General features: G+C 43.2%; 4 protein-coding genes across 16 annotated transcripts in view; 2 read left to right on the forward strand and 2 right to left on the reverse strand.

Annotated features, from left to right (window-relative positions):
• Positions 1–15,539: 15,539 nt before the first annotated feature.
• LOC118402042 (microtubule-associated protein 4-like) lies at positions 15,540–98,943 on the reverse strand. Of its 4 annotated transcripts, none has more exons than XM_035799881.2 (17): positions 98,684–98,943; positions 84,200–84,378; positions 63,911–64,030; positions 63,166–63,258; positions 62,808–63,032; positions 59,188–60,477; positions 31,843–32,240; positions 27,543–27,752; positions 26,939–27,086; positions 26,712–26,774; positions 25,929–26,173; positions 24,154–24,198; positions 22,494–22,586; positions 21,923–22,004; positions 21,621–21,724; positions 20,998–21,184; positions 15,540–20,669 (listed from the first exon to the last, which is right to left on the reverse strand). In XM_035799881.2, the coding sequence occupies exons 2-17, from the start codon at positions 84,372–84,374 to the stop codon at positions 20,662–20,664; spliced, it is 3,486 nt and encodes a 1,161-aa protein (XP_035655774.1). In that variant the 5' UTR covers positions 84,375–84,378; positions 98,684–98,943; the 3' UTR covers positions 15,540–20,661. The 4 variants fall into 4 exon arrangements, with proteins under 4 accessions (XP_035655774.1, XP_035655772.1, XP_035655773.1 ...); XM_035799879.2 differs by having other exon boundaries at positions 21,621–21,739; positions 98,684–98,941; XM_035799880.2 differs by having other exon boundaries at positions 15,540–20,666; positions 21,621–21,739; positions 98,684–98,938.
• A 1,247-nt stretch (positions 98,944–100,190) lies between these two features.
• LOC118402043 (potassium voltage-gated channel subfamily H member 6-like) lies at positions 100,191–160,817 on the reverse strand. 2 transcript variants are annotated; one of them, XM_035799883.2, is made up of 17 exons: positions 160,433–160,817; positions 160,098–160,264; positions 157,066–157,296; positions 138,134–138,292; positions 136,520–136,741; positions 136,110–136,367; positions 135,597–135,808; positions 107,228–107,647; positions 106,585–106,981; positions 106,041–106,240; positions 105,622–105,874; positions 104,799–104,992; positions 104,530–104,635; positions 104,002–104,277; positions 103,071–103,269; positions 102,548–102,743; positions 100,191–101,693 (listed from the first exon to the last, which is right to left on the reverse strand). In XM_035799883.2, the coding sequence occupies exons 2-17, from the start codon at positions 160,171–160,173 to the stop codon at positions 101,319–101,321; spliced, it is 3,774 nt and encodes a 1,257-aa protein (XP_035655776.1). In that variant the 5' UTR covers positions 160,174–160,264; positions 160,433–160,817; the 3' UTR covers positions 100,191–101,318. The 2 variants fall into 2 exon arrangements, with proteins under 2 accessions (XP_035655776.1, XP_052332867.1); XM_052476907.1 differs by lacking the exon at positions 160,433–160,817 and having other exon boundaries at positions 160,098–160,424.
• Positions 160,818–164,374: 3,557 nt separating this feature from the next.
• On the forward strand, positions 164,375–209,654 carry LOC118402044 (solute carrier family 12 member 7-like). Of its 4 annotated transcripts, none has more exons than XM_035799889.2 (26): positions 164,375–164,599; positions 187,266–187,360; positions 187,571–187,702; positions 192,002–192,148; positions 192,394–192,448; positions 192,612–192,742; positions 192,957–193,198; positions 193,454–193,665; positions 194,278–194,445; positions 194,686–194,784; positions 194,944–195,001; positions 195,622–195,796; positions 195,940–196,058; positions 196,232–196,330; positions 197,581–197,700; positions 199,175–199,279; positions 199,651–199,819; positions 200,756–200,951; positions 202,439–202,608; positions 202,763–202,894; positions 203,016–203,123; positions 203,460–203,594; positions 204,454–204,635; positions 205,006–205,020; positions 205,879–206,012; positions 206,287–209,654. In XM_035799889.2, exons 1-26 carry the CDS (start codon positions 164,482–164,484, stop codon positions 206,376–206,378), a joined length of 3,408 nt encoding a protein of 1,135 aa, XP_035655782.1. In that variant the 5' UTR covers positions 164,375–164,481; the 3' UTR covers positions 206,379–209,654. The 4 variants fall into 4 exon arrangements, with proteins under 4 accessions (XP_035655782.1, XP_052332868.1, XP_035655777.1 ...); XM_052476908.1 differs by having other exon boundaries at positions 187,269–187,360; XM_052476909.1 differs by lacking the exon at positions 164,375–164,599 and adding an exon at positions 183,125–183,417.
• Positions 209,655–215,553: 5,899 nt separating this feature from the next.
• The window catches only part of col15a1b (collagen, type XV, alpha 1b), a 53,184-nt gene continuing 22,872 nt past the window's right edge, over positions 215,554–245,865 (forward strand). For 2 of the 6 annotated variants that reach the window (XM_035799890.2, XM_035799893.2), the window contains exons 1-2: positions 236,334–237,000; positions 245,315–245,865. The exon at positions 245,315–245,865 is cut by the window's right edge and continues 3 nt beyond it. In XM_035799890.2, coding sequence (XP_035655783.1) covers positions 236,691–237,000; positions 245,315–245,865 — 861 coding nt within the window. In that variant the 5' untranslated portion in view covers positions 236,334–236,690. Of the gene's footprint in view, positions 215,723–215,813; positions 215,888–236,332; positions 237,001–245,314 lie in introns of those variants that run through there. The other 4 variants (XM_035799895.2, XM_035799892.2, XM_035799891.2 and 1 more) reach the window with 4 other exon arrangements.

Here is a 245,865-nt window from a genome sequence, read left to right on the forward strand (position 1 = left end):
ATATTTTCCTATTTTCACTAAACGAAAAAAGTGTATAGGGTAGGACATGACCTGGTTAATTAGCCAACTCTTTACCATAGCCTTATCTACAGTATATCTATGTCCATGACCGTTGGAGGGTGATGAGGCTATCTGGGGTATCATGAGGTCAAGCACCCTCTTTGACATTGGCACAGGGATAAGGTTTAGAGTTAGAAGGGAACTCTAGAGGGGCCAAGCAGGGGTGCATTGACAGACAGAAAAGGCATGGGGAGTGGGGTGGGGAGGACTGTTAGGTGGATGGGCTTAAGTGTTTGAAATGTGAGCTGACGATAGCTAAAATAGAGAGATTAACCAAAACCGTGTTCTCGAAATAGAGCCTTAAGGAAAGCACCAGGGTGTTAAGTTCGCACAATAAACCACCTCAAATAGAAATGTTCCTGCACAGCAGGAAATGCGAACTTATAAAGTAAGTGAGGTTAAAAGGCTTCTAAAGATTATAATTTCTATTACAAAAATTCAGACTTGATTTACCCTAACAGAACATGTGTCAACCCTAAAAATATTTTAATTAATTATAATTCACATACATATGTTTTTTTATTTCACCTTTATTTAACCAGGTAGGCTAGTTGAGAACAAGAAAAGCAGTGCGATACAAACAACAACACAGAGTTACACATGGAAAAAACAAACATACCGTTAATAATACAATAGAAAAAGTCTATATACAGTGTGTGCAAATGAGGTAGGATAAGGGAGGTAAAGGCAATAAATAGGCCATAGTGGCAAAATAATTACAATATAGCAATTAAACACTGGAGTGATAGATGTGCAGAAGATGAGTGTGCAAGTAGAGATATTGGGGTGTAAAGGAGCTAAATAAATCAAATAAATAACAGTATGGGGATGAGGTAGTTGGATGAGCTATTTACAGATGGGCTATGTACAGGTGCATTGATCTGTGAGCTGCTCTGACAGCTGGTGCTTAAAGTTAGTGAGGGAGATATGGGTCTCCAGCTTCAATGATTTTTGCAGTTCCTTCCAGTTCCTTCCAGTCATTGGCAGCAGAGAACTGGATGGAAAGGCGGCCAAAGGGGGAATTGGCTTTGGGGTTGACCAGTGAAATATTCTTGCTGGTGCACATGCTACGGGTGGGTGCTGCTATGGTGACCAGTGAGCTGAGATAAGGCAGGGATTTGCTAGGTAAACCAGGGCTTTACCTAGCAAAGACTTGTAGATGACCTGGAGCCAGTGGGTTTGGTGACGAATATGAAGCGAGGGCCAGCCAACGAGAGCATACAGGTCGCAGTGGTGGGTAGTATTTGGGGCTTTGGTGACAAAACGGATGGCACTGTGATAGACTGCATCAAATTTGCAGAGTAGAGTGTTGGAAGCTATTATGTAAATGACATCGCCAAAGTCAAGGATCGGAAGGATACTTCGTTTTACGAGGGTAGGTATGTTTGGCAGCATGAGTGAAGGATTCTTTGTTGCGATTTAATTTTGGATTGGAGATGCTTAATGTGAGTCTGGAAGGAGAGTTTACAATCTAACCATACACCTAGGTATTTGTAATTGTCCACATATTCTAAGTCAGAACCATCCAGAGTAGTGATGCTGGACGGGCGGGCAGGTGTGGGCAGCGATCGGTTGAAGAGTATACATTTAGTTTTACTTGCATTTAAGAGCAGTTTGAGGCCACGGAAGGAGAGTTGTATGGCATTGAAGCTCGTCTGGAGGTTAGTTAACACAGTGTCCAAAGAATGGCCAGAAGTATACCGAATGGTGTCGTCTGCGTAGAGGTGGATCAGAGAATCACCAGCAGCAAGAGTGACATCATTGATGTATACAGAGAAAAAAGTCGGCCCGAGAATTGAGCCCTGTGGCACCCCCATAGAGACTGCCAGAGGTCCGGACAACAGGCCCTCCGATTTGACACACTGAACTCTATCAGAGAAGTAGTTGGTGAACCAGGCGAGGCAATCATTTGAGAAACCAAGGCTGTTGAGTCTGTCGATAAGAATGTGGTGATTGACAGAGTCGAAAGCCTTAGCCAGGTCGATGAATACAGCTGCACAGTATTGTCTCTTATCGATGGCGGTTATGATATCGTTTAAGACCTTGAGCGTGGCTGATGTTCACCCATGACCAGCTCGGAAACCAGATTGCATAGTGAAGAAGGTACGGTGGGATTCGAAATGGTCGGTCATTTGTTTGTTAACTTGGCATTTGAAGACCTTAAAAGGGCAGGGTAGGATAGATATAGGTCTGTAGCAGTTTGGGTCAAGAGTGTCTCCCCCTTTGAAGAGGGGGATGACTGCGGCAGCTTCCATTCTTTGAGGATCTCAGACTATACGAAAGAGAGGTTGAACAGGCTAGTAATAGGGGTTGCAACAATTTTAGAACGAGAGGGTCCAGATTGTCTAGCCCGGCTGATTTGTAGGTGTCCAGATTTCGCTGCTCTCTGAGAACATCAGCTATCTGGATTTGGGTGAAGGATAAATGGGGAGGCTTGGGAAAGTAGCTGTGGGGGGTGCAGGGCTGTTTACCGGGATAGGGGTAGCCAGGTGGAAAGCATGGCCAGCCGTAGAGAAATGCTTATTGAAATTCTCAATTATTGTGCATTTATCGGTGGTGACAGTGTTTCCTAGTCTCAGTGCAGTGGGCAGCTAGGAGGAGGTGCTCTTATTCTCCATGGAATTTACCGTGTCCCAGAACTTTTTTTGAGTTTGTGCTACAGGATGCAAATTTCTGCTTGAAAAAGCTAGCCTTAGCTTTCCTAACTGCCTGTGTATATTGGTTCCTAACTTCCCTGAAAAGTTGCATATCGTGGGGGCTATTCGATGCTAATGCAGTACAAGGGCAGTCAGGTCTGGAGTGAACCAAGGGCTTTATCTGTTCCTTGTTCTACATTTTTTTAATGGGGCGTGCTTATTTAAGATGGTGAGGAAAGCACTTTTAAAGAATAACCAGGCATCCTCTACTGATGGAATGAGGTCAATATCCTCCCAGGATACCCGGGCCAGGTTGATTAGAAAGGCCAGCTCGCTGAAGTGTTTTAAGGAGCGTTTGACAGTGATGAGGAGTGGTCGTTTGAGCGCAGACCCATTACGGACACAGGCAATGAGGCAGTGATCGCTGAGATCCTGGTTGAAGACAGCAGAGGTGTATTTGGAGGGCAGGTTGGTTAGGATGATATCTATGAGGGTCCCTGTGTTGACGTATTTGGGTTGTACTTGGTAGGTTCATTGATCATTTGTGTGAGATTGAGGGCATCAAGCATAGATGGTAGGATGGCCGGGGTGTTAAGCATGTCCCAGTTTAGGTTACCTAACAGCACGAGCTCTGAAGATAGATGGGGGTCAATCAATTCACATATGGTGTCCAGGGCACAGTTGGGGGCAGAAGGTGGTCTACAGCAAGCGGCAACGGCGAGAGACTTGTTTCTGGAAAGATGGAATTTTAAAAGTAGAAGCTCAAATTGTTTGGGCACAGATAGATAGTAAGACAGAACTCTGCAGGCTATCTCTGCAGTAGATTGCAACTCCGCCCCTCTGGCAGTTCTCTCTTGTCGAAAAATGTTATAGTTAGGGATGGAAATGTCAGGGTTTTTGGTGGTCTTCCTAAGCCAGGATTCAGACACGGCTAGGACATCCGTGTTGGCAGAGTGTGCTAAAACAGTGAATAAAACAAATTTAGGGAGTAGGCTTCTAATGTTAACATGCATGAAACCAAGTCTTTTAAGGTTACAGTAGTCAACAAATGAGAGAGCCTGGGTAATGGAAGTGGAGCTAGGCACTGCAGGGCCTGGATTAATCTCTACATCACCAGAGGAACAGAGGAGAGGAGGAGTAGCATAAGGGTACGGCTAAAGGTTATAAGAACTGGTCGTCTAGTACGTTCGGAACAGAGAGTAAAAGGAGCAGGTTTCTGGTCATGGTAGAATAGATTCAAGGCATAATGTACAGACAAAGGTATGGTAGGATGTGAATACAGTGGAGGTAAAGCTATGCATTGAGTGACAATAAGAGAGATATTGTCTCTTCAAACATAATTTAAACCAGGTGAGTTCACCGCATGTGTGGGAGGTGGAACTAAAGGGTTAGCTAAGGCGTATTGAGCAGGGCTAGAGGCTCTATAGTGAAATAAGGCAATAATCACTAACCAAAACAGCAATGGAAATGGCATGATGACATTAGGTAGAGGCATGCGTGATCATAGGGGTCCAGTGAGTAGCTCCGCGAGCTGGAGACACGGCGATTCAGACAGCTAGCGGGCCGGTGCCAGTAAGCTAGCAGAAGGTCCTTAGAGGGAAGTCGCGACGGAAGAAGTCAGTTGTAGCCCCCTCGTGCTGTTATGTCGGCAGACCAGTCGTGATGGATCAGCAAGGCTCCATGTGGTAAAAGGGTCCAGGCCAATTGGCAAAATAGGTATAGTGGCCAAAGAAATTGTCCGATGGGCCTCTTCAGCTAATAGTCCGCTATGCTCTAGACAGCTAGCGGGCCTTGGCTAGCAGGCTAGCAGATGGGCATTCAGGGACGTCGCGACAGAGGTGCCAGTTGAAAAAAACCCTCGGGCAGATTATGTCGGTAGTTCAGTCGTGATGGATCAGCGGGGCTCCGTGTCGGCAGTAAAAGGGGTCCAGGCCAATTGGCAAAATAGGTATTGTAGCCCAAGGAGTGGCTGATGGACCTCTTCGGCTAGCCGGGAGATGGGCCTAGTAAAGGCTAGCTCCAGGCTAATTGGTTCTCGCTTCGGGACAGAGACGTTAGCCAGGAGTGGCCACTCAGATAGCAGCTAGCTAGCTGCGATGATCCAGGTGAAAAGGTTCAGAGCTTGCGGTAGGAATCCAGAGATATGGAGAAAACTAAGTCCAACATGCTCTGGTTTGAATCACGCTGTGCAGACTGGCAAGAGTTGTCTGGCTAGCTACTGTTGGGGGTTCCGGTACAAAAGTAAAGAAAATAGCAGATCCATACCCCATTGGGTGAGGCGGATTGCAGGAGAGTATGTTGAAGTTGAGGTTAAGAAAATCTTTTTAAATATATGCGAAGAAAAAATATATATACACAAGACACGACAAGACGACGACAAAGACGTCTGACTGCTACGCCATCTTGGAAGATAAAGTAACAATAACAATTCACATTTGTTGTTGGTGCAGGAAACTTTTTTCTGCTGTGTGAAACTTGCTCAAATTAAGATACGGCATCTGTAGCCGATAACGGAGAACCAGTCGCCAGTGACCTTGGCCTCGCATTGGTCCGCAGTTACTGCCTTTGTCACCATTGTGTATCATTATTGTTTTTTTCAGCTAAATCTAAAGCATGTGACAGACCTCTGTCAGTCTTGTGTGACACTTGCCACCTGGTAAATCTCGCTGCCTAAATGTTCTTTATTTATACATGCCCATTGGCTATTGTCACGTATACTCCCTCCCCGGCCTCTAGGTCATCAGGCTGCTGATTATCCCGTACACCATCGTCTCGTGCACCTGCGCCTCATGACACTCACCTGGACTCCATCACCTCCTTGATTATCTTCCCTATATCTGTCACTCCCCTTGGTTCTTTCCTCAGGTGTTATTGACTCTGTTTCATGTCGGTGCGTTGTTTGTGATTCGTGTTTACTGTTTTGTTTATTTAATAAAACACTCACTCCCTGTACTTGCTTCCCAACTCACAGCGCACTCGTTACAGCTATTTGATATTTCTATTTATGCAAAGTCTATGCCGATCATGACAAAACACAATATGATACCAACTCCTCTTAAGGCCTCTGGGTTAATGAAAACCCTGTCATGACATATTTTTCTTCAATATCCCTTTGTGAAATCCAACATCTTATTTTGTGTTTTCTAAACAATACCAATGTCAAAGAATTATCATTATATCATAGTAAGACATCCAAGATACGTGGAGCATGGCGCTCCAGGGAATATAGCAGCCGTTTTACGGGCTCCTGACCAATTTTTGCAGTTGATCTTAACTTTTCACATTGTAGAATAATAGTGAAGACATCAAAACTATGAAATAACACATGTGGAATAATGTTGAGAGAATGCCAAGAGTGTGCAAACCTGTCATCAAGGCAAATGGTGGCGATTATATATATATATTTTAATTTTACCCCCTTTTCGTGGTATCCAATTGTTTGTAGCTACTATATTGTCTCATCGCTACAACTCCTGTACAGTCTCGGGAGAGACGAAGGTCGAAAGCCATGCATCCTCCGAAACACAACCCAACCAAGCTGCACTGCTTCTTAACACAGCACGCATCCAACCCGGAAGCCAGCCGCACCTATGTGTCGGAGGAAACACCGTGCACCTGGCGACCTGGTTAGCATGCACTGCACCCGGCCCGCCACAGGAGTCGCAAGTGCGCAATGAGACAAGGATATCCCTACCGGCCAAACCCTCCCTAACCCGGACGACGCTAGGCCAATTGTGCGTCGCCCCACAGACCTGCCGGTCGCGGCCGGCTACGACAGAGTCTCTGGTGGCACAGCTGGTGCCCTAGACCACTGTGAAATGGTGGCTACTTTGAAGAATCTGAAATATAAAATATATTTTGATTTGTTTAACACTTTTTTGTTACTCCATGATTGTATATGTGTTATTTCATAGTTTTGATGTCTTTGCTATTATTCTACAATGTAGAAAATAGTAGAAAATAAAAATTGAAAAAACCTTGGAATGAGTAGGTGTGTCCCAACTTTTGACTGGTACTGTAAATTCTTAGAAACAAAGGTGCTAGCTAGAACCAATAAGTGTCCTGAAATGTTCAACCTCTCCCTGACCCAGACTGTAGTACTTAAATGTTTCAAGCAGATCACCATTGTCCCTGTGCCCAAAGTGACCTGTCTAAATGACGAGTGCCCCTTAGCACTCACATCTGTAGCCATGAAATGCTTTGAAAGGCTGGTCATGGCTAACATGAACACCATTATCCCAGAGACCCTGGACGACTCCAATTTGCATACCGCTCCAACAGATCCACAGATCAAGCAGATCACCATTATCCCTTCTCTATTGCACTCCATATATATTTGAGGTGTGTCCTTAAAAACTTGAACCAAAGTGCCAATTTCAGGCAGTGCTGATAAGAATTTTTAAGACCAACATAAAGCTGGTTTTAGCCATAATGCAGTTGGTTATGGCATGAATTTTGACCGTGAAAACGCTGCCTATCCAGCCTTGTTGCATGGAATTAGAGTAGCCCTAATGTGCTTTTGGTGTCTGTATGCTGTACTTCGTATTTAGAAATATAAAAAGCTTTATTAAAATATAAAGTTTGAGAGGAGTAAAACATTGAGCTGACATTCCTTTTTAATCTTTGCATTGTAGGCAGACCCACATTATTTGATCCAATCCAGGTCCTGTTTTGGATGTGCGTGAAACCCACTCCGAAATGATGTAAGCTACGTGTCCATGCTCATCATAAAACGAGAGATGAGAATCTCTTTGAATACCGATGAACCTCATATTTAGAAGTTATATGTAACCTGTTAAAATGGCTTGTTTTCTGTTTTTCGTATTGTAATGACCTGGATAGATCATAAATGAACAATTGTCCAGACAGAGGATTGAGTTACCGAATTTCTGGTTCATTAACCATTTGAAGCTATTTCATTATTGGATAAAAAAAAAAAACGTGCCCGTTTTAAGCACAATATTTTGTCACAAAAAGATGCTCGACTATGCATATAATTATATATAGCTTTGGAAAGAAAACACTCTGACGTTTTCAAAACTGCAAAGATATTATCTGTGGGTGCCCCAGAACTGATCCTACAGGCGAAACCAAGATGCAACTTCAAACAGGAAATGAGCAGGATTTTTGAGGCTCTGTTTTCCATTGTCTCCTTATATGGCTGTGAAAGCGCCACGAATTAGCCTGCCCTTTCTCCACGTTGTCTGCAGCATTGTGACGTATTTGTAGGCATATCATTGGAAGATTGGCCATAAGAGACTACATTTACCAGGGGTCCGCCCGGTGTCTTTTGTTGAAATTGTTGCGTAATCTCCAAGCTGCTCGCATTCATCCATGTGATTGAGACAGAGAGGAGACTTCCAGGAATGATATATCATGAAGAGATATGTGAAAAACACCTTGAGGATTGATTCTAAACAACGTTTACCATGTTTCAGTCGATATCGAGGATGGCTCGATATTATGGAGTTAACGTGGAAGAAAGTTTGGCGTTTGGATGAATGAATTTTCGTTTTTTTTTGGTAGCCAAACATGACGCAGAAAACGGACCGATTTCTCCTGCACAACTAATCTTTCAGGAAAACTGAACATTTGCTATCTAACTGAGTCTCCTCATTGAAAACGTCCAAAGTTCTTCAAAGGTAAATGATTTATTGAATGTTTTTGCTGGTTTTTGTGAAAATGTTGCCTGCTAATGCTAACGCTAAATGCTAAATGCTCTAGTTTGCTATGGTTGAGAAGCATATTTTGAAAATCTGAGATGACAGTGTTGTTAACAAAGGCTAAGCTTGAGAGCAAATAGATTAATTTCATTTCATTTGCGATTTTCATGAATAGTTAACGTTGTGTTATGGTAATGAGCTTGAGGCTGTATTCACGATCCCGGATCCGGGATGGCTCGACGCAAGAAGTTAACCCAACTCAACACAGGCTACTGTTTGGCCGTAGCTCAAGCCAAATAAATCAAGGATACCCGTATAAAACCACCGTGACCATCTCTTGTTAAGACCTGACGTAAGAGAGAGAACAATGGCTATTCCCGTGGTTGGCAGACAGCAGGTTGACTGGCATGTCAGACCCTGCGTACACAGGGTACTGCTAAGTACAACACAACCAATGAACAGCATAACACATAGCACACAGCTGTCTGCGGGTCGCTACACAGCCCCCTAGGGGCAGGGGGCTCAGTCATGGGGCTCAGTCCGTGGCAGGGTGCTTCCCTCTGGGGCCCAGGGGATGAAGGCAGGGACAAGGATGAGGGAACGGGCAATACAGTCTGTGACTCTGGGGAACCACTCGGTGACACAGGGAGGGAGACTGGGTGAGTAGGCTATCTGGAGACTTGTCTGTGGCACCAGGGGGTGGGTGCTTTGGGAATGACATTGCCAGAGAGGGGAATTGTGGGGGTCCCTGCGGTTTGGGGAGAAGAGGCCCCTCTGAATGGGGCTAACCTGTCCCGGTGCAGTGCCACCTTTCTCCCCCTGGGAGAAAGCTGCACCCAGTACACAACCTCCCCTACCCTCTCCAGGTTGCTGCAGGGCCCCACCAAGTGGCTGTCCAACTTGGGGCATCTGCCTTTCTTTCTCAGGGGGCTGTAGACCCAGACCAGCTTCCCAGCCACAAAGTGCCTTCCCGGGTGTGCAGGTCGTAGTTCCTCTTCTGCCTCACACCTGCATTGATTAGCTGCTCTCTGGTGAAGGTGTGGGCTGTCTCCAGGCAGCCCTGGAGTCTCCGGGCATACTCCGGCCCAGGGGGAACAGAAGGGCTATCCAGGGGCTGACCAAATGCCATCTCTCTCCCCAGCATGAGGAGGGCAGGCGTACAGGAGGTGGAGTCTTGGACAGCAGAGCGGCATGCCATGAGGACCATTGGCAGGTGCTTGTCCCAGTCACGTTGATGTTTGGCAGAGACAATGGCCAGCTGCTGTCCAAGCTTTTTGTTGAAGTGCTCTTCAAGGCCATCACTTTGAGGATGGAGAGGAGTAGTGGGGTCTTGTGCATACCCAGCCTCTCACACATGGTGGCGAACACACGGGACTCAAAGTTTCTACCTTGGTCACTGTGGATGGACAAGGCAGCTCCAAACCTGCTGTATGTCCCTGCTGCCAGGGCGTCGATGATGGTCTTTGCCGCCTGGACAGGTAGAGCTTAGGCCTTGGGCCATTTTCTGAAAAAGTCCATGTCCGTGAGCACCCATTGGTCTCCACTGTCTGTGGTGGGAACGGCCCAACTACATCCACTCCCAACCTCTCCATGGGAGACCCAACTGGGAACTGTTGGAGCTGACCATGAGAACGGCCTAGAGTGTGGCAAAAGCGGTGGCAAAAGTCCTCCACATCCCTCTTAAAGCCCTTGACGGAGGTGGCGGAGGGTTTTTGTGACCCCAAAGTGTCCAATCCCTACCCCCATGAGTGCTCTGGAACACAGCCTCCCGCAGTGCTTTTGAAACCACCACCTGCCACCTCTCCTCTCCCGTAGCTGGCTCCTTCCATGCCTGCTGTAGCATGCCATCAGACAGTCTCTCAAACTTTGACCACAACCATTTTGTCGTGAGTGAGAGTGCTGCCACCTCTTCCCACAGTGGCTGCCTCTTCCCTCTGCTGTGCCTTTAAATCAAATCCAATTTTATTTGTCACATACACATGGTTAGCAGATGTTAATGCGAGTGTAGTGAAAAGCTTGTGCTTCTAGTTCCGACAATGCAGTAATAACCAACGAGTAATCTAACCTAACAATTAGCAGCCACTCAATGTTAGTGGTGGCTGTTTAACAGTCTGATGGCTTCCAGCTCCCTCACCTGTCACAACAAATAAATAACATGTATGTTATAGGATGCAGTATTATTATTTAGCAAATGTCTTCTTACAATATGAACAGACTCAGAGAGGCCGCAAGCTGGTTAAGCAAGAGTTGCGGTACATCAGTGAGAGGGTGCAACTGCTGAACTCATCACAATCAAATCAAATCAAATGTATTTATATAGCCCTTCGTACATCAGCTGATATCTCAAAGTGCTGTACAGAAACCCAGCCTAAAACCTCAAACAGCAAGCAAAGCAGGTGTAGAAGCACGGCGGCTAGGAAAAACTCCCTAGAAAGGCCAAAACCTAGGAAGAAACCTAAAGAGGAACCAGGCAATGAGAGGTGACCAGTCCTCTTTTGGCTGTGCCGGTGGAGATTATAACAGAACACGGCCAAGATGTTCAAATGTTCATAAATGACCAGTATGGTCAAATAATAATATTTACAGTAGTTGTCGAGGGTGCAGCAATTCAGCACCTCAGGAGTAAATGTCAGTTGGCTTTTCATAGCTGATCATTAAGAGTATCTCTACCACTCCTGCTGTCTATAGAGAGTTGAAAACAGCAGGTCTGGGACAGGTAGTACGTCCGGTGAACAGGTCAGGATTCCATTGCTGCAGGCAGAACAGTTGAAACTGGAGCAGCAGCACGGCCAGGTGGACTGGGGACAGCAAGGAGTCATCATGCCAGGTAGTCCTGAGGCATGGTCCTAGGGCTCAGGTCCTCCGAGAGAAAGAGAGAATTAGAGAGAGCATACTTAAAATCACACAGGACACCAGATAAGACAGGAGAAGTACTCCAGATATAATAGACTGACACTAGCCCCCCGACACATAAACTACTGCAGCATAAATACTGGAGGCTGAGACAGGAGGGGTCAGGAGACACTGTGGCCACATCCGATGATACCCCCGGACAGGGCCAAAAAGGAAGGATATAACCCCACCCACTTTGCCAAAGCACAGCCCCCACACCACTAGAGGGATATCTTCAACCACCAACTTACCATCCTGAGACAAGGCAGAGTATAGCCCACAAAGATCTCCGCCACGGCACAACCCAGGGGGGGCGCCAACCCAGACAGGAAGATCACTCAAGATCACTCAAGTGACGCACCCCTCCTAGGGACGGCATGAAAGAGCACCAGTAAGCCAGTGACTCAGACCCTGTAATAGGGTTCGAGGCAGAGAATCCCAGTGGAGAGAGGGGAACCGGCCAGGCAGAGACAGCAAGGGCGGTTCGTTGCTCCAGAGCCTTTCCATTCACCTTCACACTCCTGGGCCAGACTACACTCAATCATAATCCCACTTCAGTAAAGACTTAAAGGTTGAGACCGAGCCTGCGTCTTTCACATGGGTAGGCAGACCATTCCATAAAAATGGAGCACTATAGGAGAAAGTTTGCTTAGAAATTCTAGGGACAATTAGGAGGCCGGCATCTTGTGACCGTAGCCTACGTGTAGGTATGTACGGCAGGACCAAATCAGAAAGATAGGTTGGAGCAAGCCCATGTTATGCTATGTTAGCAGTAAAACCTTGAAATCAGCCCTTGCCTTAACAGGAAGCCAGTGTAGGGAGGCTAGCACTGGTTCAATCAGGATTCTAGCAGCCGTATTTAGCGCTAACTGAAGTTTATTTAGTGCTTTATCCGGGTAGCCGGAAAGTAGAGCATTGCAGTAGTCTAACCTAGAAGTAACAAAAGCATGGATTCATTTTTATGCATAATTTTTGGACAGAAAGTTTCTGATTTTTGCAATGTTACGTAGATGGAAAAAATTAGCTCCGACTGGGAAAATACTTTTTGAACGGTCAATCAACTCGGAATTACAAAACTATACAGTGGCAGGTACGATAGGTTGTAATGGAAAGGCTGACTTTCCTTCGCTGCTGCCTGCCTAGATGCATCCTCCCTCTACATACATGTTATCTTCTCTCTGTGCATTAAAGGCAAGGTAGGCTAGTTACTACCATTTCACTTTGCACCTTGCTGATATTTTATGGACACTGAACAAAAATATTAACTCAACATGTAAAGTGTTGGTCCCTTGTTTTATGAGCTGAAATAAGACCCCAGTGTCACGCCCTGACCATAGAGAGACATTGTTTCTCTATGGTGTAGTAGGTCAGGGCGTGACTAGAGGGTGATCTAGTATATCTATGTCTATGTTGTGTTCTAGTTTATTTTTCTATGTTGGTGTTGTGTATGATTCCCAATTAGAGGCAGCTGGTAATCGTTGTGCAGAGGATACCTTCTGTTTGTGTGCAAATGTAACGCCTTTCTTCCTGGGAAGGAGAGGCGGACCAAAACGCAGCGTGGTTAGAGTTTATGTTATTTTAATAAGGTAACTCAACATGAACAGAATACAAAACAATAAACGTGGCAAAACCGAAACAGTCCTAACTGGTGCAGAAAACACAAAGACAGGAAACAATCACCCACAAACCCCAACACAAAACAGGCTACCTAAATATGGTTCACAATCAGAGACAATGACTAACACCTGCCTCTGATTGAGAACCATATCAGGCCAACCACAGAAACAGAAAAACTAGACACAACATAGAATGCCCACCCAGCTCACGTCCTGACCAACACTAAAACAAGGAAAACACACAAGAACTAAGGTCAGAACGTGACAGCAAAAGTATGTGTGTAAGGAGCTAGTATAAAAATGAATGGTTTTGTACAACGAACCAGCGCACTCGTGAATAAACATTTTTACTATTTTAGCTGGGCCTCTGTCTGTTTCAGTCAACCAGTCAACCAGTATCTTTATTCTGGGTTGCAGACCGAGTAGTTTAATTGAATTGGGTTATGAACATTGAGAACATCATTCCCGTAACAATTTTCCAAACACACAAAAAGTTTATTTCTCTCATATTTTGTGCACAAATTTGTTTACATCCCTGTTAGTGAGCATTTCTCCTTTGCCAAGATAATCCATCCACCTGACAGGTGTGGCATATCAAGAAGCTGATTAAACAGCATGATCATTGTAAAGGCCACTCTAAACTGTGCAGTTTTTTCACACAACACAATGCCACAGATGTCTCAAGTTTTGAGGGAGCGTGCAATTGCTCACTGCAGGAATGTCCCCCAGAGCTGTTGCCAGAGAATTTAATGTTTAATTCTCAACTAACATCATTTTAGAGAATTTGGCAGTACGTCTAACCAGACTCACGTGTATGGCGTCGTGTGGGCGAGCGATTTGCTGATGTCAACATTGTGAACAGAGTGCCCCATGGTGGCAGTGGGGTTTTGGTATGGGCAGGCATAAGCTACAGACAACGAACACAATTGCATTTTAGCGATGGCAATATGAATGCACAGAGATACCGTGACGAGATCCCGAGGCCCATTGTCGTGCCATTCACCCACCGCCATCACCTCATATTTTAGCATGATAATGGACAGTGTCGTGGAAATTCTAATCAATAATGAGGAGAGACAAGGTCAATCACCAATCAGGATATGACTTTGTTCAAAACTTATTAATAAGGAAAGCATAAAGTAATTGCTTCTACAATGATGAGGCCGGTGGGGTCAACATTCCCAAGTGTTGTGGCGAGTAGCTCTGACATACGAAGAATACAAATATATTTTATAGCAAAGATATGCCCTTTAGTCTACATGACAAAAAACAGATGTATGGAATGGGTCACAAGGTGAAACTCGATATATGAGAAAGGAGTATCCCGCAGCCAGATAGCATTTGCTATGAAGACTGTTCTTATTGTTTAGTTTGGCCCCTAAGACGAGGCTCCGATCTCGTTCCTGGTACTTCATTGCACAAAAACAACAACTCATTCTATGGCTCATGGTTCATGGCTTCTCATTCATAAATCAATTGTCAACTCCAGACACTCCCATCTCAAGTAAAACCGCTTCTTGACCACATGCCTGGACCAGCTCACTGAGGGGAGTGAGCCTCTAGGTCATACACTACCCCAGGATAGGTGCAACATCAGAGATGACGTACAATGGTTCCAGACACTACCCCACACATCTTGTCTCAGACCTTATCTCCCCCAAAACCAAAGGAAGGAGTGACTGGTGCACAGACATTGTGTAGACAAGTAATTGGTTCCCCATTAATCACGCCATCCCTTCACCTGGTTTAATAGGTAAAGGTAAATAGGCAAAGACACATTCACATATGAAGACAATGTTCCCTCCTGTCCTCTTCTCTTTCTGATATTCTGTGTAGCACCAGAGACATGTGAAAGACAAGGCTGACTTCTCCCCTCTCTGGGCCCCAGGTGACTGAGGACCAGCTGAGGGAGGAAGTGCAACGGCCAACACCAGAGTCCAAAGGGATACATTTTAATAACAAGTATATCACATAAGCATATTATGCATATAAGACATCTTAATTATTTATGTTACCTAATTAATTCTGATTCTTCCGCCACAACAGCACCACGATGCAAGGCTCTGTACACATTTCCTGGAAGCTGAAAATATCCCAGTTCTTATATGGCCTGCATACTCACCAGACATGTCAACCATTGAGCAGGTTTGGGATGCTCTGGATTGACGTGTACGACAGCGTGTTCCAGTTCACGACAATATCCAGCAACTTCACACAGCCATTGAAGAGAAATGGGACAACATCCCACAGGCCACAATTAACAGCCAGATCAATTATATGTGAAGGAGATGTCGTGCTGCATGAAGCAATAGTGGTCACACCAGATACCCAGATACTGACTGGTTTTCTGATCGACTCCCCTACCTGGATTTAAGGTATCTGTGAACAACAGATGCATATCTGTATTCCCAGTCATGTGAAATCCATAGATTAGGGCCCAACAAATTTATTTCAATTGACTGATTTCCTTATATGAACTGTAACTCAGTAAAATTGTTGAAATTGTTGCATGTTGTGTTTACATTTTTTGTTCAGTATACATGCACTATACGTTGTGTTCTTGTGGACTCAGACAACATAGTTCTTTATGGAAAATACTGTAATAAAAAAAAGGCAATATTTGTACAGTTATACACAAAAGACAATTAAGCAGAAAAGGAAACATACACTCAAACGTTTGCTTGTCTTTTATTTCATGATTAATATTCACATCACTAGATACCAATTAATCACAATGAACATATCTTTCATACCAAATTACATCTCAAATCGAAGGGGAAACAATGAACTCCTATCTATGACAGATGTCTACAATCCATTGTCTTCTGCATGCTCTTATGGTGTGCACTGGAGAATAATACACACTACAGGTGTGCTCTAAGACGAAGCACAGCTATGGGCTCCTTGATGCTCTTATGGTGTGCACTGGAGAATAATACACACTACAGGTGTGCTCGAAGACGAAGCACAGCTATGGGCTCCTTGATGCTTTACAGAAGCACACTACATAACACATGCCAAAAGACAGTTACTGTTAGTCTCACATGGGGGATGTGGGAGGGATGTCTGGATGACATTCAAGGGCTGTGTGCGTCAGGTGCTGCATTTGGGAGCATGGCCTTCAACCTATCCTCACAATGCCTGGTTCCGGATTAAAGTTGGGCACTCGGTCAGCTCACCAGTGACACAAAACATTTGGAAGAATAAGCATGAAACCGGATTATTCTTTATTCCATGTAGATTTCTAACATATAGTGAGTACAGGCCTAAGTGTAAGAGGCAGATAAAAGTGTTAATTTATTCCTCTACAGAGTTGGAGTTGGTAATAACACACCTTGACCAACCATTGAGATGCTAACCACCATTCCTACTGTCAAGTCAAATGTAGATTTAGGGCTCTATTCAATCAGAGGCGCTTTAGCCGACATCCGCATAGTGTCTGAGGTGGAACTGTGTTAGAGCTGTCAAATCCACAAGTGGCTCTCTTATACCTAAGGCGGACATTGCCATTGGCTGCACAGTCAAATTATTAACAGAAATCCCATGCAGCCTTGTTTACAACTTCAAACACTGGAATGTGATGATGATGGAAATCCTCATTTTGTTGAATGATTTTTTTATTTGAGTGTAATTCTATATATATATAGTGTACATATTCTCACTCTGAACTTCTAATGCGAGTGGGGGGTTCCTGATGATTGCAAGAGCAGCTGCTCAATAACTTGACAGCTCCAACGCAGTTTCCTTCTCCACCAAAACATTTGCTATGCAGGTGTCTGCTATCGCTGGTTAACGCTTGATCTGATTGAATCTAGGCCTTAGTATGTGTCCTATTGTGATTTTGAAAACAAAACAAAAAGTTCATACATATGATATTCATGTCTTGCATCTTTAATACATTGCATTTTAAAAAACATTCTTGTACTTCAGCCCTTTCTGAAAAAGGCAGACTCCAGAAAGAAAACGCTCTCTTTGAAAATGGGTTCATGGATGTGAAATACATTTGTCAACATCCATAAAGACCCTAATATCAATACCTATTTGTTTTTCCTGTGGTGATAAAAACATGTGGATGTCTATTTACAAACGACTGTGTGAAGACTGATGGAAGGATGGTGTTGCAAGCAGTGGTTACGCGTTGGAAAGGGAAGTGTTAACTAACGTGACGTCTAACAGGCACACGGAGAACAGACAGAGCGAGTGACCATCGTCCCAAAGCACGACACCAAAGTCCACTAACGTGACGTCTAACAGGCACACGGAGAACAGACAGAGCGAGTGACCATCGTCCCAAAGCACGACACCAAAGTCCACTAACGTGACCAGCAAGGTTACCGCCAAGGAGACTAAAAGACAAATCTGTTCATCCAATCATGCCAACAGTTCTAACATACTGTAGAGCTCAAACATAAAATGTACATACCACTGTGCATTCAAAGTGCGTTCATCAGTGTAAGACTTCATTCATTCCAGTTTTTCAACTAACCATGGGAATCTTGGGGGGAAAGAATACTTGTAAATATCATAAGGTGCTTTTTCTTTCATTCTCGATATTTTGATAACTTGCTCTTTGATTATCTCAGCCATTGATGATCCCTATGATTTCCTCCACTGCAGTGCACACACTCAAATAAATTCAAATGACACCTTACCGACATCCAGCAGCATTATATCATTACAGTACATAACAATATCTCAAAATAAAAGGGTTTGAGGGTGGGACATAAAGATCATTTTTTGGGGAACTATACACCTGTTACAGTTCAGCCACAGATTTGTACTAACCCAATATATACCACCGATGATGTTTCCAATGGGAGCAAATGAAGCACATTGAGCAGAACAAGCAAAGAGCTGGGCAAAGCTAAGCACGAACTAGCGAGATCCTATTGGCCCGTTCTAGCATGTATTTGCATATTTCCGCTGGAGAACTCCTACTCTGTGAAGTTGCGATTGTGCAATTACTCAATTTGCCCTTGTAATCCTTCTAAGCAATGCCATTTATTTTAGAAAGAGTGAAGTCTTAAAAACTTTGTGTACTCTGTTCTTAACAGATGTTAGTTTTGGGAACAGAAAACTGTATTGAGATGTTTCATCTATGAGGAAATTAGCATGTTTCATCTCGCTCCATGTCCTCCCACTTCCCGCCACTGGGCTTCCTATCATCACCATGTCTGGTGGTGAGAAGAAGCTATAAAGGGATGCTTCAGATTTAGACATCCTGTGAGAGATCTGGTTCTATCTGTGGTTCAGCCTTGAGAATCTACAAGGCACAAGTACACATTAATATCTGGGGCCCTTATCCCTCTTGTTGGAGGTGCCATTTTTGTACCCTAAGAGCCAAACTACCAGTATTTGAAAGGCAATGGGGTGCCCTCGAACTTGATCCAGCAACATACCACTAATCTGACAAACTCCACAGACATGCCTAAATGTTGATCACAACATACTACACACACACACACACACACACACACACACTGAATCCTAATTCATAGTCATGTAATGTTATACAATTCCGCCAACCTCTTTACAAAACCGACAGCAAGTTAATCTGAGTAATTCGCTTCTTTGTTAAAAAAAAAAGAAAGAAAACTGCACCAATAAGAAATTGTGCGCTATTGTTACACAATAATGTCACTTTTCACAGTGGAACCAATAGCATAAGCAGCCATTCAAATGAATTCATATTTAACAGTGGAGTAGTTGAGAAGACTGAAAATATACAATTGTTACATTGGAGATCAATTTATGACTGTCTTTGTTCGTCACAAACTTCTCTTGATACTGACTTAAAATTGTGATTATATTGTTAAATGTATCTATCTCAATCTTGCTTTCCTTCAAAACGTCTCTCTATTCGTCTTCCCTGTCCCAACGGTTTGGCCAACACTACAGAGACTTGATCACTGGGGGACAACACAAACAGCATTGGAGTATCTTTCCTGGTGCAATCATAGGCCTTTCATCACTCTGCAATCATAGGCCTTTCATCACTCTGCAATCATAGGCCTTTCATCACTCTGCAATCATAGGCCTTTCCTCACTCTGCAATCATAGGCCTTTCCTCACTCTGCAATCATAGGCCTTTCATCACTCTGCAATCATAGGCCTTTCCTCACTCTGCAATCATAGGCCTTTCCTCACTCTGCAATCATAGGCCTTTCATCACTCTGCAATCATAGGCCTTTCCTCACTCTGCAATCATAGGCCTTTCATCACTCTGCAATCATAGGCCTTTCCTCACTCTGCAATCATAGGCCTTTCCTCACTCTGCAATCATAGGCCTTTCCTCACTCTGCAATCATAGGCCTTTCCTCACTCTGCAATCATAGGCCTTTCCTCACTCTGCAATCATAGGCCTTTCCTCACTCTGCAATCATAGGCCTTTCATCACTCTGCAATCATAGGCCTTTCATCACTCTGCAATCATAGGCCTTTCCTCACTCTGCAATCATAGGCCTTTCCTCACTCTGCAATCATAGGCCTTTCCTCACTCTGCTGCCTCCTGCTTCCTATTCTGCCCTGTCCCAGGCATCCAGTCTCTGTGCACAGACCCTGCAGGGGTTTGCTTGTCTCTCTCTCCCTCTGACTGTACCGTACTGTACACATGTGCGGGGATGTGTGTGTATGGGGAAGTTGTGTCCTCGGCAAAGACCACTCACTGTATTGCTTTCAGAGAGATGTAACAGTAAAAGGAAAAGGGTATATTATGATGAAACCACATAACAACACATCAGCTCATTGTTACAATAATTTACGAAAACACGATACAGAGTTTTTGAAAGAGATGTTAAATATCCTACTGTTTGTAACAGCCTACTAGTATCTTGTTGTAGAGAGCGCTGTGGGGGAATCACACGTTTACTAAGGGTTATCTAGACATACTGTATTGGTTAAGAGAGGGAGTGGCATATTAGCCCCTGTTCATTGGGATGATACGACAATCCCACACGCTCACAATAAGGGGTGCTTCACTAATCGCCATTGTATAATATACTGTATACAACTCAAGTGAAATCTGGGGTCCCAACAGTACAAGGGCAGTTATGCTCATCCAGAGAGATAGGTACAGTAAGGAAGGTGTTACGTCTAGGGTAAGGCCTGTCACATAGATAGCATTGGCTCATTGTGATGGTCTGACGTAAAATGTGTACAAATGTACAGTGTGACACTGAAGGTGTTTGTGATTTTAATCGAGGTGGCACTACGTATAAGAACATAAATTATAGGCTGGAACAAAAGAAGCAGGCAGTATAATACGTTTCATTCTGCGCTGACATAACTATAACAGAACACTGAGGGTCTAGATTCTAGAAGGTTCACTCTGAGGTCATACTACTCCCCTTATATCACAGCAAGTTAACCCAGGGCAATTCAGAAGAGACCAAACCCCACTGTACAGTAAGAGCTTGTCTATCTTTCTGAACTCTGGTCTCTATACTTTAATACTGGCTCCTCTGAGACCAGAAGACTAGGACTATTAGATACAGTATGGTAAAAGGAGAGGTAAAAGGTCAAATGAAGGTGCTGGAGGAAGTTGAAATGTGCTAAAGAAGTCCCTGTCCTGCTAGCATTCAGTAGTTGTCCCCCTGCCTCATGTCTGGGTGACGAGGGTCTGGGTTGGAGCTGGAGGGTGTGGAGGAGAAAGCTGGCGGACCCCCAGAGAAACACTGAGAGAGGTGCTGCGATGAGGGTGAGGGGTGGCTGCCAATCGGGGTGGGCCGGGAGATGATGTCGGCGCCGTGGTTCGTGCGAGCCCGTGCACGCTTGCGAAAGCTCAGCTTGTAAGACTCAATCTGCTGGCAGATAAACAGAGTGGGACACAGGAAGCAATGGAGAAAAGGGGAGCGAAATAAGAGGAGAAAGAATAGAGGGAGTTAACTGGTTAGACTAATGGCATAAAATAACATGCACATTTTTTGAATGCAGAATTTGCAGGAGGCAAAAAACTTACTTCACAACAATCAGTTATCTACAATCTGAGCACTCAGCAGTGACATGAAGCCCAATAAGTCATGTGAGACAGGCAACAGTGGTAATCTCAAAGTTAATGCTCTGAGTGCATGACAGAAAAAAGTGAGATTTCAGAAAGACCACAGGGTGTTTGTTGAGGCAAGAGGCACCTACTTGTCTCAGGGATGCGTTTGTCCATGCCCATGCCTATCGGGTCTCGCAGCCCATCACCCCCAAAGGGATTAGGGTGAGGTGTGGCCTCCTTATGTCCGTTCTCCTTAGCCACACTTCTTGCACCTGTGGCTGGAGGTCCACCAGGGGGAGATGTTTTCCCCTCAGCTTTCTCCTGCATCCCCCCAGCCTGGAAACACGTGAGCAGCAGGGTTTCGACATGAGAATCGGACAAACAATGAGGTAAATTACCATAATAATATGGTCATTAAAAAAGTGTGTATGAATTCCTATAAGTTCAATGATCTTTTCATTACATCTTGTGTTACTGATGAAAGACTGAGTAATCATTAAGGCCATCTAGTGGACAAACAGGTTAAAGCACAATGACGCAACTTGTTTTAAAAGGATGAAATTGCTCTCTGTATGTAGTCAACCAGCATGTTCAAATGAAACGTTTCCACCACCACAACCTCAAACATCCTGTCTTTGTGTGTTGTGCAATAAACAATTACTTTAAAACTTTAAGCTTTCTGAAATGTATTTGAATAAAACCTCCAGGACCAAATCCTGATTAGGTAAAACATGTAAATAACTACGTGACTACAAGAGAATGGTGACCGTACCTTGTTTTGTCCATCCTCTGCCTCAAGGCCAATATTGTCCATTGACCCCACCTTGGGCTTGCCATTACCATTGGCCTTAGCCTCAATCTTCACATCTCCACCCCCTGTAGTGGACACACCTTAGTGGCATAAGAAGGTAATTAATTTGATAAAGGAGGCTTCCCAAATGAAACCCTATTACCTATATAGTCCACTCTTTTTGAGCAGGACCAATGAGACTCTGGCCAAAAGTAGTGTACTATGTAGGGGATAGGGTGGCATTTGGGATGCAGAAATCATTTCCAAAATCATCAGATGTCTACCTGGCTTGTGCTTGATGTTGTCCTTAGAGCCACACTTGGAGGTCACTTTGCTCAAGTCCACCTTCTTATGCTGAATCTGGACCTGAATGCACCCAAACAAACAACACAAATGTTGAAGTATGAATGGCAAAGATGAAACAACATCCAATCGGAAATTCTCACACAATGGCTTGAATCACTTTAACCCCTCAGTATAACACTGATTATGAAATGTGAGTACTCTACTGTAAAGTGGAGAAGTGGGCATTTTAAGTATCCATTTAAATTGATTTTGTTGTCACTAAATAAGGAAATGTAATACTTGTTGCAATGTAAAAGAGAGTGAAAGAGAAGGAGGCAGATAGAAAGCTAGTATCTCTTCAGCTGGTTAGTTGGGTGAGACATACCATTCAGACCTCACATTATGACTAGGCTGGCCAATGGGGCTGACCATAGAATTAGAATGACTAGAACGTTAGGACATTACTCTATTACAAATGGGGCTGACTTCCTTACAGTCCAATCGAGCATGTTAGTGGGGATATGGAGAACGAGGCAGCCGCCACATGGGAGCCCCATGTGTTGTACTTACATTCCCTCCACCAGGGACATGCTTGATATTATCCTTGGAGCCACAGCGGGAGGTGATATGGCTGAAGTCCAGTTTTTTGTGGACTATCATAACCTACAAAGAAGCACAGTAGCAGTGGGAACAGTTCACTACGGTGAGTCTAGAATTAGTGGAGGGTGGTGGAGAAGCAGCCAGGATGAAAAGTGAAAGCAATCTAAAGAGCATGTTGTTAACTCATTCTTACACATAGTAAGTAAAACCAGTCACACAACAGTCAGAATGCTGGCTGGTCAGATGTCAGTATTTACATGCAAATTAGCTCAAATATCATCCAATTCTAGATGTGGCTGATCAAAGTAGATAACTATTGCAGTGTTTATGAATAAAGATAATACAAGCACAAGCGCACACGAGCACACACACACGCACACACACACACGCACACACACACTAGCCAGCCATCTCTTCCCTGATATCCATTGCTGATTTCAAAACACCGTCACTTTGCGAAGGAACAGACATGCAGTTCAAAAACCTTGAATGAAAAGCACTAATCTGTTTTCACAATTAATTTTTTTGCTTGGTATACTGAGATGCCTGATGTTTAAATTAGTTTAGTTAGACTCTGTGACGCAGGTAGCATCGCAGACGGGCTGAGTCACCCTCTAAAACACTAGCCCACAGCCAAGGTCTGCTATTTCCAACTGCTTGCTCACACTGCCTCAAGCTCATATCTTATTGAACTCAACTCACAGGTGTCGGACAACCAGAGGCTTCTCTGCTATATCACTCAGTTGATGAGAAGACAGCAGCAAGCGCTTCCCACATTTCCCCCAAAAAATTACATCTGATGATGTTGAATCAATGTGGAAAACTGACTGAATTTGCAAAACGTTTCGTATTTCTTTCACCCAACTGTTAACCTAAATCCAATGACATTTTTTGTTGATTTCACGTTGACATTCACGTTAGTTGACATCTCAATTTAAATCAAAACTAAACGTTGAAAGTATGTCTGTGCCCAGTGGGTTGTTTCTGAATTGCTTATCTTACCATTATAATCCTTCATTGAATCATACTGATAGGACTGTAAAAATGGTTTAGGGTAAATTACGTAAAAGTAAACCCAGATGAATAAGAGCAGTGGTATTGGTTACACTACGAACCCAAAAGCCTTCCAGGGCCTCTCAAATACTCAAGCTCAGGGACCTTCGAAATGTACCAGGTGTGAGGACCAGCGCAGGACAATAGTCACTGTGGTGTTATTTCACAAGGAGGTTACCTGGGATGGGTAGTGCCATGATTGTAGAGGTCAGATGGATGACGGCAAGGTCAATTCCTGTCTGTCTGTTTTTCTGTCTGTAAGTTAAGCTGTGCATATCAGGGGAGACAGAGACTAGGAGTACACTGTCCACAACTATTCACATTTTATACCGGAAAGCAACAGTCTATCATGAAGAGGAAGAAAAGGTGAGGATGTGCATGACTGGTAGTATGTTAGACTGGGAGTGTGTTAGAGCGGGAGTGTTTGTGTATGTACAGATAGGTTCAAACAGTCAGTGGACAAAAAAGGTCCACTTATGTCATTTCCTTCAGTGTGATATTGAAGGAGAGAGAGTGGTTGAGCACATGGGTGAGAATGAGCAAGGGGTGTGTGATGATGGCGATGGTAGGGACTCACCTTGCCCTGGCCGTCTTTGGATTGGGAACCCCCTGCCGAGGAGACCTGAGGGGACACAACCACCCCTGGGTCAATATCAGTACCACCAGTACTCAGGAGAATGTGGTGTGGTGTACAGATGGAGGGAACTGCTCTGCTTTAAGGCTACACCAACGGTCTGTGTGACTGACAGGTTTCAAACCCAAGTCTCCTGCATGCCAGAAGAGTGCATTGGCTCGAAACAATGTGTTGAGAATTTGTTTCTATGGAGACTCCCTTTTGCATCCATCACTGTGACAGGTAACCTTTTGTGGATGGACACTGACGCAACCTATGTGTGAAAGGAGCTGTCAGTTGTAATGTAGAGAGATGAGAAAGAGAAAAGAGAGAGATAAGAGAGAAAATAAAAGGTTACGGAGAGGATAAGAGAGAAATAAAGGGGAGAGAACAGAGAGACAAACAGAAACACATAAGTAGACAGACAGACACTACATGACCAAAATTAAGTGGACACCTGCTCTTCGAACATCTCATTACAAAACCATGGGCATTAATATGGAGTTTACTGCTATAACAGCCTCCACTCTTCTGGGAAGGCGTTCCACTAGATGTTAGAACATTGCTGGGGGGACTTGCTTCCATTCAGCCACAAGAGCATTAGTGAGGTCGGGCACTAATGTTGAGCGATTAGGCCTGGATCGCTGTCGACGTTCCAATTCATCCCAAAGGTGTTTGATGGGGTTGCGGTCAGGGGCATTGTCATGTTGAAACAGGAAAGGGCCTTCCCCAAACTGTTGCCACAAATTTGGAGGCACAGAATCGTCTAGTATGCTGTAGCGTTAAGATTTCCCTTCACTGGAACTAAGGAGCCTGAACCATGAAAAACAGACCCAGACCACTAATCGTCCTCCACCAAAAGTGAGCTTTACACCACTCCAGCCGACGCTTGGAAATGTGCATAGTGATCTTAGGCTGGTGTGCAGCTGCTCAGCCATGGAAACCCATTTCATGGCGAACGGTTCTTGTGCTGACATTGCTTCCAGAGATGTTTTAGAAGTCTGTATTGAGTGCTGCAACCGAGTACAGACTATTTGTATGCGCTACGTGTTCCAGCACTCGGAAGTCCCGTTCTGTGAGCTTGTGTGGCCTACCACTTCTCGGCTGAGCCGTTGTTGCCACTAGAAGTTTCCACTTCACAATAACAGCACTTACAGTTCACCGGGGCAGCTCTAGCAGGGCAGAAATTGTATGAACTGACTTGTTGAAAAGGTGGCATCCTATGATGGTATCATGTTGAAAGACACTGAGCTCTTCAGTAAGGCCATTCTAGTACCAATGTTTGTCTATGGAGATTGCATGAATGTGTGCTCGATTCTATACACCTGTCAGCAACAGGTGTGGCTGAATAGTCAAATTCACTCATTTGAAGGGGTGTCCACATACTTTGGTATTTATAGTGTAGTTTGCGTAACATATTTTCTCCAGGAGTAGCATGCATTGTGCCACTATTTAGTTGAGAAAGCCATAAATGTTTGTAATGACTAATGAGAGGGTGGTATAAGACCTTGTTATATGGCAGCAGTGGAGAGGTGAGGTTTTTGATAATATGGAATTTGTATGATGTTGAATGAGAATTTGCTTGTGACAAAACCCATGCCGTGAATGGCATTTGACAGCACTGAAGGCATGATAGATCTGTCAATACACAAATGTCTACGTCTGATGTCGGTCCACTTAAATAGGCCCCTTTCCCAAAGCTTTCATGTACAGTACATCTCTATCCCACGTTACCTCACCTTGCCACCGGTAGACTGATACTTCATGTTGTCTGTGGAGCCGATCTTGGAGCGCACATTCTTCAGGTCTGGCAAGGGTGCGTTAATGGGCCTGGGAGTCCTAGGAGCTCTGGGTACAGCTGGCTTCCTCTCCATAGCCGTCTGCTTGGGCACCGGGGGTTTGGTGATGCGTCTGCGAGGTTGCTCCCCGTTGGTTGCAGGAGTGCTTGGAGCAGTAGCAGAAGTGTGAGGTACCCTGGGCTTGGCTGGGGCGGTGATAGAAATAGACAAAGGGCATGAGGAAACATACCCTCTACTAAGGGCTGGAGCTGAGCACACACACAAACAATAACAACAATGATTCACTAGGAAACAATGTCCTGGAAGCTAACTAGTCCCCAGGGGAGAGGATAAGGAACAACACTACTACTACCTACAGAGAGTAGATACTGTGGTCTCTGGTAGTGGGTTTTCCAAGGCTGTGTCAACAGCCTCTGATTCGATGACTAATTAATATCTCAGAGGAGGACGTGACAGGCCTGAGGCGTCAGTCAGGGTTTTCAGGAACTGGAGCTACTGTTGAGACTAAGTGTCTGTCTCCCTCTGCGTCCCTGTCTGTCTCCTAGCATCACTTACCCATTGCACTTGTCTCTCTCTGTGTAGTCATAATGACACTGTCAAGAGAGATTATAACAGACGACAGTTGTCTGTCCTTACAATTTCAAAGAACACATTCAACTCTAGGGTATTTTAGTTGTATAATGAGATACTTGGGTTAGATTGTGCATGTTGGTTCGTTGTTACCTGGTGTTGTCTTCAGTGTAGTAGGCTTCTTCACGTCACCTGGCTTGATATCAGTCTTGGGAACTGTAGGGTAGAGAACATAACCAAGCTCCCCTTACATGATTGAGACTTGTGGACATTTAGGGACCAAGGAATTCTGACGTTGGCTTTTTGAATATCACCATCATCAAGAATAAAGTACCTTAAAGCATGTCAGCTTGCACTATACAGTTAAGAGTTGGTGTCACCTGTGTTGCGGCGCAGAGAAGGGACATTAGCAGAGGGGCGTGGCCCAGCAGGTTTAGTAGTGGCGGTAGTAGAGGAACTGTCCTTATTGGCCGTGCCGTTAGCCTTTGGCACAGGAGGACGTCTGTCAGAAGTGCCGTTTTCCGGAGTCTGAGTAGGCAAACAGGAAATCAGAGAAGGGTGTGGTGTGGAAGAGAGCGCTGGACATAGGGAGGGTTGGTTGGGAGAGGCAACTAGAGGTGTAAGGAAGATGGAGACGGCTGAGGGAAAAGAGAGATAGGTGTGTGATAAAAAACACACCAAATGGAAGTTGATTAAGCAATTAGGGGAGTAAAGACTGGAAACAGAAAGGAGATATTGGAAATGCATGCTGGGATCTTCAGGGAGAAAATAATCAGCTGGTAGGACTAAATGGTGAAGAGCCCGGACAGAGGTTATAGTGCAGGGAGTTGGTGGTCCACAAACTGAGTGAGAGTCAGAAGGTGGACACGGGACAGTTATATAGCAGAGCCAAACAAAGGGAAGGGGGACAAGGTGCCAACCACAAGAGGGAAGGCCAGTGAGCAGAGACAGGAGTGAGGGAAGTGGGAATGGGAGGGGACTCACCTTGGACTTGGATGCTGTAGGGGTTTGACTGGGAGCGACAGTTGGCCGCTTGGTGCCAGCAGTGGGAGTGGTTGCCTTGGTAACAGGACTTTTTTTATTGGCAGAGCTGGAGGTGGGGGCGGAACGTTTTAGGGGGGCAGCTGCATCCCCAGTGGACAGAGAGGTGGGCCGTGTTTTGACAGAGTTTGGTTTGGTTGACCCAACAGCAGGCTGTACAACAACGTCACACAATGAAGGAAAAAATAAGAAAACCAAAAGCATACAACAGAGGACAGGCAGCATGGTAAAGAAACAGAGGACAGGCAGCATGGTAAAGAAACAGAGGACAGGCAGCATGGTAAAGAAACAGAGGACAGGCAGCATGGTAAAGAAACAGAGGACAGGCAGCATGGTAAAGAAACAGAGGACAGGCAGCATGGTAAAGAAACAGAGGACAGGCAGCATGGTAAAGAAACAGAGGACAGGCAGCATGGTAAAGAAACAGAGGAGAGGCAGCATGGTAAAGAAACAGAGGACAGGCAGCATGGTAAAGAAACAGAGGACAGGCAGCATGGTAAAGAAACAGAGGACAGGCAGCATGGTAAAGAAACAGAGGACAGGCAGCATGGTAAAGAAACAGAGGACAGGCAGCATGGTAAAGAAACAGAGGACAGGCAGCATGGTAAAGAAACAGAGGACAGGCAGCATGGTAAAGAAACAGAGGACAGGCAGCATGGTAAAGAAACAGAGGAAACAGAGGACAGCAGCATGGTAAAGAAACAGAGGACAGGCAGCATGGTAAAGAAACAGAGGAGAGGCAGCATGGTAAAAACAGAGGAACAGAGGACAGGCAGCATGGTAAAGAAACAGAGGACAGGCAGCATGGTGGTGGTAAAGAAACAGAGGACAGGCAGCATGGTAAAGAAACAGAGGACAGGCAGCATGGTAAAGGAGGACAGGCAGCATGGTAAAGAAACAGAGGACAGGCAGCATGGTAAAGAAACAGAGGACAGGCAGCATGGTAAAGAAACAGAGGACAGGCAGCATGGTAAAGAAACAGAGGACAGGCAGCATGGTAAAGAAACAGAGGAGGAGCAGGCAGAGGACAGGCATGGTAAAGAAACAGAGGACAGGCAGCATGGTAAAGAAACAGAGGACAGGCAGCATGGTAAAGCAACAGAGGACAGGCAGCATGGTAAAGAAACAGAGGACAGGCAGCATGGTAAAGAAACAGAGGACAGGCAGCATGGTAAAGAAACAGAGGACAGGCAGCATGGTAAAGAAACAGAGGACAGGCAGCATGGTAAAGAAACAGAGGACAGGCAGCATGGTAAAGAAACAGGCAGCATGGTAAAGAAACAGAGGACAGGCAGCATGGTAAAGAAACAGAGGACAGGCAGCATGGTAAAGAAACAGAGGACAGGCAGCATGGTAAAGAAACAGAGGACAGGCAGCATGGTAAAGAAACAGAGGACAGGCAGCATGGTAAAGAAACAGAGGACAGGCAGCATGGTAAAGAAACAGAAACAGAGGACAGGCAGCATGGTAAAGAAACAGAGGACAGGCAGCATGGTAAAGAAACAGAGGACAGGCAGCATGGTAAAGAAACAGAGGACAGGCAGCATGGTAAAGAAACAGAGGACAGGCAGCATGACAGGGACAGGCAGCATGGTAAAGAAACAGAGGACAGGCAGCATGGTAAAGCAACAGAGGAGAGGCAGCATGGTAAAGAAACAGAGGACAGGCAGCATGGTAAAGAAACAGAGGACAGGCAGCATGGTAAAGAAACAGAGGACAGGCAGCATGGTAAAGAAACAGAGGACAGGCAGCATGGTAAAGAAACAGAGGACAGGCAGCATGGTAAAGAAACAGAGGACAGGCAGCATGGTAAAGAAACAGAGGACAGGCAGCATGGTAAAGAGAGGACAGGCACAGAGGACAGGCAGCATGGTAAAGAAACAGAGGACAGGCAGCATGGTAAAGAAACAGATGACAGGCAGTGTGGTAAAGAAACAGAGGACAGGCAGCATGGTAAAGAAACAGAGGACAGGCAGCATGGTAAAGAAACAGAGGACAGGCAGCATGGTAAAGAAACAGAGGACAGGCAGCATGGTAAAGAAACAGAGGACAGGCAGCATGGTAAAGAAACAGAGGACAGGCAGCATGGTAAAGAAACAGAGGACAGGCAGCATGGTAAAGAAACAGAGGACAGGCAGCATGGTAAAGAAACAGAGGACAGGCAGCATGGTAAAGAAACAGAGGACAGGCAGTATGGTAAAGCAACAGAGGACAGGCAGCATGGTAAAGCAACAGAGGACAGGCAGCGTGGTAAAGAAACAGAGGACAGGCAGCGTGGTAAAGAAACAGATGACAGGCAGTGTGGTAAAGAAACAGAGGACAGGCAGCATGGTAAGGAAACAGAGGACAGGCAGCATGGTAAAGAAACAGAGGACAGGCAGCATGGTAAAGCAACAGAGGACAGGCAGCATGGTAAAGCAACAGAGGACAGGCAGCATGGTAAAGAAACAGAGGACAGGCAGCATGGTAAAGAAACAGAGGACAGGCAGCATGGTAAAGAAACAGAGGACAGGCAGCATGGTAAAGAAACAGAGGACAGGCAGTATGGTAAAGCAACAGAGGACAGGCAGCATGGTAAAGCAACAGAGGACAGGCAGCATGGTAAAGAAACAGAGGACAGGCAGCATGGTAAAGCAACAGAGGACAGGCAGCATGGTAAAGAAACAGAGGACAGGCAGCATGGTAAAGAAACAGAGGACAGGCAGCATGGTAAAGCAACAGAGGACAGGCAGCATGGTAAAGCAACAGAGGACAGGCAGCATGGTAAAGAAACAGAGGACAGGCAGCATGGTAAAGCAGAGGACAGGCAGCATGGTAAAGCAACAGAGGACAGGCAGTATGGTAAAGCAACAGAGGACAGGCAGCATGGTAAAGCAACAGAGGACAGGCAGCATGGTAAAGAAACAGAGGACAGGCAGCATGGTAAAGAAACAGAGGACAGGCAGCATGGTAAAGCAACAGAGGACAGGCAGCATGGTAAAGCAACAGAGGACAGGCAGCATGGTAAAGAAACAGAGGACAGGCAGCATGGTAAAGCAACAGAGGACAGGCAGCATGGTAAAGCAACAGAGGACAGGCAGCATGGTAAAGAAACAGAGGACAGGCAGCATGGTAAAGAAACAGAGGACAGGCAGCATGGTAAAGAAACAGAGGACAGGCAGTATGGTAAAGCAACAGAGGACAGGCAGCATGGTAAAGCAACAGAGGACAGGCAGCATGGTAAAGAAACAGAGGACAGGCAGCATGGTAAAGCAACAGAGGACAGGCAGCATGGTAAAGAAACAGAGGACAGGCAGCATGGTAAGAAACAGAAACAGCATGGTAAAGAAACAGAGGACAGCATGGTAAAGCAACAGAGGACAGGCAGCATGGTAAAGCAACAGAGGACAGGCGGCATGGTAAAGAAACAGAGGACAGGCAGCATGGTAAAGAAACAGAGGACAGGCAGCATGGTAAAGAAACAGAGGACAGGCAGCATGGTAAAGCAACAGAGGACAGGCAGCATGGTAAAGCTGCAGACAACAGGCAGCATGGTAAAGCAACAGAGGACAGGCAGCATGGTAAAGAAACAGAGGACAGGCAGCATGGTAAAGAAACAGAGGACAGGCAGCATGGTAAAGAAACAGAGGACAGGCAGTATGGTAAAGCAACAGAGGACAGGCAGCATGGTAAGGAAACAGAGGACAGGCAGCATGGTAAAGCAACACAGGCAGCATGGTAAGGAAACAGAGGACAGGCAGCATGGTAAAGCTGCAGACAACAGGCAGCATGGTAAAGCAGCAGAGGACAGGCAGCATGTTACATTAGCAGAGGACAGGCAGCAAGGTAAAGCAACAGAGGACAGGCAGGGGGTGGCAGGTAGCCTCGTGGCTAGAGCGTTGGGCCAGTAACCGAAAGGTTGCCAGATCGAATCCCCGAGCCGTTAATTCAAAAATGTGTCGTTCTGTACCTGAACAAGGCAGTTTTAAATTAACCCACTGTTCCTAGGCTGTCATTGAAAATAAGAATTTGTTCTTAACTGACTTGCCTAGTTAAAAAACAAAGCAGCAAAGGCCGCATTCACTATAAACCTCAAACCAGGAGCATCAGCAGAGCAAGTTCTAGCAGCAGGCTAGATAACCTTTCTAAATTTGAATTAGCACATAAGCGCATGCATACACACACTAGAGATGGCAGTGACAGTTGCAGAAGCAGCTTGCACTGATATGAATGGTAACATTGTCCCAGCCTTTCCCTGACCTACCTTGGCCTTACTGTCTGGGCTGGTGAGGTCCTGTTTGCTTCTGATGGTTGTTGGGGACTTTGCAGTACCTTTCTTTTCATTCTTCTCAACTTTAACCATCTTGTCCGTGTTCTCTCCATTTGCTTTCTTCTCCATCTTTTCATCTTTGTTGGTCTTCTCTGGCTTGTCCACTTTTTCATTTTTAACATTTTTCTCTGTCTTGTCAATCCTCTCTTCATCTTTGAGGATCTCAGATTTGTTTGTCTTGTCAGCATTGACTTTCTTAGATTGATCTTTTTTCTCTTTATTCTCCATCTTCTCCATCTTGTCCGACTTCTCGGTCTTATCAAACATGTTCAAGTTATCCATCTTGGGGAAGAAATCAGCCTTCTCTTGTTTGTCCTTATTTTCTGCTTTCACTGTAGAGAGACAAAAATAGACATATATTGATATATTGAGAAAACCCACAATACTATATGTCATGAAAAAAGACCAGAATTTATCTCAGGATCAAATACAGAAGGAGAAACCTTTCATAGTGGCAGTGCTGCTTTCAGCCATGAGCGAGAGATTATCTGTTTCAAATCATGAGAAACTGTGCTCAGATGGACGCTGACAACATGGTTCATGGCTTTCAACTATCCACAACACCAAATGACCATATGTTCCTTGACATTTGCGACACCCAGTTACTAAAGACCAGCGTTGTCATTGAGGAGGGGGGTGAAGGGCATGAAACCATCAATGATCTGACCTATCAGTTCACTTCATGTTCCACTGACAAGCAGCATTGTGTGTTATTAACCGAACCACAGATTCAGACTGGCTTTAGCTTCAAAATCTAACTTCAACAATACATCCAAAGAATGCCACATGGACAACAGAATGTACATGGACAACAGCACTCAGTACAGATCTGCTATCTTAAGTTGATTACTTTGCCCAACACAGAGAGCTTTCCTGCGCAGCAGGAAATGCACAATTCTAGTGTATTCAAGGTTTAAACAGGCTTCTAATTTTATCTTTAAAATGTCAGATTTGATTCGCCCTGATGAAAAATGTAACAACGCCTACAAAAATGTCCATTAATAATAGTCCACATAATAATTCCCATTTCCTGTTCCTGCAGGATTATTTTCCTACTGTGAGAAGCCGGGTCAAATGAAGAAGTGCATCTGTATATATTGCTGCTATTCAAACAGGCAGCTAAAATGTCCATCCTCTAAAATTGTTTGATAGACTTAATCACAACAGAACACCGTCCCTGGTGAGGAAATGAGAGTTAGTAGACTACAGTGACCATGGCATGCTGGTGTGGAGTCTGAACAGGGCCACAGAAAGTCACAGAGCCCAGGGTTGAGCTGGACAGATAGAACAGCACATTGTTGGCATGGGCTCCTTATGTAACCCAGCTTCAGTGACCTCTACAGAGAGAGAGTGTTCATCCTAAATGGCACTCTATTCCCTATAGAGGGCACTACGTTTGACCAAGTCAGAGTATTGCCCTACTTAGAGAATAGGGTGCTATTTGGAATACATCATGAGAGAGGAAAACCAATGTGCCAAAGAGATGAGGAAATGTGGCACAAATTAAGCTGGGTCAAAAGAAGACCCATTTGCGCAATGAAAGAATCTGCTTTTCAATGAAAATTCTGACCAATTAGTTGACTAGAGCATCCATTTTTCAAAAGAGAGTGATGGCAAATGGATTGTACATTTTTGACAGATTGATACCATTTTAACTTGTCCAACCGGATCATATTTGTCACAATGGTACAGAAACATGAGCCAATCGCAAAATCTATCAAATCATTAAGACTAAACCAGAATGGCCTTGTTGTTCTAATGGCTGGCTTTAGGAGCCCTGGTTCCAGTAACGGTCATACACTATAAAATCTAGTATAGAGCTGTTCTGTATGTCTGGCCAGTGGTGTAAACATACACTATAGAATATAGTATAGAGCTGTTCTGTATGTCTGGCCAGTGGTGTAAACATACACTATAGAATCTAGTATAGAGCTGTTCTGTATGTCTGGCCAGTGGTGTAAACATACACTATAGACTCTAATATAGAGCTGTTCTGTATGTCTGGCCAGTGGTGTAAACATACACTATAGACTCTAATATAGAGCTGTTCTGTATGTCTGGCCAGTGGTGTAAACATACACTATAGACTCTAATATAGAGCTGTTCTGTATGTCTGGCCTCTAGTGGTGTATTTTCTTTTTTAAACTATACACTATACAATGACGCCCTACCAGGGAACAGTGGGTTAACTGCCTTGTTCAGGGCAGAACGACAGATATTTATTGTCAGCTGGGGGATTTGATCAGTGGTGTAAATCATACTACCTGCCGCCCCAAAATGTAGACTCTACACTATAGACGCTGGTATAGAGCTGTTCTATATGCCTGGTCAGTGGTGTAAACATACACTATAGACTCTAATATAGAGCTGTTTTGTATGCCTGGTCAGTGGTGTAAACATGACTCTAGTATAGAGCCATATGCCTGGTCAGTGGTGTAAACATACACTATAGACGCTAGTATAGAGCTATTCTATATGCCTGGTCAGTGGTGTAAACATACACTATAGACGCTAGTATAGAGCTATTCTATATGCCTGGTCAGTGGTGTAAACATACACTATAGACTCTAATATAGAGCTGTTTTGTATGCCTGGTCAGTGGTGTAAACATACACTATAGACGCTAGTATAGAGGTCAGTGGTGTAAACATACACTATAGACTCTAGTATAGAGCTATTCTATATGCCTGGTCAGTGGTGTAAACATACACTATAGACTCTAGTATAGAGCTATTCTATATGCCTGGTCAGTGGTGTAAACATACACTATAGACTCTAGTATAGAGCTATTCTATATGCCTGGCCAGTGGTGTAAACTACACTATAGTTGGTGTAAACATACACTATAGACTCTAGTATAGAGCTATTCTATATGCCTGGTCAGTGGTGTAAACATACACTATAGACTCTAGTATAGAGCTGTTCTATATGCCTGGTCAGTGGTGTAAACATACACTATAGACGCTAGTTTAGAGCTGTTCTATATGCCTGGTCAGTGGTGTAAACATACACTATAGACTCTAATATAGAGCTGTTCTATATGCCTGGCCAGTGGTGTAAACATACACTATAGACTCTAATATAGAGCTGTTCTATATGCCTGGTCAGTGGTGTAAACATACACTATAGATGCTAGTTTAGAGCTGTTCTATATGCCTGGTCAGTGGTGTAAACATACACTATAGACTAGTTTAGAGCTATATGCCTATGGTGTAGAGCTAGTTCTGTTCTATATGCCTGGTCAGTGGTGTAAACATACACTATAGATGCTAATTTAGAGCTGTTCTATATGCCTGGTCAGTGGCGTAAACATACACTATAGATGCTAATTTAGAGCTGTTCTATATGCCTGGTCAGTGGTGTAAACATACACTATAGACTCTAGTATAGAGCTGTTCTATATGCCTGGTCAGTGGTGTAAACATACACTATAGATGCTAGTTTAGAGCTGTTCTATATGCCTGGTCAGTGGTGTAAACATACACTATAGACGCTAGTATAGAGCTGTTCTATATGCCTGGCCAGCTACACTATAGACGCTTTTAGAGCTATGCCTGGTCAGTGGTGTAAACATACACTATAGACGCTAGTATAGAGCTATTCTATATGCCTATGGTGTAGAGCTATATGCCTGGTCAGTGGTGTATGCCTGGTCAGTGGTCAGTGGTGTAAACATACACTATAGACTCTAATATAGAGCTATGCCTGGTCATAAACATACACTATAGAGCTATTCTATATGCCTGGTCAGTGGTGTAAACATACACTATAGACTCTAGTATAGAGCTATTCTATATGCCTGGTCAGTGGTGTAAACATACACTATAGACTCTAGTATAGAGCTATTCTATATGCCTGGTCAGTGGTGTAAACATACACTATAGATGCTAGTTTAGAGCTGTTCTATATGCCTGGTCAGTGGTGTAAACATACACTATAGACGCTAGTATAGAGCTGTTCTATATGCCTGGTCAGTGGTGTAAACATACACTATAGATGCTAATTTAGAGCTGTTCTATATGCCTGGCCAGTGGTGTAAACATACACTATAGACTCTAGTATAGAGCTATTCTATATGCCTGGTCAGTGGTGTAAACATACACTATAGACTCTAGTATAGAGCTATTCTATATGCCTGGTCAGTGGTGTAAACATACACTATAGACTCTAGTATAGAGCTGTTCTATATGCCTGGTCAGTGGTGTAAACATACACTATAGACTCTAGTATAGAGCTATTCTATATGCCTGGTCAGTGGTGTAAACATACACTATAGACTCTAGTATAGAGCTGTTCTATATGCCTGGTCAGTGGTGTAAACATACACTATAGATGCTAGTTTAGAGCTGTTCTATATGCCTGGTCAGTGGTGTAAACATACACTATAGATGCTGTTTAGAGCTGTTCTATATGCCTGGTCAGTGGTGTAAACAGTACACTATAGAAACATACACTAGACTCTAGTAGAGCTGTTCTATATGCCTGGTCAGTGGTGTAAACATACACTATAGACGCTAGTTAGAGCTGTTCTATATGCCTGGTCAGTGGTGTAAACATACACTATAGATAGAGCTGTTCTAGTGCCTGGTCAGTGGTGTAGATGCTAGTTCTATATGCCTGGTCAGTGGTGGTCAGTTTAGGCTGTTCTAAACAGTGGTGTAAACATACACTATAGATGCTAGTTTAGAGCTGTTCTGTATGTCTGGCCAGTGGTGTAAACATACACTATAGACTATAATATAGAGCTGTTCTGTATGTCTGGCCAGTGGTGTAAACATACACTATAGACTCTAATATAGAGCTGTTTTGTATGCCTGGTCAGTGGTGTAAACATACACTATAGACTCTAGTATAGAGCTATTCTATATGCCTGGTCAGTGGTGTAAACATACACTATAGACTCTAGTATAGAGCTATTCTATATGCCTGGTCAGTGGTGTAAACATACACTATAGACTCTAGTATAGAGCTGTTCTATATGCCTGGTCAGTGGTGTAAACATACACTATAGACTCTAGTATAGAGCTATTCTATATGCCTGGTCAGTGGTGTAAACATACACTATAGATGCTAGTTTAGAGCTGTTCTATATGCCTGGTCAGTGGTGTAAACATACACTATAGACGCTAGTATAGAGCTGTTCTATATGCCTGGTCAGTGGTGTAAACATACACTATAGACGCTAGTATAGAGCTGTTCTATATGCCTGGTCAGTGGTGTAAACATACACTATAGATGCTAATTTAGAGCTATTCTATATGCCTGGTCAGTGGTGTAAACATACACTATAGATGCTAATTTAGAGCTGTTCTATATGCCTGGTCAGTGGCGTAAACACAGTGTCACATAAGTTAGAGAATGACTAACACACAGGGACATGATGGAGCAGGTGCTCATGATATTTCACTGCAGGCGACCAGCATCACACACCAGACACCCACATGAATATACAAGCATACACATGCACCCACCCACCCACACCCACACACACATTATATGAAGTGATGATGCTTATCTGTCGCCAGAATTTGTCAAATGTGGAACTGTACAGTTTGTCTTTGAATGACCATGCATTGGAGAAAGGCACGCAAGCAGAGGGATTATTTTCCGATGACCTTCATTCATGAGGTAGAAATGTTACAGCAGGATGATACTGCCAGGCAGCTACACTACATGACCAAAAGTAATGCAGTGCTTGCCAAACATCTCATTCGAAAATCATGGACATTTTTAATATGGAGTTGGTCGTCACTTTGCTGCTATAACAGCCTCCACTCTTCTTGGAAGGCTTCCACTAGATGTTGGAACATTGCTGTGGAGACTTGTTTCCATTCAGCCACAAGAGCATTAGTGAGGTCGGGCACTGATGTTGGGTGATTAGGCGTGGCTCACAGTTGGCGTTCCAATTCATCCCAAAGGTGTTTGAGGGGGTTGAGGTCAGGGCTCTGTGCAGGCCAGTTAACTGTAGCGTTAAGATTTCCCTTCACTGGAACTAAGTGGACTCTGCCGAACCATGAAAAATTGCCCCAGACCATTATTCCTCCTCCACCAAACTTTACAGTTGGCACAAACTTTACAGTCGTCCGTCGGACTGCTAGATGGTAAAGCGTGATTCATCACTCTTGGGAACGCGTTTCTACTGCTCCAGAGTCCAATGGTAGCGAGCTTTACACCACTCCAGCCAATGCTTGGCATTGCACATGGTGATCTTAGGCTTGTGTGCGGCTGCTCGGCCATGGAAACCCATTTCATGACGCTCCCGACAAACAGTTCTTATGTTAAAGTTGCTTCTTGAGGCAGTTTGGAACTCGGTAGTGAGTGTTGCAACCGAGGACAGACAATTTTTTGGAAAGGTGGCATCATATAACGGTGCCATGTTGAAAGTCACTGAGCTCTTCAGTAAAGCCATTCTACTGCCAATGTTTGTCTATTGAGATTGCATGGCTGTGTGCTCGATTTTATACACCTGTCAGCAACAGGTGCGACTGAAATAGCCAAATCCATTAATTTGAACAGGTGTCCACATACTTTAGTATATATAGTGTATTTTTGCTTGCTCCCTACTGTTGCTAATTGAAGGATGCAGATACAGTGCCTTGCGAAAGTATTCGGCCCCCTTGAACTTTGCGACCTTTTGCCACATTTCAGGCTTCAAACATAAAGATATAAAACTGTATTTTTTTGTGAAGAATCAACAACAAGTGGGACACAATCATGAAGTGGAACGACATTTATTGGATATTTCAAACTTTTTTAACAAATCAAAAATTGAAAAATTGGGCGTGCAAAATTATTCAGCCCCCTTAAGTTAATACTTTGTAGCCCCACCTTTTGCTGCGATTACAGCTGTAAGTCGCTTGGGGTATGTCTCTATCAGTTTTGCACATCGAGAGACTGACATTTTTTCCCATTCCTCCTTGAAAAACAGCTCGAGCTCAGTGAGGTTGGATGGAGAGCATTTGTGAACAGCAGTTTTCAGTTCTTTCCACAGATTCTCGATTGGATTCAGGTCTGGACTTTGACTTGGCCATTCTAACACCTGGATATGTTTATTTTTGAACCATTCCATTGTAGATTTTGCTTTATGTTTTGGATCATTGTCTTGTTGGAAGACAAATCTCCGTCCCAGTCTCAGGTCTTTTGCAGACTCCATCAGGTTTTCTTCCAGAATGGTCCTGTATTTGGCTCCATCCATCTTCCCATCAATTTTAACCATCTTCCCTGTCCCTGCTGAAGAAAAGCAGGCCCAAACCATGATGCTGCCACCACCATGTTTGACAGTGGGGATGGTGTGTTCAGGGTGATGAGCTGTGTTGCTTTTACGCCAAACATAACGTTTTGCATTGTTGCCAAAAGTTCAATTTTGGTTTCATCTGACCAGAGCACCTTCTTCCACATGTTTGGTGTGTCTCCCAGGTGGCTTGTGGCAAACTTTAAACAACACTTTTTATGGATATCTTTAAGAAATGGCTTTCTTCTTGCCACTCTTCCATAAAGGCCAGATTTGTGCAATATACGACTGATTGTTGTCCTATGGACAGTGTCTCCCACCTCAGCTGTAGATCTCTGCAGTTCATCCAGAGTGATCATGGGCCTCTTGGCTGCATCTCTGATCAGTCTTCTCCTTGTATGAGCTGAAAGTTTAGAGGGACGGCCAGGTCACGGTAGATTTGCAGTGGTCTGATACTCCTTCCATTTCAATATTATCGCTTGCACAGTGCTCCTTGGGATGTTTAAAGCTTGGGAAATCTTTTTGTATCCAAATCCGGCTTTAAACTTCTTCACAACAGTATCTCGGACCTGCCTGGTGTGTTCCTTGTTCTTCATGATGCTCTCTGCGCTTTTAACGGACCTCTGAGACTATCACAGTGCAGGTGCATTTATACGGAGAATTGATTACACACAGGTGGATTGTATTTATCATCATTAGTCATTTAGGTCAACATTGGATCATTCAGAGATCCTCACTGAACTTCTGGAGAGAGTTTGCTGCACTGAAAGTAAAGGGGCTGAATAATTTTGCACGCCCAATTTTTCAGTTTTTGATTTGTTAAAAAAGTTTGAAATATCCAATAAATGTCGTTCCACTTCATGATTGTGTCCCACTTGTTGTTGATTCTTCACAAAAAAATACAGTTTTATATCTTTATGTTTGAAGCCTGAAATGTGGCAAAAGGTCGCAAAGTTCAAGGGGGCCGAATACTTTCGCAAGGCACTGTATATATATAGCCTTTTCATGATGGTGTATTTATGCGATACATAGTGATAGGCTAGCTGTAGGTGAAAGAGAGCTCTAATACAGTGTTAGAGATGTCAGCTATTAACTTGATTACTCTTTTGTCACAAAGAATTTTCCTGATGCATAAGGAAATTCAACTGAGCCTCTTGAGTGGCTGAAAATGAGCAGTTCTCTTTCTCTCCAGTGCATTCATTGGGATCAGGATTTGCGATCAAAATAATGTTCTCTCACTTGCTAGGTCCTATTACTGCTATATTCCAATGTACAAAACATTATACAAAATGCAGTTATAGACATCAACAACCGTCATTTTATATAGCTTAATAGCACAAGATAGATATTGGTCTCCACTAGGCTATGACGTACAAGTATATCCTACAGTTACGAATGAACTGTCAAAATTGAGTGTCGGTGTCAGTTGGATTCTGGCCCATGCCCTTTAGGCACAAATAACCACATCTCCCGATTGACTTGGTATATATAGTTACCTGTGTCCTGCTTGCAACCAAAGTATTTAATGACTAAATTTGCTCTCATGTACTGAACAAGCTTATGATGTTGGGCAGTTAATCTCCTTGAAATGTCTCTCGCTTGGGAATGACTTACTTCGTAAAATGGACTGTGTTTTAAGGACTCATGCACAGATACAGGAAAACAATATATTTTTACATTTATTAAAAATGACAAGTGTTGATGCCTCCACATGTTTCTGGTTTTGAGGCTTGGGCATCTGGTGACTGCAGTTCATCTGTATAATCCCCTGCAAGGGGATCATTTCACTGATATATTCCTGTTTGATATGCATTCATATAATTATAGTGATCAAAAATATAAACGCAACATGGAATAATTTCAATGATTTTACTGAGATACAGTTCATATAAGGAGATAAGCCAATTATTATTTTTTTAAATCATTAGGCCCTAATCTATGGATTTCACATCACTGGGCATAGGTCCACCCACTGGGGAGCCAAGCCCAGCCAATTAAAATGTTCGTTTTTTTCCCCCACAAAAGGCTATATTACAGACAGAAATACTCCTCAGTTTCATCAGCTGACCAGTTGATTGGTCTCAGACGATCCCGCAGGTGAAGAAGCTGAATGTGGAGGTCCTGGGCTGGCGTGGTTACACGTGGTCTGCGGTTGTGTGGCCGGTTGGACGTACTGCCAAATTCTCTAAAATGACGTTGGAGAAGGCTTATGGTAGAGAAATAAACATTAAATTCTCTGGCAACAGCTCTGTGGGACATTCCTACAGTGAGCATGCCAATTGTTCGCTCCCTCAAAACTTGAAACATCTTTGGCATATTGTTGTGTGAAAAAACTGCACATTTTAGAGTGGCCTTTATTATGTTCATGCTGTTTAATCAGCTTCTTGATATGCCACACCTGTCAGGTGGATGGATTGTCTTGGCAAAGGAGAAATGCTCACTAACAGGGATGTAAACACATTTGTGCACAAAAATTGAGAGAAATATGTTAATTGTACATGTGGAACATATCTGGGATCTTTTATTTCAGCTCATGAAACATGGGACCAACACTTTACATGTTGCGTGTACATTTTTGTTCTGTATGTATTGGCCATGCTATCCTTCATCACATGGCAGTATTTGTTTTGTATCCAATGCACTTAGTTTATGTAAGGGAGTGTAGACAAGGCCTTCTAATCTAGTTAGATTGAATCATATCACCTTTGAATATTAGTAATCAATTAATATAAAACCATTTGATCTTGAACATTGGTGTACATTTATAATATGCACTGGTGCGATATTTGTATCAATTAATCACAATGCAGGCCTACTCATTAGAAGAAGAAAAACATATCTACTGCAATATTAGCTTCACAGTGAAACACTACTATTCTGGCTATTAATCATTCTTAAACAGTCAGTAAAATAGCTTATTTAGCTATGTCAAAAAAATTAATAGACTGTATATTATTATGCATGCAAGCTTACCTGTCATGTTCACAATGATGGAGCAGCAGACCAAAACATGTGCAAGGAGGACCCTATACCGTAGGATAATTATTCTGGTCGGTGTCATTCATTAACAGATAACGAGGAGATCGATTCTGTTACTTGTTTACTTCTTATTTGTGTCAGATATCTCCATTTTGGGATAGGTCACTGAATTGCTAGCACTAGTTGCTCACGGTGCTACAGTGGCTACAAACGTATGGCGCTGGGCGAATGTCAATGCGTTATCATGTGATGCTGCCTTCAAATCTTGTGCCAACTGGAGAAGTGCTGCCTTTAGATTTGTTAAATAATCATAGGAGGCTACACCAACATTAGTTTCCATGTCAAAATAGTTGCTCAGCACTGGGCGCAAACTCATGATGCTCCGAGCAGAAGCGTGCTGCTCAGACCACTGCGCTATGGCAGTTCACAATGCTTAAGCAAGCCGTGAGAATACTTGATGATACTTGATGGTATGAGGTCAGTTAGTTTGCAGATCCTACCCCAAACCATCGCCCCCTGGGTAAGGTACTGCATTGTATAGTCTACAAACACCGTTTCCAGCTGCCCCCTGGGTATGGTACTGCATTGTATAGTCTACAAACACCGTTTCCAGCTTCCCCCTGGGTATGGTACTGCATTGTATAGTCTACAAACACCGTTTCCAGCTTCACCTGGGTATGGTACTGCATTGTATAGCCTACAAACACCGTTTCCAGCTGCCCGCTGGGTATGGTACTGCATTGTATAGTCTACAAACACCGTTTCCAGCTGCCCCCTGGGTATGGTACTGCATTGTATAGTCTACAAACACCGTTTCCAGCTTCACCTGGGTATGGTACTGCATTGTATAGCCTACAAACACCGTTTCCAGCTGCCCCCTGGGTATGGTACTGCATTGTATAGCCTACAAACACCGTTTCCAGCTGCCCCCTGGGTATGGTACTGCATTGTATAGCCTACAAACACCGTTTCCAGCTGCCCCCTGGGTATGGTACTGCATTGTATAGCCTACAAACACAGTTTCCAGCTTCACCTGGGTATGGTACTGCATTGTATAGCCTACAAACACCGTTTCCAGCTGCCCCCTGGGTATGGTACTGCATTGTATAGCCTACAAACACCGTTTACAGCTTCACCTGGGTATGGTACTGCATTGTATAGCCTACAAACACCGTTTCCAGCTGCCCCCTGGGTATGGTACTGCATTGTATAGCCTACAAACACCGTTTACAGCTTCACCTGGGTATGGTACTGCATTGTATAGCCTACAAACACCGTTTCCAGCTGCCCGCTCGGTATGGTACTGCATTGTATAGCCTACAAACACCGTTTCCAGCTGCCCGCTGGGTATGGTACTGCATTGTATAGTCTACAAACACCGTTTACAGCTTCACCTGGGTATGGTACTGCATTGTATAGCCTACAAACACCGTTTCCAGCTGCCCCCTGGGTATGGTACTGCATTGTATAGCCTACAAACACCGTTTCCAGCTTCACCTGGGTATGGTACTGCATTGTATAGTCTACAAACACCGTTTCCAGCTGCCCCCTGGGTATGGTACTGCATTGTATAGCCTACAAACACCGTTTCCAGCTGCCCCCTGGGTATGGTACTGCATTGTATAGCCTACAAACACCGTTTCCAGCTGCCCCCTGGGTATGGTACTGCATTGTATAGCCTACAAACACCGTTTCCAGCTTCACCTGGGTATGGTACTGCATTGTATAGTCTACAAACACCGTTTCCAGCTGCCCCCTGGCGGCATTTGTAAATATTCAATATTCATTCAAATCCTCCTGCTGCAGGATTATTTTCCTCCTGCGATGAAATGGGTCATATTAAGATCCGACATCTGTATATACTGCAAGCAAAATGGCCTCAGGCTCCAGACTGCCTTGCCTGTTTGGTGTTACTGAATCTAAGTGTGTCTATGAATAACATGGAGTCGTCATCCAATCTGAAAGCATCCCCAGGAGTCCCCACATAGCACCACTGGAAATGACTACTCTCTGTTTAAATGATTACCCAGACTCGATTTCAAATCAACTACACACCCTTCCCTTAGTGCTAGCCAATCGATGGAGTGCCACTTGATATGATGCATCACTAAACAACACAGTCATTTGAAGATGGGGGTTTGAGAGGGTAAACAAACCTCAGTATTTCAATAGCCACTCATATATTTAGAGGAACTTGACTCTTCAATGATGGTTGGTGCCTTTGACATTTTGTCAAAACAAAAGGTAGACAAAACAATAGATGTAAAAAATCCCTTATTATATTCTTTCAGAATTTTTAATTGTCCTGCTATCTTCAAACCAACGCTTTTTGAGAAGCAAATCATCCTAGTGTAAATATACCAAAAAAACCTAGTTCAAGCTGGTGAGTATTATTATTTTTTTTTTTTACATCCATTCTTCTTTTGGCTTCCTCCATTTTGTCTTTCAGCACCCAATCAATGTCAATGAAACAAACAACTATTCCAGCCTAGAGAAATACCACTGCCCACTGATCACAAATAAACCTGAACTCCCAAATCTATATACTTAAATGACTGTAGGTCAATGATGAGCAACATGTTAGAACAAATTAATGAGAGCTGTTCCAGCAACAGAGGAATAGGCCTCAAATCATTGTCACCTACCATCCATGGAGCTTTTAGTATTGATGTTGAAGGTTTTTCCACTAAGGGGAACCGGCAGTAGGACACTCTCACTCTGGCTCTGTGACATCCCATTACCAGTACCCCTCCTGGGTGGAGGGGAGTTGGGGGCCCTGACAGGGCTCAGTGGGGACAGAGGAGAGAGTGTGGGTGACATAGTCTTTCTCTCCCCCCCCACTGTCAGAGAGCGTTGGACCGCTGAATGTGAAGACTTGGACCCCATTACATTACTTCCAGATGAGGGCAGGTCCACCAGTCCGCCAGGCTGCCCTGGGTACTGGGAAAAGTCCAAGCTACCTGGCACAGACAGGTGGGAGCAGTCAGACATAGCGCGCCTCACGGCTTTGTGTTGTTGCTCGGTACCTCCTCCTCGAGGTAGAGTAGGCCCCGTGTCCTCGTCACTGTCCCCTGAGAATCCTGACACAGTGCAGTCTCCACCCTTAGAGTAGTTGTCGTTGACAACACCAATGACACAGTAGTTGGCTACAGGTGCAGGCGCAGCAGGAACAGTCTGAACAGCAGGCTTGAGGCCTGTTTGGGGCAGCCCAGAGAAGGAGGGATTCCTTACGCAATTGTCCACCTTCTGTGTGTTAGGGAATGGTGAGACATCCTGCTGCATAGCAGGGGACCCGAGCTGGGCTGCGGCTCCATTGGCCCTGTGTTTTTGTCCTTGGGTGGAGAGGAGTATCCCGGGTGAGGCTGGAGAGGACGAGGAGGAGAGGGGACTTGTGGGGCTCTCCCCGGCGCTGCCCAGACCAAAAGATGGCCCGAGTCCGACACCCATCCTCCCTGGCACCTTTAGGTCAGACAACTCCACCTTGAACCCTGATCCAGATTGTCCATCAAGGAGGCTTGAGAGCTTGTCCTCGTCGGTTAGCCTGGGTACTCCTGGGCTGCCACCGAAACCAAGTGGTCCCATCTGGTCTTGCTGCCAGTCCCAGCCCTGAAGGGCCTGCTGAGGAGACGCCATAGAGCCAGAGGGCACCTTGCCCAGCTCAGTGTGCTCACAGAGCTGTCCACCACCACCACCCTGCTGCTGATTGGAGAGAGAAGACATCCTCACCTCTCTCTCTCGATTTCTCTCTCTCTGCTGCTTCCTTTTGATGGATACTCTTTATTCTTCTAGACAGCTAATCTTCCCTTGGAGGTAAGGAAGGCTGTTAATGTACTATATCTGTGTTATGTGGTGCGTCTGTGAAGCGCAGTCTATGTGTGCGAGGGAAGTAATTGTGTGTTTCTCTCTGTGTCTGTGCTCTGATCAGATGAGTCTCTGAGGATGAACTGAATGCTGCTCCCTCTCTCTCCCTCTCTCTCTCCATTTCTCTCTGACATCACAGCCCTAACAGAGCTTTGGTCACATGACTCCACGGAACATATCCCTATTTGCGAGAGCAGATTCTCGACTCATGCCTCCCACCAGTAAGCTCAGTCAAACACACACACCCACACACACAAATGAACGTCACGTACACAGAAATGTACGTCACTAACACACAAATACTAATACACACACCCTCCCTTGGTGTCCTATAAACCGCAGTTCTGACTCGTCAGGCAGCTTGGCATTACAGTAGAAACTTAGCAAACAGAGAGAGTAGCTTTGGGGGATACAGTGTTTCCACAGCCATTCTACTTGAATGAATCTGTCCTCTCTGTAACAGCATCCATTACTGCTACACATCTCTTCACGGTTCTGGTGGTATAATGTGCTTTTCCACGCTGTTCTGTCATCTCCAATTCCTCCCCCTATCACCCTGCTCCATGCCCACTACTGTACCCACTGCCCCTCTCCTCCTCCCTGCCTTCCTGCCCCTATCAGGGGCCCTGGTTGTACATCTCTGGCTCCTGGCCCTGGACCCTTTGGCTCTTTTGTTTATTGTGTTTTGTTTGTGCACTTGGTTGCGGACACTGTGTTCCTCCCCTCTGCTGTAGCCACATGCGATGGGCTACTCTGTTAGGAAGGTATTGAATGACTGCCCTTGAAAAAGAATGTGTGATAACTCTCCATTGACATAGCGGTTAGTGCATTGGGCCAGTAACTGAAAGGATGCTGATTTGAATACCCTTTACCGACAAGGTTAAAAATCTGTCAATGTGCCCTTGAGCAATTCTCTTAACCCTAATTTGCTCCAGGGGTGCCGTACTACTATGGACCTTTTAAAACAACACATTTCACCTATGCGGTGTATGTGACAATAAAAAACATATTTTATCTTTACCCTTCAAAACCACAAACATCCACCTCATCTCTGAATTGAATTCACACCCACCCACATTCTTCACACAAACACCGCGTCGAAACGTTCACTCCAACCTCACTGATTCAGTCCTGGACTAGATACTAGAACCCCTCCCTCTTGGCAATTATGGTAGAAGGCAGGCAGTGATGATTCAAACCTTGATGACACCCCCATGCCCCCATCCCACCTCCAGCTCCATGAGGACTGGGGCCAAATAAAACATCATTAAATATAAATGAATGAAGATTAGGTAATCGCCCCCAAAACAGTCCAGAATTTACTGTAGGAGGAGATAACAAGGGGAATGAGCACAGTACAGTGAGGTTGATTGATGTTGATGAGGTTGATTGATATTGATGAGGTTGATTGATATTGATGAGGTTGATTGATGTTGATGAGGTTGATTGATGTTGATGAGGTTGATTGATGTGATGAAGGTTGATTGATGAGGTTGATTGATGTTGATGAGGTTGATTGATATTGATGATGTTGATTGATATTGATGAGGTTGATTGATATTGATGAGGTTGATTGATGTTGATGAGGTTGATTGATGTTGATGAGGTTGATTGATGTTGATGAGGTTGATTGATGTTGATGAGGTTGATTGATGTTGATGAGGTTGATTGATATTGATGAGGTTGTGCAAAGCAGGTCATCAAATCAAAGGGTGGCTATTTTTAAGAATCTAAGATCTAAAATATATTTAGATTTGTTTACCATGTGTTATTTCATGTCTTCGCGGTTATTCTACAATGTAGAAAATAGTACAAATAAAGAAAAACCCTTGAATGAGCAGGTGTATCTAAACTGTTTACTGGTATTGTATATAGTTACCAAATAGCAGTGTTTTCTACAGCCCGATACAGACACAGTTAGGGAAAACTCACACATCACAAGGCAACAGCCACAGTCAGCCACTGACAGCCACTGTCAGCCACATCCCCAAAACAGAGTTTTTCTCTCTGTTCATTAGACCATGGTAATGGGACTGCTTCTCATGAATGGACATTGTTATGCAAGACCCATGTCCAACATATTCTGTTTATGTTTATATCTCTCACAGAAATATTACTCTATTACTTTAACGACACTCATAATCCATGTTGTTTTCTTCTCCTAATCATAAAGACACACACAAAGGTCTGTCCAAACAAACATTGCACAAAGCATTTCAGTTCAAAGCAAAATGTACTTTATCATACAATTTATCATACAATGCTTCACTGCAGGGAAAGAAAAATGTTCTTGCGGGAAATTGACCCCAATTGTAATGACATGTACCAGTGTACCACTCTCTATGTCTGTGTCCAGAGGGAATGCATATTTCTTTGTTGAATGTTAGCATACTAGCATAAGAAACAATTATACTGAGCACAATCACCCAACCTCGTCTCAGAGCATTTCGTAGTTGTCCAGGATGTAAATCCGGGACACTCCATTTAGTATGATATATTACATTTTGTATGGTATGTATTAATTTGTGCATGTTCATCACCCAGTTTTGATTGATATGTTACGAATTACAATTTGTAATATATGTTACGAATTTGCAAAAATGTACAATATGTTTACAAATTTGCAAAACGTATGATATGTTACAAATTCTAGCTAGGTGGTTAGGTAGCTAACTTTAGCTAGGCTGTGGGTTAGGGTCAGGGTTAGGGTTAAGTTTAGGAGCTAGTTAAAGGGTTAAATTTAGGGTTAGGGTTAGGTGAAGGGTTAGCTAAAAGGGTTAGGGTTAGGTGAAGGGTTAGCTAAAAGGGTTAGGGTTAGGTGAAGGGTTAGCTAAAAGGGTTAGGGTTAGGTGAAGGGTTAGCTAAAAGGGTTAGGGTTAGGTGAAGGGTTAGCTAAAAGGGTTAGGGTTAGGTGAAGGGTTAGCTAAAAGGGTTAGGGTTAGGTGAAGGGTTAGCTAAAAGGTTAAGGGTTTGGTGAAGAGTTAGCTAAAAGGGTTAGGGTTAGGTGAAGAGTTAGCTAAAAGGGTTAGGGTTAGGTGAAGGGTTAGCTAAAAGGGTTAGGGTTTGGTGAAGGGTTAGCTAAAAGGGTTAGGGTTTGGTGAAGGGTTAGCTAAAAGGGTTAGGGTTTGGTGAAGGGTTAGCTAACATGCTAAGTAGTTCCAAAGTAGCAAAACAATAGTAAGTAGTTGTAGTTAGTACGTAGTTGCTAATAACCTAAAATGCTATAGTTGTCCATGATGACATTCGAATGCGCCACCTTTGGTTTGCTAGACCTTTGCCTGACCAACCACCCTACTTTAGTTTATGCCTTAAGTAAACATATGTCCTATGTAACCATACCAAACGTAACATATCATTCTAATTTGAGTGTCCCGGGTTTACGTTTACTATGTTACATCTAGTCTATGAGACCAGGCTGAATCGCCTCATACCATAACAGCCTTTGGTGTGATAAGACTTTTTACAAGGTGAACATTCAAAACCAACAGAAAGACATTGTTTGAGAAAAGGAAATTAAGAGGGTAGTGGCTGGTGGGCCATGTGCAGTCGCAATCCTCAGCCATCTACAATATGCCATGGATGTTTTGGGGGAGCTTCAGAACTCAGAAAAGGACGGGGAGAGTGACAGTATACAGCTTACAGTCCATGGTCCTGCAGGGGATAGAGCACGGAGGAAGTCTGTCAGAGAATTCTATTTCTGGCATCCAACCTCCTGACTGTCACACCCCATTTTTTCCTTGGCAGTCCTGAGTAGTTCTATCTCCACGGAAACCACCTCCCATATCCATGGCAACAAGCTCCCAGTCAGAAATAGGCTGCTATGATTATGGTACGTGTCGTCTCAGCGACCCAGGGAGTCTGGGAAAAGGGGTTGGATCGTAACGTCGGAGGATGAGAGATAAAGGGCAAAGGAAGTATGGAGAGATTGAGAGGAGGAGGAAGATTGATGAACACAAATAATGAAGAAGGGAAAAGAAGAAGCAGAGGTAGGGATGGGAAGAGGAGGCAAAATGATGGAGAGAAAGGACAATAGAAAAGATGGAGACTCATCTCACCACACTCATCCCATCCCACGTCTTCATTGGTAGCTTACAATCTATCTTGTGGAATGGCAACAAAATTGGGTTAAGAGTGTAGCCAAATGCAGTGTCACATCTAATGAAGCCGCAGAGTCATTAATACACACATCTGATGGTCCAGTGGACTGAAGAGCACACACTAATTAAACAAAATCCAATCATTCTGCCAAATTATGTTCCCAAACAAAAAAAGGGAAAAGCTTGAGACATGGAAAAAGACCACAGTGGCTGTGAAGGGTTTATCTTGGCTTTGTAAACATAATGTGTCTGGCTGAGAAATCAGAAGAAATACAATTAGATGTCTTTCAATTGATTCCTCTAATAGCCAATGAGTGCTAGCAGACATTTGAGGAAGATGTTTTCTAATCAAAATGATCCGAACGGTGAATAGCCTCATATTTGTAGTACATATAGTATGTTTTGATCACACCACAGTATGTTACCTCACTGTGGGAGCAACGTAATGTAAAGCAATGTCTAGTGTCAACAACAACAATGCGGGTCCATATGGGCATAGTGACCTGGGAAAGTGGCTGAACCCTTTGTAAGGGAAAAAGCTCATACAAATAGTTGTATTTTAGATGAATGCTATTGTTTATCAAGTGCCCTAGTTCTGATCCTGCTATCATTCAATATTTATGTCTAGCTTCAGGCCTATTTGTAGATTAGGTGACTTTATTACAATCTCCGAGGGAATGTCTATAGGGGGAGCAGCAGGAGGGGAAGTAAGAAGTGAATGAAACAATAATACAAATGTTTTTGCCATGATGCTTCTATAATGCGTGATGGAAGTGGGGCTCGTGTGGCTGAGGTCCCTGATTATCTTCAAATCAAATCTAACTTTATTTCTCACAAGCGCCGAATACAACAAGTGTAGACTTTACCGTGAAATGCTTACTTACAAGCCTTAACCAACAGCGCAGTTCAAGAAAAGTTAAGAAAATATTTACCAAATAAACTACAGTAAGAAATAATAAAAAGTAATCCAATAAAATAACAATAACGAGCCTATATACAGTGTGCAGTGGTACAGGTTAGTGAAGGTAATTTCTACATGTAGGTAGGGATGCATAGATAATAAACAGAGAGTAGCAGCAGTGTACAAAACAAATGCAGGGGGGGTCAATGTAAATAGTCCGGTGGTCATTTGATTAATGTTCAGTAGTTATGGCTTGGGGATAGAAGCTGTTAAGGAGCCTTTTGGTCCTAGACACACCATTTGCCGTGCGGTAGCAGAGAAAACAGTCAATGATTTGGGTGACTGGAGTCTCTGACAATTTTATGGGCATTCCTCTGACACCGCCTGGTATATAGGTCCTGGATGGCAGGAAGCTTGGCCTCAGTGATGTACTGGGCCTTACGCACGGCCCTCTGTAGTGCCTTACAGTCAGATGCCAAGCAGTTGCCATTCCAGGCGGTGATGCAACCGGTCAGGATGCTCTCGATGGTGCAGCTGCAGAACTTTTTGAGGATCTGGGGACCTATGCCAAATCTTTTTGGTCTCCTGAGGGGGAAAAGGTTTTGTCGTGCCCTCTTCACGACTGTCTTGGTAAGTTTGGACCATGATAGAACTTGAAACTCTCAACCTGTTCCACTACAGCCCTGTCGATGTTAATGGGGGCCTGTTCGGCCCACCTTTTCCTGTAGTCCATGATCAGCTCCATTGTCTTGTTCACATTGAGGGAGAGGTTGTTGTCCTGGCACCACACTGCCAGTTCTCTGACCTCCTCCCTATAGGCTGTCTCATCGTTGTCAGGGATCAGGCCTACCACTGTTGTGTCGTCAGCAAACGTAATGATGGTGTTGGAGTCGTGTTTGGTCACATAGTCGTGGGTAAACAAGAAGTACAGGAGAGACTAAGTACACACCACTGAGGGACCCCAGTGTTGAGGATCAGCGTGGCAGACATTTTGTTGCCTACCCACCTGGGGGAGGCCCGTCAGGAAGTCCAGGATCCAGTTGCAGAGGGAGGTGTTTTGTCCCAGGGTCCTAAGCTTAGTAATGAGCTTTGTGATCATTATGGTGTTGAATGCTGAGCTGTAGTCAATGAACAGCATTCTCACATGGGTGTTCCTTTTGTCCAGGTGGGAAAGGGCAGTGTGGAGTGTGATTGTGTCATCTGTGGATCTGTTGGGGCGGTATGCGAATTGTAGTTGGTCTAGGGGGTCTTGATGTGAGCCATGACCAGCCTTTCAAAGCACTTCATCTTCTTGGCCTTCCTGTGACACCTGGTGTTGGTGCACCCTCTGTAGAGCCTTGCGGTCAGCGGTGGTGGAGTTTCCGTACCAGGCTGTGATGCAGCCCCACAGTATGCTCTCGATGGTGCTCCTGTAGAACACTGTGAGGGCCCTCGGGACAGGCCAAATTTCTTCAGCCTCCTGAGGTTGAAGAATCGTTGTTGTGCCTTCTTCACCACAGTGTCCGTGTGGTTTTACCATTTCAGCTCCTCTGATGTGTACGACGAGGAACTTGAAGTGTTTGACCATCTCCACAGCGACCCTGTTGATGAGAATGGGGGCATGCCCATCCTGATTCCTCCTGAAATCTACAATCAGCTCCTTTGTTTTGCTGACAATGAGGGAGAGGTTGTTTATCTGGCACCACGCCGTCAGAGTGCCTACCTCCTCTCTGTAGGCCGTCTTGTCATTGTTGATAGTCAGGCTAATTACTGGGGACAGCCCGTCAGGAAGTCCAGGACCATTAGCTTTGTGGTGAGCTTAGAGGGTACTATGGTATTGAAGAATGCGCTGTAGTCAATGAACAGCATCCTCACATATGCATGAATTTTGTCCAGGTGGGTGAAGGCAGTGCAGTGTACAGTGCAGTGTGCAGTATAATCTGTTATCATTAAAAGCCCCTGCCACATACGCCTTTGTGTTCGACCCACTGAATTGCGCCTCCACCTCGTGTCGAAGGAAAGCCAAGTCTCAGAAAAACAAAGTATGTTGCAGAATCTGAAAGTAGATGCTCGCTCTGAGATTGTCAAGTTTGTTCACAAACTATTGTACTACGAACACGAGATCTTATTCTCAATCCAAGATCCAAGAACTTGTTTCCACAAGTCAAAAGTGATTACATTGATATTCTCTGGATTGAAGCTTAAAATCAAGTCATCAAGAGAGTCTCTTTCTATTCAGATTATTATAATGACAATTTATCTAGTTATAATATAATGAAATGTTATTCAGTAACTAAAAGTAATGAGTGGCTAAAAGTGTGACTGTGTTCGCCAGTGATGCTTTCTCAAGCAGAATCTTCACAGGTGTGTCGCAACGCTATCAGTCCTGAAATGATTACCATTGAAGCTGTTTTTCCCGAGAGGTGTTGCACAAAATATATTCAAAAGCGATTGGATGATCTTCAACCAGTCAGAAAGCAGAAGCCACAGCACCGCATTTTTAGGAAGTAAAACCACACTGGCCTTCTTTCTAGAGAAAGTTATATTGAGCACCAGGACAGCTAACGTAGCTCCTTACTACTAACTATCTAACTACCTTTTTTTAATTTAAAAATGTTTTATTTAAGCTTTATTTAACCAGGTAGGCAAGTTGAGAACAAGTTCTCATTTACAATTGCGACCAGGCCAAGATAAAACAAAGCAGTTCGACACATACAACAACACAGAGTTACACATGGAGTAAAACAAACATACAGTCAATAATACAGTAGAAAGATAAGTCTATATACAATGTGAGCAAATGAGGTGAGATAAGGGAGGTAAAGGCATTAAAAGGCCATGGTGGCGAGGTAAATACAATATAGCAAGTAAAACACTGGAATTGTAGATTTGCAGTGGAAGAATGTGCAAAGTAGAAATATAAATAATGGGGTGCAAATTAGCAAAATAAATAAATAAATAAATTCAGTAGGGGAAGAGGTAGTTGTTTGGGCTAAATTATAGATGGGCTATGTACAGGTGCAGTAATCTGTGAGCTGCTCTGATAGCTGGTGCTTAAAGCTAGTGAGGGAGATAAGTGTTTCCAGTTTCAGAGATATTTGTAGTTCGTTCCAGTCATTGGCAGCAGAGAACTGGAAGGAACTGGAAGGCAGACAAAGGAGGAATTGGCTTTGGGGGTGACCAGAGAGATATACCTGCTGGAGTGCGTGCTACAGGTGGGTTGCTGCTATGGTGACCAGCGAGCTGAGATAAGGGGGGACTTTACCTTGCAGGGTCTTGTAGATTACCTGGAGGCAGTGGGTTTGGCGATGAGTATGAAGCGAGGGCCAGCCAACGAGAGCGTACAGGTCGCAGTGGTGGATAGTATATGGGGCTTTGCTGACAAAACAGGTGGCACTGTGATAGACTGCATCCAATTTATTGAGTAGGGTATTGGAGGCTATTTTGTAAGTGACATCGCCGAAGTCGAGGCTCGGTAGGATAGTCCGTTTTATGAGGGTATGTTTGGCAGCATGAGTGAAGGATGCTTTGTTGCGAAATAGGAAGCCAATTATAAATTTAACTTTGGATTGGAGAAGTTTGATGTGAGTCTGGAAGGAGAGATTAAATTCTAACCAGACACCTAGGTATTTGTAGTTGTCCACATATTCTAAGTCAGAACTGTCCAGAGTAGTGATGCTGGACGGGCGGGCAGGTGCAGGCAGCGATCGGTTGAAGGGTATGCATTTAGTTTTACTTGTATTTAAGAGCAGTTGGAGGCCACGGAAGGAGAGTTGTATGGCTTGAAGCTCGTCTGGAGGGTTGTTAACACAGTGTCCAAAGAAGGGCCAGAAGTATACAGAATGGTGTCGTCTGAGTAGAGGTGGAACAGAGACTCACCAGCAGCAAGAGCGACATCATGGATGTATACAGAGAAGAGAGTCGGCCCAAGAATTGAACCCTGTGGCATCCCCATAGAGAGTGCCAGAGGCCCGGACAACAGGCCCTTCGATTTGACACACTGAACTCTATCAGAGAAGTAGTTGGTGAACCAGGCGAGGCAATCATTTGAGAAACCAAGGCTATTGAGTCTGCCGATGAGGATGTGGTGTTTGACAGACACGAAATCCTTGGCCAGGTCAATGAATACGGCTGCACAGTATTGTTTCTTATCGATGACGGTTAAGATATCGTTTAGGACCTTGAGCGTGGCTGAGATGCACCCATGACCAACCTTGGCTTGAGCAAAGAGATGCCAACTGAACTGAAGCCATACAGTGGCTGTGAACAGCGGTACTTTGCGTTCATCATCAACTAAACCACCCCCACACCCTTATCAGTGTTGGCAAGTGGATGTTTCTGGTTGTCAGGGATACAGTATTTTCAACCTAAGTGGAGACACTGCTCACGTGTCTTTTTACGCCTGCTACCTTAGGTAGTAGTTCATCAGAGGACAGTGATTGGAACAATGAAATGGTGAGGGTACCAAGCTCATGTCTTCTGCTCCTAGCCAGATGGAATCCATATAGGGAAACAAAATGTAAGCTTGTGAGACTTCTGGATGGTTGTACGAGGTTAGCTTCAACCAGCTAAGCCACATTCAAAGCAACAGCAAGAACTATTGTATAAGCACCAGTCATTTATTGAACCACCAGATGATGGCCTCTTTGGTCAAGTAATACATCATAAAAAATTGCATGGATTTCCGATACTAATCAATATGTAAACAAAACTTAAATAGCACCCATCCTTTTACTTGACTTCAACACATTCGGTCCAGTGTGATGATATGCACTGTGACATACAGAAATGCACTTAAAGCCAGCAGCATGATGATTAAGTATTTACTGAAAGGTAGCTATACCTTAAAAAACAAAAGACTGCTCAGCACTGCCCATCTCAATCAGTACTATAGTGGTGATGCTTTGACAGACTGGGCAGGCTCTTATGGATGGTATCTTTGCCAGGCTGGGCGGTCTGTGATCGGCTGACCAGAAGAATTACTATGCACCAGAGCAGAGCAGAGTAGGGCAGAGATAGGCAGAGCAGAGTAGGGCAGAGTAGAGCAGAGTAGAGTAGAGCAGAGTAGGGTAGAGTATAGCAGAGCAGAGCAGAGTAGGGAAAAGCAGAGCAAGGTAGAGCAGAGTAGGGTAGGGTAGAGTAGAGTAGAGTAGAGTAGAGTTGGGCAGAGTAGAGCAGAGTAGAGCAGAGCAGAGTAGGGAAAAGCAGAGCAGAGTAGAGCAGAGCAGAGCAGAGTAGAGTAGAGTAGAGTAGAGTAGAGTAGAGTAGAGTAGAGTAGGGCAGAGTTGGGCAGAGTAGAGCAGAGTAGAGCAGAGCAGAGCAGAGTAGGGAAAAGCAGAGCAAGGCAGAGTAGAGTAGAGCAGAGTAGAGCAGAGCAGAGTAGGGAAAAGCAGAGCAAGGCAGAGTAGAGTAGAGTAGAGTAGGGCAGAGTAGGGCAGAGTTGGGCAGAGTAGAGCAGAGCAGAGTAGGGAAAAGCAGAGCAAGGCAGAGTAGAGTAGAGTAGAGCAGAGTAGAGTAGAGCAGAGTAGGGTAGGGTAGAGTATAGTAGAGTAGGGCAGAGTTGGGCAGAGTAGAGCAGAGTAGAGTAGGGCAGAGTAGAGTAGGGCAGAGTAGGGCAGAGTTGGGCAGAGTAGAGCAGAGTAGAGTAGAGTAGAGTAGAGTAGAGTAGAGTAGAGTAGAGTAGAGTAGAGTAGAGTAGGGCAGAGTTGGGTAGGGTAGAGTAGAGTAGAGTAGAGTAGAGTAGAGTAGAGTAGGGCAGAGTAGGGCAGAGTAGGGCAGAGTTGGGCAGAGTAGAGCAGAGTAGAGCAGAGTAGAGTAGATTAGGGCAGAGTAGGGCAGAGTAGAGCAGAGTAGAGTAGATTAGGGCAGAGCAGAGCAGTACCAGTTCACAAACCGGTGGTGGCGTGGTGGGATAACCCTGACTGCAGCACCGCACAGCCTCTAAGCCTCTGTCTCCCTCAGCCTTTTTATTTGATTTATTTCACCTTTATTTAACCAGGTAGGTTAGTTGAGAGCAAGTTCTCATTTACAACTGCGACCTGGCCAAGATAAAGCAAAGCAGTGCGACACAAACAACAACACACATGTTAATAAACAAACATACAGTCAATAATACAATCCAAAAAGTTTATATACAGTGTGTGCAAATGAGGAAGGATAATGGAGGTAAAGCAATAAATAGGCCATAGTGGTGAAATAATTACAATATAGCAATTAAACACTGGAATGGTAGATGTGCAGAAGATGAATGTGCAAGTAGAGATACAGGGGTGCAAAGGAGCAAAATAAATCAAATAAATAACAGTATGGGGATGAGGTAGTTGGACGGGCTATTTACAGATGGGCTATGTACAGGTGCAGTGATCTGTGAGCTGCTCTGACAGCTGGTGCCTACTGCACAAACCCAGATCACCGGCTATAAAAAGACAAGGGCTGCATGATTTATGTAACTGCAAAAAAGTCCCAGCCATCAATATTGCATTAGGGAGAGGAGGATGGAGAGGGAGGGAGGGAGGGAGAGAGAGATAGGGGAGATGGAAGAGAGAGAAAGAGAGAGAGAGAGAGGCAGCAAAACAGAGAGGCTGCTCGGGGGAAAGAGGGAGGTATGAAAAACAAAGATGGTGATTGAGGGAGAAAGTTGTGGGATGAGGATACAGAGGGCAGTAGAGGCCAGTCCCTCACTGTACTGTCCCTCCACACACCAACCCGCCTACCCGGTCATCTGTAAATAACCCATTAACAGACTGCTGAATGGGGATGGTTGAGTTGAGTAAGGGAATGTGAGGGGTGCAGACAGACAAGCAGTATGCTAACGACTTCCACCATTTGTCAACCAAAAACACCTGTGTCATCAATGGAGGAGGAACAGCGTCTCTACAACAACCTTACACTGCAGGGTAACAACTTAGGAAAGCAATGTTAACTTAGCTATCAGTCCTTGGAATCTCCAACCGAGAAACCAAAGTAAGAAGAACCAACACAGAACAGTACAGTCTCTGAACTAGGCCAAACTAACGCTCAAAGCAAACTAGCCAGGAAACGTGCCAGCTTTTTCCTGACATGGACAATATCTCAACAACAGTGAGAGGCAAAGTCCAAGAAATCTTGAACAGAACAAAAACCCGTGGCAAACATTTGTACCAAATAAGGAAATAAATAAACACTGAATTCGGCGTCATATTATTCCACTGATGAGAAATCGAAATATTCTCAAAGGCAATAATGGAAATGTGACTCACCTATTTAGCATCATCATCATCATCAGAGCCATCATCAGGAGACGCAGTACATGTGGGTGAGAGAAAAGACAAAATATAGCTGTCAGTCATTTCAGTTTGCCTATTAATCATGCAAACATTTACATGACAACTTGCACATCGAGCAATTTTTATTGTATTTTTGATCTCCAATCAAAAATTGGCTGAAAGTAAAATGTGTATGTGTTTTTAAATGGTCAAATTGCATAACTAAGAATTCCAAAGAGGAACACTGAGATATTCAAAATGGTTCTGAAAGTGAATTCACAAACACAAGTAGAAAGAGAATGTGAAAGAAAAGCAGTTAGTGACTCCTCAGTCAGCTCATGGCTATTTGAGGAATTAAAAGCATAATTTAGTCAGGGAAAAAGCAATCTCTTGAGAGAAAGAGAGAGAATCACACTGTAAACCAACATCCCTTTGATTAGAGAAGAAAGGTTGAATCAATGTCAAAGAGTTAGGGTGTAGAATTACTCATTGCAATTTAGGATAATGGCATTCAGGGGGGAGAAAGCTAGATAATTATATCCCAAGGAGAGTGGAGTCACTCAGGAGTCACACACATAGTAATCTACAGAGACAGTAGAGTAAGTAGTATATGATTACAGTGTTAGAAAGGAGAGGGATATGAGGTAAAACGAGCTGGGCAGTTACACAATCAGGTAGGTAGACAGCCACATAGCAATGAATGTGTTATTATCATGATCATCATCATCATCATCATCATCATCATAACAGCACTACAGAGACTGGCCAGACAGTCCATCAGGATAAAGGGACTCAAGGCCTAGCCAGTAGGGACTCAGACAGATGCAGTCAGAGAATAGAGGTAATTAGTTAGCATGTTACTAACAGTGCTATTAAACACACAATGGCCGAGCAACAGCAGGCCCAGTCCACAGAGAGAGCCATGCACTATAATGTCATCATACACCCCCATACTGATAGATATGTCCCCTCTTCAGTGTCACCAACCTTCCAGCAGGGGGGGCTCTGGCAGCGGTGGCTCCTGGTGCTCTGTGAGTGGCAGTGTAGTGGGGATAAAGGGCGGGGCTGCAGGGTTGAGGCCTGAGCACACTGCAGGGCGGGGACTGTGAGTGTCATGATCAGGCTGGGAGGAGTGGCTAAGCAGTGGAGGAGAAGTGCACTGGAAAGAGGAGGAGGTGGTGGTGTTTGGAGGAAGGCCCTGGGGTGTGGTGGTCTGAGACTGGGCCTGTGGCTGTGAAGCAGGGGTGCTGGCTGAGGGGGTCTGCAGGACAGAGTCTAGAAAAGAGGTCTGTGAGACCTGGGGGCTGAAGCCTGGGGAGCTCTTAGGACCCAGTTGCCTCTGGTCAGTAATAGATGCGTTGGCCTCACGACGACAATGATCAGATGAGTCTTTGTCAGTGAAAGACAGAGCTGCCTCCTCCTTGTTGGGGGGTAGGACATCTTTAGTGGCTACGGGAGGGGGCATTTTGAAGTCATCAATACACATAGGTTCATAATGGAGGGGAGCAGAGGCAGTGTTTTTAACAGGAGCCTCAGCCTCCCACTCCATGTTTACCTTGGCTGGAGAAGGTTGCTCAAACATGTTCAAGTTACTAGTGGAAGTGTCTGTTAAGGCAGGGTCCTTGTTGAGGATGTGACTTGGTTTGGGGTTCTCAGTGAGTGGTGGCGAAGTGGAGGTGTGAGAGGGTTTGGTGTCCTCTATAAAACTGCTAAAGGGGTTAGTCTGGGGGTCGGCTATGAGGGAGGAGATGTTCTCTAGGGTTGAGCTTAACGGACCGGAGGCCATCACCATTGCAGACACCGAGGCTGGGGTGGCATGGGGTGTCGTGGGCTCCTGGGGTGTTGGCCCCCACTCCTCTGGCAGCTTCATCCTGCTCTTATTCTTCCTGCCCCTGACCCTACCCCCTCCCCTCCCTCGGATCTCACACTCCCAGCTCTCCTCCTTGCTCGGGGAGGACAGACTCAGCGGGCAGTCCGAGGCTCCGCTCTCTGTCTCGCCCTCCTCCTCCTTCGAGGAGTCCGGAGCCTCTTCCCTGTCCATGAAGTCATACACCTCCTCTCTGGGCCTCCTTTTCTTCTTCTTCCTCTTCTGCTGCATGCTGCCGCTGTTGACCCCCTCGGTCCCCCTCTCGTCCCCAGAGCCAGTCTCCTGGCCGTGGGGGCTGAGGGGGTCAGAGTTGGGGCTCTCCTCCACTGAATCGCTGGGGGAGAGGCTGAGACCCTCTGAGGCTTGCAGCCCGGACTCACCAACTGCCAAGGGGTTTGGGTTTGTCCAAACTTTTTGATGAGCAGAGAGGAGGAAGGAATGTCACTACCCATAACAAAGAAGACCAAAAACCAATTGCCAATCATCTCCAGAAGAATCTGGGTATATCTTATCTGCTCATAGAAATTCAGACCTACATTTATGAAACTCAACAACTGAGTAGAAAATGATCTTATTAAACTACAAATAAAAATGATTCAATACATCAAATTGTGACTTGAGTTTTGAATTTCTGTAAGCTACATGAAATGGTGCCTGAGGAAGGACCATAGCATCATCAAGGACCCAACACATCCCAGCTACGAGCTGTTCTCTCCTTTACTGTTGGGGAGACGGTATCACAGAATGAGGTCTGATAACAAGAAACAGTTCCTATCTACAAGCCATCGGACTGCTGAATACTTGAACTGGACTGACCAACTGCACTGACTCTTCACACCTTCGCGCACGCACACACGCATGCACACACACATGCACACACGCATGCACACACGCATGCACACACGCACACCACAATTGCTGCTACCACTCTTATTTACTATTGCTAATACTGCACAATTGAAACACTTGCCCCCAATCCCCCCTTTCTCTAATACATGTATAAATATTGTACTATAAATCCTACCTTCCTGTATTATATTTATGCTAAATGTTTATTTTCTACTGAGCCATTTACTTTGTTCGTATTATTATATTTATTATTGTTGTTGCATTGTTGAGAAAGAACCTGCTAGTAAGCATCCTAATAAAACTTAAATAATATTGACACAACCACCACTAGAATTTACTTACGGCTTGGCCAGTAGGTTTATAGAATGTGACTTTTAGGCTTCTGGATTACATGGTAGCCAGAGAGGCAGTTTTTTTGTTTACAATGTTCCAAGATTGCAGCTGATTGGGTGTGATTCTCTCTGGCAGGGCAGGGGAAGAATGGAGATTGTGCTGACACTGAGCAGTGTGGTGTGTGCTGTATACTCGACAGCACATCGCATGAGCAGATGAGCATATGAGTGAATGTGTAAGTAACTGACATACTGCAGAACAACAACAGAGGCAGATCACATGGACAAACACAGATAAACAATGAACCCAGAGGAAGGGGTCATGTGACATGGGGAACCTAGTACAAGCACACTGAAGAGGACAACGTTAGTAGTAGACCATATTAACACAAGAACATCTAAATCATTAAATCATAGAGCATACACACTGAAAAAACATACATGCGGGAACAAACGAAAGATACTATACACATAAAAACATACAGCGCATGTGTTTTTTAAAATATTTTGTGATAAAGACATTCCAGTGGGAAATTGTCTCTCCATCCATGTTCTTCAGTTAATACTGATGGTATAACCCCAATACTTCACATGACAGGGCAGAGAGAAGTTAAAAATAATAATACCCTCCCCACTTTAAACCCAATCGTTAATGATAATGGCTTTCTCTCGAAATTGTGTATCCTTGCCCTCCTCTCTAATTGATTGATGTGCTATTTTTCTCAATGTCCTTTATTGATTATGTTGCCATAAAAAAAACACATTCGTGCAGGTAGCATTATCATCTATGTTTCATGCAATATTAGTATTTAAAAAGCAAAGAGCACATCGTAGTCCAGAGCCTCAGCCTGGCCTCCTGCCAGAAGACACATTACTCCTAGTCTACGTGGTTGCCTCACTCAGAGAGCAGTATCAAAGGTGGGGAAGGAGCTCATGATAAATCTTTTAAGAAAAATCCTCTATTCCAAATATAACTGAGCACTTAAATTAGGCCTCTGGGAGATTATCTAAGGAAATATTTGTAATAAAGAAGGTTAGGTATCTCACCACATAATTATTCTTCCTTCTCAAACAAAATTGATATAAAGTCTCAGAAAGGTCTGAGGTATTGCATAATAAACCAAATATATGGCCGAGGGCTGGAAAGGTCTAGAAGGTTATACCCTGGTTGTCTGAGAGTGAAAAATCATAATTTAAGCCGGAGCAACACGCGATTTGTGCTCCGATGGCCGCCCCACTAAGAAACAACTAATACTGTACCACTATCTGGCTTTTAACTATAAGCTCTGCATTTAGTTTGTAAATAAAAACAGAGGTCTTATACAGTATCAAAAAATGTCCCTTTGGATAAAGATGACTGAAGTCTGGCACTTTGAGGAACCCTCTAGAAAAAGTGACTGTTACAGTTTACCCTGTTCACGGTCAAATCGAAGATCTATCATCATCCAAACGTATTTGATTTCCTAACATTTGATACCATGTTTTAACTGGTGACTGGACCCCTGGACATCCCACCCCAGGCCCCCCATCTAGCTGCTCTGTGTGAGACAACCTCTTACCTGCAGAGTTGTCCTGGGACTGGGTGTTGTGGCCCGGGGCAGAGGGGTATGAGTCGTTGGGCTTAAAGGGGGCCTGGGATTGGGACTGTTTGTGGGGCTCAGAGGCAAACAGAGGAGAAGCTTTCTGAGAGTTGCCCATAGGAGGCATGCCTGTCTGGAATGGAGCCATGCCCCCCATACCTCCTGAACCCATGTTCATATTCATCATCCCTGGCTGGGAGAAACCTGGGAGTGGAATTAAGACACCCAGGTTAATACTATACTTCATGTTATTACTACTCTATTTCGCTATAAGACACAGTGATAAGCACTACATGCTGGTGTTACATAAACACTGTACAGTATTGTTAAGCAGTACCCATGAGAGAATCTGGTATGTTGCTGTCCTTCATTCCTTTGTTCTGGTTCCCCCACTGATCACCAGGTATCCCCATCATACTAGACACTGGACCTTGAGATTAAATAGGGGGAGAGAGAGAAAGAGAGGGGGAGTGAGAGAATATATATTGGGGATATCAGATGTCAGTTACTAATGAGAGATGAGTACACCACAGACAGAAATCAATAGCCAGACTAAAACCACCAAAGGATATTGTAATCACATTCACATAATTCAGTTAACTCTCAGTCAGCCATAAAATATTAATGTCCAGACGGTCTGAGAAGACAAAAACAAGACGACAACAACAGCCTCACTTAAATACAGTCATGTGCTTAACTAGGTGTCCTGCAACACTGTAATGCCCAGTTTATACTGCTAAGAGTGCCCAGGCCGTGCCAGGGATACTTGTCAGTTGTACAACTCGTCAGTTGTACAACTGAATGCATTCAACTGAAATGTATCTTCCACATTTAACCCAACCCCTCTGAATTAAGGGAGCTCTAGGTGCCTAGAAAGCTTACTAGGCTATGCCACAGAGGGATCTTTAGCATCTTATGCTATTGATGATGACCAAATTGAAAAAGCCTAATGGCAGTAAAATATGATAAGATATAGAAACAGTGGAAACCTGTCTTTCCACAAAATGCATTTTCACTGCCTTTTTGACTTATTGAGCATGCATAAACCACTAGAGGGATGGAAACAGGGGAAAGGGACTAACCTGAAAGGTAGTCAGAATTGACGGCAGACTGTTGTCCAGTTGGACAGGGATGCTTTTCTCCCATTGGTTCCTGCCACGGCATCCTCGTCCCCATCTGTCCTCCTGGCATCATACTGGATCCTGCATTGAAGAGAGGCAAAAAAACTGAACATCAAATGTTAGACACAGGACCATATGACCATGTCATGTGACCATGTTAGCCTACAGCACTTAGCTCTGTTGACCCCTGTCTTAAAGTTAGTGACAAATTTGATCATCGTGGTGCTTTGTGTCCTTTGCACCCTGTCCGGAAATTAAAGCGCAAACGTTTCAAACGAAAGTTTCAAACGTTTCAAATGAAAGTTTCAAACGTTTCAAACGAAAGTTTCAAACGTTTCACAGGTATGATGTACTATCTTTGGTGGATACAGTTTCACCAGTATCAACCATAGACAGTAAAAATAGGAATTCCGCCATTTTGCCTGGGTCCAGCTCCTGCTAGAGCAAACTGGTGTAGATTGCCTGTGACGTCCTAGAAGAAAACTAAAAACATCTACTTGGATGTAGAGTCTACTCTCTATGTTAAGATTAACATTTCTCAGTTTCATGATAGTAGTTTAAAATAATGGGAAACGTAAGTTTCTCATTCCTCCACAGTTTGGCTAGGTAACAATACCTGCTGTTGTTTACATCCAACAGTACATTTTTTGCCAGCTAGCTATCTGGTGGTTACAGTTGTGAAGTGACAACAAGCATATCATTACTGGAAACAATTGGTATTGACAAAGTAAATGAAAAATACAGCCAGGCCTACAGTACATACAGCTAGTTAACTCAACCAGTCTGCCTAGCCTGCTTCATTTGTTAGCCAACTACCCTTGTATTGCTAAATTGGTGACTGACCACACTGACAAAGCTTGCCAAGATAATTACCCTCCTGGTCTCAATGTAGGCTACATTGCCCTCCATAATAAGTATTTGAACACACCCGCATAAAAAAAGATCATTTATGATATAAATACCATAGAATTTAGTGTAGTGTTTTTGTGGACTTTAAAGTTAACTATATTATAAATACTGTAGTAAAAGAAAACTGTAGTATATACTATAGCAATTAATGTAATGTTTTTACAGATTGTAGACCACTGTAGTATTTACTGTAGTGTTTTGGGGACTGTACTATACTGTAGTGTTTTTGGGGACTGTACTATACTGTAGTGTTTTTGGGGACTGTACTATACTGTAGTGTTTTGGGGACTGTACTATACTGTAGTGTTTTTGGGGACTGTACTATACTGTCGTGTTTTTGGGGACTGTACTATACTGTAGTGTTTTGGGGGACTGTACTATACTGTAGTGTTTTGGGGGACTGTACTATACTGTAGTGTTTTAGGGGACTGTACTATACTGTTTTGGGGGACTGTACTATACTGTAGTGTTTTGGGGGACTGTACTATACTGTTTTGGGGGACTGTACTATACTGTAGTGTTTTGGGGGACTGTATTATACTGTAGTGTTTTGGGGGACTGTACTACTGTAGTGTTTTTGGGGACTGTACTATACTGTACTATACTGTAGTGTTTTGGGGGACTGTACTGTGTTTTGAGGGACTGTACTATACTGTAGTGTTTTGGGGACTGTACTATACTGTAGTGTTTTTGGGACTGTACTATACTGTAGTGTTTTTTGGGGGACTGTACTATACTGTAGTGTTTTTGGGGGGACTGTACTATACTGTAGTGTTTTGGGGACTGTTTTGTAGGGTACTGTTTTGGGGACTGTATACTGTAGTGTTTTTGGGGACTGTACTATACTGTAGTGTTTTGGGGACTGTACTATACTGTAGTGTTTTGGGGACTGTACTATACTGTAGTGTTTTTGGGGACTGTACTATACTGTAGTGTTTTGGGGGACTGTAGTAGTTTTTGGGGGACTGTACTATACTGTAGTGTTTTTGGGGACTGTACTATACTGTAGTGTTTTTGGGGACTGTACTATACTGTAGTGTTTTGGGGACTGTACTATACTGTAGTGTTTTGGGGACTGTACTATACTGTAGTGTTTTTGGGACTGCACTATACTGTAGTGTTTTTGGGGACTGTACTATACTGTAGTGTTTTGGGGGACTGTACTATACTGTAGTGTTTTTGGGGACTGTACTATACTGTAGTGTTTTTGGGGACTGTACTATACTGTAGTGTTTTGGGGACTGTACTATACTGTAGTGTTTTGGGGGACTGTACTATACTGTTGTTTTTGGGGACTGTACTATACTGTAGTGTTTTTGGGGACTGTACTATACTGTAGTGTTTTGGGGTTTTTGGGGACTGTACTATACTGTAGTGTTTTTGGGGACTGTTTACTGTAGTGTTTTTGGGGACTGTACTATACTGTAGTGTTTTGGGGACTGTACTATACTGTAGTGTTTTTGGGGACTGTACTATACTGTCGTGTTTTTGGGGACTGTACTATACTGTAGTGTTTTGGGGGACTGTACTATACTGTAGTGTTTTGGGGGACTGTACTATACTGTAGTGTTTTGGGGGACTGTACTATACTGTAGTGTTTTGCAGACTGTACTATACTGTAGTGTTTTTGGGGACTGTACTATACTGTAGTGTTTTTGGGGACTGTACTATACTGTAGTGTTTTTGGGGACTGTACTATACTGTAGTGTTTTGGGGGACTGTACTATACTGTAGTGTTTTTGGGGACTGTACTATACTGTAGTGTTTTTGGGACTGTACTATACTGTAGTGTTTTGGGGGACTGTACTATACTGTAGTGTTTTTGGGGACTGTACTATACTGTAGTGTTTTTGGGGACTGTACTATACAGTAGTATTTTTGGGTACTGTACTATACTGTAGTGTTTTGGGGACTGTACTATACTGTAGTGTTTTGGGGGACTGTACTATACTGTAGTGTTTTTGGGGACTGTACTATACTGTAGTGTTTTTGGGGACTGTACTATACTGTAGTGTTTTTGGGGACTGTACTATACTGTAGTGTTTTGGGGGACTGTACTATACTGTAGTGTTTTTGGGGACTGTACTATACTGTAGTGTTTTGGGGACTGTACTATACTGTAGTGTTTTTGCGGACTGTACTATACTGTAGTGTTTTTGGGGACTGTACTATACTGTAGTGTTTTTGGGGACTGTACTATACTGTAGTGTTTTGGGGACTGTACTATACTGTAGTGTTTTTGGGGACTGTACTATACTGTAGTGTTTTGGGGGACTGTACTATACTGTAGTGTTTTTGGGGACTGTACTATACTGTAGTGTTTTGGGGACTGGGGTTTTGGGGACTGTACTATACTGTAGTGTTTTTGGGGACTTTTACTGTAGTGTTTTGGGGACTGTACTATACTGTAGTGTTTTTGGGGACTGTACTATACTGTAGTGTTTTTGGGGACTGTACTATACTGTAGTGTTTTGGGGACTGTACTATACTGTAGTGTTTTTGGGGACTGTACTATACTGTAGTGTTTTTGGGGACTGTACTATATATACTGTAGTGTTTTTGGGGACTGTACTATACTGTAGTGTTTTGGGGGACTGTACTATACTGTAGTGTTTTTGGGGACTGTACTATACTGTAGTGTTTTGGGGGACTGTACTATACTGTAGTGTTTTGGGGGACTGTACTATACTGTAGTGTTTTGGGGGACTGTACTATACAGGGTTTTGGGGGACTGTACTATACTGTAGTGTTTTGGGGACTGTACTATACTGTAGTGTTTTGGGGGACTGTACTATACTGTAGTGTTTTGGGGGACTGTACTATACTGTAGTGTTTTTGGGGACTGTACTATACTGTAGTGTTTTGGGGACTGTACTATACTGTAGTGTTTTTGGGGACTGTACTATACTGTAGTGTTTTTGGGGACTGTACTATACTGTAGTGTTTTTGGGGACTGTACTATACTGTAGTGTTTTGGGGACTGTACTATACTGTAGTGTTTTTGGGGACTGTACTATACTGTAGTGTTTTGGGGGACTGTACTATACTGTAGTGTTTTGGGGGACTGTACTATACTGTAGTGTTTTGGGGGACTGTACTATACTATAGTGTTTTTGCAGACATAACGTTTTTTGTGTTTTATTATCTTCCTTCGCCTTCAGGAAACCTATTGGAGAAATACTTAAATAGCACATTTTCCATAACTTTCAGGTTGGACTGCACAGATAGTTCAGCATTTCTGCTCTTTTCTATAACCTGTAAGGAACACAATATATGATCTATATCTGGCATGTAGGTTTCTCACATGGGTGACACAAATTGTGATATGGGGATGGGAATGGGCAGGGTATATGCAATTAAATACTGTAGTGTTTACTATAGTAAAATAAATGGGTTGAGGATTTGTGGACTGTAGTGTTTTTACGGACATTACTGTAGTATTTACTAGAGTGTTTTTTTGTGGTTAATACTGTAGCATTAGGTATAGTATTCAACATTATGCTACAACATTCTATAGTAAGTACTACACATGATTGATAGATAATACAGTGTGTAGTATAGTATTCTACAGTATTCTACAGTATACTACAGTACTATTGTATTCTATAGTAAACTGTAGTATTTTTTCATGTCGGCAGTAAGATCAAAGTTGTTATTTTAGCTATAGGCTACTCCAGAAATGTTGAGTTTTGGACTCCACCTCCAACACCTGACAAACACATTGAATACAGCCAACCTGGTATAAATTGTCAGTTGATGTCTGGCCTAGACTAGGCTATACTCGAATGCCTCTCAGGGTGCTGTCCCTAAAAACAGCCCTCTCTAGAACATAGCAGAGGGGTGACAGTGACGACAGGGGACAATACAGGACCGTGGGCCGTTACTACGGCTACGCAACCGACCAACCAGATGAGAGTATCTTAGGTTCCGGGTGGCAACCCGTCTGTGTCATAAATTATTTACATCCTCAGCTCAAGCCCAGGGGAACTCACTGTACTCGCTGGTGTTTAGTCCTGTAGGGCTCTGCTGCTTTACCAGCTAGATCCAATCAGTCAGCCCCCCGCATACATTCACACACTCAACCCCGGAGAAATCATTGCACATCAATCTGACCTCTTCAGCTTGAATTGACACAACTTAGCAGGTATTAGAAAAATCCCAAAGTCCCAAAGTCATCCATAACCAGGGTTGCAAAGCTACCGGTAATTTACCAAAGTTACGTGAATCTTCAGTAATTTTGGTATTTAACAGAAAATATATGGCAATCTATCGTAGCTTTGGTAATTTATACTTGAATAAATTGTGAAGATGTATTCATATATCACATACATGTTTTATATGTGTCCATATTGTCCATGAGTTTCTAGTAGATAGGCCATACGATTAAAGAGAAAATAGCCTAATGAATGAACATTTTCTATTAACTCTGCAACTATTGACTTTTCTTTACAACTGCCACCAGTTTGACACCAAAATGTTAACAACAAATACCTGACAGTTAAATAAATAAAAGTATATTTACTACTGAAACCCTCATATTAAACACTAATGGTATTTACTAAGTGGATGGTTTGTATTTAGGTTTTTACAGATTTGTCATAATTTTTTTTACATTTTAAAAGCATTTTATTATTTCATATATTTTACATGTGATAAGGCCACACAGAGGGTGAGAGATAATTACAGTCACCTGTGATAATCTGAAGTACCCAAAGGGTCTTTCGATAGATGACATAAAATCCTTGAAAGATACCAATATTGTGGCCGTTTACTGGTAAAACTTTGAATGTTTCAAGTAATATACCCTTCCTTTGCAACCCTATCCATAATATCAGTGTGTAGGGTCAGATACTGTCCTGAAATGAGACAAAACAAGGAGAAATACACACACTCGTCCTTATGTCAAATATGTGCACAATTTTCATGATAACATAAGCATATTCGAAAGAGTCAGGGAATTAAGATGTAAGTCCCAGTGCATAGGGTTGCTCAGCAACAGCAGCCTCTGGGGACCATCAAGTTGTTGGTCCTCTTGGTACGTTCCATGCAGCACTTCTGCCTCTCCTCAAAACCCTTTAAGTGCCAACACAGTTCAAAAACCACACCCACATCCCCACCGCCCTAGCATCACCCTGGCCGGGCTGGCACAGTGTCTGACCCGACATCAGTCCTGACACGCAAAACATGGCAGAGACTTCCCTGGCATAGGAGCCCAGAGTTTCCTATTCCCCAGAAGATGGCATAGAACCAACTGAACCTGGGCTAACAATAACACACGGGTCTTAGAATACACCAAAACATTTGATCAGACAACTAATACAGTAGACTGCAGCCAGAGCTCAGTCACAGCTAACTATAAATTGTTTAGCTTTACATGAGTTGTAGTCAATGATGTGTATAAACCCTGGGTTGGTGATGCTATGTATTGGGCAATGAGAGGCGTTAAAGCCACCCGTCGGCAATATTGGCACTGCCCAGAAGAAGCAATTCTACCTGCACATGACCATCTGATCATTTATCACTCCAGTGTTAATCTGCTAAATTGTAATTATTCACCTACCTCCTCATGCCTTTTGCACACAATGTATATAGACTTTCTTTTTTTGTACTGTGTTATTGACTTGTCTATTGTTTACTCCATGTGTAAGTTTGTGTTGTTATCTGTTCACACTGCTATGCTTTATCTTGGCCAGGTCGCAGTTGTAAATGAGAACTTGTTCTCAACTAGCCTACCTGGTTAAATAAAGGTGAAATAAAAATAAAATAAAAATCATAGCGCTTTATGGTTTTTGCAACTGCACTTGAAGAAACTTTAAAAGTTCTTGACATGTTCCAGATTGACTCACATTCATGTCTTTCGTTTCTCTTTGCTTATTTGAGCTGTTCTTGACATAATATGGACTTGTTCTTTTACCAAATAGGCTATCTTCTGTATACCACTCCTACCTTGTCACAAAACAACTCATTGGCTTAAATGCATTAAGAATAAAAAATCACAAATTAACAAGGCACACATGTTAATTGAAATGCATTCCAGCTGACTACCCCATGAAGCTGGTTGAGAGAATGCCAAGACCAAGAGTGTGCAAAGCTGTCATCAAGGCAAAGAGTGGCTACTTTGAAGAATCTAAAATCTAAAATATATTTACATATATAACACTTTTTTGGTTACTACATAATTCCATGTGTTATTTCATAGTTTAAAATAATAATAATAGTAATAATAAGTTATTTCAGTTAACCTTTATTTAACTAGGCAAGTCAGATAAGAACAAATTCTTACTTATAGTGAGGGAAAAAAGTATTTGATCCCCTACTGATTTTGTACGTTTGCCCACTGACAAAGAATTGTTCAGTCTATAACATTAATGGTAGGTTCATTTGAACAGTGAGAGACAGAATAACAACAAAAAAATCCAGAAAAACGCATGTCAAAAATGTTAAAAATTGATTTGCATTTTAATGAGGGAAATAAGTATTTGACCCTCTCTCAATCAGAAAGATTTCTGGCTCCCAGGTGTCTTTTATGCAGGTAACGAGCTGAGATTAGGAGCACACTCTTAAAGGGAGTGCTCCTAATCGCAGGTTGTTACCTGTATAAAAGACACCTGTCCACAGAAGCAATCAATCAATCGGATTCCAAAGTCTCCACCATGGCCAAGACCAAAGAGCTCTCCAAGGATGTCAGGGACAAGATTGTAGGCCTACACAAGGCTGGAATGGGCTACAAGACCATCGCCAAGCAGCTTGGTGAGAAGGTGACAACAGTTGGTGCGATTATTCGCAAAAGGAAGAAACACAAAAGAACTGTCAATCTCCCTCGGCCTGGGGCTCCATGCAAGATCTCACCTCGTGGAGTTGCAATGATCATGAGAACGGTGAGAAATCAGCCCAGAACTACACGGGAGGATCTTGTCAAAGGCAGCTGGGACCATAGTCACCAAGAAAACAATTGGTAACACACTAAGCCGTGAAGGACTGAAATCCTGCAGCGCCCGCAAGGTTCCCCTGCTCAAGAAAGCACATATACATGCCCGTCTGAAGTTTGCCAATGAACATCTGAATGATTCAGTGGACAACTGGGTGAAAGTGTTGTGGTCAGATGAGACCAAAATGGAGCTCTTTGGTATCAACTCAACTCGCCGTGTTTGGAGGAGGAGGAATGCTGCCTATGACCCCAAGAACACCATCCCCACTGTCAAACATGGAGGTGGAAACATTAGGCTTTGGGGGTGTTTTTCTGCTAAGGGGACAGGACAACTTCAACGCATCAAAGGGACGATGGACGGGGCCAGGTACCGTCAAATCTTGGGTAAGAACCTCCTTCCCTCAGCCAGGGCATTGAAAATGGGTCGTGGATGGGTGGGTATTCCAGCATGACAATGACCCAAAACACATGGCCAAGGCAACGAAAGAATGGCTGAAGAAGAAGCACATTAAGGTCCTGGAGTGGCCTAGCCAGTCTCCAGACCTTATTCCCATAGAAAATCTGTGGAGGGAGCTGAAGGTTCGAGTTGCCAAACGTCAGCCTCGAAACCTTAATGAATTGGAGAAGATCTGCAAAGAGGAGTGGGACAAAATTCCTTCTGAGATGTGTGCAAACTTGGTGGCCAACTACAAGAAACGTCTGACCTCTGTGATTGCCAACAAGGGTTTTGCCACCAAGTAGTAAGTCATGAGTAAGTCATGTTTTGCAGAGGTGTCAAATACTTATTTCCCTCATTAAAATGCGAATCAATTTATTTAATTTTTGAAATGCGTTTTTCTTGATTTCTTTGTTGTTATTCTGTTTCTCACTGTTGAAATAAACCACCATTAAAATTATAGACTGATCATTTCTTTGTCAGTGGGCAAACGTACAAAATCAGCAGAGGATCAAATACTTTTTTCCCTCACTGTACAATGACAGCCTACCGGGAAACAGTGGGTTAACTGCCTTGTTCAGTGGCAGAACGACACATTTTTACCTTGTCAGCAACCACTAGGCTACCTGCCACCCCTTCACTATTATTCTACAATGCAGAAAATAGTACAAGTAAAGAAAAACCCTGGAAAGTGGGTCCTTGTGTCACAACAATATCTGTTTTTATTTTATCTCCCTGCCTGCAGTTTGGTTTCCCCCACTTTCAGAGATATGCATATTCAAGACAAGTAGCCTGTGGTAAAGGAAAAACCCTGGAATAAGTGTTCAAACCTTTGACTGGTAATGTATATATCCATAAAAATGATGCCAGTTGATTCATGGGGGTGGCAGGGTAGCCTAGTGGTTAGAGCATTGGATTAGTAACCGAAAGGTTGCAATTTCGAATCCCCGAGCTGACAAGGTACAAATATGTCGTTCTGCTCCTGAACAGGCAGTTAACCCACTGTTCCTAGGCCGTCATTGAAAATAAGAAGTTGTTCTTAACTGACTTGCCTAGTAAAATAAAGGTCAAATTTAAAATAAAATAAAAAAGCTTTTCGACTGGTTGAGCTACGCTGCCTGCCTCTGTCTCGTACCAACTCCCGACACGTTCATTACTATGGACAGTTGGAGGTCCAATTTGAATCCTGAAACAATGTTGCAAATGTCAGAGATGGACAGCAAGGTTTATACAAACCTCCGCTATTGAAAACAAAATGTTAGTCTAAAATAATGTGAGATAATGTCTATAAATTGCTTGGCTGAGCTGATGAGACAGCGCAGTCAGATGGAACAAATGAAATAGGCCTTTTGAGGTCACTTTGGGAATAGACACCGGCTGGAATGTGCTTTTAACCAATCAGCATTCAAGATTAGACCCACCCGTTGTATAAAATAGAATAAACGTGGCAAAAACAAATGTAGACATTAATAAATGCATTTCTATAGCTTCCAAAATCTTTTTACACAGGTGGGGGAGTGCCAAGATGGAGGCGTGGTGGCTTCAAAACAGCACCCCCCGTCAGCTCCCCCTCTCAGTATGGACCAGGCTATTTTCAAAATGAATTTAAAGGGACACCTAAATTATGTGTTTGGGGCGTTTTAATTCTCCGGTTTCAGATGTGACATCCCTGAAGGAGCCAACCACCACAGGCTACTTGTCTTGAATATGAATATGCATATCTCTGAAAGTGGGGGAACCCAAACTGCAGGCAGGGAGATAAAATAAAAACAGAAATTGTTGTGACACAAGGACCCAGGAGCAATAATAACAATAAAGGAAGAAAAAAATCCTAAAAGCAGACGCGCCGTGCGGCAGTTAGTGTCCAGACCAGACAGACTGCAGAGTCATGCTGGGTGCAATGGCTCCCTCTGTACTCTGCCGGAGGAGTCACAGTGACCTTCCTTCCCTCTCACTCCTTCAGCACAGCAGCCACTTACGTAAGGACCCCCCTGCAGCTGCAGAATGGAGGTGAATTAAGGGTTTGATGATTTGTGTTTAAAAAGTAAATAAATAAGCCTGTGGTTGTGAGAAGTAAAGTACAAAATACATTGTACTTGACTGAAATGTGTGAGCATGGTAAATGAATGGGGTTTACAAGGATGTAGTTGTGTGTGCGTAGGGAAGGATCACACTCCATGGACGGCTAATGGACCACTGATATGGTATGTGTAAACACACAATGTTTTATTGTCACATACACCAGATAGGCGCAGTAAAATGTCTTGTTTTACAGGGTCAGCCATAGTAGTACGGCACCCCTAGAGCAAATTAGGGTTAAGTGCCTTGCTCAGCTCAGGTATTCGAACCAGCAACCTTTCGATTACTGGCCCAATGCTCTAACAACTAGGATACCTACTGCCCGTTCTGTGACTAATGAGTTAACACCCACATTGAATGCACAAGTAATTAGCAAATACTAGTTGTTATGGTATAGGCTGTAGGTAAATAACACATAGAAATTAGCTTACCTAAGACATTGTTCGAGAACTATTTCTAATTTCTAAGACATTTTTCGGGGGCTATTTCTCATTTCTAAGACATTGTTTGAGGGCTATTTCTCATTTCTAAGACATTGTTCGAGGGCTATTTCTCATTTCTAAGACATTGTTTGAGGGCTATTTCTCATTTCTAAGACATTTTTCGGGGGCTATTTCTCATTTCTAAGACATTGTTCGAGGGCTATTTCTCATTTCTAAGACATTGCTTGAGGGCTATTTCTAAGAGGCCAGAGAGCTGATAAAGTTCATCCTCCTCTATCGCCTGACAGGGAATCAGCCCCAGCGTCAGCCGGTCCCTGTGGGGTTGATATGCACTCAGCTTGTCCAGTACCACGCCAAACCTCTCCAGTACCACACAACCATTTGGCAGGCCTATCCAGCTTCAGCCTCCTCACCACGATAGGCGTCTTTCAGCTGCATAAAAATCTGTTCACCGCTTATGGGATTATTTGTGTAGCTAAAAGAGAAAACAGCATAATTTCCCAGAAAGAAAATATGAATAGTGTACAGTGAGATGAGCTGTTCTGAATTCCCTCCTCTGTACATGTATGGGTTTCTCTCATTTTGGGTTGCTGTTCGACATGATGAGCATCAACAATCCTTTATCTTTACTACAAACAGACGAAGGCGATAGCCACATCAAAGTATCCAATTCTACATGACAATCTCCAAAGTAACCAACCAATGACTTTGGGATTGAAGGACATTGGGGGATGGGAGAAGTGGGCGTGGGGAAGATTCTGTAGGTCAAGGAGAGTTCAGTATAAGATAAGCACTGCATAATAAAAACATGGGTTGAATCTCATGCAATGACAGGAAAAAGGAGCACAGGTGCTGTAAGAGGCTCCACGGCCCGTATACTTCTGAACACTGCAGACAAGATGGAGTAATAGTGCACATCCTGACATGATAGGATGATAGAAGTTAGTATATCAGTCTATTACTGTGTGTATTTTCCACTGACATTTTACATACAAATATATGTTTTCCTACTTCAATGTCAAGGTAGCGTGGCTTCAGTTCAAGGAACAAGGCATGTTGAATTGTCACTCCACAAATCAGACAACCTAAGAATTGTGACGGCATCAAACAGAAGCTAAATCAGTTAGATAAAGTACAGTATTGAACGAACGTGGAGTATTAAACAAGAAGAATAATGTACAGTACGTACACCAAGCTCTCCTTGGGCAAACCTTGATCTACACACTGGTTGTCCAGAGGTCTTGCTCTAAAAGCATCAATCACAACATACAGTACAGAGGAGATGCTGACATCAGCACCCCCCGCACACAGACGGATCTGCACTGCCAACACCGGTGTTGTGTGTACGAGTCTTTTTGATGAGCTCACCCGCACTGTTTCCTTCTGCTATTGACGTTCCAGCTTACTGTAGTCACATGCTCTGCCCTGAGCCCCTATCATGCAGCACACTGCTGGCACTAGTCAACATGCTACACTGTACACAGTGTTCTGCCTGCCCTCCTGAAATAAACCACATGCTGTAGCGTAGCCTAATGATGTTGGTTGATCTTAATTAGACATCATTAAATCAAGCGGTTGTGTGGGGAAAAATGACATCTGTGTCAATCAAGAACATTTTTTCAAATAAAAACATTTTTTATTTGTCACATGCACCGAATACAACAGGTAGACCTTGCCGTGAACTGCTTACTTACAAGCCCTTAACCAACAATGCAGTTCAAGAAATAGAGTTAATCAAATATTTACTAAATATACAAAAAGTAAATCAAATCTAATCAATCAAAAAGTAACACAATACATTTACATAACAATAACGAGGTTGTATACAGCGGGTACCGTTACTGAGTCAAAGTGCGGGGGTACAGGTTAGTCGAGGTAATTTGTAAAGTGACTATGCATAGATAATAAACAGTGAGTAGCAGCAGAGTAAAAACAAAGGGGAGGGGTGTCAATGGTCCGGGTGGCCATTTGATTAGTTGTTCAGCAGTCTTATGGCTTGGGGTTAAAAGCTGTTAAGGAGCCTTTTGGTCCTAGACCTGGCGCTCCGGTACTGCTTGCCGTGCGGTAGCAGAGAGAACAGTCTAAGACTTGGGAGAACAGTATATGACTTCAGATTGACATAAAGGTCATAAAGCCTCAGAGGTCAAAGAATACCTTCTCTAATCCATCCCTAATCTTAATAATTTGTTTTGACTGAATATGCCTGTACATGTTGATAGTTTTTAGAGCAGGATAATTAACATGCAACCGTTGTTGCCAAGATGTCAGAGAAGAAGCCTGGGTGTTAATGGTCTTGGTGTTAATTGACGTTGTTGTTTCCTGACTTGTTCACGGCTGAGTCTGTAATGTTGCTCCAGTCAGGGCTATGCTAACGCTGCCGTCTCCAGGCTGACACTTCTGGAAGTGACAGGACGCGAGGGGAGACAAAGAGAGAGAGGGAGTGAGAGAGAGAGGGAGACAAAGAGAGAGATGGAGTGAGAGAGAGGGAGTGTGGGAGAGATGGACAAAGACTGGGATAGACAGCTAGATGGGAAGAGGGAGAAACAGAGAGAGGGGGAGGCAGAGAGGTAGAGAAAGAGAGTGTCACGACTTCTGCCGAAGTCAGTCCCTCTCCTCGTTCAGCGGTCGACGTCACCGGCCTTCTAGCCACCGCTGATCCATTTTTAATTTTCCATTTGTTTTGTCTTTGTTTTACACACCTGATTTCAATCCCACAATTACTTGTTCATTATTTAACCCTCTGTTCCCCCATGTTTTTTTGTGAGTGATTGTTTATTGTATTTTCGGGTCTGTCATGGTGTGCGTGTATTTGTAAAAAAGTACGTTGATTACTCATATCTGCTGTCCTGCGCCTAACTCTCTACACCAGCTACACATAAGACCCATTACAGAATCACTCACCCGAAGAATGGAGTCAGCAGGAGCAGACGCCCTCCCTGTTCCAGTGGAGGAGCGCGTTCAGCAGCATGCGACCATGTTGAAACGTCTGGGCACTGCCATGGATCACGTGCTGCAGACTTTGGATCTGCCTTTCCCTGGATATGCCTTTCCCTGGATATGCCTTTCCCTGATATGCCTTTCCCTGGATATGCCTTTCCCTGATATGCCTTTCCCTGATATGCCTTTCCCTGGATATGCCTTTCCCTGATATGCCTTTCCCTGATATGCCTTTCCCTGGATATGCCTTTCCCTGATATGCCTTTCCCTGATATGCCTTTCCCTGATATGCCTTTCCCTGGATATGCCTTTCCCTGATATGCCTTTCCCTGATATGCCTTTCCCTGATATGCCTTTCCCTGATATGCCTTTCCCTGGATATGCCTTTCCCTGATATGCCTTTCCCTGGATATGCCTTTCCCTGATATGCCTTTCCCTGATATGCCTTTCCCTGGATATGCCTTTCCCTGATATGCCTTTCCCTGATATGCCTTTCCCTGGATATGCCTTTCCCTGGATATGCCTTTCCCTGGATATGCCTTTCCCTGGATATGCCTTTCCCTGATATGCCTTTCCCTGGATATGCCTTTCCCTGATATGCCTTTCCCTGGATATGCCTTTCCCTGATATGCCTTTCCCTGGATATGCCTTTCCCATGCCCTAGATAGTCGACCATTAGGGTCAGGGCTGATTACGGAGACCACCGCTCCACTTGACATGGTTACGAAAGGAGGGTCATGAGGAGAGAATCAGTCTCTTCCTTATTGATTCTCCTGCATTTCCCGTGGTGCTGGGCTTACCCTGGTTGGCCTATCATGACCCCAGTATTTTGTGGCTACAGAGTGCTCTCAAGGGGTGGTCATGAGAATGCTCATGGAGGTGTGTGGGGGTTTCCATCGGTGCGACTACGGTGGAAAATCCAGACCAGGTCTCCACCGTGCACATCCCCTCAGAATATGCCGATTTGGCTCTCGCCTTCTGTAAGAAGAGGGCGACTAAATGACCACCTCATCGGCGGGGGTATTGTGCGATACATTTCCTGGTAGACGAAGGAGTCACGTGTATCCTCGTACAGGAGGAGACGGTGGCTATGGAAACATGTCTCCGAATCCCTGGGGCAGGGATACATTCGGCCCTCCACTTCACTTGCCTCCTCAAGTTTATTTTTTGTGATGAAGAAGGATGGGGGTCTGGGCCTGTGTATTGACTATCGAGGGATCAATCAGATCACTGTGAGGTACAGCTACCCACCGCCTCTCATCGCCAGTGCGATCGAGGCAATGCACGGGGTGCGCTTCTTCACAAAATTGGATCTCAGGATCGCTTACAACCTGGTGCATATCCGGGGGGGGACAAGTGGAAGACAGCATTTAGTACCACCTCAGGGCACTATGAGTACCTTGTCATGCGGTTCGGGTTGATGAATGCTCCATCAGTCTTCCAAGCATCTGTTGATGAGATTTTCCAGGACCTGCACGGGCAGGGTGTAGTGGTGTATATTGATGACATTCTGATATACTCCGCTACACGCGCCAAGCATGTGTCCCTTGTGCGCAGGGTGCTTGGTCGACTGTTGGAGCATGACCTATACGCCAAGGCTGAGAAATGTCTGTTCTTCCAACAGTCCATCTCCTTCTTAGGGTACCGCATTTCCACGTCAGGGGTGGAGATGGAGAGTGACCGCATTTGAGCCGTGCGTAATTGGCCTACTCCCACCACGGTAAAGGAAGTGCAGCGGTTTATGGGGTTTGTCAACTACTACCGGAGGTTTACCAGGGGGTTTGGTCAGGTAGCAGCTCCCATTACCTCACTGTTGAAGGGAGGACCGGTGCGGCTGCAGTGTACGGCTGAGGCGGACAGGGCTTTTGGTCACCTGAAGGCTCTGTTTACCTGGGCTCCCGTGCTGGCACATTCGGATCCCTCTTTGGCGTTCATAGTGGAGGTGGACGCGTCCGAGGCTGGCATAGGAGTCGTGCTCTCTCAGCACTTGGGCAAGCCACCAAAGCTCTGCCCCTGTGCCTTCTTTTCGAAAAAGCTCAGCCCGGCGGAGCAGCACTATGATGTGGGGGACCGGGAGTTGTTGGCTGTTGTCAAGGCTTTGTCGGCGAGGAGACATTGGCTTGAGGGGGCTAAACACCCTTTTCTCTTCTGGACTGACCACCGCAATCTGGAGTACATCTGGGAGGTGAGGAGACTGAACCCTCGCCAGGCAAGGTGGGCTATGTTCTTTACCCGTTTTATTTTCACCCTATCCTACAGACCAGGTTCCCAGAACGCTAAGGCAGATGCACTATCCTGGATGTATGACACAGAGGAGTGGTCCATGGATCACACTCCCATACTTCCGGCTTCTTGCCTGGTGGCACCGGTGGTGTGGGAGCTGGATGCGGACATCGAGCGGGCGTTACGCACAGAGCCCACTCCCCCCCCCAGTGTCCAGCTGGGCACCTGTACGTTCCGTCTGCTGTCTGCGACCGTTTGTTCTATTGGGCCCATACGTCACCCTCCTCTGGTCATTACGGCATCGGGCGGACGGTGCGTTGTCTTAGTGGGAAGTACTGGTGGCCCACCTTGGCCAAGTACATGAGGGTCTATGTTTCCTCCTGCTCGGTGTGCGCCCACTGCAAGGCTCCCAGGCAACTGCCCAGAGGGAAATTACAGCCCCTACCCGTTCCACAACGGCCGTGGTCGCACCTGTCAGGGGATATCCTGACGGATCTTCCTCCCTCACAGGGGTACACCACGATCCTGGTCATTGTAGATCGTTTTTTTAAGTCCTGCCGTCTCCTCCCTTTGCCCGGTCTCCCTACGGCCCTACAGACTGCGGAGGCCCTGTTCACTCATGTCATCCGGCACTACGGGGTTCCTGAAGACATAGTCTCTGATCGAGGTCCCCAGTTCACGTCCAGGGTCTGGAGAGCATTCATGGAACGTCTGGGGGTCTCGGTCAGCCTCACCTCTGGTTTTCACCCTGAGAGTAACGGGCAGGTGGAGAGAATAAACCAGGATGTGGGTAGGTTTCTGCCAGGACCGGCCGGGGGAGTGGGCGCTGTTCATCCCCTGGGCAGAGATGGCCCAAAACTCACTCCGCAACTCCTCCACTAACCTCTCTCCTTTCCAGTGCGTGCTGGGATATCAGCTGGTTCTGGCACAGTGGCATCAAGAGCCAGATCGAAGCTCCTGCGTTGGACGAATGGTTCAAGCGCTTCGAGGAGACCTGGGACGCCGCCCATGTGCACCTACAACGGGCAAAAAGAGGGCGCTGACCGCCACCGCAGCGAGGCCCCGGTGTTTGCACCGGGGGACCGGGTCTGGCTCTCGACCTGAAACCTGCCCCTCCGCCTGCCCTGCCAGAAGCTGGGTCTGTGGTTTGTGGGGCCATTAAAAGTCCTGAGGAGACTGAACGAGGTATGATACAGGTTACAGCTTCCCCCAAATGATCGTATTAATCCCTCATTCCATGTGTCTCTCCTTAGGCCGATGTTGGCTGATCAACTCCAGGAAACTGAGGTGCGGGAGGTTCCTCCGCCCCCTCTGAACATGGAGGGGGCCCCGGCGTATGCTGTTCGAGCTATCCTGGACTCAAGGAGTCGGGCGAGGGGTCTCAGTACGTCGTGGAGTGGGAGGGGTACGGTCCAGAGGAGAGATGCTGGGTGCCGGTGGAGGACGTCCTGGACCCTTCGTTGCTGCGGGATTTCCACCGTCTCCATCCGGATCGCCCTGCGCCTCGTCCTCCGGGTCGTCCCCGATGTCGGTTTTGGCACGCGGCTGGAGCCAGAGAGAGGTAAAGAAAGAGAGAGTGTCACGACTTGCGCCAAAGTCGGTCCCTCTGCTTGTTCGGGTAGCGTTCGGCGGTCAACGTCACCGTCCTTCAAGCCACTGCTGATCCATTTTTCATTTTCCATTTGTTTGTCTTTGTTTTACACACCTGATTTCAATCCCACAATTACTTGTTCATTATTTAACCCTCTGTTCCCCCATGTTTTTTTTGTGAGTGATTGTTTATTGTATTTTCGGTCTGTCATGGTGTGCGTGTATTTGTTACTTTGTATATTTGTTATTTTGAGTAAAAGTATGTTGATTACTCATATCTGCTGTCCTGCGCCTGACTACCAGCTACACATAGGACCCATTCCAGAGAGGTAGAGAGTATGAGTGCTTTTGGCGCTGGGAGTGCTGTCAGTCTGCGGTATAATGAGACCATGTCTGTGGTTAGAGGGCTGGATCTGAAAAACTGCCTGGGAGAAAGGATACTATCTGGAGTGGAGGAGACTAATTTATTTTATTTTTATTTATTTTTTATTTATCCGTTATTTTACCAGGTAAGTTGACTGAGAACACGTTCTCATTTACAGCAACAACCTGGGGAATAGTTACAGGGGAGAGGAAGGGGATGAATGAGCCAATTGTAACCTGGGGATTATTAGGTGACCGTGATGGTTTGAGGGCCGGATTGGGAATTTAGCCAGGACACCGGGGTTAACACCCCTACTCTTACGATAAGTGTCATGGGATCCTTAATGACCTCAGAGAGTCATGACACCGGGGTTAACACCCCTACTCTTACGATAAGTGCCATGGGATCTTTAATGACCTCAGAGAGTCAGGACACCCGTTTAACGTCCCATCCGAAAGACGGCACCCTACACAGGGCAGTGTCCCCAATCAATGCCCTGGGCCATTGGGATATTTTTTAGACCAGACCACTAATCACTGTACATATGAGCTTTATCATATTCTGTCATATTTGGTTCTTCTACTGTTACTGTGAGAAGCAGCGTTGTCCAAATGTATAGCTATAAAACAGAATCTTCATTCACTGAACTTTTTGTTCTTACATTTTTTTTCTCAGTTTCTCTGTTGTTATTTCTGTGCAAATTAGCTATTTTACTCTGGGGCTAAAAGACTAATTGCCATCCAACATAGCCAAAAGCGGATAATTCAGCTATCCCCATACTTCACAATAAACAACTAAATTTGAGGGTGAACAACAGTGACGGTATGGCCCAAAGGAGTGAATTTCCCCTCATGCTCATGACAGTTCTCATGAACTGTGAAGTACTTTCTTGGCAGAGGGAAACAAACACAGGACTTTTCCAGTAGCAATTTTTTTTCTCTCCGTGATTCAGGGGGAAGTTGCCAGCCAAGAAGTTCAGGAAAAACCCAATCATAATAACATCAGTGCACATTACCACTGAATCACAGAGATCCCAATGACTGTTATGACTTGTTTTTACAATGCATTCGGAAAGTATTCAGACCCCTTGACTTTTTCCACATATTGTAAAGTTACAGCCTTATTCTAAAATGGATTAAATGTTTTTTCTCTTACCAATCTACACAAAATATCACAATGATTACAAAGAAAAAACAGGTACAGAAATGTATTACAAACAAAAAACTGAAATATCAAATTTAGATAAGTATTCAGACCCTTTAGAGTCAGTACAAACTTCTTCAATTTAAGAATGCTGAAGGCCACTGTGTTCTTGTGGACCTTTAATGCCAAAGAAATGTTTTGGTACCCTTCTCCAGATCTGTTCCTCAACATAATCCTGTCTCAGAGCTCTACGGACAATTCTTTCGACCTCATGGCTTGGATTTTGCTCTAACATGCACTGTCAACTATGGAACCTTAAATAGACAGGTGTGTGCCTTTCCAAATCATGTCCAATCAATAGAATTTACCACAAGTGGACTCCAATCAAGTTGTAGAAACAGCTCAAGGATGATCAATGGAAACAAGTTGCACCGGAGCTCAATTTGGAGTCTCATAGCCAAATTGTCTTAATACTTATGTAAATAAGGTATTTATGTTTTTAGTTTTAATAAACTTATAATAATAACAAATAAAAAAAGTTTTCGCATTGTTATTATGTGGTATTGTGTGTAGATTTGATTTAATCCATTTTAGAATATGGCTGTAATTTAACAAAATGTGGGGAAAGTCAAGGGGTCTGAATACTTTCCGAATGCACTGTATATAGACATTGTCCCTACACACACACCCACACACACACACACACACACACACACACACACACACACATACTTGTTTAAAATCAGACAGTATTCATGCAGCCTGAGCTGTGGCAGGAAGAGAGCAGAGTAAATAGCAGGAGCTGGATGGGAGTGGTTCTGTTCCTGAACATTGTCTGGCCTGGTTCCTCTGTCCCTTAGGTCTCCGCTCTCTCCATGATTCAACACATTCACTTACACAATACACATACTATACTGTACACACAGAGTACTGTATATGCTATATATAAATAGCATATGTGTATATTATTTTGTATGCTTACATGAGAAATGGATAATCTGCATAGATACAAAGGATAACATTGGGGGAAGGGATTTCAGCTGTAAGGCAAGCAGCTGCCATCCAGCTATACATCACAATGTTTGCCTTTACTGAGTAAAACAACCAGCAAAATCCTCTCACTGGATTGTCTCTGCTGCCCCAATTCTCTATGGGTTTTCCCAATATCACAAAGTCTGCATCCTGCATCCCAGCTTACCTTTCCCATCCTTTCCGTCCAGCAGAGGGCGGTAGTCAGTCTTTCCTACAGTCTCGCCCACTTTGTCATCAAAAGTTTCTTTCTCAAGGGAGGCCATGAAGTCCCTCCTCACCAGGCTGTCCGGTCCTGATTTAGGCGCCCCGTCCGTGAGAGCGTCATGCAAGCTTAGGTCCATTATCCTGAAAGGGAGAGACCACAGAGGTCAGAGGTCACACGTCATCAGGATCATCATCATACACATTATTATCATCATCCATCAGTACAATATTTCTTGCTAAACCAATACTGCATTCCTCCACAACTGCATGCTTGTTTTCAGGCCCACCAATCAAAGTTCATATTGATGGCTGATCTTGGCTAATGGTTGTCACCATATGTGCACCCTACTAAATCCAGCAGCAGACAAACCACTGCCTCTTTAACATGGGGGGGTATTTAGGCCAAAAGGTCATCTCCCAGTGGGGGATATAGCCGAGCTGACAGACACCATCCCCCAGCCCACAATAAGAACGGGGTTTGACATAAGACTGGGTTATTGCTAGCCAAAACTCATGGGTCTACATGTCGTTAAACTAGACACAGTGGCTCTGGGAAGAGACCAGAACAGAGTCCATGTAAAATCAAAAAATGTCTGGAACCGTAAAAGATATTAATGAACGATGTCACCATAATCGGGGACAGTCTCCTCCTGCCGTCTCTCCCACATCCTCTTTCCCCCACTGCAGCTAGCTGTCCTGACCCTACATTAGTACCCACCACCACTGCAGAACACATTATAAACTAGGCCTATTCAGGCCAACAGACAAGTTGTCATGCTGTGGTTTTTGCATTGCTCTAATTTCTCACAGGGCACTATCTGCCTGTTAAGTAAAGACCCCCGTAGTGATCAGCTACTGACAGAGTCATGCTCTGCTCTCTCCTCTCACAGCTAGCATTGCCTCCTTCATGTGCCACTATTATGAAAGTTTGCTGCAGTGCCATGCAGCTCACTTAGTGGGGCCAAGCTCAGTTTGGCTTCTTTAGTTATTTTCATAAGATATCACTGCTCCTCTCTGCTATATGTGTGTCTGTGTGTGTTTTATCGTCGGCCATCTGGTCCTACCAATAAACCAATATTTGGCCTTTTCATGGTTGGAGACATATTCTATCTTATTTTTGGTACAGTAACAACAATTATGCAACACTGAAAGTGTTATTTGTGTTGCATTATTGATATATAGTTGCAAAGATATCACACAGATATTACTTGATGTTGACATGAATTGGGTAGTCATATTTCCACTGGTTTGACAGCATATAACATCATTCACTGATGACGAATTTCTCCCTGGGTCACAACACTGTAGTAAATGGGTCAATTATAAACACTTCAGGTGAGTAACAGCATCAAACTCTGTGTGAACCACATGCATGGAAGAGTGTTCCTCGTTTGATATATTAAGGGTGGAAATTAGACTTCCTGGACGAGAGTGTTGTAATCGTAATGAAATCAGCATGGTTGAGGTGGAGTTGTAAGAGTGAGACGCTGTCTGAGATAAGAGCAGACACACACCTGAGACTAATAAGACATGTTCAGTCGTTAACCTGCACCAGGTGAGGCATCAGGTGTCGTTCCAGAGCGCTTCCCTTTGAGAGAGGTGGTTCCGACCAGCAGCTGTGTAATCAAAGCCAGTTACTGGCCACGTTCCAGGGCATCCTTTTTGGCGCTGTGCAGAAGACTGCAATATGCTATCATATGAAAGTGGTTTCCAGCTGCTGTTAGATCTGATAGTCTGAGCAGTGCAATAAAGATGACCTGGAACCCCACCACTGTGTTCCAAAAGGCGGAGAGAGCCATTTGGGTGTACTGAACACATACAGTACAGTAACCAATGAATGGAGTACTCACTACGCCTATGCAAGGAACCTGAAGGGTTCACTGTCTAAACCGTGGAAGTTATTCATTTAATGAATTACCCTGGATTATCATTTCAAATTATTGTAAAAGTGAGTAGCTATTGCTACTTTGTTGCAAAACCGCATGCTTTTCTTTGCCTTACGTGATCCAGCCCTGCGTGCTACAGTGCAGTAGGGGATAGAAGCATCCAAGCTCGCTTTAAAGAGGGAGGACATTCTCCTCTCTTCACAATGCACCATTTACTCCTCATAATGACTTTATCTTTGTGAGAAAGACAGCGAAACTAATACATACGTTGAGAGCTGCTCTACACAAATGGTCTATCAGTGGAACTCCTCACACTCACGGCCACACAGATAGACATGCACACCCACATCTCCATCCTTTTTTCCTCCGTCCCCTCCACTCATCACGCTCTCTTCCTTCACACATGAACAAGCGATCACTGTCCGGACACTAAACAAACACACAGGCACACACAAACACACTCAAACAAGTATCTCCGTGCTGCTATTGTGCACCAGCCTGCAGATTTGAGTATGTACAGTGTTTGTTGGCCATGGTTGAAACTGTGCCCCATTGTTTTAGGAGCAGCCACACTAAGTACAGTAGGAATAGTCAGATCACTACATTGACACACTTTGTAGCAGCTCCTAGGAGAGAGAAAATACTGCGTGACACACATAAACCTCGTCAAAATTCACTGTCAAAACGCGGCGAACAAGCACGCATTCAGGCAGGACCACAGCAGTTAATAAAATAGCTAAATCACAGCTCAGCGTCTGTGCATCCATCCAATGTAGGAGAGATGCATACAAACATCAAATTAATGTCCCTGTGTCGAGTGCTTTTTGGGTAGTGTAACTTTGAAAAATAAAATGTTTCACAAGTTTTACCATTCTGTAATAAAGAGGTTAAAGAGTTCAGAGTTCAGTAAGTGCCTACTAAGTGCCAAATAATGTAACAGGGTTGACAGTAACAGCATTGACGATTTCATCTTAAATCAGCCAAACATTCCCTTGTGAGAGGAAGAATGGAAACTAGTAGTCTGTAACAGGGAGGGGCTTCACAAAACAAAGTAAATTGTTAAAACATTTCCAGCCTGTCTATAACTTTTGAAAAGGAATAGTTTCATCATATTAAAAGTTCAGTTCAGTTCACGTAACATGGTTGACCATAAAGTTAGGGACTGATAAATCACTAGATTTATTGAATTTTGCATGTGGTCTATATTAAAGTTAATTTCATTTAATATAAAAGGTTTTTAAAATTCGATATTGGTGCACAATTTATACGTAAAATATCAAAGGGGTACTCTTTTCGAAGAGTAGAACGACCCCCCTCTTTCTGAACTCAATCTCCAGCTCCAAATATGAATCTACTCTGCTGTATTTCATGTTATACCCACCCCTCTTCCGTTAACCATATCAGTCTTTCTTCTCTTCAATCCTTTATGTTCTCTGATCCCCATTCAATCAATAAGGCTGTCTTTTCTCTCTTCTAATGAACCCTGAATTTAGACTGTTTCAGAAGCCTTTTCCCTTCTATATACATGTTTTTTCATTCAAAGAGAGTTCTCTCTACCTCTAACTTCCCTTTGAAGGTAACTCCATTCATTACAATTATTCCGCACAATAACAATATTTAGTAACAGGAACAGTAATTCATAATACAGGAACAATCTTTTCATGCCCATCCACCCACCCACTACCCCCCATCCCAAATCATAACATAAACATTAATAAAAATAACACAAAAAATAAAACACAGAAAAATAAAAGCAAACAAAAAAAGGAGAAATACAAGCATTAGTATTAAATAGGTTGTGACAGTACATTTTGTAGTATATATTTAGTGGTACAACATTCTATCTGCCACACATCATTGTCTTACCTCATCACATGATTAGGTTCTGGACTGCTACATCCCCCAGTCTGACTGCAACATCCCCCAGTCTGACTGCTACCCTAGACCCACTCCAATTTGCATACTGCTCAAACAGATCATGCAATCTCTATTGCACTCCACACTGTCCTTTCCCACCTGGACAAAGGAATACCTACATGAGAATGGTATTAATTGACTACAGCTCAGCGTTCGACACCATAGTGCCCTCAAAGCTCATCACTAAGCTAAGGATCCTGGGACTAAACATCTCCCTCTGAAACTGGATTCTGGACTTCCTGACAGGCTGCCCCCAGTGAGGGTAGGTAGCAACACATCTGCCACGATGATCCTCAACACTGGAGCCCCTCATGGATGCGTGTTCAGTCCCCTCCTGTACTCCCTGTTCACCCACGACTGCATGGCCAGGCATGATTCCAACACTATCATTAAGTTTGCAGATGACACAACGGCGGTAGGCCTGATCACTGACACAGATGAGACAGCCTATATGGAGGAGGTCAGAGACCTGGCCGGGTGGTGCCAGAATAACAACCTATCCCTCAACGTAATCAAGACAAAGGAGATGATTGTGGACTACAGGAAAAGGAAGACAGAGAACGCCCCCATTCTCATCGACTGGGCTGTAGTGGAGCAAGTTGAGAGCTTAAAGTTCCTTGGTGTCCACATCACCAACAAACTAGAATGGTCCAAACACACAAAAACGGTCGTAAAGAGGGCACAACAAAACCTATTCCCCCTCCGGAGATTGAAAAGATTTGGCATGGATCCTCAGATCCTCAAAAGGTTCTACAACTGAAACATCGAGAGCATCCTGACTGGTTGCATCACTGCCTGTTACGGCAACTGCTCGGCATCTGACGGAAATGCACTACAGAGGGTAGTGCGTACGTCCCAGTGCATCACTGGGGCTAAGATGCCTGCCATAAGATGCCTGCCATACAGGACCTCTACACCAGGCGGTGTCAGAGGAAGACCCCAAAAAATTGTCAAAGACCACAGCCACCCCAGTCATAGACTATTCTCTCTGCTACCGCATGGCAAGCGGTACCGGAGCGCCAAGTCTAGGACCAAAAGGTTTCTCAACAGATTTTACCCCCAAGCCATAAGACTCCTGAACAGGTAATTAAATGGCTACCCGGACTATTTGCATTGTGTCCCGACACCTCCCACCCACCAACCCCCGCTACTGCTACTTTCTGTTTATCGTCTATGCATAGTCACTTTAACTATACCTACATGTACATATTACCTCAATCAGCCCGACTAACTGGTGCCCCCGCCCATTGACTCTGTAACGGTACCACCTGTATATAGCCTCGCTACTGTTATTTTCACTGTCATTTTACTGTTTTCTTTTATATTTCTTTACTTATCTATTTTTTACCTAATTCCTATTTTTTTTAACTTAAATTGCACTGTTGGTTAGGGCTTGTAAGTAAGAGTTTCACTGTAAGGTCTACTATACCTGTTGTATTCGGCGCTCGTGACAAATAAACTTTGATTAGATTTGATGTAGAGCTTCCCAGTTGAGTGCAATTTCCTATTTAACATAAAGGAGCATAATTCTGCTTTATGCTCAGATTGAGTGTAAAAGCCTGAGAGACCCAGCTGTTTCTGCTGCATGGGGATTAGTGCTAGCTAGAGTCAACCCTAGTCCCCACTTCCACGTACAGCCAGGCCCTGTTATATTATATTCACTAAATCCCCCCTCTGTCTGTCACGCAATCATCCCAAAAACCACAGCAGGTTTACTGTAACACACAGCATTGCCTAACACACTGACAGTACAGAGTAACACACAAAGTGGGCCGAGGCCAGCAGCTTGGCAGGGGATCCCCGGTTTTATCCTACCATCCAAAACAACAGCATTGTTCGGAGGGGGGGGGTTCTGTTTATACAAAATGCCCTCAGTAAGCCTCTTCCCCCCCCTCTCACATTGCCATATTGTATTTCCCCCATATAACCGTAAAATGCATATTGATCCAGTAGTTCACACAGCAATAGAAGTACTGTACTCACCCACTTTCAGTCACTATATTGACAGATACTGTACGTATCAGCTAACCTCTTAACTGCCAACACTAGATGACTAACATAACTACACCCACCTACAGACCTTTGATCCACTGCACTAGGTTCGTTCACAGGTGCTTCCACACTGATTTGAATTGAAGAAGTTATTACAGTTGTATGAGTCACCTGATTAATGTACTATTGGCCATTCAGCATTAGTTATGTCTACATCACAGGAGGATGGTGGCACCTTAATTGTTGCAGGACGGGCGTGTGGTTATGGCTGTAGAGGAATTAGTGGAATGGTATCAAATACATCAAACACATGGTTTGATGCCATTTCAATCGCTCTGTTCCAGCCATTATTATGAGCTGTCCACCCCTCAGCAGCCCCCAATGGTCTACATCTATACATCTACATTATAAAAACCGAAACTGAACCGAAACAGCACTAATCACTCAGTACCAAGTGGTAGCCACGATTTATATAGGGGAAACACTGCAGACTCAGTGGACCATAACAGTGGACCATAACAGTGATATATATCATCAGTGACAGAGCACAGAGTGAAAGATCACTAGTCACTTTCTCTCTGGCCAAACGGCCTTTTTAATATAAGTTTCCACCTTTTGTTTTACCTTGTGGGTTATTTAAACAGCAGTTAATCTCTATAATTGCTGTGCTGTTATTTTAAAACTGGGATATGTCACTTTTTAGGGACCTGACCAAATTCACATAAAAATGTGAGTTATGGATCTGTCATTCTCGTTGAAAGCAAGTCTAAGAAGCAGTAGATATGTTCTATGTGTGCTATTTCTATGGTTCCTGTTCCTAAATTTAGTTTTTGCATCTTTTACTCTCGGTTTTGTACATCAGCTTCAAACAGCTGAAAATATAATATTTTTGGTTATGGAAAATATATATCACAGCGGTTTAGTACAATGATTCTCTACACTATACTTGCTTGTATTGTCACATAAACTGACATTTTAGCAACCAGGAAATGGTGGAGCGATTTCCGCATTGTGCATCTTTAAGTGACGGGGCTAGCTCTCTGACCCAACAGGCAGTTTAATGTCAGGGCATAAACAGTAGTCAGCCAGTTATGGTTAATCTATCTCTTATTTTGTGCTGGTTAATCTCAGATGATCCTTAAATCAGCAGGGTTTCCCAAACCCGGTCCTGGGGCCCCTCTGGGTGCACCTTTTGGTTTTTGCCCTAGCACAACACAGCTGATTCAAATAACCAACTCATCATCAATATTTTATTACTTTAATCAGCTGTTTAGTGCTATAGGGCAAAAACCAAAATGTGCACCCAGGGGGCCCCATAACCGAGTTTGGGAAACCATGCCTTAATGTGTTAAAAGCGTTGCCAGGTCTCCTAGTCTTCATCATGTGTCTGCGTTTTTATGTCTCTCTCATGCATGATGGGCACCAGCTCTGGTTACTGCTGATATACTGCTTTGTCACCCTGTTTCGTCCTCTCAGGGGAGACACACACAGTCCCTGAAAACAGTCACTCAGTCACTCAGTCAGAGCACAGTGGTGAGGTCTGTATTTACCACCAGTCTGTGAACACTCATCTAAATCGACACGCACGAGGAATGGTTGTGAGGAGTGTGTGTGACAGCCACCTGACTGTGCATTGTCCCTGACCTTGTGGTTACTGACCTGGTTCTTTATGCATAGTGATGGATTTTACTTTCTCATTCACATGTTCCTCTTGGCAATTACCATTCCTAGTATAGCGTTCACGTTAAAAACTCACAATCATGTTACATTCATAACACTCATCATGACAAGAAGGTACAGCATTTCAAAATATATTGCAATGTTACAACTCCTCTATTATTCACTGTGAAACTAGCAATGTCTGTTAAACAGCCATCACTAACATTGAGTGGCTGCTGCCAACATATTGACTCATCTCTAGCCACTTTAATAATTACAATTTGGATGTAATAAATGTATCACTAGTCACTTTAAACTATGCCACTTTATATAATGTTTACATTCTCTACACTACTCATCTCATATGTATATTTTTATTTTACTAGGCAAGATCAGTTAAGAACAAATTCTTATTTTCAATGACGGCCTGGGAACAGTGGGTTAACTGCCTGTTCAGGGGCAGAACGACAGATTTGTACCTTGTCAGCTCGGGGGTTTGAACTTGGAACCTTCCGGTTACTAGTCCAAAGCTCTAACCACTAGACTACCCTGCCGCTATACTATACTCTATACCCTCTACTGCATCTTGCCTATGCCGTTCGGCCATCGCTCATTCATATATTTTTATGTACTTATTCTTATTCATTCCTTTACACTTGTGTGTATAAGGTAGTTGTTGTGAAATTGTTTGATTACTTGTTAGATATTACTGCATGGTCGGAACTAGAAGCACAAGCATTTCGCTACACCCGCATTAACATCTGCTAACCATGTGCATGTGACAAATAAAATTTGATTTGAGTAACAAGTGTGTAATCCACCTAACTAAACAAGTCCTCGACATCAGTCATCTAGGAAATATTTCTCCAAAGAACCCATCTTCCGACTGAGCCATAGTGACATCCAATGGGGATGACATCACATTCTACTCATTTGGATTCTTCTCAAAGGTCCTGGCTCGAAAGCCCTCCTCATACTGCACCCTCACATTGCCTCTAATGTTAAGCTCTCTGGTGTTGGGAGGCCAAGGCCACTGTGAAAGAGGAGGGCTGGTGTTCTCCTGGATCACAGTGGACAGCATCTCACAGTGGAGATGATGAGGACGGTTTATGACAGAAAAGCTAGACATCACAACAGATCAGCAGACCTTGACCTGACACCAAGACCGTGCAGCGGACAAGGAAACCGCACGCCATGGCATACTGAGCTTCCCCCCACAACAAACATATAATGTGTCACTTGGGATTTACCTCACTGTGCTCTCACAATGGGGGATCGTTTTACTGAAAATAGAAAGTTCCATCCCTTTCATGCAAAGCCAACTTCAATATCACTATCACTACTTCAATATGATTTTCCCTGTACCACACATCTCTACTCATAGTACCATAGCAATCTGTAAAGAATGACTGACTGGCAGTTATTTGCCTCTGCATTGCTTGTGAACCTTGATGGACAGACACTGCTGTGCTGTCCAAATCCCTCTGGCTCGGTCTCCCGTAATCTGTGGAGGATTGCACTATAATCCCACCATTCCAGATGACTGAGAGAGAGAGATTTTCTTGTATGGCAAACATTAGGACAGGGATGGGCAACTGGCGGTCCGCGGGCCACATGGCCCCCCTTTTGAAGGCCCTCGGATTAATGTCTCCTGCAAAAATGTGGTTGTATTTCTGCAGTTTTACTCTTGTTATGTCAGTCACTGATAGTCAGTCAATTACCCATGTCAGCGAAAAGGTTTTATATCTCTAAATTAGTTTAGTGGCCAGCTATCTTAACTTTTTATTTTGGCCGGGGGGCCCCCATTGATGTTGTTAGTTAGTCTCACTGAGATCTCATATTAAAAACTACAAACATTTCTCTTCACCCTATACCAGTCTGCTGTTCCCACATGCTTCAAGAGGGCCACCATTGTTCCTGTTCCCAAGAAAGCTAAGGTAACTGAGCTAAACGACTACCGCCCCGTAGCACTCACTTCCGTCATCATGAAGTGCTTTGAGAGACTAGTCAAGGACCATATCACCTACACCCTACCTGACACCCTAGACCCACTCCAATTTGCTTACCGCCCAAATAGGTCCACAGACGATGCAATCTCAACCACACTGCACACTGCCCTAACCCACCTGGACAAGAGGAATACCTATGTGAGAATGCTGTTCATCGACTACAGCTCGGCATTCAACACCATAGTACCCTCCAAGCTCGTCATCAAGCTCGAGACCCTGGGTCTCGACCCCGCCCTGTGCAACTGGGTACTGGACTTCCTGACGGGTCGCCCCCAGGTGGTGAGGGTAGGCAACAACATCTCCTCCCCGCTGATCCTCAACACGGGGCCCCACAAGGGTGCGTTCTGAGCCCTCTCCTGTAGTCCCTGTTCACCCACGACTGCGTGGCCACGCACGCCACCAACTCAATCATCAAGTTTGCGGACGACACAACAGTGGTAGGCTTGATTACCAACAACGACGAGACGGCCTACAGGGAGGAGGTGAGGGCCCTCGGAGTGTGGTGTCAGGAAAATAACCTCACACTCAACGTCAACAAAACTAAGGAGATGATTGTGGACTTCAGGAAACAGCAGAGGGAACACCCCTATCCACATCGATGGAACAGTAGTGGAGAGGGTAGCCAGTTTTAAGTTCCTCGGCATACACATCACAGACAAACTGAATTGGTCCACTCACACTGACAGCGTCGTGAAGAAGCGCAGCAGCGCCTATTCAACCTCAGGAGGCTGAAGAAATTCGGCTTGTCACCAAAAGCACTCACAAACTTCTACAGATGCACAATCGAGAGCATCCTGGCGGGCTGTATCACCGCCTGGTACGGCAACTGCTCCGCCCTCAACCGTAAGGCTCTCCAGAGGGTAGTGAGGACTGCACAACGCATCACCGGGGGCAAACTACCTGCCCTCCAGGACACCTACACCACCCGTTGTTACAGGAAGGCCATAAAGATCATCAAGGACATCAACCACCCGAACCACTGCCTGTTCACCCCGCTATCATCCAGAAGGCGAGGTCAGTACAGGTGGATCAAAGCTGGGACCGAGAGACTGAAAAACAGCTTCTATCTCAAGGCCATCAGACTGTTAAACAGCCACCACTAACATTGAGTGGCTGCTGCCAACACACTGTCATTGACACTGACCCAACTCCAGCCATTTTAATAATGGGAAATGATGTAAATATATCACTAGCCACTTTAAACAATGCTACCTTATATAATGTTACTTACCCTACATTATTCATCTCATATGCATATGTATATACTGTACTCTACATCATCGACTGCATCCTTATGTAATACATGTATCACTAGCCACTTTAACTATGCCACTTTGTTTACTTTGTCTACACACTCATCTCATATGTATATACTGTACTCGATACCATCTACTGTATGCTGCTCTGTACCATCACTCATTCATATATCCTTATGTACATATTCCTTATCCCCTTACACTGTGTATAAGACAATAGTTTTGGAATTGTTAGTTAGATTACTTGTTGGTTATCACTGTATTGTCGGAACTAGAAGCACAAGCATTTCGCTACACTCGCATTAACATCTGCTAACCATGTGTATGTGACAAATAAAATTTGATTTGATATGGCAAAATGTGTAGAATTCCAAGAAATCTGCTGAGAAACAGCACATTTTCCAATCCAACACAAAAATGAGTACAATTGCATGAAATGTATTAGAAAATTGCTAAATCTTCTCTCCCCCCCATGGCTAATGTTTAGAATTTCACAAAAAAAAGTCCATATTATCTGTCTATCAATGCCTATTTATCTACAGTATCTATCTAACAATGTGTATTTGTCTGTCTGTCAGTCTAAATAATCCTTGTTGTGTGACAAGACTATGTTTTTTACCACTAGCGCTGGCTGTCGGCTACGCAGCTGATTACAGACACATTTTCAGTTGGGTATTTCTTTCAATTCAATTAATTAGGCTACTTTTAAACTTGCTAGTCAGAAAAAAGTCTGCCGAGCCCTCTCCCAATAGAATAAACAACATGCATCTTCTAGAGATCTACCGATAGGGCCGGCGCATGTCAATCACAAACTGAGCGATGACAGGGAAGCACTGCTGGTTTGACAGTCTGCTGTCTGTCCCACCTCTCGGTACAAGAGTGTGCAAATTTGTCATCAAGGCAAAGGGTGGCTACTTTGAAGGGCCTAAAATCTCAATTGATTTGTTTATCACTTTTTGGGTTACTACATGATTCATGTGTGTTTTTGTCATAGTTTTGATGTCTTCCCTATTATTCTACAATGTAGAAAATAGTAAAAAATAAAGAAAAACCCTTGAATGAGTAGGTGTGTCCAAACTTTTGACTTGTAATGTATATCCTTGTCATTCATAAACATACAATGTAGTTATATGTCCATGGTATCGCATCGGGTCAAGTAAACTAAAGATCTCTTTAAAAAAAATATATGTTTAACCTTTATTTAACTAGGCAAGTCAGTTAAGAACAAATTCTTATTTACAATAACGGCCTACCAAAAGGCCTCCTGCGGGAAAGCATCTTCGACAGAGGGGATCAAGCTGATTCTATAACATTTTACAGAGAACAGTTCATGAAGGAAGGCTTTCTCAAAGTGTTGTAGCAAGTGTTTATGACAAATCAGGACAGGTCGTTTTACTGAGCAGCCATTACGAACACAGGCTGTAAAACAGTGATCACTAAGGTCATTACAGAAAACACCAGACTGATACCTATCAGGATAATTTGTGAGGATAACAAATACGCCAGACAGTGACGTTGAATGGTTACTTCGGGATTTCGGCAATCTACTTCCCCAGAGTCAGATGAACGCATGGATACAATTTGTATGTCTCTGCAACAAGTACTAAGAAGTTAGAGGTAGTCTTAGTGGCATGCTAGCCCTTACCAAAGACTTCCAATCTTGCGCTAATGCTAGTTAGCAATTGCGCTAATGCTAATTAGAAACTTCCTTCAAACTGCACGCAGACATAAAAATGGTATCCACAAGTTCATCTGACTCCAGGGAAGTAGATAACGGGATTCCAGAAGTATCCCTTTAAAGTGAGTGACTCGTCAGTAGCCTACCAAACCACATTGGTAAGAGAGCCGTTCATTTAGCTCCCTCATTTGCATACTGGTAGGCTTTTTGGCAATAATCTGCATATAAATAATGAAAACATTCCATAAAGATGGTGAATCCTCCTCACTAACAATAGGTAAGCTAGAGGAGAGAAGGGGGGGGGGGGGTTGTGTGGTATTTGTGTTCTCTGTAGAGATGAGCCTTCCAGTGAGCAAAATGACGTTGACATCGGTTCTGAATGAAAGTTGAAAAGACGTCTTTTCCGGACATTGAAAATACGTATTTTCCAAACGTTGAAAATACATATTTTATGGAAGTTGAAAATACATATTTTGAAAATACGTATTTTCCGGGCGTTTAAAATGCGTATTTTCCAGGCGTTGAAAATGCATATTTTCCAGACGCTGAAAACGCATATTTTCTAGATGTTAAAAATACATATTTTACAGATATTGAAAATACATATTTTATGGGCAGTGTTTTTGTAATTGTTCTATGGCCAGATTTCAAACGTACATATATATACATACAGATATCCACATATCAATGAAGTAAGCATTATATTAATAATAATAATTAGCATTATAATTAATATAGGAAAATGGAGCAAACTGAAGATTGCAGTAGGCCATGGAATTTGTATTATTCCTACCATATATATCACAAGCACTTTTGTTAGCTTTTTCAAAAGCTTAGGCAGTGATCTAAGTTCAGACCAACACAAAAAAAAACAGAACATTTCAACTACAATAACATTATCTGTAACAATTACAGAAAAGTTTTTCTTGCTATGGCTGTGGTATAGTATGTGGTTGTTTATGTACCATAGTTGAATGCACTGACTGCAAGTCACTCTGAACAAGAGTAACTGCTAAAAGCCCAAAATGTAAATGTCAAAAGAAGCATGCATAAGCACACAAGCACTAGTACACGCATTCTACACGTACATTGTAATATTGTTGTATGGTTCTATTATACATTTTGTAATGTAGATATGTAGTGGTGTAATAATGTTAGAGGATGTATTGTTTTATCTTTTGTTTTATATGTAATTTAAGTGCCTTAATGTTGTTGAACCCCAGGAAAAGTAGCTGCTGCCTTGGCATCATCAAATGGGGATCCCTAATAAATACAAAAACAAAAAGCACTTGCAAAGCATGCTGGGTATTATTCTAATGAGCTCCTTCCCCAAACAAGACCAAACTTGGTCAGGACTGGACCAAATCTGAACCAATGTTTGGGCCAAATCAAGTCCGCTGTGTGGACCAAGGTAGGTCCGGACAGGACCAAATCTGAACCAATCATACACGTCTATGTTCGCGTCCAAAATCAAGGCCAAGGCGGACGGACCAAATTTCAACGTCTTTTCAATGTCAATGGACTTCGGAGTCGGACGGTACTCACTGGGATTGTAGCATTGCACTCTTTATGCATCTATGGGTGTTATCTTGATGATTTATAATGTCGAAGCTGTATAATATCACATTTATGTAACGACGACCAATGTTTGCTCTGTTGGAGTGGACCCATCTGTGATGCGGTGGACACCTGTCTACAGTCAGCATCCCTTAACTCAACTGCGGCAACATAACAAAGAAAATGATCTGCATTGGTCGTGGTGAGAGTGAACCAAACACGCCCACTGTGGATATGTAAACAACATCAATTTGGGTACAGAATGTGATAGTGTATGAACAATAAATATCGCACATTACATTCATGGTCAACCAGACTAGGACTGCGTCTACTCTGCATATTGTGAGATTCTTGCTCCGTAAAAAACGTGTAACCATTCATCAATAATTACTACATCTCTGAGGCAAAGAAAAATACACAAATACTTCCACCCAGATAATCACCTGAGCTGCAGTGTTCCCGTCAATTGTAATTATTCATAATTTTACTTACCCTATGTTTTCTCTTTTTTTAAATCCGTTTGTTAATTGTTGTCGTGAATGTCGCTGATCGAAGTCTATTCTACCTTCTCGTACAGAGCACTTCACTGACAGCAGAAAATCATCCCGCCTACTTCACCAAACTCAGCCTATCACAGTCGAGAAATGCTGCCGTGTTTCGTTTGATTCTCTATTTTTGACGCAGAGATAGTCAGAGCGGCGCATAATTCCCACACCGTTTCTGTGTAGATGCCGCCCACATATGTTGAAGGACAACTCAGCCGATGGGATTGTACAAAATTAACTATCATCCATTTCTCCATTCTTGAGACGAAATTTGGCCAATCATTTACAGTAGACAACAGTTCTATATACTGTATGGGCACAATGCGCACTGATTGGCAATATGGATGGAGGCAGTTCTCAATGCCGGACACACACGAGCAACGGGGGCGTGGCACTTTGCAGCTCATCTCGCTTTCAAATCTATGCAGGGTTATTTTACATTCTGTAGTTTCTCTGTTCATCCTCACAATGGGAACACAGCCTGGCCTGTCTCACTCAGCTCGTTATTATGACATCTAATTGGTGTTACAGGCTCATGTGTAACTTTAGCCTACTCTACTCAGGGATTAATGGTCTGCTGCTTTATCCTTGGGCATAGTGCCCTGACCTCAAAGACACTAATAAAAACCTGTCTCTCCCAGTTGAGGTAAACAAAGTCAGACCAAACAGGTGTTACATCTAAGACCATGACTACCGCCATCCATTCAGATTCACTTGCTGTGCTGTAATGTAGTGCTTTCTATAAAATTAAAAGATTACGGTCTCATTTGATTTGGTAAATATATAATCCCTAGCAAAAAAATAAATAGTTAACCTTTATTTAACCAGGTAGGCCAGTTGAGAACAAGTTCTCATTTACAACTGCGACCTGGTCAAGATAAAGCAAAGCAGTGTGACACAAACACAGAGTTACACATGGGATAAACAAATTAACCCAGTGTTGGACCAGTCAAATCTAAAGGACCTTTCATCTATAGGCAAACTGTTGCTGTTTATTCATAGGCCTATTCTGGTCACCCTCTGACTGGTTTTAGGGTTAGGACTATATGATTCATGCATTATGATCTAATATCTCTGTCTTTAAATCGCTTTATCAAATAACGCTGGTGGTCAGAGATAAATGAGGACAGGGTCATTGTAATTGCTGGAATGGAATGATAAATATATCTTACCTCTGCGATTTCAAAAGGGAATCTCAGGACATGATTAGTGACCAGACGTTTTTATGAGGCACTGTAGATTTGCACAGGCCTGAGATCCAGATCAGTATAGTGCTTTTATTTGAAGTATATACATGTCATGAATTCATATATTCCCACTAAAAGTGAGATTACTCATGTTTAGTAAAATGCACGTGAACAAACATGCAATAAGACATGTGCATTGGCCTGTTCAATTGACCATGTTTGAATGGTTTCAAGGTATGACCATACACAAAACAATGCATTTCGTGTTCATCTTTTTATTCATGAGTAGTATCCAACTGTTCATTATCAAATATACATCAAGCTACACAGTAACTCTATTCAACTGAATCAATAAATACTGTACCCTGACCCAAACAATAATAGTTCAGATTTTTTACAATATATCCCTACATAACAAGCTACTTTTCCCACAGTAATCTATTTCTCAGAACTGGACAGTAACACAGTAACACACTATAACAGTATAGGTAGGCTAATGGTACTATTCAGAATGACAATTAAGCAATAATCCATAATTATATGTTCTTTGAATGATTTCTTGGAAATATATTTGATCAAACAAGAGATACAACCTAAACTAAAATGTTCTAACACATACAGGTCCTGCTCTAAAATGTGTAAACATTGTCATTACACTTGGAGTTGCTTGTTACAGTAACTGAGTAGTCGGTCTTCTGCAGTCAGAGAGAGGAGGAGAATTGAGGCCCAGGTGATATGCTTGCATCGTGGAATATTGCTGTGGTCTGACAGATACTACATTCAGTAGATTAGGTCATAATTCTGTGATCCTCTGCTGGCCTAGGATTGGATATTATTTTACTCAGCGCGCACGCCATCTCATTCAACATCTAGACTAACTAGATGAGAGGATACCACACAATGATAACAGAACAGAAATGTTTTACAGTTTGCATATTGCTTGCTAATTCAGTTCAGTAATTTAAGAATTAAATATGGATCCCAGAATTCATTTCTGTTACCCATTGAGCCAGACAGACGTTAGAGCAACATCAGTAGACTAATGAAAATTAGCAGCAGCTCTCCCATCACAACTCCATGAGACAGAACAGAGTTCTGTTAGTCAGCTAACACTTAACCCATACATGGTGACAACAAGGACATATACAGCAGAGACAGATATTGACTAACAAGGACAAATATTTTTCCATATACAATACTGCAAATGGTAGCATAAATCTGTGAAAAGTGATGCTTTGAGGACTTCTATGACCAGAAAATAATTTTATCCACGCACAGGACATTTTATTTCACGGGCAGAGAGGGAAACAGTATGGATATGTTTTTGTTTGAGTACCTCTTATGACTCCATGTCCATAAGCAGGGAGATAGTGTTACACACACACTGTTTGGCCCCTAACTCCCAGGGTCAGAACTGTATCTGTTTGCAGTAGTCCAGGGGCTCTCCAGGTCCAGAGCTGTGCGTTTCCCTGGCAGCGAGAGCCTCCGTCGGCCCTCTGAGGGGTCTGACTGGGCCAATCCTGTCCCTGGCGCTGAGAAGTTCCCATGGTTGACCAGGCTTAAGGGCTCAGTATCTGTATGGATGGACAAGCCCAGGGCGCAATGCTCTGGGGGGATGCTGTTGCCAAGAGGCGGAGTCTTGGGGAGAGGGTCTAAGACTGGGGTTGGATCCAGGACTCGGGTTGGCTCCAGAAGACACAGCTCCACTGAACTGTGGAGAGACTCACAGGACTTGGAAAGGCTGTAGTCAAAATCTGTTTGGATCAAGAACTGAGGTAGAGAACAAGAGAGAGGTGAGAAGAATCAGATCTACAGTACACAACTGCAGAATAACTTCTGTAAACATCAAAGTGGGATTATTGGTTGATATACAGTAGGCTAGATAAGACACACTGAGCAGTTGTTTCCTATGGATCCAGACTAGTGATGATGGTCCTAACAAACTGATCACCTACATCCAGAAGGGGTTAGACCAGACAGATCCTTGGGCTTAGTGGAGTTCCACTCAACATTCAAATGCTACAGTAATGGCATCTTTAACCCAATGCTTTCACCAAAAAAAAACAATTCTGTCCAACCAATGTGCTGCTATCACACCGATGACATGACCTCAACTACACTTTGTGACCTTACTATCTACAAAGGTCAGTAAATCAACTGCCCTAAATCAATAACCAGGTTAAATCTACACTGAAATAAATTGAAATAAAATTAGGCCCAAATCTATGGAGGACACGACTGGGCATTGATGCAGCTATGGGTGAGCATAGGCCCACCCACTTGGCAGCCTGGCCCACCCACTTGGCAGCCAGGCACACACACTGGGGAGCCAGGCACACACACTGGGGAGCCAGGCCCAGCCAATTAGAACAAGTTTTTCCTCACAAAAGGCCTTTATTACCGACAGAAATACACCCTTTGAGAGAAATACGCTTTAAATGCATATGTAAAATGTTTGGGAGTTTTTATTTCAAGTCATGAAACAAGGGAACAACGCTTTACATGTTGCATTTATATTTTTTGTTCAGTATAAATACAAACATTTGGAAGATGTGTCCATCAGTCAAGAAGCACCTTTGCTTGGATGGTGTGCCCCGTTGCAATATGTGGTATACATACAGTACCTGTGAGAGGGAGGCCAGGGTCTCTGAGTCGAGCGGTGAGACGGGCTGCACCAGCCTCTCTGCAGGCCTCAGGGTGAGGGAGGGGGACGGTTCAGGGGGAGAGGACACTGTGCTGTAGGCCGGGGGCACCAGCACCATCTGTCTCTGGAGCAGCTGCATTATGGCCCCAATGTCTGTGGACATCCGTGACTCCATCCTGAGTGATCACAGTAGAATAGTCAGACTACAACCACAGCTAAAGTAGCATAGGTCACAACAGTAAATTGTTATTATTATTATTTGGGTCATCTCATTATCCCGCAGTTAAAGGGAGACAGCCTCCCAACACCAAAGGTTCGGCAAGTCATTGGTTGCAACCCAAATGGAGTCCCTATTCCCTACATACTATAGGGCTCTGGTCAAATCACTGCACTATGGGCCCTGGTCAAAAGTAGTGAACTATATGGAGTAGTGTGCCATTTGGGATACACCCAAGAATACACAACCCAAGGGTTCACACAACATTGACCAAACATTCTCCGACCTGTTGAGCTGTCTCTGCAGCAGTTCCAGCCTGTTCTCCAGCTCGCTGCGCTGCCGTCGGCTGATGTTGCTCAGGACAGTGTGGAGAGGGGGAGGAGGGGGAGTGGAGGGCAGGCAGTGGCAGGTCACCTCTTGATACTGCTGCTGTTCTCGGCTCTCCTCCCAGAAACTGAAGATGTTGGAGACGCCTGAGAAAGCCCCTGATACAGGGGAGAACAAGGGAGGTTAGACAGACAGCTAGTCCAACTCATATAGCATCTATCAGAAACATACAGTATACTGTTACGTTCCCACAAGAAACTCAGTCGCTCACAACAAAGGGAACTAAACAAAGAAAAATCACTTTAACAACCAAAACGAAACAGGTGGGGTTCTAGGAGGGGTTCTGAAAGACACTCATGGGGGTGTCCACTGAAAGTTGACGAGCAACAACAACTGGAACCTAAAAGACATCCACCATGAGCGGCCATTAAATTTGTCCAAGGATAGAGGCAAACAAAATAAAAACCAACAACAAAATTAAAGACAGGAAGCAAACCAAAAAAGTGGAGCAAAACAAAAACATGGAAGATCAGATAAAGGATTGTTTGTCTAGACCTGAAATAGGTAGTGTCAACTAAATGTGTTGTCTCTCAAGACAACTGGAGCACTGGGCCAGCCACTCTTAAATAGCATCCCTCTGACGAGTTGACCAAACAGCACACGTTTAATACAGACTGACTAACGAGGTGACACAAATCGATGCGCCCCACATTCTAACGTCCAACCTTGAAATATTACATGGAAAAAACAAAGCCTGTAACAGCACTGACATGAATAGCAGCATGCTCTGCTATTATTGTGGTGCAACAAATTGAGAAAAATAACACCACTCAGATCTAACACAGAGACAAAGTTTTTTTTTAAATAGTGCTGATGGAGACATGGTCTACCTGAGAGAGGATTGCAGGTATTGCCACTCTTCTGGTTCATCTCATCCTCCACCGCACTGCTGATGTTGGTGGTCTGGCTATGGGGGATCCCGACTAGTGAAGTTGGTTGTACAGGGCTGGTTAACACTGACTCCTCATCTTCACTGGAGTAGAAAGGAGAATAGGCTGAGCTCATCAGGCCCTGAGACTCTGTGTTCTGCCCATCTCCCTGTGCTCTGGAGCTCTGGCCTCTGGCCCTGCTGACATGTCTCTGGGATGGATTGGTTTCCTCTGCCTCTGTGAGGAGAGGCATAGATTGCAGAAATAGGGTTTGTCCTTCTGACCAGGGCCCATAGGGTAATACACTATACAGGGAATAGGGTGCACTTTGGAACGCACATATATAGAGTGGATAGAACAGACTTGTCTAATTGAAGCAAGTGTGATTAATGCAAATTGAATGGGTTTACTAAAATCAAACTGAAATACACAGAATTATCTAATCTAGCCGTGTGCTACCCAGAGTACTTGACTAACAGGGTACCACACCTCTGTCCGAGCTGCAACTGAGGGACAGTTTTTGTCTGTGAATACGACAGCTGACTCCACAAAGATCAGAGTCCCCACTGCTCATTGAACCAGCTACCGTGGCAACCTGAAAAAAATATTAAAGTGAGAAGTTATAGAATGATTCATGGAGTCAAATAACTTAAATTCAAACAATCAAACTCTAAGATAAAGAGACAGTAAATTCCCCTGAATGACATGTTTCTAGCAAGGCATTAGAGACAAAATTCTGTAACAAAAAGCCAACTCACATCCCGGAGGTTGAACGTGATCTCCAGGTTCCCCCAGAAGTAGTCAGAGAACTCGGGATACATATCTAGCACCTCCAGCATGTCCTCCCTGAGGATCTTATGGAGGTCACAGTAGGTCAGAGCCCTCACGTCTGCATTGCACTTCCCTGGACAGGCATACAGGTTAATGGGCTCTCCAAAGATGTCATTCTTACCTGCAGGGGGAAAGGAGAGATTGTTTACTGGATGCACAGAAGGTACATTGATGATAGCATATCTATGGATACAAAATGGATACATTATGTGCTTCTGATATTGTGGATATTCAGAGACAATGTGTTAATAATTCATATCTAATTTACTTTTTCTGTGTCCCATTTATAGCGATTTACAAGGTTTCTGAGTGAATGTGCTCACATATTATTGTAACTAACCCCTTGCAACCACCAGGTGAGGCTGTTCGACTAAACATTGTGGAGGGCTATGAGGGCATATCTCAAGGAGTGGAGGAGATGAGAGTGACTGTGATAAAAGCCTCTGCATCAATATATCAAATAAAATAAAATAAATGATTTGTCACATGCGCCGAATACAGTGAACTGCTTACTTACAAGCCCTTGACCAACAATGCTTTTAGAAGTTAAGGTAAATAAGTAAATAAGTAAAAAATTGAAAATAAATAAGGTAAGTAATAAATAATTAAACAGCAGTAGTAAAATAACAATAGCAATATGTACAAGTATATATATACGGTACAGGTTGAAAGCCACTGCAAGCCAAGTCAATTAAAATCAAGTAAATCTTTATTGTGCCATATGGAAATGCAGTTGAGATGATATCCTACCCAGGATGGCCACCACCACATCCCCTCTCAGGATCTCTATGGAGCCTCGGGAAATGAAGTAGAGGGCTGAGATGACGTCACCGGCATGGACCAGGGTGTCGCCTGGCGGGGCATGGGTGGTCTTAAACCTCATGGCCAGGGCCCGCAGGCAGCCCTTAGTGGAGCCTTTGAAGGCCTTACAGTTCTGCAGCAGGGTGCGGTTGAGGTGCAGGCAGATATCAGCCTGTAAGCACTCTGGGAAGCCCTTCAGCACCTGGACAACATAGAGGAGCGGAGACACATCAGCTGGTTTGTCTTTGTGTCGACCACCGTGTGTTGCCTTTTTACTACTTAAATGTGTCCATTTCGTCACAAATTTCAACCAAAACAAGTAGCAGTGTGTGTGTGCATGTGTTCGCACAAGTGTGTTTATGACTCACAGCATTCATATCAATGCCGTTAGTGTAGGACCAGGCATGTTGGAAGTACTCCTCCAGCCGCTGCCTCAGTGGGTTGGGGATCTGGTGGAAGCGGATGAACTCTCGAACCCGCAGCATCTGGGTGTGGTAGCGAGCCGTGCCGGAGTACAGCCGCTGGATGATGGCTGACACATTACCAAAAATGCTGGCATACATGAGAGCTGTAGGCAGGCACACAGAGAGAATAGAGAGGACTGAGCATATTCCCCAAAAATAAGCATGTCAAATTCTAATGCTAGAAAAACATGAAGATTTTGTGCCTGTAATCAAAATGTAGTGTTTTATATTATTAAATAAGATACAATAAAATGGACATAATCTTCCCTGGGGAAGAATTGCCTTGGACGGTAAACACGAGATGTGGCTGTCCAATAGGTCCAATACACATAATACTTACGTTCCCCATCCATGTGATGTACAATTTCCAATCATGTGTTAACAGTAACATAACATGTGTATTAAGCAATATTTATTTGTGTATTGAGGGCTTATAATTGGGACTTACAGCCGATGAGCATTACACAGATAGAGAAGATCTTCTCAGAGTTGGTATTAGGGGAGATGTTCCCGAAGCCCACGCTGGTCAAACTACTGAAGGTAAAGTAGAGTGCTGTGACGTATTTGTCCCTGATGGAGGGACCTGACCCTGGTACAGTCTGATTGTAGGGCTTTCCGAGCTGGTCCCCCAGAGAGTCCAACCAGCCAATCCGGGCCGCTCCTGCACGCTCCACATTACCAATTGCGTACCAGATGCAGGCCAGCCAATGAGCGATAAGGGCAAAGGTGCACATGAGGAGGAAGAGGACGGCCGCTCCGTACTCAGAGTATCTGTCCAGCTTCCGAGCTACACGCACCAATCGCAGTAGCCGAGCAGTCTTTAACAGGCCAATCAGGGTTGTTGTCTTAAAGGGTACAGGTAAGAAATATGTTCAACGCAGGTCATTCACACATGCAGAACACCCAGCCATACAACCAAGCTCTTTTGATTATAATCACTATGTGTCAGTTTACTTAGGAAAGAAGAAAGAAATTGTTTTTTTTACAGGAAAATATTGCACAGGCTCTTAAAACAGACGCTCGTAGCAGCACTTTGGTACAACAATTATACTTTTAGGGCATTAAAAACCCCTCCACCCAGGTCTCCTCACCTCTTCTCCAGAGCGGTATATGAGCAGGTCAAAGGGGATAGCCGCCACCATGTCTATGAGGAACCAGCCTTTGAAGTAGTGCACGGCAATCCGCTGCGACTGGCTGACCACCTCGTCGTTGGTGTTTACGTATGTCGTCCTGAAGTTGATGACGATGTCAACGATGAACATGATGTCCACGATGAGGTCCACCACGTTCAGTGGAGAGCAGTAACCACAGGTCTGCATGGCTGCCTCCTCCTGGTCACTGAGGAGAAAGGCCGCGGAGTAGGGTGTGAAGATGGCTGTGTAGATGACCAGGAGCAGGATGACCCAGTCCCACACTGCCTTGAAGGGGCTGTAGTGCAGGATGGTCCATTTATGGATACGAGGGGTCTGGAGCTTGTACTCTGGTAGGACATCTGGGCCTAGTGAGAGGACCTTGGGAAGGAGAGAGAGGAGATGTGTAATGAAACTGAAGATCGAAAGGTGAAATTCTTTTGAATTTGATGACCAAGAGAGGAACCTGTCCTCTAAACAGGGTGTGAATGTCATTGTTTCATTTTGGACAATTTGAACTTGGTTTTCAAATTTAAGGCCCACATGAGATGAATGTCGTATGAATAGGAAGGGAGCCCCCATACATAAACAGTAGATGATTGAGAGTAGCCACTAGGCTAATGGAGCTAATGAAAAACTGTATGAAAACTAAATTCCAACAATTTGGTCATGGTCTGGTAGGATCTAATTTTCATATGATTGATTGTGGCCATTTTAGACTTAACTTCCTGAATGTGTTTGAGTAGGAATACAGCATGTTGTGTATGTGGGACTGAGAAAGTCAGTTTCTTGTGTAGTATGGTTTATAAATCACTCTTGTTACATATTGAAATCAAGATGAGAGAGTGTCCGACCTGTGAGTGTAAGAACCGACGCTGGAGATGAGAAGCAGGTACGGGGAGTGGAACATTTAATATAAGAGAGACATGGAACAGGACAGAACCAGTGTCAGAAACAGGTAACAAAATGACATATGAACATTAATGAGGAAGTGGGGAATAGAGCTGGGGGACAGACAGATATAGGGAAGGAAATAACACAGGTGATTGATTCCAGGTGAGTCCAAATGATCGCTGATGCACATGACGAAGGAAAGAGGTGTGTATAATGATGGTGACAGGAGTGCGTAATGCAGGGCAACCTGGCACCCTCAAGCGCCAGGGGGGAAGAGCGGGAGCAGGCGTGACAGTGAGGGCCCTAGTCAGTGTGTAACCAGTGACTGGTGAAGAGGAGCAGGTGGCTCCAGCCTTTAGGCCACTTCACCAAAGAGAATATGACAGACGAAATCTAAGAACTGTACAATCAAATTTCTTATAAATATCAAACCTCCTGCTTGCACCAAAATATGAATGGAAAGAAATGACTAAGATATCCTACATCCTCTGCAACTCCATGTGTTCTTACGTTCAATTTAGTTTTGTTTTTGTATCTTCAGCTAAAGCATCTTGAATCACGTGACCGGCATTAGCCCTATGATTTGTGTCTCGTCTCCTTGTGTGATGTCAAAAGCAGGTATAGAACATCACATAGTACTCGCCTGTCCAACACACAACACAGTGTACAGTACAGTGCATTCCTGTCTGGGAAAAATGAAACAGTGAGACAGTCAGAAAGTGCTTAATACTTCCAATCAAACCCCTGCTGTTCTGTTGTTCCTCTCACCAAACTCTCTCCGGCCTCTCAATCACCCATCAACACCGAATCAGAACTCACTCAAGTATAGCTGATGGTTGGCCCAGTCTGGGAAACTGCTGGCCAAAACTAATGATTCCACTGTCTATTACAGAACTGTAAATCTGTCAAGGTCCTAACGGGCCAAGTGTATTATTCCCTATTATAGAAAGTGATTTCAATCATTCCTTTAAAGTATATTAATCCACTGTAGGCCTACAGACTGCTTCACACATAGTGTACACATGCAAAAAGACTCTGAAAGCCAGAAACACGCAAACATGATTAACTTACATTATCATTAGATATTTCTCCTGCTCATTACGTATCAGTCGGAATGAGAAATTACAGCACACATCTGTAACAGGCAGCACATAGCTAGCTAACATAACAGCAGCACTAAGGCTCTTGCTATCGACAACCCAGTTGAGAAGTAAGACCATTTTTTATTCTTGTGTCTATTTATTTATTTATTTATCTGGGCTATGGCGTATCCTTTCATGACTGGGAGTGTGATTTACAGGAATATGGGGAACTTTTTAGGTCACCAAAGTGATGTCCATGTTAATTATCAGTTGTGAGAAAAAAAGCTAATTCTACAGGATTTTCATAAAACATTGATATGTTAATATACTGATATTTGATCAGTTCTATTTTCACTCCAGTGTCCCCCTAGCCTAAACCATAGGGCTTACCCTGTCTTCCTCATTTCACAGCCTCCCAACCTGCCACAAACTCCCTCTCTCTAACCTCCTCCCCACCTCCCATCACCTCTCTGCCCTTTCTGAGAGTCGCAGACTATTTCCGTCCAATAGGCCAGGTGTGGGAGAACCAGCAGGAGGAAGAGTAAAGCAAAGAAACTTGTTCAGCAGCTTCAAGACCAGAGTAGGCAGTCATTTCCCCTCGTTCCCCTCAAAGGAACCCCTCACACCAGCAAACATTATCAGAGACATCAGGCCACGGGACAGGCAGCAACCTCAGCCCAGCACCAAACCTGTATCCCTCCCGAGCCTCCTAATCCCGTCGTCCTGACAGGACACTGATCCTCTCTTCCAGAAGTGTCACCGTTAACAAATACCCAGGTACCTGGTGGCATGTCTCCCTGAGATGTTTTCTTCAGTTCCACCACCATCAGCTCTCTTCAGATCTCTGGTTACTCTCTGATGTCTTGGTGTTCAGCTGAAATCAGCTCTCCCTCCTTGTGCATAGTTTGAATAATCTACTTTGTACTCCAAGGAGGACAAACGCTCCTGGGATCCTCCAGGGAATTTTGCAATTGGGACATGTACTAAATGCGTTGCAACTGGGACAATTGATTTGTTACTAGCACATGGTAAATTGCAGCGTGCCACTTAGGCTGCCCAGAGTGGCTCGCTCGTGGGCGTGCTGGCAGCATATGGTAGCATATAGCAGCACGTTCGATTGTGCGTCAAGAATTCAGCATAACAAGTTTGTATGAAGGTCTGGTTATTAAATGGGTAAAGAGTAATTGTCATGGTTCCACCTGTCACCAAAGGGCAGGCAGAGATCGTCCTAGAGACATTAACGTCACTCAGGTGCGTCCTATTTACTCATTATGGTTTCCCTGTTAAAAAATGACTATTTTCTGTTATCCTTTGCAGAAGCTTGAATTGGTTACTGTGTGTGTGGTTGTTTCCTGAGTGAGGTTTCCAGACTTAATGGTTGTTATTGGTCTAGTGTACTGTGATCCTGTGGCTACGGTTTCTCAGTAAAGAGTTTAACCTTAACCACTGATTCCTCATCTGGTCTCTTCTCTGCACCTGGGTCCAACCTCATCACGTCACAGCAAGCTTTTGCCTTAACATGGACCCAGCAGAGATCACCCAGATCAAGAATGTTGTAACCCACCAAGAAGCACTATTAGTGCAGCAGCAAGAAAACTCTCCCAAATATCAGAGATCCTCCGGGCACTTACCGACTCCCTCCAACCACAGTCCAACCTAAACCCAGGAGGAGTAAATGCCCAAGTCTCATCGCCCAGTGCTACAGGTGTCTCCATAGTTCCTCCAGGGAACCTGCACCAGGAACCCAAGATCCCAGGCCCCAAGCGGTATGACGGCCACCTGGGAAGTTGCAAGGGCTTCCTCACTCTGTGTTCTCTGGTGTTCGAGCTACAGTCCTCATTCCACACCGATTGGGCCATGATTGGCTATATCATCTCTCTACCCTCGGGCAAGGCCCTGGCGCGGGCAACGGCCGTGTGGAAACAGTAGCCACCATCCTGCAGCTCATTATTAGCCTTCACTGCCGAGCTGCGACAAGTCTTCGACCACCCAGGCGGTGGACGAGAAGTGGCCAGCCGACTGTTCAATATCCGCCAAGTGGCCAGACCAGTGGCTGACTTCGCCATTGAGTTCCGCACTCTCGATGCACCAGGGTTTGTGTAACTCCATAAAGGATGAACTGGGAGAGGACCGCGAGTCCCTTATAATGCTGGCAATCAGGATCAACAACTGCCTCCAAGAACGCATGAGACAGCGCTTTTTTGACACCACTCCAGTATCCTGGTTTCCTGAACACCCCAAGCCCCGCAAACCCAGCATTGAGGAGCCCATGCAGCTGGGACGCACACGTCTGAGCCCACAGGAGGGTGAAAGGTGGTCTCAGCCATCTCCATACTACATGCCCAGAGCTGACGGGAATTGCCAGGGCTTGCCAGGACAAGGGGAGACAAAGACGGGCTGTGCAGTTAACCCCCGGCTACCCAGTCACCGTCTGTCACTACCCGCAAACCTCCCCTGGGACAACCATCAGCACGAGATTCAAGCCTTTGAGGACTCCGGGGCCTCAGATGATTTATTTGATCAAGACTTCACCAGAGAATTACAAATCCCCTGCGTGAAGTGTCCTATCCCTCTGCGGACTCAAGCCATCGATGGATGCCCCCTTGGCTCCAGCCAGGTGGAATATCAGACCAAACCCATTCTACTGCAGGTTGGGGTTCGCCACAGAACTCCTACCTAGCTCCACCCCTCCCCGGGACCATCTTTACTCACTCTTGACCCGTCAAGCTACAGTCATGGACAATTACACTACCATCCAAAAGTTTGGGTCACTTAGAAATGTCCTTGTTTTTGAAAGAAAAGTACATTTTTTTCGCCATTAAAATAACAGAAAATTGATCAGAAAATAATAATAATAATAATAATAATCACAGTGGTTGTCGAGGGTGCAACAGGTCAGCACCTCAGGAGTAAATGTCAGTTGGCTTTTCGTAGTCAACACTGTCTCTTTAACTACCTTATTTTCTCAATAAATTTATAAATGTTCTCCTTCACTTCATCCCTCTCTCTCCTTCTCCCTAAATCCTCTCGGTTATATCAGCTGTATTGGTGAACTCCTCCCGCATCTGAACTGGCTACATAGAGGGTATCTGGTGTGGCCACCAGCTGCATTAAGTACTGTAGTTCATCTTCTCCTCATGGACTGTACCAGATGTGCCAGTTCTTGCTGTGACATGTTACCCCACTATTCCACCAAGGCACCTGCAAGTTCCCGGACATTTCTGGGGGGGAATGGCCCTAGACCTCACCCTCCGATACAACAGTTCCCAGACATGCTCAATGGGATTGAGATACGGGCTCTTCACTGACCATGGCAGAACACTGACATTCCTGTCTTACAAGATATCACGCACAGAACGAGCAGTATGGCTGGTGGCATTGTAAAGCTGGAGGGTCATGTCAGGATGAGCCTGCAGGAAGGCTACCACATAAGGGAGGAGGATGTCTTCCCTATGACGACAGCCTAGTTTGCCTGTTTCAGGAGTCCCTAAAACATTAAACAACCAAATTTACAATTTCATACTCACCCCTAAAGCTAGCCAGCTAGCTGGTTAATGTTAGCTAGTCAGCTTGCTTGCTAAATCGCAATTGTCGTAAATGAACTTAATGACAAAGAAATATGCATAATCGTTTGTCTCTACATTAACTAACATATTCCTCTCAACTGTATATTTTTTGCATGACTTGCTATGATGTTATAATCAATTACATTTGCTTTCACCCTAGTGTTTTTGCCAGCCATTTTTGCTGAAGAAAGTCTCCAGCCTTGGGTCGCATAGAGTCAAATTCATAATGGTAACCTGTCGCTGCTGGTGATTTGCATAAAGTTGAGAAAAGTTTAACTTTTTCACCGTCTCCCACACCATCTTCACGCCGCCCAAAGGTCCCTCTCCGCTTCTCACCTCTTTCCTTCCATTGAAACTGAATGGGAAGCAGTGTTTCACTGCGCAGCACTGCTTGCTAGTGACCACGGGGTATTAGTAAACTACAGGGTGCCCAGTAAGTGCACAGGTGTGTTTCTTATGTTAGGTCTAGATACGGTCGGATGCAGAATGGAAAAGGTAGGACCCCTTCTGCCTCTAAAAGAGAACCGTGGAGAGAGAGGGGGCAAAAAAGAGCGATCAAGAGAGAGAGAGAGAGAGAGTGAGGGAGAGAGATAGAGAGAAGGAGAAAGAAAAAGAGAGAGAGAGTGTGCCGGGGCTCACCTTCTAAAAGAAAAACAACAGGCTGAGGTGAACATGATATGATACAGAGGATTGGAACACAGCCGCAAGTGACGCCATAAGTGTCATGTGGAAAAGGAATGAGGGACCAAGAGAAAGAGAACAGATGAGAAGTAGAGCATGATGTCAGAACAAATCAAATCACGTTTTATTGGTCACATACACATATTTTGCAGATGCTATTGCAGGTGTAGTGAAATGCTTGTGTTCCCAGCTCCAACAGTGCAGTAGTATCTAACAATTCACAACAATATACACAAATCTAAAAGTAAAATTATGAAATTAAGAAATATATTTATATTAGGACGAGCAATGTCGGAGTGGAATTGACTAAAATACAGTATAATATAATACAGTATGTACATATGAGATGAGTAAATCTGTACGTAACCATTATTAAAGTGACTAGTGTTCCATTATTAAAGTGACCAGTGATTCCATGTCTAAGTATATAGGGCAGTAACTCAGGTGGTAGCCGGCTAGTTATGGCTATTTAACAGTCTGATGGCCTGGAGATTGATGCTGTCTCTCGATACCAACTTTGATGCAGCAGAGGAGCAAATAACATACTCTAATTTCTGGGTATTTATTGGGGCAGAAACTATTATCCCTTGGCTCATTACATCTGTACAGGGATACTGCTAAGTACTCTGCACAGCTGGAACTAATGTGGGTACAAGTTATACTGTCAGGCAAATGACATGGGACCCAAATAAGCCTGTTACTAAGGCTACTGCTACTACTGTATTACTAACCCCTGGTACTGTGCTACAGCATTGGAGTATTGAAGTATTGTTACTACAGCCTATTATATTATTGTTAGCCTGGTCCCAGATCTGTTTGTGCTTTTGTCAACTCCATTGGCAATTCCATAAGCAGTTGGCAAGAGAGCAGAAACAGAGGGCCACCCTGCCTAATTTAAATACAATATACTACTGCGATGACAGTTGTAAACTACACCTGTACTTATTGCTGTTGTCTTACTAATCAAATCAAACTTTATTTGCTACATCCGCTGAAAACAACAAGTGTAGACTTTACCGTGAAATGCTTACTTACAAGCCCGTAACCAACAGTGCAGTTCAAGAAGAAGAAAATATTTACCAAGTAGGCTAAAATAAAAAGTAATAATAAAAAGTAACACAATAACAATAATGGGGCTATATACAGTTGGCTAGTTGAGGTAATCTGTACAGGTAGGTGGGGGTGAAGTGACTATGCATAGGTAACAAACAAACAGCGAGAAGCAGTAGTTTATGGTCTAATGGCTTGGGGGTAGAAGCTGTAGAGGAGCCTTTTGGTCCTAGACTTGGCGCTCCAGTACAGCTTGCTGTGCGCTAGCACAGAAAAAAGTCTATAACTTGGGTGACTGGAGTCTGACAATTTTATGGGCTTTCCTCTGACACTGCCTGTTACATAGGTCCTGGATGGCAGAAAGCTTGGCCCCAGTGATGTACTGGGCTGTTCGCACTACCCTCTGTAGCGCCTTACGGTCAGATGCCGAGCAGTTACCATACCAGGCGGTGATGCAACATGTCAGGATGCTCTCGATGGTGCAGATGTAGAACCGTTTGAGGATCTGGGGACCCATGACAAATCTTTTCAGTCTCCTGAGGGGGAAAAGGTTTTGTCGTTTTTCGACCATGATAGTTTGTTGGTGATGTGGACACCAAGGAACTTGAAACTCTCGACCTGCTCCACTACAGCCCGTCGATGTTAAATGGGGGCCTGTTTGGCCTTTTCCTTTAGTCCACAATCAGCACCTTTGTCTTAATCACATTGAGGGAGAAGTTGTTGTCCTGGCACCACACTGCCAGTTCTCTGACCTCCTCTCTATAGGCCGTCTCATTGTTGTCGGTGATCAGGCCTACCACTGTTGTGTCATCAGCAAACTTAATGATAGTGTTGGAGTCGTGTTTGGCCACGTAGTCGTGGGTGAACAGGGAATACAGGAGGGGACTAAGTACACACCCTTGGCGGGCCCCAGTGTTAAGGGTCAGCGTGGCAGATGTGTCGTTGCCTACTCTAACCACCTGGGGGCGGCCCTTCAGGAAGTACAGGATCTAGTTTCAGAGGGAGGTGTTTAGTCCCAGAGTCCTTAGCTTAGTGATGAGCTTCGTGGGCAATGTGGTGTTGAATGCTGATCTGTAGTTGATGAACAGCATTCTCACATAGGTGTCCTTTTGTCCAGGTGAGAAAGGGCAGTGTGGAGTGCGATTGGATCTGTGGATCTGTGGATCTGTTGTGGCGGTATGCAAATTGAATTTGGTCTAGGGTGTCCAGGAGGATGCTGTTGATGTGAGCCATGACCAGCCTTTCAAAGCACTTCATGGCTACCGACGTGAGTAATCATTTAGGCAGGTTACCTCCGCTTCCTTGGGCACAGGGACCATGGTGGTCTGCTTGAAACATGTAGGTTTTACAGACTCGGTCAGGAAGCGATTGGATCTGTGGATCTGTGGATCTGTTGTGGCGGTATGCAAATTGAATTTGGTCTAGGGTGTCCAGGAGGATGCTGTTGATGTGAGCCATGACCAGCCTTTCAAAGCACTTCATGGCTACCGACGTGAGTAATCATTTAGGCAGGTTACCTCCGCTTCCTTGGGCACAGGGACCATGGTGGTCTGCTTGAAACATGTAGGTATTACAGACTCGGTCAGGAAGAGTTTGAAAATGTCAGGGAAGACACTTGCCAGTTGGTCCGTGCATGCTTTGAGTATGCGTTCCGGTAATCCGTCTGGCCCAGCGGCTTTGTGAATGTTGACCTGTTTAAAGGTTTTGTTCACATCGGCTACCGAGAGCGTTATCACACAGTCATCCAGAACAGCTGGTGCTCTCATGCATGCTTCAGTGCTGCTTGACTCGAAGCGAGCATAAAAGGCATTTAGCTCGTCTGGTAGGCTCGCGTCACTGGGCAGCTCGCGTCTTGGTTTCCCTTTGTAGTCCAGTAATAGCTTTCAAGCCCTGCAACCTCCGACGAGCGTCAGAGCCGGGGTAGTATGATTCAATCTTAATCCTGTATTGACACTTTTCTTGTTTGATGGTTTGTCTGAGGGCATAGCGTGATTTCTTATAAGCATCCAGATTAGTTTTCCGCTCCTTGAAAGCAGCTCTAGCCTTTAGCTCGATGCGGATGTTGCCTGTAATCCATGGCTTCTGGTTGGGATATGTACGTACAGTCACTGTGGGGACGACGTCATTGATGCACTTATTGATGAAGCTGGATGAATCCCGGAACATATGATGAATGCCATTGGATGAATCCCGGAACATATTCCAGTCTGCACTAGCAAAACGGTCCTGTAGTTTAGCATCTGTGTCATCTGACCACTTCCTTATTGAGCGAGTCACTGGTACTTCCTGCTTTAGTTTTTGCTTGTAAGCAGGAATCAGGAGGATAGAGTTATGGTCAGATTTGCCAAATGGAGAGTGAGGGAGAGTTTTGTAGAAGTCTCTGTGTGTGGAGTAAAGGTGGTCCAGAGTTGTTTTCCTCTGGTTGTACATGTAACATGCTGGTAGAAATGAGGTAAAACAGATTTAAGTTTCACTGCATTGAGCAAACTGGCTCAAATTAAGATACTACATCTGTCCGCCAGACAATATAATTACTAAATTATATGATTCCCAGTGCTAGTGGATTAACATAACATTACTGACATACAGTAGATGATGAACAGGCTATTGTAAATGAGGGAATACTTCCAACATCCAAACTTCTATATGTCCTTTTGTGGTAGAAACTTCTAGTCACAGTAACAAGCAAGCACCTCTGCTTTACCGCACAACACAAGGGAAGCCCACTTACCCACCTAGAAATTAATCTCCCTGCACAAGTGCCCCTGGGACATGGGATGCCATTTGACATTTGCCTGATGGAGTACAGTGTTCAAGGGCACTGTTCTGCCAAGATGAATGTTGGTGCCTTGACCGGGGAAACTCCCCTTCAGTGCACTATGTGCTACATATACTTAGTTAGATGAGCTCTTTGGTTATCAACACCATAACCAATCTGTGTCTCAAAGTATGGAGTTTACTATGATGAACCATTACTATAACTAATCTCATGAGACCCATTTTTCTCTTTTTTTGGACAGCAGGTAAACATGAATATTTTTTCACCTTTGCGACACATTGCTAGATTTGTTTTAAATTCACCAAGCTTTGCAGCAAGAGGCTTGTATTCTTTATGTTAACACTTTGGATAGATTAATGGCATGCAGAAGATACAACTAAACACTGACTCTCGCAGACTTACGAAACTCAATTCCAGCATGTAATGCTAGCAGTATCTGTTTACAACATCAGATTCATCCCAATTTCTAAGGGCTGCTCAGGGGTGAAGTGTCCTCTAGGTACAGATATAGGATCAGCTTCCCCTCCCCCAATTCTAACCTTAAAAGCCCAGTGCAGTCCAAAAACATGATTTCCCTGTGTTATATATATAAATTTCCACACTGAGGTTGGAATAATAATGGGCAATTGTGAAAATGCTGATAATGCCCTTTTAGTGTAAGAGCTGTTTGAAAAGAACGCCTGAAATTTCTGCCTGTTTTGGTGGGATGGAGTTTCACCAGGCTGTAAATTAGTCAATAGACCAAAATGAAAGAGTTCCAAACCACTCTGAGGAAGACTTCTGTCACGACTTCCGCCGAAGTCGGTCCTTCTCCTTGTTCGGGTGGTGTTTGGCGGTCGACGTCACCGGCTTTCTAGTCACCACCGATCCATGATTCAGTTTCAGTTTCGTTTTGTCTGTATTACACACACCTGATTTCAATTCCCATATCATGTTCCTTATTTAACCCTCTGGCATACATTTCTGTTCTGTCCGTGATTGTTGGTGTCTTTAGTGGTTGTTGATTGTGCTAGTGTGTATGTATGTTCCTATTTGGAATTTTGCTTGACTTTTTTGAGTTAACTCACTTGTGTTGCGTCTGACTCTGCTACATCTCTGCACCTAATCGCTGACAACTTCAGCTTGCCTTTGACACTTCAGTCACCCGTTTGCATCGTGTATAATAGATTAAAGTGAGCTAAAAGAAATCTATCGCTCCTTTTTTGTTGAGTGCTCCAACTCCTTCCTACTTCATATTGGTCCTTTTGGAAGTGTTTATTTTTTTAAATTGGGCACAGGGGAGGGTAATCCATTTTTTGATTCACCCTTTTTCAGGTTTACTATATAATTTTTTCCATTGTAGACAAATGTCCTCATCTGCTTGCATGCACCTCCCCTATATCAAGGTGTTTTGGAGGTTCCATTATGCACTACACTTTTCCAAACACTAACTATACTACAGGCCAGTATCATATACCAGTTTAACTGTCTATCCTGCCCTCTATCCACCTTTCAAAGTGACAATAGCGGTAGGTGGATCGTTTGTCCAGATCTGCAATATGCTAACTAGCAATCATACCACATATAAAATCATTCAAAGCTGCACCAATTTTCAATGTAAGCGGAGAGGACTTCTGTGTCATTGCGCATGAAAGAACATTGAAAACATGAGACACGCAGCTCAAAAAGCTCCCCTATTGATCTTGTTTAGAGACAATAGAATTATCCTACCTAGGCGTGCCTATAGCACCACAATGCAATGAATAATTGCATTATTGTTTTCTAGAGAGTACAAAATTATACTCTATGCTGTAAACTGTAGTTAAAATGTCATTTGAATAATTGAGAAAAATTTGAATTTGATTTGAATATTAAATTCCATTTGGATCAGTTGTGGGTCTATTCCCGACAGTTTATAAGGTCTAGAAAGCCACAGTAGCAGGCCAGTACTGAGATGCGCTGTCTGTTGCAGATCATACTTTCCCAAGTTGTCCTATAATAATGTGGCCACATATGCTCTTAGCAGGCCCAGTTATTCAAATGTCTCCTGTAGGTTACCTGCACACGTTAGTCCAAAATATAATTTAGGCATCCAAACTGCAGATTATGGTATTGAAAACGCAAACCATGATGTTGAAGCACCCTCAGCATTCCTTGTTCATGGTAGTCGACAAACCCTCAGCATTCTGGTCTATAGCCCTGTGTGGCATCTACTGTGCCACAAAAGCATGCTGAAGTGGCATGTTTATATACACAGGGTCCCTACAGTTATTATATGTGGTCGTAAAGATTATTTTGAATTAAATCTACGAGAGGGGAGGGTGTGCACCTTTTTTTACAGTACAAGGGGAGGGTTGTGTGAATATTTATGACGCAGGGTTGGGTAGGTTACTTTCTAAGTGTAATCTGTTAAAGTTACAAGTTACCTATCCAAAATTGTAATCTGTAAGGTAACTTTTGGATTTAAGTAATGTAACATTCCATTACTTTTAGATTTATTTTTTATTTTCCCCTTAAGAGGCATTAGAAGAAGACAAAAATGTTTGTTACAAATTGAAAGACATCTATTGCAGGATACATGAATGTTATAGTTTACAAAGCTGGACATATATGGATGTTCAATTTTACTTTATGGGTTGGTTATGTAGGCTTCTTCTAACTCATTGCTTTCTACTACATATAATAATACAATGCATTATTTATCATGTGCGCCAAATACAACAGGTATATTTCACCTTACAGTGAAATGCTTACTTACAGGCTCTAACCAATGGCACAAAATGTATTAGGTGAATAATCGGTAAGTAAAGAAATAAAAACAACAGTAAAAAGACAGTGAAAAGTAGTGAGGCTACACACAGACACCGGGCTGATTGAGGTAGTATGTACAGTCGTGGCCAAAAGTTTTGCCATGCAAATGAACTGAATCCCCAAAAAACATTTCCACTGCATTTCAGCCCTGCAACAAAAGGACCATCTGACATCATGTCAGTGATTCTCTCGTTAAGACAGGTGTGAGTGTAGATGAGGACAAGGCTGGAGATCACTCTGTCATGCTGATTGTTATTCGAACTCTGGAAGCTTCAAAAGGAGGGTGGTGCTTGGAATCATTGTTCTTCCTCTGTCAACCATGGTTACCTGCAAGGAAACATGTGCCGTCATCATTGCTTTGCACAAAAAGGGCTTCACAGGCAAGGATATTGCTGCCAGTAAGATTGCACCTAAATCAACCACTTATCGGATCATCAAGGAGAGCTGTTCAATTGTTGTTGTGAAGAAGGCTTCAGGGCACATAAGAAAGTCCAGCATGCGCCAGGACCGTCTCCTAAAGTTGATTCAGCTGTGGGATCGGGGCACCACCAGTACAGAGCTTGCCCAGGAATGGCAGCAGGCAGGTGTGAGTGCATCTGCACGCACAGTGAGGCAAAGACTTTTGGAGGATGGCCTGGTGTCAAGAAGGGCAGCAAAGAAGCCACTTCTCTCCAGGAAAAACATCAGGGACAGACTGGTATTCTGCAAAAGGTACAGGGATTGGACTGTTGAGGACTGGGGTAAAGTCATTTTCTCTGATGAATTCTCTTTCCGATTGTTTGGGGCATCCGGAAAACAGCTTGTCCAGAGAAGACAAGGTGAGCGCTACCATCAGTCCTGTGTCATGCCAACAGTAAAGCATCTTGAGACCATTCATGTGTGGGGTCGCTTCTCAACCAAGGGAGTGGGCTCACTCACATTTTTGCCTAAGAACACAGCAATGAATAAAGAATGGTACCAACACATCCTCCGAGAGCAACTTCTCCCAACCATCCGGGAACCGTTTGGTGATGAACAATGCCTTTTCCAGCATGATGGAGCACGTTGCCATAAGGCAAATGTGATAACTAAAGTGGCTTGGGGAACAAAACATCAATATTTTGGGTCCATGGCCAGGAAACTCCCAAGACCTTAATCCCATTGAGAACTTGTGGGCAATCCTCAAGGAGGCGGGTGGACAAACAAAAACCCACAAATCCTGACAAACTCCAAGCATTGATTAAGCAAGAATGGCCTGCCATCATGTGGCCTAGAAGTTAATTGACAGCATGCCAGGGCGGATTGCAGAGGTCTTGAAAAAGAAGGGTCAACACGGCAAATATTGACTCTTTGCATCAACTTCATGTAATTGTCAATAAAAGCCTTTGACACTTGTGAAATGTTTGTAATTATACTTCAGTATTCCATAGTAACATCTGACAAAAATATCTAAAGACACTGAAGCAAACTATGTGAAAATTAATATTTGTGTCATTCTCTAAACTTTTGGCCACGACTGTACATGTAGATACGCAGTGCAAATAGTCCGGGTAGCCATTTGATTACCTGTTCAGGAGTCTTATGGCTTGGGGGTAAAAACTGTTGAGAAGCCTTTTTGTCCTAAACGTACCGCTTGCCATGCGGTAGTAGAGAGAACAGTCTATGACTGGGGTGGCTGGGGACTTTGACCATTTTTAGGGCCTGGATGGCAGGCAGATTAGCCCCAGTGATGTACTGGGCCATACCAACTACCCTCTGTAGTGCCTTGCGGTCGGAGGCCGAGCAATTCCGTACCAGGCAGTGATGCAACCAGTCAGGATGCTCTCGATGTTGCAGCTGTGGAACCTTTTGAGGCTCTCAGGACCCAATTAAATTATATCATTACATTAAGAACCAAAGTCTATCAGAATTCCAGTCATTCCAATAAATGTTATACACCTTGATCTTCAAGAATAGGACTTGGAAATATGGAAGTACAGATTAGCCAAATTGTTTTACGTGAGCATGACCCCAACATGAAGGACTTATTAGCCAGTCCTACTGTGTTGTTTATGGAGGACTGATTGGGCTCACTGATTAGAGTTGAAAAAGAAATGCTGCGCTCATGGAATGGCATGATTTGCCAATTGTGTGCATCAAGTCAAAAGGTGTTTCATCAAGGCAAAGGGTGGCTATATATTTTGATTTGTTTTTGGTTACTACATGATTCCTTATGTGTTATTTCATAGTTCTGATATCTTCACTATTATTCTACCATGTATAAAATAGTACAAATAAAAAAAAACTTGAATGAGTCGGTGTGTCCTAACTTTTGACTGGTATTGTTTATATAATTTAAAAGTCAAAAAATAGATGCAGCAACTACAGATTGACCCTTTAAGTCTATCAAAAGTGTGCAAGTTTGAGCATGTGTCCATTAGGCCTATGGATTGTTTTTTAACAGCATGAATTAGATTGAGCAATAAAAGCCACACCTTTATTCCATAGGCTTGAATCCGTACTATGCAGCTGTTGCAAGAGCGCATTTTTCACTGGCTGTCCACTGGTTTCAAAAACAATGATTGATTGGCAGCTTAAACTTCTTGATTTCAACCATTATTGGGTTCAAATACACATTTAGATTTGTGAACAGCCATCCTCAACAACCACAATCCGTAAGACGCAAATAGCTAAATAAGAGGGCAGCAGTGTGATTCACATCAATGCGCTACTGTATGTAGGTATCAATAATAAGTGATATCCGTATCGCCGTAGACTACACCACTGCTGTCATCCTCACCTCCAAGCGTGTATTCAAATGGGATAATCTTTGGATGCCGACAGCAGTCACACCATTGGAAGACATGGCTTGGACTGTAGCCTATAAAAGCCTATTCCTGCTCCCGAGATCCATCAAACACATTTGGTGTGTCATCATAGTGGTCTCTGACTTGTCAGACTCGCTCCGGTGGAACAAACTTAAACTTGCGCCTTTTTTCAATGCTGAATGTCATTGAGAAAACAGAAGTGTCATATTTTTTTTGACAAACATACTTTCTGAATTTACAAGTAATCCTTGAAGTAATCATCTAGTTTTCAAAAGTATCAGTAATCTGATTACAACATTTTTTGCTGGTAATGGATTACAGTTACTGTTTATTTTGTTATCCCTTACATGTAACGGATTACATGTAATCTGTTACTTCCCAACTCTGTTTTACATTGGGGAGGGGGTCCATTGTTTTGACACCTCGAGTTGGAACAAAAGTGACTGGAGTTAGCATAAAATAAACTTTCATGGATCAAATTAACACAAAATGGCCTTAATTACAGTACAACACACCAAGGAACAACAACTTGTCTCGTTTTAAACTAACCTCTAGACTGAAGCAAACTCAATAGGCTTCATACTGATGTAAGTACACTGTCTGGAACCATATGAATCTTCTTTGAATAAGTCTCAGGTATGACACAAACTGTTCAAGCACCCTGTGCAGGTGAGTTAGAGAACCAATGACCCAAACAAATGTAAAAAAAAAAAATAAGGTAATGGGCTCTATACGCTATTAAGGTAATACTTAGATAATGTAGGCAAAAGCACATAGCAAAATAACAGATCTGAAACTCCTTCAACAGCAATTAATTTGCCTCTGTTTAACTGAACAATAATCCTTGACAGACCAAATGTTAAAATAAAAACAATCCTAAAATTAAGTATTTATTTGGATGTCCTTCATCTCTCCCAAGAGTGCCCGTGGGTCCCATAAAGTCTAACAGATAACGTCTCAGTCCCACTACTCACCTCCTGAGCCACAATGCTGGAGATGTGGACAGCCCTCTTCACCCGCGTGTTCCTGCGCTCGTTACTGACCACTGGTACCCCATACTGAGATATACTGCCCCTTCCCCTGAGGGACATGATGGCAGTGCCCTCTTCTTCCCTCTATCTCTTTCTCCTCCACACAACTGCCTCCTATCCTCCCAGACTCATCTCCCCAACCTCACACCCCCGTCCCCTCCCCCTGGGAGAGCTCACACTCACAGGCTCTCCCTGTGAGTCTCTGTGATGTGAATCCATACAGGACTGTTTAGGATTCTGTCCAGCTACAAAGAGAGATGGACCATTAGTTTTGTCTATCTATGTTATTATTTTGTGGGTGAGTCCTGTCACTCATTTCAGTTTAGGTCTAGAAGCAAAATGCTAATGTTCCTTCTCTTAACAATCTGACAGGTCACGGGACAAGAGGTGCACCAGTGTGGTTCCACCTAATGAGCATCGTTGTGATCTTCATGGTCCTTTCCCATCATTTTCTTCTATCACGCATCCTCCACTCCATTCTCTGCCTTGTTCAGGATCAGAGTATCAGTTATGTAATGTCCAGAGCCAGAGGTCTCTCTCTCTGAGTAGTCTCCACTCTACTTTTTAGTTGCTTCGCTGTATCTGAGGTCCCACTTACCCTTCTCTCCACCTCTCTCTTTTTCCCTCTTCATTCCCAAATTATCTCTCCCTCTTTCTCTTTCCCGCCTCTGTAGAAGCACTGGACCACTCAGGATCAGCTGTAATTGCAGCTGGCTCTCTGATCCTCCTCTCCTCCTCCTCTCCACTCCATCCTCAGGCCAGCTGCAGTACTTGATTGATTTCCCCAAATGAACACCAACAGGCATCCATAAACCTTCTCTCACTCCCTCTCTCCTTCGTTGTCTCCCTTAGTCACACACAAGCCACATACTGTATGTTAATGCGCTTTAAAAAATGCAAGTAAACGGTGTTAATATTTATTAATTGAAGATTGCTGCGGTTGAAGCAGCAACAGCAGCAAGGATAATTCCCCCACGGACACCAGGTAGTAGCTATCCTTTCACTGCACTGACCCTCCAGCTGCTAACGTGTGTTAAATCTAAGCTGATGTTGTATGTTAAATAATGTTAAATCATTTTTGACTCCGATGCACCAGACACTGTAGTGTAGTCAATAGAGACCTTCTCAACAGGCCAATGACTACAGACTGATTCTCCTCTAGTATTTAAACGAGTACTGTTTTCCACATATTGGCTAACTTAGGCATGACCTTGGGGCATACATAGTTACTCTAAACTAATCTCATCTTTTATTAATGCTGACAAAACATTATTGGGCTGAGAAAATACATTCCATTTCAACCACTTATAGGAATAGGAATATAGATTATCAACACAGAGATAATCAATCACCATAACTTTGCCACATCTTCGCCCTCCAATTCTCATACATTTTATAACGCACTTGTGTGAAGAATAGCAGCTCGCCAAAGTATAGATGGCAGTCAGTTCGTGGGGCATTTATATCAACCTAATCTCAACTGGGAAGTATAGTATTGGGATTAAACAATCAATCCAGTTGATAATGTGAAAGAAGATCCAGTAGGTGTGTAAGGAGAACCCATGCTTCGTTATCTTTCCATCCCATGTATAACCTTCCATAAACCAGGAGCTCACCTTGCATTTGCGTTACCACCAGTCCATTCAGCCTTACCCAAGGGCACTATCGATGTGAAGAAGAATCTATGGTCTACCAGAGAGTACCTGGGAGCAATGTCATTTATTACCTTGCCTAGGGGAGTTAAGTTATTTGAGCAAAACTGATAATTAGCCAGGATTCTCTAAAAGGCTACACAGTCAGTAGGCGTTAAAAAATCAACAAGTTTGAGCTGAGCCTCCGCATTCAATGGCAAAGCTTTAAAGAGAGTGATTTAAACTAATATGCCGGCATTTCAACAGTGTTGTAAGCTCTAATATCTTTTAAAAAATACTCAACTTTTTCTCATATAAGTACTGGATATTTGAACTATTGGTCAGCTGAGTAACCAATAAAAGTACTATTACTGTCAGGAAATGGATCACAATAAAGCCCCCCAAAATACACACACATTAAATAGCTGACATGCGGCAGGTAGCCTAGCAGTTAAGAGTGTTGGGAAAAGATCACTGGTTTGAATCCCTGAGTTGACGAGGGGAAAAATATGTCGATGTGCCCTTGAGCAAGGCACTTAACCCTAATTGCTCCTGTAAGTCACTCTGGATAAAAGTGTCTGCTAAATGACTAAAGTTGTTAGTCAGAGCTGTACTTTCACAGACAAAACATAAGCTATGTCCTATATGCCAAATGTATTATAGTAAAATATCAGTGTTAGGCATTGAGTCTGCAGTACACACACAGTGCTCTCAATTTTGTTTCTGCTTGCTAAAACTGGAACTATTATGTGAGTGATTCACTCGAGTAGAAACATGATAAGCCGCAGCCGCACACAAGCCTAAGATGTCACCATGTGCAATGCCAAGCAGCGGTTGGAGTGGTGTAAAGCTCTCCGCCATTGGACTCTGGAGCAGTGGAAACGCGTTCTCTGGAGTCATGAATCACGCTTCACCATCTGGCAAGTCTGAGGGACGAATCTGGGTTTGGCGGATACCAGGAGATTGCTACCTGCCCCAATGCATAGTGCCAACTGTAAAATTTGGTGGAGGAGTAATAATGATCTGGGGCTGTTTTTCATGATTCAGGCTAGGCCCCTTAGTTCCAGTGAAGGGAAATCGTAATGATACAGCATACAATGACATTCTGTACTTCCAACTTTGTGGCAACAGTTTGGGGAAGGCCCCTTCCTGTTTCAGCATGACAATACCCCCGTGCACAAAGCAAGGTCCATACAGAAATGGTTTGTCGAGGTGAGTGTGGAAGAACTTGACTGTCCTGCACAGAGCCCTGACCTCAATCCCATCGAACATCTTTGGGATGATTTGAAACGCAGACTGCGAGCTAAGCCTAATCGCCCAACATCATAGCCCGATCTCATTATTGCTCGTTGTGGCTGAATGGACGCAAGTCTAGTGGACAGTCTTCCTGAAGAATGGAGGCTGTTATAGCAGCAAAGGGGGGACCAACTCCATATTAATGCCCATGATTTTGTAATGAGATGTTTTTCAACGAGCAGGTGTCCACATACTTTTGGTCAGATAGTGTATCTGTTTTATGTAAACACTTTATGTATCTAGTCCCACCATTTGAGGAAGTCATAAGTATTTTGACAAATTCACTTATAGTGTATTAAAGTAGTCAAAAGTGTTGTACTTGGTCACATATTCCTTGCACACAATGACTACATCAAGCTTGTGACTTTACAAACTCATTGGATGGATTTGAAGTTTGTTTTGGGTTATGTTTTGCCCAATAGGAACTGAGTATTTTGTGTACATCGTTGACAAAAAATAACATTTAAATCCATTTGAATCCCACTTCGTAACACAACATGTGGAAAAAGTCAAGAGGTGTGAATATTTTCTGAAGGTACTGTATTTAGTCCAACGATTACTTCTATTTCTACTTTGCACATTCTTCCACTGCAAACCTACCATTCCAGTGTTTTACTTGCTATATTGTATTTACTTCGCCATCATGACCTTTTTTTGCCTTTACCTCCCTTATCTCACCTCATTTACTCACATTGTATATATACTTGTTTTTCTATTGTATTATTGACTGTATGTTTGTTTTACTCCATGTGTAACTCTGTTGTATGTGTCGAACTGCTTTGCTTTATCTTGGCCAGGTCGCAATTGTAAATGAGAACTTGTTCTGAACTTGCCTACCTGGTTAAATAAAGGTTAAATAAATAAAATAAATAAAACATTTGAGGAAGTCATACTGTACATAAAGTGGTTTCATTTCTAAAAGGTAAAGCAGATACAGTGGGGTCTAAAAGTATAGACAGCCTTGATACAGATGAGGAAAAATGACAGTATAAAATAAATAATTAAAATACAGAGCTATTTTGCATGCTCCAAAAAATGTATTAGCAATTCCTTTGTGGATTTGAATGTGTTCTTGCGGTTATTGTCTTGCTGAGTGTCCCTGATCTTCATTTACTATGTTACGTCTAGTCTAGGAGACCAGCCTGGTGGCCCTTCTTAAGGTCAATCATGAACGTTATCAAGTACCAGGACATTTTAGCCAAAAACCTGGTTGCATGTGCCAGGAAGCTGAAACTTGGCGGCAAGTGGATCTTCCAGCAAAACAATAACCCCAAGCACACATCAAAATCCACAAAGAAATGGTTAATTGTGCACAAAATTAACATTTTGTGCACTCAGTCTCTGGACTTAAACCCCATTGAATTTTTTAAAACACAATATAGCTCAGTATTTGTATTTATTTTATACAGTAATTTTTGCTCATCCTTATCAAGGGTCCCAATAATTATGGACCCCACTGTATATGTGCGTCCTCCATCCATTACCTGTATCCAAATGTGTCTGACCATCAGCAATAAGAAATAAATTCCAACTTTGGGGGACACTGGAAGAGACGGCAAGGTTGTCCTTTACTGAACATGATATAGTATCCAAAAACATCTCCCACAAACAAAACAAAAATATACAGTTGAAGTCAGAAGTTTACATACACCTTAGCCAAGTACATTTAAACTCCGTTTTTCACAATTCCTGACATTTAATACTAATAAAAACGCTGTCTTAGGTCTGTTACGATCACCACTTTATTTTAAGAATGTGACATGTCAGAATAATAGCAGAGAGAATGATTTATTTCAGCTTTTATTTCTTTCATCACATACCCAGTGAGTGAAGTTTACATACACTCAATTAGTATTTGGCAGCAGTGCCTTTAAATTGTTTAACTTGGGTCAAACTTTCCGAGTAGCCTCCAACAAGCTTCCCACAATAAGTTGGGTGAATTCTGGCCCATTCCTCCTGACAGAGCTGGTGTAACTGAGCCAGGTTTGTTAGCCTCCTTGCTCGCACACCCTTTTTCAGTTCTGCCCACAAATTGTATATACAATTGAGGTCAGGGCTTTGTGATGGCCACTCCAATACCTTGACTTTGTTGTCCTTAAGCCATTTTTCCACAACTTTGGAAGCATGCTTGGAGTCATTGTCCATTTGGAAGACCCATTTGCGACCAAGCTTTAACTTCCTGACTGATGTCTTGAGATGTTGCTTCAATATAGCCACATAATTTCCCCTCCTCATGATGCCATCTATGTTGTGAAGTGCACCAGTCCCCCCTGCAGCAAAGCACCCCCACAACATGATGCTGCCACCCCCATGCTTCACGGTTGGGATGGTGTTCTTCGGCGTGCAAGCCTCCCCCTTTTTCCTCCAAACATAACGATGGTCATTATGGCCAAACAGTTCTATTTTTGTTTCATCAGACCAGAGGACATTTCTCCAAAAAGTACGATCTTTGTCCCCAGGTGCAGTTGCAAACCGTAGTCTAGCTTTTGTATGGCGGTTTTGGAGCAGTGGCTTCTTCCTTGCTGAGCGAACTTTCAATCTATGTTGATATAGGACTTGCTTTTACTGTGGATATAGATACTTTTGTAGCCGTTTCCTCCAGCATCTTCACAAGGTCCTTTGCTGTTATTCTCGGATTGATTTGCACATTTCGCACCAAAATATGTTAATTTCTAGGACGCGTCTAGGATGCATACTAGGACGCATACTATTGTTTGTACAGATGAACATGGTACCTTCAGGTGTTTGGAAATTGCTCCCAAGGATGAACCAGACTTGTGGAGTTCTACAATTTCTTTCTGATTTCTTTTGATTTTCCCATGATGTCAAGCAAAGACGCACTGAGTTTGAAGGTAGGCCTTGAAATACATCCACAGGTACACCTCCAATTGACTCAAATGATGTCAATTAGCCTATCAGAAACTTCTAAAGCCATGACATCATTTTCTGGAATTTTCCAAGCTATTTAAAGGCACAGTCAACTTAGTGTATGTAAACTTCTGACCCACTGGAATTGTGATACAGTGAATTATAAGTGAAATAATCTGTCTGTAAACAATTGTTGGGAAACTACTTGTGTCGTGCACAAAGTAGACACACAGATTCATTTGACTACCCAGGCCCTCCTGCAGTACAGTATAACTAATCTGTATGACCATGGACTGTCTCACTGACTTATAACTCCAGCCAGGCTGTTCTGTTCTGCCTCAGGGGATAATAAGCCACACTGAATATGGATGGGAGAGGAGAACTGGGTAAGTGTATGATGCTAACGATTAATTGAGGATGGGTGAGGGCTGGGTTAGTGAATGATGATAACAATTAATTGAAGATGGCCTGCATAGGTATGCTAGATCTAGCTCACTGATGATGTAATGGGAGCTGTTATAGTAAATGAGACTCTGGGGTAATAGAGAGGGATTCCCTGTGTTTCTGTGTCTATGCAACAGTAGTGTCACCAGCTTAGTTTTACTGGCAGTGTTTCACTGCCTTTAAATATATTTACTATATGTTGAGATTAAGCGTATTCAACTCCAGTCGACACTGTTACTGTGTCTTTGAATTAGTACAGTAAAAAAAAAAATGATTCATGAGCTTGAGGTAAACGTAAACTACTGTCCTGCTGAAGCCCTGCTAAACATCCCTGAAAACCTGGAGGTTTCTATTTTAGTTTGCAAAGTCCTTTCAAATTTCTTTCAACCATTGCAAAGCTGTAGTTCAGACTGAAGTCGGCAGAACAATCAGTGAACTCCAGACAGATAGGTGACTCACAGTGACTTTGATTGGAGCGCTGTGTGATTGGAGGTTGTATTTGTTTGTCCCGGGTGTCCTAACACCTCAGTTACTCATACATCCCAGAACACTGCTCCCAGGGCTGAGGACACTGTGTGAAAAATAGCAAGCTCCAGCCAAAACAATATGGTTCTATAACATTTCCTACAGACTCAAATTAGAACTCAGAACCAAATCAGCTGCTCGGTTGTCACAAGAGACAACCTTAAGACCAAAGGAACCAGCTAAGATACTTACAGTATTTGCTGATAGAATATTGTTGACACTGAATGTTAACAGGTCTTCAGGTAAAGGGAACCTAAGTTGGCAAAGAACAAAACAATGGATACTTATTTTATTTATTTAATTAACACAGTTACGCAACAACCAATTCCCCTGTGTGAAAAACAAATTGCCCGCTTACACTCAATAACTGGTTGTGCCACCTTTAGCTGCAATGACTGCAACCAAACGCTTCCTGTAGTTGTTGATCAGTCTTTCAAATCATCATTGTGGAGTAATGTTGGGCCACTCTTGCATGCAGAACTGCTTTCACTCAGCCACATTTGTGGGTTTTCTAGCATGAACTGCTCATTTCAAATCCTGGCACATCTCAATTGGGATTAGGTCTGGACTTTTACTAGGCCAGGTATTCCCAAACTGGGGTACGCGCAATGCCGTTTGGGGTATGCCAAATAAAAATGTGATTGACTTATAAAAATGTTTAGATTTTTTTTTTATTCTTCACATTTTCAAACGGTCCATATTTTCCAACAGGGCGATACATTTGGGTGAGTTTTTTTTCCTTGCCTGAGTATTCTCTTTTCACTGCCAAAAATAAAATTAAACCATCTAGTGTTCAACGAAATAACAACACAATGTCAAATACAGGTAGCCTAATCAAATAATGAACATCCAATCCCATTAACCGTTACTCTTTCGCGGGAATTCCACTGAGTATGTAGCCTAACGTAGCTGCTGCTCATTCCGTTTTCTCGAAAATGGATAAATGATTAAAAAAAGTAAGCTCCGCGTCCAAAGAGACACAACAGCTCTACTGGTAGTACTGCTACTTCCAGCAGTACTGCACCTGTCGGCGACAGAAGTTGTTCTGCTTCCATGAGCACATCCAATGCCAGCATCAGTAATTCTAAATTTGTTGTTAGCCCAGCTAGCATGGACACTGAAATTTGTACATTTGATGAGGTCGAAGAGCTACTGCCTCCTTACCAGGGAAATTACATGACAACAGACAGGGATGTTGGACCATCGAAGAGGCGCAAATACGATGAGAACTACATTGATTTGGGGTTTACTTATATTGGGAGTGGTCCACAGTGTGTTATATGTGTAAAAGTACTACCTCACAACTCAATGAAACCTTCACTCTTGTGCAAACTTTTAGAAACAAAACATGCCAATTTGAAAAATCAGCCACGGGAGTTTTTTGAGTAAAAATTTATATAAAATTAGTATAAATAAAATTAGTATAAAAGCAACAGAAACCATTAATAAGAAGGTGCTTACAGTTGAAGTCGGAAGTTTACATACACTTAGGTTGGAGTCATTAAAACTCGTTTTTCAAACACTCTTCACAAATTTCTTGTTAACAAACTATAGTTTTGGCAAGTCAGTTAGGACATCTACTTCGTGCATGACAGTTGTTTTTCCAAAAATTGTTTACAGACATATTATTTCACTGTATCACAATTCCAGTGGGTCAGAAGTTTACATACAATAAGTTGACTGTGCCTTTAAACAGCTTGGAAAATTCCAGAAAATGATGTCATGGCTTTAGAAGCTTCTGACAGGCTACAGTATTCGGCCCCCTTGAACTTTGCGACATTTTGCTACATTTCAGGCTTCAAACATGAAGATATAAAACTGTATTTTTTTGTGAAGAATCAACAACAAGTGGGACACAATCATGAAGTGGAACGATATTTATTGGATATTTCAAACTTTTTTAACAAATCAAAAACTGAAAAATTGGGCGTGCAAAATTAGTTTTTGATTTGTTAAAAAAGTTTGAAATACACAGGCTTGAAGTCATAAACAGCGCAATGCTTGACGCACAATGAAGAGCTGCTGGCAAAACGCCCGAAAGTGCTGTTTGAATGAATGTTTACCCACCTGCTTCTGCCTACCAGCGCTCAGTCAGATACTTAGATACTTGTATGATTGTATGCTCAGTCAGATTATATGCAACGCAGGACACGCTAGATAATATCTAGTAATATCATCAACCACGTGTAGTTAACTAGTGATTATGATTGATTGTTTTTTATAAGATAAGTTTAATGCTAGCTAGCAACTTACCTTGGCTTACTGCATTCGCGTAGCAGGCAGTCTCCTTGTGGAGAGAGAGGCAGGTCGTTATTGCGTTGGACTAGTTAACTGTAAGGTTGCAAGACTGGATCCCCGAGCTGACAAGGTGAAAATCTGGCGTTTTGCCCCTGAACAAGGCAGTTAACCCACCGTTCCTAGGCCGTCATTGAAAATAAGAATGTGTTCTTAACTGACTTGCCTAGTTAAATAAAGGTATAAAAAATATTTAAAAATACCTATTTCCAATTGTTATGAAAACTTGAAATCGGCCCTAATTAATCGACCATTCCGATTAATCGGTCGACCTCTACTCTGGTCTAATGAAACACAAATAGAACTGTTTGGCCATAATGACCATCGTTATGTTTGGAATAAAAAGGGGGAGGCTTGGAAGCCGAAGAACACCATCCCAACCGTGAAGCACGGGGGTGGCAGCATCATGTTGTGGGTGTGCTTTGCTGCAGGAGGGACTGGTGCACTTCACAACATAGATGGCATCATGAGGTAGGAACATTATCTGGATATAGACAAATCCACTAATTTGAATGCTTGTCCACATACTTTTGTATATACAATGTAAATAATTCAAATACTGAGCAATATTCTACGCAATTTTCTGGGGTGAAATTATATTATTTTATACTAAAACAATTGCTCCGAGAAATAGATTTTGATCAACAAGGAACATTTTTCTCAAAAGAGTAGGGGTGAAAATCATTGACACCCCTAAAGATTCTTATAACTGAAATAGCCAAAGGTTTAGTATTTGGTCCCATATTCCTGGAATTCAATGATTACATCAAGCTTGTGACACTACAAACTTGTTGGATGCATTTTCAGTTCGTTTCGGTTGTGTTTTCAGATTATTTTGTGCCCAATAGAAATGAATGGTAAATAATATATTGTGTCATTTTGGAGACACTTCTATTGTAAATAATAACAGAATATGTATCTAAGCACTTCTACATTAATATCGATGCTACCATGATTATGGATAATCCTGAATTAATCGTGAATAATGATGATGAAAGTTACAGAGGGTCAAAGATCATAATAGTGAGAGGTCAGCGTGACTTGAATTAATATCCATGGGGCAACCATTGTAACACTCTGACGTATTAAGTAATACACACAGGGCCTATTCTCAATTAGATTTGCTCAACTCCTCCATCCTCTGTCCTCTCTCGCCTCCTTTTGAAAATGGTAAAGGGTAATCAGCTGTGAGGAGAGGGAACATGGACGAAAATGCGCTTGTATGAAATGAGATTCTGCTTCTCCACTCGCACGTCAGACAAATGTCGTTTGTAGGTGTGGATCCCAAAATAAATGTGTAAAGTGCTTAAAACAAATTAAGTTAGTTGTGCAGAACACTTTATAGATAAAAACAATATGCTACTTATTGTTTTAAACGTGTGCATGCTTTCTCCTCCGACAAAACAAAAGCTGAATCAAAGGGGGTGTGGCAGATTTCAAAACACTTCCGCGAAGGACTCAGGTAGGGTATACATGACCGTCCTCGATGAAAAGTGGCTTTTGAGGAGCGGATGGCCTTTTCTGATTTGGACAAGTCTGTCCTCCGCCATCTCTCCTCTGTCCTTTCTCCTCTGTGACCTAGAAAACAATACGTGGTCGAGTGGTTGAGGATAGTGCCAATTCGTTAGTAGGCAAACGTTTGACGGTCCTCCCCTCATCGATAGCCTCCTTTTGGCGAGGAAGTACAATTGTACAGTGGTAGAAAATATACCCAACTGTCATACTTTAATTTAAAAAAAGTAAAGATACCATAAAAAATGACTCAAGTAAAAGTCAACCCGGTAAAATTCTACTTGAGTAAAAGTAAAAAAATATTTGGTTTAAAATATACTTAAGTATCAAAAGTAAAAGTATAAATCATTTCAAATTCCTTATATTAAGCAAACCAAATGGCACCATTTTCTTGTTTTTTTAATTTACGGAAAGCCAGGTGCACACTCCAACTCAGACATCATTTACAAACAAAGCATTTGAGTTTAGTGAGTCCGCCAGATCAGAGGCAATAGGGATGACCAGTTCAGTTGATAAGTGAGTGAATTTAACTATTTTCCTGTCCTGCTATGCATTCAAAATGTAACAAGTACTTTTGGGTGTCAAAGAAAATGTATGGAGTAAAAAGTACAATATTTTCTTTAGAAATGTAGTGAAGTAAAAGTAAAAGTAGTCAAATATATAAATAGTAAACTACAGACTCCCCAAAAACGACTTGAGTAGTACTTTAAAATATTTTTACTTAAGTACTTTACACCACTGCAAGTGTATGCTACCTGAGTCCTTCACCGAAAAGTTTGGAAATCTGCCACACCCCCTTTGAATCAGCTACTGTTTTCTCAAAGGAGAAAGCTGATTGAGGCACAATACAAAAGCAACCGACTCCATGTTTTGCAATATAACCATGCAGTCATTTCCGTCAACCTCGGTACTCTACAGTGACAAGTTCACCAGCAGCGACTGAATTTAGAGCAAAACTATCTGGATAGTGCTGCCACCCTCAGGACAGATACTGCAATGGCAGACTACATAAGGAGCAAGGTGTCTGTGAAAGCCTCGCCATACTGCAGTTTGTCATGAAATAGTGTCAACCCATCCATAAGAGAAGAGCAGCGACCAACCTGAGTGACTTTCTCAGTGACCCCGTGTGTGCGGTCCATTAGTTTACAGGGGGCGATGATGTCAATCTCTGCAGATGGGAGGGCCACCAGGGGGTCTGGCCTGTTGTCCAGTGGGTTGAGCTGGGTCACGTGACTTAAGGTCCGGAAGCGGATGAGGTTGGGGTCAGACGTGGAGTCAGATGTAACATTATGCAGACTGGACTTCATTCCGCCTGAGAAGGAATAAATATAGATGGATATTTCATTGCCTGTGACTTAAGAGTTGAATGTGCTGAGTGCAAGATACAGTATAAGGAGATGTTGAACAGATGGAACATAAATGTAAGACAAGCATTAATCAATTACATGTTCTTTGATCCTCAAATTTCGTTATGCCACCCGCGCCCTAAACCTCCTTCGTGTGTCCCATACATGTCCTTTACCTGCCCCTGCCCCTGTCCTTGCCACGATCCACATCCATATCTCTGTCTCCTGCCCATGACCCCTATCCCCTGTCTCCATCTTGCCCTGTACCTGTGCTGCTGGGCCGCGTCTGGAGCTTCCCGTGCCAGCTGGACCGTCCCCTGCGAGTCTTGATGCCGTCCACAGATGAGGCGTGCAGGGGGCTGCAGAGGCTCTCATAGGAGCGGCTGGGCATCACGCTGCAGGTGGAGCCACACTCCTCGTCCACCCAGAGGCAGTGCAGCCTGGGGGAGGACTGGGAGAAGCCCATGGCCAGGGACAGGGCTTGAGGGGCATCCGAGGGGTCCCCGGTGGGAGAGATAGGGTCACCTATAAACATGCCATTTAGCAGACATTTTTATCCAAAGCAACTTACAATGAGTGCATATATTTTTGTATTTGACCGCAGTGAGAATCAAGCCCACAAGCATGTTGTTGCTAGCATGATGCTTTTGCCAACTGAGCCATACAGGACTACTCACCTCCCAGCAAGGCCCTCTGGTCTTCGTCCCAGAGTAGTACCCCGGTGCCCCCCAGCCTCCGGCGCTCTGGCAGGGACAGCAGCTTGTCCAGGGCTACAGACTCATGCCCCAGGGCAGAGAAGTCCCGCTGGTGGCCCAGCTCGGTGTCATCCTCCAGGGAATGTTTACTGCTGCTGAGGGAGCGGAGCAGGGCGGAGGGCAGACGGAACCTATGCCGACGTGCTGCAGGTCAGAGGGGAAAGGTCAGAGGGAAAAGGAGATACACACCGCACCAACATCATTAGTAAAACAATGACATAATTAATTACTACACTCTTAGAAAAAAAGGTACCGAATTGTACTTAAAGGGGTACAAACGCATGTGACTGTAGTGGTACCCTGTGTCCATTGTGCCATTAGTTATAGGTACATAATTGTACCCAGTTTGAGGTTAAAAGTTTGTTCCTTTATTTTTTTAAAAATAAGAACTAAATATATATTTTTTTGTGGATTTTTCCTTCCTCTATGGGATCGGGATCGGTGGGACAGTTGAGCTAATGTAGGCTAATGTGATTAGAATGAGGTTTTAAGTAACAAAATAATTCCCAGGACATAGACATATCTGAAACAGGCAGAAAGCTTAAACTCTTGTTAATCTAACTGCACTGTCCAATTTACAGGAGCTATTATAGTGAAATAATACCATGCTATTGTTTGAGGAGAGTGCACAATTATGAACTTGACATTGTATTAATCGTGTACAACATTTTGAACAGATATACAATGGTTCATTGGATCAGTCAAAAACTTTGCACATACATTGCTGCCATCTAGTGGCCAAAATATAAATTGTCCTTGGGCTGGAATAATACATTATGGCTTTTCTCATGCATTTCAAATAATAATGTACACATGTTTTTTCTTTATATTATCTTTTACCAGATCTAATGTGTTAAATTCTCCTACATTAATTTCACATCTTCACAAATGTCAAAGTGTTTCCTTAAAAAGGTATCATGAATATGCATATCCTTGCTTCAGGTCCTGAGCTACAGACAGATAGATTTGGGTATGTCATTTCAGGCGAAAATTGAAAAAAAGGGTCAGATTTAAGGTCACTACAATATATATATATATTAATTATATATCTATATATCTATATCTATATCTATATCTATATCTATATCTATATCTATATCTATATATATATATATATATATATATATATTAATTAGAGCTCTTTGTTGTCTCTTATGTAAGCCTTTATAAAGACTTCAGAACTGAAAGCCAAAAAGCTCAACTTTTAATTAACATAAACAGAGACCACTTAAACACTTCCACTCAGGTGGCCAAAAACAACTAACTGAAACTAAGCCAAACTAAGCCACGCCACAAACAAACTAAGCCACGCCTCCAATGATTGTACAAAAATTTTCCATTTTACACAGTACATTATCCACACATACCGGAATTGGTACCGAACAGGTGCATGATATGTATTTCTATCTTCGTGTACCCAAGAGATAAATACTGTACCCTAAAAACTCTGGACCCCATTCATCACCTCAATCTCTTCCTGACTTACTATAACTAGATTTGTTAAGGTTTTCCACACAGAGGATCTTCTTTGTTTACCTAGGGGAAGCCAGGGGATGGGCAGCTTGTTGAGCTCTCTGGTCGGGGAGCTGGGAATAGGCGGATCAGTGGGCAGCTCAAAGTTGAGGATGAACATGATCACCAAGCCATCCTCATTCTTCACTGGCACCACATCAATTTTACAGGAGAAACACATACCTGAACACAGAGACACACACACATCACCACCAAAGTGAGAAAACACCTGTATTTTAAAGCACATGAATGCATACCAAAGTTCTCCTCTAGAGAGAGACACACAACAGCAGAGGAAAGCTGCAGAGATCAGCCAGGGAGTGGCCAACTGGGCAAAAACTGGTTGAATCAATGTTGCTTCCACGTCATAAAAAAATGATCAATGTGATGGCGTTGAATCAACGTGGAAAACTGATTGGATTTGCAAAAAGTCGTCAACTTAAGGGCATTTCGTATTTTTGTCCTACAACTTTGAACCTAAATTCAATGAGATGATTATATATTTTGTTGATTTCACATTGAATTCAACAAAAATGAATGATCTGCTGTTATCATTCAATATTCAGGATAGTATTGTAATAGGCTCCATAATAACATAAACACAGGCTTTTGATGTAATTTGCAGAGAGAGATAGGCACTGACTCCTCCACATCATCCACCTGGCAGAGAGCTACAGCTATGCCAGGAGCCAAATCAATCCGGCTTCCCCTTGGAGAATGAGAGAGAGAGAGAGAGAGAGAGAGAGAGAGAGAGAGAGAGGTCACTGACTGACTGTGGAGGGATGGGGAGGAGGTAGCTAGATAACAGGTTAGCAGGAAGGACACATAGGACAGGCCTGACAGGGACAGTGGGAATATACTGTATCATCATCCCCTCCCGGATTAGAGCTCTAACATGGCCCCTTATTCTGCCTAATTCATCTCATTGAAATCACACTGTCATCTACTGCACTGCAAAACCATCTGCTACTGAACACTTTGTTCCGGGACGCACCACATCCTAAATCTATACAGATTGATATGCACATTGGTTTAGTCACCTTTTACATGTGGAACACACCTGAGAACACTTCAATTGCTAGATATAATAACAATGATGACTCTATCCAAAACTGAGTGAAGGTCTACAAAGGACTTTACTGAAATCATTTGTTGGAATTATAAGTGTCCATGTAGAAAAAATGACCTAAATACATTTTTAAGACTACTGGTAAAACATTTTTAAATAAACATTAGAATAATGTATGTCAAATGTTCTGTACCCGCAGGGGATCAGTATTTTACAAAGAGCCAAGGACAATTATCAGGGGCAATATGGAAACTGGATCATACTTCTCATGAAGACCACAAGCACCATATAAACCAAAATAAATTATATGATTATATCCCCCCTCCCCATCTCTCTTTTCTCTCTCCATCTGTTTTTTTCTCTCCCCGTCAGTCTCCCCCTTTCTCTTTCTTCTTTTCACCCTACCTCTCCCTCATCACAAACTCTGAATTACTCATTGGAGATTTCTCTCTCTCGTTCTCTTCATGAAATATTTACATATTAGCCTGAGGAGAGAGCTGAACTATTGATCTGTCTGTTCCTCCACTATTTCATCTCTGTCTGCAATAACACAGGCAGGCAGTGGACAGCAGAGTTGTTCAAACCGTTTAAAACTTCGCCAAGACCAGAGATGAGCGATGCCTGACACAGTGATGGATATACATGTTATTTATTTATCTGCTATTTTACCAGGTAAGTTGACTGAGAACACATTCTCATTTGCAGCAACGACCTGGGGAATAGTTACAGGGGAGAGGAGCGGGATGAATTAGCCAATTTTAAATTGGGGATTATTAGGTGACCGTGATGGTTTGTGGGCTAGATTTGGGAATTTAGCCAGGACACCGGGCTTAACACCCCTACTCTCACGATAAGTACCATGGGAACTTTTAATGACCTCAGAGAGTCAGGACACCCGTTTAACGTCCCATCCAAAAGACGGCACCCTATGTTAGACTCAGCCAATAATACTGCTCATCTTGCCTGCATGAATGCATATCATTAAATGATGGATGAACAATGACAAATCAATGACAGACAGCTCTTGCATTCCAGCAGTGCCCAACTCAGATAAGCAGCTGAGAATGAGTCCGTCTGATATACACTACCGTTCAAAAGTTTGGGGTCACTTAGAAATTCCCTCGTGTTTGAAAGAAAAGCACATTTTTGGTCCATTAAAATAACAGTAAATTGATCAGAAATACAGTGTAGACATTGTTAATGTTGTAAGTGACTATTGTAGCTGAAAACAGCTGATTTTTAATGGAATATCTACATAGGCATACAGAGGCCCATTATCAGCAACCATCACTCCTGTTTTCCAATGGCACGTTGTGTTAGCTAATCCAAGTTCATAATTTTAAAAGGCTAATTGATCATTAGAAAACCCTTTTGCAATTATGTTAGCACAGCTGACTGTTGGTCTGATTAAAGAAGCAATAAAACTGGCCTTCTTTAGACTAGTTGAGTATCTGGAGCATCAGCATTTGTGGGTTCGATTACAGGCTCAAAATGGCCAGAAACAAAGACTTTCCACTGAAACTCGTCAGTCTATTCTTGTTCTGCGAAATGAAGGTTATTCTAACGTGAGAAACTACCACGATCTCATTCAACGTTGTGTATCTTCACAGAACAGCGCAAACTGGCTCTAACCAGAACAGATAGAAGAGTGGAAGGCCCCGGTGCACAACTGAGCAAGAGGACAAGTACATTAGAGTCTCTAGTTTGGAAACAGATGCCTCACAAGTCCTCAACTGGCAGCTTCATTAAATGGTACCCGCAAAACACCAGTCTGAACGTCAGCAGTGAAGAAGCGACTCCGGGATGCTGGCCTTCTAGACAGAGTTGCAAAGAAAAATTATATATTAAATATTCACAAAACCAAATTCATCACAAATGTGGACACTGGATTGGATCATTGACAGGGTACTAATGATTGATACTAGGTGTGGATACTGTTCATTAAAGACCTCCAGTGATATTTGAACTTTTCCTGTTGAAAAGCGATAAACCAAGTATAAATACAGTAAAGCACACACACACTAAAGGGTATCAAAAATTTGTTTTGAGAAAAATAATGTTTTTTAGACAACTGCAAACTTCAAGGAGTAGAGCATTCAAGGAGTTCGTCTGTTGGTGCCCGCTGAGGTCATCGGCCTTGAGGAACACTAGAGGAGCAATAGAGAGCAAAAGAGGAACCCCTCCTCCCCATGTCATGAGGCACCTGAACCACCTATTGAAATGCCACTTGTGCCTTTTGTTAAGTAAACAAGTGTTAAATGAGGTGAAAATGAGAGTAGGACTTTAAGGATTTGCCAGAATAGAGCTGGCTGTGGTCCTGGTCAAAAGTAATGCAGTATCTAGGGCATAGGATGCCATTTGGGATGTACACTATCTATTAGAGTTAATGAGCCTTGGGGATAATTGGACAATTAATGCTAATAAAACACTGATTCTGCTCTCAGGGGAGAATCACCTTATTATCTGTGGAAGGAAGTCATCATTGTTCTCACTGAGGAGAATTAGAGATAGACACTAGGACGTGGGCCCTATTGGAAATAAGAAGTCCTCATCAATGTGAAGCCCCTAAAACAACAATTACTTTGTGTGAGGTTCTCTATTGAATACCTAAGAAAAGGAAAACAAGAATTCTTCTAAAACAGATTTTAAGACAGATCCACCTTTGGCCCATCAACACAATCCCAATGAAACACTGTTTCACTTCAACAATAGTCAAACAGTTAGATTTAGTTTGGATTCCGAGGATACCTTTGACCTGCTAAAAATAAAGCACCAATGACCACTGAGCCAATCATTCATTCAGAAATATACAGTTATTTTAGAGCCCAAAAATAATCCCACCATTGAAATTTGGCTTTACGTGTCAAGTGAACACACATCTATGAAAAGTTAGACATGACTAATGTACACTCATAATAGCCATTCACAACGCCCTGTAAGTCATCATCACTCTACCTAATAATAACCTTAGGAGTCAGCCAATAATAGATCAGTGAGATTTACAGTGTGTGGGGTCATTCCTCACCCATAGAATATTAATCTGGTTGGTGTGAGTGTCTTACGTTTAGCCTTCCACAGTATCTTTCTAACATCACACTTTACACATCTCTGATGTTATTGATCTGCATTATATTTTACTACACACAACATCAATTCAGGGCTGGGGATGTCAGAATTACCAGATAACCATGTAACCAACGGTCATTAAAATAAAATAACTGTCATAACCGTTTAAATCAGTGGAGGCTCCTCAGAGGAGGAAGGGGAGGACCATCCTACTCAGTGAATTTCAGAAAAATGTAAATAGTAAAACATAGAAAGTGATCCTTTTTAGATAAAACTATACTAAATATATTCACGTCACCAAATAATTTATTAAAACACACTGTTTGCAATGACGGTCTATGGTAGCCTCAGAATCACTCTGTAAGGTAGCACCATAGTGTAACCGGAGGATAGCTAGCTTCTGTCCTCCTCAGCGTACATTGACTTCAATACAAAACCTAGGAGGCTCATGGTTCTCACCCCCTTTCCATAGACTTGCACAGTAATTATGACAACTTCCGGAGGATGTCCTCCAACCTATCAGAGCTCTTGCAGCATCAATTGACATGTTGTCCACCTAATCAAACGATCAGAGAATTAATCTAGTCCTGAAAGCATAAACTACAGCTAGCTAACACTGCAGTGTATAAAATGTGGTGAGTAGTTGACTCAAAGAGAGCGAAAGACAATAGTTGAATAGTTTTGAACAAATTAATTTCTTTCAAAATGAAAGAGAAGCAAGAGAGAGATTTAATAGTATATATTTTTTTACTTTCACTTACTTAGCTAGCGTCGAATGCAGCTAGCTAGTTTAGCCTATTCAAACACCTGGCTCAAACATAGTATCATTCTATGTTAGCTAGCTGGCGATGGCTATCCAACACTGGAATTCTTCCAAGTCATGGTAAGCTTTTGGTTTTATTCATTTATTGCCCGCTGGTGTAACTGCCAAATTGCTTGCTGCTGACTGTACACCGTACTGCATGACTGTAACGATTTACTTAAAGCGTTAGTTCTAGTAGCTACAGTGCATTCGGAAATTATTCAGACCCCTTGACTTTTTACACATTTTGTTACTTTACAGCCACCAAGACTCTTCTTAGGGCAATCGGGGGAGAAGGGCCATGGTCAGGGAGGTGACCAAGAACCCGATGGTCACTCTGACAGAGCTCCAGAGTTCCACTGTGGAGATCGGAGAACCTTCCAGAAGGACAACCATCTCTGCAGCACTCCACCAATCAGGCCTTTATGGTAGAGTGGCCAGATGGAAGCCAGCCCTCAGTAAAAGGCACATGACAGCCTGCTTGGAGTTTGCCAAAAGGCACCTAAAGGACTCCCAGACCATGAAAAACAAGATTCTCTGATGAAACCAAGATTGAACTCTTTGGCCTGACTGCCAAGCGGCACATCTGGAGGAAACCAGGCACCGTTCATCACCTGGCCAATACCATCCCTACGGTGAAGCATGGTGGTAGCATCATACTGTGGGAATGTTTTTCAGCGGTGGGGACTGGGAGACTAGATGGGATCAAGGGAAAGATGAACGGAGCAAAGTACAGAGAGATCCTTGATCCCTGCTCCAGAGCGGTTAGCACCTCCGACTGGAGCGAAGGTTCACCTTTCAACGGTACAAAGACCCTAAGCACACAGCCAAGACAACGCAGGAGCGGCTTCGGGACAAGTCTCTGAATGTCCTTGAGTGGCCTAGCCAGAGCCCGGACTTGAACCCGATTGAACATCTCTGGAGAGACCTGAGAATAGCTGTGCAGCGACACTCTCCCTCCAACCTGACAGAGCTTGAGAGGATCTGCAGAGAAGAATGGGAGAAACTCCCCAAATACAGGTGTGCCAAGCTTACGCTACGTTATACCCAAGAAGACTCGCGGGTAAAGGGTAAAAGGTCTGAAAACTTATGTAAATATGATGTTTCAGTTTTAGATTTTTTTATACATTTGCAAAAAATTGGAAAAAAAACAATTCAATCAATTTTAGAATAAGGCAGTAACATAACAAAATGTGTAAAAAGTGAAGGGGTCTGATTTATTTCCTAGTGTATAAAATTGAGCACCAAGCAATGCAATCTCCATAGACAAACATTGTCCGTAGAATGGCATTACTGAATCTCATTGATTTTCAACCTTCAGCGTCATAGGATGCCACTTTCCTTCAAATTTCTGCCCTGCAAGAACTGCCCCAGTCAACTGTAAGTGTTGTTATTGTGAAGGGGAAATGTCTAGGAGCAACAACTGTTCAGCCGCGAGGATGTAGGCAACACAAGCTCACAGTACAGGACAGCCGAGTGGTCATTCCACATATTTTCCCCAATTTCGCACTAATGCAATTCCACAAAATATACAACATGCATAGCAGCAGATTAGCAAAAAATGTAATAGCACATTATTCAAACATATTGTCGCATAGAAGCCTTTAGCCTAGCGTATTTATTTCACACAAAGTCGCAATAAATTCAAAGCACGCGCATAATTGACACTGCCGGACTGTACACACAACCCGAATGCAGTTAATAAACTCTACAGGAAACCTCTACAGTATAGCCTATAAAATAACATTTACCTCTTTGAGCTGTTATTGTGACTCTTCAGACAGTCACACATTTTATAGGACAATGCACAATTCACTTCATAGGCATCTAAGTCACAGACATGAAGTCTGTGAGGAGAGCCAGCTCTCCTGTCCTAGATTCAAGGCTATTTCCCTATCCAATCCCAAAACCACTGAAACCCAAAATGCAGATTCCTGTCTCACATGAAAATTCCTAACTTTATTCTGTAATCCATAGGTTGCAATGCATTATCAAAGCACGTCTCTCGCCTATGCATGTCAAAACACGATACCTTCCCACTAGGCACAGACATCAGTTCAACATTTATTCCACGTTGGTTCAATGTAATTTACATTTACATTACATTTAAGTCATTTAGCAGACGCTCTTATCCAGAGCGACTTACAAATTGGTGCATTCACCTTATGACATCCAGTGGAACAGCCACTTTACAATAGTGCATCTAAATCTTTTAAGGGGGGTGAGAAGGATTACTTTATCCTATCCTAGGTATTCCTTAAAGAGGTGGGGTTTCAGGTGTCTCCGGAAGGTGGTGATTGACTCCGCTGTCCTGGCGTCGTGAGGGAGTGTGTTCCACCATTGGGGAGCCAGAGCAGCGAACAGTTTTGACTGGGCTGAGCGGGAACTGTACTTCCTCAGTGGTAGGGAGGCGAGCAGGCCAGAGGTGGATGAACGCAGTGCCATTGTTTGGGTGTAGGGCCTGATCAGAGCCTGGAGGTACTGAGGTGCCGTTCCCCTCACAGCTCCGTAGGCAAGCACCATGGTCTTGTAGCGGATGCGAGCTTCAACTGGAAGCCAGTGGAGAGAGCGGAGGAGTGGGGTGACGTTTCATTCAATTTCATTGAAATGCCATGTGAACAACGTTGTTTACACCAGTGTGTGCCCAGTGGGTTGATATTTAAACTATTTCCACTCTTCATCTACAGTATCTGTATAATCATCAGCTAGATTTTGCCAAATATAGGAGGTATTCTGTCTCGAGGTGCGCTTTGTGTGTCCTGAGCGTGCTTTGTGTCGAGATAACCTGCTGCTGGAATGCGCTGAATTAATAGAGGAATGTGATATCGCTCTGAATTTATGAACGGCCTGTCTCGCAATTCACAACAATGTCATTCGTGAGAAAATATAGTTTCTATATCATTACTAAATATCAGTTGAATTTGCTCTGAAATCTTTACATAGTGGCGCGGCCAAGCCGACAAAGTGGCACAGCACCCATCTCGAGAGAGCTGACGCTTAAACCGATTAGTAAAAACCTAATACTGACCATTACCTTAACCAAACCCTCAACCCTGACCCTAACCCTAATTTTATAAATTCTGAAATGAAATATAGATTTGGGCGTGTGTCTTTATAGCCATCGAGAATTGAACCTCTGCATTTTTTAAGCTTCGACTCTGCCATTGAACATGACTCAACACAACCGCAACACAGGCAGTATAGCAGCTTTCACTGATTTAAAAGGAAGCATTCCCTCCCTGTCTGATGGTAATGCCGGATGCCCCCCTGGCTGTAGTGTAGCAGAGCCGTGATTTGGGGAGAACCCTGGCATTGTGACCATATTGGTTTTAAATGGGCACTTCCGATTTTTGCGGGATAAATATGAATTATTTTCGGTATTGAACCTTGGTGGATTTTCAGGAAAATATTAATCCCTACTCTCTATATGTCTATGCAACTTTATTTTGTTTTACACAAAATGGTCTCAAACGTTTAAAAACACCCCCCACGGCATTCAGCGTGTTTATTATGAAGCTGAATGTCAAAACGGTCAAGTGAACCAAAGAGAGTAATTAAGGGGAGAGACTGGGGAGCTCAGCTCATCATCAGAACTAAATCTAAAAAGGTCTCCCAGGCCTCCCCCCCCCGCTCTCCCTCCCTTCCGCAGGTCTTGGAATGGGAGTGAGGTTCTAGAATTAGGACGGGACAAAATCGGGCAGTATAGGAATAGTTATAAACTGTGTGTAGGCCAAATATAGTTTACTTAATAAACATCAGAGCGATTTCTGCATATTGCACCTTTAATGAAACACATTTTCCACTAGGGTGGCTAATGCTACTTGAGCCAATCAGGTTGCAGCAGTCTTTGTATTGCAGTTAACAGATGCTTGGTCCAGAAAGACAATTTCCCTATGTAACAGTATTGCTTCCATCCCTTTCCTCGCCCCTACCTGGGCTCGAACCAGGGACTCTCTGCACACATCGACAAGGAGAACATAGCGCCACAGCAAGGGGAACAATTTCTTCAAGGTCTCAGAGCGAGTGACGTCACCAATTGAAACGCTATTAGCTGGCACCACGCTAACCATTTCACATCGGTCACACTCACCCCCCTTTTGACCTCGTCCTTTTCCGCAGCAACCAGTGATCCGGGTCACGGCACCAATGTAACAGTATAGCTTCCATTCCTGCCTGGGCTTGAACAAGGGATACTCTGCACACATTAATGACAGCCACCCTCGAAGCATCGTTACCCATCGCGCCACAAAAGCCGCAAGGGGAACAACAACTTCAAGGTCTCAGAGCGAGTGACGTCACCAATTGAAACGCTATTAGCGCGCACCAAGCTGACTAGCTAGCCAATTCACATCGGTTACACATACACTGCCACATAGAGAAGTCAGATTTGAAAATTCCTAATAACACATCAACTTTGTGCACAAAATGTCCATTCAATTATTCAAATAATTGTTGCAGAGGCAGATTATTTTACATTTGTATTATTCATCCAATGTCTGCCATGTTTTTGGATGATGTGATGATGTCGTCGCTGCCCGAGCTGCTCCCGGTGCACACTGTGTGCTAGTGTGCATATGATGTTGGTCTGTATAAACCGGATGCAACCTGAATATAGACGGTCCATGAATCGGCGTATGCGAATGTGAATAGAACAACGGGTAGACATCGTGGATGCAGTCTCCAGCTCTTATTATACCTCAGTAGTGTATAGCCAGCTGCATACTTGTCTTTCGGTCTCTCTTTATGTAGTGATGTGTGTTTTGTCCTACATTTTTAATCCTAGCCCCTGTCCCTGCAGGATGCCTTTGGTAGGCCGTCATTGTAAATAAGAATTTGTTCTTAACTGACTTGCCTAGTTAAATAAAGGTCAAATAAAACATATCAAAATTCAGTCCAGTTGGACACAGATGACATAATAGGAATAATAGTGTCACCAGCCAGCCGGTTGGGCTAGTGGAAACCCCCTGAGCAGGGGACAAACAGAGGAGCACTTAACAGAGGAAGTTATTTCAGATTACTACAAGTACACATGGGCATGGGACAGGGCTGATTTTAATCGGGACGGGACAGGAAAGTTCTGGGGTTATAGAACTGTTGCAGGATCGAGACAGCACGGAAAAGTTTTGACAGGACAAGACAGGAATGAATTTTCACTCCTGTGTCAACCTCTAATTCGGTATATCAGTCACCGGTATTCAACCATAGTGAGAACCCCTCTGATCGTTACAAAATAATGGTATTTCTAATAGCTAACCTTAGAGTTAAGAAGAGATAGTCATTGAAACTACACTCTTTTCAAGAAGAAAATAACTGTACACTTAACACTAAAAGTAGTTTTGATATTGCAGTACGTTGAACTGTGACATTAGCCATAGTAGTAAAAAACAGTCGTTTCCCAAATCGGACATCCGAGATTGGTTTATTTCAGTGACAAGCGAGTATTACAGAACCCCAGTTTAGAGTAGATACTGTTTTTCCCATTACAGAGGGACAATTTCATTACCCCATGCCCAGACGTAGTAATAAACGACTTACACTGCGGCCTGTGGCAGAAATTGCACTGCAGATTTATAATATATCCTGCTCTGGTCCTACTGTATGCATCTGTCAACGTATGACGTCAAAGAAATATCACTGAATCGTGACTTGTTTTGAAGGATAACTTCAGGAAGGCTGTAGGCTACAGTATGTCTGGAAATTTCTAAATATTTTCAACTAATAAAATGCATACCAATACACCAATTCACAGGATAGCATGAAGAACTCACTCTATGAGATATGTTTATACAACAACCTTTTTAAAATTTTGTCAAATTTATTTTACCTCCTTTTCTCCGCAATTTCGTGGTATCCAATTGTTAGTAGTTACAACTCTCATGCGGGCTCGGGAGAGACAAACCCAACCCAAGCCAACCAAGCCGCACTGCTTCTTAACACAGCGCGCATCCAACCCGGAAGCCAGCCGCAACAATGTGTCAGAGGAAACACTGTGCACTGGTGACCTGGTTAGCACGCACTGTGCCCAGCCCACCACAGGAGTCACTACTAGTGCGCAATGAGACAAAGATATCCCTACCAGTCAAGTCCTCCCTAACGCTAGGCCAATTGTGCGTCTCCCCATGGACCTCCCGGTTGCGGCCGGCTGCAACCCAGAGTCCCTGTTAGCACAGCTAGCACTGCGAAGCAGTGCACTAGACCACTGCGCCACCCGGGAGGGACTACAACATCCTTCTTAAGACAATAACAGTATAAATATATTTTGGGATGTGTAATATGTCCATAGCATTCTGATTTAGACCCGAAACAGGATCTCATTAAGTTCTGTTTAGTTGTGGTCATATGATATATGACACACGTTATTATCCTCATGGGGGCTTCCATCTCATACAGTAGCTAAAGAAATTGTAAGTAAGTAGTCTTAGCTTGTGCGAGCCAGAACAACTAATAGGGCAGGAGCCTATCTCCTGTTTCTGTAGCATGAGGCAGCTTGACGTACAAGTACATTCCCTGGACAGGTCCCTAGTCTATCGCAGGGCCTTACCCCAAATCTATCTCCTTAATGCTGAGTGCCAAGCGGATACGCATCAGGTCCCATTTTTTTTATGTCTTTCATATGACTCGTCGAGGGATTGAACTCACAACTTTCAAAAAACATACTTTTATCCAGAGCAAGCAGGGTTAAGTGCCTTGCTCAAGGGAACATGGACAGACTTTCCACCAGGTTTGGGGTTCAAACCAGCAACCTTCCAGTTACTGGCCCAACACTCTTAATTAACCGCTAGGCTACCCGTCACTGACACTCCAGCCACAAGTCCACTGAGTTGGTCAGCTGAAACAATATATGTAGGAAAAAACTATAACAACTATAACTATAAAACTATAACAAAAGTGATAGGAGGGCAAAAAAATGTAATAAGATATTAATGCAGAACAGTTTTAATATTACTGTATATGACAGAGGAATTTACAGTCTGATGTGAAGGAGGGTGATAGGAATGTTTCTAAAGAAAATTCTCATGAAGAAAATCCAGTATATCATATATCTCAACACACATGATATCAATTCAGGCAAATGCTCTCTCTGTACTGTATAGCCAATAGACTTTTCCAAGACAAGTGTGCTACTCTTAGCATAACTATAGTTTTCATTTTAAGATTGTGTGTCTCTAATGTCCATGCTAATGTTTTAGATATATGTACATTGTAATGTATTTTTGTCTGTGGTCTTTTTCATTATGTCACGGACCCCAGGAAGACTAGCTGTCGCCATTGTCGTCGGCTAATGGGGATCCTTATAAAAATCAAATTACTTAATGAGTTGAATGATCTGGTTTTAGTACAGGACATCATGATAACCAAGTCTTTAAATATGGATTATTGACTATGGTGATCCTACAGGAAAAGAGTGAAAGAGCCACAGTAACTCATTTCCTGTAATAATCACCAGCTTGGCTTGGCCCTATCCCCATTTAACAGGATTTAGCATTTATCTTCCACTCTTAAACCAGATTAAGGTGCCATAATAATGACCCAAATAGAATTCATTACTCTCTTCCAAGTCTTCTGCTCTAATGCTAATAATGAGAGGATGGAATCTTCAGGAGTTCCAGTCCCAAATCTCTGTCTCGTGGATGGAAGGCAGCCAAAAGACATGGTGCTCCCAAATTGAAAAGCCAATTACACACAAACCACAGGAGAGATAGACGACCAGTGTAACGTGCCAGTGTGTCCTTGTGCTTCATGTGGTGCCTCACACAGAGAAGCAACTAGGGAGGCATTACTACCATATCAATGTGATTTAGCTGGGGGGTTGTGTAGGCACTGAAGCCCAACTATAGTTACACTTCAGTACAGCTAACGAGACACTAAATATTGACTCAACATAGGATGTCAATGGAAATGATTTATCCTCTCTCTATGTACATTTGAAGTCAGAAGTTTACATACACATTAGCCAAATACATTTAAACTCAGTTTTTTTTACAATTCCTGACATTTAATCCTAGTAAAAATTCCCTGTTTTAGGTCAGTTTGGATCACCACTTTATTTCAAGAATGTGAAATGTCAGAATAATAGTAGAGAGAATGATTTATTTGAGGTTTTATTTCTTTCATCACATTCCCAGTGGGTCAGAAGTTTACATACACTAAATTAGTATTTGGAAGCATTTGGGTAGCCTTCCACAAGCTTCCCACAATAAGTTGGGTGACTTTTGGCCCATTCCTCCTGACAGAGCTGGTGTAACTGGGTCAGGTTTGTAGGCCTCCTTGCTCGCACACCCTTTTTCAGTTCTGCCCACACATTTTCTATAGGATTGGTCAGAGCTTTGAGATGTCCACTCCAATACCTTGACTTTGTTGTCCTTAAGCCATTTTTCCACAACTTTGGAAGTATGCTTGGGGTCATTGTCCATTTGGAAGACCCATTTGCGACCAAGCTTTAATTTCCTGACTGATGTCTTGAGATGTTGCTTCAATATATCCACGTAATTTTCCATCCTCATGATGCCATCAGTGTTGGGAAGTGCACCAGTCCCTCCTGCAGCAAAGAACTCCCACAACACGATGCTGCCACCCCCATGCTTCACGGTTGGGATGGTGTTCTTCGGCTTGCAAGCCTCCCCCTTTTTCCTCCAAACATAACGATGGTCATTATGGCCAAACTATTTTTGTTTAATCTAACCAGAGGACATTTCTCCAAAAAGTACGATCTTTGTCCCCAGGTGCAGTTGCAAACCGTATTCTGGCTTTTGTATGGGGGTTTTGGAGCAGTGGCTTCTTGCTTGCTGAGCAGCAGTTCAGGTTATGTCGATATAGGACTTGTTTTACTGTGGATAATATAGATACTTTTGTACCTGTTTCCTCCAGCATCTTCACAGGGTCATTTGCTGTTGTTCTGGGATTGATTTGCACTTTTTACACCAAAGTACATTCATCTCTGGGAGACAGAATGTGCCTCCTTCCTGAGTGGTATGACGGCTGCATGGTCCCATGGTGTTTATACTTGCGTACTATTGTTTGTACAGATGAACGTGGTACCTTCAGGCATTTGAAAATTGCTCCCAAGGATGAACCAGACTTGTGGAGGTCTACAATTTTTTTCTGAGGTCTTATCTGATTTCTTTTGATTTTCCCATGAAGATAGGCCTTGAAATACATCCACAGGTACAACTCCAATTGACTCAAATGATGTCAATTAGCCTATCAGAAGCTTCTAAACCCATTACATCATTTTCTGTTATTTTCCAAGCTGTTCAAAGGCGCAGTCAACATAGTGTATGTAAACTTCTGACCCACTGGAATTGTGATACAGTGAATTATAAGTGAAATAATCTCTGTGTAAACAATTGTTGGAAAATGTACTTGTGTCATGCACAAAGAAGATGTCCTAACCGACATGCCAAAACTATAGTTTGTTAACAAGAAACTTGTGGAGTGGTTGAAAAACGAGTTTTAATGACTCCAACCTAAGTGTATGTAAATTTCCGACTTCAACTGTACACAATATACTATACACAGCTGTTTTGACTTTGAGCCCAGTTTGAAAGGACAATACATCCAATAATTTGCAGATTGCTTCCTTAAAAATACTCATCCCAGTACAGCGAGATGAGATGTCATCATATCCAAAGTTACCTTGAGCCTCAATCATCCTGGAAGAAAGCTTTACTGTGCTGTAACTTTACACTATCATATTTTAAAGCAGATTAAATTGGGCTTGTTCTACAATCCAAAGAGATTTAGGCAGCAGGGAGATGCTAACCTGAGCTTTGTTGTGATTGGGCCCAGAAGACAGCATTCACAAAATCCGGATACATTTTGGAATAATTCCCCTGTTAGTCCTCCGCAATGTAATTCACAACAAATTCAACATTAAGCTGCTGCGACATTCTTTACAGAAAAGAACAATCCAATTAGCACCCCCCCCCCCAAAAAAAAAAAAAAAAAACACCCAGTACATCTATCATTCACGGAGCATACTCTCAGGGGGTTAACTAGGATTAAACTGAGGATGTAGTGAACACCAAGGTTATCTCCATAGCCATTAGGGTATTCCAGCTATATTCTACAGTATTATCTACACCTTTAGCGAGGTCATTACTCCAATCCCCTCAAGGAGATCTCAGTCACTCAGGAACTCACTAAATGGGCACTGTATTCTGATCCTCAACATTATATGGCTCAAAGGTGTAAAATACATCAGTTGCCTGCAACTTTTAAATGCAAACACATTGCAGCGTTACCAGGTTTGACACTGATTTCCGGGGATTTCATTTCTGAGAATATGTTTACTGATTTGCGGCAGGTAGCCTAGTGGTTAGAGCATTGGGCCAGTAACTGAAAGGTTGCTAGATTGAATCCCTGAGCTGCCCCTGAACAAGGCAGTTAACCCACTGTTCCCAGGCCATCATTGTAAATAAGCATTTGTTCTTAACTGACTTGCCTAGTTAAATAAAAATGTTTGTCGTCAGTATATTTGAGTTCCTGGAATGAATTAATACTCTGGTGGGCAATTCACCTTTGTTTTAATAACCTCTCATGAGAGATGAACTGTGAGGACTGAGACACACTGTGCCAAATGTTTTCTTGTTTACAAAGACCATTTCAATCTAGTGAGAGTTTAGGTGTATTAGTAGGGTCTCTCACTGTGTATATGATGAGATCATCGATTCACCTACTTGCTTGAGAGCTTGGCTGGCTATGAACTCCCTGATCTTAACTAACGAATGAATGAATCCATTGCCTATGCATGCTGTGCCACTGTTATTAAATTTACCTCAGTCTACATTGACACAGACTGTTATGCAAAAGGATTTATAATTATGAATGTATTAATCTCTCATAAAATATGAACACCTACGTACGGTATAAGTCTCCAGCACACAAAAAGTTAAATCTGCCCTTTACATGATACAATACTGTCTCCCGCCCCCTGCTCTGCTCCTCCTAGCCTTGAAACAGACAGAGGGCATTGTGTGTTTTAGACTCTTATGCAACCATTCGAAAATCCAGGGGTTACCTTTGGGATTTGAGAGCCACAGTGAGTAATCGTCCTTCAAGCCATCCCCAGCTAGCACATTTGGTTCCTTGGAAGTTTTTGGTTTCACATTGGTCTGGGAACAAAGCCATATGTTTATTGACCGGTAAAAGTGAACGTTTTTTAAACGTTCTGACAACAGAAGTGAAAATATTGCCTGTTCCGCGAACATACATTTTTAGGTTGCAGGGAGGTTCTGAGAATGTTTTACTATGGTTCCCTGAAAGTTTTCCTGGGAGGTTTTATTAACGTTCTGAGAATGGAAATGATAGAACATTATTTAATTACCATCAAATAACCTGAGAACATTATAAATGTTGGGAATGTTGGGAATAAAATGTAAAGGTTATTTGGAGGTTAATAATAATAATATAATATATGCCATTTAGCGGACGCTTTTATCCAAAGCGACTTACAGTCATGTGTGCATACATTCTACGTATGGGTGGTCCCGGGAATCGAACCCACTACCCTGGCGTTACAAGCGCCATGCTCTACCAACTGAGCTTAAAACTTTCACTGAATGTTTCAATAAGACTTTTAATAACACTGTTAGCTTAGTTTGGGTTCACTTTTTTGAACTCCAAGCACAGATAGGACACATGGAAATGAATTTGCTTAAGCTGGGTGTTCACAAGTTTGGCCCCGATTTAGCTGTGCCAGACAGGTTTTGGAGATCGGAAACAAAATCCCCATGTCGTTGCCTACTCGGGGTAAGCAGCCGTTCCCAACTCTTGTTTAATGTGAGCGGATCAGAGACGCAATCTGAGGGCTACCAATCCGGTCTTTGTGCAGTCCCAGACGTCCAGATATTTTCAAACACTTGATTTTATCTGCACTAAATCTGCAATGCTCTTGTAGTGTGAGATATGCAGCGACAAGATTTGAGAACGGTGATCAGCAACAGCCAATTAGAGCTCTCCAGAGGAGGAGCTAGTGAGATGACATTGTATCACATCACCCAGAATGTGTAGTCTCGAGCAGGAGCAATGACCGGTACTAGTATGCGTTTGTACTTGCCATAGTGTCAAATCGTTACAGCTCTGACAAGCTATTTACACACAATGTTATTGAACTCAAAATGTATTGGCTAGATATTTCAACTCATTATGGCAAGCGTGAATGTCTGACTGAAAAGGCTGCTTTGAGACAATGCACATTCTAGCTATCTAGTCACATCACATCCTTGTTGTAATGAGACAGCGTTGTATCGAGAATCATCACGACCAAGTGAAGAATCTTTTAGTGTGTGATGGCCCGTCTGTGCCACTACGTTTTCAAGACAAAAAACAACAGGAAAGATGGTTGTTATGTGAGAGGCTCACCAATGTTAGGATTTTAAAAGTTGTGTTGTGTACACCTGGCATTAGGCATGCAAACACATTTATTTTATTGTGTCACAGCATCACTGAAATTTAAACCTATGATCTTCTGTTCTCTATTCATGGAATTAGTCCACTGCGCCACCAGGATGGAGCTAGCATGCCGTATTTTTTAAACTCACACAAAGCTGTTAATTTTTGTCTATTCAAACTGACCCCATTTTAACAAGCATTCATTAAGATCGAGTGTGGCCAATTAGTGGGCGTGGCCAACACACCTGAACACACTTAACAAGATAGAGGATAGAGAGTTCAGTTGACTCTGAGAACGGAATGTATGTTTTTAAATAATATTCTAAGACTGTTATTTAAATGTTACTTATGTTTTCTTGTGTTTTTTATTGTACCCTAAGCGGTTAGGAGCGCTGGTTTGAATCCCTGAGCAGACTAGGTGAAGAATTGGTCGATGTGCCCTTGAGCAAGGCACTTAACCCTAATTGCTCCTGTAAGTCGCTCTGGATAAGGGCGGCTGCTAAATGACTAAAATGTATTGTAAATATAAACATTGCTTTAAATTGATGAACCATGAGGAAAACTGTGGGAAACATTATGCTGAAGTACTGATATTCTCACAGAAGAACGTTTTTTCATAACATTATCAGAACAATTTGAGAACATTACTTTAAATAGAACCATGAATAAACCTGTAGGAAACGTTATGCTGAAGTATTGAAATTCCCACAGAAAAATGTTGTTTCATAACATTCTCTGAGCTATTGGAGAACATTCCCCATGTCAAACCATTTGGAGAACGTTCCTAGAACATTACAAAAAATGTAACCATGTTTGAACTTTTAGGAAACATTCTGTTTAAAGTAAAAAAACGTTATTTTGACAAGTTCCTTAAATGTGCTGAGAATGTCCCAAAGACAAGCAACTATCCTGCACCATAGGACAACCACGCTCCCACCAAGCTCTGAGAAACATATGGTTCACTGAATGTTATGAGTGAGCTGGGTCACAACTCATTGTCTTTTGTTACTATTGTTTTGATTACGCTATTCCCACCTGCCCTGTGTGTGTGTGTGTGTGTGTGTGTGTGTGTGTGTGCGCTGTGTTTCTGAGTGTAGGAAGCATCATGTCCATTTAGAGTACAGTGGAGAGGCATGAGGCAGGCACTGAAGAGAGCAATCAAGATGTCATAAAAACACTATCTATAGTTCATTGCTTTCCTATCTCTTCTTGTAATTGGCACAGCTGTGTGCTGGAACCTATGAGATAAATAATAGATTCACAAAAACACATGGACCATTTGGACATTGTGAGGGGAAATAGAATGTTCAATATGCACATCTCATTCTCCAGCTATATGGTCCAAAAAAACATCATTCATTTCTGTACCATCGTCAAGACAGTGTTATGTGGTCCTTATGACAGAGCATTTAAGTAAAGTGTTACTAAACTAGAATTAACCAATACCCAAAGCCTTTATAAGGATCTCATTATCTCAATAAAAGCATCTGGCATTACCTAAAAAGAAAGATTAAACACTGATGAATGAAATACTTTATAACCACTATTCCTATGTGTTTTTTACGTTTAAAAATAAAATGAGAGCCATGCTGAAGCCCTGGCGGGCTGTGCCGAGTCGGGTCGTACCATCTTTGGCGTAGAGGGAGATCTCCACCTTCCTCTCCTCGGAGCCCAGCAGAGCCTTGGCCATTTGGGCCACGGCAGGCCTCTTGGTGTGCGGCCCGTACAGGAAGCTGCAGGTGCACGGCTTCTGCATGACCTCAGCGCGCGTGTACCCGCACATGCCACAGAAGGCGTCGTTACAGAAGATGATGGCGCAGTTCTCCACGCGAGCATTGGCGATGATGAACTTGCGATCTGAGGAGGGAGGGAGTAATATGTCAATATTGTTTTAATCTAAAGAGTCATTGCAATTTGTCATCACATATAATACAGTCTACTACAGTTCAATCTAGTACAGGCTTCAGTGAATGAGTCAGAATACAATCAGACATTTTATTAAATAGTTTGAGGAATGATCATCGGATCCAGATGGGGCAACTTGTCCCCCTGGCAATCTAATGTAAGTTAATGGTACCTAAATTAGCATTTTCCAAATTATGTCCAAATAATTTTCAAGTAACATCATTGAATTGAATTACATCATTGAATTTCAGATACTTTAGGATGATTTGGACATGAGATGGTGCGAAAATTATTAATAGTGAAATGTGCAATACCATTTTGTTTAAATATTTGATTTATTTCATTCAAATAAGACACACAGACTTTAGCCCTTAAGAGTTAATTATACATTTAAAAAATAGATTTTAAACACTAATCTTCAGGGGGACAGTTACCCAAAGTACTTGAGAAAAACTGCCCTTTTGTAAAATTAAGATTTCATTAAATAACTAATGCATTCGGAAAGTATTCAGACCCCTTAACTTTTTCCACATTTTTTTTATGTTACATCCTTATTCTAAAATGGATAGTTTCCCCCTCCCCCCTCATCAATCTACATACAAAACCCCATAATGACAAAGCTAAAACACGTTTTTCGAAATGTTTGCAAATGGATTAAAAATACAAAACTAAAAAACTCACATAAGTATTCAGACCCCTACTCAGTACTTTGTTGAAGCACCTTTGGCAGCGATTACAGCCTAGAGTCTTCTTGGGTATGACACTACAAGCTTGGCACACCTATTTTTGGGGAGCTTCTCCCATTCTTCTCTGCACATCCTCTCAAGCTCTGTCATGTTGGATGGGGACTGTCACTGCACAGCTATTGTCAGGTCTCTCCAGAGATGTTCGATCGGGTTCAAGGGCTCCGGCTGGGCCACTAAAGGACATTCAGAGATTTGTCCCGAAGCCACTCCTGCGTGGGCTTGGCTGTGTGCTTAGGGTCTTTGTCCTGATAGAAGGTGAACCTTGGCTCCAGTCGGAAGTCCTGAGAGCTCTGGAAGAGGTTTTCATCAAGGATCTCTCTGTACTTTGCTCTGTTCATCTTTCCCTCGATCCTGACTAGTCTCCCAGTCCCTGCTGCTGAAAAACATCCACACATCATGATGCTGCTACTTACTTGTTAGATATGACTGCATGGTCGGAAATAGAAGCACAAGCATTTTGCTACACTCGCATTAACAACTGCTAACCATGTGTATGTGACAAATACAATTTGATTTGATTTGACCATGCTTCACCGTAGGGATTGTGCCAGGTTTCCTCCAGACGAGACGCTTGGCATTCAGGCCAAAGAGTTCAATCTTGGCAAACTTCAAGAGGGCCGTCATTTGCCTTTTACTGAGGTGGTTCGGTGGAGGCCTGATTGGTGGAGTGCTGCAGAGATGGTTGTCCTTCTGGAAGGTTCTCCCATCTCCACAGAAGAACTCTGGAGCTTTGTCAGAGTGACAATCAGGTTCTTTGTCACATCCCTGACCAAGGCCCTTCTCCCCCGATTGCTCAGTTTGGCCAGGAGGCCAGCCCTAGTAAACATTTCTAAAAACATGTTTTTGCTTTGTCATTGTGGTTATTGTGTGTAGATTGTTGAGGAAAATGTTTTATTTAATCTATTTTAGAATAAGACTGTAACGTAACAAAATGTGGGAAAAGTCCAGGGGTCTGAATACTTTCTGAATGCACTGTATTTCCCTTCATAGTTTGCTTGCCTAAGCATGACCATCCATCAACCACATACCTCATTTTTACCAAACTTTGCTTTTTTGTGTCAGCAATTGGACATTGTTCTTAGGGGGGGCTAGTTACCCCACATTACCCTGTGCTTACTGGATACATTTAAAGCAAGCATTCATTCCAGCCTTACTGATTGAACCTTTCGTAAACTAAAATACAATTTAAATTGGTTATTCTACTTGACCAAACATGCCATATCAGTGACACCAAGGCATGTAACCTTGCATGAGAACTAAGATGGGAGAATCTGTAAGGTGCAAGTCTGTTTTCACATTCAACTACTAAACTTGCTGTTTATATCAAAACTATAAACTGTTTAGAGCCTCGGAAAAACAAGTAGATGACGTTTTGGTATCAAAATATGTCCCCAGAAGGAAACATTCAGTGATGGATTTTAGTTATTGAAATGTAGCTGCTTTACACTCTCCCATCCTGCTTAGAAATGCAGCTCGGGTTCTTCAGGTCCTGCTGTGATATAAGCCATATTTATGCTCTGACAGACACTGCTGCCCTATTTATATCCACTTGAAATGTTGGTCTCCCAGTAAATGTCAGGTAGAAATGTATCCATGCCTTTATCATTAGACTATGTGTGTAAAATTCAAATACCAAGAGGGTAAACATAGAATTACCCCTGAGACTACACAATCAAATGTGTGGCATACTGTACATATTTAATCTTCACCTATATTATTTGGTTCAATATTTGCTAAGTCATATCAAGGCAAAATTTTGCAGAGACAATACGCTCCTTTTTACAAGACAATCATAACATTATATAATAGAAAGTGGTCACATGAAACCTATGAACTTTAATGAACACGGGCAGATTACCTACAATAATAGCCTAGTATTTTCATTTTAATCGGGACAAATTGCATTTAAGACGCATTTTGCAAATCGAAAGACACGGTTTGCGTTACATTCCAAATCACAGCATGGTTCCCCAAAATGACTCAGTATTGAAGAAAAAAAGTTCTTACTCTGTCCTTCGAATTTTCGGATGATTGTATCCAGAAAAGTGTTCTGAGGAGCCACGTGTCCCCGCCGAACAGGCATCTTTTGGGCGGTATTTCCCTCGGTTTGGAAAGTTGGACCGCAGGCTCTAGTCTCGATCTCGCACTCTGCACCGCTGTAGCCTATGTGGCCCCTATAAAAATCCCAAAGTAGCTGAAAACATTCTCACAGCCACCAACCACCAAGTCCTGCGACGTGACGTGTCAACTACTTTTGTAATCACTTTCTAAAGCAGACACTCCGACGACTGTATTTATACATTACCCAAACAAATAGTATACTTGGCCGTGTATCAACCGACCTGCTTTGATGTTTACGGATGATGTATCCATCCTTTTCTTCCCTGCTTGGAAGTAGCAACGCCTCTTCAGTGAAATCTGCAATTCCAAATCACAGGTGCCTACAGGACTGTTGCTGCCGATAATTAGAACATCTTTGACATTACTGCTCTATTATCCTGTTTCACTGTCAGACCGTGGCTGCAACCTTTGCTTTTGAAATGACGAAATTCTATCAAGTAATGGATGGAGTTCTCAGGAAAATAATAATATTAATTTGGGGGAGGGAGAGTTGGGATATGCAATAAACTAATTTCCGTTACTGTAACAGGATAAAGGACAACAGGATAAATATAAGTACCCCCGCATCTCTGTCAGATGCGTCTCTGTAATACTACTAGCCACCTAGCAATTGTATGAAGTTGGCTTCAGCTAGCCCAGATAGGTTCCCAAACTCTCAACCTCATAACTAGCTACCAAGAAGCCATTTCGGCTAGCTTGTCTAACTATCTTAGCTGGCATGCCTGCTGGCAAGGTTGGTTGATTTTAGAAAAGAAAGCAATAACTAAATGTCCTGAATAATACTCCAATTATTTTCAAACATTTACACAATTGTTTTTGCAGAGATTCAGAGAAGCATTTTTTTTAAAGTCAGGATACAGACAGCTCAACTGGTATGCTTAGATATGTAGAAAAATATTTTAAAAATGTTTTGCATAGAATTAAGCATACTGATTATGGCTCTAGGTTGCAGGAAACAGCTGTTTCAGGTGTATTGAAAAGGCAAAATTCTCAAACTTTCACCCCTCCTGACCTCCACCCTAGCCAATGTCATGTACATTGTTCTCCCCCTAATTTAATGTACTTTGTGCCCCATAGGATTTTTGTCTCTGTCCATTCTCCAAGGAGTGTTCAACTCAGGTTGACAATTTCAGAAATTACTTTATTGAACAGGATATTTCCTTTCTCTGTGTTAAAAATGGATTGTGATATTGCAAAGGGTAAAACTTCTACATATAGGCCTAGATCAGAGATTCATGCTTTGTTAATTATTTAAAATATATGCTATTAAATAGCCTACCTACCATCTTATAGCATAATTTACTCACCACCTGGGCTATGCTCAGTCACATTGGACCATGTGCAATCATTCCAGACTGAATAATGAAGGGTGTGATTGCCATCTAGAGACACAGAAAGCACATTACTAGAGGGTTTGTGGTAGGTTACAGTATGACCAGCAGGTGGCAACAGCAGGTTATAAATGGCCAGGTTTGAATGCTAAACATCTTAGGATTTTGCTCTCATATGCAATTAACCTCGTCTGTTTATGCTCCACTGTCTACAGGTTCTACTTTGGCATTTGATTCAGCCATTATGTTCATTACACTTAACAATGGCTATAACGGAAATATGAAACTCTACCTGTGTGCAAGCTTGTCTCTTGGACCTGGGCCTCGAGAGACACGCTTAAGCTTGCACCCAGGTTGAAGTTCATATTTCCTTTATAGCCCTTGTTATGTCCGCAAGGATGGGTTTTCAGCCGTCTTGGAACGTTTGGTATAATGTGCTCTTAGCAAAGATTTCCGTATGCTTTGCCTGTTGCTTTCTGACTGTAGGCCAAGTCCCTAACTAAATTGTGAAGGATGTTTCTATGTCAAAACACTGCCCATTGACAAGCCAGTCAAATTTAACAAAGGTTTTTTTTTGTATTCCAATGCTACTTTGTTCTATCCAAACTATAAAATTATCCAACTGGTAAGACTACAGATGATTGACAACATGACAAATTGGACAATAACACAGCATTTTCCAAATAGTTTATCTGTCCTGTTGACATTTGCATTTCAATTGAAGTACAGTTGTTTTTGTCAATACTGTATGAGCTTTGACAATAAACTACCTACGAACTGCCAAAGGAACACTTAATGAGCCTCACAGTCTTACAAGGAATTTAACCTCTTTGTCTTATCTTCCCATGACAAAGTTTATGACCATACTTCTAGCACATACCCAGAACACAGTTTGATTTACAGACTTAGGGTAAGTTGAGCCAATGGCAAGTTGAGCAAATGGCGAATGTGCATAAAGTTGGCAGAATTCATACAATCTGACGTCATTAGCACTATCCACTCAGGTTTTAAACTACATCACGCAATATGGTTTAATGTGCCAATAAATCAGCACAATCTACTTTTTTTGTTCAGTCTTGAAGCTAAAATTGCGATAATGTATACTCTGATAATGACCATACCAAAAAAAAGTAACGGAGAGCAATGTATAATACGGCGACCTTAGAAAAACGAGGAATTTGTGGTAAGTGCATGGGGCACACCATCTTTATGCACCTCCTCTATTGAAGGGTTTTCTTAACAGGCATAATGCAGGGCATTGTCGCTGAGGTATGAAGAAACAACAAGGCCTGTCCCGTGTTAGAAAAAGTACGTTTTTCTGAGGTGTTAAGACTGAGTTAAAAGATGCTTAAAATGACTAAACGACAAAAAGTGATTATGATTGTTTTTGGGAAATAAAGATAGACATGGTTTTAAATAGTGGTAACATTTCATTCAGCATACCACCCTGCATCCCACTAGTGGCTTGCTTCTGAAGCTAAGCAGAGTTGGTCCCTAGATTGGAGACCAGATACTGCTGGAAGTGGCCAGTAGGCACTCTTTTCTCAGGTCTACAAAAAAAGGTTTAAAAAAGTATCCCAATACCCCAGGGCAGTGATTGGGGACACTACCCTGTGTAGGGTTCCGTCTTATGGATGGGATGTTAAATGGGTTTCCTGACTCTCCGTGGCCACTAAAGATCCACTTATTGTAAGAGTAGGGGTGTTAACTCTGGTGTCCTGGCTAAATTCCCAAGCTATCATGATCACCTGATCATCCCCAGCTTACATTTGGCTCATTCACCCCCCTCCTCTCCCCTGTAAATATTCCCCAGGTTGTTGCTGTAAATGAGAATGTGTTTGCAGTCAACTTACCTAGTAAAAAATAAAAAATTCAGTACATGAATTTGTAGGTGCTTAACTTACCCAGTCCTGTGGCTCAACTTAGCCCTGGGGTAATTTGTGCCAAGAGGACACTTTTTTAGGACAAGCTATGTTTTCAAAACTGTAATGTTGAAATGAATTATGATTATTTCCAGGGATGCACAACAATCCTGAAATATATCTACATATCTTTCTTAGAAAGAATACTATATTTCCCTTGATGGAGTAATGCTGAATGTAAAAAATGTCTCAACAAAAAAATGTCTTAGCAATGATTACTGGAAGATGTATTTGAACATTTCAGTTAAATCACCCAGTAGTAGATTTGAGATGATTACTATTTTGTGGTGTTTAATGTTATTCGTATGGTTTTTCCAGAATCTTCATTGTCATTAATAGCCTTTGGTCTTTTACATCCTTATCTTTTCCAATTGTTCCATATGTTTTCTCTGGGGCACACTCAGGCTGATGTGATTTCCATGTGTTGCCTATAGGGCCTTTTGTGTTTATTGCCATTTACCCCAGGGGGCCACTCTCCCTCGCTCTCTCGACTGGCAGGGTCAGTTTAGCATTCAACACCTCTGAATTACCCAGCAGGCTTTGCTCTGTGTGAAAGGAAACTACACTGTGTTTACCAGTGCTAATATGTAGTAGTCTACTGGCCTACAAAGGGGGGTAAAATATAGGAAGGAAGACAAAATCCTGTGTCACTGTACCATAGTTCTACAATGTAAGTTACGAATAAAGGGCTTTTTTCAATAAAGGGAGAGTTGTTCAGGAAGAGATGCCCCCTGTGACATTAGGAGTATTTTTTATTTATAGGAGTCTTGTCTATTGTAGGTGCTGTAGCCTAGATGGGGATGAGGTTGAGTGGAGTAAGGAAGGAGGACTTTCTCTGGGGGAGGAGTTGAAGAACACTCCTTATTTGGAGAGAGCCTGGTCACATGGGGACAGAATCTAAGCAATATAGGTGAGAGAGACAGCAGTAGATAGCACTTCGAACTGTGCCTTGAAAAGGTGAGAGGGACTAGAGTAGTTTACTTTCTCAGAATAGAGCCAATGCGGTGAGGGGATAAAATGCCCACCAACTTCACTGTGGTTCCTGTAGAGGATGGCGGGGCCGGGATGTCAACTCTCGAAGATGTGTTTAGTGAGGAAGATGAAGAAGACGTTTCTCCACGACGGCCCTACTCAGGTGAGGGCACACTATGTTGACGTTTTCAGGACAGGCTCAGACAAGCAGAGTAGAATCTGTAGAACAGCTGAACATGTTGACTTTAACTTAGCTTTGGAACACAACATTCCTCAGGGAGTCCAACCAATACACAGACTCCCAATGTTGTGTCCCAAAGCTAAACTGGCCCTTGACTTACAGAATGTTGATATGATATATGGCTTTGTTTGTTTGTTTATTTTTCTCTGTCCTAAGGAGACGTACATACCTTTTATGACAAGAGCGAACTTTTTAACTTTTTGTCATTTTGACAAGAAATCAATTCCTGAAATGAAACAAAAACAAGTGAGGGCTTTCTGAGATCTTCCTTGCCTTTCGCTCTCTCTGTTTCTCTTTCCACCTCTCACTCTTTCACACATCTTTCTTCCTCTTAATGTGAAATCAATATGGATTAGTAGTCTGTTCTCTTCCAAGGTTTCTCAGCCTTACATTCCACAGTGGAAGTCACTGCCAAAATGCCACTTGTCTGTCAAGTATTAACTTGCGGTAAACCAGTAGAGTTCCACTGTTCTCTTCCTGTTGGAAGTCACAGGCTGACTGTCTGCTCTTTACTACTGTAACGAAACTATTTTAGTATTTGCACATGGCATTCTTGTAAAACCGTAGTAATCTCAGATTCTGAGGGGTTTTTTCACTTGTGTAGCTTAAAAAATACATTTATTGAGGAAAGAGGCCTTTTTGATTGTCTGCTGTCAGCCCTCACTGACTTTGTATGGAAGGGATATCTATTCACGGGGGGGATTATATACCCCAGATGTTTGTTTGTTGGAGTGTGTGGATGTGTTTGTGCTTGTGTGGGTGTCTGCCTGTGTTTTTCTGAACAAACTCTTCCCACATTAAAAAAACTGTAGTATTTACTGTAGTGTTTGGCACATGACTGTGGTATTTACTGTAGTGTTTTGCTTACATGACTGTACTATAGTATAAATACTTTAGTATTACTATAGATAAATACTATAGTATATACTATAGTTTTTTATGTTTTTGTGGACATAACTGCAGTATTTACTATAGTGTTTTATTTTATAATCTTTGACATAGAAGTGACATAGACATTCTCCTTGAGGAAACCTACTGGACAATAGTAAAAGAGCACATTTCCATAACCTATCGGAAGATAAGAGTCTGGAGTCTGAACGGATAGTTCAGAGCTTCTGCTCTTCTCCCGAGTGGCGCAGAGGTCTAAGGCACTGCATCTCAGTGATTGACATCACTAAAGTCCCTTGTTCGAATCCTGGCTGTATCACATCCGGCCGTGATTGGGAATCCCATAGGGCGGCGCACAATTGACCCAGCGTCGTCCGGGTTAGGCCGTCATTGTAAATAAGAATTGGTTCTTAACTGACTTGCCTAGTTTAAATAAAGGTTTAAAAAAAAAGTAAAAACCTAGGGAACACAATATATGATCTATACTTGGCATGTAGTTTTCCCACTCATGGGTGGCACAAATTAGGATATGGGGGTGGGGTATATTCAAAGTAAATACTGTGGTATTACTATAGTTACAAAGCTGTAGTGTTTTTGCGGAAACTGTAGTGTTTTTGCAGACAATACTGTAGTATTTACTACAGTGTTTTTTTTTGCGGATAACATTTTAGTATTTAATATAGTATTTTACAGTACGTTATAAAATTATATCATTATATAATTAAATAAATTATATAATGCAAAAATACAAAACACACTCACACTGTGGTCCTTCTGTAGCTCAGTTGGTAGAGCATGGCGCTTGTAACGCCAGGGTAGTGGGTTCGATCCCCGGGACCACCCATACGTAGAATGTATGCACACATGACTGTAAGTCGCTTTGGATAAAAGCGTCTGCTAAATGGCATATATATATATATAAGAAAAACAATCACATTCATCAACAAAGAGGTCCTCAATCAACACTGAACTGCCCGAAAGGCACCAGAACATCCAGATGTAGGGAATTCTGAAGATTGTTCCATACATTGGGTGGGAAGAAACTAAAAGTCTGTAGCAACAGATTGAATTTCCAGAGTTAGCCATCCCTGTGATTGGGTATGGTAACTCGTACTTCTATGGGCTTTATACATGAATTAAAGGCAGTGTTTCGTTTTACGCAACGTCAAAGAAGGCCTTCCTACTTTATGATTGAGCAAGCAGTGATTTTTACTTTCCCTCTGGCCAGTTCAGTGAGTTTAGCTTCCAGGTGCCACCACTGCTGCCTGCGTGGGGATATGAGATATTAGAATACAATATTGGCCTCACAAAGTGGTAAGGAGGGGTCAGAGGTCAGGAGCAGTACAAAAGATAATCGAGGAAGGTAGAACTAGCGCTTGTGTATGATAATTTTTGGAGTAAAATTCTATGGGATTTACAGTACTTGGTTTTTGGAAATTGTAGTGCCCAATTGAGTAAAGTCAAACACAAACCTTTCTTTAATACTAAGAAATGGTGTTTTCATTTAAATCTAGCTGCAGATTAACATTCCCAGTGTCACTGAGAGTGGAGCTCTTAACCTTTCTGGCTGCTGTTTGTAAAGGCAGTACTGTATGAGTCACACAGGATACATGTAAGGGAAGGCTATGGGCTGTGGTCACTTTGGCTGTAGTCAGCAGTAGGAATGCTCCACTCAGTCCCAGATTACCAGCTCTATCTGTGTTTCATCATGTGCTCTCCTCTATGTTCTCACGCCAACAGTACCTGTACACAGTGCTGTCTCCACAAAATACATCCAGTATAAACAACTTTTTTTCCAAATGGGCTGCCTCAGGGTAAAGCTTCACAGAATTGTTTTTCTTTAACTGACATTATGGGTCTCTCCCTGAAATGCACTAAATTCTGTATACTGTTCATAAGTGCTTTTTTGTTTTGTCATAAAACTTTACTTCACCAAAGTCATAAAACCTGTGGGCCAATTGCAACCTTTGAAAGCCACCAGATTATCGCCAGCTGATCTCTACTTAAACCATCAATATGCTCTAAAATCACCCGCAAAGCTGATCTCAATTTCAACCAACATTAGCCAGGAATTTACCATTTCTAACGCAGATGTCGAGGATGTCTTTTAGTCTTGATTGCAGCCAAAAATAATGTAAGACTACTTCACCCTCTGGTTAGTATTATCATCAGAACAATTTAGTCCTACTTTATGAGCATTCTACAGGCGATTTATCTATTTCACAATCATCCCATTCAACTGAAATGAAGTATTTCCTCATGTACCACAGCAAATCAACTGAAGCAATTTACTAAACACATTGTGTGAATGGAAAACCAATGTTCTACTCTTATTATTTTGAATGGCATATATTATATTATTTTGCCATTTACAGTGAAACTTTTTAAGAAATATAGACCTAATGCTTCTATATTTTTATACTTAAATAAGTATTTTAACATTCATCAGCCTTACGGTTTCCGATGCTCCTAATGGGTTGATATTTCAATGGGAGTGGGAGTAGAGAATCTAGACCAGCTGTCTGGTATCATAATCACTTGACACGGTAACAACAACGAGAGATCAACTGATCTGCTGGTTTGTCCTTGTGTGTTTCTAGTTGCAATCATGCTTAGTTTACCCTGCAGGTGCATGTAATCTTTCATTTTAAGAAATCCAGTAGTAACCTTGAGCGTGTTAAGTTCTGCCTGTTGGTTGCAATCAAGCCTGTCTTTCTAATCCAGTATGTGGATTGCCGAACATATTTGATTCTCTGTTGATTTCATTCAGTGAGCCTGAGCCTGAGTCAGTGTGTGTGGCTTGTCTGGACAAGACAGGACAGTTATCCCTGTCATTCATAATTGTGTTTATCAATGAGGAAGAGTTGGGCCTACTTCCTTTTTGAGCTACAGAACCACGGTAGGCTACATGCGAATTATTTTGACTTAAAGTTGCTTCCTGTTCTGAAAACTACCTCCATTGACATGCCAATTTAACATCAGACAATTTCAGACAATTTCAGATTTGGGATGAGGATGAGATTACCATCTGTTGGACATATCTGTTTTTCTGTGTCTGTGTTCCTAGAGAAGACAGAGGGGCTCTGGTTACAGCCAGGCTAACCACACTGTTTGTTTACAATGTGATCTTTCAATCCATTTCTGTGAGAAATGTTGTCTCTGCACTGACTTACTGTAGGTTCTTATCCTACAGATGTGGCAAAATGTTTTGAGAATGACCCAAATATGAATTTTCACAAAGTCTGCTGCCTTATGTTGTATGATGGCAATTTGCATATACTCCAGAATATTATGAAGAGTGATCAGATGAATTGCAATTAATTGCAAAGTCCCTCTTTGCCATGCAAATTAACTGAATCGCCAAAAAACATTTCCACTGCATTTCAGCCCTGCCACAAAAGGACAAGCTGACATCAAGTCAGTGATTCTCTCGTTAACACAGGTGAGAGTGTAGACGAGGACAAGGCTGGAAATCACTCTGTCATGCAGATTGAGTTTGAATAACAGAGTGGAAGCTTCAAAAGGAGGGTGGTGCTTGGAATCATAGTTCATCCTCTGTCAACCATGGTTACCTGCAAGGAAACACATGCTGTTATCATTGCGTTGTACAAAAAGGGCTTCACATGCAAGGATATTGCCGCCAGTAAGATTGCACCTAAATCAACTATTTATTAGATCATCAAGAACTTCAAGGAGAGCAGTTCAATTGTTGTGAAGAAGGCTTCAGGGCGCCCAAAAAAGTCCATCAAGCGCCAGGACCTTCTCCTAAAGTTGATTCAGCTGCGGGATTGGGGCACCACCAGTACAGAGCTTGCTCAGGAATGGAAGCAGGCAGGTGTGAGTGTATATGCATGCACAGTGAGGCGAAGACGTTTGGAGGATGGCCTGGGGTCAAGAAAGGCAGCAAAGAAGCTGGAGCTTCTCTCCAGGAAAAACATCAGGGGCAGACTGATATTCTGAAAAAGGTACAGGGATTGGACTGCTGAGGACTGGGGTAAAGTCATTTTCTCTGATGAATCCCCTTTCCGATTGTTTGGGGCGTCCGGAAAAAAGCTTGTCCGGAGAAGACAAGGTGAGCGCTACCATCAGTCCTGTGTCATGCCAACAGTAAAGAATCCTGAGACCGTACATGTGTGGGGTAGCTTCTCAGCCAAGGGAGTGGGCTCACTCACAATTTTGCCTAAGAACACAGCCATGAATAAAGAATGGTACCAACACATCCTCCTAGAGCAACTTCTCCCAACCATCCAGGAACAGTTTGGTGGAGTAACAATATATTTTACAGCATGATGGAGCACCTTGCCATAAGGCAAAAGTGAGGTGGACAAACAAAAACTCACAAATTCTGACAAACTCCAAGCATTGATTAAGCAAGAATGGGCTGCCATTAGTCAGGATGTGGCCCAGAAGTAAATTAACAGCATGCCAGGGCGGATTGCAGAGGTCTTGAAAAACACTGCAAATATTGACTCTTTGCATCAACGTCATGTAATTGTCAATAAAAGCCTTTGAGACTTATGAAATGCTTGTAATTATACTTCAGTATTCTATAGTAACATCTGTCAAAAATATCTAAAGACACTGAGGCAGCAAACTTTGGAAATTAATATTTGTGTCATTCTCAAAACTTTTGGCCACGACTGTACATAGACAGAAATAAGAGTAAGGCATTCAACATAAATTGATTACTGAGGCTGTTGAAATCCTGTTCACAGGACACTGCGGGCCAACACACAGTCATCCTGAAGCTCCTTAAAGGTGGCTACAAGCTCCACTCTGTCGATAGACGCGCATGCATGTGTAAGGGGGAACCAGGTTTTTGGGAGCAGCACTCTCTTTTGTCCACATCGTCGTTGCGTTCCACCCAGAGAGGAAGTCTGTCTTGTGTAGTACATATCTACTAGGGGGCTTGGGGAGCCAGAGTAGTTTACCGAGCAAGAGGGTCCTTGTGTGGTGTATGTGCACTAGGGGGAGCCAGAGTAGCTTACCAAGCAAGAGGGTCCTTGTGTGGTGTATATCCACTAGGGGGAGCCAGAGTAGCTTACCAAGCAAGAGGGTCCGAGGCACTCTAACTGTAGCTAGCAACAACATTTAAACTTCCGGATCCGGTGTTATATGCCTTTTTGTTGACGAATACTATTTAACTAGCTACATGCAAACATGTCTCTCTAAGAATTGCAATTGCTAGAGCTTGAACAGCGAGTTGAACTGCTCTTACTAAGAGAGGACGATGGAGAATACATGTCTCTTGTCCAACCAATGTGAAACATTGACGAGGAAAGACCTTTTCAATACTTTTGGATGTCGGTTGCCAGATTTGACAACTTGCTTCAGCGGCTTGCCCCTTATCTCACACGACAAATTTACAGCTTGCCCGTAAGTGCTGCAGAATGGCTGTCTGTGTCTTGCTGCAAGATATAAGCTAGGAATCTTTACAGGTTGTACCATCTTCACGGAAGTGTGCCAGGCTATCTGGCATGTCCTGAATGAGGATTTTGTTGCTTATCCTTCCGTGGCAAAATGGGCAGAAATCATCGGAGAGTTTGGGGATCGTTGGAATTATCCGTTTTGTGCAGGAGCTGTCGACGGAAAACATATTCGGATGCGAGCTCCAGCGAACTCGGGCAGCGAGTACTACAACTATAAGAGCTTTTCCTCAATAGTCCTGATGGCAGTCTGCAAAGCAAGGTAGCGCTTCACCATGATCAACATGGACGGAAGGGAGATGTGGGAATCTTCTCACAAAGAAAGTTTGGCTCCCAACTCATTGCATTCCAGCTGCCGCTACCAAGACCAGAGTGCTTGCTGGGGACCCAAACACAGAGCCCATATGTCTTTGTGGTAGATGAGGCATTCCCTCAGGGCAAACCTGATGCGACCATATCCAGGTAAGATACACTAAATACACATGACTATACATATGATGTGAAAAGAGTAAGAGGATGGGGGCCTACAGTATGTCCAAAGCATAGACTACACAGTTGTTACAGTACACATTTGATAGCTTTCATGATCCTGTTCAATACTAATGGGGTACGCTTCTTTTATTCAAAGGTTCTTCAGGCCTTGATGAAGCCAAGAAGATCGACAACTACCGCCACTCAAGAACCAGACGGATTTCAGAGAAAGGTTTTGGGATCCTTGCTGGAATATGGAGGGTCCTGGGACGAGCTCTTGAGCTTGCCTCAGAGAAAGCTGAGGCCATTGTGAAGGCCTGCATGGCCCTCCACAACTACCTTTGCACCACAGACACTACAGACACTGACAACACTGTACATCCACCCCACGTTTGTTGACCACTCCACAACGACTGGGGACCTGCGTCAAGGAGAGTGGAGACAGGTGGTAGAAGGGGACACCAGCTACCTGGACTCAAGAAACATGTCGGCAGACAGGGCAACCAGTGTTGCTATAGACGTGCGCAACAACCTAGAGAACTAATTCCTCACACCAGCTGGTCAAGTGTCTTTCTAGGATGCTGCGATCACGCGTGGCACCCTACAGTAAATGTTGGAGTGTGTTTTGCAAAACATGCACACATATGTTCTCTTCCTCTGGTTGATTACTGTTTTATATGTCATGTTGTGAGCTCCACACTTTGGTTTGTAGTTGGATTTGGCTGTTTTACTTATTCACACTTTACAAATCACATAGTCTACCATAATGACAGTTACTTTATCCTTGTGTTTTAGTTTGTAATATCTTTTTGGGAGGCTAGGCCCTTGTGAAATTGACCTAACCTTGTGTTATGTGTAGTGGCCTTTCAATGAATGGCTGTTCAGCTGTAGACAATAAGGCTAGACCCTGGAGCCATTTACCTAATAAACATAATACAAGGTTGTACATAGTCATGTGAAGTGACCTTTTAATGGAGACCTTCCTGCTATGGTACATGGTTGAGAATGACTGTCCAGCTGTAGACAATAAGGACCCCCAAGACTTGAACCTCATCTACAGTTGAAGTCGGAAGTTTACATACACCTAGCCAAAAACTCAGTTTTTCACAATTCCTGACATTTAATCCCAGTACAAATTCCCTGTCTAAGGTCAGTTTAGGATCACCACTTTATTTTAAGAATGTGAAATGGCAGAATAATAGTAGAGACAATGATTTATTTCAGCTTTTATTTCTTTCATCACATTCCAAGTGGGTCAGAAGTTTACATACACTCAATTAGTATTTGGTAGCATTGCCTTTAAATGGTTTAACTTGGGTCAAACGTTTCAGGTAGCCTTCCACAAGCTTGGGTGAGTTGGGTGAATTTTGGCCCATTCCTCCTGACAGAGCTGGTGTAACTGAGTCAGGTTTGTAGGCCTCCTTGCTCTCAGATGCTTTTTCAGTTCTGCCCACAAATTATCTATATGATTGAGGTCAGGGCTTTGTAATGGCCACTCCAATACATTGACTTTGTTGTCCTTAAGCCATTTTGCCACAACTTTTGAAGTATGCTTGGGGTCATTGTCCATTTGGAAGACCCATTTGCGACCAAGCTTTAACTTCCTGACTGATGTCTTAAAATGTTGCTTCAATATATCCACATAATTTTCATACCTCATGAAGCCATCTATTTTATGAAGTGCACCAGTCCCTCCTGCAGCAAAGCACCCCCACAAGATGAGGATGCTACCCCCGTGCTTCACGGTTGGGATGGTGTTCTTCGGCTTGCAAGCATAATCATTTTTCCTCCTAACACAACAATGGTCATTATGGCCAAACAAACAGTTCTATTTTTGTTTCATCAGACCAGAGGGCATTTGTCCAAAAAGTATGATCTTTGTCCCCATGTACAATTGCAAACCGTAGTCTGGCTTTTTTATGACGGTTTTGGAGCAGTGGCTTCTTCCTTGCTGAGCGGCCTTTCAGGTTATGTCGATATTGGACACGTTTTACTGTGGATATAGATATTTTTGTTTCCTCCAGCATATTCACAAGGTAATTTGCTTTTGTTCTGGGATTGATTTGCACTTTTTGCACCTAGGTACGTTCATCTCTAGGAGACATAACGTGTCTCCTTCCTGAGCAGTATGACGGCTGCGTGGTCCTGTGGTGTTATTACTTGCGTGCTATTGTTTGTACAGATGAACGTGGGTGGTACCTTCAGGTGATTGGAAATTGCTCCCAAGGATGAACCAGACTTGTGGAGGTCTCCAATTTTTTTTCTGGGGTCTTGGCTGTTTTCTTTGGATTTTCCCATGATATCAAGCAAAGAGGCACTGAGTTAGAAGGTAAGCCTTGAAATACATCCACAGGTACACCTCCAATTGACTCAAATTATGTCAATTAGCCTATCAGAAGCTTCTAAAGCCATGACATAATTTTCTGGAATTTTCCAAGCTGTTTAAAGGCACAGTCAACATAGTGTATGTAAACTTCTGACCTACTGGAATTGTGATACATTGAATTATAAGTGAAATAATCTCTGTGTAAACAATTGTTGTAAAAAATACTTGTGCCATGCACAGAGTAGATGTCCTAACCAACTCCCCAAACTATAGTTTGTTAACAAGAAATTTGTGGAGTGGTTGGAAAACGAGTTTTAAAGACTTCAACCTAAGTGTATGGTAACTTCTGACTTAAACTGTACACAGCTCATGTACAGAGCAGTTCAAGTTTACTGAGTGACTGATTCAGAACAGGAAATAAGAGAAAAAACACAAAGTAAACAACAATAAATTACCTAACACCTTAACATGTGAATGAGAAAATAAGTAAATATAAAAAAAACATGCAAAATAACCCCAGTAAATTTACACCTAAAGTGTAAATAAGAAAAAAGCACATAGCAGAAGTTTTTGAGGGGTAGGGAATGCTCAGGAGTATTTCTGTCTGTAATAAAGCCCTTTTGTGTGGAAAAACATTCTGATTGGTTAGGCCTGGTTCCAAAGCCCACCCATGGCTGCGCCCCTGCCCAGTCATGTGAAATCTATAGATTAGGGCCTAATGAATATATTTCAATTGACTGATTTCCTTCTATGAACTGTAACTCAGTTGCGTTTATATTTTTGTTCAGTATACATCATCATGTCCCAGACAAACGGGAGACATTTATCAGGAGGAATACCACCCATGGCACTATGTCATAGATGGCCTTTTCTGGACACTGCTGCCAGTTTCTGTAACTCCTGATGGGGGGGGGGGACAATGCAAATAGTCTGAATGGCCATTTGATTAGATGTTCAGGAGTCTTATGGCTTGGGGATAGAAGCTGTTTATAAGCCTCTTGGAACTAGACTTGGCGCTCCGGTACCGTTTGTCGTGCAGTAGCAGAGAGAACAGTCTATTACTAGGGTGGCTGGAGTCTTGACCAATTTTTAGGGCCTTCCTCTGACACCGCCTGGTATAGAGGTCCTGGATGGCAGGAAGCTTGGCCCCAGTGATGTACAGGGCCGTACGTACTACACTCTAGTGCCTTGTGGTCGGAGGCCGAGCAGTTGCCATACCAGGCTGTGATGCAGCCCATCACGATGCTCTTGATGGTGCAGTTGTAGAACCTTTTGAGGATCTGAGGCATGATCTGACCCATGCCAAATATTTTCAGTCTCCTGAGCGGGAATAGGTTTTGTCGTGCCCTCTTCACAACTGTCTTTGGCGTGGTGTATTCATGCATCTCAATAAACTATAACCTTAAAATGCATTTTTCCCCCCTTGTACAGTTGTGTAGACAGATTCATCACTGATCCTACTACCTTCATCCATGTCAGACTTACTCCCATCTGAGCTACCTGCCATGGCTACCTCATTCTCAGTACAGCTATGCACATCCACCAACCAAACACATTACTGCGTTCACTTTCGAAACCGAATGCTATGATCGAACACAAAATACAAAAAATGTCAGTGTCCAAAATCAAATACGCCATCCGAAGCGGCCTCAAAGGAGCATATTACAAGGAGTCGCCCCTTTTGTGATGAAAAACGACATTGCAATGCTATGCTACGCTCCGTGCCCTCCGTCTCTGTTGTGTGTGAATTGAGCTTAACACTCAATAATTAGCCTATACCCTTGGGGCATTCAACTGTTGTGTTATGACGTTCTGGGTTGAAGATATGCAGTATTTTGTTCTCAGTGAACCTACATTATGTTGGATATCTTGTTTACAGTAATTGAACATACTGGTAGTTGTTATCATATAGTCTTATGGTGTTCTTCATGGTGTTACATGATACTGTTGTCATATGTCAGATAAGCGAATATCTGTCTTTACTGTAGACATGGTCTACTCAGCTGTACCTAATAGCTGTATGTCATGTGATCGGAGCAGATAAGAACATAAATTAATAATAACTATCTAGGTTACTCTGAGAAAGGAACCAGAGAGAATGAGAGTAAATTGAGACAACGTTTGTTTCCTAGGCCCTAGTGTTCCATTTCCCACAATCCCCTTATAATCCCCTTCCCCTCCAGGTTCCTATCCCACATATTTAGTGGCGTACAGGATGTCAAAAGGTTATGACGCAAGTGGACTGCTGGAGCCCTTTTTGTGTGGAAATAGTCCTCCTTTCAGGAAAAGGATGTTTGTTTGTGATGCTTGAAAGCTCTCTATTAAACGTACAGTATGTTTCCCACATTGTTCTTCCATTCAGGAAAAACAGACTCAGTGTCAAGAGACAGTCATCCCTTTTTTCCATTTATCAATTGCACTTTGCACTTTGTCAAAGAGTTTGGTCATGAAGCCTTAACATGTATTCCAAAAAACATAAATTATAAAGACACAGGGCGAGACCCAGATGCAGACACAGTGTAACGATGTACGCTGAGAGTCGGGAAGCAAGTTCAGGGAGTGAATACTTTTAATAAATAAATGAACAAAACAAAAAAACACAAGCAGCGCACCGACATGAAACAGGAACAGAAACAATGACGACTGTGGAGGAAACCAAAGGGAGTGACATATATAGGGCAGGTAATCAAGGAGGTGATGGAGTCCAGGTGAGTGTCATTATGTGCAAATGCGCGTAACAATGGTTACATAAACGAGCAGCCTGGTGACCTAGAGGCCGGAGAGGGAGCACAGGTGACAGTACACCCCCTCCCCAACGCGTGGGTCCAGCAGCAGGACTCCGACCATGATGATGATCCCGGGGATCAGGAGCTGACCGGTTACCTCTGCTAAGGCGTGGGAACCTATCGAACTGGCTGAGGCGTGGGAGCATGATGACCTAGAGCACCAGAGAGAGAGAGCATACGTGACACACAGGAGACAGATGGTTCGAGTCTCTGATATTTATTAAAATACAAGGGGCAGGCAATAGGCATGTCGAGGACAGGCAGAATGCCAGAGTCCGAAAGGTACAGGGTAGTAGGCAGGCTCGAGGTCAGGGCAGGATGAATGGTCAGGCAGCCGGGCTAAGTGTCAGGACAAGCAGAAAAGGTCGGAACCGGGAGGGCTAAAAAACAGACTAGGAAAAACAAGAGCACAGCAAAAACATGCAAGTATGCTTGAAGAGACGAACTGGCACCAGAGAACTCAGGTATAAATACGCTGGGGAAGATGGGCGACACTGGGAGGGGGCGGAGACAAGCACAAAGTGAAACAGATCAGGGTGTGACCAAAATAGGACAGCACTCTAGTAAAGAAACTGAAATGGACATAGTTTTATTACTGCCCAAACGTTTCAGGTATGAACCCTTCTTCAGCATGCAAGGCAATGGCAGTCAATGTCACAACAAGACCACACCGGTGGGCATAACATGTATTCCAATGTAAGGTCCATTGATTAATATGCGTGAATGAAACGGAATCAGAAAGGACATTGTAGGCTAATATGAATGGTTTCAAGATGTATTTATGACCTTTATTTAACAATCTTACTGGTGGATATAGGCCTAGAGGAGAGGAGAATTACATCAAAATACGAACGAGCAACAATAACCAGAAGTCTAATCCCGCACGAACTAAGGCAGGCAAACAGGTTACCCTTATACAACACAGAATTAAACACAAATGAAACCAGGTGTGAAAGGATCACAGACAAAACAAACAGCAAAGGAAAAAGGGATCGGTGGCAGCTAGTAAACCGCCGAGCGCCGCCTAAACAGGGGGAGGAGTTACCTTCGGTAGAAGATGTGACAGTACCCTCCTGATGCATGGCTCCCGCAGCGCGCCGACGCCGGCCTCGAGGATGACACGGAGGACGAGGCGCAGGGCGATCCGGATGGAGGCGGTGAAACTCCCTTAGCATAGGTGGATCCAGTATGTCCTCCACCGGCACCCAGCATCTCTCCTTTGGACCGTACCCCTCCCAATCCACGAGTTACTGAAGGCCCCCCACCCGACGCCTCGAGTCCAGTATGGACCGAACTGCATACGCCGGCGCCCCCCCGACATCGGGGGGGGCGGAAGGATCTCCCATACCTCATCTTCTTGAAGCGGACCAGCCACCACCGGCCTGAGGAGAGACACATGAAACGAGGGGTTAATACGGTAATAAGGGGGAGCTGTAACCTATAACACACCTCGTTTATTCTCCTCAGGACTTTAAACGGCATTCTGACCCAGCTTCCGGCATGGCAGGCGGAGGGGCAGGTTTCGCCAGACCCGCCTCGCTGCGGTGGCGGTCAGCACTTGTCTTCTGCCACCCTTCACCCTGTTTAAGGTACCCGTGGGTGGCCTCCCAGGTCTCCCTTGAGCTTCTCACCCAATCATCCACCACAGGAGTTTCGGTTTGGCTCTGATGCCATGGTGCCAGAACCGGCTGATAGCCCAACACACATTCGTAGAAGAGTGGCGGAGTGAGTTCTGGGCCACCTCTGCCCAGTGGATGTACTCCCCTGTCCGGTCCTGGCAATACGACCGCAGAAACCTACCCACATCCTGGTTCACTCTCTCCACCCGCCCATTACTCTCAGGGTGAAAACCTGAGGTAAGGCTGACCGAGACCCCCAAACGTTCCGTGAATGCCTTCCACACTCTGGACGTGAACTGGGGACCCCGATCAGAAACAATGTCCTCAGGCACCCCGTAGTGCCGGAAGACGTGAGTAAACAGAGCTTCCGCCGTCTGTAGGGTCGTAGGGAGACCGGGCAAAGGGAGGAGATGACAAGACTTAGAAAACCAATCCACAACGACCAGGATCGTGGTGTTGCCCTGTGACGGTGGCAGATCGGTCAAGAAGTCAACCGACAGGTGTGACGAAGGCCGCTGTGGAACGGGAAGGGGTCATAACTTCCCTCTGGGCAGGTGCCTTGGAGCCTGGCACTGAGCACACACCGAGTAGGGGGCCACATAAACCCTCACGTCCTTGGCTAGGGTGGACCACCAGTACTTCCCACTAAGATATCACACCATCCTACCGATCCCCGGGTGACCAGAGGAGGGGGACGTGTGAGCCCACCAAATTAGCCTGTCTCTAACCTCCAGCGGAAAGTACACCCGTCCAGCTGGACACTGGTGGCGTAGGCTCAACACGCGATGCTCGCTCGATGTCTGCGTCCACCTCACAGGTGCCGCTAGACAAGAAGCTGGGAGGATGGGCACAGGATCCACTCCTCCGTATCATATAGTCGGGACAGTGCGTCTGCCCTAGTGTTCTGGGAGCCTGGTCTATGGGAGATGGTAAACCTAAATCGGGTGAAAAACATGGCCCACCTTGCCTGACGAGGGGTCAGTCTCCTTGCTACCCGAATGTACTCTAGATTACGATGGTCAGTCTAGATGAGAAAAGGGTGTTGAGCCCCCTCAAGCCAATGTCTCCACACCTTCAGGGCCCTGACAACAGCCAGCGGCTCCCGATCCCCCACGTCATAGTTTCGCTACGCCGGGCTGGGCTTCTGAGAAAAGAAAGCACATGGGCGGAGCTTCGGTGGCGTACCGGAGCACTGTGAGAGCACGGCTCCAACCCCAGCCTCGGATGCGTCCACCTCCACTATGAATGCAAAAGAGGGGTTCGGATGCGCCAGCACGGGAGCCGAGGTAAAAAGAGCCTTCAGGTGACCAAAAGCCCTGTCCGCCTCAGCCGACAACCCCAGATGCACCCCCCTTCAGCAGTGACGTAATGGGAGCAGCCATCTGCACAAAACCCAGGATAACCCTTCGGTAGTAATTGGCAAACCCTAAGAACCGCTGCACTTCCTTTACTGTGGTTGGAGTCGGCCAATTACGCATGGCTGCAATGCGGTCACACTCCATCACCAACCCCGATGTGGAAATGCGATACCCAAGGAAGGAGATGGCCTGTTGGAAGAACAAGCATTTCTCAGCCTTGATATACAGGTCATGCTCCAACAGTCGCCCAAGTACCCTGCGCACCAGAGACACATGCGCGTGTAGCGGAATAGACCAGAATATCATCGATGTAAACAACCACACCCTGCCCGTGCAGGTCCCGGAGAATCTCGTCTACAAAAGATTGGAAGACTGCTGGAGCACTCTTCAACCCGTACGATGACGAGGTACTCATAATGGCCAGATGTGGTACTAAACGCTGTCTTCCACTCATCTCTCTTCCAGATATGCACCAAGTTATATGCACTCCTGAGATTCAGTTTTGTGAAAAAACGTGCTCCGTGAAATGACTCAATCACCGTGGCAATGAGAGGTAGCGGGTAACTATACCCCACCATGATGGATTTTAGACCTCTATAGTCAATGCAGGGACGCAGCCCTCCCTCCTTTTTCTTCACAAAAAATAAACTCGAGGATGCAGGTGAGATGGAGGGCCGAATGTACCCCTGCCCCAGAGATTCAGATATGTATGTCTCCATAGCCACCGTCTCATCCTGTGACAGGGGATACACGTGATTCCTGGTAAGTGTAGCGCCTACCAGGAGATTTATCGCACAATTCCCTCGTCGAGGAGTTTGTAATTGGGTCGCCCTCTTTTTACAGAATGCGGTAGCCAAATCAGCATATTCTGAGGGAATGCGCACAGTGGAGACTTGGTCTGGACTCGCCACCGTCGTAGCACCGATGGAAACTCCTACATACCTGCCTGAGCACTCCTCTGACCACCCCTTTAGAGCCCTCTGTTGCCACTAAATCCTGGGGTTGTGACTGGCAGACCAGGGGATCCCCAGCACCACCGGAAATGCAGGAGAATCAATGAGGAAGAGACTAATTCTCTCCTCATGACCCTCCTGTGTGACCATGACCAGTGGAGCCGTAGCCTCCCTGACTAGCCCTAAACCACGGTCAATAAAATTCCCTGCCTCGCTTGAATCTACTAGCGCCTTATGCTGGGAAAGAGGGGAAAATTCAGGAAAACCAATCAATACATACATGTGACCAACAGGGGGCTCTGGGTGAGCTTGGTGCCGACTCACCTGAGGTGTCCGAGCAGTACTCGGCCTGGCATCTCGACTCCCTGAAGGGCCCCCCCAGCACCGGTCAGCAGTGTGCCCTCTGTGACCACAGCTGGCACAGGAAAGGCCACCTCCTCCGGTCGCCCTCGCTGCAGCACCTCCTAGCTCCATGGGCGTTGGAGTGGAGGAACTGGGGGATGGAACTAATAGAACTCGATCTGGACGTCCGCGGGCCGCCAGCAAGTTGTCCAACCGAATGGACATGTCAATCAGCTGGTCCAAGGAGAGGGAGGTGTCTCTACAGGCCAGCTCCCTACGGACGTCCTCATGCAAACTGCACCTATAGTGATCAATCAAGGCCCTGTCGTTCCATCCCAGGCCAGGCCAAGGTCCGGAACTCTAGAGCAAAGTCCTGAGCACTCCTCTTCTCCTGCCTCAGATGGAACAGCCGTTCATCCATTGCGGTCCCCAGCCGGTGTAACACTGCTGTGTGGTGTTGAACGTGCTCCTCCATGGACCCTGGGAGTGCGTCCGCTCCTGCTGACTCCATATCTGGTGCGGGATTCTGTGGTGATGTGTGTCTCAGTGAGAGGTGTAGGAGTCAGGCGCAGGAGAGCAGGTATGTCTGAGAAGCGTAACTTAATAATATAGTCCACCAATACAAAATGGTACAGACAAAAATCCCAAAACTATGCTCCACATACTCAGAAACTCGTGCAACCGCATGGAGGAACAAAACACAGTACCGACACTAAATACACGTGTGTAACTGTGAAAACATTCAAATACGAACGAGCAACAATAACCACAAGTCTAATCCCGCACAAACTAAGGCAGGCAACAGGTTACCCTTATACAACACAGAATTAAACACAAATGAAACCAGGTGTGAAAGGATCACAGACAAAACAAACAGAAAAGGAAAAAGGGATTGGTGGCTTCTAGTAAACCGGCGACGCCGAGCGCCGCCTGAACAGGGGGAGGAGTTACCTTCGGTAGAAGTTGTGACAGTACCCCCCTGATGCGTGGCTCCCGCAGCGTGCCGACGCCGGCCTCGAGGACGACCCGGAGGACAGTAGTCGTGACAGTAGTCCTTGTTTAACTTTACAATCATTGGTTTTGTTGTGGCAGTCTCAGCGTCATTCCGTTACTGTGGAATTGCCCTTGCTAATGAAAGTGTGTCTGATCAAGTTACTGTAGCTGCAAAGAGTGTCAATAAGCTTTAATTCTGAACGCTTGAATCAGAGCTCTTGTGAAACGGGGACCTCTTTTGGCAATGCTTTTCATAGCGTGGAGTGTGGGATAGAGCTTTTCATTGAAACATAAGTAGTACCTCATCTATTCGTGTGCTGTGTCATTTGAAATATGGCATCAGATGTGCTAGTCATCACCACAGCAGACCTTTCAATGTCACTGTCAGACGCCCTTTCAGGTCCATGTTATTTATATGCCAGACAACAACTCAGCAGTCTATTGACTTTGGTGTGGCTTGCACTTTTCACTTCCCAGAGGATCGGGTATACATGGATGGAGTATTTCTTCACGTCCTCTGTCTCAGCTACTCCATAATGATTTCCATTTGAGCTGTTAAATGTAAAAAGTACAGAAGACTCGGATTATGTTTGAGGATTTTTGCAGCCTGTATGCTGTTTACACCCGTTTTATGCTAAGCTAATAGCTGAGTGGAATAAATGTGTCAAATCAAATTGTATTTGTCACAATCACGTGTTTAGCAGATGTTATTGCAGATGTAGCGAAATTGTGTCTCTAGCTCTAACAGTGCAGTAATATCTAACATCAATATCTAACAATTTCACAACAATACACACATCTAAAGTAAAGGAATGGAATGAAGGATATTTTAATATTGAGCGAGCAATGTCAGAGCGGCATAGACTAAGATACAGTAGTCTTGTGGATGATAGCTGGGTGAACAGGCCTTGGCTCACATGGTTGTTGTCCTTGATGATCTTTTTGGCCTTCCTGTGACATTGGGGGCTGTAGGTGTCCTGGCGGGCAGGTAGTGTGCCCCCGGTGATGCATTGGGCAGACCACACCACCCTCTGGAGAGCCCTGCGCTTGCGGGTGGTGCAGTTGCCATACCAAGCGGTGATTCTCAATTGTGCGTGTATGCGCGCGTGTGTGTGTGTATGCGCGCGCGTGTGTAGGGTCATGGTCTGTAAGCTCATTGAGCTGTGTTTCAGGGCACAGAATTAAAGTAGCTAAAGCTGCACCCTCCCCCTCCCTTCCCCTCTCTACCCCTCCCTCCAGTGAGTGGATGAGGGGTCAGGAGCGCACGGGCTGATGCTGCTCCACTGCCTCCAGACAGGACAAAGAAAGGATGTCCACAACTCTGGAGCAGCTGATTCCCAGGGCACCAAAGACACGTTAATCAAATCTGCTACAGAAAGCTACCTAGCGCAGAACAGACAGACAGTCATAGAGAACTGTGTTACACAGATTCAAGTCAACCCAGTTGAAGGGGGGCTAGGCAGAGCAGACTGAGGTCTGTAACTACTGAGGTTTCCAGTAGCATACTGGAAGAGTGTTGTGGACCACAGCTGCACCTCCCCCCTGGTATGGAGCGTGGGGAGGGTTCACGACGATCAGGTGAGCTCATCTGTGTGATAAACCCTATGAAATAATCATGCTAGACATATTTGCATATTCACAATCTGGTCTGTAGTAAGAATTTTGCTCATGACCACAGCTGTTTGTCTTGTTGTGGAAGCTTTGGTTAAGCCATCATCATGTATGTGTTTGTTAGGTCTGTCCTTGTGTATTGTACTGTAGTTGTTAGTCTGTGATACGAATATCTGCGTTTGCATTAGTGCTGGGGGGACCGAGGGTTAAATATAGGGATTTGATATCTCTCTCTGTCTCTGTGTCTGTGCGTCTTACCTTCAGGCTCAGGTGTGCTAGGCTAGGCAGCTTATGAATCTGCCACTGTGGAGGCTTAACGAGTTATAAACAGCTCTCATTGTCATTTATTATCATAGAGGCCGCACCACTTCACACTACCTGATGAGATTGTGTCGTTGTGTGGACAGATTTTTCAACATTTGGGTGGCTTTAAATAGTGAAAATGTCTGTTAAATCAGCCAAATGGTTAATATTTGAGCGAGAGAGATTTAGTCTACATTGGAGTTAAATTAAGATATTCCTAGTGTTTGAGATTCTTACCTTGAAGTTATTCACTTACGCCAACGGCAAAATGTGTTATTATCATACAATTTGGCAAGTACTTCTACTGTATGTTCAACTCTGTTCATCTCTGTCAACAGAACAAACATACTGTAATTCAATAGGATTATATCCCAGAAATAATGCATAAACCTGAACCTGTCCACCTCCCTAGATTGACACAGTGTCAGCTCCCCTTTGTCTAATTTAATGATGTAGCCTGATATAACTGGTACCTGTGCCTTCCCTGTGTCTGGAATGAACAGAGCAGATGGAATGGATGGTTCTACCAATGCCCTCGTCTTATCTTCGGAAGACTGGCTTGCTTTCCTCAGCCTACTGTAAAATGTCCTGGCTGTCTGTCAATTGTATTTAGTGTGCTAGTTTTGGTTTGCCAAACTCATGTCATTAGAAACAGCGACTGTGGAAAGAGACTACCCACTGGAAACAAACTGTTTGAATCAACATTGTTTCAACGTAATTTGTCAACGAATTGTGATGTGGAATCTCTACCTGGAAAAAATATATTGGATTCAAAACAGGATCATGTCATCATTGTAACCAATCTTTAGCATAGACAAACCTTGTAAAATATGTTGAATTTTAACCTTTGAAACAATGTCAGATCTTCAACATTATATCCACTATATGTATATCATCACTTTTGCTATACAGTAAATAGCCTAATAACTTGTCGTCACGTTAACAAATTATGTTGGATTCACGTCCCCAACTAAACCCAAAATAAAAATTAAAGAATAGGATTAAGCCATTGGCTCAGATTAAATTATCCAAGCATTATACATGGTATGACCAAAAGTATGTGGACAACATCTAATTCCAACATCATGGGCATTAATATGTAATTGGTTTCCCCTTTGCTTCTATAACAGCCTCCACTGTTCTGAGAAGGCTTTCCACTCGATGATGGAACATTGGAAAGGGCCTTCCCCAAACTGTTACAACAAAGTTGGAAGAACATAATCATCTAGAATGTCATTGTATGCTGCAGTATTAACATTTCCCTTCCCTGGAACTAAGGGCCCTAGCCTGAATCATAAAAACAGCCCCAGACCATTATTCCTCCTCCACACAACTTTACAGTTGGAATAATGCATTCAGGCAGGTAGCGTTTTCCTGGCATCCGCCAAACCCAAATTCGTCCGTCGGACTGCCAGATGGTGAAGCGTGATTCATCACTCCAGAGAACGCGTTTCCTCTGCTCCAGAGTCCTATGGCAAGGAGCTTTACACCACTCCAGCCGACGCTTGACATTGCGCATGGTGATCTTAGGCTGCTCAGCCATGGAAACCCATTTCATGAAGCTCCTGACGATCAGTTATTGCGCTGACTCCTAGTGAGTGTTGCTACCGAGGACAGATTATTTTTATGCTCTTCAGCACTCGGCTGTCCTGTTTTATGAGCTTGTGTGGATGACCACTTTGCGGCCGAGCCTTTGTTGCTCCTAGATATTTCCACTTCACAATAGCAGCACTTACAGTTGACCGCGGCAGCTCTAGCAGGGCCGAAGTTTGACAAACTGACTTGGAAAGGTGGTATCCTATGACGGTGCCACGTTGAAAGTCATGGAGTTCTTCGGTAAGGCGGTTCTACTGCCAATGTTTCACTATGAAGACTGCATGGCTGTGTGCTCGATTTTATACACGAGTCAGCAATGGATGTGGCTGAAATAGCCGAATCCACTAATTTGAAGGGTTGCCTACTGTAACTATAAATGTCTTCTTATGCAATCATAGAAACCGTGCATGTCTGTGGAGATCTTCACAATTGCTATAATAATCTGTGCAGAATCTTGAACAGCATTGATCACTTGCACTATGTCATTTTTATATAATCTCAACTGCAATCCAGGTCATTTGGTTGTTGTAACGTATACGCTTGGAGTCAGGAAGAAACTGCCGAAGGTGAGTTTAATGATGAGAGATAAACAAAACAGGAGACTCATACTGACCAAAACCAACACGGCCTGATGACTGAGGCTACTGAGGGTTAACTAAAGGGAGAGTCAAGGTGATGAGATCCAGGTGTTCATAACGATGGGGAGCAGGTGTGCTTAATGATGGTTGCCAGGTGTGCGTTATGATAGTTGCCAGGACTGGTGGTTAGTAGACTGGCGACGTCTAGCGCTGGAGCAGGAGCAGGAGTAGGCGTGACAGTTGTGCTATTAGCTGAAGCACAGTGATAACACATTAAATCAGGGTTTCTCAAGCTCAGTCTGTGGGGCCCCAAGGGGTGGACGTTTTGGTTTTTGCCCTAGCACTACACAGCTGATTCAAATAATCAACTAATCATCAAGCTTTGAATCAGCTGTGTAGTGTTAGGGCAAAAACAAATATGTGCACCCCTTGGGGTTTGGGAAACGCTGCATTTAAGTTGCTGTATAAATATCTGAAATTGTATTCCCATTTGAACTTTACTGTGTTTTTAAATGGTTGAAAGCACAGTGATAACACTGTCTTTTTGAGTGGATGAATAAAGGTTGCAATCTCATTGATCAACTTCTCAATCAAATATTACCCAATTACCATGTTGGATTTACGTGGTGTGTCCAATGTGTACTGTAGGGCAAACTTAATATGTATTGCAAAGAAATCCGATGCATGAGAAATTGTGCACTTTTCATTGAAACCCTCTTGGGAAGTAACGTCCCATCTCATTTACAAGGAAGTCTCTGTAATGGAAATGGTTGATCTGTTGTGATGATTAATAGCAGATTGGCGAAACTCCTTTTATGGAACTCTGTCTGCTGTTATAGGCCTGAACACTACACTTCATAATGAGATGACAACATCGAAATGTTCCTTATCGCTGCATCTCACCTCTTATTTTACACCAGGTGGAGAGCAATCATGGGAAAATAACATTGTATTACAGTATCACAAAAAGAGAAAGTTCAGGGTAGTTTGTCCTTGTTCATCATACTGTACAGGAGATCTACAGTGTCATTCTCATTGACCAGTGTCACTAGCAGCCTCATCAGATGCACACGATCGCATTGATTTCTCTCGTCACAGCATAACCCCATAGGACATTACTACGGAAATGACAATCAACATGACTTTGTCTGGACTTTAGAGGTTTTCTTTATCGATTGCAGAGGAAAGTGGTGTTTGTGTTGTTTCATAAGAAATGTAGTTAAAAAAAAAAGCAATATTTTGGTACCACGTAATCAATAAGATACCATGAAATCAATAGTGATTGGACAGACAAATATAGTAGAGGTGTTTTCTTTCTCCTTTTCTGTTGTCTCCCAGGAGATGTCACTCCCAGAGAGAGCAGCCCTTTCATCAACAACACTGACCAAGACCAAGAAAACTACTACGATGGCAAAAACATGGCTCTCTTTGAGGTAATCCACATGTCAAGGCTTTTGATATCATAATGTAATTCATTACCACATAGGTTTTATGCCACTTTAATGTAAAGTGAGAGCTATGTGCTTACATGGATTATATTGCACATATCATCCAAATCCATTTGATGCTTTTGTTTGTTCTGTACTTGGATGTCTTCAATGCCACGACGTCCCGATTCAATGTTGTTGTATCCTTATTGACAGGAAGAGATTGAGAGCAACCCCATGGTGTCCTCCCTCCTCAACAAGCTGGCTAACTACACCAACCTCACCCAGGGGGTCACTGAGCATGAGGAGTATGAAGATGAGGAGGGGGTTACAAAGATTAGAGTCAAGGTACGGACCACATTACCATTGTGCATTATTAAGAATTTCTCCTGTTGGGTACTTTGTGGGAGACCTCGCTAAAGAGGTACAGTAGTACACAGACATTGTATTAACTGTCAATCCACTTGACAAGGACGTTGTTGTTGGATCACAATAACATCTATATTATTGTGCAAACCAACATGAGTTGACTAGGCTAGTGTGGTAGCTATGCAACAGCACTTCTGAGAGCAGAGCGCGTGTGAGAATATAAAGCAGCATTCTTCTGACCAACCAACCAAAGAAATACTCCTACTGTTGCTATTCAGCGTCACAGCACCAACACGAGGCCTCAGAAACTAACCATGCCTCTGTCCCCTGACAATTACCCCAATACCTCTCCCTGCTGGAGATCTGATTGGCTCAGGGGGGGGAGGTTGTGGAGACAGAGTGGATAGTGAGGATGCCACTCCAGGTTGTGAACGGTCTATGAACAAGGGCCACATTGACCCTGGTAAAAAGGCGTATAGGAGAACCAACAGCAGTATTGAGAGAGGGCTGTGTTGTGTTATGGGATATATGGTATGTACTGTATTCATGCAGTGTCTTTGTGTGCGAGTGGGGGGGGGGGGCTGTCGGTGTGTGTGTGTGTGTGTGTGTGTGTGTGTGTGTGTGTGTGTGTGTGTGTGTGTGTGTGTGTGTGTGTGTGATGGGGAGGGGGTTCTCTGATCTTGAAAGAGTGGGGGCCGTTGCACCTTTGGTGTATAACAGGGGGTGCTTATGTCATCAGGCGGTGGATGACACATTAGAGTTGTTCATTTATCCTGTGGTGATTGGGGCATGGATTGTATGGCTGTAATGAAGTTCAGCAGATCATTGTGAAGGTAGCCTGTTACTGTACACTGTGTAGCATTATGTTTGACTGTTATATTTGGCTATTCATGCTTTCCAAACTGTACAAGCACACAGAGCAAATATAGTATAATTTCACTGAATAGTTCTGTTGTTTATTTCTCTGGAGAACTGCAAAGGACTTCAAATACTTTACTGTTATGACATATGAGCATGAGTTGGGCATGTGGAAAATAGGCTGGGCACTGTGGAAGGATTCTCTACTGATGCTTTGTTACTGACGTCTTGTTACTGATGTCTTGTTTCTGATGTTTTTTTACTGACGTCTTGTTACTGACGTCTTGTTACTGACGTCTTGTTACTGACGTCTTGTTACTGACGTCTTGTTACTGACGTCTTGTTTCTGATGTTTTTTTACTGACGTCTTGTTACTGACGTCTTGTTACTGACGTCTTGTTACTGACGTCTTGTTACTGACGTCTTGTTACTGACGTCTTGTTTCTGATGTTTTTTACTGACGTCTTGTTACTGACGTCTTGTTACTGACGTCTTGTTACTGACGTCTTGTTACTGACGTCTTGTTACTGACGTCTTGTTACTGACGTCTTGTTACTGACGTCTTGTTACTGACGTCTTGTTACTGACGTCTTGTTACTGACGTCTTGTTACTGACGTCTTGTTACTGACGTCTTGTTACTGATGTTTTTTTACTGACGTCTTGTTACTGATGTTTTTTACTGACGTCTTGTTACTGACGTCTTGTTACTGACGTCTTGTTACTGACGTCTTGTTACTGACGTCTTGTTACTGACGTCTTGTTACTGACGTCTTGTTACTGACGTCTTGTTACTGATGTTTTTTTACTGACGTCTTGTTACTGATGTTTTTTTACTGACGTCTTGTTACTGACGTCTTGTTACTGACGTCTTGTTACTGACGTCTTGTTACTGACGTCTTGTTACTGACGTCTTGTTACTGACGTCTTGTTACTGACGTCTTGTTACTGACGTCTTGTTACTGATGTTTTTTTACTGACGTCTTGTTACTGACGTCTTGTTACTGACGTCTTGTTTCTGACGATTTATTACTGATGTTTTGTTATTGATGTTTTGTTCGAAGGACATTGCGATGTCTTTTAGCATTACATCTGACTACTCATTGTCTGAAAAGCCAATGCAAACTGTATCCTAATGCCACTCTCTCCCTAGACCCCCATAAATTTACGTTCTAAATTCTAAACTATGACACACGTTTATACTGCAAACAATTTATCAGTTGTGTTTCCATAATTTTATCAGACAATATTTGCCAAACTTCATTTGGAAACACAGGAGGATGAATGTGGGATGGAACAGGCTAAACCAAAACAACTTATGTGATGGAATTGTTTCAGGAGGATTGGGGTGATATGGTTGGCATGTGACAGTGTTGAGTATGTGTAGAGAGAGTAATGAGAGTTTTATGAGAGTAACCCTGCTAAATTATGTTTTTAGTCGTGAGAAAATATTTGTAATCGTGTCGCTACAGGGCACAGTTAAGCAGCTGACTTCAGACCATTGACTTCACAATTGTTTTTTATGCTGCCAGTGACCGGATTTTGACTGACATGGTTTTGATGGTTGCTAATGAGCCAATTGTAAAATAAACATTTTCTAAATAGTGTACGGCTCTGATAATAGTCTGTCAGCGCAAGTCTTTTTGCCCACAATACAATTGAAGACCAAAAATGATCTCAGTATTTATTGTGGCTGATTTGATTTGATTTATTAGGATCCCCACTAGCTAGACTTACTGGGGTCTGACACATTACATGAGAGACATTACAGGCAAAATACTTTAGAATTTACATACATTTAAAAACATTAACATGTATTGTGTGTGCATCAGTTACACATACATGTCAGTACATACAGTATACTGTATATATAAAAATATGTGAACACCCCTTCAAATTAGCAGATTCCGTTATTTCAGTCACATCCGTTGCTGACACGTTTATAAAATCGAGCACACAGCCATGCAATCTTCATAGCGAAACATTGGCAGTAGAACGGACTTACCGAAGAGCTCAGTGACTTTCAACATGGCACTGTCATAGGATGCCACCTTTCCAACAATTCAGCTTCTCAAATATTTGCCCTGCTAGAGCTACCACGGTCAACTGTAAGTGCTGTTATTGTGAAGTGGAAACGTCTAGGAGCAATAACCTCTCAGCCGCCGAAGTGGTCGGCCACACAAGCTCACAGAACGGGACCGCCGATTGCTGAACTGGTCATCGGGAGCTTCATGGAATGGGTTTCCATAGCAGAGTAGCCTCAGATCGCAATGCCAAGCATCGGTTGGAGTGGTGTAAAGCTCTCCGCCATTGGACTCTGGAGCAGTGGAAACACGTTCTCTGGAGTGATGAATCACGCTTCACCATCTAGTTGTGCAACTGACAAATCGGGGTTTGGAGGATGCAAGGAGAACGCTACTTGCCCCAATGAATAGTGCCAACTGTAAAGTTTGGTGGGGGAGGATTCCTTGCTTCCAACTTTGTGGCAATAGTTTGGGGAAGGCCCTTTCCTGTTTCAGTATGACAATGTCCCCTTGCACAAAGCGAGGTCCATACAGAAATAGTTTGTCGAGATCGGAGTGGAAGAACTTGACTGGCCTGCGCAGAACCCTGACCTCAACCCCATCGAGCACTTTTGGGATGAATTGGAACGCCGATTGCGAGCCAGGCCTAATCGCCCAACATCAGTGCCCGACCTCCCTAATGCTCTTGTGGCTGAATGGAGGCAAGTCCACACAGCAATGTTCCAGCATCTAGTGGAAAGCCTTCACAGAAGCTCTATTGGCAGCAAAGTGGGGACCAACTCCACATCAATGCCCATGATTTTGGAATGAGATGTTTGCAGGTGTCCACATACTTTTGGTCATGTAGTGTACACACAACAAGTAGGTCACATGGGTGAGTGGTGTTGTGCCGTGAGGTGTTGCTTTATTTGTTTTTTGAAACCAGGCTTGCTGTTCACTTGCACTATATAAGATGGAAGGGAATTTCATGGACTAAGTGTGTGTCAGTGCTGTGTGTAAGTTGACTATGCAAACAATATGGAATTTCCAACACATTAATGCTTCTTTTATAAAAACAAGAAGTGATGTAGTCAGTCTTTCCTCAACTTTTAGCCAAGCCAAGAGAGACAGGCATGCATAGTATTAATATCAGCCCTCTGATTACAATGAAGAATAAGACGTGCCGCTCTGTTCTGGGCCAGATGCAGCTTAACTAGGTCTTTCTTCACAGCACTTGACCATTTGACTGGACAATAATCAAGATAAGAGAAAACTAGAGCATGGAGGACTTACTTTGTGGAGTGTGGTGTCAAAAAAAGCACAGCATCTCTTTATTACAGACAATTGACCTTGTATTCTACAGGATTGTATAATATTGTACCTCTTTTCTTCCCTGGCCCTCTACGTTGGCTCCTCCAGAGTCCTCAGATGGGCACATTCATTGGCGTGTACCTGCCCTGCATGCAGAACATCCTGGGAGTCATCCTCTTCCTGCGTCTCACCTGGATCGTTGGCACCGCCGGCATTTTGGAGTCTTTCGCCATCGTCGTCATGTGTTGCACCTGTGTGAGTACTATGTAGTAATACAAATGGAGTTCTATGGTGTGAGTACTAAGGTGTGAGTACTATTGGGCTTAACTACTTATATACAAACACTCCTCCGTTTTGGGGAGTTCAGGTACTAAACTGTGGAATTCTCTGCCAATCTTAGTTCTCTCTGCCATGAATGTCTCATTTTGGTCCCCGAGGACATTGTAACCATACACCCACCAATGCTACTCTTTTGTATTTTTTTTTAAACTCTCTTACAGACCATGCTGACAGCGATATCCATGAGTGCTATTGCAACAAATGGGGTAGTGCCAGGTAATGTCAGTTCAACTTATTTTCCACCTTGAATAAGAAACCTCAACCTCTGTGTTTATGGTTATTTAGCACTATATCCCTATTGCATTGGAGCTATAGTCTGTGGCTGACTTCTTTTCCTTTCCAGTCCTTTTACCCGTGTCTGTTCTCTTGCCCCACGCAGCCGGAGGCTCCTACTACATGATCTCCAGGTCTTTGGGACCAGAGTTTGGTGGGGCTGTGGGCTTGTGTTTTTACCTGGGAACCACATTCGCTGGCTCCATGTACATCCTGGGTACCATTGAGATCCTTCTGGTAAGGATAAAACAATGCCTGGTCGTGATATAGGAAATACACAAGGCAGGAGTTTTTCATTACCACATGACTCTTCCAGGAGTTGGTACCATGTAACAGCCTATAACAATGGCTTAGACTTTTTCCTGGACATGTGACATGGGCCGGGGAAACTGTTGGCCCAAACAATGTTTCATGAAGGTAGTGTCCGAGCTTTCTCCTATTCTTGTTCCAGACGTACATCATGCCGAACGCTGCAGTGTTTGTGGCGGAGAAGAAGGAGGGCGAGGCAGGGGCCATGCTGAATAACATGCGTGTGTACGGGACTTGCTGCCTGGCTCTCATGGCCCTGGTGGTGTTTGTGGGAGTCAAATATGTCAACAAGCTGGCCCTGGTCTTCCTGGCCTGTGTGGTGCTCTCCATCATGGCCATCTACGCCGGAGTCATCAAGACCGTCATAGAACCACCAGACTTCCCGTGAGTTAGATAGTTCATCTATAGGCAAAGGAGATGCTTGTGTCTATGTTTGTCTGGTCAGATTCATATTCACACTTTAAAGGACCATCATCAGTCATCTGATCTTACAGGGCTGAATACTAAAGTGATCACACATTGATATCATTGAGACAGATATTTATAGACGTTTTACAGTGGTTACAGTGGCCAAAAGGGAAAAGATTCTTAGTTCTGTATACATATATCCTGATGAATATATGTATATATTTCCCACAGAATCTGTCTCCTGGGGAACCGTTCCTTACAGAACCACAACTTTGAGAAGTGTGTGAAGACAGAGGTGATCAAGAACGTGACGTACACCACTAAGCTGTGGGAGCTGTTCTGTGACAGCCGCCACCTCAACGCCACCTGTGATGAGTACTTCACCCTGAACAACGTCACTGAGATCCAGGGCATCCCAGGCCTGCTCAGTGGGGTCATCAAAGGTCAGTGGAGCAACAAGACACGTTTCTCGAAAACAATTGTTGCGTGGTAATAAAGTTATCTGATTCTGTGTCAGAGGACACTTATTGGCACTACTACTACTTACTCACCAAATGATTATTGGCATATTTTATCAAAGCCGTATCATCTAGTTTGATCAACCTGAGGCGCAATAAGGAAGTCAAACTAGTCGGGGCATGGACTCTACAAGGCGTCGAAAGTGTTCCTCAGGGATGCTGGCCCATTTTGAGTGCAACGCTTCCCACAGTTGTGTCAATTTGGATGGATGTCCTTTGGTTGGTGGACCATTATTGATACAAACTGGTGCGCCTGGCACCTACTACCATACCCCATTGGAAGGGACTGAAATATTTTCTCTTGAATGGCACATATACACAATCCATGTCTCAATTCTTTGAAGGCTTAAAAATCCTTCTTTAACCCGTCTCCTCCCCTTCATCTACACTGATTGAAGTGGATTTAACAAGTGACATCAATAAAGGATCATAGCTTTCACCTGGATTCACCTGTCATGGAAAGAGCAGGTGTCCTTAATGTTTTGTACACTCAGATTATAATCTACTATAATGCGTCTCCTCTGTGTCCTCTGTTAGACAACATGTGGGGGGACTACGGGCCCAGTGGGATGCTGGTAGAGAAGAAGAGGCAGTCATCTGTTCCAGCCCAGGATAACTCCAGAGATATCTACATGCCTTACGTCTTCAACGACATCTCCACCTTCTTCACTCTGCTGGTGGGAATCTACTTCCCCTCCGTCACAGGTTGGTATAGTAGCCATATTGTCATATTGTAGCTACCTCCATATGACATAATGTATTGTTTGTCATCCTCACGCTGATTGTAAGGGTGTTACTGTAACTTGTGCTTTGGAAGAGTTACTGTAACTTACGCTTTTGTGTTTTTAGTTTTGGTGTTGTTTTCTGCTGCGGAGATAACATTTAAGTATGTTGGTGATTTCCTGAATTTCAGCTTCTGAAGAATCTATGTGTGTCCCATCACAGGAATCATGGCGGGCTCCAACAGATCTGGAGACCTCCGAGATGCCCAGAAGTCTATTCCTTTCGGCACCATCCTGGCCATAGCAACCACTTCTTTCATTTGTATCCTTGGAGTAACCATGGAGATGATGACGTGCATGTGTGGAGTGGTATGCATGCATGCATGGAGTGCTGGCATGTGTGTTTTAGTGTGGGAGAGTGTATGTGTTGTGCATTTGTTAACTTTGACAACACTATTTCTTTCTTAACCCCAACTCCCAGACATGACCTGTGTTGTGCTATTTGGGGCCTGTATCGAGGGTGTTGTTTTGAGAGACAAGTAACTACTATTCCACAGTTATTATTTATGACATGGCTGTTATGACATTATGTACAATAGCATTGATGCAGAAGCCATCCCTGCTGTGTATAACTTGTATATTAAAGACCTTTGTGTCATTCAAACAGTGCCTTCAGAAAGTATTTACACCTTTTGACATTTTCCACATTTTGTTGTGATACAGCCACATTTTTGTCACTGATCTCCACACGATACCCCATACTCTCAAAGTGGAATTTTGTTTGTAGAACGTTTTTTTAAATCAATAAAAAATTAAAAGCTGAAATGTCTTAAGTCAATAAGTATTCAACCCCTTTGTTATGGCAGGCCTAAATAAGTTCAGGAGTAAAAATGTGCTTAACAAATTGCATAATAAGTTGAATGGACCCTCTGTACCACAGATATAGAATTATCTGTAATGTCTCTCAATCGAGTAGTGGATTTCAAGCCCAGTTTCAACCACAAAGATCAGTATTGACTCATGGGTGTGAATACTTATGCTATTAGATTTCACTTTCAATCAATTTGCAAAACTTTCTAAAAACATGTTTCCACTATGTCATTATGGGTTACAGTACCTGTGTTTGTATACCATTCAACTGTGTCTGTTTCCGCTACAGATTTGGGGACTCTGTCAAGAAGAACTTGGTGATTGGAACTCTGGCATGGCCTTCTCCATGGGTGATCGTGATTGGCTCCTTCTTCTCCTGCTGTGGGGCAGGGCTGCAGAGTCTTACTGGTGCCCCTCGTCTGCTGCAGGCCATAGCACGTGACGGGATTGTCCCCTTTCTGCAGGTAAGAAGGTCCTAAAGTCTGTGCTGTGCCCCTTGCTATTGCATTTCAACAACATAAACACTTCAGCTAGTTTCTCCATCTCTTTATTTTTCTCTCTCCTTCTCCATCTCTCTCTCTCTCTCTCTCTCTCTCCCCTCCTCCAGGTGTTTGGTCATGGTAAAGCCAATGGGGAACCTACCTGGGCCCTCTTGATGACCGCTGGGATCTGTGAGATTGGAATCCTTATTGCATCACTGGATGCTGTTGCTCCCATTCTCTCAATGTGAGTGTGTTCGGTATGTGTGTAGAAGGTGATACTGCAAATGTGAGCTTGTGTCTTTCTCTCTATAGTAATGGGATGTTTTATCCTGTCAGTTGTGTACAGTATTAGCTCATCGTCCTTTTGGAAGCCTATAAGTCACTTCTATTCATCTTCTCCGTGGGGCTGGGTTGCAGGTTTTTCCTGATGTGCTACCTGTTTGTCAACTTGGCCTGTGCCGTCCAGACACTGCTCCGCACTCCCAACTGGAGGCCCAGGTTTAAGTTCTACCATTGGTGAGTTAATATTTTCCAAGCCAAAAGTGTCAATTCAGGGATCTTAGACTCTGGACCAATATTAAGTTACAGCCCAGCACTAACACACCGAACACATCCAATCAACTAATCATGAAGCACTTTGTGAAATAGGTCAAGTACATATGGAGTCTTAAGAGCAGATATTCAGAAGGAGGCAGAAGGTTCTGGTGCAAAGGTGTCCATATTTCTTAACAGCGATAGCCTGCGATAAATATTTACAAAACAAATGGGTAGACAATGAATTTACTTCTCACACAAAATACCGAACTGCACTAAGCCTAAAACAGGCTCACCCTGTAGCTTCCATAGCTCTTACATGTGTACATGGCTCAAGCAGCCTCCCCTCGATCAACAAACCCAATCTACCTAGAAACCCAAAACAGGCGCTTATACCCTCTAAGCCCCTCTCTGGTACATACCCATGTCCAATGACAAGTAACCACATAATTGGTATACAAATGTAACTGGCTTCCTCATAATTACCCAAATACATACATTCTGTCTAAAACTGATGTGTCCACTTCCATGTGCACTTTAAATTGGGCACACGTTAAACATTAATCATGAATTCTTCCATGAATAGAACCTGCGAATGACCGCAACTCAGTACAGTATAGTGGTGCGCAAAGGCGCACAACTCAAATGACACAGACAAGACATGACTCAGTGTGCTCCGACACAACGTGGGAAGTATGAACAAAGGAAAGCATTAATCGAATGAAACAGAGTCTCTAACTCGTGAGTGTTGCAATGATTCTGTGCACTGAAACAATGTTCCACTCTTGTAGGCTAGAGACAAGTAAATCACCGCATTTATGTTTGGAACCGATTATACGAAAAATACCTTTCCATACAAACATTTTACTAAAGAACTGGGAATTAACCTTAAACAGTAGCTTATTGCTAACAAAGGAGCTAAATACTTATATAGTCATGTGCAGTGTTGAGTATAATGCTTCTTGAAATAAATGGCAAAATGCACATGGGAAATAGAAAGTGCTATTTGGATATAGAGCCGATTAGACAGTGTGCGTGTTCATGACAAGTGGGCATAAATCCACATCATCACACACTTGATAAGTTAAATCAGGTGTGTCAGTGCTGGGCTAGAACGAAAGCCTGCACTGCTCAAACGTGCCCAAGATCAGGATGTAGTAACTCTGACCTAATGCCTATCCAACCAATAAGCCCATTCAATAAGCTGTTGTCCTGTTCTCTGGTCCCTGCAGGACGCTGTCATTCCTGGGGATGAGCCTGTGTGTCTCCCTCATGTTCATCTCCTCCTGGTACTACGCTCTGGTAGCCATGTCCATCGCTGGATGCATCTATAAGTACATTGAGTACAGAGGGTAAGATTTTGGTTTTCCAATAACAGCTCAATAACATTAATTCAACTACTGCAATTGCATTGGTAATGTACCCACTCAAATCAAATCAAATGTTATTGGTCATGTACACATGGTTAGCAGATGTTAATGTGAGTGTAGAGAAATGCTTGTGCTTCCAGTTCCGACAGTGCTGTAATATTTAACAAGTAATGTAAGGGGATGGAGTAAGAAAATGTACATATAAATATATGGATGCGTGATGGCAGAGCGGCACAGGCAAGATGCAGTAGATGGTATAAAATACAGTATATACATATGCGATTAGTAATGTAGGGCATGTAAACATTATTAAAGTGGCATTATTTAAAGTGACTAGTGATACCTTTATTAAATACATTTATTAAAGTGGCCAGTGATTTGAGTCTGTGTGTTGGCAGCAGCCTCTCTATGTTAGTGATGGCTGTTTAACAGTTTGATGATAGAAGCTGTTTTTCAGTCTTTCGGTCCCAGCTTTGATGCGCCTGTACTGACCTCGCCTTCTGGATGATAGCGGGGTGAACAGGCAGTGGCTCAGGTGGTTGATGTCCTTGATAATCTTTTTGGCCTTCCTGTGACATCGGGTGCTGTAGGTGTCCTGGAGGGCAGGCAGTGTGCCCCCGGTGAAGCTTTGTGCAGACCTCACTACCCTCTGGAGAGCCTTGCGGTTGAGGGCGGTGCAGTTGCCGTACCAGGCGGTGATACAGGATACATCCTGACAGGATGCTCTCTATTGTGCATCTGTAAAAGTTTGTGAGGGTTTTAGGTGACAAGCCACATTTCTTCAGCCTCCTGAGGTTGAAGAGGTGTTGTTGCGCTTTCTTCATCACGCTGTCAGTGTGGGTGGACCATTTCAGTTTGTCCATGATGTGTTCACCGAGGAACATAAAATGTTACACCTTCTCCACTACTGTCCCGTCGATGTGGATAGGGAGGGTGCTCCCTCTGCTGTTTCCTGAAGTCCACAATCATCTCCTTCATTTTGTTGACGTTGAGTGAGAGGTTATTTTCCTGACACCACACTCCAAGGGCCCTCACCCCCTCCCTGTAGGCTGGGCTCGTTCTTGTTGGTAGTCAAGCCTACCACTGTAGTGTCGTCAGAAAACTTGATGATTGAGTTGGAGGCGTGCATGACCACGCAGTCATGGGTGAACCGGGAGTATGGGAGAGGGCTGAGAATGCACCATTGTGGAGCCCCAGTGTTGAGGATCAGCGTCGTGGAGATGTTGTTTCCTCAGGGAGATGTCCCCACAGAATTAAATATAACACAGTATTATATCTCTAGAGTCCATGCCTTTCTTTAACCCATTTTCTGGACAGTGTTTTGTAATTATACAGTTAGGTTACAGTTTGGTGTATTGGCATTGATATCTAAATGTGTGAGATTTCTGTAATCCTAACAGGTTTTACGTAGTGCTCCTGCCTATTTTAACCCTCTCTCTGATCTCTTTCCTTTCAGGGCAGAGAAGGAGTGGGGAGACGGGATCAGAGGTCTCTCCCTGAACGCTGCCCGCTACGCTCTGATCCGCCTGGAGGAAGTGCAGCCACACACTAAGAACTGGAGGTGAGAGGCTGAGAGCAGTGTAGAGCGTAGGGTGAGGAGGGTGAGAGGGTGACTCCTGAGGGCCAGAGTCATACTCAGTTATGTAATTTTCCACTTTTCCACTTAGACACATTGTACATTAACTTTTTAAATATGAAGAACAATTATTTGACCTTTGAGACCCATAATGTGCGCACATGAATGATATGTCCTTCCTTGGTCTAATGTTTCTGTACTTTAGGTTTGAAATGTAGAGCTGTCACTCTAAAAAACGATGGATGATGACTGACATTTGGTTGTCTTGCTGTCCTGCCTGATGACCTAGTTTAGTGGCTTTCCTTGATGTCTATTTATCTGAACATACACTGACTGTACTATATCTCTCCCCCCAGGCCTCAGTTACTGGTGCTACTGAAGCTGGATTCAGACTTGGGGGTGAAACACCCTCGTCTGCTGTCCTTTACCACCCAGCTGAAGGCAGGGAAGGGTCTGACCATCGTCAGCTCTGTGTTGGAGGGCACCTACATGACCCTGGGGGCTGAGGCCAAGAGCGCAGAGCAGGTGAGAGACACTAATCACATGACCAGGGTGGCAGAGCATCAGTGTTCAGACAAGGTAAGATGTGCAGAACAGCCGCAGTTGGAACAGAATCACCCTTGGCTACTGATTCTCAGACCCGTCCAATATGATAAATAGAACTGCATTACTAGTGTTTTGTGCTCGCTGGAAGCAGGTGTAATTTAGCCACCCACTCAAATAGTAAAGAGTAAGTAATATTATCCCTGACTCTGACATTCTTACTCCTGTGTGGTCACCACATTGGGGGCTATGGAGTTCTCAATTCATTATCCCATAAAAGAGAATTCTGCCACCTTCTGGGAGGTCAGATGGGTGTGCTAAAATATCAGAGGCAAACAGTTAGAGATTAATATTATACTCAGTAAGTTACAATATTAATTTACAATCAAACTGGTGAAGAGAAATACATTATTGTATCTGTTTACCTCACTCTCTGTCCTCTTCCTCATCCCAGATTACAGTCTGATGAAAGCTGCCTTTCCGTTTTTGCTCTGTCATGCTACCCTCCAGCCATGGTCAATGATACATTCTGACTGGTCTAATTCAAGCACAAAGAGGTCAATAAAACGCTATGCGAGGACAAACGCCAATGGCTCTGTAGAAGTTTCTGTAGTCAGCTATATAGATGTTTCCATTTATTAGCCACACATGTTAAAACATGATTTTGGTCACTCACTCTTGACTTCATGTCCGAGTTTAGAAAGAATTCATAAAGCTTACAACTCCAAAAAAGCCTCCTTCATACTTTCTGCATAATTTCTGTAGTATACTTGCATCAAAATGTTTCATCTACTATGAGTGTCTTGCAAGTGTAAAAATAGCATTTATGGAAACTATTTATATTCACTCTGTCATCCATTAATCCATTTTCCTCTTTCATTCTCTTTCCTCCTGGCTGTTCCTCTTCACTTGGTGCAGAACGTCAAGTCGGCCATGCACGCAGAACGTACCAAAGGTTTCTGCCACGTGGTGGTGTCCTCTAACCTGAGGGATGGTTTCTCCCACCTGATCCAGTCGGCAGGGCTGGGGGGCATGAAACACAACGCCGTCCTCATGGCCTGGCCAGGGGCCTGGAAACAGGCTGAGGACTCCTACCCCTGGAAGAACTTCATTGGTCAGCAGTCATTTCATACTCTACTATACTTTACTATAATAGTCTACTGTACCTTTAAGTAGCATCATCAAGTATGTCTGACTAAAGTAGTTTCTCCAGAAGACATTCACATACATTTGAAAAATGAACCTCGCTAGTTACACAACAGGGCCATAAGTATGTGGACACCCCTTCAAATTAGTGGACTCGGCTATTTCAGCCACAACCGTTGCTGACAGGTGTATAAAATTGAGCACACGGCAATGCAATTTTCATAGACAAACATTGGCATTAGAATGGCCCGTACTGAAGAGCTCAGTGACTTTCAACGTTGCATCATCAAGTCACTTCTTCAAATTTCTGCCCTGCTAAAGCTTCCCCGGTCAACTGTAAGTGCTGTTTTTGTGATGTGGAAACATCTAGGAGCAACAACGGCTCTGCCGCGAAGTGGTAGGCCACACAAGCTCACAGAACAGGAACGCCGATTGCTGAAGCGCGTAGCAATCATCTGTCCTCGGTTGCAACACTCACTACCGAGTTCCAAACTGTCCTTTGGAAGCAACATCATCACAAGAACTGTTCGCCGGGAGCTTCATGAAATGGGTTTTCATGGCCGAGCAGCCGCACACAAGCCTAAGATCACAATGCGCAATGCCAAGTGCCGGCTGGAGTGGTGTAAAGCTCATCGCCGTTATACTCTGGAGCAGTGGAAACGCATTCTCTGGAGTGATGAATCATGCTTCATCATCTGGCAGTCCGACGGATGAATCTGGGTTTGGAGGATGCCAGGAGAACGCTACCTGCCCGAAGTTTGGTTGAGGAGGAATAATGGTCTGGGGCTGTTTTTCATGGTTCAGGCCACTTTTTTCCACTGAATTGATATCTTAACGCTACAGCATACATTGACATTCTAGATGATTCTGTGCTTCCAACTTTGTGGCAACAGTTTGGGGAAGGCCCCTTCCTGTTTCAGCATGACAATGCCCCTGTGCACAAAGCGAGGTCTATACAGAAATGGTTTGTCGAGATTGGTGTGGAAGAATTTAACTGGCCTACACAGAGTCCTGACCTCAACCCCATCAAACACCTTTGGGATGAATTGGAACGCCGACTGCGAGCCAGGTCTAATCGTCCAACATCGGTGCCAGACCTCACTAATGCTCTTGTGGCTGAATGGAAGCAAGTCCCCGCAGCAATGTTCCAAAATCTAGTGGAAAGCCTTTCCAGAAGAGTGAAGGTTGTTATAGAAGCAAAGTGGCGACCAACTCCATATTAATGCCTATGATTTTGGAATGAGATGTTCGATGAGCAGGTGTCCACAAAACACCACATACTTTTGGCCATATATTGTACCTTGAGTGAGATTTGGTTTTGGGTTCCGAGAATGTCAAGCAAGTGAATGTCTTATGGTCGAGTGTTTTTCCTGACCAAATGACCTGACCAGAGTCTGTCAAAACTGTGGGACCTAATTATATGGGTTTCTTGTTATGTGGGTCCTTATCCCACAGAGACGGTGAGAGAGACAACGTCAGCCCATCAGGCCCTGCTGGTTGCTAAGAACATTGACAAGTTCCCCAGCTCTGAGGACCGTCTGGCGGAGGGCACCATTGATGTGTGGTGGATCGTCCATGACGGAGGCCTTCTCATGCTGCTGCCTTTCTTACTGCGCCAACACAAGGTACTGTGACAGGGGCACCATATACCCATGGGTACTGTTGCTTTGTAAAAAATATATATATATATATATATAAATAAACTGCTTTCTAATGGAGGCCAGATGTTCACAAAGTGAATTGCAGGGGGCCATTAAACAATTTCCTTCTCCGTGCCAGGTGTGGAGGAAGTGTAAGATGCGTATCTTCACCGTGGCTCAGATGGATGACAACAGTATTCAGATGAAGAAGGACCTGCAGATGTTCCTTTACCACCTCCGTCTCAATGCTGTAGTGGAGGTGGTGGAGATGGTAAGTAGCTGCACTCACTCAATCATATGTGCTATATAGGATCAATAAGAAACCATTTGTCAGGGTCTTGCCCAAATTATTGTGCCAAATTGTTCATATTGCTTTGTATTTCTGTCCTCAGCACGATAGTGACATTGCAGCCTTCACCTATGAGAAGACCCTGGTGATGGAGCAGCGCTCTCAGATGCTGAAACAGATGCAGCTGTCCAGGAACGAGAGGGAGAGAGAGGTAACGTGGTGCTCTACTCTGTCTGGCTCTGTTGAACTCTGTCACTATAACCAGGTGGTTCGATAGTGAATAAAGCATTGTTTATATTGACAGGCAAACACATGATCACTGCTTTGAATGTTAACTGTAGGCCTATGCAAATTGTTTAAAACAAAGACAGCGATTGCACTTCACGCACGGGACAGATTATATCTGTGTTCCTTCCTGTTACAGTAGTTATTTACTTCCTTGTCGTGTGGGGCTCGTAATATTGGCCGACTGTTGTGACATTTTGGCCTGTCCTGATTTCCTGCTGCTGTGTTGGATGTTCTGGGCTCGCATTGGGTTGGGCTTCAGATTCAGAGCATCACAGACGAGTCGCGTATCTCCATCAAGAGGAAGAAGTCATCAGTGGTGGAGACACTAAAGGCCCCAAACACACTACAGGTCCCAAGCCTGTCCATATCCAGGGACATGCGTGAGGATGAGGAGGTAGCCAAGCAGCCATGTGATGTCCCATAAACATCCCATAAGCATCTCCCTCCCCTCTCCTTCGTCACCCTTTAGCCCGTCCTCATACTTGTATCTGACATGGACAGAGCCACAGCTATTAAATAGCCCAAAAATGGCTGTGATTTGTGAATTCTTGAGGAACTCTTAAGGAATGACCGAGATGTTCCAGTAGCAGTGTACTCCAATGCTGTATGTGTTTCTGGATGCAGTGCTGGGAAGCATTGCTCTGAGTGAATATGTCTGTAGCAAAATAATTAAATGTAACTGAATTATAGGATGTCTGTCTATTGCTGTGGCCCTCTCCATGTCATTGTCACCACACTCCTCGATTAACTTACCTGAGAGTTGTCGGCTTTGTAGCAGCTATTAGACTTAGATCTTTTAGGAACTAAGAACTTAGAGCGTTTTAGAAAACTGCCAACCCCAACCCTTCAACTAGAAATGTAGTCCCAGTTCTCATCTTTCCATTATTTACAATTTTCAACTTCACTACAATTGATTTGCATGATGTTTTTATTATTGTTTTGCAGTAGTACATTTCATTTTGTTCCTATGTAATGCATTGTTTTTATGTCACTTTGTTATTTTCATGTTGAGACATTGAAATGTATTTCATTACGTTTCCGTGGAGGAGACAAATTAAATAATGAGAATATCATCCCTAATACAATGTGGATCTTTTGTTAGGAGTAACATTATCATTCTTGTCGCTAATGCAAAACAAGGATAATCTCCATTCTACAGTTGGGCCGGCCTGCTGATCCTGTCTGATGGGAGGCACCACTTTGTTTAGCGTGCTGCCTGGGTCTGTAGTAAAACCAGTGTTGTTATTCCCCAGGCTCAGCTGATCACTAAACTGGGCACTAAGTCGCATGGCAACCTCAACGACAACGCTACCGCTACCGCCACGCCCGACCACCGCGTCCACATGACCTGGACCAAAGACAAGCTGATCACCGAGAGGAACCGTAACCGCAGCGAACCCAACGTGGGCGTGAAGGACCTGTTTAATATGAAACCGTAGGTATCTCCCCCTAGAGGCTCCAGGCTCACACTGCAGCATGCTGTTGGACCAGAAGTATTCCTTTCACACTACTCACTCAGTCTAGCCAAGCCTTGCTGTTCCGTACTACATCTTGTATTGGTACTGGGAATTCCATAGATGCACATGTCTACTGCACAGATACTGACTCATAGCGACAATAGCTACTGTTATTTGAATTAGAGAGTGTGTCATGTACCATTACTTGAACTAGTCTTTGTTCTTAGGACGTTATATAGTGAATAACCTGGCATCAGTCTGTAATCCATCATTGACGCCCAGTTGTCCCTATTTGTATATGAAAGAATGTGATTAACCGATATATATGTTTTGTTTCCTTCCTTCTAGTGAGTGGGAGAGTCTGTAAGTCAAGTTTCCCTTTGTCTCAACTTCCCTTTCCATGTCATGACCTAACAGTTTTTATTGGAGAAGCGAGGGTTGTGTGAAGTCTTTCTTCACTTGTCTCCTCCTCCTCCTCCTCCTCCTCACAGTTGATCTGCATGGAAAGGATAACGTTCTCTCTGCATGCATGACCTTGCCTAACTTGCAGAGACTGTTTGCTATAACCATAAGAATATTATATATAAAATATATGCCTTGATGTATCGGTTAGTAAGGCGTGATATTATTACTAAAGACAAAGTTCTTCTGTCATGAAATTATCTCTACCTACAATATTCCTTAATTAGATTATTTTAAGCCTACTGATACAATGCTACTGTAACCATGACATGAACCTGATCTCTATGCTTCTGTAGTATCAACATGACATAACTCCTGACAAGGTCAGTCATGAACACTGTCAGAACAATATAATACAGTATATGGTATGTCTATACCGTAGCATGTCTATTGAGGCCTTCAATATACAATGACTTAGGGTAGCTAATTGGTTTACTGTCAATTCTTGGTAAGCGTGTGACTAAATTTGAGTCGTGAGCCATGACGCCGTCAAGTCACTTATAATGAATGCATATGACAGGTGTGATATCATGTTTATAATAGCATTCTGTAGTAGGATATAAGGCATAGTCTAAGGTAGTGTCTCAAATGGCAACCAATTCCCTATATAGTACACTACTTTTGACAGGGCCCATTGGGCTCATACGGCTCTGGCCAACAGTAATGCATTACAAAATGAACAGGGTGCCATTTGGGACACAGCCCACGTAGAAAACATGTAAGAATTGTTCCTCCTGAGTTCAACCTGTACTTTCATAGGAACCAGTCTAACGTGCGGAGGATGCACACCGCGGTCAAGTTGAATGAGGTTGTGGTCAACAAGTCCCAAGGTGCTCAGCTGGTGCTGCTGAACATGCCTGGGCCGCCCAAAACCAAGGGAGGAGATGAGAATTGTATCCTTTTTTAAACCACTAGTATACTCTGAACTGGACAACTGAGTGTCCACTTAGTCAGTATCATCTTACAGTAATATCGACTTAACATGGATGGAAGCTATACGCTGTTTTGAACACCATAAAGTAGTTTGGGCATCTCCAGCTGTTATTGCCCTCATTATTTTTCCTTTTGACATTTCAAATGACTGTACCATAGATTCCATTAGTACTCTTCCACATCAATGTTTATATCCAGACTGCAGTTGTTTCTCCTTTACCCCATGGCCTATAGACATGGAGTTCCTGGAGGTTCTTATGGATGGGCTGGACCGGGTGCTGCTGGTGCGTGGCGGAGGCAGGGAGGTGATCACCATCTATTCTTAGCGCCAGCAGACACAGGGCGGGCATGGTGCAGCCTCAGAGCCTCCGGTGTGGCCGGCCAGCCAAGTGGCTGGGCCTCAGCCTCTGCCACAGTGCCAGGAGAGGAGCTGGGCGCCCCCTACAGTATGGGAGGACAGTAGGGGGCTACCTCCACTCTTAGAGCAGGCTGAGCACACACCGCTGGTGACTGGTGGAGGACATCAGAGGGCACTCTGGATCATCCTCCCTTTTTATTTCTTGTCGTATTCCTTTCAGGTTTCCCATGTCAGTCGTTATGAATAGGAGTTGTTTCAGTAGAACAAAGTGCATGAGTAATGATATTAGGTTAGATAGAGACGTCCTCTGATGACATAGCTCAGGGCACTAATGCAGTATGGTCTAGTCCAGTGATTCCCAAATTGTGGTGCGAGCGAGGAGTCAGCGGGGGAGGGGGGCGCAGTAAACTATACTGCATTAGTGCCCTGAGCTATGAGCAGAGGATGTCTCTGTTGACATAGCCCCCCACTCTGTCCGGCTTTCAACTTACTCTTGAAAGTTGTAATAGTAGAATGCCCAAGTTGCAATTTCATTGGGTAGTAATGCATTGGGTATTTTTCCTCTTGTCATTGCATACCTTAGAGAGCTATTTATAACTTGTCATAAATGTCCAGATCAACTAGCTCATGGCAGCTAATGGTTTTTAGCTTTTGCCCATAGAAATAGACTTGGCACCCGTGCAGGATGTTCCCCAATGCCGGAATGAAACGGTTTGGGAACCCCTGGTCTAGCCTTTAGCTGATATGGGATGTAGCTTGTAAGTTCAGATGGTAGACAGGTGTTTAAATAGCAGGTTGGGCAGCCCACTGCAGTTGTGCCCTTGAGCGAGCCATTTTCCATGAATTGCCTCAGTATCCAGTTGTGTATATGAGCCATTTGTGCAAAACATAACGAATTATGAAATGATGACATGTCCTCACAAATTTCACTTATTGAGATTTGTTTGAGCACAATTTTCTATTATAGGAATACAGTATTTTCATGTCAATTTGATGAAATACACAATGGCATAGGGAGGCCACAATACAAATATGTAGTTTTGTTACACTAAATTAGATTGGTTATGTTTTATTTTACAGTACTATTTAAGGTAATTATTAAGTAACTGTTATGTAATTAATTTTTTTCCCATTGAATGTCTGTGTAAATACCTGATAAAACAGCTTTAAAATAAAGCCATAGCCAGGAGATATGGATATGCTATACACAATCGTTTTGTATTTGAAACAGTTCTCACCAAAGCAAAGCTCTTGAGATTTGTGTGGTCCATTGTGGTGACCAAACTGAATATACTGTACATTAAGATAATCACCAGGCTTCATTTGATCTAATCAAATGACGGGCCTTTATGGTTTGGATTCTGTGTCAGAAATGAGGCAGAACAGAAGTCAAACTGTACATTCTGATCCTCGAATGTCTATGAGTGTGTCCCAAATGGCACCCTATTCCCTATTTAGTGCACTACTTTTGACCAGAGCTCTACAGATGAGGGATCTTAATTTGAGCCAGTTTGCTACAGCATGAAAATAGTCCTGCAGCAACAGGACATGTGAATTATTATGTCGCTTATAATTAATGGACATTTTTGTAGGGGTTGATACATTTTTCAGAAGGGAAAATCAAGTCTGAAATTTCAAAGTGTAAATTACAAACTTTAGAAGCCTTTTTAAACCTTAAATACACTTTTACATTTCCTGCATTGTAGGAAAGTTCTCCTGCAACAGAGTCATCAAATGAAGATCCTACATCTGTATCAGCTCTGGTCAAAAGTAAGGCACTATATATGAAATAGAGTGCAATTTGGGAGGCAGCCTATCATTTAGGTGTTATATGGGGAATGAACTGTACAGTACATTGGGTTATACTGAATAGTGTATAACCGAGTGACATAGTATACATGTCATGTCACATTTTGCTGCACAGCATGACATGTGTGTGTTGTCTAGTGCAACATTAGACTTACTGCACTGTATGCATTATTGATTCATTTTTCATTTCACTAAATCAGGTGACTGACTACTTCTGCTGTTTACATATCACAGTGTATTAGGAAACATAGCACCTTATTTAATTGTCTGTGTTGCCGTGTACTGTGCTCACCAACTGTGTAGCAGCAAAACGTCAGATTCCAACAGTACATGTACACTTAAATAGGAAAGCAGCCATTGTGTGTCGATATTGAGATCATTCATGTTTCTTGTATTGATTTATTTAATGTACAGAGACTGTCTGCACTCTGTCAACAGATGTTGGATGTGAATTCATGTGCTTCCTGTGGATACTGTAAATGTTTATTTATGTCCCCATTGAGTATTGCAGGTAAACATAGGACTATGGGGTCGACATTATTGTACTCTCCACCAATGCTTATGCTGTCTACAGTACCTACCTAAATGTTTGTTTGAATCCAATCTCGTGAGGTTATACTGTGTTTTGAGGGAGCCTGTATGTGTCTGCGGTCTGCACCATATGAAATTATGCAAGACACACTACACTGTATGTTATTTGTCACTAAGATTTAGCTGATGTTGTTTTTAACAATAAGTGTCAGCTGAATATGCAAGAACTATACGACTGTGACCTGCTCTATGACATGGTGTCTAAAATCCATCATTTAAGACAGATGGTAGGTGAATGCAAAGATTGTGTTGCACTATTTTGTATTAAACTATAGATTTATTGGACGGTATTATATATTGCTGTCCTATTATATTCTGTAATCCACCTTATAGAAATACAGTGGGAGATAAAGTACAAACATGTCAGCTGATTGTCCTCGTATCATATGTACTGATACGAACCCTATAGGTTCAGATGTGCCAAAGATCTTTCGAATGAATGAATGACTGAGTTAATGTATTTCAATTTAAAGTTAACAGCATATCATCATAGTATAGAGTATGTAATATCTGATATCTCTAAGTAAACTCTTAAGACTTTAGTAAGTGTTTATTGAAAACTAAAATGAGAAATGTAAGTATGGTTTTCCCTCTACATCAACAATCGGTAGGCAGCATAATATTGACTGTTTCCTTTCATCTTCTGTAACTCTTTAGATTTTTTTTCTTCCTTTTTTGTAAATTGTCTTGAGAAAATAGACTGTTTGAGGGGACTTGACTGTTGGAGTTTGAGAAAATGTATGAATTTGCTGAAACTTGACTGTTGGCATTTGAGAAAATTGTCCTTACCATTTCATAACGTGTGATTCCACTGTTTAGGAATAAACAAGCTACAGCCTACATATTTAAGAGACTGTGTGAATAATGTGAATATAATCTGAATAACAACTGGGGCCAGATAGAAGTTGTACCAAGTTCTTGTTTTTATGTTTCCTGGTTTGTCTAGCAGAGGACATTGCATACAATAGAAAAATGGCTCAAAACATTTTACTGGAGAGGTCTTGTTGGCAATCAGAATCATGTGAAAACTTCCCACTGTCAATAACTTGCAAAGGTTTAGCACTCGTGACAGTGAGAACTAAACTGGGCCAGTCAGTTATCAGTAGCAATTGAAAGGCGTTCATTAAATTGGGACTGGAAAACTTGTACTGCACACAAAGTTTGAGCTTTTATCAAACATCCACTATTTACATTTACATTTACATTACACTATCATAGCCTACCATTAAAAACAGCATGATATACATTTTAAAACACTTTCCAACATGTAACTGTTGAAGCATATCCTATGACATTTCCCATGATATTGTCTTGTTTGCTGCTTGGGCACTTTCCACTGGCAAGGATTATTATCATGTGGCTGGGAATCAACGCCTAACAACCTCTGAAACTGTCCCAACAGCCCAGCACAAACAGCTACTGTGTTAAACCAACTTATGTAAGTCCTTCCAGACTAAAGGGTCACAGACACAATGCTAACGAATGTTCTAGAAATAAGTATAATGCCTCTAACAACATGCATTTGTATCCCAAAGCACATGAGAATTTCATTCAAGTTAGCCATGTTTATTGATGTTAATGTTGTTTGTGATTAGTGTTTTCCCATTTAGGACAGTACAGCCACCCATTACTTATCGGAGAAGCCCTCACTAAAACTTTCCTCCCTCACAGACAGTTTTCAAATACAGGTGTGCCGTGATGAGTGAGCAAACCAGACAAATGAGGAAATGAGGATCGGCCAGAAACTTCCAGAAAAACTAAGATCTCCATGATGTTTTGTTTCCCTTTATGGGTTAACTATTATCACAGGATGTTATTCAATTATTTTCCACTTACTTGGCCCACTTATAAATGGCATGATGGGGGTGTTGCACCATGCTGTACCATATTAGCCATATTTCCCTGGGACAACCAGAGCCTTGCACTGCATGTCTTGTTCTCTTTTTCGAGTCTGACTGGGGAAGGGGAAACCTCTGTTTTTGTTCACAGGCTGCTTTTAGCATCCTTAGAGAAATAATACTATGAGAACAGATTCTGAACAGACTGATTTAGTACAGAGGGGTACAGAAGGGTGACATGGGTTGTGAGATCATACAGTTACATTGGAGAGCTTTATGTCACACTCAAAACAGTTACCCAGATATCAAACTTCTCAGCTTTTGTATGCACTTTGCCAAGATGTAGTTTCACTGTTGTTATCTTGAAACATTTAATGTAGGAAGCCCCCATCCCAAATCCATGCCCCACCTCTCCTCTCCTGGATGTTTGATGGTTTGTGACTAAAGAGAGCAGACTGTGGCCCTTTCAGCTCAGTGTCACCCTGGGTACCCCACAGATATCAACCTGTTCAACCTGTTCAAAGCCTGACAGAATTCTAAAATAATGGGTCCCATTGTACACACCCCAATCCCAGAGCCCAGTCTATAAGAGGTTGCTTCAGAGACATGGGGGTGGAGGAGGCAAACCTCTATGGAAATGTTTTTTCTCACTCACATTATAGACATTTCCCTACAGGCATTCTGGTAAGGCATTAATGTATGCAGGTGGACACTTAAGACAGTGTGGAGTAGCTTAGTGTTTAAGAGTGTTTGGCCAGAAACTGTAAGGTTGCTAGTTCGAATCCCCAGGCCAACTATGACTAGGTGAAAAAGGCCCTTGAGCAAGGCACTTAACCCTAATTGCTCCTGTATGTCACTCTGGATAAGAGTGTCTGCTAAATGACTGAAATGAAAATAAGTTTAGCTGTTTACCATACAATACATCACATCTCATAAATTGAAATATGTTTATCACAAACTGTGGTACTACCAGAGATTGTATCAAATACTGGGGGCTAAAGTGTGTATTTGTGGGGGGCTGTGTACATTTTGTGGCTACATATTTGAAAGCTTCTTTGAAATCATCTTGTGCTCAATCAGAATTGAACTAATTAAATTGATTAAGATTGGTAATGGCAATTGCTGACCCATGGTTTGAAAGATCAGAATGACATACACTGTCCTGATTTAGCCCTCCTCTGTAAGCTGCTAGCTAACCCAGTCACATCCCACAAATGGCATTCCACACAAGTCACATTTCAATTTTTTTCCAAACACTGTGAATACTAAGGCTGTTCTTGGGGAAAATCCACTTTCAGTACGTAAGCCATTACCGCGGTTACCAAAGCAATCAGTCAACAACCTATAACAACAGTAGGGACACAGCAGGGGATCTGGCCTCCCATCATGTAAAAGAAAGCAAGTCTCACTTCTCAGATCTAAACTCACCATGTAGGCCGACTCAGAAACAAAGCAGGCATTGGGAAAATATTCATCCACTCTCCACTTTTAAGCCTAAAATGACCAATTCAAACTCATTCTACAGAAACGAGTATGATAAAACTGTGAGTTGAATAGGCTTACAACATAAAAAGGTAAGTCAAAAAAAAAATCTACCTCTGAGAAGGATGATAGTGGTCTCCTATTGATGCTTTTGCTGGCCACGGTTTGTGCCTTCCTGAGCCACAGTTTAATTTAACCACAACATACAGGTTTGTCATCATTGGCAGATTGGCGATTAAGAGTACACTTTGAATGGAATCATTGGAGATCAAATGAACAGTGAATGAACGGACAGTGTCCTGATTGCCCATTGAAACTCCCATTCCTTTCCACTGCCTCAAACAGTTAGGTTTGGAACCATGTGAATTGTCCAAGAGGATGCAGACTTGCGGCCTGACATCGCACAATCTGACATCGCACAAGAATATCACCTGCCCTTCCCCAGAGCCTCTTTCACCACCAGCCACATGAGCCATGCGTGCCCTAGCCAAATCACTTTAAGTAATTTGCGGGACATTAACATTAAAGTTGATTTGACCCTCGTTCTAAATTTAGCCAATCTAACTAAACTTGTTGAGTGCCTCTTTGTAACATCTCTATTGGTGTCTACTGAATCTCAGATCAAGAATGTGAACATTTTGTTTTATGAATAAAGAGAGGTTGTTGTTCGCTAGGTTTCAGTGGAGAACAAAATTACTTAGGCTTTAATAACGTATCAGCTGCATCTTGCTGAGAGTGGAATTCAACTAAGCCCTAGGATGTAAAGTAATGTTCTCAGTGCTTAGTTATCATCAGAATGCTTGTCGAAGGTGCAAGTGATGTGAAGAATGTACCCTCAGTGCAGACTGAGGAATGGGTGTTACTTTAGATTCCGTTGGGGTTACTAGATTCAAACTGGGATAGTTTGGAGCAAAAAGATAAAGAAGCATGCTGTGACTGCAATCTTTCTATCATATTACTCTACTGGCGATAACATTAATTGCCAACAATTCATTCACAATCTGCCAACGGAGTAATGGGTTAACTCTACAGGTCAGGGTTTGTAACTTGTGAGAGACAGCCAATAGCTGACCAAGGGCAATAACACTGCTGGGTCATTAGCTAGCTGTGTCTTGTCTCAACTTAAGGCCCTGGCCGCTACACTTAACCCCAGGGGTCGGAGGTCGGCTGACACCAGACCTTGTTGATAACAAATTATTTCTGTTGAGTGGCTTCGTTAAGAAAAGGCTCAGTGACCTGGCTTGTTAAAGCATGGTCCAGAACAGCCAAATGATCATTATATTGCAGGGGGGATACAGAGGTTGAGGAGACAGGTGCTCCTGCTAGACAATAATACCTCATGCAGATGTCACTGCTCACAAGCCTTAAAAGCCTAATGAGAGGAACCCCCCCCCCCCCCCCCCCCCCCCCCTGGTATTTGTGGTTCCAAAAATAAGTAGGCTAATCTCTGAGTAATATCTGTTAATGAATCTAGGCCTTGAATTACTGTAAATACTAGAAATCAGATGAGTTATACATTTTTAAACATATTGTAAGAATTACATGGCACAGAATTATATGATGGAACAATGCTGTCTCTATAGTGAAACTTTGTCAGTGCGTGACTATGCCACTAGTTCCTTTATTACAGAATTAAATGGTTTTGGTTTGGGTGTGTAATGATTTTGGTTTGGGAATGTAATGATTTTGGTTTGGGAATGTAATAATTTTGGTTTGGGAATGTAATGGTTTTGGTTTGGGAATGTAATGGTTTTGGTTTGGGAATGTAATGGTTTTGGTTTGGGTATGTAATGGTTTTGGTTTGGGTATGTAATGGTTTTGGTTTGGGTATGTAATAATTTTGGTTTGGGAATGTAATGATTTTGGTTTGGGAATGTAATAATTTTGGTTTGGGAATGTAATAATTTTGGTTTGGGAATGTAATGGTTTTGGTTTGGGTATGTAATGGTTTTGGTTTGGGTATGTAATGGTTTTGGTTTGGGTATGTAATCATGTTGGTTTGGGTATGTAATCATTTTTGGTTTGGGTATGTAATGGCTTTGATTTGGGTAAGTAATGGTTTTGGTTTGGGCATGTAATCATGTTGGTTTGGGTATGTAATCATTTTGGTTTGGGTATGTAATCGTTTTGTCATGATGTGTTTTGCGAGACAGAGGAAAGTGTGGCTGACTGATTAGAGGGCTTCAGCTAAAATAACAATTAGGCAAATTGTCTGAGTAAATTATTTTCAAGTCGGTGCAAGTAAATGAACAACATAAATCTTCATCAGGATTGCTTTCATTAGAGCTTTCTTTCCCTCTCCCAGTTTTCTTGGAAACATCATGTCATAAACGTTGATGTAATAAATCAGTTGATGAACAATTATTAAATCATGTTAGATTGACCAATGACCATCCAAGATTGAAGTTAACTTCTCCATGATCCTTTAAAGAAACCACATCCAATTTCAAACTCTGTTCTGGAGGAATATGGTGCAGTTGCATATCAACTGATATCAGCTCATAATAGCATATTGTGTCAGGTATTTGTGGGGATGCCTGGCATGGTCAACATGCCAAAAGGGTACACCTTGCTAGCGCTACCCTTGTCTCCAACAGGTCCAGTTCATGAAGTCTGCCACAGATTAGCATCTAGACAGGGTGCTGAGAGTAATGTGATACAGGGTCTATGGAAAGGCCTTAACAGACCCCAGTGGTTGATGACAGCTAAACATCAAACAGACTTGCAAGGTATTCACCTATGACCTTATTACTAAACTTCACTGTCACAGTGCCACTACCTGTTGTTAGGTATCAGCCATGAAAGGATGTTTACCATTCGTGTTGCAATATTTTACAAATATTAATTTCCTTTATTTAAATAGGCGAGTCAGTTAAGAACACATTCTTATTTTTAATGACGACCTAGGAACAGTTTGTTAACTGCCTTGTTCAGGGGCAGAAGGACCTTGTCAGCTCAGGGATTTGATCTTGCAACCGTTCGGTTACAAGTCCAAGGCAGTTAACCCACTGATTTATTTGTTCAATTTTCCACAATTTGTCTCATTGAGTCAGAACAAAATTAAGGCCAACTCAAAAATGACAATTTATTGCAACACTCTAAATGAAACACTTGTGGAATTGGTTATAAAAACTTTTTTTACAGTATGTAGAGGAGCTATCCCCAGCCAGCTTGATAAAATGATTGCAATATAGCTGACATGTCATCATATTCAGTAGCATCATAAACAGTGCTACTGGAAAAGTCTATGGCAGTTCAGCTAGTCGCCATAAAAATGGCGAGGATAAGAAGTTTAACGCAGCGGTTCAGTGAGGGATTTTAAGGAGTCAGATTTCCATGTCCATGGGCCAGTGACTCACTGAAGAACTGAGAATGTCTTTGTTCGATTGGTGGGTTTACTCCAGGCTGAGAGAGAGAGAGAGAGAGAGAGAGAGTGCGCGCGCGGGAGAGAGCTTGAGAGTGCACTCAGCCGCAGGAGATGCAAAGGTCCGTAGGAGACAGAGCGCGTGAGAGAGCAGATTCCAACTCTAAGCACGTTAAGGACCATTTTGAATTATTGGATTTTGCAAATCGAGCCCAAAATGATTATTCGGTAAGAGTGTTTATTTGAATGTTTTGTGCTTAATTTTGAAGACCAAAAAAGTTTCGGGCTAACTCACCTAACATAATTTGCTTATCTCCAGCATGTCCAGGTGGTCTCTGGTTATTCATCTCGTCCTGATGTATCACTTTTCTACTGCGGTTGAGGTCATTGAAGGTAAGACGTTTTGAAATGTAAGTATTCATAATTAATATAGGTCTATTTGCTGTATTTTTTTTTTCGGGGAGATAGGCTACTTGGAAGTGCTGTATGTGATTCTCAAAGCCTAGGCTATTAACCTGCTACGTGTTCCGTGGTAAAGAATGTCTTGACTCTGACTACTCTTGGAATGAACATGGGCTAATTGAAAGACAAAAGTATCTTCTTTTCAAATAGCCTTCTTTATGTGAAATTGGTTACAAACAGTATGTCAATTTGATAAAGGCTACATGATCACTTTGCGAGGAAGTTGATTTAAAGCTTGAATCCTTAGTTGCTAAATCGATTTTTGGACCTATAAATGAATGTTATACTCTATACCCATTGATTGTTGAAGAAGATAACGTATACATGCCTCGTGAGTTTAGTTCAACTGTTCTACCCCATCAGAACCAATCATATAAGCTTGTTTTACTCCAATGTTTGTAAACGATGTAAATGTAAACACACACTGTATAGCCTCAAAACATGATTCAAACTCTAATTTGAATGGCCAGTCCTTGCATCCATAGCTCTGTTTATGAAGTTGAGAGTGGTTACGTTTCTCCAGGCCATCCCTCAGTTTTTTACTAAAACAGAGGCTGGGCAACTGCTTTGTTATTGTTTCAATTAAAGCCACAGTGCGGTCATAATTACGTTATTCCTGTGTTTTTTATCATATTGTACAACAGGTGATGAAACTTACTGCAAAAGTGTGAAAAAAATGTAATCAGTGTTATTTCCTTATACATGCTTTCCGAAAGTATTCACACCCCTTGATTTTTCCACATGTTGTTGTGTTACAGCCTGTATTGAATGTGGATACAATGTAGATGTTTTTCTTTCACTGGCCTACACACAATGCCCCATAATGTCAAAGTGGACTATGTTCATCCAAATGAATTAAAATTGAAAAGCTGAAATGTCTTGAGTCAAAAAGTACTCAGCCCCTTTGTTTTGGCAAGCTTAAATAAGTTCAGGATGAAATATGTGCTTAACAAGTCTATGTGAGTCTGTACCCCCTCTCAACAAGTCCATAAGTTGCATGGACTGTGTGCAATAATAGAGTTTAACATGATTTTTTGATGACTACCTCATCTCTATACTCCACACATCCAATTATCTATAAGGTCCCTCAGTCAAGCAGTGAATTTCAAACACAGATTCAACCACAAAGATCAGGGAGGTTTTCCAATGCCTCGCCATGAAGGGCTCTTATTGGTAGATGAGTAAAACAAATCTGACATTGAATATCCCTTTGAGCATGGTGAAGTTATTATTACACTTTAGATGGTGTATCAAAACACCCAGACACTACAAAGCTACAGATGTCCTTCCTAATTCAGTTGCCGGAGGGAAGGAAACCATTCAGGAACTTCACCATGAAGCCAGTTATAGAGTTAAATGGCTGTGATAGGAGACCTAAGGATGGATCAAAACATTGTAGTTACTCCATTAACCTGTTGCGACGAACCATCCCGGAACCCGGGATCGTGAATACAGCCTCAAGCTCATTACCATAACGCAACGTTAACTATTCATGAAAATCGCAAATGAAATGAAATCAATATGCTAGCTCTCAAGCTTAGATTTTTGTTAACAACACTGTCATCTCAGATTTTCAAAATATGCTTCTCAACCATTGCAAAACAAGCATTTGTGTAACACTGTTGATAGCTAGCGTAGCATTTAGCGTAGCATTTAGCGTAGCATTTAGCGTTAGCATTCAGCAGGCAACATTTTCACAAAAACCAGAAAAACATTAAAATAAAATCATTTACCTTTGAAGAACTTCAGATGTTTTCAATGAGGAGACACTCAGTTAGATAGCAAATGTTCAGTTTTTACAAAAATATTATTTGTGCAGGACAAATCGCTCCGTTTTCTGCGTCACGTTTAGCTACGAAAGAAACCTGTATCCAGGATTGTGTAAATCTATCCGCAAGCTCATTAGCATAACGCTACGTTAACTATTCATGAAAATCGCAAATGAAATGAAATAAATCTATTTGCTCTCAAGCTTAGCCTTTTGTTAACAACACTGTCATCTTAGATTTTCAAAAATATGCTTCTCAACCATTGCAAAACAAGCATTTGTGTAACACTATTGATAGCCTAGCATAGTATTATGCCTGACATGCCTGACATTCAGCAAGCAACATTTTCACAAAAACTAGAAAAACATTCAAATAAAATAATTTACCTTTGAAGAACATTGAAGAACTACAGTTGTTTTCAATGAGGAGACTCTCAGTTAGATTGCAAATGTTCAGTTTTTACAAAAATATCATTTGCGTTGACAAATTGCTCCGTTTTCTCCATCACGTTTGGGTAAGAAAAAAAATGAAAATTAAGTCATTAAAACGCAAACTTCTTTCCAAATTAACTCCATAATATCGACAGAAACATGGCAAACCGATGTTTAGAATCAATCCTCAAGGTGTTTTTCACATATCTATCGACGATAAATCCATCGTGGCAGTTGACTTTCTCTTCTGAAGAAATGGAACGCACATGGACCTAGAGATTACGCAATAATTTCGACACAGGACACCGGGCGGACCCTGGTAAATGTAGTCTCTTATGGTCAATCTCCCAATGATATGCCTACAAATACGTCACAATGCTGCAGACATCTTGGACGAACGGCAGAGAGCTCAAGTTCATTCATGGCACACTCACAGCCATATAAGGAGACGATGGGAAACAGAGCCTCAAAAATTCTGCTCATTTCCTGTTTGAGGTTTCATCTTGGTTTCGCCTGTAGCATGAGTTCTGTGGCACTCACAGATAATATCTTTGCAGTTTTGAAAACGTCAGAGTGTTTTCTTTCCAAAGCTGCCAATTATATGCATAGTCGAGCATCTTTTCTGACAAAATATTGCGCTTAAAACGGGCACGTTTTTTTATCCAATAATGTCATAGCGCCCCCATAGGTTGAAGAGGTTAAACTAACATAATTGACAGAGTGAAAATAAGGAAGCCTTTTCAGAGTACAAATATTCCAAAACATGCATCCTGTTTGCAACAAGGCACTAAAGTAATACTGCAAAAAACGTGGCACAGCAATTTACTTTTTGTCCTGAATACAAAGTGTTATGTTTGGGGAAAACCCATTATAACACATTACTGAGTACCACTCTCCATATTTTCAAGCATAGTGGCTGCTTCATGTTATGGGTATGCTTGGTATTGCTAAGGACTGGGGAGTTTTTCAAGATGTAAAATAAATGGAATGGAGCTTAGCACAGGCAAAATCCTAGAGAAAAACCTTCTTCAGTCTGCTTTCCACCAGACAATGGGAGATGAATACACCTTTCAGCAGGACAATAACCTAAAACACAAGGCCAAATATACACTATAGTTTCTTACCAAGAAGACAGTGCATGTTCCTGAGTGGCAGAGTTATAGTTTTGACATAAATCTACTTGAAAATCTATGGCAAGACCTGAAAATGGTTGTATAACAATGATCAAGAAATTTGAAAAGAATAATGGGCAAATTTTGCACAATCCAGGTGTGGAAAGCTCTTTAGAGACTTACCCAGAAAGACTCACAGCTGTAATCACTGATAAAGGTGCTTCTAAAAAGTATTGACTCATTGGTGTGAATACTTATGGAACTCTGTGTTGTTGTCTGTTCACACTGCTATGCTTTATCTTGGCCATATGCTTTATCTTGGCCAGGTCGCAGTTGTAAATGAGAACTTGTTCTCAACTAGCCTACCTGGATAAATAAAGGTGAAATAAAAAATAGATGATAAATAAATAAAATATTTCTGTATTTCATTTTCAATAAATGTGCAAACATTTCTACAAGCATGTTTTCACTTTTCCATTATGGGTAATTGAGTGCAGACTGGTGAGAAAATAAATCAGTTTAATAATTTTTAAATTCAGGCTGTAACACAACAAAATGTGGAATAAGTCAAGGGGTATGAATACTTTCTGAAGGCACTGTACTTGCTGGTTAAAAAAATACAATCTACACAGGACCTTCTAGTCAGCAGGTTTACATGGGCGGGAGTTTTAGCTTTGAATGGTGACATCAACATGCTGTAAATTGGTTAATAGACCAATAACAAAGAGAGTACCAAATCTCGATACCAATAACAGCGATTTTTTGTTTTTCCCTCCTCCACTCAGACCATTTGCTAAAAACCTACTTTTGCCCATTTTAATGGAATTATATTACAGTACTGTACTTAATTGTTACCCAGAAATGAAATGATTTGATATTGATATAAAAACGTCTGCATTGGGCCTTTAAGGACTCTGGCATATTTAGTTTTATTTTAGTGTACATAACATTGGACCACCCAGGCTTCAGATGCTTTTCAAATGACCCGTCAGCTGAACATTTTACCTCCACACTAAAAGTTGAATGCAACTATTTTATTGTATGAATAGCTGAAGGCAACTATTTGATAAACAGATTCAGAGCTAGTCTGAGTTATATGATCATATGACGTATGTGGACCTGCATTTTTTGCATATGTATTCAAAATAATATGTGAGTCACATACAGTACAATTACGTATAAATGAACACTTTTTAGAGTGTATAGATATCCCCCCCTTCCAATTTAGCATGTCTAATTTATTGAATTTGTTTCAATAGGTCCTCATATACTGTGCTATAGGATGTGGTTCTATTGCTTGATTGATGGGACATGGTCTCCTCCTCATCCTCATGTGTGCACAGTGGACCTGGAAGCAGTGGTCTGGTTAAACACAGCACCTGGGTGTGAACTGGTGTGGTCACTTCTTATGTAAATTAGGTCTTCCCTCTTGTCCACATGCTTGTAATGCTGACCAAGCCCGTGTGGAAAAGTGACTTTGAAGTGGGAGAGGAGGAAGACACTCCCATCCCATTCTCTCCATGGGTTTTAGACAGGGACGTGAGAGGGAGGGATGATATTGGGGTGTTTCTCCAACCCTGTGTGACAGGGTTTAAATACGGTTTCTGTGTTTGCAGAGCTGCACATTCACTGGGTTTATGTCCAACCAAGAAAGCCTTAAACATCCCCTCTGGCTACAGACTAATGTTGATTTTGTTGATGAGCAGATATTATGCATTTATGCTTCAGCTTGCCATCTCAGACAAGTGCACTATTCTGGAACCTTATGAAGTAAGGTTCACGAGGACATTGTTATTACCATAGAGATATAACTGTGCTGTTATCTAAGGTTGCTACTTTATCATCAACCTGACTCTGCACAGTACCATCTGTTGAACACAGACTTAAGTTCATCTCTGAAGGGCTATTCAGAAATACATATTTCCTTTTCAATCTGCTGTCTTATGGAGTGGCTCTGGAGAATATCATGTTAACTATGCCTCCAATCAAATTAGAATAAAAAATACCAAAAGCCTGTATAATAACATCATTCTGATTCGCAATGTGCAGTTTTGAGATGTCTGCGTTAAAACATGGGAATGTGTGTATGTGTAGGAATGTCGTAATTCTAAAAAGAATCATCACTCGATTGCCAAAACATCTGGTAATTAAGATGTGAAAGGCAACAGGGATTGTGTCGTCTTCCCGCAAAATACACTGCTAACTTGAGGTATAAAAAAAAATATGGCTGAGGACTTCATCATTTTACAGTCAGTTTTAAATGTTTTATTGGGGCCGAATATTACTGCCTTTCACATTTGATATTAGTTTAGTGCAGTTCCTCACGAAGGAACTCATGTTTGGTCAATAAAGTACAGTGAAGTGACCCCCAGTGGGACTTTTCTTTCCAAGCCCAGTTAATATGTTGAACAATTCACAGTATTAACCTTATTCAAAGATTTATGGGCTAAGAAATTCCCTCCACTTCTTGGAAAGGGTCCCAGTAGGCTCCATTTACAGTATATTGCCATGAAGAACAGAATTGTGTTTAAAGACCAACTGTAAAAGTTGTCACTGAGCTATAATGTAACGGTTAGCTTTAGTTTTGAGGAGAAAAGCCACTCAATGGAAAGTTATTTTCCTTTTTGGGACGTTGACGTGAATACAATATTTTCCATGTGCTCAAAATGTGTTCTTTTGTAGACGTGAGGTTTCCTCCTTGGTTACATCTGTTGAAAAGGCTAGTAAGTACAATCCTCATCTAAAGATGATCCACATTTGAATGTGAAGGCAATCTTGTGTCTGCCTTAGAAAACTGTAAGTGACATGAGTTCATACGAGAATCTTATCTGATTACAATCATAGAACAATCTTAGAGGGAAATGTGTTTTTAGACAAAGCTTTAAATTCACTAGAATTCATTAAAATCATGTCCAATGAGGAGGAGGTCAAATGAAGGGGAACATACAGTATAGTGTTCCTGGAGGCTCCATGGGGGCACTCAGCACTCTCCCTCTCTCTCTCTCTCTCTCTCTCTCTCTCTGTCTGTCTGTCTGTTGTCTGTCTGTCTGTCTGTCTGTCTGTCTGTCTGTCTGTCTGTCTGTCTCTGTCTGTCTGTCTGTCTGTCTGTCTCTCTCTCTCTCTCTCTCTGTCTCTGTCTCTCTCTCTCTGTCTCTTACTGTCTCTCTCTCTCTGTCTGTCTGTCTGTCTGTCTCTGTCTCTCTCTCTCTCTCTCTCTCTCTGTCTGTCTCTTACTGTCTCTGTCTCTCTCTCTCTGTCTGTCTCTCTCTCTCTCTCTCTCTCTCTCTCTCTCTCTCTCTCTCTCTCTCTCTCTCTCTCTCTCTCTCTCTCTCTCTGTCTCTCTGTCTCTCTCTCTCTCTGTCTGTCTCTCTCTCTCTCTCTCTCTCTCTCTCTCTCTCTCTCTCTCTCTCTCTCTCTCTCTGCTGCTCCGTCCTGTAAAGTTGTGGAAACATGCCCAGTGAAAGGGAACCCTGGCCATTATGCAGCTGTGTTGGGGACGACCTGACACAGATTTATAGAGAGATTACACTGGCATGGAGAATGAATGACTAGATGTACCTCCTGTCAACACCTCACATTTAGGCTGTAACATCCCAAATGGCACCCTATTCCCTTTATAGTGCACTACTTTTGACTAGGAGAGTGTTATTCCTGCTGGGTCTCTCATCTGTGAACTCTTGCTCTGATTGGTCTGCTTGGATTTGTGTTTGTGCTGCATAGATCACCTATTGTTAGATTATAGCAGCATCTCACCACCTCATCAAAGTGCTGTCTCATGAGAACCATTGAATGAACTAGACCAGGTGACACATTTAACATCCCAGGTGTTCAAACTCTACACGGTTCTCGATGTTAGGTAGAGGTTAACCAAACGTAGCATGTGTAAAATAAATTAAAAACTGTCAGGGGAGGTTCTCTTCTGCACTGTTCAACCAATCCAGGAGCAGGAGTTAAGATGTCACCTGGTTAATGTTAAAAAGCAGAAGTCGTGTCAGAGGCTCTCTTTCCATTTCCCCTGAAAACGTGAACATCCGGTTGTTGGGGACTCTACAGAGGCTAGTTAGAGGTGAACATGAGCTCAAAATGAACTTGTAAGATCATAAATGCTGCTGGCATATGGGTATATTTACACCAAATGAATCCAGTCTTCTCCTGTGAGACCATAATTAGAGGAGAGTGTGACTGTGGGGCTACAAATCATTGAGATACCAGTCGACACTAGACAGTGATGATCACAGTGACAGTTCATAGTTTGAGGGCACGTTACCTAGTTATCTCACTTGTACATCTGACCTCTTTTACTCCTGTACATTTGACCCTCTTTCACTCCCTACAAAGGGAGATTTATCAATGAACTCTGCTTGTGCTGAATCACTGCTCAGTCACTGTAACAAATCTGTCTCAGTCTGAACCATAATCTAAAGGTGTTTGTTTTACTGGACTGTTTTCCTGTGTGGACATAATGTTGCCACATTCTGTTAGGACGTGATGCCACCAGTGCAGTATGATTTCCGATTGGTTGAGTGAGTCAGTGAAATGGCTAAATAGTCTTTATAGAGCGGACTGAAAGACAAAACCAGACCCAGAGGCATTGTGTTCTTTTTACCTGCCAAAGTATGTGTGTGTGTGTCTGTGTGTGTGCGCATGCATTTGTGTACTTTTTGTTTTTGGAAAGGGCTTTCTTGTCTGAACCCTGATACACTGCTAAATCTTCTGTCCTGTTGTGTTGGCAGACCCAGAGAGATGGCGCAGGCCCTCCTCTGTCTGACCCAAATAAGCATGAGTGGCAGACCACACAATGCATCTCAACAGGTCTCTCTGCCCAGCCATTCCTACTAATTGTGGGAACAGCGCTGCAGCAGAAACGTCCCTAGTGAACTGTACTGTACACCCAGATGTTATTAGGAATCTAGTTCTTAAACTATTTATTGCATTAATGGTAATGTAGTACTTTAGCTAGCCTGACCTCCCACTCACCTTTACCCCAGGTTAGAAGGTATTCATTTAGAATTAGGTAAATAAACTAACCTGATGCTCATTACCCAGCAAGACAGGTGATGTTTCAGAAAATGTTCATGTTAATTACACTGATCTTTAAAGGTGTGCCCTTAAGGCTGACCCTGAGCTCTGTTTGTTATTGCTTCCAATGAGGGCACGAACTGAAATATGGCCGTGTTAGCCCTTGTAGTGCTACTGTACTGTAGACCAGTGTTCAGGTCAGCCCAGCCTCTCTATACAGCCTGTGATAGCCCAAATGTAAATAGTTACACCGAAGCACAGGAAGACATGGCCATGAATGAACTATTCTCAACTGAAACATGATGCAGAGGTGTTTAAGAGATGAATAGGACTGGGGGGCATTTAAATGCAATCACTTAGATTGTAGACAGGAAATGAGAAAATGAGAGGGTGGTCTCATAAAAGTTGTGGTCTAATGTGTCTATTTTTGTCTGTGTTTAAGAATGCCACGATTTGATGTTATGCTTGGAAGACCAAAAAGTGGCACTATTTACAGTTGAAAGTGGCACTATTTACAGTTGAAAGTGGCACTATTTACAGTTGAAAGTGGCACTATTTACAGTTGAAAGTGGCATGAAACATTTCAGAATGTCAGTACTAACAGTACTCTGTGAACATCCTGAAACCAAGAAAATGTCAGCTACTAGCACCTGACATCTCACTCCAGTGAGAATGGGATCTGAGGATTTACACTTGTGCTCAAGAGATTAGAAGTTTCAAGATTTTTCAGGCTGAGAAGTTGTGTTTAGGTAGTGGCTTACAGCTGGGCCAACAAGAGGACTGGCCACAGAAGTGTCTCCTAGCCAACCTTCACAAATGTCCATAGACAAGAAACCTTGTGATATTCATATAATAGAATGTGTTGATTGGAGATTCAATAGAATTCTCCCATTCAAACCCGTGTAAAATCCCACATATTTGGGGCGTTTGAGCTAGTTCAAACAATGACACAATTGACAATGGGAGTGAACCTACAAGGCCACCAGGGACCAAATAAGCTCATAAAGGGTAGATCAACCATGAGAGACCACTTGTCTATAGGACTTACCACATTGACTCGCCTATGCAGCTCTCCCAATTATCTGGGGCACGCATTACCCAATGGAAAAACCACATCAATGAGCACATGGCCCTCCTCTGTCCCCTACTACGCTTGTCTTCAGGCGATGGTGGGCTTGAGGTGAGGGTGGGGATAAGCGTAAGGTCGGGAGACACTTGAAACAATACAAAACTGAGTCTACTGTATTTCAGTGGGCCAGATGTCAAGATTGACCAAGGCTTAGCCCCGCATGCCAGGCTTAGTATTGTCAGAGGACACACAGCTGTTGAAAGAGACTTTGACATTCAAGAGTTAATTGAAGTTAATACTAAAACGTTGCTGGAATGTTTCATGCCTGAAACCCCACCTCTTTAAGGAATACCTAGGATAGGATAAGTAATCCTTCTCACCCCCCTTTAAGATTTAGATGCACTATTGTAAAGTGACTGTTCTACTGGATGTCATAAGGTGAATGCACCAATTTGTAAGTCGCTCTGGATAAGAGCGTCTGCTAAATGACTTAAATGTAAATGTATTATTCAATCTGTGGACATTAGTGTACACATCGTACAACTGAAGGATTCCTGATCAATATCACATTTTATTGGTCACATACACATGGTTAGCAGATGTTAATGCGAGTGTAGCGAAATGCTTGTGCTTCGAGTTCCGACCGTGTAGTAATATCTAGCAAGTAATGTAACAATTTCACAACAACTACCTTATACACACAAGTGTAAAGGAATGAATAAGAATATGTACATATAAATATATGGATGAGCGATGGCCGAATGGCAAGATGCAGTAGATGGTATAGAGTACAGTACATACAGTGCCTTGCGAAAGTATTCGGCCCCCTTGAACTTTGCGACCTTTTGCCACATTTCAGGCTTCAAACATAAAGATATAAAACTGTATTTTTTTGTGAAGAATCAACAACAAGTGGGACACAATCATGAAGTGGAACGACATTTATTGGATATTTCAAACTTTTTTAACAAATCAAAAACTGAAAAATTGGGTGTGCAAAAGTATTCAGCCCCCTTAAGTTAATACTTTGTAGCGCCACCTTTTGCTGCGATTACAGCTGTAAGTCGCTTGGGGTATGTCTCTATCAGTTTTGCACATCGAGAGACTGACATTTTTTCCCATTCCTCCTTGCAAAACAGCTCGAGCTCAGTGAGGTTGGATGGAGAGTATTTGTGAACAGCAGTTTTCAGTTCTTTCCACAGATTCTCGATTGGATTCAGGTCTGGACTTTGACTTGGCCATTTGAACACCTGGATATGTTTATTTTTGAACCATTCCATTGTAGATTTTGCTTTATGTTTTGAATCATTGTCTTGTTGGAAGACAAATCTCCGTCCCAGTCTCAGGTCTTTTGCAGACTCCATCAGGTTTTCTTCCAGAATGGTCCTGTATTTGGCTCCATCCATCTTCCCATCAATTTTAACCATCTTCCCTGTCCCTGCTGAAGAAAAGCAGGCCCAAACCATGATGCTGCCACCACCATGTTTGACAGTGGGGATGGTGTGTTCAGGGTGATGAGCTGTGTTGCTTTTACGCCAAACATAACGTTTTGCATTGTTGCCAAAAAGTTCAATTTTGGTTTCATCTGACCAGAGCACCTTCTTCCACATGTTTGGTGTGTCTCCCAGGTGGCTTGTGGCAAACTTTAAACAATACTTTTTATGGATATCTTTAAGAAATGGCTTTCTTCTTGTCACTCTTCCATAAAGGCCAGATTTGTGCAATATACGACTGATTGTTGTCCTATGGACAGAGTCTCCCACCTCAGCTGTAGATCTCTGCAGTTCATCCAGAGTGATCATGGGCCTCTTGGCTGCATCACTGATCAGTCTTCTCCTTGTATGAGCTGAAAGTTTAGAGGGACGGCCAGGTCTTGGTAGATTTGCAGTGGTCTGATACTCCTTCCATTTCAATATTATCGCTTGCACAGTGCTCCTTGGGATGTTTAAAGCTTGGGAAATCTTTTTGTATCCAAATCCGGCTTTAAACTTCTTCACAACAGTATCTCGGACCTGCCTGGTGTGTTCCTTGTTCTTCATGATGCTCTCTGCGCTTTTAACGGACCTCAGACTATCACAGTGCAGGTGCATTTATACGGAGACTTGATTACACACAGGTGGATTGTATTTATCATCATTAGTCATTTAGGTCAACATTGGATCATTCAGAGATCCTCACTGAACTTCTGGAGAGAGTTTGCTGCACTGAAAGTAAAGGGGCTGAATAATTTTGCACGCCCAATTTTTCAGTTTTTGATTTGTTAAAAAAGTTTGAAATATCCAATAAATGTCGTTCCACTTCATGATTGTGTCCCACTTGTTGTTGATTTTTCACAAAAAAATACAGTTTTATATCTTTATGTTTGAAGCCTGAAATGTGGCAAAAGGTCGCAAAGTTCAAGGGGGCCGAATACTTTCGCAAGGCACTGTACATATGAGATGAATAATGTAGAGTATGTAAACATTATATAAAGTGGCATTGTTTAAAGTGACCAGTGAAACATTTATTACATCTAATTTTTAATTATTAAAGTGGCTAGAGGTTTGAGTCAGTATGTTGGCAGCAGCCAGTCAATGTTAGGGATGGCTGTTTAACAGTCTGATGGTCTTGAGATATAAGCTGTTTTTTAGTCTCTCAGTCCCAGCTTTGATGCACCTGTACTGACCTCACCTTCTGGATGATAGCGGGGTGAACATGCCATGGCTCGGTTGGTTGTTGTCCTTGATGATCTTTATGGCCTTCCTGTGACATCGGGTGCTGTAGGTGTCCTGGAGGGCAGGTAGTTTGCCCCCGGTGATGCGTTGTGCAGACCGCACTACCCTCTGGAGAGCCTTATGGTTGTGGGCAGAGCAGTTACCGTACCAGGCGGTGATACAGCAGGACAGGATGCTCTCGATTGTGCATCCGTAAAGGTTTGTGAGTGTTTTCGGTGACAAGCCACATTTCTTCAGCCTCTTGAGGTTGAAGAGGCACTGTTGCACCTTCTTCACCACGCTGTCTGTGTGGGTGGACCATTTCAGTTTGTCCGTGATGTGTATGCCGAGGAACTTAAAACGTTCCACCTTCTCCACTACTGTCCCGTCGATGTGGGTAGGGGGGTGCTCCCTCTGCTGTTTCCTGAAGTCCACGATCATCTCCTTCATTTTGTTGACGTTGAGTGTGAGGTTATTTTCCTGACACCACACTCCGAGGGCCCTCACCTCCTCCCCGTAGGCTGTCTCGTTGTTGTTGGTAATCAAGCCTACCACTGTAGTGTTATCTGCAAACTTGACGATTGAGTTGGAGGTGTTCATGTGTTATGTGCTCTGATAACTTCCAAAATAACTTGCATTTAACATAGGTTTATATTATTGACCTCACTGTAATGCATTTAATACAAGTCATTCCACTCAATCAGCCAATGCCAGACACTGTGTATCTTCTTTACTCGATTACCAATGGCTGCAGGCCTACATGGCTGTCACAGCACACAGCCACACGTTTTAGGCCACTGTCTGTATCTGAGGAGAGGAGAATGTCTGAGGTAATTCTCCTCTCATGACTTTCATTAAAGCTAATAGAATTGGCTGGACGACCTGCCCTGAACGTCACAACCACTTTGGTCATAAGAGACCCTCTCTGTACTCACTCTGTGGAGAGCTGTGTCGCTTTATCCACTAAGTTCACTCAAGGTTATCTAGAGCCAAAGCCAAACTCTGGATTCATGGCATAGAGGCATATCCTCAAAAACAAGGCGCCTTTAGGATATTTTAATTTGCTGCTGAGCCACGTTACTGCTCTTCACAGTTGTGACAGTCGTTAAGCCGAAAGTGCAAAGTACTTTTCTGTATACGTTACCCACTGTCAACTGAAGACCTGTAAGTAAGCTGTTCGATTAGTGAACATACTCACCCAAGGACATTAATTGTCTGTCAGTAACATCAACATCAGGTTTAGTCTATTGCTACACTCAATCTGCACTCTGTGGTTTACACAAAATGGCAGGGTCACCACCCAGGCTTAGGTGATGAAGAGTATTTTGGAAATACAGTTTTGTATCTCAACCTCATAGGTTGATGTCTCACAAGGGTCAGATATTGCTGTGCCTTAATAATCCTTTTTTGGCTTTTCATTCTTTCTCTGAGGACATTCTAGAACAGGCATTCTTATTGTGAGGTCAGCTTTCTGGCCACCCCCAGGTTAGGTAACAACACACCCACTCACAGGCTCTATCTTCTCTCTGTTTTGGGGCTTTTCCCACCATACTTAGTCTGTCTCCTGGGACCTCTCCTCTCTTCCCAGCCCAGGTTAACTGTGATTGATCCCTGAGTGACAATAGAGGAGCTCCCTAGTTCTAAAATAATTGATTGAAAATGCATTCACTCTCTCCTCCCCCCTTTTCAGCTCTGACCTGCAGGTGGTCACTGTGTCTTTAGCTGGGTGTTGGTTGGGGAGACAGGAGGTGTCTTCAGCTCTAGCATTCTTTACATTCTCTGGATTTCACCTTCCCTGAGGGAGGCAGTCTGCATCACAATAAGGATGGGCAGGCCTTAGTCCTACCTAATCACAAACAAAGCCTATGTCAAAACCCCCTAGGACTGGTTTACACACATGGGGTGGTAGGTAGCCTAGTGCAACAGAGCATTGGGCCAGTAACTGAAAGGCTGCTGGTTCGAATCCCTGAGCCGACTGGGGGGGAAATCTGCCGATGTACCCTTGAGCAAGGCAGTTAACCATGTAAATCGCTCTACTTCCACTTTTAATCCAACCCCACATACATAGGTTTTGGCGAGGTGAACTGCCGCACTAGGAGTTGTTGTAGGGGTTAAGCGCCTTGCTCAAGGGCAGGACTTTGGCATCTAGGATTTGGGGATTTTTTCCTATTGCTGTTTTCCTAGCAATAGGAAAACATACCTGCAATCGAGGCTGCATTGAGTTGGATCGCTAGGAGGCGAGGGAACTTATGTATCTATGTGTGGAGGGAGAGTATAAAGGTGAAATCTTTTATTATTACCTGTCCGAGAGTGGAGAACAGTCACACACTGTCTACCTCTCCACTGGTCTCCACCCCTAGCTCTTATATCTAGACAGGGATTGGGATTTTATGTTCCTCTGACACAATAAAATACATTGGCTACCGTATGGACATCCTACATACTCTGTCCTCAAAGTGGATTGGTCCAACTGTAAATTCAAAGGAATGTTTTATGCTTTTTATGTCAAGTTGGCATTTTGTCCATAGTAACGCCCTTTTATTTGAATGTCATTGAGATTTGATGTAGTTTTATTAAAGATATTGGCCAGCCCTCAGATAAAATTTAGGCTGAACTGAATGTAAACAGTGCATTCGGAAAGTATTCAGACCCATTGACTTTTTCCACATTTTGTTACTTTATTCAGCTGCGCTTCCCTTTGTAGTCTGTAATAGTTTGCAAACCCTGCCACATGCGACGAGCAACGGAGCCGGTGTAGTACGATTCAATCTTGTCCCGAAGCCACTCATGCGTAGTCTTGGCTGTGTGCTTAGGGTCGTTGTCCTGATGGAAGGTGAACCTTTGCCCCAGTCTGAGAACCTGCTCCAGAGCACTCAGGACTTCATCAAGGATCTCTCTGTACTTTCATCTTTCCCTCAATCCTGACTAGTCTCCCAGTCCCTGCCGCTGGAAAACATTCCCAACAGCATGATGCTGCCACCACCATGCTTCACTGTAGGGATGGTGCCAGGTTTCCTCCGGACTTGACGCTTGGCATTCAGGCCAAAGAGTTTAATCTTGGTTTCATCAGACCAGATGATCTTGTTTCTCATGGTACGAGAGTCCTTTAGGTGCCTTTTGGCAAACTTCAAGCGGGCTGTCCAGCCTTACTGAGGAGTGGCTACCTTAGTATTTAAAAAAGGGATTTCTGTTTTTTATTTATGATACATTTGCAAAATATTCTAAAGACCTGTTTTCACTTTCTCATTATGGGGTATTGTGTGTAGATTGACGAGGAAATGTTTTTACTAAATCCATTTTAGCATAAGGCTGTAACGTGACTGACTAAATCACCCCAATAAATCCAGACTGAAATAGAGGCCGGTGGGCCCAAGTGTCTGACTAAATCACCCCAATAAATACAGACTGAACTAGAGGCCGGTGGACCCACGTGTCTGACTAAATCACCCCAATAAATACAGACTGAACTAGAGGCCGGTGGGCCCAAGTGTCTGACTAAATCATCCCAATAAATACAGACTGAACTAGAGGCCGGTGGGCCCAAGTGTCTGACTAAATCACCCCAATAAATACAGACTGAACTAGAGGCCGGTGGGCCCACGTGTCTGACTAAATCACCCCAATAAATCCAGACTGAAATAGAGGCCGGTGGGCCCACGTGTCTGACTAAATCACCCCAATAAATACAGACTGAACTAGAGGCCGGTGGGCCCACGTGTCTGACTAAATCACCCCAATAAATACAGACTGAACTAGAGGCCGGTGGGCCCACGTGTCTGACTAAATCACCCCAATAAATACAGACTGAACTAGAGGCCGGTGGGCCCACGTGTCTGACTAAATCACCCCAATAAATACAGACTGAACTAGAGGCCGGTGGGCCCACGTGTCTGACTAAATCACCCCAATAAATACAGACTGAACTAGAGGCCGGTGGGCCCACGTGTCTGACTAAATCACCCCAATAAATCCAGACTGAACTAGAGGCCGGTGGGCCCAAGTGTCTGACTAAATCACCCCAATAAATCCAGACTGAACTAGAGGCCGGTGGGCCCACGTGTCTGACTAAATCACCCCAATAAATACAGACTGAACTAGAGGCCGGTGGGCCCACGTGTCTGACTAAATCACCCCAATAAATACAGACTGAACTAGAGGCCGGTGGGCCCAAGTGTCTGACTAAATCACCCCAATAAATACAGACTGAACTAGAGGCCGGTGGGCCCAAGTGTCTGACTAAATCACCCCAATAAATACAGACTGAACTAGAGGCCGGTGGGCCCAAGTGTCTGACTAAATCACCCCAATAAATACAGACTGAACTAGAGGCCGGTGGGCCCACGTGTCTGACTAAATCACCCCAATAAATACAGACTGAACTAGAGGCCGGTGGGCCCAAGTGTCTGACTAAATCATCCCAATAAATACAGACTGAACTAGAGGCCGGTGGACCCACGTGTCTGACTAAATCACCCCAATAAATACAGACTGAACTAGAGGCCGGTGGGCCCAAGTGTCTGACTAAATCACCCCAATAAATACAGACTGAACTAGAGGCCGGTGGACCCACGTGTCTGACTAAATCACCCCAATAAATACAGACTGAACTAGAGGCCGGTGGGCCCACGTGTCTGACTAAATCACCCCAATAAATACAGACTGAACTAGAGGCCGGTGGGCCCAAGTGTCTGACTAAATCACCCCAATAAATACAGACTGAACTAGAGGCCGGTGGGCCCACGTGTCTGACTAAATCACCCCAATAAATACAGACTGAACTAGAGGCCGGTGGGCCCACGTGTCTGACTAAATCACCCCAATAAATACAGACTGAACTAGAGGCCGGTGGGCCCAAGTGTCTGACTAAATCACCCCAATAAATACAGACTGAACTAGAGGCCGGTGGGCCCACGTGTCTGACTAAATCACCCCAATAAATACAGACTGAACTAGAGGCCGGTGGGCCCAAGTGTCTGACTAAATCACCCCAATAAATACAGACTGAACTAGAGGCCGGTGGGCCCAAGTGTCTGACTAAATCACCCCAATAAATACAGACTGAACTAGAGGCCGGTGGGCCCACGTGTCTGACTAAATCACCCCAATAAATACAGACTGAACTAGAGGCCGGTGGGCCCAAGTGTCTGACTAAATCACCCCAATAAATACAGACTGAACTAGAGGCCGGTGGGCCCAAGTGTCTGACTAAATCACCCCAATAAATACAGACTGAAATAGAGGCCGGTGGGCCCACGTGTCTGACTAAATCACCCCAATAAATACAGACTGAAGTAGAGGCCGGTGGGCCCACGTGTCTGACTAAATCACCCCAATAAATCCAGACTGAACTAGAGGCCGGTGGGCCCACGTGTCTGACTAAATCACCCCAATAAATACAGACTGAACTAGAGGCCGGTGGGCCCACGTGTCTGACTAAATCACCCCAATAAATACAGACTGAAATAGAGGCCGGTGGGCCCAAGTGTCTGACTAAATCACCCCAATAAATCCAGACTGAACTAGAGGCCGGTGGGCCCACGTGTCTGACTAAATCACCCCAATTAAACCAGACTGCTTTTGATCTGCTGCCCATAGTAATGATACAATATTTGAGGGGCTCTTGATGAGAAAGCTTCCCAGTGATGGTGATTTAATGTGGCGAAGCTCTGTTTTTCTTCACCCGTGAAGCCTCCTTTGCTTTGCTAAATGATTAGTGAGAACTGACCTCTTGTCAAGGTTGGCTGTCAGGTTGGCTCTTCTCTTTAGTGAGACCTGACCCCTACTGACATCACATTGGTCAATCTAAAGTGGCAGAGACTGCTGTGATTAGCTGTGGGTTGTATATCTGTATCCCAAATTCCACCCTATTCCTTGTGTAGTGCATACAGTTGACCAGGGCTTTGGTTAAAAGTAGTGTACTATAGAGGGAATAGGGTGCCATGTGGGATTCAAGGGACGCAGACTGTGTATACAAGGCTGTTTTCTTAAGGGAATAAAGTTCTGTCTGTGATTCTAGATGTGACCACATGGTGGAGCTAGAGGACCACTGTGTGTGTAGTTGTTTTAGACTTCTCAGCGTAAACACTGAATTTACGACTGTGCTGTAAGCTATAGGCAGTCCCAGTTGGTGTTCATGTAATATTAAGGAATTCCCCTTGACCACGCCCACAAATTGGGGAAAACCAACATTCTTTCCTATTGACCCCCACTGTAAAAGAGGCAACATCGTCGTTGATTTTTTTTGTTATACAGAAATAACAAAACGTAGAAAACACAGCTATGGTGTTGTTCAATGTACATGTAGACAGGTGAAAAATCCCGACCTACGGTTGGAAATGCTCCAACGTAGAGAAATAGAGCCTGCAAGAAGAGCCCTGTGGCTTCGGGCTATTTAATAATAATAATATATGCCATTTAGCAGACGCTTTTATCCAAAGCGACTTACAGTCATGTGTGCATACATTCTACGTATGGGTGGTGTTGGAGAGGAAAAGGGGCATAAGGGAAGCCAAACAATATAACTGTTCTTTAAGTAGTGAGAACGTAAGGGAGCAGGCAATGTTGAGCAGGCAATACATCAGTCCTCATTGTTCATTGCAATGGGCATTTAAACCACATTGGGCCAAAGCTCTTCTATACATGTGATGAAGTTGCAGGTGTTACTATATTACTATATTACTATATTACTATATTGTCAAAGGTGTGCTTGTGTGCTGTTTCCCTTTGGAAAATTACAGTCTCATCTCTGTGTGAATAGATTCACAACATGCTTCAGCTGATGGCTCGTGACAATGAACCAATTAATGGATGTCGTGGGGGCATTGAAGTGAGACTGAGGTTAGTGGTTACCTTCCCTGGCCTCCTAGCCCCCTTCCCCCCTGGCCCCTAGTCCCCCTGGGTAAGACTGGAATTAGTGAGGGGTGCAACATGGATCCCCAAAACACCCTTACATAAAATACTACCACCAGGGGGCAGGCAAACCAGGGCTTCCTTTCTTCCTCTCTGCTTTTCTCCAGATTACAGTAAATCCATCATCTGGTCCATTTAGCAAACATCCAGTCCCTCATTAGCACCACGGTAGCACCAGTGTCCAGTCTCTTTAGTATGGAGTCCATCCATAGCACCTCTGTGGATTGCTGTCAAATGATAAAGCACTGTCTATTCCAAGTCCTGGTTGAAATATCCAAACATGCACATCACAGTAACAGTTAGTATTCAATGGATGATTGTGTATAGGTAATCTTACTGTGCATTTTAATGGGTACCGTTACTGTTAATGACGCAATATCTGAACAGTGTGTTCCTCTGTTACATATAAATGATTGGCTCATCCTCCTCTGTGTGTGTGTGTGTGTGTGTGTGTGTGTGTGTGTGTGTGTGTGTGTGTGTGTGTGTGTGCGTGCGTGCGTGCGTGCGTGCGTGCGTGCGTGCGTGCGTGCGTGCGTGCGTGCGTGCGTTTGTTTGTTTGTTTGTGCGCACGCTGCTGGCAGGGCTGTCAGGACCTGTCCCTAGGCCCCATCCTCATCCCCTCAACACACAACACCAGAGCCATGAGTACTGAGTAGCGGAAGAGGCTTCTCTTTGTCACTATGCCTGCCTGCCTGTCTGCCCAGCCCCTCTGATCACTGAACTGTGCAGGCTTGGCACAAACCCACCTCCTCTCCTCCGTGCCTTGTTTCTCCTCCCCTCTTTTGTCACAGTCCAGCTTTACACTCTCCCATGTAAAATCAGTGCCCATGGCCCCTCAAAGTCAGACAGCTACTGATTGGCAGATTCCTGGCCCTGTACTATTTGCCCTGAGCATTTCTGTCAATCATTTAAAAAACTGTGGAGATGTACCTCTACACCTGTACTTCTATTGAGTTTATTAATGGACATGAATGCAACTGACTGAGGATAGGTAATATGTTAAATGCCAAATGTTGTAGAAACCGTTAATGTTCAATTGAATTATTTGTTCGTTTGTGGTGCCTTTTTTACAGAATACTTTTGAGATCTTGTAGTCCTGATTTCTGTCCCTGGGGGATTGAAAAATGTGTGCAGTGCTCACCATGTCCTTATAAGCATGAAATATCTCTTCCAGGAGCCTAGCCAATGTCGCAGTGCCCATTATTGAACATTCTTCCAACTGACCACCATTTGTTTTGTAAGCAAAGACCAGTGATAGACAGTTCCTTCATGTTCAGTAAGCTGTAGTAGAGTTGGTGATAGTGGTATACGGAGGGGGATAGCATTACTCAAGAGGGCTGTGGCTTACATGCTCTTAACACACCCACTGTGATGCGAGCCGGACATAGTGTAGAGCTACTGCTGTGCTGGATGTATAGTAGAGCTGCTGCGCCGCCTGTGAAATACCTAAGTCTGCATGGTGCTGAGGGGGTCTGGAGCAGGGGTCACTGATAGACACTGAGCAGAGCAGAGGAGGACCAGGAAGGGAGAGCGAGAGGAGAGAGAGAGAGCGAGAGGAGAGAGTGGCTCACAAACACACACACAAAGAGAAAGAAAGAAAGAGAGAGCATAAAGTGAGAGAGTTAACATAGATAGAAGCAGGGAAGAGAGGGGAGGCTACGAGCTGAACTGTTCTGCTGAGAACATACATCTTGTTGAAGTTTTGAGTCAGTACTTGGAGCATCAGGACAGGATGGCTCTCCTGCGTCTTTACAGTCTGCTGCTGCTCATGGCTCCTGTTCATGGCCAGTGGTGGAGTGCTTTATTGGGGAAAGCACAGGAGATGACCACACAGCCCCTCACCACCAGCCCCACAACCACTCAGGTATTGTGGACCACAGAAGGGACAGAGGTGGGCCAGGTGGGGACTCAGACGGAGGTCTTCACCACTGCACCTGTTCAGAGTACCCCACTACAGAGTATACAGGAGCCTGCTGGTGATGGAACCACAGAGATCAAGCCCAAGGCTAAGAAAATATCTCTGAAAATGTGGAAGAGTCGTGGTGAGTTAGTCTGGAGTATGCTGGGTGATGTAGTTGTTTCAGTTTTATTTCCGTGGGGGGATTCTGTCCAAAAAGTTGTCTTTATGTTGTGGTTAAATAACAATCAGTTCTGTTACTGGTTCTGTACATTAGTGTTTGCAATTTCAATGAAACCAATGCAGTAACGATTTAGCATAATGCTCATAATGCTCTGAAAACTCTTTCCTGAAGGAATCTGAAGACACTGACACGTGGCAGCTATGGATCTGTGGACTCATGGCGGTTCATTATTTTTGTTAAAGTAGTCTCAAACTGATACTTGTAGTGGGATCATGACAGGGATTAGTTAGTGTGTTCCCCCACAGCTTGAGTGCGGCTACGCTTTTTTAGCTTGTCTAATTGAGGCTGTGCGTTGTCGAGGGTAGTAGGCTTGTGGTTTCCTGCTAACCCCTTGGTTTCCAATGTTAATCCCTATCACATGATATTATAATAATAGGATTAGGGCCAGGGGCCTTCCTGGAACCTGGAGAAATTGGGGTCTGAGCGTGAGCATTGTTTCAGAGCCTCCCGCTGGGCAGGGCTGGGTTGTGGGGTGAGAGAAAGAGGGAAGTGGGGGACAGAAGGTTGAGGGATGGGAGGGCTGGGATACGGGGTCCGGAGTTATGTGTACCACAGGATGATGGTTCCGCTGGGTTGTGGGGTGAGAGAAAGAGGGAAGTGGGGGACAGACGGTTGAGGGATGGGAGGGCTGGGATACGGGGTCCGGAGTTATGTGTACCACAGGATGATGGTTCCGTTGGGTTGTGGGGTGAGAGAAAGAGGGAAGTGGGGGACAGATGGTTGAGGGATGGGAGGGCTGGGATACGGGGTACGGAGTTATGTGTACCACAGGATGATGGTTCCGCTGGGTTGTGGGGTGAGAGAGAGAGGGGGAATCAGGGACGAATGGGTGAGGGTTGGGAGGGAGGACTGAGATCAAGAGGCTGGAGATGAGAGGAGAGGAGAGATACAAAATGTTTATCATTGAGATAGATGGTGCACCAGTTATAGTGTAAATCACCAGACCACGACGGACCCTCCACCTCCAAATCGCTCTCACATTGCAATGTATTGCCCTGGCCACATCTGCAGTCCTCATACCTCCTTGCAGCATGTCTAAGGCATCCTAAGTTGTCCTAGGTTTTCATAACTGTGACCTTAATTGCCTACCGTCTGTAAGCTGTTAGTGTCTTAACGACCATTCCACAGGTGCATGTTCATTCATTGTTTATGGTTCATTGAACAAGCATGGGAAATAGTGTTTAAACCCTTTACAATGAAGATCTATGAAGTTATTTGTATTTTTTACAAACCTTCTTTGAAAGACAGGGTCCTGAAAAAGGGACATTTGTTTTTTTGCTGAGTTTATATGTCTGATGTCTTAACTGACTAGAAGAATTGGGCGCTAAATGATCGTCCAGTAGACTCTTAAGTAAATCACAAGTCAAAGAGGACAAGCTCTCTCAGAACAAAATGTGTTGTTCGCATTTATAGTAAAAACATGAGCTTCATGATGAAGGCTCTCATGTCTATTCTTCTGTCTGAGCTGTACTGTAGCTGTGATGCCCTGACAGCTTTTATCCACCATGGTAATGTACAACAGCTGTCTGTCGCTCCAGCCTCCATAAACAGTAGCTCTGCTCACAGATATCCGCTCACTCAGTATGACAAGCTACTTAAAGAACTTTACACAGGTTCACACCCTTCACCTGTATGTTATTAGCATTACTATGTTGATATACTAAGGCAGGGTCCTCATTGAGGACATTGGATGTGCATGTTTCGACCAAATGTTATACATGAAATTCTAATGGATCTCTTTCTCTCTCTCTCTCTGATCCCACTTATAGATTGGCTTGTCTGTGGCAGTCTGGGTTGTGTGACTCAGTCAGTGTTTGTGTGAGGCTGCATATTGTGGGAGGCATTCATTCCGAGTAGAGGATGTTCAAACACTACGACCCTCCTCCCTAATTGTCATGTCTTTTTCCACTTCGCTAATTTGATGAATTACAGACCCAATCAGAGGCCCTGTCTAGCCTAGTGGCAGAGATCTGAGGTCCACTGATGTGTAGAGGAGGGTTAATACTTGACAAGACTGAGGTGAAACTAACGGCCAAGAGGTTACCTCAGTGGAATGTTGGGGTGAGAGTGGTCGTCACGGGAGACGAGCTCCATGTGGGAGGGAATGGAGAGAATGTGATCGATCTTTCTCCACTAAGCACTCTCCCTACGCCACGATGATAAGCCCCCCAACGCCAATGAAAGGCTTTTCACCTAGTGTCTGGAGTTATTTGGGGGGAATTAGGGTCTGAAGAGGGGAAGGGGAAGAAGAGGGAGAGCAATGATCCATAGGTGAATGTCTAACTCATTAGGGGTTTGTTACTGTCAGTGATGGGGATAGATTCATTTGTGAAAGAACTATAGACCATGGATACATCAGTTACCGCAAGATGAGATATTCTCTACATCTGTGCTTATGCTTTGTGTTCTCATGCAAACAATGATGTCATAGTGATTGTGATGATAGTCAGGTGATAGCACAGAAGTACATCTGCTAACGGATTAGTTACATCGGAGGAGATCCATAAATGTTCAGTGGTGAAATGGCATATCTTTATGACGTATGGTGACATATCTTGACGAGAGCATTGGATGTTATCGTTGTACAGTTATGCAATGCTGAAATTAGAAATGTTGCTGATATCCATAATAGTACCGTACCCTTTTGTCATGACGTTGGCCTGGGGGAAGGTTTATAACAGTGATAAATACCTCTTCCCCCCTTTTTCCTCTCCCTACCCTACTGAGGTTACATTTGCAAAACCCTTGGTTAACATAGAGATTCTGGGTACATCAGAAGGTGGGGGGGAAATGAACTATATTCTGTTAATCTGACCAATTGAACATATGCGGTGGTACTTAATGAATATGATGTCAGTTCGGTTGTCATCTGAGACATTCTCATCAATGATAATATGACATCAACTCTACAGTGAAAAGTCTACACATCAGAGTTATCGGATTCACATAGAATTGTTGTTCAATTTAAATGTTTGAATATTAAATTATTTGTGATGGGATGAAATGTGATTTTAGCTTCTAAAATGTGAGAATTGGGTTTTCAAAAGGTTAGGGCTCTGCTCAATCAGTGGCCTGCTCCTGTGAAGAGTCATGGATTATAAAACTTTTCAGACACACCCTTCTCGCTCCACTATATAAAGCCTTGACGAAAATGTACCTCCTGTTTCGAGGATGTGAGGACGACGGTCCGATGTCAGAATGGTTCAGATAATAACTACAGAACGAAGCCAACATCAGCGTGAGCTTTGGTTGCGAATGGTATGAACTTTGAACTCTTATTCACTACAGAAGTGATACCTCCTAGCCGTTGAGTTAGCAACAGCAGCTGCAAACAAGGGTTAGGAAGGAACAGACAGAGTATCCCGTCTATCACACATTGACGTTACTACAACGTATCCAATTCACACAAGAGACATTCTTCAAAAGACAAAGGACTCGGTTTGGCAACACGGCCTTCCATCTACCACCAACCTACCGAAGCGCAGCTCAGAGTAAATATTTATTGCATTTTCCTTTTTTAAATGGGCGGTAATCTAGAATGCATGAAATACTGTATTTACGATAGCACAGCTTCTTCCTTTGGTCCTCAGTCTTCCCGCTCTTTCACTCAAACCCAGCCCTTTTCTTTTGTGTAACCAGCTGTCATATCTTTTCAACCCGCTAGGGACGTTTTCCTTCATGACGAAATTTGTAATCAAGGTATAATTAATTCTGTGTATATGTAATTCTGTGTCATTAGTTAGGTATTTAGTAAATAAATAATTAACCCCAATTTTGTATTGCTGATTCAACTTGTTAGCCAGGGTTGGTGAAGATAACCAAGAATTTACAACTTTCAGATGAGACTGAATTAAGGTGACGATTAATATTGACTGCTACTGATGTAAAATATTACTAGGTCTTTAAGAGTTTATTCGGAAGATAACAGCTCTATAAATATTATTTTGTGGTGCCCCGACTCTCTAGTTAATTACATTTACATGATTAGCTCCATCAGGTAATATTAATTACGGATAAATTATTTTATAGAATAGCATGTCATATCACTTAATCCGGCATAGCCAAAGACACAACACTTTAAATCCTTACATATATATCCAAGATGGCGTAGCAGTCAGACGTCTTTGTCTCGTCCCATGTATATATCTTTTTATATATTTTTCTTCGCATTCTTTTTAATACTTTTTCCTAAACCTCAACTTCAAAATACTCTCCTGCAACCCGCCTCACATAATGAGGTATGGATCTGTTTTTTTTCCTAAAGTATTTCTATTTACCTCAACTGTAGCTAGCTAACTAGCTACCAGCTAGCCTCTCCCTAATATCAATATGCCTTGTCCATTACTGTCCTGGTTAGTGATTACTGTCTTATTTCACTGTAGAGCCTCTATATTTCTTAACCAACCATGTTGTTCCACCTCCCAAATATACGATGACATCACCTGGTATAAACGTCTCTAGAGACTATATCTCTCTCTTCATTACTCAATGTCTAGGTTTACCTCCAATGTACTCTCTTCCTACGATACCTTTGTCTGTACATTATGCCTTGAATATACGCTATCGTGCCCAGAAACCTGCTCCCTTTACTCTCTGTTCCGAACATGCTAGACGGACAGTTCTTATAGCCTTTAGCCGTACCCTTATCCTACTTCTCCTCTGCTCCTCTGGTGATGTAGAGGTTAATTCAGAACCTGCAGTGCCTAGCTCCACTCCTACTCCCCAGGTGCTCTCATTTGTTGACTTCTGTAACCGTAAAAGCCTTGGTTTCATGCATGTTAACATTAGAAGCCTACTCCCTAAGTTTTCTTTATTCACTGCTTTAGCACACTCTGCCAACCCAAAATGTCCTAGCCGTGTCTGAATCCTGGTTTAGGAAAACCACCAAAAACCCTGAAATTTCCATCCCTAACTATAACATTTTCTGGCAAGATAGAACTGCCAAAGGGGGCGGCGTTGCAATCTACTGCAGAGATAGCCTGCAGTAGTTCTATCTTACTATCCAGGTCTGGTCAAAAACAATTCAAGCTTCTACTTCAAAAAATGCACCTTTCCAGAAACATGTCTCTCACCGTTGCCGCTTGCTATATAGACCACCCTCTGCCCCCAGCTGTGCCCTGGACACCATATGTGAATTGATTACCCCCCATCTATCTTCTGGGCTTGTGCTGCTAGGTGACCTAAACTGGGACATGCTTAACACCCCGGCCATCCTACAATCTAAGCTTGATGCCCTCAATCTCACACAAATTATCAATGAATATGCAAGGTACAACCCCAAATCCATAAACACAGACACCCTCATAAATATCATCCTAACTAACTCTCCCTCCAAATACACCTCTGCTGTTTTCAACCAAGATCTCAGCGATCACTGCCTCATTGCCTGCGTCCGTAATGGGTCTGGGGGTCAAACGACCACCCCTCATCACTGTCAACCGCTCCCTAAAACACATCTGTGAACAGGCCTTTCTAATTGACCTGGCCGGGGTACCCTGGAATGACATTGACCTCATCCCGTCAGTAGAGGATGTCTGGTTATTCTTTAAAAGTGCCTTCCTCACCATCTTAAATAAGCATGCTCCATTCAAAAAATGTAGAACTAGGAATAGATATAGCCCTTGGTTCACTCCAGACCTGCCTGCCCTTGACCAGCACAAAAACATCCTGTGGCGTTCTGCATTAGCATCGAATAGCCCCTGTGATATGCAGCTTTTTAGGTAAGTTAGGAACCAATATACACAGCCAGTTAGGAAAGCTAAGGCTAGCTATTTCAAACAGAAATTTGCATCCTGTAGTACAAACTCAAAAAAGTTCTGGGACATTGTAAAGTCCATGGAAAATAAGAGCACCTCCTCCCAGCTGCCCACTGCACTGAGGCTAGGAAACACTGCCACTACCGGTAAATCCACAATAATTGAGAATTTCAACAAGCATTTTTCTACGGCTGGCCATGCTTTCCACCTGGCTACCCCTACCCCGATCAACAGCCCTGCGCTCCCCACAGCAACTCGCCCAAACCTCCCCAGCTTCTCCTTCACCCAAATCCAGATAGCTGATGTTCTGAAAGAGCTGCAAAATCTGGACCCCTATAAATCAGCCGGGCTAGACAATCTGGACCCTCTCTTTCTAAAATTATCTGCCAAATTGATTGCAACCCCTATTACTAGCCTGTTCAACCTCTCTTTTGTATCATCTGAGATTCCAATAGATTGGAAAGCTGCCGCGGTCATTTGTCTCCCCCTATTTAAAGGGGGAGACACTCTAGACCCAACTGCTACAGACCTATATCTATTCTACCCTGCCTTTCTAAGGTCTTTGAAAGCCAAGTTAACAAACAGATTGCCGACCATTTAGAATCTCACCGTACCTTCTCCGCTATGCAATCTGGCTTCAGAGCTGGTCATGGGTGCACCTCAGCCCCGCTCAAGGTCCTAAATTATATCATAACTGCCATCGATAAGAGGCAATACTGTGCAGCCGTATTCATCGACCTGGCTAAGGCTTTCGACTCTGTCAATTACAACACTCTTATTGGCAGACTCAACAGCCTTGGTTTCTCAAATGATTGCCTCGCTTGGTTCACCAACTACTTCTCCGATAGAGTATGTCAAATCGGAGGGCCTGTTGTCCGGACCTTTGGCAGTCTCTATGGGGGTGCCACAGGGTTCAATTCTCAGGCCGACTCGCTTCTCTGTATACATCAATGATGTTGCTCTCGCTGCTGGTGATTCTTTGATCCACCTCTACGCAGACGACACCATTCTGTATACCTCTGGCCCTTTGTTGGACACATTTAACTAACCTCCAGATGAGCTTCAATGCCATACAACTCTCCTTCCGTGGCATCCAACTGCTCATAAATGCAGGTAAAACTAAATGCATTCTCTTCAACCAATCGCTGCCCGCACCTGCCCGCCCGTCCAGCATCACTACTCTGGACGGTTCGGACTTAGAATATGTGGACAACTCCAAATACCTAGGTGTCTGGTTAGACTGTAAACTCTCCTTCCAGACTCATTAAACATCTCCAATCCAAAATTAAATCTAGAATCGGCTTCCTATTTCGCAACAAAGCATCCTTCACTCATGCTGCCAAACATACCCTCGTAAAACTGACTATCCTACCGATCCTCGACTTTGGCGATGTCATTTACAAAATAGCCTCCAACACTCTACTCAACAAATTGGATGCAGTCTATCACAGTGCCATCCATTTTGTCACCAAAGCCCCATATACTACCCACCACTGCGACCTGTATGATCTCGTTGGCTGGCCCTAGCTTCATATTCGTCGCCAAACCCACTGGCTCCAGGTCATCTATAAGTCTTTGCTTGGTAAAGCCCCACCTCATCTTAGCTCACTGGTCACCATAGCAGTACCCACCCGTAGCACGCGCACCAGCAGGTATATCTCACTGGTCACCCCCAAAGCCAATTCTTCCTTTGGCTGCCTCTCCTTCCAGTTCTCTGCTGCCAATGACTGGAAATAACTGCAAAAATCTATGCAGCTGGAGACTCTTACCTCCCTCACTAGCTTTAAGCCCCAGCTGTCAGAGCAGCTCACAGATCACTGCACCTGTACATAGCTCATCTGTAAATAGCCCATCCAATCTACCTCATCACAATACTGTATTTATATGTTGTATTATATGCTGTATTTATGTTGGCCAGGTCGCAGTTGCAAATGAGAACTTTTTCTCAACTAACCTACCTGGTTAAATAAAGGTGAAATAAAAGTAAATAAATTAATATAGAGTTTGAAATATTTAAATATAGAGTTTTCTATACAGCTTTAGGCTCATACTTTAGGCTCATACTGTGGAATAAATATCAGACCAAGGCGCAGCGGATGTTGAGTTTCACTTTATTATTAAATCATGAGGAACTTAGCAAAGACAAAAACAAATAAACAATAAACTAACAACGAACCGTGACTACAGAGATGCTACGTGCACGAACTCAAAACAATATCCCATAAACACAGGTGGGACACAGGTGGGAAAATCAGCTGCCTCTAATTGTGAATCATACAAATCACCAAAGTAGAAAATAAACTAGAACACTACATAGAAATAAATAAACTAGATCACCCCCAGTCACACCCTGACCCACATCACCATAGTGAAACAATGGCTCTCTATGGTCAGGGCGTGACACATACATGTTCATTTTGTTTAGATCTCATGAATATGTTGTTTCCTCCTCCTTACAGAGCGTGGCTCTACGGGACACCTAGACCTGACTGAGTTGATCGGAGTGCCACTCCCTCCCTCTGTCTCCTTCATCACCGGCTATGAGGGCTTCCCGGCCTACGGCTTCGGGCCTGACGCCAACATCGGACGTCTCACCAAGACCTTCATGCCCGATCCTTTCTTCAGGGACTTTGCCATCATTGTCACCATCAGGCCCAGCAGCAAACAGGGAGGGGTGCTGTTCGCCATCACTGATGCCCAGCAGAAGGTGGTGCAGCTGGGGTTGGCACTGACACCTGTGGAGGACGAGACCCAGAGGATTCAGCTGTACTACACCGAGGGGGGCGAGGAGTCCTCACACAGCCAACAGGTGGCGTCCTTCAAGTTGCCTGATATGAGGAATAAGTGGACGCGCTTCACTCTGTCGGTGCAGGACCAGGAGGTACGCCTCTATATGGACTGTGATGACTTCCAAGCAGAGACCTTCCACAGGAGCAGCCGCCAGCTCAGCTTTGAACCCAGCTCGGGCATCTTCGTGGGCAATGCTGGAGGAACTGGCCTGGAGAAGTTT

Source organism: Oncorhynchus keta, chromosome 23 (genome assembly GCF_023373465.1).
Source record: "Oncorhynchus keta strain PuntledgeMale-10-30-2019 chromosome 23, Oket_V2, whole genome shotgun sequence".
Classification (NCBI taxonomy): Eukaryota; Metazoa; Chordata; class Actinopteri; order Salmoniformes; family Salmonidae; genus Oncorhynchus; species Oncorhynchus keta.

Excerpts from the sequence above, each read along its gene's own strand:
- LOC118402042 (XM_035799879.2), bottom strand. The coding sequence starts at position 84,374 with ATGGACCTAAGCTTGCATGACGCTCTCACGGACGGGGCGCCTAAATCA. Across the intron at positions 26,775-26,938 it reads TTCTCTGCGCCGCAACACAG|TTCCCAAGACTGATATCAAG; the intron begins GTGACACCAACT and ends TCTACCCTACAG. Across the intron at positions 24,199-25,928 it reads ATCAGTCTACCGGTGGCAAG|GTCTCCTCGGCAGGGGGTTC; the intron begins GTGAGGTAACGT and ends GTGTCCCCTCAG.
- LOC118402043 (XM_035799883.2), bottom strand. The coding sequence starts at position 160,173 with ATGCCTGTTCGGCGGGGACACGTGGCTCCTCAGAACACTTTTCTGGAT. Across the intron at positions 106,982-107,227 it reads TATACCGCTCTGGAGAAGAG|ACAACAACCCTGATTGGCCT; the intron begins GTGAGGAGACCT and ends GTACCCTTTAAG. Across the intron at positions 105,875-106,040 it reads ACGGCATTGATATGAATGCT|GTGCTGAAGGGCTTCCCAGA; the intron begins GTGAGTCATAAA and ends TATGTTGTCCAG.
- LOC118402044 (XM_035799889.2), top strand. The coding sequence starts at position 164,482 with ATGCCCACCAACTTCACTGTGGTTCCTGTAGAGGATGGCGGGGCCGGG. Across the intron at positions 193,666-194,277 it reads GCTCAGTGGGGTCATCAAAG|ACAACATGTGGGGGGACTAC; the intron begins GTCAGTGGAGCA and ends GTCCTCTGTTAG. Across the intron at positions 196,059-196,231 it reads GTTGCTCCCATTCTCTCAAT|GTTTTTCCTGATGTGCTACC; the intron begins GTGAGTGTGTTC and ends GCTGGGTTGCAG.